Source organism: Onychostoma macrolepis, chromosome 13 (genome assembly GCF_012432095.1).
Source record: "Onychostoma macrolepis isolate SWU-2019 chromosome 13, ASM1243209v1, whole genome shotgun sequence".
NCBI lineage: Eukaryota > Metazoa > Chordata > Actinopteri > Cypriniformes > Cyprinidae > Onychostoma > Onychostoma macrolepis.
The window spans coordinates 28,076,663-28,324,877 of record NC_081167.1 but is presented as its reverse complement, the minus strand read 5'-3'; the positions used below and the strand labels follow the sequence as shown (position 1 = coordinate 28,324,877).

The following is a 248,215-nucleotide window of genomic DNA, read 5'->3' as shown; positions in this document are numbered from 1 at the left end:
TGAAAGCTTTTTTATAATGTGTGTAAAATCATTCACAGTAAAACCAGGTACATGCATTAAGAAGGCAAACCCATTTTGATTTGCATAGCCCATCATAGGACTTGATTTAAGATGATTATATTTTTTATAAAAATGTATTATTGATTTCAAGCCTTCATTATTGTCTCAACCCGCCCTCCCTCTGTCTGGTTAAGAGGCCCAGTCTTTGAAGCTGTGAATCAGGAAGGCTGTTAGTGTGTTTATCCACTGACTCCCAGATCTTTGCCCCATTGTTGCCCCTCAGATGCCCCTCAGCCTCTAATCCTCACGGCTTAACTACTCTCAAACAGCAGCCGTAGAGATCCGGATTTCATTTCCCCCGTGCCTGATGTGAGGAGAGTTTAAGATGAGAGTAAGTGAATACTTTCTTATTGAGATCTACCACATGGGCTTTTGAAACAGGAAGTGAGGTGCTACATGTGTCCCATGAGTTTAATTATATACACTAAATCATATCATCATTGACCCAAAATTTGGCACAATAATGGCAAAACTATAATAAAGGGAAAAAAACACAGATATGGTCTCAATTGTTTCTCTTAGAGAGATTAAATAGAGAGCAAAAGGAGATTTTCAGTAAAGTTTCCTGCTTCTCTAGTGTTTCTCCTGGTAGAAGAATTTAAACAATGGCACATTTTATTTATCTGTGTATGTATATGTATGTATGTATGTATGTATATATTTACACTGCCGCTCAAAAGTTTGGGATCAGTATGATTTTTATGTTTTTTAAGGGAGTCTCTTCTGCTCATCAAGGCTATATTTATTCGATTAAACATACAGAAAAAAAACACAGTAATATTGTGAAATCTTATTGCATTTTCTAATATTGGTCTCCTATTTTAATATATTTTAAAATATAATTTATTTCTGTGATGCAGAGCTGAATTTTCAGCATCATTTCTCCAGTCTTCAGTGTCACATGACCCTTCAGAAATCATTCTAATATGCTGATTTATTATGAGTGTTGAAACTGTTGTGCTGCTTCATATTGTTTTTTTGGAACATGTGATACTTTTTTTCTTTGATTCTTTGATGAATACAAAGTTAAAAAGAGCAGCATTAGTTCAAAATAGAAATATTTTCTAACAATAAGTCTTTACTATGACATTTATTCATTTAACACATCCCTCCTGAATAAAAGTATTAATTTATTTTTTTTAAAAAAGAAAGAAAGAAAAAATGTACTGACCCCAAACTTTTGAATAGCATTGTATAAAACACACAATTTTTTTCTTAAATAAATGCTGTTCTTTTTAACTTTTTATTAATCAGAGAATCCTAAAAAAATTATCACAGGTCCCCCCTAAAAAATATGAAGCAGCACAACAGTTTCCAACATTATAAATCAGCATATTAGAAATATATTCTTTGGTTTTTCTCATTGTGATGGATGATTAAGTGAATTTGGGCTTTGTTTTCCCTCCTATTTATATTTCGGTGAAACAGGAAGCCATGGCTGGATAATTTCATGTTCATAATCACCCTGGAGTGCTCAAAATTGTGAGTATGAATGGGAATATACTTCAGAGATATTTTACTCATAAGAATTTCTAGGGGTGCCAACAATTACATCCATTGTGTATTTGAGAAAATTACCGCTGTTGTTGTAATTTACGCTGCATCTGAAATAGGTCATACCACTGATAAAGTTTACCCGCTTTAACTTTGTTATGCTGTTTTGTGTTCGTCTGCTTCTCCAATTCGCTCTTTTTACATTGACTATCACTCTATATAGACTAATACAATCAGATACAACAGTAATTTCTCAAATATTTATTACAATATACTGATAAATTTAACATTCACTTCAATATGAGATGACTGTGTGCTTTCAGCTGATTTCCTATTGAACTGTCAGCGACTGAATTGCAGTCGTCAAACTATTTTAAATATAGTGAATTAAGTTACAAACTCAATCATAATGCACAATGTTTCCATCTAACATGCATTTTGAGGTGCAGCTCATCATATTAATGGAGTGTTTTCACTAATTAGCAGTAAACCAGTTACCTCGCGTGAATATGTTTGGAGATTCTTCCACAGCAGAGTGACAAAACTCACTTCAGTGTCTGACTTATAGTATAATTACATCCATAAGCTTTTTTGTGAAGTTTGGTGTAACTCATTAATCTGTTGTTTGACCTCTTCATATTTAAGCACAAAACTATTGTTTCCAAAGTCGGGCATCAATGGTTATGATTTTTAAGGGCATAGAGTTTAGTAGGGACGCTATGACATGTCCTTACCAATATCCAGCAACTATACTAAATTGTCGCTAGCAATAATTTTGATCAAACAGTTAGTAATATATGTACCCGCTGTTGTTGTAATTTACGCTGCATCTGAAATAGGTCATACCACTGATAAAGTTTACCGCTTTAACTTTGTTATGCTGTTTTGTGTTCGTCTGCTTCTCCAATTCGCTCTTTTACATTGACTATCACTCTATATAGACTAATACAATCAGATACAACAGTAATTTCTCAAATATTTATTACAATATACTGATAAATTTAACATTCACTTCAATATGAGATGACTGTGTGCTTTCAGCTGATTTCCTATTGAACTGTCAGCGACTGAATTGCAGTGGTCAAACTATTTTAAATATAGTGAATTAAGTTACAAACTCAATCATAATGCACAATGTTTCCATCTAACATGCATTTTGAGGTGCAGCTCATCATATTAATGGAGTGTTTTCACTAATTAGCAGTAAACCAGTTACCTCGCGTGAATATGTTTGGAGATTCTTCCACAGCAGAGTGACAAAACTCACTTCAGTGTCTGACTTATAGTATAATTACATCCATAAGCTTTTTTGTGAAGTTTGGTGTAACTCATTAATCTGTTGTTTGACCTCTTCATATTTAAGCACAAAACTATTGTTTCCAAAGTCGGGCATCAATGGTTATGATTTTTAAGGGCATAGAGTTTAGTAGGGACGCTATGACATGTCCTTACCAATATCCAGCAACTATACTAAATTGTCGCTAGCAATAATTTTGATCAAACAGTTAGTAATATATGTACCCGCTGTTGTTGTAATTTACGCTGCATCTGAAATAGGTCATACCACTGATAAAGTTTACCGCTTTAACTTTGTTATGCTGTTTTGTGTTCGTCTGCTTCTCCAATTCGCTCTTTTACATTGACTATCACTCTATATAGACTAATACAATCAGATACAACAGTAATTTCTCAAATATTTATTACAATATACTGATAAATTTAACATTCACTTCAATATGAGATGACTGTGTGCTTTCAGCTGATTTCCTATTGAACTGTCAGCGACTGAATTGCAGTGGTCAAACTATTTTAAATATAGTGAATTAAGTTACAAACTCAATCATAATGCACAATGTTTCCATCTAACATGCATTTTGAGGTGCAGCTCATCATATTAATGGAGTGTTTTCACTAATTAGCAGTAAACCAGTTACCTCGCGTGAATATGTTTGGAGATTCTTCCACAGCAGAGTGACAAAAACTCACTTCAGTGTCTGACTTATAGTATAATTACATCCATAAGCTTTTTTGTGAAGTTTGGTGTAACTCATTAATCTGTTGTTTGACCTCTTCATATTTAAGCACAAAACTATTGTTTCCAAAGTCGGGCATCAATGGTTATGATTTTTAAGGGCATAGAGTTTAGTAGGGACGCTATGACATGTCCTTACCAATATCCAGCAACTATACTAAATTGTCGCTAGCAATAATTTTGATCAAACAATTAAATGTTGCCTGCCGTTATGTCCACACCAATGCCAAAATCAAACTTACGCCCTTATAGATTTTTATGATGATACAAATGATTTCTATTTCAAATAAATGCTGCTCCTTTGAACTTTTTATTCATCAAAGGATACTCAAGAAAATAGCAAAAATATTAAGCAGTTGTATTGACTTTTTTCAATAATTGAGCAGCAGATCAGCATATTAGAATGATTTCTGAAGGATCATGTGACACTGAAGACTGGAGTAATGATGCTGAAAATGTAGGCACCACAGGAATAAATTACATGTTAAAAAATATATTGAAATAAAAAAAAACTTTTCACAACATTGCTGTTTTTACTGTATTTTTAATTAAATAAATGCAGCCTTGGTGAAGATAGCAGACCTCTGTCAAAAACATTAAACGATAATTATTCCAAACTTCTATACGATATCTATTCTAAACTGTTAAATGTATGGATGTCCATCGGATAGACTTGGTGTGACAGTCCTGATGTTCACGGCTTGGTGGTCTCACCAAGACCCCAGCCTTCCCTTTTGAGACCAAACCACATGGTCCAACACTCCCAGCAGAAACCGGCTCTGCAGGAACACATCACCCACTGACCAGACAAGCTGGCACACAGATGGACAGCTCACCGAAATACACACAAAAAAAACAATCCCACATTATCGTGATGGGGTCATGCCCAGTGCTATTGTGAAATCGACATGTGCTAAAGCAGAAAAAAAACAAAGATAAGATCACAGAGTCATTTATTAGAATGCTAGGAAAGTGCAATTCCCTGAAGTATGACCACGTTGTTCCATTACACCTTTGTGGAATAATTTTTCATATCAAAAACATACTTGAACAACTGCATTATCTGTCCCTGTCAAACATAAAGCATTTTGAGTTTTCGTCTTATAAAAACGCACTTGCTGAGACATTCCCACAACTCTTTGGGTATCCAGGTGCAGAGTTGGGAAATTCTGCTGAACTTTTGGGGGTCAAATGTTTTAGAGACTCTCAAAGGGACACAGAGCTCATAAGTCAGTAAAAGTCTTGTGTTTTAGCAACAGCAACGAGTAAAAAGCAAAAAGAGTCTGACCGCAGGCTGATAGAGTTCATTCTAATCTACTTTGTTATTTACAATGACAGATTCTGATGATCTTGTAATCAGTATTTTTTTTTTTTCACTTTAGAGAGCAATTCCAGATCTGATTAGATGGTGCCAGAATGTTTAGGAAATAAGGAGTTAGAAGTAAACATGATTTTGACTCAGTTGTGTGCGACTAGTTAGAAAAAGAGTGAATCTTAGAAAAACACGTTTCACGCCAAAGGCAGAGAAATCCTGAAAATTATATTTTAAATGTAAAACCTATTTGTTGAACCAGTCAGGATTTTTTCGTCATTGCATTTTTAAATTTCATTCAATTCTCATTGCTGTAATTTTCACAAATGTTTTACTTTTTTTTTTTTTTTGGTATAAAAATATAAAAATTATTTTCAGTATTATTATTATTACTATTATTATTGAAATTTTGCCATAAAAATATGAAAACGACAAGTTTTTAAATTTTTTCTATTTTTTTATTTGAGGCTGTGGGGGTTGATGGAGAAAATAACAGGATGAGTTTCCCAAGCATCCATGTGTGAAGTTTCAACCCTCCTCCAGCTCCTGAGGTGAGAAAACCTTGACACGTTTACAGCCTTAATTCTGAAGACTAATGGAAAACAAACAACTGATTATTTGCTTCTGGAATATCAGATGCTTGAGTTTGGCGTCTCCATTTGTGGAAGCGGAGGCTTCACACTGGCTTTGATTGATAGCTGTTTACATTTTGAGTTACAGTCACACGCTCATGTCATTCTACTATAAACTTCCACCACTGTCTTTTCCTCACACCCTTTACAAAAAAGTACTGTAGTGATATTAGATGGTAGAACCACGGTACTTTGATAAAGACCCTGACACTGAATCTTCTCTCTTGTATTGGTGGTTGTTTATAACCATAAACATAAAATCAAATATGGTATTAACTGCTCTCCGAGTCTTTGCCAGAAGATTTACAAGATTTCTCTCAACCAAGCAGGAGAGTACGAGCAGATATCATAAAGCTGAAAAAATATCAAAAGGTTTTATATTTATAAAGGCCATTTACACCAGTCTGTTCTAACTTTACATTTCAATTTTTGTAACAGTGACAGCATTGAAATAATGTCCCATGTATTAACTATATTCTGAAGGAAACTGTGGGTCACTGAAAATGTGTTTTAATATACCACGGCATATATCAACAGGGCCTAACTGATTCCTAAAATCAAAACATTCAACAAGAATTGAACAATATCTCTCTGAAATGCTTTTCTCCATCTCTCTGTCTGTGTGTTTTCACTTCTCACTCTCACCGTCTCTGTATAATGTGCTCATGGTGGCCCACTGGTGTGGCCAGTTGTGTGTTGTCACAGTAAATTACTCTGACTCACTGGAGGAGTGATGGCTCTCACTGGGTGGGATGAATGGGGTGTGTGTGTGTGTGTGTGTGTGTGTGTGACAGTATTAGGTTTGATTCTGGCCTTCGGCACAGGACAACCATTTCCAACATCCCATCTGGACTCTGCAGGAGTTTGTTTCTTTAGATCAAGCACAATTAGATCTTGATTTTTCCATCATAAATTGATGCTGATGTTTTCCAGAAATTACAGCCAGTCTGAATTTACCAGTTAGGCATCATTTAATGAATTTATTGATATATATATACTACCGTTCAAAAGTTTGAGATTGGTAAGATTTTTTAATGTTTTTGAAAGAAGTCTCATCAATGCTGCATTTATTTGTTCAGAAATATAGTACAAACAGTAAAATTCTAAAATATTATTACAACTTAATAGAACTCTTTTCTGTATGAATTTATTTAAAACTGTAATTTATTTCTGTGATGAAAAAGCAGAATTTTCAGCTTCATTACTCCAGTCTTCAGTGCCACATGATCCTTCTGCGCTGATTTGCTTCTCAAGAAATATTTTTTATTATTAACCATGATGCATGAATATAATGTTAAAAAAAGAAATTTTTTGTAACATTACAAAAGTCTTTTCTGTCACTTTTAAATGAAGTGCATTCTTTCTGAATAAAAGGATTCATTTCCTTTAAAAAGATCTTTGAGCAGTGGTGTAGATATTTTTTAATTTATTCATATTTACGTCTATATTTCTGGAATGCACAGGTCTGAAATCTACCTGAAATGAAACGCAATGACCATGGTGTTTTTTGTTAATATGTGTTGTAGTCTGAGTTTGATGGCTTTATTTGTAGGCTACAGTGTTTGTGTTGCCAATTTCCTCCTCGTCTGCACTTTCATGTCAATTAATAGTCACACGGTGATTCTTTCTCCAAGGAACTTTAGTATTTAGTATGCAAATCCTCCTTTCGTTCTTACTTGATGATAAAGTCATTAAATATAACTTTGCCTGCAGTGTTTTCAAACAAGTTGGCATAAATTTAGTGAAGACCTGAGGGGGGATCATTGTGTGCCAAAACATCACTGCAGAAGTTTGAACACGCTTCCACTCGCCGCAGGTGAAGCCGGCGTTGCGTAATCGAGTCATTAGGCGGGCAGAAAGTAGAGCAGAGGGGAAGACGACAATGTAAATCTGTCATTCGTTCACCTGCAGACTTGCATGCCGTGACCTGACGTCCGGCTCAAACCCAGCCCACGCTTTATTCACAGGGTGGAGGCGGCCCGTCAGATACAGTAGCGAGCATTGACTGAAATTCCTGGCCTTTGTACAGTGAGGTTGTGTGAAATGGGCCGGGACTGATGCGTACGAGCATGTGTGTGAAAACAAACCAGTGAGCGTCTCTCCACACCTCCCTCCTCTGAGCATGGAGAGCATGAAATGAGCAAACGCTGCCAATAAATCTTTCAAAGCCCTCATTTTTCCGCCTCCTCTTTCCACTCCTCCGACGAGAACGAGAAATCTCATCTTAATCCAGATTAAGTGATCGCTGGTGCTCTGCTTCTGAAGTTACTTGACATGGGGGTGTTTTGTTTGACTCAAACCTAGGCACAAATGGAAGTGGAAAATTTGAGGAACGTCTATAAAAACGGACACCCTGTTAACCGTTTCTCAAAGAAATCTGGAGACGTGTAAACAACATAGTTATTTGATACTTTCTGTCTACATGACGAGTCAATTGTTTGGATGAATGCTCCCATTGTTATGACTACTTTCCACATTTTACATCAAATCATTACATCAAAACTATGGAAGAACACGTTTAAGAATGGAAATTTGTACACTGTAAAAAAAAAAAAAAAACTTAAAAAAACTTAACTTAAAATTTTAAGGCAACCATCTTCAGCAGATTTTTGAGTTTGCTCAACTTATTTGTGTAGGAGATTCTCAAATTTTTGTTGTATAAACTTAAAACGACAAGTTGAGAAAACTCAAAAATCTCAAATTGGCTCAACTTCTTTTTTTTTTCTTTTTTTTTTACAGTGTAGTCACCAAAAATGTGACACTCTTATATCAGGAAACTATGGAAGCATATGGGTAGCAATATTCATTTTGAAATGTAATATGTAAAATGGCAATGTATTTCTGTATTTAAATGTATATTTTCCTTATTTTCCTTCACTTTATGGTTCAAAAGTTATTAGCATAAATACGAGTGAAACTTTGTACAAGTGGTGACGCTAGAGAGTTTGAGTTAGAGACTTTCAAAACTTTCCTGCAAGCGGTTCTATGGGCTGCCATAGGCTCGAGCGGAAGAAGAAAAAGAACGCCAACGGATACAATAGCTGCCATCGCACCTTCGGTGCTTGGCCCCTAATCAAGTGTGTCCAAACTTTTGAGTAGTACTGTATAAGAAAGAAAACAAGCAAACCATTCTTCTTTCAAACAAATGGGAAAAATATGTCACTGTTAAATTGTATTTTATTTCCCATATATATATTTATTTCTCAGATATAGCAATCATGATTTCAGAAGACTAGGAAAATAGTTTAGGTACATTTATGGAACTGCATTAGGTTTGATGACCATTATTATTTTATAAATAAAAATAATATAATAAAAATAAATTAAAATGTATTTTATTTGTTTACCTGCATGTGATGTGACCATTAACTGACATCAGTGAACCGTGCTGAACATTGCAAATGTGCTGTTAAATTACTGATATTAAACATTAACTAATTATTACTAAAATATTATAATCTCTGGAGGTATTTCAAGTGAATATTTAAGGTTACACGGGCTTCACAACTCCTTGTCACTTTCTGCTTTTGTTTAATAAACAGCAGCTTGAACATTCTACTGAATATTTGCTTTTCTGTTCCGCAGAAGGAAGAAAGTCAGGCAGTTTTGGAAGCACATGAGAGTGAATAAATGTTCATTTTTGAATGAAGTCTCCCTGTGTATAAAGCAGAGGGAATCCAGGTTCTCTCTTCACTGTGTTTTAATGAGGAAACAGCAGCAGTATCTTGTGTCTAGCCGTTTGTCCCTCCTCACTGAGGTGCAGCCAGGTGCTGTCACAATACAATCCACGGCTTTGTCAACACACCGCTGAAGAGGTTCATCATAAACCTGTTTCTTTAGTCTTCCCTCCTACTTCTCCTCTTTTCCACTACTTCACATTCTCTAGTGTCTCGCCGAGACTTCTCAAAGCCTTTATGCATCTCCAGATGAAAGACGTCTGAAGAGGGCCGCGTTTAGACAGAGGAGAGATGAGTGTGAACATCATGAAAGATAAGAGCGACTGGTAGAATATAACGGGAACAATGCGCTAACATAACTGATTAGATTTTCATTTTCAACATTTTGGGATTTTATTTTTTGAAAGAAATGAATAGTGTTATTCAGCATGGGTGCATTACATTGATCAAAAGTGACAACATTCAGAATGTTACAAAATATTTCTATTTCAAATAAATGCTGTTCTTTTAAACTTTCAGTAATTCTTTATTTTAAAGACCTATTATCACTATTAACTCGCATACATATGGCTAGGATATTGGCTGTTTATTAGTACTTATGAAGCACATATTAATATGCCTTATTGAACCTTAAAATGATGTGAGACTAAATTTTCTATTCTGAATATCCTGAAAAAAAGTATCATGGTTTCCAAAAAATATGAAGCAGCACTTTTTTAACTTTAATAGTAAGAAGAAATGCTTACACTAACTATGCCCTTTGATATTTTTCCCTGTCGGGATTCATTTGTCAGTGTTTTTGTCACTGAGGAACAGTAAATGTTGTGTTTCAGATCGTCACAATGTAACTAGATGAATGCTATAAAAACAGTTTGCAGCGAGTGACTAATTATCCTGCTAATGACACATGGGGAGTGTTTGGGGTTTGTGTCGAGGCCTGTTTGTGACAGTTTTAGTGCTAAAGTTTAACCACGTTTCCTGCTTGTCCAGACGGAATGAGTTCATGGATTTGCTCGGTCAGCACAAATGCTTAACCTGTGGTCAACACATACACAGATATTAGCAGAGAAAGCTGTGTTTCTACCTCAATATTTGCATTATGATGGACTGTCGGTTTTTTAAATATACAAAAACTATGATTTGTCATACATATTTCAGGAAGAGCTCATCCAAAAATTCAAATTCGCTGAAAATGTACTCACCTTCAGGCCATCCAAGATGTAGATGGGTTTGTTTCTTCGTCACAACAGATTTAGAGAAATTTAAGCATTCTATCACTTGCTCACCAATGGATCCTCTGCAGTGAATGGGTGCCGTCAGAATGAGAGTCCAAACAGCGGATAAAAACATCACAATTATCCACAAGAAATCCACACCACTCCAGCCACTACTTGAATTATTATTTTTTTTTATCAGCTGTTTGGACTCTCATTCTGACGGCATCCATTCACTGCAGAGGATCTATTGGTGAGCAAGTGATGTGATGCTACATTTCTCCAAATCTGATGAAGAAACAAACTCATCTACATCTTGGATGGCCTGAGAATGAGTAAATTGTCAGCAAATTTTCATGTTTGGGTGAACTATTCTTTTAATAGCTTCATTTTGAATAAAAGCAGCTGCATAAATGTCTAGTCACTTTCTTCACTATTGTTGTTGTTGTAGTAATTAGCTGGTCTTGGCCGCTACTTCTCCCACATGTGAAGATTTCAGTACGGCTAGATTGTTAAAATGCACTTCAACACCTTGATAGCACAGCTTTATCAGCCTTTGAATTTAATTGTCATTTCAGCGCTTTCTAGCCTCCAGACTTCCTAAAAGTCCGGGGGGATTTTCTTTTTCTTGCAATGTATTTTTGTCATGTTATAATTAAAAGATCAGAGGTAGATGACTCATATCCTGAGTAGAATATAAAACAAATGTGAAAAGATGTGTGTGTGCGTGCACATATGCCCCGGGCCTTAATATGAACCATATAAGTTGACTGTGGAAACATGAAGAGAGGATGCAGTGATAGACTGGAACAGCCACTGTAAACTTATCCAGATTCCTTCTCAGTCTGAATCTTCAGAAGTCTAAGATAATGACCTCCACAGCTCTAAAACACAGATCCCCTTCCTATAAGAGTCATTTTCATTTGATATGGTTTTTGAGTTTGCCATGATTCTTTGGAGATGCACCAAAAACTTTCTGAAGTTCATTCTAGGTTTCTGGTTTCATATACATACACTACCATCCAAAGTTTTGGAGTCAGTGGGAAATGAATACTTTTATTAATCAAGGATGCATTAAATTGATCAACGGTGACAGAAAAGACATTTATAATATTACAAAAGATTTCTATTTCCAATAAATGCTGTTCTTTTGAATTCATCAAAGAATCCTTTAATAATGCATCAAGTTTTGCACAAAACGTAACAGCACAACTGTTTTCAAAACTGATAATAATCAGTTTCTTGAGCAGCAAATCAGCATATTAGACTGATTTCTGAAGGATGATGCTGAAAATTCAGCTTTGCATCACAGGAATAAATTACATTTTACATTATATTCTAATAGGAAACAGTTATTTTAAATTGTACAAATATTTCACATTTTTACTGTACTTTTGATCACATGAATGAACTAAGAAGACACTAAGAAGCCTTAACAAGCCCAAATGCGAATGCAAATGACATTTCAGAGCTTCAGTGGGAGGATTTTAAAGAGTAATGACCCAAATTTCAATCTGTTTCTCACACAAGCTAATTTATGACTTCAGAAGGCATATGGACTTTTATGATGTGTTTTGTTTGACAAATGTGGTCACTATGAACTGTCGCATGGAAAATAACTTCAGAATTGTCCTTTTGTGTTCCACAGATTAAAACAACAGCATATGGGTTTGGACAAACATGACAGAGAGTAAACAAAGACATAATTTTCATTTTTAGGAGCAAACTATTCCTTTAAGAACAAGAGTACAAACAGTTTTTGTGGTTCTCCTATCGGATCAGACTGTGAAACCTTTTAGCAACTTCAGCAACCATAATTAAGAGGCTGTTTGAAGCCGTGTCATGTTTTGAGTGTTATAAATGATCAGAATAATACATTTTCATCACACAGATTAAAGAAATCTTTTTGCAGTAACTTACACCTACAATCATAAAACTGTGGGACAGTGTGCATGAAATATGTCGTGTCCTTAGAATAGCATGATAATGAGTCTCCTTAATTAAGTCTTTGTCTTAAATGGCTCATAAATGTCAAACTTTGGTGATTTGTAGCGATGAAGGTTCTTAACCTCTGGCCTTTCCTGTCATCTCCGTGCATTAACAGTCCCTCGTACTTCCGCCCAGAGTGTCTCTTCACTGCAGTCTGCTCATCCAGCCCTAGACCTCTCTCTCTCTCTGTGTGTGTGTGTGTGTGTGTGTGTGTGTGTGTTGGTGAAGTGTCCAGATTCTTCAGATGTCTGGGCTGCGGCTCTCTGGAGTTCCTGGAATATTTTGCATGCCTGTCACTAGACTTCTGCATGATTTCTCTTTTGGGCCCTGATCAATATGTAAAATCTGCATATATTATTAGGGACTACATTAATGTATTTTAAGTACCTTCTAGAAAATCTTATGCAAAAACTAGAAGAATTTGACATATTTTGCACTGATCTGTGATGTATGTGACTCAACTCAAATTCAAACACAAAAAAATCAAATGGAATATCTTTAATTTAGTACATTTTAAAATTATTTTGGTAACACTTTATTTTAAGGTCTCTTAACTAGTTGCTAATTAGCATGCATATTAATAGAATATTAGCCATTTATTAGTAGTAATTAAGCACATATGAATGCCTTATTCTACATGACCTTATCCTACATCTCTAATCCGACCCAATACCTAAACTTAACAACTACCGCACTAACTATTAATAAGCATCAAATTAGGATTTTATTGAGGGAAAAGTCATAGTTAATAAGTGTTCCCTATTCTAAAGTATTACCATTATTTTATATTGTTACATTAATACATCATTGTGCAACTATATTCAAACTATCTCTGTTTACAAAATTAACTAGTGGTAAATTATACTTGAAAGATAAAACAACTGAAATGCAAAGGTTCACCTGAGTCTAGTTCAGTTTTTAGATTTATGGACAAACCAAGATCTTGCATTGCATTGCAAACCACAGATCTTTCCTGGAATGAACGGGGTTGGTTTCTCAACTCATTGCTGTTAGTATCAGTCTTGGCTGGCGATAAGATTCATACAGATCAATGCATTTGTTTGGAAAAATCATGATGAGATCTCGGTTTATTCCTTTAAAGGTGTTTGAAAGGAAAATAAATGCCATTTTTTTATTATTTTTTATTTTTTTTATTTTGGCAGGGGAGAAACATCCCTAGAGATAATGTTTTACACTTTTAAAACATGATAATAATGATTTAGTTATTCTCCACACATTGCAAATGCTCCCAGAAATTATGCCAAACAGTTCTGGCAGCCTTTGATTGACTCATATTTCTGATACGACACCTGATCAAATCTTTACTAATTCTTTGATATTGCTTATATATACATAATGTAGTTATATTTATATTTCAGAAAAGCATTGTTAGTTTGTTTATATTTATCTTTATTTTTTTACCTGTGAAAATCTGTAATCTGTAGCTTATTAAAGTCTGTTACATAATCTTTGTGCTCTAATTTATTCTACTTCTTAAATGACTGGTAGTTAAACTCTGAACGAGGTTTTGTTCTGCCTACTGTATCCACAAGGAAGCAGCATATAACGCTTGATGGACCGCAGTTTGAGATCGTCACCACAACCACTAATGGCATCACTAAAGCTGCACCACAGGGCCATTTACTGCTAACGATTGCTGTCCAAAAGTGCCAATCTCACAGTCAGGAGCACCACAATCTCCTTAACTGGCTTTGTCATTCATATACATATAAAACAGTGCTATTTGAAAGACCAAAAATCATATTCACACAGTTTTCCACCTCTTACTTACAGTAAGTGACACTGGTGAACCACGACCATTTTAGGTTTGATCCCGTGTCATTCGGCTGATGGCACTATCAAGATATTAAATGCTTGATGCAGGACCATTTTCAGGCCAGTGAGCAGCCACATAGCAAATAACAGCATGGCTGTGAGTTTTGTAAGAATGTAAGTCAAAAAGAGAGTTTGGTAAGATTTCTTTCTTTCTTTTATTGGGAGAAGCATCTCTAAAGGTAATAATCTGTAATAATCTTACATTTTTAAAACCTGTCTTAATCATGAACTGTTTGGTATTCAGTTGTTTTCCACAAATAAAATATTTGCAAAAATAACTTTCAAATACTGCAAATACTCTCAAAATTACTTCTTTTAAGACACATCCATAAAGATAATAATTTTATGTTTTTATAATCTGCCTTAATCTGCCTTAATCATACTGTTTGGTATTCAGTTGTTTCCAAACATTGCAGATGCTCTCAAAATTCTTTGTAGGTTTGAGATTTAATTTAATTTAATTTTACTTTACTCACATTGCAAAAGCAATTTGAGTTTTTTTATATGTTTATTTTATTTTACTTATTGAGAGAAGCATCCCTAAATATAATGATTTAAAATTTTTACAACCTGTCATAATCTCAAATTTTTTGGTATTTTTCCAAAAATTACTTGTAGGTTTGTTACCAAGTAATAATGATGCTATCTGCATGTGGGCCAGTAAACAACCACACAGTAAATAGCATTATGGCAGTGAGTTTTGCGTGTGTAAGAATCACTCACATTACCTTTATATAGTTTAAAAAGCTTTTCTGTTGTTATTTGAGGTCTTCTATACTAAGTAAGGATCAGGACTAACTATAGTACTTGTGCATGGTTGATTTTTGTATGTGCCATTACAAGTGGATTATTACACAAAACATGTGGCAACACAAGGCAAAGAACACCTACACAGACATTATCCTACAATTATTTTGTTCTCTATAATTTAGGAGGTGAAGTATTTGGCACACCTGAAGTCAAATTGCACCAAATGCTGTTTAAAGTGTTTTCTTAATGTTCATAATGAATATTTATTCTCATGCCGGTTGCCAGGGAGACGATACGTGACATCATGTTTTTCTAAGAATTCTTGCCCTCATAGTGACGCGGGGAGTGAGTGTTTGTTCTCCGTGTGAATAGTTTTTCTTTTCGTCTCCTCTCCGAGTAAAACAAACTCTGCATTTTGGTTGGATTGTTTTGAAACCAAAAGCTGACCAAACAATTGTCTGGCATAAATCATAACTTGCTGTCAATAGACAGAAGGGCAGCACACAGCAGACTGGTCACGTGACTCCCTTTGGAGGTAAAATAACAGCGTAGTGTCGACGGCCTCGCTGAAATCACTCAACATTAGCATAACAGCAGGACTGAGCTGTAATGAACGTTAAGCATCCGTTAGGAGGCTGTTCTCATGCTCAAGTCCATTAGCTCTATTGACTGAATAAATGACCAGTGTTTGTGACTGTCTGTTTTCCCTATTTATACTGCTATCTCATGAGCTGCTTTCCAAATTGCATACTTGTACTAACTGTATTCATGGAACATGAACAGAATGAATCTGTGTAAACTGTTTGTTAAACAGTTCTTTGTAAACAGTTGCATTCAGTTGAACAGCTGACATCACAGGATTTTAAGGGTGATTCACTCTGAAATTCATTCTATTCGTGTAGTCAGTATTGTTTGGAAGCCTGTTTCCGCCTCGGAATAAAAACTAAAAAAGGCAGTTGCAACATTTTATCTCACAAGTTGACACAATTCTAAGTTGTGAGATATAAATTCAGAATTGTGGCAAAAAAGTCCAACTTGTGAGATAAAATGTTGCAACTGCCTTTTTTAGTTTTTATAAGGACATTGTTAAAACGGTCCATGTGACATCAGGGGTTCAACCATAATTTTACGAAGCTACGAGAATACTTTTTGTGTGCAAAGAAAACTAAAATAACAACTTTATTCAACGGTTTCTTCTCTTTCCGGGACAGTCCTCCACCATTATCGACCAATGCGCGTGGTGCTGCTGACGTAATGACGGAGGACTGTCCCTGAAGAGAAGAAATCGTTGCAGAGAGCTCTCGGATTTCATCAAAAATTTCTTAATTTGTGTTGTTATATATATGTTAATATCATGCTAATTTGTGTGAAGGTCTACAGGTTTGGAACGACATGAGGGTGAGTAATTTTCATTTTTGGGTGAACTATCCCTTTAATTGCTGAAATAGGTGTCAGTTTGTGAACATGTTTCAAACATTTAAACATTTGAATTAGTTTGTCATTTTTGTATTTTCCATTTTTAAAGTTTTAGTCATTTTGTTGTGTTTTTTTAACTAGGTTTTTTTATGTCTATATGATTTTTTTTTTTTTTTTACTATTTTATTTCAGTTTTAGTTTAATTTTAGTACATCAAGTTAAATGAAAATGAGAAATGTGTGACCCTGGACCACAAAACCAGTCTTAAGTGTAAATTTTTCAAAATAGAGATTTATACAACACCTGAAAGCTGAATAAATAAGCTTTCCATTGATGTATGGTTTATTAGGATTGGACAATATTCGGCTGAGATACAACTATTTGAAAATCTGGAATCTGAGGATGCAAAAAAATCTAAATATTGAGAAAATCGCCTTTAAAGTTGTCCAAATGAATTCTTAGCAATGCATATTACTAATCAAAAATTCAGTTTTTATACATTTACGGTAAGAAATTTACAAAATATCTTCATGGAACATGATCTTTACTTAATATCCTAATGATTTTTGGCATAAAAGAAAAATGTATAATTTTGACCCATACAATGTATTTTTGGCTATTGCTACAAATATACCCCAGCGACTTAAGACTGGTTTTGTGCTCCAGGGTCATATATTTCTTTGGCAACTAGCAGAAAAAGCGGAAAAAACATGTTTTATTTCAGTTAATGTTTATTTTATTTCAAATGACAACAATTATTTTTTGTGGTTTTAATTTTAATTTCAGTTAATTATAATAAACTGGTTCAAGGGTTGTGGCCAATAGCCTATTAGCTGAAAAAGCATGTGTGGTTGCATTGATAGCATACTATTAAAATGTTCTTCGATTTGAGACACATTGGCTGTGTTCGGATTAGCAGTACATAGCATGCAAATATAGTTTTATGACAGGATTCCACAAGCGTGCAACATGATGTGGTGATTTGTGACAACATGTTGCATTAATGTGCAGCACACTAGTATTCAATTCTGGGATGCAGCCATGCTCTTACTCTGTATTTTTCCATACTGTCTTTTTGCAGATGAGTTAGTACGGTTATTAAGATTTTATTTCATCGGATATTGTTTGTGATTTATACCGTTGGTTAGATCCTGACATCTTCAGCTGGACGAGGAGGAAAAGTGAAGAACAGCGTGACGTGACCCACCTCTTACAATTCTGTCTTTTTCTCTCTGACTCTCACTAGCTGTCCTATTGTGTTTGCTAAATGTGGCAGGCCTGTAAGACAGCCATAAAAACAATGTAAATCTGGCCGGGACAGGCGATGGGGAAGCGCGTGAAAGCCTGTATAGTCCATCTTTTATTTCACACCCCTAAACCTGTGGCCTGTCCCCTCCATATCCCGCTTCCCTCTCATTGCGATCCAAACTGTCACCTTTTATGGGAGTGTGTGATGGCTTCACTGTGTATGAGTGAGCGAGAGAATCTGGGCTAAAGAAAGAAAAGCCGTGATCGAAGGCCCCATTCACCGCTTTCTTTAACAGCCTTATTAGCTGGCTCGTTCGGAGTGAATGGGAACGTTTCTTTTATGAGGAAGGGGGGAAAAAAAAACAGGAGGCTCGGGCAGCCTGGTGGAGAGGAGAGAGGAAAAACAAGAGGGAAAGGCATATTCGCCACAGTTCCCTCCTCCTCTCCTAATCCCGCTCTCCTCCGCTACTCTTTAGCTTTCTCCTTCGGATCGGTGAAAGGGCCTGTCCAATGGAGAAGACAGTTTGGAAAGGGAGTGTGGGGCGCGGCAGGGGGGCCCCTCAGTCTCTGACATTTAGGGGTCATTGATTAGGGAGCCTCCCTGTGTGAGCGCTGGAACAGAGAGGGCTCCACGGGGGAGCTGCGTGAGGGAGTCTATCAGGCACAGCTAGTAATGCTGGGAAAGTGACGGGCTCCGTATGCAGCAGTATGGCTGATATGTAGTGCAGTTTACACAGAGATTAAAGGAAATTACAAATCTGTCATTATTTACTCACCCTCATGTCTTTCCAAACCTTTTACCAAACTTTACACAGCTCTTTTGCATATGAAAGACAGTTTATAGTGCCCATTTATTTTAAGATCCAATAAAATAAAATAAAAAATAGCTATAAAATAGATGGATTGATAGTTTTGTATTAGAAAGATTGGCAGTTTTTTGCTCTTTTTCATAAATCCATGAAAAAAAATAAATAATCAAAAACATTATAGCTTAAAACCATGACATTGCTTGAAACAAGACAAAATTATAATCTGATCATGGCAGTTTTTAACAATATGGTATATTCCACTTAAAAAATAACCACTTAATTATTTATTTTTATTAATTTATTTTAAGTGTTTTAGATTTAGACAGGCTTTTTAAAAAAAAACTTTTTTTTTTTGTTTAATGTTTTTGTCTCGTGCTCACCAAGACTGCATTTATTTGTCAAAAAATACATAAAAACAATAATGTTGTGAAATATTATTACAGTTTAAAATAACTGTTTTATATTTTAATATTTGTTTAATATGAATGTAATTTATTCTTGTGATACAAAGCTGAATTTTCAGCATCATTACTCCAGTCTTCAGTGTCACATGATCTTTCAGAAATCATTCTAATATGCTGATTATATTTTTGTGATCAAATAAATGCAGCCTTGGTAAGAATTATTTCAAAAACATTTTTTAAAAATCTGAATTATTTCAAACTTTTGACTGTTTTTGACTACATTTTTAATCTCTGTGTTGTTAGATTTGTCAGCAGCGAAGGATCTTAAATGGTCAGATTATGCTGATTTTGTACAGTAAAAACGGGATGTTTGTGAAAATATCAACATTAAATTCTCGACCTGTTATTGTATTAAAAAATCTCAGCATATACTGAGATTTATAATCTCAACATATAATGAATCTTTAAGATGTCACGATGCAATTTCTTTTACAGACATTCTTTTTCTGACAGAATGTTTTAAAATGTCAAATCCATGAAATGGAAAGTGTCATGACCCAAGTATGTATGCAATTTAAAAGGCCCTGGGGTCTCTGGGGCCCCCAAAGGGTTAATAATCCGAGAGATCTGCCACTAGGTGGCGCTGTTGCAGTGAATGAATGGCATTCTGCAGCACTGGAGCTCGTGCAGGGGAGGAGGGAGACCCCCAGTTCCGGACAAACTTTGCAGGATTGCGCAGAACTGGTCGAGTCGCTCGGAGGGAGCTCCAGCTCCGAGGTCTGTGATTGGAGGAGAAAGACCGAGTCCAAAAACTATCAGCCAGGAAACGTCTCGGGTTTCAGGGGGGAGTGACATTTCTTCAGGGGGTTGGAAGGAGAGAAAAAAAAAAAAAAAAATCTGTGTAAACCTGACAAAGCGTCTGAGAACAGCCAGTATCCTCAGAGACTGCGCTCATGTCACTGGATGTGTATTTTGGGATGGATGTTTTATTCGGTGTTTGTTGCAGTGTTGCATCTCTTGTAGCTGAAGGCTGATGCGCGTTTTGCACGAGCCGTCTGGTGAAGCAACAACTACTTGGTTTACGGACGAAAAAAAGTTTCTGGGACGCGTAATTTTTTTTCCTCTTCTGGAAGGATTTACACAAACACGCACGGATACTATCGGTGGGTCACTATTGGCATGCGATCCTGTCGTTGGTGCCCCGTTGGATTTGGGAATAGGGAATAGTTTTGGTCGCATTCCTGACTGGATTCGGCCCATGAGCTCCCTGTTTATATGCGGATCCTGAACTTCACTATCAGCTCCTTCTCTGTAAGTTCTCAGTGTTTCTGTTTATATTTTAAGCGGAGGTTTCCTTGTCTTTCATGGAAATGCACCTTTTTGTCATTTGTTGCGGCTTGACGCATGTTTCATTACCCACAACTTTTAAAATAGGCTACGCAAATGTATCTTAACTATAAAATATGGTTATATTACATTAAATGCGCACAAATTTGGATATTCTTGGCTATATCTAAAGTTCACTGAAAATGTCATAACTTCTATCTTTTATGATCAACGATGGCCTTGTCAGACTCTTTTGTCAAGGTTATTTAGCAAAATATTTTATATCTTGCTTGCTTTATTTTTAAAGATAAAGACAGCTTGCAAAGTGTAAAATTATGAATGTATGCTTTTTACGAAACATCAGATACTATCACTGTATGAGAAAAATGTCATTTAAAACTGTCGTCTCAAATGAAAGCTGCAAGCCAACGCTAATGTAATACGTGAAAAAAAAAAAAAATCATGAAAGTAAACGTTCATAAAAATCTGTTATATGAACGGTTTTTTTTTGTCGTTGCGAAGTATTGCATAAAATCAAAAAGAAGTCAAAATGGTTAAATCACCACTTATATTTGTAGTGTCTCCTCAAGCGTTTTTAATGCATTAAATAGGGCAATCATTTAGAACGTGCACATTTTTAGAACACTCCAATTCAAATTTGGATTCAGATTCAAAAAGCAACCATTTTTTGTGTTTTTATGGAACAGTCTGGCCTACCTGTTGTTTCCTTTTCTTTTTTCCCCCCTTCTTTTTTAAAAGTGTCGTTTAATCATTGTAGTGGCAATTGTAGTGTAGTGCTTCCTGCCCTGAAATCTGTGGACACAATTAGATCTTATAAAAATGAAACAGACTGACATGAGTTTGCTTTAGAAAGTCTACTTTGCCATTATTAATAATTGGGTTTTCCTTAGTCAATAGCCTCTTAGTGATAAACTCACAAATAAACTATAATGTTATTTGCAAACATCAACCAATAATTAACTCTAATCATAATTTAGATACTAATTAGAGTTTACCTAATGATCAAATCTGTCCATTCACAAAGTGATTGAGTTAGTCTTCAGTAATAAAATCATGATAAACTCATTAGGGTTGCTTTTTTATAATGGGCCTCGATAAAGAACGACCATTAGGTTCAAGTAACAATTCAAATGTAGCTAATCAAAAACACAGTACAGCTGATTCCAGGGGAACATCAGTGTTTTTCATTGCATTGGCATTAAATCCTTTATGTGCATTCTGATTTGAATATGAATGGGACGCTGATTAACGCCTTCAGATTGCTTGTGCACGCGCAGACGGCGGTCTATTAAAACAACGCTTTCGCGAGAAAAGTTCTCTAAAGGTGACGTCATGTATTGCATTGGGAAATCTTTTTCAAAATCCTGCTCATGCAGCAAACCCGGGAAGCACTGACGGTGGTTTGCTCACTGTTTCTCTCCAGCATCCCATGAGCAAAAATGCATCTTGCGATCTCTAAGTGCATTAGTTATCAAACCTATGAGGTTAATTGGATAGCGCATGATTAGAAATGAGAATACACTGTGTCCGAACTCGTGTTACAGCATCAAAATCCTGCATTGCTCACCTCACGAAAAAAAAAAAAAAAAAAAAATCCTCTGCAGAGGAGGAACCCCACCAGCTGTCAATCATCTCACAAGCGTTAATGCCTGCTATAAATGCACACGCGCTATCACAGAACAGATCAATACCGCATTTACGCGCCAGATCCCCAGACAGCGACTGACTGATTCCCGCGTTTTCAATTCATTTTCAGTCATCTTGATTTGAAATCACATTTTTGTTCGTCAAACTGCCAATAAAGTTGTTTCTTTTAGAATAACAATGAAATGCAAGTCATGTGACAAAGATAAATATAGCTATAGAACCATAGATCAACGCATGTCTTAATGCGTGGGATAAAAGTGTCTACCAAATGCCTAAATGTATTTAAACGAATGCATGGGAGCATCTAGTTTGTTAGCTAGATGAATTACAGTCCTGATAAAATAAATCATTGTTTAATAGTGATGTTGGAAAATTGTCTTCTACATTATTAGTTCTGTAGAAAGTTAGCCAAAGTTGCAGGTAGCTTTTGAGGCAGTGGCTGATGAAGGTGTTTTGTCGGGTTAGTGTGTAGGTGTCAGATAGTAGGTCTGAAGCATCAGAGCTTTGGTATGTCTGTGGCAAGGCTCGTTTAACAGCATTTTGACACGTGGGCCTTTAGTTTCTATCTGTCTCTTTCATAAATAGGCCCACGCACTCTCTGCAAGATACTTGTGCTTCAGAGTCAACTGATTTAAAATGTTCACTCTAGATATGTAGGGCCCATGTTAACCAGAGTGTTTTATGGATTGTGTATGGCAAAAAGACTTCTTTCTAATGGTTTCTCCTCTTGTTTTTATTTTGGGGATCCCATGCTGCCCTCCTCAGCTCAGGTGATTGGTGGGAATTCCAGTGAGTGACCGACCGTACAGCCTGCAGTTCATGGTTGGGTGGAGCCCCTCAGATGGGATCCGTGTCCAGGGGGAGGCCGAGGAGGGGGGGATGGGGAGACACGGCCGCTGCTGACGGGATGTCCACCCGAGGGTGGCTTCTGGGTGCGCTCCTGCTTTTGACCCTGGCAACGGCGTCCGTGGCAAGGCCGTCGTCAAAGATTGCTGAAAAGGTGGAGACTGCGAGTGAACGTGAAGGTAAGGAATAAGAGCGATGGAATATCGTTCAAGGAACATTCCTAGTATTTACAGAAGGATCTTGTTAGGAATTCTCGATACTTCAGTGGTGACAAGAAAACAGATGCTTCTTTACTGCTTAATCGCTATGAAAACAACCTTCTTCTCCTACGCAGCTGCACCTATGTGTGAAAATATTTCGTTTTTATTGGGGGAAGTCTTGGGGTAAATAAGGTATTTGGGTGAAACAAAACATTGCCGCATGGAATTTCTCGTGGTGTAGGTAGGATTCCTCATGGCTTCATACATCATTAGTTAGTGCAGATTTATGGGATTAAACTTTTCATAAACGGTTGTGTTCGGCCCTTCAAGACAGCCAGGAAAGTTCTGAGGAGGTGCTGGTTTGCAATGATGTGTGGTTTGGAGGTTTTATGAGTTGCTGTATGCAAACCCTAGGAAGTACTTCTTTTGCATGGAGCACGTCTTTGAAACTCCGATAATTATGTGGAGAAAGTGGTTTAAGCATATATCTGGCGTCTTTGAACTGCGAACCCTGAGGTTTTATAATGTATGGAATTATTTTTCGTAAGCTATATTCTCACAGCAGCTCGTTTCAAAAGAGTCGCTTTTAGGATTTTTGTGGTTCCACTCGTAACGTCTCTTTTCCTTTCTCCCCCCATATTTTCTCTCTCTCCATCTGTCTGAGTTTAATGTTGTTCAGAGTTGAGGACCACACACATACCTGCTAGCTTGGCATGCAGATGCAAACCAACCCGTATTAGTTTGTTTGGGAAGAAAATAAACCTTATATGCTTTCAGATTTGAGCTAAAATGAAACAAGAGATTCTCCGCTCTTTTTGGAGGTTTCCTGACTTCCTTTTAACGGGATGTGGTTTGTCATCGTCTTCATTCCTAACTCTAAGTAAAAACACTCATTTTATTTGCTTCTTTGGCACTTTGTGAAGTGGTAAATTCCCAGTTGCGTGTCCTGGCCCAGTTTTGCCACATTCTACCATTAGTAGTTGTGATTATTGATGTGAATTTTCCATTTCGTTTGGGGCAGCAGGTAATGAGAACTGTTGTGTTGGATAAGTCTGCTTGTGTTCCTCTGGCTTTAATCATTATGTTAATTAAAGAGTTGTCAAACACAATCATTGGAAGCGGCCACCCCACCCCCAACCAACACTTTCCAGATGCCCTTTGACCTCAGGGTTAAAGGCGGTCCATAGTAGGGTTAAAGGGAAAGTTCACCCTAAAATGAAATTCTGACATTACTCAACCTCACATTGTTCAAAACCTGCTTGACTTTCCTTTTTACTTAGAATTCAAAGCAAGATATTTTGAAGAATTTCTGCTCTTTCCAGACAGCTTTTAAGGCTATTTTTCAACCAAAAATGACACAAAAAAAGGATTAAAATGTTCACTGTATTTTTAAGTCTTTTGATTTAATAGAATTTGTTAAACATGGAATTTAAGTTGTTATTCACTGAAAATTGGAGTAGACTTGTATGGACTACTTTAATGATGCTTTTTAGTCTTGAAACTCCTTTTATTAAAAGAAAGAGCAGCTAGGAAATGTTTTAAAATATCTTGCTTTCCACAAAATAAAGAAACTTACACTTGTTTAGAACGACACAAGGGTGAGTAAATGAAAGATTCTGCTTTTCTGGATGAACTGTTTCTTTAAGAGTAAAGCCTCGCTTAACGTCTCAAATACAAAAGATGTTCTATTGCGCAATATCGCGTTGCATTGTTCTACTGGTTATCTTTTGTCCAAAGTCAAATGCTTAACTTTTCATCCTCGAATGCTAAGTGGTGTATGTTGTGGAACTTTGTAAGACGATTTGCACTTTTCTCTCCTATCATATGATGGAAGATTACGAGAGGTCATGTGACGGAGGATTAAGTGGCTGAAGTGGTGTCATGTGATGTGGATAGGCTGGGAGGTTTTGGTGAAAGGTGGAGAGCGCTAACCACACCGGTTTCTTGTGGTACAGACGCAACTCAAATAGTTGAATGGTTGTGCTAAACATGTTTACTTTTTGTACCAAAGAACACTATATGTATCAGTTCAACAAATTAAACGCCCACCCCTGGAGGGAAACTACAATAGCCCCCACCTGATGCATGCAAAGCCCACCAAGGGCTCGGTTGTGTTTCTGGGAGGGGTAATTGTTTAAGATAGCATAACAGCTTAGAATTCCTACAGAGTTTCACGTGAGCTGGTTTGTCTGCGAGAGTTATATGATAGAAATATTCCGTAACCTTCTTGAATCAGCAACGTTGCTAACTTAAATGAGTTTTATTTGGAACAGGCTTCTTTGTAGACGTGATAAAGGCTGGGAGAGCGGTCGAAATCTTCTCAGAGCTTGGAAAACAACACATTGTGAAAGTGTGGGAAAGCAAACTTGGATCAAATGTAATCTGACAGGGCTTAGAGCACAATAGAGTTGAAGATCTTCGCCCTTTATTCTCTCATTCCCTGCCGCCCCATAAGGTTTGTGGTTGGAACCAGAGGTATGGCCAGGCTGACCCAATGGTGGAAAATGTGGAATCGCACAAGCTTGTTCGGATCATTATTATTTGGATTGTGTGATTTATCTATTGTCATTGGAGTGGTTCTGCTGGTGTTTTAGTGTGCATGTGTGCCCTGTTGGTTTGGACAGAATTAGACACAGTCAAACAGAGCTTTGATGATGTTTAAAACATTGGCTGGAGATCCAAGCAAATCTCTCGCTGTCTTTCCTGCCATCACTCTTTTTTCCGGAATCGGAATCGTCCCCAATTCTTTGCTCTCTGCCTTTTTAGCCCGAGGGTTTTCTTCTCACAACCCAGACGTTCCTGTTCACAACAGTGACAATACCCAAAGCCAAAACAGAAGAACTGTGAGAGATGCTCAGCCTCTCGATAAGCGTGCCTTAAAGTGACCTCCTGCATGCAGTAGGGGGTTTCCTGGGCGAATCATTCTCTGTTTATACCGAGCGTCCTAAATCACGATAGTAAGTCCCTGTAATAAAAGTGTCAGCTCACACCCTTTGTTTATTGTGTTTTCTCGGGTGAATAAATCCTCACTCTCCCACTAAACAAACTAAAAGTTTTTTTTTTTCTCCAGAAAATGTTTATGTTGCAATTGGCTGTTGTCAACCTTTGCAGTGTGTTTTGTTAATACATGTGTGCTATATATGCTGTATATTAGGAAACATGAATGGATTTAATGGGTAATTGTTTGAATTCTTTGTATATGTAAAATATATAAAAGTGTCTATATATATATATATATATATATATATATATATATATATATATATATTTATATTTATTCATTTAAATCACTTAGAAACTAACTAGCGCACCTCTCCTCAAGAAGCCGGATGATTTGATGCATAATTCATGCCTGTAGCACAAATGGCACAGAGCAGGTTACGTGCTAAATTTTAAAGTTAGCGATTTGCTCAAATCCCCCACCAAATTCCTGTGTTTATATGTGACTCCAGAGGTTTTGGAGGGAAAGTTGGCCAATGAGATTTGCCCGGATGCTTGTGTTGCCGTGGGCGCCCCTGAGAGGCCTGTGCTTTTGGCTGGGCATGCCATTGTCATGACAATAAAGCTTGCAGAATTACAATTTGAAAGGCGATTGTGATTAGGAAAGAAAAGGAGCTGCTACGGAAGAGTGTTGGGATTTAACTGGAGTAAAAAATGGGAAGGGTGAGAAAATAAGGAAGGAGGGGAACGTGACAGGAGAACAGGGCAAATGCGCAGCTTGTGTAGAGTTAACTTGTGTGGGGCGGCTGGGTTGTCTGCTCAACCCCTGTGATCTAATTATCAGTGCTTGCTAGAGTAAGCATCACTGTTTAAACAAGCCCCTAACTACCAAAATTTGAAGTGTGACTCGTCCCACACTTTTTGTCCTATAGAGATGAGTTGTGTGCTTATTGAGGGCAGGTGTGCTAATGCTTTTTTTGCTATTAGAATTGTAAGGAGAACCTGAGGAATATCTAGGGTCATCAAGACCCACCTAGCAACACCATATCAGCCATCTAAAATAGCTATGCAACAGCATAGTAATTCACCCGAATATCATGATGACAGCTTTTGCATGTGCAAAAACTGTTCTGACTGTAGTTCTTTGTGTTCTTAAGTGAAGTTTTACATTTTCATTGAATATAATAAATATTTTGCCCATAAGATTAATGAAAGCAAATTAGAATTTTTTTTTTGGTGTTTTAATTTAATTATAAGACTTGCATCTAGCATTGTTATTAAAATATAGTTGGCATCAACAATGACTGCAAAAAGGATATGCTAAAATGCATTTTCTAAATTGAAGTACTTTGTGTGATTTTAGATTATCATTCATCATTTTTTTTTTAATGTTTTAATTTAAATGTAAGAATTATGCATTTTTATAAAATTACATTTGGCATCCATGTTAACTTTTGCATGAGCAAAAAGTAGTTTAAAAAAATTGCAAAAATGCATTTTTTAAATGAATCACGTTCTGTGATTTCAAGTAATGTTTTAAATTTTAATTGAATAAAATGAGTAATTTTTATTTAATTACATTTGGCATCAATGAAGACTTTTGCATGAGCAAAAACTGAAAAAAAAGCAAAAATGCCTATTTTGAAAGTGATTTTAAGTAATTTTTCAAGATTATGCATTGTTGTTCAGTTACATTTGGCATCAACTACGACGTGTGCATGAACAAAAACTCTTCTTAAGAAAATTAGATGAGATTTTTGATAATCAAGCTTAATTATATTTAAAATGTATCATTTTTATTAAACTACATTTGGCATTAACAAATACACTAGTACCTTTATGAACACTTGTGGGTTTGCAACTCCCTGGTTGGGAAATCCTGGACAAGGGGAAATACAGTCTATATGTCTGTTATCAGAGAGCCATTTCATCATTGTCTCGTCGCAGATGCATCTCATCCAACTGACCCCGAGCACTCAGTGAAGCGCACAGAGGTCTCGATTCCATGTCTCCAAGCGGGCTGGAGACAGAAGGATGATAGTGTGAGAATTGGACAGACTGGATCCTGTCACAGTTTGGTCGAGAGCCTAATTATCTGTTCTAGCGGAGGCGCAAATGAGACTTGGTGGAGCAGACAGGAAGTGTGAGACAGTCCGTATCCGTCACTCCTGACGGGACGTTTGATAATAACCGCCACTCACAGCACGCTTTTCAATAGCCTTCCCATCAAAACACAGGAGAACAGATACAGTCACACCTCGAGAAATGGAGTTTGAGGTTTTTTTCCCCTGCATGTGTTTCATATATTATTCCACTTTAAGCACTTGAGGAAAAGACTACGTTTATTGTGCCAGAGTAGGATGCTGCTCTGACCTTTCCCAAGAAGAAAAATCTGGAATTTGCAGGATGTCAACAGGTTGTGGATTTGTGGAGGGTCGGTGACTTGTGGACGGCAGGGGGCCGGTTGGCAGGGTGAGGGGTGAAAGGTGAAAGAGCAAATCAGAGGAGCAGGAGGTGGTGTTGATGGTAAAGAACAGATGTACTGGACCTGAAGAGTAAGGAGAATGAAAGCATGTCAAATGTTTAAAGAGGTTTGAGCTTGCATCAAGTTGCTCACTGCCAGAATGGTCAAAATTTATCATAGTGCCGTGAGAAAAGCTTTCTTAACCTTTGAATTATGAAGCTGATTTTAAATGTCGACAAAGTCATTTGATCAGCTAAAACTGATTGAAACTGGCTGGTTTGTCTTTTCTTCGTAGCACTGCTGGTAAAACATGACGGTAGATTCAAAAGTACAAAACTGTCATCAAAATGAGCTTGAATGCACTGGAAGTTACTCTAAATACAATTGTCTTCCAAATGCATATACATGCATAAAAACCATAACAATTTGGATTGTTTAGTTGGAGAGCTCTTCTGACTCCTTTTTTCTGCATTTTTTGCATGGCTCTTTCTGCTTTCAGCATGCACAGCTTAATCTTTTGCTCTGCTTACTTCAGTTATCTGTTCGCTATTTATATACTAAAAGTTTAGTGAGACTCGATCGTCCACTGGTCATGCTATAGAGTTTCCCAAGTGTGTATGTAAAAAAAACTGATCCACATGTGTTGGCTTTCTAACAGGACTTGAGTGAGAGCAGGCCTCGTTTTTTTTTTTTTTTCAGTTCGTCTTTAATCGTACAATAGAGGGAAATACGCAACCAATTACAGTTAAATAACAGTTGGACAAACAGAGGCCTCCGGAAGAGCAAAGCAATGAATACCGGTCCCATCAATCAACAGCAGAGTTCGTTCTAAGGCCGCACCGTCGCGAAAGGCATAAAGGAAAAGGTAATTGTTTCCGGAGTAGCGAAAAAAGGAACAATACGGGAACTAAACGTGTGTAGGGCAACGTGCCGGGGGAGAGAGTTTAGACCTTCAAGCACACTCCAAACCCCTTGAGGACTGAACGCAAGTCATATGACTTTCCCTTCCTGTGGTGTGTAGTTCAATCTGCCATACACATTCACAAAAGGACAAGAATGTGCAGAAAGATAGGTGTGTTACGGCGAGAAAGGTTGGGAGTGTCTTTGCGCCGCTGATTATTTCTAACAAGTCTGACCATGTTTTTCCATACCTCTTGCTTTCAAAGTTTAAGTCTTTTTGTATGCTTAGAAAGCTGTTTAGTCTGCCTTAATTCATAGTTTCCGCCTAGATGCAGTAGGTTATTGTTAGTACTGTACAATCATGGGATCTTCTACAGTGTCGGAAGTTTATTAGTGGTCCTTAAACTGGACACATTTGCATTTTGCATTCACTTTTTGTTGTCACAGAAGTGGATCATGGTGTACTGGCCAAATTACTGAACAATTAGTCCGGGGTTTTGCTGAACGTGTTTGTGGTTTGGGCTGCATTTCTGTGGTCTGGGTTTAATCATCCAGCTATGTATCTGTGCTGGTGTTGCTCAGACTGTATCATACAGATTGTAGAGTTTCCATCTGTATTAGCAAGTGTTGATGGCTTTTTCTCATTTATTTGAGTCATTGTGTATCAGCATCAAGGCACCGATGTGGTTTCTATTCAGTGCTGTGTCAGTCGTTGTTTATCATTCTACCCATAAGATTAAGTGAATTAAATGGATAGAATAACTTGAATTCCTCTCTCTCTACTTCTCATTCTGACCTGATTGGGGCGTTTGATTTCTGTTCATCTTGGCTTTGCTCTCAATGCAATCTCAGGTGAATTGAAATGGATATAGTTGGTATGTTTTGCTTCACATAACTAGTAGTCAGCTATATCCATGTATATCCATATGTAAACAATGTTTTCAATATATTTCTAATTACATTTATGTATAATTGAATATATAAAACATGATTTTATAGAATATTATACAAAATTAACTACATATTTGTACTGATACTATATGGAAAGCATTATTGTTGTGCACTCCTGCATTTTACATTGGATTTTTCCCCCTCTTTAATGCTCATACCACCTTATTTCAATCTGTAATCAAGCCTTTGATTTTTCTGTTTTAGGTGCCTCACTTTGAGGCCAGTTGGCATTCCTTATGAGCGTTTGGCTAGCCAATATAGTCATTGTAGAGCAAAATTAAAGATAATGGAATAAACCGGCAATAACGGGCTTGAATCTAATGCGTGAGGTCGAGGTTGAAATGATAGGGAAAGGAAAACCGAAGGCTCTGTTTATGAAATGAACAAATGTTGAGCTCTGTTTCTCGACTGGCACCTCTTTTATGTCAGCGCACTGCTAACGCCACACTTTTTTCCCACTGGTACAGCTGCATGCTTCTAGAAACTCTCTGTATACACAATTCACAGCTAATGGGTCGCTCTGAGGTATCTGTATTTGTTTTTTTTTTGTTTACTTTTGGGTGAACTATTCATTTAATTGAAGCCTCTTCTCCACACTAGTCACTCTAGGGATGTTATTTTGGTGCCGTGTTTTTCGTTCGTCTTACACTCTTTCTCTGTGCACCCTGTCACCCCTTTCCTCCTGCCCTCCTCTCTTTTCCCCTCCGCTCTGCAGAGCCTCCAACCAAAAATCAAAACTCTAAGCCCACCCTGTGCTCGGTGCACCCGGGTGAACTGCTCAAGCTCAACTGCCCGCTGCCCGAGGCGGCCGCCATCGTCTGGACCAAAGACGGCTCCTCGCTGGGCCCTGACAACCGCACGCTCATAGATCAGGAGTGGCTACAGATCCGCGACGCCACCCCTAAGGACTCGGGCCTGTATGCGTGCAGTGCCGCGGGCTCCCGGGCCGGCGACACACTTTGCTTCATCGTAAACGTTACAGGTGAGACGCTTGTCTACCACAAGTGGCGCCATCTACTGAATGACACTTTGATATTCGTAGATGAGTCTTCGCACGCCGTATCTGCCTGAACTGAATGGTTCTGTTTATCTGTTTTCATTGCATTTTTACTGTTTGCAATGCAATGAAGTGGAAGATGTAGTCTTTAAAATGACTTTGCATGCAGCATTCGGATTTACGTCCTGAGTTTGAGATTTGTTTGTATTGTTTTTTTCATCATTCGTTGGCTCTGTAAATTGAGTATTAAGATTAGTTCAGGCTAGTTCATATGCCTGATGTTAGCTTATGTTTTACGCTTTTTGTCATTGTGTTATACAGACATTTTGTCTGATTTAACACGTCACGTTAAATTATTTTCTGAATTTTTCATCTTTTTGACAGTTTTCTAGCTAGCATTCAAAGTTGCTCTGGCCTATTGGACACAATCTTATCTTACAGTAACATTAAATGACACATTACAGTTATTTTTGCCAAATATGCATTTATTTATGTATTTAAAAATATACACATGTATATTTCTATATATTAATTTGATATATGTGTGTATTTTTTTAATAAATAAATGTATATTTAAAAAAATATATGTAAATATGCATACACACATATATATATATTGGATTAGTTTAGTAATTTCTAAATTAATTATATAAATATATTTATCAATAAATGTTTTATTCAGTCAGTCAGTTAAATTAAATTAAATACAGTAATTATGAATGAAACGTTCTTCATCCCCTTTATTTTTCTTTAAATTTGCATGGACACAATGATTATTCATAACAAATGAATGACAAATTATGGCATCAGTGCTAAAACAGGTTCACACTCCAAATAGTAAAAGTAATACTATTTAAAAATGTACTCTTAAGTTCTGATTGGATGAGCTGTGTTCTTCGCTGTTATTGCTATATTAATGTGTCAAAAAGAGCAAATAGTTGATTAGTGATAGACTTGTGGGTGTTGTGACGGCAGGAGAAACAAAGCACAGTTACAGTATTCCCGGTACTCTCTGCAGATGCCATCTCATCCGGTGACGATGAGGACGACACGGAGCGATCGGACGATATCGGGGTGGACGGCGAGCAAATGCGTGAGTATCGGGACCGGGGGCCGAACACCAGTTGTCACAGAGTACCATGTGAAATGCACTTGTATTTCCGATGTTGAATTTAGATGCAGCACGGTTGGCATACTGTTTTTATATTAGCAAAGGTATTGTTTTTTGCCATTTTTGTTACTGACACCACACTCTGGTGACAGGACAAGCCTGCAGCAGAGTCCGATGTTAACTGTGTCACCAAGCAATTCCAGCACAGACACATTCCCAGAATTCCAGGCCTTCTCTTTTCTTCTTCTTTGTGTCTTTGTGCTCTCAGTTTCTCAGGACCATGAGAGGCCTGTCTGTAATTTAACTGCTAAGAGATGCGTTTTGAATTGGGCTTCACTCTGAGAATGGTATAAGGGAAAGACCTGAGGTGAAAATATTAACGAAGTACAGAAAAGGAGAAATTCCAAGGGCATTAAAAATCTTGTTAATAAACAGAATACTGCAAGGGTGACATATTTTTGTAGGCAAACCCGGAAGTAAACTGGTTCCCTTGACAAAAAGCCAAGGATTTTTCCATTAGCTTTTGGATTATTGCAGAAAATAAGCTGTGTCCAACAAAAGTTTATGATTCTTCCATCACGATAATCTTCACAAATAAACACAACTCATATGAATTTAAAAGCTTAAATACAGAAGTAAAATGGCCAGAAGTAAAAAGCTAAAGTTACTCTATAAACAAACTACATCAGTTGCACAACTTGTCAACAACGCTTTAAGTTTTTAAAAATCTACTAGTTGGGAAGTTTGAATTAGAATAGTTTGCAAGAGCGTGATTATAAACACAACAAAGCTGTAAAAGCGACTAGTGAGTTCATGAGTTTTCCTGTTCAACATAATGATGTATCCAGCAACTTCTGTAGTCCCATTTAGCCACTTATTCACCTTTTTCAAGACGCATAAAAACTTTTAAAAATCACGAGTGGGGTATTACTGATGTATTTTTTTTTTTTTTGTCGTAGGACAATATCTTGAACTTGTATTAACCACAGACCTTATTTCAGGCCAAAAACCTATTGACTTTGGGACGATGGATTTTGTTTATTTCCAGTTTCAGGACTCATTCTGTCAGCAATCTATGTTTTTTTTTTTTTTTTTCATGGTTAACACTAACCGCTTCACATTTTTGAGAACTTTATGCAAAAGAGAAGCCGTGACAGGTGAGGAAAGGATATTGACTGCATTTCCTCTGTTGAAACGAGCACCATACCCACCAGAATCTGTTTTGAGTTGTGCAAAACTAAATATTAAAGAGAGATGTTGGAAAGAGGGGTGGAGCGAGGTCTTCCAGCTAATGGGCTCTGGTTTGGATCTACACCAACACTTTTCTGTGTATGCTTTGGAGGTCTGGACTTTGGCCGCGTACGAGTGGAGCTGAGGCGGGTGTGGGGGGATTGGGGTTGGGATGGAGGGGTGTTTAGCATTGTGCTTGGGGCGGTTTCGGGCTCAGTGGGTTGGATTTCTGCCCAGCTGAACCACTCAGAACTCTTTGATATTTCTGTGCAAAGGGGCCTCAACAACAGCAGTCTCAAAAACACCAATTTTTTCCCCCTCTCACGAGAAAGTTTCCTTTATTTGTGAGATGTTTTGCCTTAGTATGAGGTGTGCTGGAGTAGACAACATTGGGATTGTTTAAAGTCTAAAGGTCTGGTTTGCATGTTTTTTTCTTTCTCTGTATAATTTGATGGAATTGGCTGCTGGGATGTGTCAGCGTTTCTGTTTTCTGATAGATATTTGCAGATACCGGTGGTATTTGTTGATAGTTCCAGAGTTTTTGAAGTAAAATGTCAATAAAGGTTCAATGGTCAGTCCATCTGTCACTGGAGGTCACCTGTTTTGGGGTTTCCCAGGACATCTGACCCTACTGCCCCCTACGTCTGAGGGTCATTCCCATCTTCGTTTTCTCAATGAAAACCTGAACCGTTAACAAAGTTAAAAGAAGTCGGGCTTACAGACATGTAGTCTGCTGTCCGTCAGGGCGCTGAGGTCAAACAGAATGACCGTTACGAAAGAATTCCCATGAGGTGAGATGAAAAAGTTGGGTGGTGAGGAAAGAAAACAGACGGACAGATAGACGTAGAAGAAAAGGGTTGAGCCGAAAACCAATTATCATGCCTGTACGCTGAAGGGAAGATGTCTGTTTACACGTCTGATATCAAGTCGTTTGCAACCTTCCGGTTAGCATGTCTGTCGAACAAAAGAAATTGGATGTGATGGTCCAGTTCCTTCTTGGCAAGCCGCTGTGCTTTTGGACCGACTTGTTTTATCCTCCTTTTCTCTTGTGTGTTTTCAGAGCAAATGGGAATATGTTTTTATTTAAGCTGCTCACTGTGAGTTGCAGGGTTCCATTAAGCAGATGGGCGGTGCAGTCATGCAGTGCTGCGAGTGTGAATAACTGTTTCGATTTGCATCCGTGGTCATGCCTTCCTGTTTCCCCTTGCTGAGTTTCAGACAGGCTCCTGCTTTCCTTCTTGGCAATGATGCATTTCTTTTGGGATATTGGGGTTGAATCAAAATGGACCTCGGATTGCTTTGCCATTTCATTGAATTTCTTTGTGTCATTGAATCAGTGTCCTTTGGCCTTTTTTATGTGCTGTATTTAAGTTAAAGTTTTATATTTTTAATCTTTTTTTTTTTTAATATATATATTTATATATAGCTTTAATGTGCTTTAATTTTAGTAATTTTAGAACCTCTCTTATTTGACAGTATATATAAATTTCTTTTAATTCGATTTTTTTTCAAGCCTTTTTTTTTTCATCCAGTTATTTAATTTAATTAAATTTTTAATTGAATGCTATTTCAATTAATAAAAGCAGTTTTTAATAGTTTTACAATAGCAATAACAGCACTGCATTCACTGCACAGGCACGTAAGGCCAAAATGAACTTTTCATAATGCAATAGTTGTAATATTTATTTAAATAAATTGCAATTGTTTTTAATCGCTGTTTAATTTAGCAGTCGAACAAGTCATATTGCAGCTTTTATTTTGAATTGATTTGTTATATGACTAATGCCCATCTTCTGAACTAAAAAACACGTTTAGTGATTCATCTTTAGTGTACTGTACAATCCAAGCTGATTCATCTACTGTACAATCCAAAAGCTACTGTTTCTGGCTTTGATCCTAAGTTTTTCCATAAACATAGATATAGAAAACACACTGTAGATGTCAGGGGCTGATCTATGAACGGCCGAAAGCAGATAAGAGTTTGCATGGAGGTTTTATGTGATGCATATCAAAGCTGCATGTAATCTTAAAGGCTTCAACACATCAAAGAAATATATATATATATATATAGTGCATTGCAAGTGTGTGGTTTTTGTTATTTGGATGATGCAAATGTTTGTAATTGTTGCTTCTTTCCTGCAGTGGTGCCACATTGGACTTCGCCGGAGAAGATGGAGAAGAAGCTGCACGCCGTCCCCGCGGCCAACACTGTGAAGTTTCGGTGCGCGGCGGGGGGAAATCCCAAGCCTGAAATGCGCTGGCTAAAAAACGGAAAACCCTTCAAACAGGAGGATCGCATGGGCGGTTACAAGGTAAGAGATCTTCACTAGTGCTGTATAAGATATGGAACTCATCATGGTAAATGTATCAATGCTTAAAAACTATAGCAAAAACAAAAAGCAAAATGGTTACATTTTAAGTATTTATTTTTTTTATACATGCAGATTTACATGAGTCAGAATTGTAGGCATGAAACAGCTGGTGAAGCACTGACTCTTGGTTAAAGTGTAATAGATGTGCGGGGCGATTGGTCGATGTACCCCGATCAGTGTCTGTTTGCACTTCCTTCTCTGAAAACACAGCTGATCCACACAGAAGGTCACTAATGATTGAGCTGCTCACGCTCGATTGATCTGAAGACTCAGATATGAGTCAGTGTCTCACTATATGCAGACCATGAACTGGTTCAAATTGCCATTTTTTTTAATTATTATTATTAATATTATTGATGTATTGATGTTTGATGAACCTTAATTGATCAGATGAAACATTTTAATAAAACTAATGACAACTAACAGCTAATGAAAACATTTGGTTTATCAATGATAAAATGTGATTTTAATCATTTTAATTGTATTTTAATAGTGATAATAACAACAATAATAACTTTTAATATATATGCCTTTTAAACATAAAAACAATGAATATGTCATGAAAGATATGACCTGTTGTTTTAGTTTTATTGAGGTATTTTTATAGTTTTTGTTAATATTTTGAATTAGATTTTATTTTTACAGTTTCTGCTTTCATCTTAATTTTTGTTAAAGTTTTAGTCATTTTGTTGTGTTTTTAGCTTATAAACTTATCTACATAGTTTTATTCATTTGATTTTTTTGACGATTATAATTGTTGCCTTGAAAACTAGTTCAATTAACACATATTTCATGTCTTATATTTTAACGAAAGTGTATTTTTATGATTTTAGTTTTACTTAAGCCTAACTATAATAACCCTGATTATTGTTGCGTTTTAGAATGTACAATACAAACCTTCATGAAAAAAATCTCCACCCCTTACCAAGACTGCAGCATTTAGTCAGAATAAGTCAAAAATGTTTAATAAAATAAGTGAGATTATGGTTTATGGATAACATGTGCCTCAGGTGGATGAACCCTTATTTTGTCGTCATTTGAAGGGTCTCAGAAGGCCGAGGGTTGTGGAGTGAAAGTCTCCATGGAAGAGACGCTGGATTTTGTGGCCTGCAGTCACGAGAGCTGCATTCCTGGGGTGGGGGCGGGAGCTCGCTCGTCTGTCGGCACGGCGATATTACTTTTCCCATGGTGCTCTTGCTCGAAAAACCCTCGTCTTCTGGGCCAATTTCTCACTCTCTTGTTTGTTCTGTCAGTGCTGCTGTCAGATTTGCCCTTCATTTTATAAGACGTCACACACAGGTGTGAAATTGAGGATAATAGACGCTTGACCAAACCTGGAGTTTTGTTTGAGATGAATTTGAGAATAATAAAAACAACCACCTGTGTTTGGTTATGTTAACTGGGAACATTGCATAAACAAGTGACTAAACTATTCTGAATGTGTTCTGTTGTACTAAATTAGTTTTTTATTTGTCCCGTTTAGCTCCGACTCCAGCACTGGACTCTAATCATGGAGAGTGTCGTTCCCTCTGATAAAGGAAACTACACGTGTGTGGTGGAGAACGCTTTCGGATCCATCAATCACACCTACACGCTGGATGTAGTAGGTGAGTCCTGTTTACATGTGTGCAGATACTTGTTTGATTTGGACACTGGTAAACAGCGCACAGAAGACGATAGCTATTGAGTAGCTTTGAGTGGACAGCAGAGCAAATAAAGTCTGAGTGTGTATTAAAAAAAGAAGAAAGAGCAGGGATCGTCCACCCAAAAATGAAAATTATGTCATCATTTACCATTTGCCATTGTGCCATGGACATCGGCCGATTTGTAGACTGATTTAAGCGTTAACATGGAAATATATATAGTGAAATTATTCACTAAATTATTATAATTTAAAATAACTGTTTTCTATTTGAATATATTTTCAAATATAATTTATTCCTGTGACGAAAAGCTGAATTTTCAGCATCATTACTCCAGTCTTCAGTGTCACATGATCCTTCAGAAATCATTCTAATATGCTGATTTGCTGCTCAAGAAACATTTCTGCAGTTGTTTATATATCCCTTTATATGTTTTCTTAGATGAATAGAAAGTTTAAAAAAGAATTTATTTGAACTTTCAAATGACTTTATTGTCACTTTTAAACAATTTCATGCATCCTTGATAAACTAAAATATTATCAGATCATTGCCAATCATTAAAAATTAGTATTGATTGACCTCTTATTTTCTCTTCCATACGACATGCGAGCTATATTTCAAGTCACGGTGTTGTTGTATGTATTGTGCACGTGTCTAAGCTATAATGCAGCTTTAAAAGACGTGGAAGGCTTGATTTTCATTTTTTGGGGTGAGCTGCCCTATTAATTCACAGCTGTCTGCACTAGTTTATTGTTTGAGTAGAGCTGCCTCATCTAAACCTCAGAACCAAGCTATATTTTTGCATGCACATGCCCAAGAACATGCACACACGTGCAAAACGCAGACACGCCAGGCTCACACTCACATATACATGCTCCCTATTTAGGGCCCCTGATCTGGTTTAAGTAAAAGCAGTCTTTCAGAAGGTCTCTGTTTTTCTTTTCTGTTTTATTGCATGGCCGTAAAGCCCTTTTGTGTCTGGCTCAGTCTAATACTCTCATCACAGAGAAAGCAGGAGAGAAAAGAGGCAGAGGATAATGCTGTTGTTTTCACTTTAATGTCAGACTAACCTACCTGGGAAGTCTGTGTAAATGACAAAATGAGAAAAAGAAGGTCGGGAGAGAGAAAACGTTTTCCCTGTGCCGGAATAGGAGTCTCGCTGACCCTTCGAACAGGTCAATGAAAGCTGCGCCAGTCTGAACTGGCCTGCATTTCTAAGCTGGACAAAGTACAAAGCGCTGACACTTAAAAGAGCCAAAAAGACTCTAATTATCGCTGTTTATTGTGGACGTCGGCCAGATTCCAGAAACTTCTGCTGTAGCTCTCTTCCAACAATAGCCTCTTCTACCAATTTGTGCACACATTATATACATATTTGAGTTTAGGACGCCCCGTCACCATCCACTACCACTGGCACTAGAGTTTGGAGATAAATCACAATAATTTAAATCATATGAAGTGTATACACATAACAGTACAGTTGTTTTTGCTGAAAAAGTTAATAAGTTCTTCCTAATCTTGACTTGCATTACTTCATGCTTTTACCTCAATCTTGTTCCTGTGTAAATAATATAAATTAGTTCTCTGCACTGATAGCCATATAAACACATCTTCTGCATAATAAACCATACAGCAATATCTCTACTGATCGACAGTACAATTCAAACCACCCAGACCTAGTTGGCACGGTAACTTAGTTCATCTCCACCCTGATTTCTCTCTTAATCAATCTCGTGCTACAGCCCAAACAACCCCTCCCTGACTGTTTTTGGTCCACGTATGCTAAGTCAGCAGGTTATCCAGAGTTCAAAAGTCTTGCTCCAGGATGCCAGATCAGCCTGTAAATGCCTGGCTAATGATGTAATTGATCGATTGTGATTTGGTGGAGAATGCGGGAGAGCGACTGGCACTTGGCTTAACTTGTGGCTGACTCAATGGATTTTTTAGAGAAGGATCTGACCATCAATCTGGTTTTTGGAAAGCTTTTTGGTAAGGGTAGTGGCTAGCAAACTTGAGTAAGCAATATTAAGTGATAACGTGACAAAATTATGCTTGGGTTTCAGTGATTCTGATTCTGCTTGGAGATTATGATTCTTCACAATTACCAGTTTAGATTCCAATAAGGTATAGAAAATGAAGTTAAACATTTACATATCAAACATATTTAGTCTGTCTTTTTTTTTTTTTTTTTTGCAAAACTTTCTGTTGCAGCTGAATACCATGAACAAAAATCAACAGCCTAAAGAATACATACACAATGAACTTTTGCCTATTGTTTTACCAAAAATGTCACAGGAAAAACAACTAGACTAATTAATATAGATTTTAAACATCATTAAATACAAGTAAACAGGCAGTAACAAAATAAGAGCAAATAAACAAATTAGCAACAGCACAAATAACAAAGTTCAGGTACAGAAGTACAAATCAAATTTAAAATAACACTGCATAGTTTTTTAATGAATGAAATATAGATGTATCCCTATTGAAGTTATAGCGGTTATTCAGTCAAGATCAGTGAGTCCTTTTTCTTTTGTTCTTTGATAAACATTAATGGCACAAACAACTGCAGGAATATTAGGCTGCTGTCACTTTAAGACCTAATGCACAGATCCAATATAATTCTACGCATGGATTTTCAGTTTAAATGCTGCTTGCGTTCACTTAAGACAAAACCTACTGTGTTTACAAGGATTTTAATGTAATTCTGTGTATTTGTCTAAGCACAAGGCAATGTGAAAGACAGCTCAGTTCAGAATTCACACACTATATGAAGCTGCTTTTGTGCACATGCTTTGGAGAAAATGCGCAAGTGCCAAATTGAGTTTTCTTTTGCATCTTCTTGTGCTTAAATGGTTAAAAATCACAGTAAAATGCACACACATGAATCGATAAGCAGAATTGTAATTGCTTGTCTTTTCAAATCCTTCCAGTCTTGGAAATTTGGAACCAGTTCCTGATAGCCAACCCTAAACACAATCAATTTAAAATACCTGATAGCATCTCTAAAGGAAGACTTTCTGCCAGACTTGGAGATTTTGTAAGGTTTAGATATTTGTGTGTCAGCAAAGTTTGTCTCTCCACCTTTTTGTTTCTCGTCTGTTCTTCTTCATCTGTCTGTCTTTTCTTTTCACTGCCCATCTGTTGGGCATCCTTTATCCTCTGCATCCCTTGACCCCAACCCCTCTTTCTTTTGCTTTGCACCATTGTTTTGAGCTTTTCTTGTGCCCCCTCTCGTGCCCCTCAGTCCTAAATCCTCTTACTTTCCCCATAAACCTTCGCTTCATGTCTGTGAAGGTTGACCTCTCCACATCTCCTGAGTGACATCATGCCTGTGTGTCTGTGTATTTCGGGGTAACCAGGAAACGTGTCACAATTACAGGGCAAGAGTAATGTTGTGTTGTGAAGACAATGAGGTGTGTGTTTGTAATGTGGTTTAGTCTGTTTAGTTTGTGATTTTTCTTTTTCTCACCTTTTTCTTTGGAAAACGTGATGCAGTAGTTCTAACTGTATTCAAAGCAGGGTTATTATAGTTAACTTAAAACTACAACCATTAAAAAATAATAATAAATATAAATAACTTTTTTTTTTTTACTTGAAATAAAATAATTACCTAAATTAAAAAAAATATATATAAAAAACGTAAAGAAATTATTATTTTTAAAAAATTTGTTTTGTTGCCAGGTTTAACTTAATGTACCAAAATATCTAAAACTAAAACTGAAATACAAAATTAATTAAAAAAATTATATAGGCATATTTTAAAAACAAAAACTAATAAAAATGACTAATTTTAACTAAAATTCAAATAAAAACATTATCATAAAAAATCTAACTATTAATAAAAAATAAAATGATACTAAATTAACACTGAAAATTGTGTCCTTATAAACAGTTTTTTCAAATAATAGGAAACTTAGCTGCTCGCAAGCTTCACATGTATTAGCTACTCAACATTTTGGAAAACAAAAATCACAGCATTCTTATTTTGTACGATCATTTCTAAGGGGAAAAAGGAAATGAAATGAAGGTTTCTGATACGCCAACGCTGCAGGAACCGCAGCTGATATACGGTGGACACTGTTCATCTGTCTTATTTTTCCCCCCACTTTACCTTTCTTCATCTGTTTGTTCAGTCCTTATCAGCAGAGATAACGCAACAGCCTCTGTTGTGAAGTCTTAACAGCAGCCTAATAGGATGGTAGGTGTGGTGATCTGAACGCCGTATGTTCACGTATAGTTTCACTGTCTTACCATGCAGATTGGGCTAGTTTCCACAAATTACAAAAAATATTAAGCATTTTCAGCATTGATAATAATAAGAAATGAGCAGTGAATCAACATATTGATTTCTGAAGGATCATGTGTCAATGAACTGGAGTAATGATGCTGAAAATTCTGCTTTGCATCACAGAAATAAATTGCATTTTAAAATATATTCAAATAGAAAACAGTTATTTTAAATTGCAATGATATTTCATAATATTCTTAATTTTGAGCACATAAATGCAGCTTTGGTGAGCATTAAACTCACATTAACAACAAAAACATATTAATATAATAATGCTAACTTCTTCCTTTCTATCAGAACGCTCTCCTCACCGGCCCATTCTTCAGGCAGGCCTTCCAGCCAACGTCACTGTGCAAGTCGGAGAGGACGCTAAGTTCGTCTGCAAAGTATACAGTGACGCTCAACCTCACATCCAGTGGCTGCAGCACATTGTGAAGAACGGCAGCCGATACGGTCCTGATGGACTCCCATACGTTCGGGTGTTGAAGGTAGGCTCGATTTTCATTTTGGCTGTTTAGGCCTCTTTTTTCCATGTATTTTAACCTTGCATTTTGGGGAACATGAATGTTTTGATGCAGCTGATTTCTTTTGGAAAGAAAGAGAAGATGCGAAAACACCTTACTCTTACAGGAGATAGTCTCATTTATCTTATTCCATGTAACGGGTGGTGCTCCTTCCTTTTCTGCTCTCCTAAAGAGTAAGTGAGATTATAACAGGTTCCCATGTGTGTGTTTTTGTCCCTCGTTGCGGCGCCCCCTAGCGTTCGGGCATAAACAGCTCGGACGTGAAGTGCTCATACTCACCAACGTCACGGAAGAGGACTCTGGTGAATATACGTGCCAAGTGTCCAATTATATCGGTCAGGTCAGCCAGTCCGGTTGGCTCACTGTCCTACCAGGTAAAAACGAGAACGAGACGTCAATCCCCTGGCGACCCCTTCCCCTCTGCTGGTGTTTTGGGTTGTTTTTTTTTGTCGTCGTGGTGATCCTGGGATTTTCGCTGAGCCGTTGTGGTGTGGTCTGGTGTTTTTCTTATTTTTTGGTGGATCTTTCCTGGTGCCCAATCAGCCATGGAAACAAGCCTTTGGTCTGTCATTGCCACTGCCTTCCTGTTCTGTTCTGTGTCAAGTTTCCCTCCTACTTTTTCCCCTTTGATTTATCGCTTTCCTTCAGTACTTTCTCGGTGAAAAGACAGCGGCTTGTTTTCCATGTTTCTTCACTTGTGTTTGCATGAACCCTTGAGGATGTGGTGGGTTCACCTGTGTTGGGCACAGAGGTTTCGGCCTTCATTTAGATCTACGTTTATGGCGATTTTATCCTGCCCTTCCTATTTGACGATCTTCTTCTCTCCTGAAGTGGAACATCTACCATCTCTGTAATGTGTAGATGGGAAGTACAACATTGAACATCTCCTTTTCTCTTCTTGGTATTATGGGTCTGATTTGTTTCTTTTCTTTTCTTTCTTCCATCCATTCTTGTACCTCCATTCTATCTTCCTCTTCTCCTGCGTTTCCTCCTTTGTTTCTCTCAGACGGCAGGTGTGAACACTACGGACAAAGAGATCGAGGTGCTCTACCTGCCTAATGTAACTTTCGAGGATGCGGGCGAGTATACGTGCTTGGCGGGTAACTCTATTGGGATCTCCTATCACACTGCTTGGTTGACGGTGCTTCCAGGTATACACTCGTCCTCTACTGCTTCCGTACCTACACCTCCTTTTATGTCGAAGCCACGTTGGTTGATATCGCACCACTGGTCTTTGAGAGGGAACAAGAGGCATTTGGGACGGTGCTCAACAGTGTTTGTTTTAGTAGCATTATACTAGATATGCTGTTGTAGTTGGTCATTTTTAACAAAGAAACATTTTTTTTTAGAGATCAAAGAAATTAATTTAGAAATGTCTTACATTAAATTACATTTAATTGTTATATTTTCTGTTTTCTATTTATTTTTAGTAATTTTATTGTTTTTGTCATTTTTAAATGTCTACACAGTTTATATATATATATATATATATATATATATATATATATATATATATATATATATATATATATATAATTAATATTTTATTTTATTAATTATATATAAAAATGTAAAAATATATATATTCTTTATTTTAATTTTAATTTTATATAAATATATTCTTTCATTTTTTAATGTTTAAAATCGTATGAATTTGTTCCTCAAATGTAAGTGTTATGAAATTTTCTAAAACTGCACCCAAGTGTCTCGAGATCCCTATTATTTTTGATTTTCTCTTCCCAACTAACATTTTAGTGGTTGCATGTTTGGAAAGATGTGTTCTGATGGAATAGTTAGTCTAAAATGACAATTCTGCCATTATTTACTCACCTTCATGTTGTTTTAAAGTTTGACTGACTTTCTGTACACCAAATTAAAAAATGTCCGGATATATCAAAGAATTTTTGAAATTGCGAATAAGAGACATAGGGAATTTGTTCAATAGTCTGTTCTTTGCACAAAACTGCACAAAAAAAAAAATCATATGACTTGGACTATATTGCATGAGTCTTAAGTACCGTATGGTCACCGTATGGTGCTATTGTACAAAAACGAGCAATGTTTTGTTGACGAACGAAAGACAGATGTGTTTAAAATGACATGAGGGTGTTAATCATGATAAAATGTTGATTTTTGGCTGAACTATTCCTATATGTTTCAAAGTCTTTTTCCATTTCAGCTCTAATAACTGCTTTGTACTCTAAAGAAAGTCTCAAGATTTACTTACCCTCTCACATGCTGGACTTTCTTAGTTATTAGAGCTACTTCACAACCTCTGTGTCTGTTCCTGTGTGTGTTTTTGAGTGTGATTTAGGACTAGATTTAGATCTTTTTGTACATTTTTTTTTATTCTGGACAGGTTTAACTGAATATTAGTGAGTTCAACATAGTTTTACAAACACAAAGGCTATCTGTCATCATGTGCAAGACAGCATCCTGTGTGCATGCTAACATGCATAATGCAACAGCGTGCACCTCGCTGCATTTTAATAAAAGTCCATTTCCTGACCAGGAAACAGACCAAATCTTTGACCGCAAATGGCACCACTTACTGGTCTGCGGTCAGACAGATGGACCGCAGTGTGTGTGTGTGTGTGTGTGTGTGCGTTTGGGTGTGTGTGATCGTATCCATGAAGTGTGCATTTCTGAAGGACCTCAAGTGTCAGGAAGTACTTCAATACTGTGGTCATATGTAAACCATTTTGTGAGCGTGTGTATGTTTACAGGGGCCATTGAATGTCAGGAAATATGCTATGATGGAAAGAAAGATCACCAAGGAGATCTCTTCAGTATCTCGTTATTAAATGGAGATCAAATGGAGATCAAATTGAGGCTTAAGTCTCAGATTGTTCTTCTAAGACACCGGAAATCTCACGTGTCTTAATGTGAACTCTAAATGTTGAACTGCTCTTCAAATTAATTTTATAGCTCTTACTTAAGTCGATGACTTAAATGAAAAGTACTTTGTAGAACATTTAATAGTTTGATATTGATCAGTAAGTCAAGTGTGCGTGTGTGTGTGTGTGTATGTTGGGTCACCTTCATCTTTTCCTCTCCTGTTTTGTTATCACTGGCAGAACATCTTGCTCTGAAACCTTAATGTCCTTCATAACCATCTTAAAACTCTGCTGTGTCCAACATGAAGGTTTCTGGTGCAGTATTCCTTGGCTGTATGACTTCAGGAGTGTCTTAAACCCTTCTTGTTGCCTCACTTCTTTCCGATCCTTCTCGCTGCTCTACAGCCGAGCCAGACGCCATCGAGACGGACTATCCTCCGGACTATGTGGAGATCGCCATCTACTGCATAGGCGTCTTTCTCATCGCCTGCATGGTGGTGATTGTGGTGGTTTGTCGAATGAGGACGTCGGCTAAGAAGCCTGATTTCGGGAGTCAGCCGGCAGTGCACAAGCTGACCAAACAGATCCCTCTGCGCCGCCAGGTAACAGAAAGTAGATAAAGAGTTCTAGAGATCTTATACATACCTGCACACACACACTAATATAAGAATGGTTTGTCTTTGAATTATGCAATTAGTGGGGGTTTCTAAGGCAAGTTTATATTCGAACCAGCCTCTTATTTTAAGGTATATCATTTTGGCATGACATCTTCAAATCATGCAATCGTGTTTTTTAAAAATGCAATATTTACATTTCTTTTTAGATGTAATAAATCATAATATTTTAATGTCATTTATTGTATGAAGATAATTGAACCTGAGATAATTGAGAAGATAATTACATAATATAATTACCTTTTATAATAATATTTTATATATGTTGATATCTTTTATTGTATACATTTTATTTATAATGATTTCTAATGATTTTATATTATATATAAATATATCTTTAAACATAATCTCAATTATTGGTATAACATGTTGACTTTTACATGATTAAGATGTTTATCATGTATTATATAAAGATAATTGAGACTTAGATAATGGAGAAGATAATTATATAAGTGACTTATATTTATAATTTATGATTTATATGAATGTATGATTTTGACATAATCTACATTTTTATGAAGTGTATATATGAACAACTCTATTATTCTAGATCAAATATTTTAAAAGTTTTGTACAGCAGTGTCTTTGTTGTACATTTTTGAATAACATGTCAAGTTTTTTTGTTGAGAAGTTGAAGGTATGCTATATGGTGGTAAGTTGGAAACATTCTTTCAAACCATTAAATTTTGAGCAAACTAAAAAAAAAAGAAGAAAAATGCATGGCTTTTAGGTTTAGGTAACTTCAGTTAAGCCTAAAACCTTACCATAGATTTTGTGCTATTATTTGTATCATATAAGTCACAGCTTACTATACTGATAATGTATATCTGCTAAATGCACACAATCACAAACACACATGTAGGTGTTAATCGTGTTTGGTGCTGTCTTCAAGACTCAGGTGATCAGCCATCCGTCTTTCCCCTTACAGGTGTCGTCTGACTCCAGCTCCTCCATGAGCTCTAGCACACCATTGGTCAGGATCACCACTCGCCGTAGCTCCGCCCACGACGACCCCATCCCAGAGTACGACCTCCCTGAGGACCCTCGCTGGGAGTTCTCCAGAGACAAGTGAGCGTCCTTGTGTTTCACTTCTTTAAACATTCACAAGAAGACACTGACAAACTGAATTAAATGCAATTTTACATTACTTCTAATCTGTAAATTCACCTGGTTCATGAATCGCACACTGCAGTTGATTTCGGTTGTCAGTTCATCTTTTAGTGCTTAAACCAGTTCTGTACACACAGTTCAGTTTCACGGGGTTGTGGCTAGAAGGGATACAGCTAAAACTGGAAGCTAACAATAAATGTAATTTTCTACCTATTAGATTGTGTTTTATTAACGTCTACACCTACCCCAACCCTAAACCTACTCCTTACAATAATGCAGTAATTATGTGTGTCATAATTGTGTGACAATAATTACGCTATATTGATATGTGCATGCCCAGTAGACAAATCTGTATACCATCTAGCCTTACCCTTTTTACGGGAGTGACAACCGCATTCTCCAACCGAATTGACTCCCGAAGAAAATTTAGGTGACAGCTGCATTTATGGAAATTCTGCAGTGTTTATGAAACCAAACCGAAAACCTGGTTGTTTAATGATGTATTTAAATGCGTTTCAGAGTTGTGTTTTTTCGGTGCAAGAAATCAGAGTGTACATTTTGATTCATTAGTGTTGCCAGATCTTGCTTGAAAAAAAGCGGCAAATAAAAACAAGCCCATATTTAACTCAAATCCAAATGCGTTATTTTAGGAATAATATACCACATACCAATATATAGCGATCTGCCTACTTTATTAACTCCATAAACTGGATTGCTTAATGAGCCGAGCCCAAACAACAAGCCCAAAGATGCTTAATAATAAGTGGACATGGCAACCCTTCGACCTTCCAAATATAAACAAAACTCAACAGTGGTTTAGTTAAAATCACTGAACATAACTAGTCTTTGGTTTCTGTAATATTTCATTGGTTAAAAATAGTGGATACTAAACGTGCAAGACGGTAAAACGTTGCTATTGTTAACCATGGTATCAGTCATCGCAGTTTGTAGAGTGAGTCGTGTTTCGCGTCTGTCACTTCAAAGCATAATCTTGCATCGTTTTCACTTGTAAATCATTGTGATGTGAAGCTAATCTTCTTATGCGCTTACAGTCCCATTATGTCTAATTATTAACCTGTGACTTATGCAGGCGCAATGTACAATCAATCATTCATAACACAACACAGGCCTCTGTTCGTTAGCCGTTATTATTCTTAGAGAAACCAAACACATTTTTCTCATTATATAATGGAATATACAAGTAGCTACCAGATAACTTTCTGTTAGCATCACATGTTCTCTTCTGACACTGTGACCTCGATTGATCGTGTAACTAATGAGAGAAACTCAGACTCTCAGATTAATGTTTAATTGTCTCGCTTAATATTTACTTCCGTTATCATTTGGAGGTTTACAATGGATCCACTGTCGTGGTGTTGCCAAAACCGTACAGATTCCTAATTAATGACTAAGAAGGCCTGTTTAAGCAATCTGTAACAAAAATTGTGGTTAAATAGGAGTCTGTTTGTACTTTGATTGTCTCAACGATGATTTATAAGCAGTTTAACATGCTATTATTCAACTCCAACCTCTAACTAAGTTTTATTTATTAAATTAATGGTGGAAACCCAACAAGTGCAGGTGGAGTTGCTCGGTTTTTGCGTGATTTAGTGGATAACAGTCCTTACCATGTTCACAACTAATGGCCAGTAATGCTCATTCTATAGGTGAAGGGAAGAACCATTTTATTTATTTTTTGACTTCACACCCACTAAAGGAATTGTTGCCTTTGGGCAGACAAGCTAAGACGTGTTTTTGTGAGGAACACAAGACTCATGGAAGGAAAGATTTTGTTAGAAACCATTCCAACAAAAAATGTATTCAATCAGTAACCATATCAATATTGCCCGATAAAGTCTCTCTCTCTTTTTTTACTTTTAATATTGAAAGTAGATAATATTCAGGGCCGACATTTTTCAATTCATAGCAGTAAACAGTAAACTGTTGTTGTTTCAAAAATACTATACAGTTATTTGTCTTTTTTTACTGTGCACAATGCTTTCATAACTGATTTAACTGGAAGTATATACATTTTTGAATTTTTAAATTAATTTGTAAATTTTTAAAATTATTTTTATTATACATTGTATAAAATATAATAATAATAATAATAATAATGTATTTTTACTGTACATACTATTTTGAGTTTTACTGGAAAAATATAAATTCTAGTTTTTTTTTCAAAATCAATTTTTAAGATTTTTTTTAACAGTGCTGGCATATACAGTTACATTTTTATAAACATTTTTTATTTCATTATAAAATAAAATAATTATATTATATGTTTCCTGTGCTACCGTTTCTCCAAGTAATCTATTTAAATAAATATATATATATATATATATATATATATATATATATATATATATATATATATAATTATTTAACAAAACTTTCTATTTTGTGCATTCCTACAATACACTATCAGCACAAAGTTATTAAGCTATTAAGTTTTTTTCCTTTTTTTGGACTGCTGTCTTCATCCACGCATGATGTGCCCCAGGGCGCTTGCCGGGCTGAAAACTGTGGAATGTTAATGTTTGTGGTCAGCATGGAGGATAAACATAACATTGATTATCTGTGGTGGGCTGGAGTAGACAGAGGCCGCCATTGACCGTACGGCACAGAGGGGGATTGTGTTATCACAGCCTCAGATCGGCCCCGGGCCCCGGTGCGGGTGTCAATGTTTACATAGCCCAGTGCTGCAGGGGGCCGGGGACAGACCCCAGCTCCTGCCAATCAAAGGTTGACTGAAGGCCACTGGCAGGGCAAGAGGTCAAATGTCACAATTATCGTGAGGGATGAAGATGAAGTGTGTGTGATTGTTTTTTAATGCGCGAGGGTATGTTTGTTTCCAAACTAGAGCTAATTAAGGGACAAATTAGCTGAAAAAAGTCCCCAAAAGCTCATTTGATGAAATTAAGATCATTTTCGAGCTGTTCTCAAAAGGAGAGTTGGTTCATAAATAAAATCAATTAATGTATTCTCTGTAATATAATTTACTTTTGAAGTTGTGAATAAAACAAGATTATTGGAGTATGTTTTACAAGAAAATTATGTATATACATACTAGCCCATACAAATATATGTTTATGTATAATACATTTTTGTACATATATATATATCATGTTTATATGTACATATTGATATTATGTAAAGAAATATAAAAGACAGACACGTATTTAAAGAAAATGATTTCAAAAACATATATAAACATACAGATTTTTTGTGTATATATATATATATATATATATATATATATATATACATATAATACCACATATAGAATCAAAAATAATTGTATAGATATTATTAACGATACATATACAAATATTACTATGGAAATGTTATATATGTTATAAATTTATATCTTGATCTACCCAGAGAATATACATATGTGAAAATTATATATATATGTGTATTATGTGTCAAGTCAAACACATTTGCCCAGCATATATATATTTGACACCAGAAAGAATTGCAGTGTTTTTAGTCGCTCAACATTGGCTGTATCATTTGCATTAGACTGGGGTCTAACCTGTTTGATTGAACACTGCAAGTCTTTTGGAATTCTGCACAGAAATCAAACACTTTACCCCTTTAAAAAAGGTGGGAGTCTCTTAACTGATGTATACGTTACAACACTCTCCTGAAACATGCTCTAATCTTTTTTGCACTTGACCAGAGCACGTTAGTCAAGCGTTAACCCCCGGTATCTGGCCTTCTCTTGCACACTTTAAGAAAGTCTCTAAATCCCCAAAGGCATGTTGTTGCTCACCCCAGAGGACTGTAACTCTAGATCTCCCAGCCAGACATTCTGGCTGTCACACTCGCTAATGTCTAATGTAAGCTTTGCAATGGAAGGCAAAGGGCATCCACTTAACACCTACGAGTTAAGTAAACACAACACACGCACTTGCAACTCTGATGTACGGTTAAATGTCGCTAATGCAATGTGTTTCCAAACTAGACAGCATTTTTTGGCATCATAATTGCATCTGGAGACTGAAAAAGTCAGTGTGGATGGATTGAAATGCTCATGCAAATGTGCATAAATAACTTCAGTCAAGAGCTTTGGGTTTCTCTGTAATGTTTGTGTTTTTTGGTGTTTGTTTGTGCAGGTTGACTCTGGGTAAACCGCTTGGGGAGGGCTGCTTTGGGCAGGTTGTGATGGCTGAAGCTCTGGGCATCGACAAGGACAAACCTAAAGAGGCCGTGACGGTGGCTGTCAAGATGCTGAAAGGTAAATATTTATGGATTAGTTTCCATGCGAGTAAAACTGTACTCTGGTGCCTGTCCTAAATCAACAGTTAGCCTTAGTTTACTTGCATGTTAACAGGATCTGAAGGGTTTTAATCATGCAGATCTTTGCAACTCTGTGTAACTGGTCCATTTTTACATTTATTTGAATTTATTTGAAATATTTCACCGCTAATGGCTTCATCAGATGTAGGATGGTGGGAATTACTTGACTTTTAACCTCATCAGCTCATAAATTGATGTGGGCGTCACCTTTCAAATAGCTTTTTACAAGGGAGCTACTTCTCTGATGTTGTGAATCACAAAACTACTGGTTCATATACGGATGGTACTCGAGTGAAAGATCAAAGCCCGGCAGATACAAGCTACAAATCACACCAGCTCAGCAGACAGATCAAATTCACACACGATATTCTACAGAACACCAGACTGGAGGTTTTAGACTGTTTTATGCAGAAGACAGAGTGGAGTGTTTGAAGAAAAGCAAAGAGTTTGAGACGAAGGGAAGCAAACATGTCAAGAAAGCTCTAATAATGTCTACCTGCCCAGACGAGGCAGTTTCTAAAACAGCTAAAAAAATCTTGCAAAAACAACAGACAGACAGGCAGAGCACAATGCAGACAGAATAATATTGTCATATGGACCCTATGAGGCTAAAATATCAGTGAAAAGATGGAACATTTTCAACAAAAACAGCAGTGTGTTATGATCCCAGCAACACACTAAGACACCTCACCTCAGGTTTTGTTTTTCAGAGTGTAGGAAATAATATAATATAATATAATATAATATAATATAATATAATATAATATAATATAATATAATATAATATAATATAATATAATATAATATAATATAATATAATATAATTAATATAATATAATTAATATAATAAATAATATATCAATATGTACATCAATATATTAATTTACATAAATGTATTACTTTATATTTATAAATTAAATTCAAATGGATTGTTATTTATATGAATTTTTATCTTTATTATAAATATTTTTATTTTATAATTTTACAGTTATTTATTTATATATTGTGTGTGTGTGTGTATATATATATATATATATATATATATATATATATATATATATATATATAATATTATAATATTATAATGGCCTCTCCCTAATCAACCCAGTCACAAAAGCAAAAAAAAACTACTTCACATAAGCTAAGAGTTTTTCAGTTGGGTGCAAATTTTAGTGAAGGTATTGTTATGATCTGAGAATGTGCATATGTTGAGAAAGGGAGAAAGTAGGAGAGGAGGTCTTGACTGTAGGGGCCTGCGCGGGGTTATTTGTTGGTGCTGAGTGATGTTGGTAGAGCTCGGGTCAAGAGGCCGCATAGCTGACCCGGTGCTCACCAGCTGCACGGCTTTCGCTCTTCACCTGCACAAAGAAAGACCCTCACACTGAAAGAAAGAGAAGAGAGTGGGGGAGGGAGCCAGCAGCTCAAAAGAAGTTTTAAAGGATGTTGAGCGGGCCGAGGGGGCAGGGCTGCAGCGGAGAAAACACTTGAAACAAGAGCACGTTCACCGCTTACACCTGGCTTAATTACTGGCCCTAGACAAAAAAAAAAACATTTAGAGACTTAAAGGGAAAGTTCACCCAAAAATGAACGCTTTGGCATTATTTACTGATGCTGTTCCTAATCCATTTGCATTTCTTTCTTCAGTGGAACACAAAAGAAGATATTTGTTTTTAAATATCTTGGTGTTTTTTGTCCTTACAGTGACACTAAATCAGGTCCAGTGTTGTTTTGGACCCTACTGTTTTTCATTGTGTGGACAGTTGTGTGGTTGTTCAAAATATTTTCATAAATCTCTGAATTTTCATTTTTAGATGGAATATCCTTTTAAGCGACAGTGTTGGAAAACTATGAACAATCTTTTTTGGTGACTGAAATGATAAATACCAGTTGAAAAACTTAAACCAGAAAAAAAAAAAAAAAAATGTGTTGCTCTGACAACTAACTGAAATAAATTTAAGTTGTTTTTAAATTTAAGTACTAAATTGCTACCAAAAAAAAAAACAATATATATATATATATATATATATATATATATATAATATAAAAATTACAGCAGCGCATAACAAAATAACTAAAGCTCAAACTAAAATTAAAATGAAATCTGAAGTTTATAATAAAAAAGTAAAGATTTAGAGAAATATAATAAATTAATAAAAATGACAAAAGCACATAACCAAACGAATATAAAACGAATAAACAAACAAATAAAAAAATATAAACTAAAATTAAAAAGAAAAATTAGAATAAAATAGTTTAAAATATTAGCTAGGTTAAAATATTAATAAATAATATAAAAGCATAGTTATCATACTAAATTAACAACTTTTTTAGGCCACTGTAAAGTATCGAACAGAATCTTAGTTCACAAAAACCCCATTTTTAGAGAAGGTCTTGAAACGTTGATGAATGTGGTATGGAAGGAAGAGTGCACAGCATTCTTAGCAGAAGAAACTGGAGTAAGATAAGACAGGAATGGCGGTCAGTGGATTGTGTCAGGTTCGCTCCAGTGATCAGCAGGCAGATAATGAAAAGCGACTGTCTCTAAGGTAATTACTCTAAATAGAAGAAACGCTTTTTAATTGTGAGGCAATGAAAGGAGAGCTGTGTGGCGGCTCTTCAGTGTAACACTAAACCACACAGACAGTTACACTGGGACACAGACAGACAGTCCGGCCAATCCAGCCAATCTACTCATATAGGATGCCTTGGCATGCATGGCATACTGATGTACCATTGCATTATGTAGAATGTGCATATATATGAATATTATGCTACAAAATCTACAGTACGTATATAAACAAAACACTGAGAAGAACTTGACCTTTCATTTCCAAGATGTCCCATTTTCTAAAATCTTTATTAGAGTGACCTGCCAAATATTAAAATGTTTTACAAAAAGAAACATTTATCATTTCTCTGCTTTACATACTATTTATTTAAATATAGTATGCAGAATACAGTATTAACTTTTAAGTATTGCGATCGGAACACAGCCAGACAGTCTCGTCTGTTAACAGACTTCACGAATAATTACAAAGAAATGTCAAAAAACACATTGAATTAAACGTGAAATTACAGAGTAGAGAGACTGATGTAGCATTTGTAAAATGTACTCCAATAATCTTTGTTATATCCAAAAAACCCCCAGAGAAAAACAAAACACTTTTTACAATGTAGTGAGCAGGACTAACAGGATTTATTTAGGATTTTTCCTAAAAAAAACAGATATGTTATGAATAAACACTATGTTTATTCTGTGTTTTATTTTTAACCTTACTAGATGATGCAACAGAGAAAGATCTTTCTGACCTGGTGTCAGAGATGGAGATGATGAAGATGATTGGCCGGCACAAGAACATCATCAATCTGTTGGGAGCGTGCACACAGGACGGTAAGTGGAAATCTCATTCATTTCAAAGAGATAGTTTACCCAAAAATACAATTCTGGCATCATTCAAGTTGTTCCAAACCTGTATGTTTTTCCGTTGAACACAAAAGATATTTTGAAGAAAGTTGGTAACCAAAAAGTTGCTGGCAGCCATTGGAAAAAAAAAAAAAAAATTACTATGGAAGTCCATGGCTACCAGAAACCATTTGGTTACCAACATTCTTCAAAATATATTATTTTGTGCTCCACATAAGAAAGAAGTGCATACAGGTTTGGAATAACATGAGGGTGAGTTAATGATGACAAAACTTTCATTTTTGGGTGAACTATTCCTTTAAGCTCTCACCTGTATAAATGACAGTGGGATGACAGTCTGTCTCGCTCTCTTTCACAGGTCCGTTATATGTCATAGTAGAGTATGCATCTAAGGGAAACCTTCGGGAGTATTTGAGGGCCCGGCGGCCCCCGGGAATGGAGTACTCATACGATATAGCCCGAGTATCAGATGAGCCTCTCACCTTCAAAGACCTGGTGTCCTGCACTTATCAAGTAGCCCGTGGCATGGAGTATTTAGCCTCACAGAAGGTATCTGCACATGCACTCCATATAAATACCATTTACCTCACTTCATGCTTTATTAATGTCACTTAAATAGGCTGTAAATGGTGCGGGTCTCCGGCTCAGATCGGATTTTTCTAATCAAGTCAAGTCACTTTTATTTATATAGCGCAGATTGTTTCAGAGAAGCTTCATGGTAATAAACGGGAAGAATAACAGTGTTAATGTTGTCAAATTAATCAATTATGAAGCAAACTGTACATATTTCAGCTCAGTTCAGTGTTGATTTAATTTAGTTCAACAACAGTGTCGATGATCTCAGGCTGCTAAAGTCAGCAGTAGCAAAAAGAAACAAGTTGCCGGGTAGTTTGCAAGGTTCACGCCATGAAATCTATTCAAGGTTTTGTTTTGTTTGCGCACACCTGTATATTCTGTTTCATTCTCAGAGTATTTGATTTCACATTGTCCCTAGCGGCTATAAATCTTGGCCGTAATAAACAGAAATGGACCAGACTTCATGCTGATGGCTTTGTTAAACTATTGATAGAATATCAATTGAACAGTTTAATCTAACAAGCATTTTTAAGGCAGTTTATTCTGACATGCACATTTTTTTAAAGAGCATTCAGCCATCCAATTAGATTCATGCAGCATTTTTCAGGCATTCATTGAATGAATCACGGCAGATGTGCACGACTCTGTTAGCCGGTCACTACGAGCATGCTAACTAAACACTGTCATCACGCTCCCCTTCCCGTCTGGAATGCGCAGAGAGCCTTATCGTGCCTCAGACGCTCTCACATGCGGATCCACCCTGCGGTTTATACCTAAAGCACCTAAAACCTTTGTGTTGTTTGTGTCTGCGTGTGTGATTTTTGTCTGTGTTTCCAAGATGAAGATGATTTATGTTCTTTCTATCTTTCTTCATCTCTATGGCAGTGTATACACAGGGATCTGGCTGCCAGGAATGTGTTGGTCACGGAAAGCAACTTCATGAAGATTGCAGACTTTGGCCTGGCCAGAGACGTCCACAACATAGATTACTATAAAAAGACCACAAATGTGAGTTTCATTTGGTCAGGAGATACTCCTCTTTACCGTAGAACACATTTCTTGCTGATTTTCATCTCGCTATGCATTCGTTTGTTGATATTTATAGATACATGTGACGGCACTCCATTAGTTGATGTTTAAATAGGAAGTTGAGACAAGGCATACACCTTTTTGAAAGAAGTCTCTTCTGCTCACCAAGGCTGTGTTTATTTGATCTAAAAATACAGTAAAAACTGTTAACATTATGAAATATTATTACGGTTTAAAATAACTGTTTTCTATTTGAAAATATAATTTATTTCTGTGACGCAAACCTGAATTTCTAGCCGTTACTCCAGTCAACACTGTCACATTATCTTTCAGAAATCTTTTTGATATGCTCCAAAAACATTTCTTATTATTATTATTAATGATAAAAACAGCTGTGCTGTTTATTATTTTTTATGGAAACCGAGATACTTTTTTAAAGGATTTTTGAAATAGAAATGTTTTGCAACATTATAAATTTAATTTTTCAATTTAATGTATCCTTGTTGAATAAAATATGAATTTCTTTCAAAAAAAAGAAAAAAGAAAAAATGGATTGGACACTAGTTTGAATAGTAAGTCCTCAATACTTTTGGATCACTTTTCCTGGTAAGAAAGACTTTAAATGAAATTAAATGCGTCTACTAAATGTTAAGTCTGTCAATGTTTAAGTGTACACAGCCATATAAATGCCTATGATTTAGATCTCGTTGGGTCTTGAAGCGTCCTTTATACAGACATATTCATGCTCGACTCCTTTCAGCCTCCTACCATCTCTTTCTTTGTTCTCTTACCTTTTCTCTCTTTCATTTCTCTTTTTTTCCCCTCTGTTTATCTGCCACATACCCCCCCCCCTCCTCTCGCCAGTCTTGGCATGATTTGCAGATTCCCAGGCAGTCGGCGTGTAAAGTGATTTCAGCTCTTTGCTTATTTGGGCCTGCCCTCTTCTCTTATTCCAAAGCTTGTTGTTCAAGCTCATGAGAAAGAAATGTTAGTGACAAACCTAAACACATTAGCATAGCTTTAACTCGCATTCCCACCATTATACCAGTCTCTAGCCTATCTCAGATGCTTGTTTAGGCTGTAATTCACTCATCTGAGAGTTTAGGTCATCAGACGTGGCAGAGAGAGGGTGTGTGAATATTGATAGCATCATTTTCATCATTACGTTTGGGTCAATGTTCACGAAAGATCAACACGAAATCAAAATTGACCCTATTTAATTCCTTGAACATTACTAGTCTTATAGTGCATGATTTTAGTTGGAGTTTATAGTTGTTAGATGGCGTATGTGGTTGATCACTTGGATTTAAATCAAAATTGGTCCTGTTTAATCAATAAACATTGGTAGTCTTAATGTGCATGATTCTAGTTGGTCATTTATGGTTGATTAGTTGGATTGAAATTAAAATTGATCCAATTTTATTATTTAATAAACATCCCTTGTCTTATTGTGCATGATTCTAGTTGGTTGTTTATGGTTTTTAGATGGCATACATGGTTGATCCATTGTATTTAAATCAAAATTGGTCCTTTTTAATCAATAAACATTGGTAGTCTTGTTGTGCGTGATTCTAGTTGGCCATTTATGGTTGATTAGTTGGATTGAAATCAAAATCAATCCTATTTTATTACTTGATAAACATTCCTAGTCTTATTGCACATGATTCTAGTTGGATATTTAGGGTTGTTAGTTGGCTCAGAGGGTTGATTAGTTGGAGTTCCAGACCTTCAGACCTATCAGTCTTCTAATGCATGCTGGTTAGAGTTAGTTGGACCAGTAAAAATCTTGCCAACCTTTAACTGGTAGAACTTGGATTTTACAACAGGGAAGTAAATGTAAGCGTCAACTTTTCCATACGTTATTCATCAGTACGGATTTAGTCCTGATTTATTTCTCCGTTCTTATCAAGGTCACCAAGATCTGGCCGTGAATATTTTAAACATAGTTTGCCATTATTAAAACAACGAGCAAAGCCCAGATTGAGAGATACTGATGACTGATTAATGGCTGGGGTTAGATTCAATTACACTAGTTCAACCCCATCTAAATAAAACACTGTGAGCCAGGAGATTGTGAACTCGGGGGCCCTTCTTATGGGATCTAGCACTCCAAATGCCATTGACTCTTGTATCTTCTCCACTAGCTTCAATTTATAACCCCACAATGACTCCTGAGGGAAATTAGAGTTTGGCGATACGTCCCAACAAGATTTAATTGCCAATCATTATTGGCTGCTTGGAGCTTAATGAAATTCCAGGCTAACAAGGGTTTAGTACAGATGAAGATGTGAGTGTCAGAGTGTCTGGATGTTGTTGTGTTGCCCGTCTTTGACCTTTTCTCCTATTGATGTCTGTAGGGTCGTCTGCCGGTGAAATGGATGGCTCCAGAGGCGCTGTTCGACCGAGTCTATACGCACCAGAGCGATGTGTAAGTCAGATGTTTATGTCCTTCATTGTTTGTTTGATTGTTTTTTTTTTTTTATTTTAAAGGGGACATGTTGTGAAAAACAAGATTTTATTGCTCTTTCGCTGATGTTTACAACCTAACCCCCAGTCCATGCACATTTACATTTATCAGACGTTTACAAATGAGGACTATTTATTAGAGCCTTAAAGCAAGTGCTTGCAGTACAAAGTTTCAAATATTGTCCAAAATAGTAAAAAGTTGAACAGAGAGGGATTAAGAAAGAGTGAAAGCATAGAAAAAGAAAAATTTGCAGCAAGATGTTATGGAAGTCTTTCTGCCACTGAATAAAAAATGTAAAAAAGTTATTGTGACTTTTTTTCTTGCAATTGCGATTTTATATCTTACAATTATGCCTTTATAACATGCAGTTGCGACTTTATATCATGTAATGCTGACTTTATAACTCGTAATTGTGAGTTTATGTCTCACAATTCAGAGAAAACAAGTCTTTTTTTCCTTAGAATTGAACTTTAAAACTCACAGTTGAGAGTTTGTATCTCAATTCTGAGAAAAAAAGTTGCAAGATGTAAACTCACAATTGTGAGAAAAAAGTCAGAATTATGAGATAAAAAGTCGCAGTTACCTTTTTTACTTTTTAATTCAGTGGCAGAAACAGTCTTCCATACAATGCAGTGAAAGAGAAGAAAAGAGATATATAGAAGAGAAGAGTTTTTGGCTGTTTCTTGAATATTGTCAGGGATTCAGGCTGTCCAGACAGGGTTATTATTTATTGAATCTAAGCAATAACAAATACATTAAACTTTCTGAATGCATATTTTCACATCAGTGCAACTGTGTGGCCAATTATAACAGATCATTTGCATATAGTGATGATAGCTTGTTATTTCTGCTCATTGGTTTTGGATGGTTCTGGTTGGTTCTGCACAAGTTGTTATGGATCCAAGTCGAAATGATACTGCTGTTTTTCTTTCTACAAATTGAAAACGTTGTCTGAAGTGATTTGGAGAGCGCAGGAAAACAGTTCTGCTGTGTGTTTGTGTAAAGCAAGTAGTTTGAGAAAGAATAGGAACCGCTGGCAGGTGAGTTCAGGGGTACTAGAATTGTTTCCCCTGTGAAAAAAAGGAGCACGAGTGATGGAAAGTTAAGGAAGTGTTTTTTTCAGGCAGAGAAAGAGGAAGGGCTGTTCGCGGCCAGCGCTACATCGAAAAGCGAGAGATTTCACGCTCGACTTGCGACCAGTGCCGTGTTACTAATCTGCGCAGCTTCAAAGCCCTTCAGACGGGCCAGACTCTCACCTCCCCGAGCCCGGACGGAAATGCCCTCTATCTTCCCTTCACTCCGTCCCGTCACACTCCTCCATCCAGCTCTTCTCTACCTCATTGTTTTTTTTTGTGCTTTTTTTGAACACTTGAAAGTCTCTTCCCTTCTTTTTATTTTCCATAGAGTGAAATAATCCTGTCATTTGTGTTTGCGTTCATCCGCTAGTGCATGCTTGTTCCCTTTCATTTTAAGCTCACATATTTTTTTTTGTCTCTTAAAGAGATGAAACGGAAGTTACGCTTTGGTGCATGTTGGATTTTTCCTGCGTTTTGGCTGCATGCTCAGGCTGAAGTCATTTCTACATTTCATTTGTTATTAATATTCCAATCTTTTGGTTTGCATCCATCAAGTTCCAAATTACTAATTTGTCAAGTATTTAATGGAACGGCATTGGAATGTACAAAAACAGATATTATCATAAAAGAATATGGTCATACTGTCCACCCTTAATGATGTATGTTGTGTAATTTCTTGCAGCTCATTATCTTTTGTCATGTTTGTCTGCTCTTTGTGTGGTCCGTGCAGTAAAATCAAATCAATAGCAAAGAGACCCTTATTGATGGCAAATGCTGGAATCTTTTGTCTCGGAGCTCAACGCTAATTATGCATCATCAGTCGCTAAGGTCCCGAGCTTTCTGATTGGCTCAGAGGCAGACACAATCCATACATGACATCATTTTAAATGAATACATAAATTATAATAAAAATTGGCATGTTTTTACAAACAAGACCCCTGGGGAATGGGACGTAAGCTGCAGAGCTTGCAAAATTGGAAATATGGTTGCATGTGTGTGAATTTCCTGTTTGTTCAGGATGTTAAATTGATGGCTTTTATGGTTGAGGTTCATCCGGCCTCATGCAAGGTCAGCTAAATTAGATTAAAGAAAGGTGTTGGCCTTTTAAAACCTATAAAATTGGGTCACTTTTTGCCTAGTTAGCATTTAGAGTTCTTCTTATGAAATTTGTCAAGATCATGTCTGGGTTTAAATTTCACCCTAAAAAATAAATCAAATCAAATCACAAAACAACTAATTAATTGTTTGATTCATTATTTTTTATTTTATTTTATTTATTTATTTATTTTTTGAAAAAGAAAAAAATAGACTAGGATTTTATGCATTATGGAATTATTTCCATGACAAAATTTTCTTTATGCAAAATCAAATTTCTCTTTTTTTTTTTTCTCTCTTAATTTTCAAGTGAAATGTGTCATTCAGTCATTGCTAATTAGCAAGCAAGGTCTAGCATACAGCTGTATCATTTACACACAAGCCATTTGCGGCCTATTGCATTGAAGCGCAAGGGTTCAAGAGGACATTGCAGCGACCCTTTTTGTTCTCTCAGTGTGAGTGATTGATCATGGGGGGGGGGTTGGCCACGGTTACATGGGGTGACTGAATAGAGATGATGAATTTGGCAAACATGTCAGAGAAGATGCAGCGCTAGATAAAAACGAGAAGAAGACAAACAGGGTAACTGATTGAATAAACAAACACATGGGCTGGCAACTGCAGGAGTAAACGACAGCAGAGAGCCTTTGTGCTTTGCTTTGTGTGTTGTGACTGCTGTGGGTCAACAGAAAAGAGTACAACCAGAGGAAAATTGTGTTGCTCAGAGGCTGCTCTCTCACTTGATGAGTTCTCAGTCTCAGATGTTTCTCCTAAAATACCTTAGGAGAAATAGAAATAGACATAAATGAGACAATAGTTGTTTAGACTAGAGGTGTTAAATTTATGTGAATAGAAACTTACTGTGACCTTTATGAGAAATATTAGAGTTCATAATGAATTTTGATTGCAAACTTTGGTATCTGAGCACATTTTCTCAGGAGAAGCATTTGAGAAGCAGGAGACTATGGTGAAGTCTAAATTTACTCTCCGCTGAATCTTTGAGAAACAGTTCATTTTGAGATCTCATTGATCGCAAACGTTAGTATCTGAGATCGTTTTGAGTCTTTTTCCTCAGGAGAAACATCTAAATAAGCATGAGACCAAAGCAAAGTCTCAAATTTGCCCTCCACGGAATCTTTGAGAAATATTGGAGTTCATATTGAGATCTCATCTAGTGCAAATGTTGGTATCTGAGACCATTTTTGAGTCTTTTTCCTCAGGAGAAACATCTAAATAAGCATGAGACCAAAGCAAAGTCTCAAATTTGCTTTCCTCCACGGAATCTTTGAGAAATATTGGAATTCATATTGAGATCTCATCTAGTGCAAATGTTGGTATCTGAGACCATTTTTGAGTCTTTTTCCTCAGGAGAAACATCTAAATAAGCATGAGACCAAAGCAAAGTCTCAAATTTGCTTTCCTCTGAATCTTTATAAGAAATATTGGAATTCATATTGATATTTTGATATCAAGTTTGATATCTGATCACATTTTGAGGCTTTTTTATTATTTTTATTTTTTTAGTCTTTTTCTCAGGAGAAACATCTGAGAAGCAGGAGACCAAAGCAAAGTCTCAAATTTGCCCTCCACGGAATCTTTGAGAAATATTGGAGTTCATATTGAGATCTCATCTAGTGCAAATGTTGGTATCTGAGACCATTTTTGAGTCTTTTTCTCAGGAGAAACATCTGAGAAGCAGGAGATTGCACTAAAGTCTCAAATATGCTCTTCACTGATTCTCATTGCTATTTATGAGAAGCAGTTGAGATGTTAAAGAAACCTCAGCTCTTTTCTTTTCTACTTACCTGCGTGTATAGTTGTAGAGATGTATTTCTCAAGCACGTTGTGTAATGCATTGATTTCAAACCGTTATATCTTGTGATTGTGAAATGCTTTTGTTAACTCAGCAGGATAAATAAAAGCTTATGCAGATGATAAGGGTTTCTGGCTCTGCATGTCCGCTGGCCTATTTTGGGAAGCTTTTAGCTCACATATGATGAGTCAAAGGTCAGAAACCCTCTGTGGAAACTCTTATCATTTGCGTATTTTATTTTCCCTCCTCGTCTTAGATGAAGCAACACGGAATTGGCATGTGTTGAAAAATCATTCCCCGCTACAATCTTCCGTCCTCTGGACGTTTGTTTCCTGTGGGTCTCGCTAATGTTTAATTTGGCTGGACAATATGTGTCATTGTGGCGTTCCATGGAGGAAAAAAGCCAGCTTTGAGCCCAGAGCCATTTGAGTCGTATAAAAGTGGTCCCACAGTCTGGGACGCTGGCAGAAAGACCGCATTGAGACCTCAACAGCTACTGCGTTGTTAGCGCCAACAAATATCACTACTGTAAATGGATCAAATTGGGATTTTTGGAAAGGCTTCATTTCACAGAGCGTTCCTCATCCAAATTTTGGGGATAGTGAAGTAATGGTACCACAGAAGAGGCTGGAATTAGTTGTTAAATAATCTAAAATAACTGAACAAAATGCTGATTGTCGAATGCCAATATACTCTCACTGTATTTACAGTCAAAACACTGATTGAAAGTGTAATATAAACCACGAAAGGACCGTGTTTGTTGTGTGTTGTACTGGTAAAGTGATCTAATGAATGTGTGTCTGTCTCTTCCAGCTGGTCGTTCGGGGTTTTAATGTGGGAGATCTTCACGCTCGGCGGTTCTCCGTATCCAGGAATACCTGTCGAGGAGCTCTTTAAGCTACTAAAAGAGGGTCATCGCATGGACAAGCCTGCTAACTGCACCAACGAATTGTGAGTGTTGATATTTTCTCAAAGGTTTCATGTTGCATTGTTTGTAATGGGAATCTTTTTCTGATCAATAAAATCTCTTTGCATTTGACATAACTTAGTGTTTGTTAAGGTGGCGTCCCAAATGTGTTTTTTTTTTTTTGTCATTTCAGTTGCATTTCAGGACTAGTTAAACTAGTGTCCTGCTGCTAACCATTTTCTATAATTCTATGTTTCACAGTCAGTGAGCCCCACTAAAAAAAAATTTCTACCATTTTTTTTTTTTCACTTAAATTTATTATGTTAAGCTAGCGCCCCTTTTTTGCCATATTGTAGCTTGCATTTAGTATGTCCTTGTATTAGTTCAGATGTTGCACAAATCTTTTTTACTGTCTTGTATTTACAGTAACAGTTTTAATCATATTTGTATTCGTCATATTTGTATTTGCATCACTTGCATGTATTCGTTTTGTTTTTTTTGTTGTACATGTAGCTTAATGCGTTAGTTAAGCTAGTGTCCAACTAACTGTTTTTTAATCACATTTTTGACTTGCATGTAGTGTACACGCACTAGTTGAGCTAATTTTCTACTGCTTTTTTCTTGTTTTTTTTTTTTATTGCATTTAGCCTAACAATGCATTAGTTAAGCTAGTGTCCCACTAACTGTTTTTTAATCACATTTTTGGCTTGCATGTATGTGTGTGCATGTACTAGTTAAGCTAGTAATTTCCTGCTATTTTTTCTGTCTTACATTTAGCTTGTTCACTGCACTTGAGATAGTGTCCCCATTTTTATTCTAACATTTTTTGGCTTGCATTTAGAGTGAACTAGTTAAGCTAGTGTCATTCAGTTTTTTCCCTCAGTTTTACTCAGAAATACATCCCATTATGAAAGTAAAATGGTAAAATGCTTTCCAGCTCTACCAAGACGCTTTTGATTTTCTCAGAGAATCCAACAGATTGTAATTTCACAGTGTAAGTTTTTAACCGTGCTCTCATGGCCTTCGCAGTGACCAATGAGCTCCTTCCCATTCTAAATTGACAAAAAAAGTACCTTTAAGCCAACATGTCGATGACCTAACAGACTTTCACATTGACTTGCTGGCAAAATAAGACTTTTGCATTAGCTTTGAGATGGTACGTGGGCAGCAATTTTACTGTTACCCTTTCATCGAACCTGCTATTTAGCGCACGTGTACTCGCCTGAGCATGTCTGATTACACCAATGGTTGATTTCCAAAACAGAGCTTAGAAATAAATAAATGATGTCACGTTGTCTTTTCTCAGGTACATGATGATGAAGGACTGCTGGCATGCGATCTCCTCCCACAGGCCCACATTCAAACAGTTGGTCGAGGACTTGGACCGCATTCTCACTTTGGCAACCAACGAGGTGAGGCACGCATACGTTTACACACATGCATAAACACACTCGAAAGCTTTCAAGCTTTCCCTATAGTTCTGGGATCCATCAAACCCGTGCCAACACTAGCTCCAGCTCACAACATTTCGCAAGATCCGCGAGGGAAAGGAAACGGTTTTTACGGTCAGCGTACAGGTCGCTTGATTTCATCCAAGCTTGGGTTTTTGAGAGTGGCCCTCGTGCTAACGTTGCTCAATTGTCAGATGGATCCCTACTAGACGATTCTTTCCGTTCCCTAGCTGTCATCCGTGATATCCGTGTGGCGGACTGAGGGATGGAAATCTGTCAGAACTTGTCGAACGGGGGGATTGAGCCGTGGAAGAGAGATGATGCCAAAAGCCCCGCTCTTGCTCGCCGTTTTGAACTTTAGAAATGTAATAAAGTGCCTCTGCTTTCTTCCCCCCGTCTTAAACTGCTCACAGATGTGAAGGTCTTTAGTAATGTGAGCTGCCTTGTGTTGAGCAGTGAGAGTTCAATCCAACACTCATTTTCAGCAACCTAAAACCCCCCTTTTCCTCTCGTCAAATAGTTCAATACCAGCCACAAAGAGAAAATGACTCCAATTTTGTCTGAGGAATGAACCAGGAAAAGACATCCTTTTTGGTCACAATTATGTATGTGCATTGGATGTTTAGATGTGCCTTTCAGAAATATATAGAAGTCTTCAGGTGTGGTCCGTTCTGTTACTGATTCACTGAAATTTGGATAAGCAAATATTGGTTAGACTTGACATTCTGAAGGAATCTGGCGCGGCGGTTTCCAGCATGGTTAAACTTGGATTGAGCGCACTTCATTTTTAAGGAAGCGTCTAGTAGATAAGTGTTATTGCTGGTGAGCCACCGCGGAAAGTATTATTTGAGTTATAAATAATTATTGTATTATATACACTGCCATTCAAACATTTGGGTTCAGTATTTTTTGTTTTTGAAGGAAAGTCATTATTACTTTTATTCAGCAAGGACACATTAAATTGATCAGAAGTGACAGTAAAGCCATTTAAGTGTCACGAAAGATTTCTGTTTCAAATAAATGATGTTCTTTTGAACTCTCTATTCATCACAGACTCCTGAAAAGTAACTGAAGAGCTGTGAAAACTAAAAGTAAAAAGTAAAAAAAAAAAAAAAAAAATATATATATATATATATATATATATATATATATAAATATAAATATAAACTTATATTTAACAGCAGAAAGAATTAATTTTTTTAAGAATTAAATTAATCCCTTTTTTTTCTCTCCAGCAAGGATGCATTAAATGGATTAAAAGCCATTACAATGTTACAACATGACAATAAAGCCATTTATAATGTTACAAAAGATTTTTATTTCAAATAAATACTTTTCACCAAATAAATGGTGTGTGCCTTTCCAAATCATGCCCAATCAATTTAATTTACCACAGGTGGACTCCAATCAAGGTGTAGAAACGTCTCAGCAATGATCAAGAGAAATGAGAGGCACATGAGTTAAATTTCAAGTGTTGTTGCAAATGTGCTTTTGTAAATGTGATATTTCAGTTATTTCTTTTCGATAAATTTACAGACATTTCTAAAATTCTGCTTTCACTTTGTTATTATGAAGTACGAAGTGTAGATTAATAAGAAAACAATGTAAATTGTAGTATCAGACTGCAACGTAACAAAATTGAAAAAAAGTGAAATTTTATAAAGTTGAACTCTTTCATTTCAGTATTAAATTTTTTTACTAAAACAACTAAATAAACTTAAAAAAAAAACTATATAGACATATAAAGAAAATTAATAAGAGTGACAAATTTCTATAATTATACCAAGTTAAAATGAAAATGAAAAGAACATTTTTGGGAAACAATCTGTTTCAAATTTTTAATTTAAAAACTATAATAGTTTATACAATTTATTAAAATAACACTGGTTTAAATGTATTTCTTTCTCCATGGAAATAGGTTCTCTTTCAATTGATAGTTTTTCCCTAATAAATGTGGCAGCTCTAGTTCTGGTCATGTTTATACTGACAGCTTCATCTCTGTGTCTACAGGAGTATCTGGACCTGTGCGCCCCAGTGGAGCAGTACTCTCCCAGCTTCCCAGACACACGCAGCTCCTGCTCCTCCGGAGACGATTCAGTCTTCTCCCACGACCCCTTAGCAGACGAGCCCTGCCTTCCCAAGTACCAGCACATCAACGGAGGCATAAAAACATGAGCCTCTTCAACCTCCTCCAGACCCACCACATCCAAGCTACGCCTACAGTTCTCAACAAGACTGAGACTTTTACCCACAGTTCCCTTGTCCCCACCCAGAACCGTTTACTGCCTCTAGACTCCTCGTGAAGCTCCCGCTGGACTTTCGGAGCGCGCCAAAGGAGGCTGAGACGCCAGCAGTGCTGCTTTTCCGGAAAGAAACTGAAGTGTGTGAAGTGCAGGTGCCTTTTTTTGTGGAAACGCACACTTGCGCGCACAAAAACACATGACCAAGCTCTTAAAAAGAGGATGAGGACTGAAGAAAAGTGACTGTTTCCAAGGACCCACCTCTTGCTTTTTTTGTTTGTTTATTTTGATGATTTTTTTCCATTTGTGTTGGAATTCTATTACATTCTTGCCATCATTCCGTTGCTTGGCATTCCAGGATTCTGTGTTCCCAAGAGAAATGAATGGAGCACATGGACAGAACTCTTAAGAGACAAAAAGGAGAACATAGGATACAAGTACAATAAGGAAACATACAACTAACAGAAGAAGAAGAAGTAGAAGAAAACATAACACTGCCTCCAGTTGATTTTTTTATTTTTTTTTATTTTTAAATGCTCCGTTTTTAACATGATAACACAGTTATCATACAAAAATCCCAAGCAGTTATCCTTAATGGTAAAAAAATAATACATGGTATATAGTGCTGGGTATATTTGTAAATATATTCAAATATGTAAAAATATATATTATATATTTACAATGAATTATTTTTTGTATGGACTTCCAAACAATTCCTCCCTTTTCCCGCAGAGTGAGAAATAGATGTAGACACATCCAGATGTTTCTATTACATTCCCAGACATACATTCGCACATATATAGCAGGACTCGACATTAAAAACTCCACGACATGGCTTGACGAGTGCAGTTTTCTCTTTTGTGTTTCCTGTTAAAACAGGAAGTCTCTTTTCTTTGTCATCTTTTGGGAGTGTACTAGCGTTTAGATGACCTCAAAACTAACAAACATGGACTAAAAGCCACAAAAATCTCAGTTTTCATGCGTATGTTCCAGGCACATTGAGCCGTGGTGCTGGTTCGAATCCGGGCGCACAAAATCTGGAAAAGTTTAATGTCGGGTCCTGCGCAACTCTCACTTGCTGACACAGTCACGTATTGGCTTTCAGGGAAAGAGATAGCATGTTAATTTATTGACTTATGTTAAAAAAGAATCAAAAGGATAAAAAGATCAAAATAATAAAGAGATAATAATATTAATGATGACCGTAGAAACAATAATGATTCATAATGTTTATTTTGTAATTTAAAATGACATTTCAGTGGTACAAAGAATTATTTGTAGCTGGTATCGAAAGATTTGCATTTCTTACGTCTTTTTTTATATATATACAAATGTGAATGGTAAGTTAAAATGCAAAAATAACGTACATTTTTATAGTCAGCTAATCCCTTTTCTATAGTAGAGGATGTCATTTTTATCCGGCTGTTTTACTCACACTGAAGTTTGCATTTGAATTTGACGAAATACTGGAAAAAAGGTTGCAGTATATTTTGTGCAGTTTTACCCACATCAACTCGAAAGTATTACGAATCGTTCAAGTGTTTCATTTTCTTCCAGACAAATGTGCTGAGGTTGTTCTCAACAAGTGTTCCTGACAGATTTGTAAAATTAAATATGAAAAAGTGATTTGCGTGTGCTCTGTTTTTATACTTTGTTCCCGCTTTTCCAAGTAAATCCCTTTCTGGTGTATTTGCACATATTCAAGTCAAATTTATGTAGCGCGTTTCTTGCAGTACACAGTTTCAAAGCAGCTTTGCAGAAAACCATGTTAGTGTTTATAATATCTTAATATTTTCATGTGTTATAGTAACATTTAGCAGATTAGAGTTGTGTGATAGTACAGTTTACATTTTGCAATGATACAAGCAATCAAGCAGTTGAGATTTGCTATGTAGTATCTCTTGCCTTGTGCAATATGCAGATAAAGTTGTACATATTTAAATATGCAACTATGTATAATGGACTGGGTGATAATAGTGTTTTAATATGAAAATTGCAAGCCCGTAAACACACACGTACACACACACACAGAGCAGTGGGCAGCCTTGCTCCAGCACCCGGGGAGCAATTATGGGTTCGGTGCCTTACTCAAGGGCACCTTAGTCATGGTATCGTAGGTGGAGAGAGTGCTGTTCATTCACAATCCCCACCTTCAATTCCCGCTGGTGCGAGAATCGAACCAGCAACCTTCAGGTTACAAGCCCGACTCCCTAACCATTAGGCCACGACTACGCCACATTAGGATATTAAGTAAAGATCATGTTCCATGAAGATATTTTGTAAATTTCTTACCGTAAATATATTAAAACTTACTTTTTGATTAGTAATATGCATTGCTAAGAACTTCATTTGGACAACTTTAAAGCCAGTTTTCTCAGTATTTAGATTTTTTTTTTGCGCCCTCAGATTCCAGATTTTCAAATAGTTGTATCTCAGCCAAATATTGTCCGATCCTAACAAACCATACATCTATGGAAAGCTTGCTTATTTATTCAGCTTTCATATGATGTATAAATCTCAATTTCGAAAACAATTTACACTTATGACTGGTTTTGTGGTCCAGGGTCACAAGTCACCTTTTTATTTCTGTCAAAGCCAGTGTTCCCTAAAAATTATGTTGGTTACAAGTCATTTTCTTCTTTATTCTTCATGGGGCTGTGTGTTTAAGACAGTTGAAAGCTCAACTGCATTACTCAGGAAAGCAAAACCTTCTCCTCATCTGGAAAAATCACAAAAACTATGGTGACTGAAACCTGTCATGCCCCTTCACTGACAGCAGCATTCAGACCTCATTACTGCTCTCCACCATCCTGTATGATCCCCTAAACGAGAGACTGCGATGCGCATCTGCCACATAAAGCTCTTCAGCTCAGAGCTGTTGAAATACATGAGGAGGCCCATCAGAGCACCGACTGCCATCTCAATCTACTGGTTCTCGTAGCCTCCATCTGTCAGAGGCTGTTTGCACACGGTCCAGTCTTCTGGAATGTCAACATGAGTCGGGTGTGAGCGGGCGAGACAGACCTGCGCTCGCAGATAACACACGGGTGACGCTGGGAGAGAGTTAATCAGTAACATAAACCACATCCAGTGCTTCAGACGCTTTCGTAGCTTTGAGTCAGCTTCTTTAGAGAAATTTCTACAGATCATTTTCAGAGCGTGATCTGTTGAGGTTCATCTCCCACAACCTAAATTGGTGCATTAGTATAATCTTAAAGGAAAATTGTTCATTCAAACTCTAATGAATTTTAAGATTTTGTGCTATTTTGCTTCCATAACATCCAAGACTACTGGAAAGAAAACATCCAAAATACACATTTAAGTGTTTATTTTAGTGCACTTTATCTATTTACGTCTGTAGATTTCAGTTACAAATTTTTACAAAATCAAAACGAGTTATTTCCCATTAACCGAGCCAGAAATCTCCACTTCAGGAGCACTAGCTTACATTTCTGTTGTGGAAATGTATGCAAGTTAGCATACATGTGACCCTGGACCACAAAACCAGTCATAATTAGCATGGGTATATTTGTAGCAATAGCCAAAAATACATGGGTCAAAATGATCTATGTTTCTTTTATGCCAAAAATCATTAGGATATTTAGTAAAGATCATGTTCCATGAAGATATTTTGTAAATTTCCTACAGTAAATATATAAAAACTTAATTTCTGATTAGTAATATACATTGCTAAGAACTTAATTTGGACAATTAGATTGTCTCAATATTTGGATTTTTTTGCACCCTCAGATTCCAGATTTTCAAATACCGGTATTGTCCTATTCTAACAAACCATACATCAATGGAAAGCTTATTTATTCAGCTTATGTATAAATCTCAGTTTCAAAAAATTGACCCTTGTGACTGGTTTTGTGGTCCAGGGTCACATATTTAATATAATATAGATAATGCCACATTTGCATATTTAAACATAACATTTCAGAAAACTTGTGAAACAATTGTCTTAATGTACTGCCATTAATCAGCTGGGGAAAGTAGGCGATATCTATTAGTTTTTCTGAATTCTACTACTACTGTATCTCTGTGGACTTATACATTAACTTTGGTGAATTCATAACAGCATACTAGCATACTACTACTATAGCTGCCAAAAAAAAAAATAAAAAAAAATGCAGATATCTTTAACTACCCTTTTCTTCAACGCGAAAGTAAACCTATGGGCGAGACTTCCAGTTCATTAGCCACTATAGGGAAATAACGAGAAGAATAACAACGTGCAGTAAACGGTAAAAATGTTTGCACTACAAACCAGTGTGTGCATAATTAAGATAATACATTAAAGGGGTCATCGGATGCTCATTTTCCACAAATTGAAATTACTCTTTAGGGTCTTAATGAAACGTCTATAACATACTTTGGATAGAATTTCTCAATGGTAGTGTAAAACAACACCCTTTTTACCCTGTCAAAATCAGCTGTTTTCAGCAAGCCGTTTTAGTCCATGTTCCTTTAAATGCTAATGAACTCTGCAGACCCCGCCCCTCTCTTCTGTGGAATGACGAGCCGTTGTTGACAAGCTTATGTTCATTATTACATCCAACAACAAAACACCTCAACCGCTTAAGGAGACATTCTTGTCTACATCTGCTCCAATGGCGGACTGATGACAGCTCACTCAAAACGCTAGTGCCAATCAGCAATCGTGGGAGGGCCTGGGCATCTGATATCGGCTTGATTTGAGAAAGGGGAAATGATTTAACGAGATTAAAAAAATTCCACTGGGTGGATCTTTATCATTTTAGGGTGGTTGTGTACACACACTGCCAACACACATTTCAGTTCAAACTACCTGTAAAAGTGCATGTCGCATCCGGTGACCCCTTTAAAATAATATGGTAAGATACACCAATTTTCAGTATTAAGCAGTAAAACGAGCTGTTTTGAAGCTGGACCCACAGAATTTACAAATGGCCGTGTCCGATCTTACGGGAAGAAAAATGTGGATATTGCAGCCAGAAGAACATTCAGCCAATAGTGAGCTTGGGGGCGGGACTATCAGTTTCCTGACCAATAAGAGAAGTGGTCAGTAAGTGTGTTTGAAAGCAATGATTGTTTCAGCAGTTCTTTTTGGTGTGACAAAAATTATACATATTTCAAGTCAGTAACGGAAGTTTCTTGTCTCAGTCGCTCATGAGTTGCACCCGGTTTATAGTTTCTTCAGTGCAGAGATCGTCTACACAAGAGAAATGTGAAAACTTGAGGTTGAGGTAGGTACATGCTCATCCTCAGATTCACCTCAAAGGTTTATTAAAACTGATCAAGTTTGATACTAAAGCTTGTGTATCTCCACAGTGCTTAAGCTGTCAATAGAGTTTCTGAAGTTTAAGAGGGTTAGCAGATGTGCAGCTACTGTCATAAAGTCGGCCAATAAAAACAGCCATAAAGAGGAGCAGCCTCATAAATGAGGTTTAATTGAAAATGAGCAGATGAGCAGTTCATCAGAGCTCTGATGCTGTTAGCCTGCTGGTGTTTTCCTCATATCTCGAGGTGGAAAGTGATGCTTTGAACATTAATAATCCAGAATTGTGCATCAACAGTAAGGAATTTATAGCCTCTGATTCCAGTGAATTATTCTGGTTCTTGAGCAATTCTCTTAGCAATTGTTTTATATTTAAACTATTTTCTTTGACATTAGAGATAGTGTAGAAATGTGTGTGTGTGTGTGTCTAATTGTCATTTAATTAAAGTGCCATTTTTATTGTAACAAAACATGAAATGAATCAGTTCTGGAACTGAATCAGTTTTTAGCTCTTTTCGGACATTGTGAAAGTTATGACTTCAGTCAGCAATTTTAAATCTGCTGCGAGCACCAATAAGAGTCATTCGCATATGAATGCAGAGTCAAACCCAGCTAAAAAAAAAAAAATATTCTGAGAATATACTGCTATAAAAACATTATTTCTGAAAATGTAAAACGATCCAGATTTTAAAAGATTTAAAAACTTTTTTTCACATTCCATTTTATAATTTTGCGAAAATGTTCGCCGAACAGTCTAATACAAGCAGTAACATTTAAAAAAACGTTAAACGTCCAACTAATGTTTTAGAACTAAAACATTCCATAAATGATGTATAATATAATTTTGTGCTTATTTTTAAAGAACATTAACGCTGGTAACTCTAAACAAACGTTTTTGATTTGTAAACATTTCTTGTCTTCTTGTCGTTCCAATTTTCCAAAACCTTAAATCATGAAAATCACTTTGTATGAGTTTTAAATTAAAACTGGTACATGATTTCTATCTTTGCTGCTTTTTATAATGTTTTGAGTGATATTTCCTGGCTGCAAGGTGGCTTCAGTGTTAGCATGACTTAATTAGTCTGTAGCTCGAGGATCAGAGACAGCTGCTCATTTGAGCGGGAAAACAGAGGAGCCAAAGAATCCAAAGCGCACAACATAAGGTTGATCCAACACCATATAAGAGAAGGATGACCTCCTTCCCGCTCCCGTTCCCTGCAATTTTTTCCCTCAGCTAATTCTCAATATCTAAAGTCATTTACCTGGACACAGTGTCTATTGTGTGGATAATTAGCTTGCCGGCTGCAGGTTGAAGGAGCTGCCCTTCCAAATGCTCAGGAATGTCTGTGCTTGTCTTGGGGTTAGAATGTAATTAAATCAGTTTTCTTCCTGGCTGTGACTCAATGCCGACTACCTGTGAGGACAAGAACTTCTCCCATCTAGTCCTGGCAAGAAACGCTAATTCCAGTTTCCAACTATCGTCACCAGCTAACTTTCTTTACCTCTTTCTATTGCATGTTATTGCTCAAGTGCCCTTGACCAAAACAAAGTATAGCCGAAAAGAAAAAAAGTTGTTTACAGTAGTTTGTTCTTTAATTGAAAAATTTAAAAAGTTCTCCTAAAAGGCATTTAAGGAATAGTGAAACTAACTAAATAAATGCATAAATACATAAATAAATAACATTTACACAGGAATTGCAATAGGCTAAACAATGTTTCATGCAAAAAAATAAAAATGTTTAAAACTAAGGAAACACACAAAGTATTGTTTTGTCTGCTACAAATAAGTGTTGTTATTGTTAACTTAAACTACAGCAGTTGAAAACCATTTAATTTAGAGCTGAAATTAAATTAAAAGTAAATATTAGATAAAAAGAAAAAACAAAGAAACAAAAAAAGTAAAACACTTGGCAACTATGTAGGCTACTCATCCATTCTTCAAACCACTACATCCTCTGTTGATCTTGATGGCAAACTGAAATAAAATTAGTTAAAGAACTAAAATTACTAAAGCTAAAACTGAAATAAAAAGAATGATATATATATATATATATATATATATATATATATATATATATATATATATATATATATAACTAATCAAAGTGACAAAAGGATATAACAAAATGACTAATACAAAGTAATTAAAAGTAAAATTAAAATGGAAAATATTAAAATAAAAGCTAATTCAAAACTTTACAAAAAATAATATTTGTATTTATATACATTTTGTATTATTATTTGTGGGGTAAACTAAATATTAAGTAACTAATTTATTTACCCCCAATTGATAGTAAAATCAAAATAGTTTAACAAAATGTATGTGTGTTACTTAAATTAAAACTTGATAGATGTGGTCACTGTAAATTAGCTTTGTATAGAAAAGAGATGCATTAGAATGCATTTTTTTTATTTTGTGTTTCACAGAAAGAGTAAAAACCTATATGTTTGCAATGGCATAAGGGCAAATTTTGTGAACTGTTTCTTTAAGGAGTTATACTGATCTAAAAAGGTACGCCTTGAACACAGCCATCCTTACCCATCAGTCAGTGCAGGATGAAAGTTGTAATGGAAATCATTATAATTATAAATCCCTTTTTTTTTTTTTTTAAGCTCCTAGAGATGACTGGACCAAAGCGGAGGGGAAAAAAAGTGAGTCTGAAGGAGAGCGAGTGCTGAAAAGGTGCTTTGTCCTGAGCTCCAGGTTGACAGAGGCGCGGGCCCGTCAGCGGTTGTGGTTCTAGGCGGACGTCCAGGCCCTCGCTGGCACCGACTGCAGAGCACACAGCTGGGCTCAACACCTCACCTCAACCCAGCCCAACTCCTACTGCAACCAACCACCACTGATGGAAAAACAAACCACAGCCCTATGCTGCAGACGCAGCCCCCCCCCGTGAAAAACAAGTTTCATTTGAATTTTAAAGTTTTAGTAATTTTGTTCTGTAATTATAGTAATTTTATATTAATTTTCATTTCAATTTTAGTTTTAATTACTTTAGTACAAGAAGTTAAACTAAATTAAAATGATAAATGTTGCCTTAGTTGCTAGCTAAAAAAAAAAGTAAAAAAAAAAAAAAAATTATTTCAGTTTATGTTTATTTTAAGTAATGATTGTTACTTAAAATAACGATTGTAATGAATGCTTATTTCAAGTAACAAAAATGTTTTTAATGGTTTTTAATTTAATTTTTATTTTTAGTATATCAAAGAAATTAGCCTGATTTTTCATGTACTTAAACTATAGTATGCTTTCATTTATTTGCAACTAACATACAATGAAGTGCCTGAAAACATTACACTCAGTTTGTAAATGTAAAGTATATTAGTTTTGTAATAAAGTATGCTAAGTGTACTGAAAATAAAAACCGATTCGGAATATTTGTAAAGATTATAATAAAAATAAACACATCATTAAAGCACAACAAAAGGTTATTAAAACATAATGATTTACAATGTACTTTAAAATAAAAACTCAAATTTGACATCATTACAAAGTGCACTTTTTAAAAGTGTACTTAAGTGTTTTAAGAAACATAGTCATGAAACTCTTTAAGTACACTGGCCTTTTAATGAATTGATGTTAGATTATCTGCAAGTACAGTGTTTTAAAAATATACTTTTAAGATTTGAAGTGTACTACAAGTGTGCACTCGGTACTATTAAGTGCACTTCTTTTTTCACAAGGGCCGCTCTGAAATTGAAGACTTCTGGGTTAACGAAAGTGAAGGGATATGCGGGTTACGAACGCCAAGATGTGTCGTAGCACTTGTGAACTGGAAGGTTTTGGCCCGTGAACTGAAGAGTTTGTGTTGGCCGAACGAACGTCATCAAAAATGATTTATGATGCTGATGACACATTCGCTGTGTCTGTCAACGGCGTCAACGTTCCCTGTTTCAGTTGGAATTCTGCATGCGTGATTGCGACTGCTAAAGTCAACAGACATCAAAATCGAGCCTATTTACTTTTTGCATCTTAATGCATGTTTCTGCTCTTTTTGGGCACAATTCATTCTTCCACTTGCAATCACGCTGAATATCCTGTTTCATTCAGAAACGCGTCAGATGCGTCAGTAAAATGGCTTGTGAGAAGTGTTGACACTTTCCATTGATGAGCCTGAAACGCAGCAGCTATAAATCCATTCGACTCAACGACTGTGTGGTTTGAACTTCAGTGGAGGACAGGCAGACGTCGGTTTGGAAGATGATCTCAATCTGGCTCATTTAATGGTTAGCAAATGGAAGTCTGCCGCATAGATTCACGAGCAAGAGAAATTAGAGTTTTCCGCCGAGCGCTTTCAATTGTCTATGGTTTCAGCATTCATTCTGTCAGTGGTCTGAGCTGGTGAATGTGATAGAAGTCAAGCCCCTGAGGATGCGAGCGTGTTTATATAGATCAATAGCCTGTATTCAGTGATTATGACGACAGATGATTCATGGTGCGTTTAGAAATGAGTTGAGAAATCTGAACCATATTGAAACGGGTTTGTGAGCGAAGGTTCAGTTCGTCACACCAAAAGCACCAAATAAAAAACCCTCGCTGATGGACGCCGTCCAAACCAAGCAAATTATGAGACAAAGTCTTTTTATATGAACTTCAGTCACACAAAAACACAAAATGCCTCTTGGTATGGCCTGGAATGGACTGTTTGCTGTGTTTGTGTGTTTTTACCCAAAGTAGTGAACAAAGAGGAACAGAAATCAATGTGTAACCCATTTAGACATGAATGAAACCTCAAATCAATGGAACACTACCATTAAAAAGTTTTTTTTTTTTTTTTTGGAAAGATATGAATACTTTTATTCAGCAAGATTGATCAAAAGTTACAGTAAAGACATTTATAATATTATAAAAATATGTCTATTTCAAATAATTAATGCTATTTTGAACTTTCCTTCAATCAAGGAATTCTGAAAAAAAAAAAAAGAAATCATGGTTTTAAAAACAAACAAATAAACAAACAAAAAAACTCCCAGAAAAAAAAAAAAAAAGAACAAAAAAGAAGAAACCATAACTAATGGTAAATTAAATGTTTCCTGAGCTGCAAATCAGTATATTAGATGATTTCTGAAGGATCATGTGACACTGGAGACTGGAGTAATGATGATGAAAATTCAGCTTTACATCACAGGAATAAATTACATTTTACAATTATATTCCAATAGAACACAGTTATTTTAAGTTGTAATATTTTTTCACAATATTCATGTTTTGTTTTTTTTTACTTTATTTTTGATCAGATAAATGCAGCCTTGGTAAGAGACTTCCATCAAATTTTTATTTATTTTTTTTTTTTTAAATCTTACCAACCTCAAACTGTAGTACATGTATTGTATGTTGCAGATTAAACTGGGGTACTTTAACATTAAGGTGGACCCTCTCCACCTTAAAAAATGTTTTTTTCTTAATTCAACATTATAAAATTGTCTCTTTCCAACAAGAACAGACCAATGCTGGTGTAGGAGTCACTTTTTGTCCATATGGGAACTGTCCAGTCATGCGTGCTCCTCGCGGCTGAGGGTCACGGCGGTGGACGGCCTTTCATTGCCTGGTTACTGTTTACCCCAGTGTGAAGTGCTTCCCCATCTCGAGCTGGTTAGTGACATAATCTCCACTTAAGAGCAACACAGTGCAGACCATAAACACCAGCACTTAGCTAATAGCGGACATGTGGCAGCTGGCTCTCTCTCTGCACTGGCACCTCTAATTTTTGTTCAGAGGTCTAGGTCAGGGTCTGAAGTACGTGTTCACAAACCCCTAGAGGTTCTTAATGGAACTGCAGGGGTTCATGAGATAATAATGAATTACTTGTGTTAAAGCAAAGTCAGCCTTCTGGGGCAAGTACCCTGTTTGGCAACTCCCAGACATAAAGTATATTTATATAATATATCTATTATATTTCAACCTGACTTGGGGAAAAACTGTTTGCCAAGATTTTGTATCATGCTTTATTTTAATTTTATTTTATCCTAGCTAATTAAAAATAGGCTTACAGTACAAAATGGAAGACCATAAATTCTCAAATGGTGATATTTCTGATTTCACTGATTTTAAAATAAATGACATGAAATTGGATGGGATAATCATACTATGCAGCATGTTTTCATATCCTCATCAAAAATGTCTATACAGTATATATACTGGATGAAATATTAATCTTATAATTGTAAAAGATCACATTATTTACTTTTACAGTACCTTGTCAGTTACTTTTCAAAGTGAAAAACAGAAGTGAATTTTAACATAATTTTAAGTGGACATTTATTTGTCATGTCTCCTAATCAAAAGGTTTCAAAACATGTTTTCTTGTGAATATTGTTTCAATTATTAAACAATTTCTGTTTTTCCTGTCCTCAAAATCACTTTTTGACCCTGTTAGTATTTTGTTAAAATCATTTCAAATAACAAAAACTGCTTCCTTACTGACATAATCATACAGGAAGTGACATCATGGCACCATTTGGAGGGAAATCAACAGCACAAACATGAGTAAGTTTTAGGTATGGATTGGATGAACTTCTGTGATGTTTTATGCTGTTAGTTGGTTTGTTGCCCTCAAAAACCTTCCACTATTTGATAAAATGAGCAAAGACTAATTTGAGCTCTTTATTTCCACCTTGTTTGTTTTCTTGCCATTAAATTAGTAATCAAGTTATAATGAATACAGTTTAGGAGGAGAAATGGATCATGTATAGAAATATACAGAAGAGAAATACATACCTAAAATTACAATACAAACGTCATTTTTTATTTCTTTTATATTACAGAGCTCAAATGGTACTGCATAAAATGAAAGACCCAACACAAGATGTTTCCAGTAAGATATGTGACCCTGGACCACAAAACCAGTCTTAAGTGTCAATTTTTCGAAATTGAGATTCATACATAATCTGAAAGCTGAATAAATACGCTTTCCATTGATGAATGGTTTGTTAGGATCGGACAATATTTGGCCGAGATACAACTATTTGACAATCTGGAATCTGAGGGTGCAAAAAAAATCAAAATATTGAGAAAATTGCCTTTAAAGTTGTCCAAATGAATTCTTAGCAATGCATATTACTAATCAAAAACGACGTTTTGATATATTTACAATGATTTTTGGCATAAAAGAAAAATCTATAATTTTGACCCATACAGTGTATTTTTGGCTATTGCTACAAATATACCCCAGCGACTTAAGACTGGTTTTGTGGTCCAGGGTCACATATTGTTTTGTATTACAGCTTAAGGTTTATAGATAGATGTTCTGTATAGATGACAAGATCTTGATACACAATGCAGCTTGAATGTCTGGGCCTTTAATTTGTTTACTAGTCATTCGTTTAGTGCGCAGTTAACCTAATTTGGAATGATGTCTATTCTGTCAATTAACTATCAGTGTTCTCAGATGAGTCAGATAGGAACTTACTCTGTTGACCTTCCCTTGTTGTATGGGTTTTAAATTCTATTGACACCCCTGTGATTGAGCCGTAAATAGACGGCATGCTGGAAACATTGAGGTCACAAATGTTTTGGCAGAGTGACAGGACAGAAAGTAGATCATACGATCCCTCCAGAGGCGGAGAGAGCCATTTATAATGACCTGCCTAATTACTGTCAATACTGATGTGACATTATAATCAAAGCCATAATCATAAACGCTGTTACAACTAGGGCCTGCAAATTGCCAGAATATGCTCAGTATTTTCAGTCAAACTCAGTCTGCACACTGCGTTCCTCATAACATACTCTCATTTTTGTATGTCCTGCAAGGGTGTAGAATTTAGTAGGGAAGCTAGGGACATGTCCCTATCAGTATTCAGTGACTAATAATTGTCCCTAGCAATTGTTTTGATCACACAATTAAATATATGTGTATGTAACTAACCACTGTTGTTGTAATTTTGGCCGCATCTGAAATAGGTCACACCAGTGATATCACCTGAGAAATATGCTAGAAAACTGCATGCTTTCAAGGACGCACATTTAATACATGGGCAAAGTTTGAACATATAAGGTAGCCGCATAAATTGAACACTCACTTGAGTGGTATGAGATTGACTGGATGCTTTTAACTGATTTCTTATTGAATTGTCACCAGCTGAACTGCAGTGGTCAAACTATTTAAAATACAGTGAATTAAGCTACAAACTCAATTATAATGCACATCTAACAGGTATTTTGAGGTGCTCGTCGTATTAAAGGGTTAGTTCGCCCATTTAAGACATGAAGTTGTATGCAATCCTTACCAGCACTATAGTGCATACACACTGACCCACCCTTTAGTCACCTCCCTGGTCAGAGTTCTGGCCGCTGGAAGTTTTTCAAGATAGTACTCCCGGTTAGTTTCCGGGGCCTCAAAACTGTGCGTTTTTACGTGAAAAAATTATTTGCATTTCAAAGCTTGAATAATTTACATCACAAAAAACACGCCTGACAAAATTCATACCTCAGTTTTAATCGGCACTATTTTCTTTCCATTTCTATCAATCCGCTGCTGTCAACGCCAACAGTGCGCACGCTCAGATCAGCTGTTGATAGCGCGACCGCTGACAACATGTCTGACTACGAAACTTCTGATGACGAAACCAATTTTAGCACAATGTCAGACGGAACAGATGATGATGAAAGTAATTATCAGCTTGTTTACCGTACAGTTTAGACATTGGATCATAAAGTTAGTAAATAGAGCTTACCCGTGGTACTGGTACAGCAAAACTCTTTAAAATCATTTTTTTTCTTTTTCCTCCTTGGTTGGGGATGTAATCGTCTTCACTGAAGTGAGCACTGCACACACGGAAATCCTTGATTCTCGATATTTTAGCTCCCGCAGAGTAGCCGATGGCAACCAGCCAAAGCTGTCTCGTAGCTATATCCGAAACTGGAAAACGATGGAATCTGAACGGTGATCCCGGCACATTCTTGTGGCCACAGCCTGGGAATTTACAAGTTCGCACCATTGTTCATTTTCTACTTTTTATGTCGTTGTCATTCGATTGTGTAAACACTAACAGCTGATCTGAACGTGCGCACTGTTGACGTTGACAGCAGCGCGGATTGATAGAAATGGAAAGAAAATAGTGCCGATTAAAACTGAGGTATGAATTTTGTCAGGCGTGTTTTTTGTGATGTAAATTAATCAAGCTTTGAAACGCAAATAATTTTTCACGTAAAACGCACAGTTTTGAGGCCCGGAAACTAACCGAGTACTATCTTGAAAACTTCCAGCGGCCAGAACTCTGACCAGGAGGTGACTAAAGGGTGGGTCAGTGTGTATGCACTATAGTGCTGGTAAGGATTGCATACAACTTCATGTCTTAAATGGGCGAACTAACCCTTTAATGGAGTGTTTTTACTAGCTAGCAGTAAACAGGTTACCTGAATATGTTCATAGATTTGTGTTGGACGGTACCTTTATCTTTTTTCTCTTATTTTAGTTAATGTCAGAAACTAGCGAGTTAAGCCGGTGCTGGCAGTGTCATGCAAACATGGGTGAAGATGAGAAAAGCGGAGGAACAAACCTATTCATCCGAGTGAGCCATTTATGCTGGAACCCAGCGATTCGCTTGCAAAAGAAAAAAAGATCAAAAGAGCATTTCCAATTGGATTGCGTATTGCAAATCATTTGATTCAGAATTCCCATCTGAAATCACAAATCATTATTCAGATTGGGACTATGGAGCGCGGATCGCGAATCATTTGATTTAGATCAGAACTTCAGAGCGGGTACCAATAGAGTTCAATGGAACTTACCATTATAGTTAGCTAATAACGCTTTTGGGAAACGACAAGTTCCACTCTAAATCAAATGGTTCACAAACCCACTCCAAAGTCCCGATCTGAATCAAATTATTCAAATGATTCAGATTGGGATTTCGGTGCAGGCTTGCGAATAATTTGATTCAGATCGGGACTTTGGAGTGGGTTTGCGAACCATTTGATTTAGAGTGGAACTTGGCGTTTCCCAAAAGCGTTATTAGCTAACTATAATGGTAACATCTAATTAGCTAACTCCATTGAACTCTATTGGTAATGACCGATCTTGTGACCATAGTTTTTATTTGGGAAATGTACCCAGAGCGCGGATCACGAATCATTTGATTCAGATCGGGATTTAGGGAATTAGGGAATTCAATTTGCAAGTTGAATGATTCGAAATGAATGCTCTGAAGTCCCGTTCCAAAATGATGGTTCGCAACTCTTTTGACTGAAATACCGAAATAGCATTTATGTATTTATTTATTTTTTGTTGTAAAATACTAATAATTTTGCTTTATTTAAAACTTAGATTTTTTTTACAACATAGTTGCATTTATTTTTTGCATTTAGCATTTTTTCTCTGCTGTCAGAGCTGAAACACCAGTTGAGAACCACTACATTTGATCATGTGTATGAAATGATTTCTTCACCATAGCCGGATATATTGCAATTCAAGCAGTGATAAATTTACCGGTTGACTAAAAGCGTTTTTAAGTGATGATAAGTAACTAATATGTGCACAAGTTACGGCTGACCTCAGCGAGAAGTGGGTTAAAGAGATGTCATGAATTTAATCTTTTATTCTGCCTAACATTTAATCAGATTTACAACTTTACCTTCCTAAAGGCTCAGAATAATTCTGTTTGATTTAATATCTGTTGAGTAAATCCTGTAAAGCTTTACCCTGCTGAGCCAGAGAGACTCCAGACAGGAGGCTTCTGGTTAGTGATCACTTCAGTTAGTGTGTGTGTGTGTGTTAGTGTTCATATGTACACTCCAGCCTGAGTGATGTCAGTCTTCTGACTACAGCGTTTCCTGTCTAAAGATAAGCAGCAAATGCAGCCCAGAACTATAGATAGCGTCGTATCTCTCCATTGAGCTTTTGACTTCTAGTTTTTTCCCACATGGCTCTTATTAGAGTTGATCTGATTTTGACAGAGATGGACAGTTTTGATATAGAAACATAAAGGAAATTTAAAGGAGTAGTTGAAACAAATTCATCATTATCGTTTACTCACCCGTATGTAATTTTAGGGGGTGGAAAACAAAAATGTATTTATTTTTATTTTTTTAATGGGTTTTGGCCGTTCATTTGCATGATATCTTACCAGAGTCATTTATTATGTAGTAAAAAATATCCACAGGCTTCCCTGGTCGCAGCAACTTTCATTTTTACTGTTGACACTTCACAACAGTTTTCTAGGAAGTGACAATTTTGTGCTCTATTTACAAATGTTTTGAGTCAATTTCTGCACAAATTAAATTCACAACTTTGGGTGGAAACATAGCTAGTGACTGTCTACTATATAAGTTGGGATTTGTTCACTATTTAATATTTGCTTGAAATGACAAATAGTTTATTTGATTTATGTTGAATATATCTATCCCTTCTCTTAAAACTACACCACAATCATCCTAAGTATGATTGTGTTATGTTGCATGTTATTTGATTAGAATTTGTTCATACTATGTTATTGTATGTTGAAATTTGTACATTTTATGTTGCAACCATTTGTATATTAGTGACCTCTGACAATTTTAAGTTTTAAATGCATGAACCTCAAAGTTAAGTAATGAGAAAAATATATAGATTTATGCAGATTCTAAAATGCAATTGCAAACAGTATGCAATAAAAGGAGTCTGCAATAAAAGGCTTTTTTTTTTGATGTACTGTTTCTCAGTTCTAGTGTACTATTTTGCTATACACTTGAAAGCATGCAATTCTCCATTAGTAAATAATTTAGGAAGTAATTTCAATGCAAAGTTAAACTGATCGAGATGCAGCAACAGTCTTTGAACATAATAAACTATCTTTTAATTTTTTGATGCACTGTGGTAATATTAACCAAGAAACACACTTGAATTCTTCAATTGAACTTGTCTAAATAATATGCTGAGGCTGTGAAAAGATCAGTAGTAAAGGAAAATGTTGTGGCAGTTTGGGTGACAAGGTTGTGTAGCTTTAGGTAAATCAGATGGTTTTGTGTCCAGAAGTTATGAATGAGCTCTCATTCATTCTCTCCACCCGCTGAGTGCTGAGATTGTGTTGGTCTCTTGGTTTGAAGGCTGTTGTAAATTTAAGCTGCTAAGTGTTGTGTTGGGACGAGAGCATGTCAGTACACAGGTCAGAGGAAAGGCTCTTTATCACAGTGGCGGGGCACTGGACGTCCTGTGGACGTACAGGCGCCAGAGACCCAACAGACTGGACATGTGTTTCACAACGACTCACCTCTCCATATATCAGCACCTCCGACCATCACACTACTCATGAGTACTGCTTAAGTGCTGTGACAGATATCCAACAAGAAACTGCATAGCAACCCCTTCTGTAAAGTAACGTATTTCAGAGTTACATGAGACCAAATGTAGGGCAATGTAGAGTTATATGAGACCAAATTAAATCAAATGACTTGATTTAATCCACTGGGGTTTGATTTGATGGAGAAAAGTGTATCTATATGACAGGTGGCTGAGAAATAAGAGGTCTTGGTGATGTCAGCTGAAAAGGAAAGTTATTTCAGATGTGAAGCGACTTACATTTTGGCTAAACAATACAAAGACAAATATATTTTGAATCATGCATAGTAGGGATGGATAGAGAATGGTCATCCAGTTGTCCATTAGTTGATTGCAGAGGTCAATAGTGTGTTTATGCAGATTGTTTTATTGTTTTTCTACACTGTAAAAAGTGATAAGTTGACTTAACTTAAGAAAAATTGGGGAAACCCGTTGCCTTCAAATTTTTAAGTAAATGATAATTAATAAAATAAGTTCACTTAACTTTTTTTTAAAAATTATTATGTACTTAATAATTTTAAGGCAACGGGTTTCCTCAATTTTTTTTTAAGTTAAGTCAACTTTTTACAGTGTAGCTTTAGATTATGATTTGCTATAATTTTTTTATTTATATTTGAAAACCCATGTTTTTTTTTTTTTTTTAACAGTGTTTATTTATTAAATTAATGTTTTGTTTGCAAATTTACCATGGTAACGCCATGATTTTTGAGCGTATATTTTTTTAAGTACCTTAAGTACCATTTCACGAGTTCACACTTACATATAATATTACTAATGATGAATTGGCCGTGTTAATTATCTGTGCGTGCTCCTCCCGAAATTTGTTTATAAAACATCACATAAAACCCAAATTCAGTAGTATGGTGTATCATGGTATACCATCTTAATGGTGTTTCTACATTAATTTTCATGTGAAATTTTTAATTATGTGAAATTAAAATGTGTAATTTCATTTTAATTATAAAAAGATATAATAATTTTTCTTTTATGCTAGCATTGTACATTACATTAATACTATCTAGTTAAAATGGTGAGTGATTTCAAGTAGATGGTAGATGTCCAAAGGGCAAGTCATTTGGTCTGTGGTCTGGGTAAATGTGGGTTGGCATGGGACGCTGGGTATGAACCACACAGACCCTTGAGACCTGGCCGCTGTAAGGCTGTAAAAGTGTGTACTTCCCTCACTGGGCCAATGAGGGCCAAACCACGACCCCAAAGACCACACAGACCGTCCTGATCAAGCATGAGTGCATACATACAAATAAACACGCTCATAAATGAGCAACTACCCTGCTCTGCTGCACAATGGACACGCAGGCGTCGCGCTTTACTGATGCCCTCAGCTTTTTGTTGTAATTGAAGCATTTAGAGCAGGAGCGTGTGGAGCGCTGCTCACAAAACTCATTGCCCCGTCTAAACACACACACACACACACACACACACAGACACAGGCACAGACACAGAGAGACAGCACTCAGTCAGACAGAGAAACAGAAGGACCTTTGTGGGGTTTAGGACAGGCGTCATGTGAACACATGTAGCACATATTTAATCCTTATAATGACCACCATAAATCATTGACTGGGCAAATATGAAATTGTAGGGGGTGAATCATGTTTGATAGATCTTATTATTTGGGTGGCTTTGCTAAGAGGGTTAGCACACTGTGTATTGATAGATTTTCTGAAACCAAATCTGGAGCTGGAAGTGGGGATTTTACAAATGACTGTAATTACAGCTGGCACTGATACGCTTCTAGATGCCACGTGTTGAGAGATATGGAAGTGTATGTGAGTGTTAGGAAAATAAAAGCATTGTTTTTTTTATTGTATTTTTTTTAAATAAATGCTTTTGGTGTATTTTAGTACCCAAAAACATTTTCGTAATTTATATTTATATTTTTATGTCATAAATAACTCTTTCTCTCACCAATGCTGCATTTATTTGGTGTGATTAATTGTGATTATTTACAGAAAAATGTGTCATTAGAATTTTTTTTTTTTTAAATCATTCGATATATATATATATACTGTAGGTTTTTAAAAATGTTTTTAAGACATTGTACAATGCTTTTTTTTTGTTGTTATTTGGGTGGCTTTGCTAAGAGGGTTAGCACACTGTGTATTGATAGATTTTCTGAAACCAAATCTGGAGCTGGAAGTGGGGATTTTACAAATGACTGTAATTACAGCTGGCACTGATACGCTTCTAGATGCCACGTGTTGAGAGATGTGGAAGTGTATGTGAGTGTTAGGAATTAATGTGAGGGTGTTTCTAATAGCTACAGTGTCTGGGAGTGACAGTAAATGTGACATAGTTCTTTCTTCTGACTGCCGTTCAGTCTCTATCTCTTTTTTTATTTTAAGTTGTGAAAACACTATCGTGGCAATTTTCTTTTGCTATTTGAGCAAATGGAAACAACAACAAAAACAACAACAACAAAAACAGGCAGAGATTAAATTGGGATTTTTGTGGGGCAGAGAGAATTTAAAGGGGAGAATACAAAATATTAAGAGTTGAACAGTCTTTTTATTAAGAAAATTAAACTGGAATTGAGTTATATCAAACAGCATTAAGGGTGCTATCACACTAGCACTTTTGGTGCACACTCGGGTTCGATTGATGTCAGAGTTCGGTTCGGTTGGATCAGGGGTGTCAAACTCAGTTCCTGGAGGGCTGCAGCCCTGCAGAGTTTTGTTCCAACCCTGCTCCAACACACAAACCATCTAGTTTTCTAAGTTGCATCTAAACTCTGTGTAGCAGAGTGGCGTTGCACAACATAAACACTAGAGAGATGACTACGCCACCCTGGGACTTGCACCCAGGGAAATATTACACACCCTCAGGTGCTACAAGGAAACAGGTTCAAGTCTACCAAATAAACGAGCAAGAGACGTGGGTATTCACAAATCCTGGATTTTGTGACGACCTCTTTTGCCACACTCACGTAGGTAAACCAATTGTCCCTCCTCCAGTGGTGTACACTGCACATTCTGATCATAATGGGCCTTACGTCGTTCTGCTACAACCTTTAAACGCTCACGTGCACTTCCAAATGCCACCTGAAGCCTGGTTTGATGTTCCAAAATCCAATCATGGACATTACCTGCCACCGCCTCCTGAACTCCCCCCAGCAAAAAGTCAACTGGGAGACGCGGTTCTTGCCCAAACATCAGATAATATGGAGACTCCCCAGTTGCTTGATGCGGGGTGGTGTTGTAACAAAAGAGTACCTGTGGAAGACAAGACACCCAGTCTCTCTTTTTAGAAACAGGCAAAGTGCGAAGGAGGTTATGCAGAGTCCTATTGAAGTGCTCGCACTGGCCATTACCGGCCGGATGGTAAGGAGTAGTGCGAGACTTCTCGACCTTATAGAGGTGACAGAGCTGCTGGATAAGGGAGGATTCAAAGTTGCGGCCCTGGTCTGAATGAATCCGACCAGGAACCCCAAACTTATAGAACCACTCCACCACAAGAACCTGGGCCACAGTCTCGGCATGTTGGTCCCGTGTAGGGACAGCCAGGGTGTATTTAGTAAAGACAATAGTCATTACTAAAATATTTTCAATGACTGAACGAGAAGGTTCAAGCATAGTAAAATCAATAGCTAGAATCTCATTTGGCCTCGAAGCCAACAGATGGCCCATGAAACTACGGGCCACAGGCTGTACATCTTTAGCAGACTGACACCTTTCACACTCCTGGCACCAACGAGCCACTTCAGAAGACATACCCGGCCAATAGCATCGCTGCCGTACCAACTCAGTGGTTCGCTCGATACCCTGGTGCCCATGCTCCTGATGAAGCTGTGTCAAAACCTCTGATTTCAAAATGGTGGGCAAAATCAACTGATAAAACTCCTCACCCCCATCAGGACGAAACACGTCGGTATAACACACCTGCTCGGTCCACGAACCGATCCCACTGACGGAGCAGAATTACACTGGACTTAGACAACTGTCTACGTTCTTCTATGCTAGGGAAGACTTTTCGCTTCCAAAAAGGAAGTCAAAAGAGAAGTCAAATCAGCAACAGAATAGCTAGGCAGAACTGAAATAAGTGCTTGGGTGACTTGAGAAACCACCTCTACACCTCCCGCTTGTTGCATAGCATGAGGAACTGCAGTGCCCGGGAGCCAACCCTCCACCCCACTGCAATCAGGTGGGTGCCGCCTCGACAAAGCATCTGCGTTTCGATTACTTTTCCCCGACCTATACTTTATCTCAAAGTCAAAAGCTGCAAGTTGTGCTGCCCAGCACTGTTCAGTAGCCCCAAGCTTTGCTGACGCAAGATAACTAAGGGGGTTGTTATCAGTAAAGACTACACATTTGTGCCCTAGCAAATACTCCCGAAATTTCTCAGCCATGGCCCACTTGAGCGCCACAAACTCCAACTTCATAGAACTGTAATTGGACATGTTGCGCTCAGTGGCCCTAAGACTACGACTAGCATAGGCAATAGGCCGCACCTTTCCCCCTTGTTCTTGGGAAAGAACGGCATGTAAGCCACTATAGCTAGCGTCAACCTCTAAAATAAAAGGTGAGGAGAAGTCAGCATAAGCGAGAACAGGGGCAGAAGTTAATTTACTCTTTAATGCCTCAAAACTACTCTGACAGTGTTCTGTCCAGGCACCACCAAAACTCTGTCCTCTGTGTTTCTTTGACTTGCCTTCTACCAGTTCAGCCACCAGTTTATGCAGAGGGGCTGCCAACTTGGCAAACCCCTCCACAAAACGGCGGTAATAACTGGCAATGCCCAGAAAAGAGCGCAGCTCAGAAACGCTAGTTGGAGTATGCCACTGGGCCACTGCCTCAAACTTACTTGGGTCTGTAGCGACACCTTGAGATGACACAACATGTCCTAAATACTTTACCTCCCGTTGAAAGAATGCACACTTCCCCAACTTGGCTTTGAGCCCCTCAATCCCTAATCGACCCAAGACCACTTCCAGCCGTTTTAAATGTTGTGCCACAGAGGAAGAAAACACCACAATGTCGTCCAGATATAACAACAAGGACTGACATTGTTGGTCACCAAACAACCTCTCCATCAGACGCTGGAAAGTGCTAGGAGCGTTGCAGAGGCCAAACGGCATTCTGTTCCACTCAAATAGGCCAAATGGAGTGCAAAAAGCAGTCTTCGGTCGGTCAGCCTCTGTGACAGGGACCTGATTATACCCGCTGGCCAAATCCATTGTGGAGAACCAGCGGGCCCCTGTCAGAGCATCCAGAGACTCCTCAATACGAGGCAAAGGGAAGGCATCCTTCCTGGTTTTCAAATTTAATTGACGGTAGTCTACACACATCCGTAGACTACCGTCCTTCTTTTTAACCAGGACAATGGGAGAGGCGTATGGACTGCAGCTCTCTCTGATCACCTGTGACTCTAGCAGTTGATTAATATGCGCCTTCACCACCTCATACTCTGAAGGTATTCTCCTATACGAAGGTATTCTCTGAAGGTATTCTCCTATACCGTTGCCTGACAGGGCTGTCATCTAACAGGGGAATATCATGTGAAAGGAGATTGGTACACCCCAAATCCCCCTCATGGGCGGAAAACACAAAGTGGTACTTTTGAAGCAGGGCCCGAACCTGAGCTTGTTCTTCCCCTACCAAAACTGACAAATCTACAGAATTTATCTGCTCCTGTACAGTAGGGCCTACCAACGTAGTCTGAGCACCTACCATGGCGGTGACTGACCTCACTTCACTAATGCCTTCGGGCAAACTAACCACAAACTGCGCCAGCATGATCAACAGAAAACGGAGTATTAACTTGACGACAATGCTGCAATGCGTGCTTTACAGAACTAGGGGCCTGTGACACCGCAGGTAAATCAAAGAGAGCCACACAGTGTTGTCCAAAGAGCTCCTGGTAGCACCGACTAAGTACGTTCATCCCCAACACACCAGGGACATACAACCCAGAACCACCAGGAGGATCCCTGACAACCAGCATGCCACAATTTGGCACCACTTTACCCAAAGCTCGACGTCTAGTTCCATATACCCAATGTAAGGAATAGCGAGACCATTGGCAGCAGTAAGTTGCAGCCACTGACAAGACTTAAGTCGCTCCTGCCCCCATGGCTCAAAATGTCGGTGAAAACAACTCTCTGTAATGGTAGACACCATAGATCCAGTATCTATCAAACAGGGCACCTGAACCCCGCCAATAAGAACATTAAGATGAGGGCAGGAGGACACTAAACGAGACGCCGAAGTGGTAAAATTTACAACACTTGAGCCAACACTTGTGGCTCTGCAGCTCGGTGGGGATTAGTTTTCCGACTGCTGCGATGGACGAGACTGCCTACTACCAGCCGAAGGTCCCCCATCGCACTCCCAAGCAAAATGGCCAGGGCGTTGGCATCTCCTACATATTACATGACCATAACGTGGGAACCGGTTACATGAATTGGGGGCCTGCAAACGAGCCAAACCTTGGGTAAGCTGATTTAACTGCTCTTGTTGCAATTTTAACATTTCCCTTAGTTCAGTTAACTCTGACTTTGAAGAGCTACTACAACTTATACGGGACTCACCCTGCACAGCATACTGAACCCCATAAGCCAATGGAACAGATTGACTCCGCCCCCTTGTCCCCCCAGGCATTCCCTCCCGTTCCCATCGAATGGCCTCACTACGCACCTCCAAAAGCGTAGAGGAAGGGTGACGGCGGACTAACTGCTTAAGTTCTTGACGGAGGCTGATATCAATAACATGCTCAACGAATTGGTCACGCAATAAAGCTTCTGCATTTGGTATGGCGTAAGGTGACTGCTGTTTCACTTTCTCCAGGAGGCCCAGCAATGCAATGGAGAATTCTAACAACGTCTCTTCCTCCTGTTGCCTCCTGGAGAAAAAGGCCTGCTGCAACGCTACATGAGACAAGGAACAACCATACAATTCCTTTAAAGCCTGAATTACTTTTTCTGGATCCCCCCTCTCTACATCAGAGCGATATCTGATCTCATCCCGGTCCTCACCCTCTAGATGGTCAAAAAGGAAAAAAAGCTTGATCAGCTACAGACAAGTGACGAGCCCGCATACATGCTTGGGCTTCCTCTACACATTCATTAATGGTAATGCCTGACCTACCGCTAAATTTAGGGCATTTTCTATCTCTGGGTACAAAAACAAATCGGTCAGACAATGGAGCACTAGCACCAGTGGGTTGTTGCATAACTGAAGGTCCAGCGGTAGCAGTAGATGCTACACTTTGACCTGGAATGACAACTGGAGTTTGTTCCTGTCTGAGCCGTTCGTTATCAGCCCTCAGTTGGACCACAAGATCCCTAAGTTCTTGCAACTCTGCTTCCATAGCGAATTTCAGAAAATCTTACCGCCAAACAGGGGAACAATAGAAAAGGGGAGAGAAAGAAAAACAGCCAAATGAATCCTTCCAAGAGTTTATGCTGCTGTCTTGTTCCTAGAAATAACCATAAACAGATCACAGTATCAATTTAAAGAAAAATATTCAAGCAACAAAATAACCCACGTCTCTGCTCGAAACCGTAGACCCTGCCGACTACGGCAAAATGTAGCAGAGTGGCGTTGCACAACAGAAACACTAGAGAGATGACTACGCCACCCTGGGACTTGCACCCAGGGAAATATTACACACCCTCAGGTGCTACAAGGAAACAGGTTCAAGTCTACCAAATAAACGAGCAAGAGACGTGGGTACAAAAGTATAAATTGTTTTATTGAATCTATTAAATTTGGTTAAGAAAATCACATGAGCAACAACAAACTCAAAATGATACTGCTTACTCCAAAATACACGAACACCACAAAGGATATACAGGGCTGTGACCAACTGGTATCAACTCCTAAAGAAGCATACATTTCAATTACCACACTATCAGTGCACACACACACACTCACACAATACCCAGTGAGATTACTGTTGGTGATCGACACGGCACAACACTGCACACGGCGACAAGACAGCACCACCACCGCACAAGTGTGGAAAATCTGCCTCCCTCCTTTATTTTGTTGGACACACAGCACCTGTAGTCAGAAACCAAAATCAACCAAACACAATAAAATACACAGGTCAAAAGAAAAGAAACAATCAGATAATAAAATGAATGAGGTCACCAGGCATTAGGCCTATAACATACAGAGGCCGATGGGGCCTTATGTAAACAGATGTATAAAGCCAAGATGAACCATCCAACAGAAAGAACACACAAACTACTAATACATAAAAGAAAAATTAAACTAATACAAAATAAACAAATCAACAAGGAACAAGACAGCAGCGTATTTCTGGGTACTGATGTTCAACTAAACACACACACTGTAGCAGGAACCCTCCAGCACATTACTAAACAGAAAAGACAACATATATCATTAAATAAAAGTAATTTGAATGAGAAACCTGACACCCTCAACCATGTTTTCGTTTCTACATACCGGACACTGCAGCAGTCAGTCACGTCAGATTAACGAAGCCGGTGTGAGCGCTGAAGAGTATAAAAATTAACAGAACCAGACAAACTGGAAACTGCAACCAACCGCCACACCAAAGCAGAGCCAGCACCGATGCAAAACAGCGTAGAAGCAAGGGGCTGACAGCAGCGGGAGTATACTGGATAATACCGCTATCTGCCACCCCAAGCGAAAGTGGTGCAGGCGTAAAGCAGTACACAAGCAATAGGATGCTGCAACAAAAATACACACATAACTGAGCTCCCACATATAGCTAAAATCCCCAGTTATGTACACAATTTTACACATACCAGAGTAGGCAGTCCGACCAAACACACGTCGCAACCATTAACCAGTTGACATCTCGTACAGCTATAAAATGGTACAAAAATGATAACATTAATATAACACTGATATAAAAGACACTAAACAACGCTGCTACAATGCTTACCCTTCCAATAGATGCACGAAATCAAGCCAAAGCGAGCCGTGACTAAATTAGCCACACCGCTAACGAGCACCCAACATGGAACGCCAGTGCTAGAAAGGGGCGGGGGCACCTGAGAGTGACACATCCAATTGACACCAATCAGCCCTTTATAAACCCACCCATGCCTGCTGATAGGCTAACAATATTCTATACAGAGAGAATCCAACTACCCTGCCACATCTGCAGGGCTCTGGCCCTCCAGGAACTGAGTTTGACACCCCTGGGTTGGATGATGAACGCTGTCTTCCGAGCTCTGGTGAGCACCCGCGAAACGTACCCGCTGAGTCCGCTTAAGGGTGGTCTGGGGTACGGTTCATGTGAACTCAGGTACGGATCGCTGCTGATGTGAACTCAATCGCACCAAATCACGGAAGTGAACTGCTATTAATGAGTCATTAGGCCTATTTGTTAAAAAATGTATGTTTTTGTGTGTGTTTCACTCACTTTCCTGACGAGCGTGACTGACGTGCTGCAAGCAGAGAGCTGTATCTCATTTCATTGTTGTTGTGTTTTCTGACTTGTTATGATGTTTTCGGATTTGTCGTAGCGTTTTCTGAATTGATATTTTGTTTTTTAGATTTGCATTTGCGTTTGCGTTTGTAATTTGTTTTCAGAATTGTGAATTGTTTTGCACTTCTCGGCCCCCGTACTAATTTATTCCTGTGATGCAAAGCTACTCAAGTAACATTTATTCTTATTATTATTCTTATATGATTCTTTGAATAGAAAGCTCAAAAGAACAGTATTTATTTGAAATAGATATTATAAATATCTTTACTGTTATGTTTGAACAATTCTGCTGTAAAAGTGTTAATTTCTCAAAAACTGATATCCAACATTATAGAGAAAGACTTGTTGCACAGCTGTTGAATGAACATGCATCTTGGGTTGGGTTTTGATTTCTCTTATAAAGAAAAGCGCAAGTCCAAACATCAGTAAAACAATGTATACTGAAAGTAAATGAAGAGAAAGTATGTGCACGTATGTAATTTATGGCAGAGGATGTTTGGTCTCTCTCCCTCGCTGTGGTAGGAAGTGTGAAATATGTGTTTGCTTTAAGAGAGCTGTTATTTTTCTCTTCCTCCAAATGGCCAACGCAAACAGAGAAATGTACCCCGAGCTCACACAAATGAAACACACACGCTCATTCACACACTAATGAACACAAACACAAATCTGGGCCCAATACATTCACATCACACACACGCTTTCAATCAACTCTTTTGGAACTCGCGTCCAAGCATTAATTTGCGATATAAACAAAAAATAAGTGCACATTTTTGAAGTATGTTGTGCGACTTTGAGAATGTACATTATGCTACAGATTGTGTTATATTGCTGGTAATTGGCAGTTCAGCTGTTACGTAGTGTTTGTGTACTTGTTTGCACACTGTGGTGTTAATGTTGGCATTGCACTCATTGCCTGTTGAATAATTTCCATGCGAGTTCAGGAAGTCTAAAGTCATTAACAGTGCAGTTGCTTTGACCACAGACTGGTCTCATTTAACTGTGGTGTCATTTAAAGCCTTTTTAAATACCTGGACCTGTTAAAATCACTCAGTTTAGTTTATTTTCAGTTTATTTCTTCAGCAGAATTAGGTTTAAAATCAACCCATTACTGCTACTTTACTTTGACTTTTTCTGATGAAACTGTGAGTGGTTTCTGCAGTGTTATTTTTGTATTTTTTTTTAATATACTATTATAGTTTCCTGAGATTTTTTTTTATAGTTTTTTTGAGTAATTTTGTTGTGTGCTTATATAATTTATATATATATATATATATATATATATATATATATATATATATATATATATATATATATATATATATATATATATATATATATATATATATATATATATATAGTTTTTTTTTTTTTTTTTTGTAATATTAGTTTTAGTTTTTATGCATTTCCAGTTTTAATTTTAGTGCTTCAACTTAAAATTATTTTATTTGTTAAGGTAACATTTTAAATTTTTTAGCTTGTTTTTGAATCTAGATTTGTACTTTTTAAGATAAAAGTGTGAGTGGTGTTTGCACAGTGTTGTTTTAGCAATTTTAATATTATACTTTTCTAATAATATTTTGAATGGTTTTTTATTTTCATATTTTATATATTTTTTTTTGTATTTTTATGTTCTTTTGTATTCATTCTTTAGTATTTATTTATTTATTTTTTTAATTTGAGTTTTGATGTATTTCTAGTTAGCAATTTTAGTGCTTCAACTGAAATGTATTTCTCTTGCCAAGGTGACATTTCAAATTTTCATTTAGTTTAGGTTTTTAAATCTAGAATTTTACTTTTTCTGATGAAAGGGTTAGGGTTAGTGATTGGTGTTTTCAGAGTTATTTTAGTAATTTTTTCATATACTGTTATTTTTCTAATTAGCTTTTATTTTATATTTTTAATTTATTTTTTAATTGAATTTTTATTAATTTTATGTGCTTTTTTATATTTAGTAATTAATAAAAACAAAAGTAATATTAGTCTTAGTTCCATTTTAGTTTTTATGTATTTCCAATGAGTAATTTTAGTGCTTCAACTTAAACTTCAGTTAGTTGCCAAGGCGACATTTCTCATTTTAGTATAATTTTTCATCTTATATATTATATAATCTTATATTTATTTAATCTAATATTATCTTATTTCATTTAATCTTTATTTCAATTTTTGAAATTTACTTTAGTGTTCCGATGCCTTGTTTCCACATGACCTCAGACGTCATTTGTGCAGCAAATCAAATCAGTTTTTACTTGCCATATGCATAAGTACAGTGATATACTAGTCACGTGCAACTAAACATGACTAACTGCTCCTCACGGCCCATTACTGCAGGCTCTCTGGGTTTATAGAATATGTCTGATATCACTGGGGCTCCTGTGCGCTGGAATTCTGTGTGATTATCCGGGGGGAGCTAGTGTTTCACTGGCCCTGCTGTGATGGTATCGCCTCGGCTCTCCAGCTCGTTCTTCACAGACAGGATGGTGCCATGAGCTCCGGAACTAGTAATGGGCTCTGGGGCTACGAATACAGCTCCTGTATTTCCTAAACTCGTCATTGCAGGCTGCCAGACTTCAGATTACCAACTCTACTTTTCTGAGAATAATTTGATCCATTATTACCAACCCCCCTCTTTCTCAGACGTTTGCTATAAGACCATCATCACAGCTATTATGTAACTTCATTGTGTAACTCATCGTACACCATTTGTGCTACAGACATGAATGATACCACAAATCATGATGTTTATCCAGTGTGCAGTAAAACAAAATCAACATGGCTATTATCTGCCTTTAAAATTTTAGTCTTTCCATTAGGGCTACAAGGTATCGATTTCTCGATTTTAATTGATCCTCATTTCAATAAACCAATATCGGTTCTTAAATCCCAAGATTGATCTTTTAGCCAATACTTATTTTAAAATTTGGAGCATTTTGCTGTAGGCCTATGTGCGTATGTATGTATTCATTTTTATTTTTGTAAAATAAATGATTTTTATATTTAATATGAAATAAATTGTATTAAATAAATACATATATTTCAAAATATTAAATTAAAAAAATTATACATTTTTATATTTAATGTATTTTTAGATAAATCTGTCATGTTTTTATAATAGCCACCAAGTAAATGATTCTATTTCAACAACAAACTGGAGCAAAAACATTATAGCTATCATTAGGCTTTCCTGTAGCTCAAATAGTAGAGCATGGCGCTAGCAACGTCAAGATCATGGGTTCGATTCCCAGGGAAAGCAAGAGCTGATAAAATGTAGAAACTGTAACTTGAATGCAATGTAAGTCGCTTTGGATAAAAGCGTCTGCTAAATGCATAAATGTAAATGTACATTAGAATGTTGTTAAAATACACTGTATGTGACCCTGGACCACAAAACCGGTCTTAAGTCACTGGGGTATATTTTTAGCAATAGCCAAAAATACATTGTATGGGTCAAAATTATACATTTTTCTTTTATGACAAAAATCATTAGGACATTAAGTAAAGATCATGTTCCATGAAGATATTTAGTGAATTTCCTACCATAAATATATAAAAACTTAATTTTTGATCAGTAATATGCATAGCTAAGAACTTAATTTAGACAACTTTAAAGGTGTTTTTCTCAGTATTTTGATTTTTTTTGCACCCTCAGATTCCAGATTTTCAAATAGTTGTATCTCGGCTAAATATTGTCCTATCCTAACAAACCATGCATCGATAGAAAGCTTATTTATTCATCTTTCATCACTCAATTTCTAAAAATTGACACTTATGACTGGTTTTGTGATCCAGGGTCACATGCACATCTTATGTGCAACTCTTTTTATTTCAGTGTTGATTATTATATCTAATAATAAAGTGAAGTGACGTGTGACGTATGTGGCCAAATATGGTGACCCATACTCGGAATTTGTGCTCTGCATTTAACCCATCCAAGTGCACACACACAGTATTGAACACACACACACACACACACACACACACACACACACACACACACACACACACGTCTGGTTTGCTATCCTTGTGGGGACTCTCCATAGGCGTAATGCTTTTTCTACTGTACAGACAGTATATTCTATTGCCCTACACCAACCCTACACCAACCCTACCCCTTACAGGAAACTACTGCCAATTTTTGAATTTCATAAAACACCATTTTGTATGTTTTTTAAGCCTTTTGTTTTACGGGGACACAGGAAATGTCCTCATAAACCATTTTTACATTGTAGTACCCATGTTATTATACACATTTGTGTCCTCGTAAACCATATATACCAGTACACACACACCATGAAGAGACACCCGGAGCAGTTAAATATAATAGTTTGGGCTCTTTTGTTAATTAATATAATATTACAATAATTTTCTGTAAAAGTGCTTTGAAACAATATGTATTGTTAAAAACAATACAAATAAAATTTAAATGAATGAATGTACCAAGGTTTCCTGTATAATTTAAGAGATTTTTTTTATTTGACATGACGTACCTGAAATATTGTCAAAAGTATCTACTGAATAGAATGAAAATGACATCAGAATTGAATCAAATCAAGAGCTTGTGAAATGAATCAATGTACCAAGGTTCCCTGTATAGTTTACAGAATAATTTGAGAAGTTTTTGAGAAAAATTTACTTGATATATTTCAAAGGAATCAATATCATATAGAATCCAAATGGAATTGAATCGAATCAAACCAAGCTTGTGAATCTAAATCAAACTAAATCATTAAATCTGTGTTAATGCTCAGCCCTACTTTCCATCCAAACTCAAGCCCACGTCTTTTCTTGACTTTTATTTCCAGTTTGTCTAAAACGAGAGGATGAACTATAAATATCATGATTCCTGCTGCTAGTTGTTTGGTGAAGGTTACAGGTGGGCCAGTTTGGGAAAAACAAATTCTCTGTCGTCTCCAGACGAATCCCTGACACTTGAATTTTGTTGAATTTCATTGGAGAGCACTGAGCATATGGTGCCATTTGGTTGAACCCTTTGTTGGATTGCTTTTGTTTAATTTCTCATGCGCCTGCTTAAGAGAATGCAAAGATATTTCTGTTTATCCCTCTAATGGAATTTAGATTTGTTTAATGGCTTTGAGTAAATGTTTATGGTCATGGAGAGGGAAAATAAATCACGATGGTGACGATTTCAAGAATAAGCAACACCAACAGACGCTCTGCCAACAGTAAACACTGCTGATTTTGCGAACGAGATCTCGAAGAACAAATCACAAATGTTTAGTCTCATCTTATTTATCTCCCTGATGAGATTATTGTGTGTATTTATCACTTTATTTGTTCGGCGCCATCTCAATGGCTCTCTGGTATCACCTCATAACTCCGCTGGTACGCTTCACATCTGCAACATGTCACATTTAGCCAATAAAGCTAACACAATCACCATAGTTCACTGGAATAGGGAGTGTTCAAATATATATTTGTGAAACAAAAATGCAGAACAACTTGGAGAGCCAACTTTACTATTACATTTCAGGATGCTTTCATCTGTTAGAGATTCCTTTTACAGTTATGAAAGCTTCAGTAGTTCACCTTATTATTTACACACCCTCATGTCCTATAAAAACCATATGCCGTTGTTTATTTCTTGAACTTGAAATTTTGAAGTGTTTTTACACAATTTTCCATGAGAGCCTGACAAGCTCCAAAAAAATAAAATAAAATAAAAATTAATAAATCTTTTGTGTGATGTCAGAAAACTTGGAATGCAATACATGAATCATATATGAAGTTTATTTATTTATTATGTGCATGCTTTTTTTTTTTTTTTTTTTTTTAAATCATGCTTTCGTAAATCATGATTAGAAAATCCAAAGTCATAGTTATGAGATAAACCGCCACAATTATGAGATTAAAAAGCAAAGTCATGATATAATTATGATCTAGTGTGAGATTAAAAATTAAATGATCAGGGTAAAAAATGTTTATATCATAATTTCTACATCTTATGTTATTGCCTTTTTGGGAAAAAAAACTATTAAACATCCCAAGACACAAAACAAGCATTGAACTACTACAGGATTAAGAGAACAAAAAACTAGAAGAAAAAATAGCACGCTTAATATCAGTAATATATGCATATACATATACATATACATATATATATATATATATATTAGCATTGAAAAAAATGTATTGGTCATTTTCTGCTAGGACATTATGCATTAATTTTACATTTCCGTTTACACAACGCAGTGTGCAAAATTGAAAATACAGCTAAAACACCTGAAAAAAGAAAAAAAAAGGAGAGTTCCTTTATAAATGTCAGGGAGTGTCAGTCACCACACTCACAACAGTCACAACAGTCATCAGCACCAACGTTCACCAGATCCCAATCACCTGAATATTGATCACCCGCACCTGCTGCAGCTCATCAGCTTCCCTTTATCTTCACACTCTCCACATTCCTTCCTTGTCCGGTCTACCATTCGCATCCTAGAACTAAACCAGACTCTCTGCTTGTATTTACCTGTGTTTGCTCACCTTAGATGTTCCTGTTCCCCACCACTCCTGTTCTCCTCTGATCCTGTTCTCCACCGATCCCGCTCCTCCGCCATCATCCTACAAGGAAACAAAGATCCATTACCTCAAGCTAAGCTATTTGGGAATTGACTCTCGGTGCAATACTCACCTCTCGTCTGCTTCTGATTCATCCGCTGCTCATCTGTAAATAAATATCCCAGTTTTGATCACTTACCTCTGTGTCCCTAGCCTGTGTTGTGACAGAAGACTGGACCAGGATACATACCTTCGCATGTCATGGATCCCCAGCTTCCCACACCAGGTCACATGCTCGGAGTTGGTCAACACCCTCCGAGCCACTCTCACTCCGGTCACCACCCCAGCATCTGCCTCTGTAAGTCCCATGGCCATTCCTGCTTCCTATGTGGGTGACGCAGCTGAGTGTGGCGGCTTCCTCCTTCAAGTCTCCCTGTTCATCAAGATGCAGCCGCAGAAATTCACCACAGAACGCTCAAAAGTAGCCTTTCTCATCTCCTTATTGAGTGGAAAAGCATTGCTCTGGGCTCTAGCTATCTGGAATACTCAAAGCACCATAATTAACTCCTACAAAGCTTTTTCTAACCACTTCAAGGAGGTGTTTGGTTCCGCCACTGGAATGCTGTGCAGGATCAACTTCTGCGGCTGCGTCAAGGTGATTCTTCGAGTGATTACACCTTACAATTTTGCACGCTAGCGGCGACCAGTGGATGGAATGAGGCCGCGCTGTTGAGTGCATATCGTCAAGGGCTGAATTCCCGTATCCGCGCTCAGATGACCATTTATGACGACAACGCAGGACTCGAGAGCTTTATGCATTGTGCCACAAGCATTTCACAACACCTCTCTGCTTGTTATCCTGACAAAGCCGCACACCAGCTAGCATCACCCGCCTGCGGTCCCCCAGTACCAGAACCAATGCAAGTAGACTCTGCTCGCTTGTCACGCACGGAACGTGCTCGCCACCTTGCGGCAGGACAGTGTCTGTACTGTGCAGCCCCAGATCATTACATCAAGACCTGCCCATTCGACGTCCACGCCCTGCGGTGAGTACTATTCAACTTGAGCCAGAAATTTCCTGATTGTCCCTCTTACCGGTACAATTACTCACCCCAGGATCCTCTGTTTCAGTATCTGCCCTCGGGGAATTTCATTTCACAAGGACTCCTAACTCGCCTCAACTTACCCCATAAGCCTCAGCCTTGGGAGCTCCGAGTCGAGACGATCAAAGGAAAACTGCCAGGGCGTGGACGGGTTAAATATCGAGCTCCCCCAATGAAGCTGAGAATTGGATGTCTTCATGAGGAAACCATGTCGTTTCTGGTACTGGAGGGATCCACGGTGGACATCATCCTGGGACACGCATGGCTCAACCAACACTCTCCAGAAGTCAGATGGGATCCCTGCGAAATTATTCACTGGAGCGAGGCCTGTTTTCACAACTGTCTAATCCCAGTTTCCAAGCCACTCAAGGAAGCCTCGCAGATCCAAGTGTGTTCTACCCTCGTCAAAAGCCCTGAACCTCAGGTGAAACCTAGAATCCCATCTGACTACCAGGCATTCCAGGATGCGTTTAGCAAGCAGGCATCCATCCGCCTTCCACTGCATCGGCCATGGAACTGTGGCATCGACCTGCTGTCTGGGGCCAAACTCCCCAAGGGTAGAGTATACCCTTTGTCCATCCTGGAGCACAAGGCAATGGAGGAATACATCCAGGAGTCTCTCCAGCAGAAATGTATTCAACCTTCCACTTCACCCACCGCATCAAGCTTCTTTGTGGGCAAAAAGGATGGAGGCTTGATACCATACATTGATTACCGGGCCCTAAACTCGCAAACTGTGAAGCTGCCTTACCCACTTCCCCTGGTTCCAGCTGCCCTCGAGGAACTCCGTGTAGCTCGCATCTTTTCCAATTTGGACCTGTGGAGCGCATACAACCTTGGGCGATGAGTGGAAGACAGAATTCATCACACCATCAGGCCACTACAAGTACCGGGTGATGCCGTGTGGCCTAGCCAACTCACCGTCTGTCTTCCAGTGCTTTATGAACGAGGTGTTCCGGGAGTTCCTCCATCGGTTTGTGATAGTCTACATTTACGACATCCTCATATACTCCCGGAACCTGGCCGAACATCGCCACCACATGACGCATGTCCTCCAGCGGCTCAGGGAACACCAGCTATATCTGAAGTTGGAAAAATGCGAGTTCCATCGCTCCACAGTGCAGTTCCTCGGATACGTCATCAGTCCCGAAGGTACCCAGATGGACCAGGGGAAGGTAACAGCCATCCAGCAATGGCCACTTCCGCAGTCTGTGAGAGAGCTGCAACGATTTCTAGGATTTACAGATGTTTCAGTCTGCTCATGGCACCTCTCACCTCCATGCTATGTGGCAAACCCAAGTCTCTGTCCTGGAGCCCCGAAGCCTTCAACAAACTCAAGGAAGCCTTCAGCACGGCCCCCATCCTTCACCATCCAGATCCTCAAGCGCCCTTTCGTAGTTGAACTGGACGCTTCTATCACTGGTGTTGGGGCCGTGCTGTCACAATACAACGGTGAGCCTCCTCGCCTCCATCCTTGCACTTATTTCTCCCAGAAACTGGCCCCTGTGGAGCAGAATTACGACATTGGAAACCGCTGGCCTAGAAGAGTGGCATCACTGGCTGGAGGGAGCATCATCCCCATTCACAGTAATCTCTGATCATAAGAATCTTCAGTACCTTAGAGATGCAAAATGCCTCAATCCCCGTCGCCGTGTTAGGGCGTCAGGAGCTGCCCCTGGGGGAGGGGGTAATGTCAGGGAGTTTCAGTCACCACAGTCACAACAGTCATCAGCACCAACGTTCACCAGATCCCAATCATCAATCAAAGTATTGATCACCTGCACCTGCTGCAGCTCATCAGCTCCCCTTTATCGTCACACTCTCCTCATTCCCTCCTCGTCTGGTCTACCGTTCGCATCCTAGAACTAAACCAGACTCTCTAAACTTGCCTGTGTTTGTTCACGTTAGATGTCCCTGTGCTCCACTGCTCCTGTTCCCCCACCGATCCTGTTCTCCTCTAATCCAGTTCTCCACCGATCCCGCTCCTCCGCCATGATCCTACAACGAAACAAAGATCCATTACCTCAAGCTAAGCTATTTGGGAATTGACTCTCAGTGCCATACTCACCTCTCGTCTGCTTCTGATTCATCCTCTGATCAAAACTGGGATATTTATTGACAGATGAGCACTTACCTCTGTGTCCCTAGCCTGTGTTGTGACAATATTATTACAGCAACTAACGTAACCTTTTTTTTTTTATATTATAGTTAAATAAAACTGAAACTACAATTACAACCATAAACATTTTACTCTGAACAAAAACAACTACAAAAAATTTAAAACACAATAAAATAACTACAATTTTAACTAAAATTAAAATAAAAACAAATATGAAAATAAAAGCTGTCTGAAAATATTACAATAATAATAATACATATATAAACATCCAAATAAGAAAAGACATTTAAACCAGAAACTGTTAATCTTCTCAAGTTTGAGGGCAAACCGTAGGTCAAAAACCTACTATCGATAGGTTGGAGGGGGCCGTATCAACTTTTTATGATGCTTTTCTGGTGCTTATTTTGTTTTTGGCACTTGAAAGATGTGGTTACCATGAACTGACGTTGTATGGAAAAGAGCCGTGTAATGATTCATTCTTTTGCATCGCAAACGAAACATAACGGCATACAGGTTTGGAACAACATGAGGGTGTTTAACAAAGACCGAATTATTCTTCTGACAAAAACAGTGATGCTTTCAAAAAGCTTGACTTATTCAGTGCATCTGCTCTATAGCTGTTGTGGTAGATGTCAATGAGCTTCTTGACCTCTAGGCCCTGTTGCTATCAGGTTCAGTTATCGAATGACCAAATAAGGCTTCACCAAGCCAAGAATAAGATCAGTGAAGGCTTGATCAGCGTTGCGTGCCATCAGATAGAGACACAGAGGGTGCTTTGGCAGATCTGACTTCCAGGGTGCATTCAGGCACAATGGAGCCCAGTGTCATCCGGGAACGCCTGCAACAAGCAGGCCTTTAAAACTGACCACCAACATGACTGGAGAGCTGCAGTGAGGAGGGTCTTTGGGCAAGGACAATATTTATCTGGTTAACTCAATTTAAATGGATAACCTCTGCTCCTTGAAGATAGAGTTTGCACGTGATTAAGCGCAGCAGTGGAGACAAGAGACTAAAAATGACTCGATTTCCTGCAACACATCAGTATGCACAGACAAAACAGGTTAATATATATTCTACTTTTCAATAGTTTGGGGTTTGCTGTATTATTTATAATTTAATTAACTGAGTGTAGACCTATAAATGCAACAATAATAAAGCTATGTCACATGAAGGTTTTGAAAGAAGTCTCTTACCAAGGCTTCATTTATTACAATTTAAAATAACAAAACAATTTAAAATAACGGTTTTCTATTTGAATATGTTTTAAAATGTAATTTATTTCTGTGATGCAATGCTGAATTTTCAGCATCATTACTCCAGTCTTCAGTGTCACACGATCCTTCAGAAATCATTCTAATGTGCTGATTTCCTGCTTGAGAAATATTTATTATTAATATCAGCATTGAAAACAGTTGTGCTGCTTCATAATTTGTGGAAACTGATACTTCTTTTTTTAGGATTCATGGATGAATAGAAAGTTCAAAAGAACAGTATTTATTTGAAATAGAAATCTTTTGAAACACTATAAATGTTTTTCTGTCACTCGATCAATTCTATGCATCTGAATAAAAGTATTAATTTATTTAACAAAATGATGTAAAAAGAACAAATTCACAAAATATTAAAGTTCTGTCATATTAAGTAATGCAGAGATTAGAATCTTAAATTTACAATCTAGTATTCTAGAGATTTTTCTGAGATGCACAGTCCAAACTTTTTGGGTAAAAAATAATCAGACACAGAACCAGAATATTATAGAAACAACAATCCACAAGTACAGGCAAACACCACTCACATTTTCTTTGCAATTTGTAAAAATCTAGTTTGTTTAAGAATATTAAACCATTTCTTTTGTATATGTAGCTGAGTATTTAGAAATTAAGACTTTTAAATTACAGACTTTTATTCTAAGTGTTACTCTTCATATTTATGTTCATATGTTTGAGTCATGTCTCTATTTGTATTAAAAGTACATTTTAAATGTGTAGGTTTGTCAGTGTAGATGCATGCTTACATTTGGACTGAAATGGGCTCCGATCTCTTTTAAATCTGTGCTGTAACAGCCAGCTTGATTACAGGAAATAGTCTTGAGTTGAGGGACCCTTAAATTTTCCTATCAGATCGCTGTTAGCTGGAATGACTGCAGGAACTATGGAAGTAAACCGCACATGTAATTTACACAAAATTACAAAAAAATTGCAATAAAAACAATGGTGCAGTTTCTATAGGTTCCGACGCTATGGAAGTAGGTCCTTTTTGAGAAAAGTTTCTTTTGTTAAGCATGATTTGCTGGAGTGAGAGAAGCGGTTCATGCTGGAACATGCTCATTTCTGCACTGTGGGTAATGCTTTATTTTAAGCCATTTACTTCATAATTCCTCCATTAAGTTAAACTGATGCCATAGTAAACACAGGCTTATTTCAGACGCCAACAGTGTCATTAAACTAAGATGTCGTATACAGGAACATGCTATAATTTCACATCCAATCCCGAGCCATGTCGGCACATGCGTGACCCTGCTGACTGCAAGGAAGGTTTGATATGACGGGCGTTTATGAGTCAATACTAAATATGGGTGTTCAATATGATGGGGGAAAAAAAAATAATAATTTTTTTTTAATACATGAAGAGTTCATTTGCAAAAGCTCCGTTTTTAACAATTTTCATGTTTTTTCATTGCGCATTTCAATTACTCTCAATCAAACTGCAGTTGGGTTATTTTGATTAGGTAAAAAATAACTAAAAAATACAGTTAACTAACACAATAAAACACAACAAAAATGTAACATAATAAAAAACATGATTTTTGGAAATTTATAAAAACTGAGTTATCTGTTTTTGCAAATAAAATCTTCATATTAAAATGCATGTACCAAGTTCTTAGAATTGTAATTATAATCATGTTTAATGTGTCTCTATAATCATAGTTTAATGTGTTTGAACTGCGTTTGATTTCAAATGGTATTTGTAAAAATATATTATTTCTTACACCTTGAATACAAAAAGGAATCTCTCTCTTTTTTTTTCTCTCAGAGTTTTTTGAATATCAAGACATTTTCTTGGAGTTATGCCATTAGTCACCTTCAGTTGCAGAAACTTAGCCACCATGTTAAGACTGTGTCTTAAGAACTAGTTTGACCAACTAGCAGTTGCCAAGGGGTAATCAGTCTTACTTTTCCAATACAAATAAGACCAATCTACCTTTTCATAACTGAATTAAAAAAGTTATGACCAGTCTTGAAGAAAAAAAAATTAGGTGACTAACTTTTTAAGACTAGTCTAAACAGTTTATGCAACCGGCCCCTGTTACCTTGCAACATCCCAAGGTCAAAATATGTATAGCCTATAATGTGTTGTTTCAAAATACAAGAAGTGAAACAATGTACTATATCAAATGTGAAACAACACATCATATGTATATATGTATGTTTGTATGTATGTATGTGTATATATATATATATATATATATATATATATATATATATGTATATGTGTGTGTGTGTGTGTGTGTGTGTGTGTGTATATGTGTATGTGCATATGTGTGTGTGTGTGTGTGTGTGTATTTATATAACACATATATGTGGCTGTCATATATACAACTAGCTAACTAAATGTATGTATTAGTTAGTATTTGAAAGTGAAGCAGGCTAGAACTGCTTTTCACATTTTTACTTATGCATTTGTTTCATTTCATTTTAATTTGATTTCAGTTTGTTCCATCCCCTCCTTCTCATTCACACAGAATCCATGAGCTCATTGTGTGAGATCACACAAGCTGCAGTTGAATTTATTTTCTGTCAGCTACTAAAATGCTAACACCTGGGCACAGGCTGGTACCACCCATCGCTTCAGTCTGGGGGATTACTTCTGATTGATTCACTTCTATTTATGTTTACGATTACAGCTTTTTTTTCTGGAATGTTTCTGTTTTATTTGGAGGTTGTTAGCCCGTCATCACCCTCCATCATACGGCTTATGTGTGTCTGTGAGTGTTGAATGTTTGTGTGTGTGTGTGTGTGTGTGTGTGTTCATTTAAAAAGTTTTGGCAAGGACTGTAATTTTATTAGCCATTTGTAACAAGTACATTGGACCGCTCTTGTGTTTGACTCTCATCGTAGGAATAAACCAAAGGGGAATGCAATGATGAAGGAGTGAAATAAAACATAGTATGAATCCTGCATGACCATCATAACTCACTGAAATCATTCAAAGCAAAAACAAAGTTAAGGTTATCCATAATGGGTCTTATCAACCCTTACAGACTTCTTACATTACATTTTTACATAACACTTGCACAACCCATCTCCAAAATGCTGTTGTGTGTTGTGGGTGGTTGTCAAGAGACTTTACTATCCAGTTTCTATTGTATTCTATGGTCTTGATCTTGTGCTATGTGGTTGATAGGGTGTTCTGAGTGGTTGTCAGTGTGTTGCTTTGGTGCTTCAATATAAGTCTGTAGGTTTTTATTTTTTTTAATTTTTTTGCCTTAGCAGGAAGCAGAAGATAAACAGGCCAGATGATTACAATGAGGTAGAAGAATCACTGGGGTTAAAAAAAGTTTTTTTTTCCATCACAGGTGTGAAAACAGACGTGTCAGGAGAGGAGTTGAGTGGATGAGGAGGTCAGAGGCATGACAGACTGTGATAGGAGACGAGAGAAGGTCAAACATATCCATAATCTTCATTATTATTCATAAACAATGATCTGATGAGAGAAGATTCTGGATTTTGAGCCAAGTTTGGTAGCAGATAGTTGACAGTAGTATAGTAGCAGACACTTTTATCCAAAGCAACAGTTGACAAAAGAGAATACTATATAACATTTTGAATACTACATAAAATATACATTTAGAGCTCTGACTGTAATTTTTCTCTGTATTAGTCATCACTGAAAGCAAACTACCACATCTTTATCTTCCTATTGTGACATTGTTCGTTGTCATTGTTGAATTTTCTCAATTAAATATGATTTTATGTAATTGTAGACCTATAAATGCAAAATGAACAGAAACTGACCCCAATCTTTTAACCGGTATATACGCATTTAGTTTAAAAATTCATTGCATATACAGTATACTTCCTCAAGAGAAGTAATGCAAGTTACATTTTTCATGGAGGACATTTGAATTTTGTTTATTATCAGTTCTCATAAGATTAAGAAAATATCAACCTGATACTCTGCTAAATCCATTTTTTTTTTGAGATAATAAAAGGGCCTTAGGGTCTCTCAGACCCCTTGCAGAGTGTGAGAGAGTGTTCAGATCGGTGTAGATGATGGGGTGAGAGTTGAGTTTGTGAGCGTCTTGAGTTGACCCCTGCAGAGGGCCGTGGAGCCAAACGTCTTTGCACAACTGTGATAAATGGAAAACGAATTGCAAAATATCTGGCTGGTAAGTTTGCTTTTGTCTTCCTGAGCTATCCTATTGTATGCGCATGAGAATGCATTAAACACGCAATGTATTGAATTTGACTGATGTGTGCAGAAGAATTTGCAATAGATCTGAAACTGATGACTGACCCTTTTTTGTAAAATCAGTTTGTTTTTGTAACTTCTGGTAAGTCCATTGCAGTAACAGGAGCTGCCGCATGTGGCAAATGAAAAATAATACAGCAAATATTTCAAACCATGTAGTGAAAACTGGGTTAACGATTGATACAAACTGCATGAGATCTATTACAGTGAAATATTAGCTGGGCTCGGGTTGAAGCGGCATACGACACCTCTCAATTACCTGCTCTCTTGAGAAAGTTAATAAAAGTACACAGTTCACGGTAATACATGGATTGCACAGCAGCCAATTATAATAACAGGCCTGTGTGTGTTGAGTGAGAGTATGAATATTGTTTTAACAATTCAGTTCAGTATTGCTTACATATCTGGACCAATGAAAATTGAGCTTTCTACTCTGCTCTGAATAGCTACAAGTGCATACTGATTTTGCAGTATGCGATATCTACAGTATAATGTTTGTTTTTTAATTTAATTTAATTTAATTTGATTGTGTCCATATTAAAAATATTTAAAAATATTTTTACAAATATTTTATTTTTTAATTTTATTTATTATTTTATTTTATTATCCATATTTTCAGCTGTTTTGTGGCCATAAAAATATATTCTATTCTATTCTATTCTATTCTATTCTATTCTATTGTCCCTCTTTAGTTCAGTGTTTTTTTTTAATATCCAAAATATATCCAAAAAATTCAAATATTTGATAATATCAGTCCTTTTCAATCTATATAAAACTAATATTTTTAGTCAGATGTCATTTATAGACGAGTGCCATTTAAAACAGGAAATTTTATGAGATGCAGAGCAAACATCTTCCACCTTCAGGAAGCTCTGATATACAGTATGGAAGAAGTGCCCGCCACAAGTGCTTGTTATGAATAACAGTTACTTGTAAAGGAGTTATTTAAGATATCTGAATCTTCCCTGAAGTGTTTTTACCTCCATGTGAGTGCTTTTTTCCTGTGCCAAAAGACATGTCATGACAGAGGGCCGTGAAAGAGGAAAAGTGCTGCAGGCCAGCCAATCTGTGCCCAGGCTTGATTGGAAATTAACAGCAGAAGATGTCATCCAGAAACATACGATGAGCCCCCACACCTCCTGAGGGAGATTAAAATAGACTAAAAAAAAGGGAGGAAGCAGAGTTATATCTATACTGTTAAAAAAAAAAAAAAAAAAAGCAGCTGTGATTGCCAGAACTTTAGCTTAAATAATAGGATAGCAACATTCTAAGCAAGATAATTGCGACTTTTTATCTTTCAGTTCTGACTCTTTTTTTTAACTCACAATTGCAAGTTATGTCATAATTGGAGGATATAAATTCACGATTCTGACGACTTTTCTTAGAACTGTGAGAAATAAACGTGCAATTTCTTGCAATTGCGAGTTATAAGGTCCAATCTTGAGGAAAATCAAGCCTCACAATTCTGATATTTTCTTACAATTGCGAGTTTATATCACACAACTGCGAGAAAAAGTTGGATTTATGATGTAAAAAGCTGCTATTCATTCATTTGTTCATTTGTTCATTCCCTTAGCGGAAACAGACTTCCATATTTATTACTGTAAATTACTGTATACAATCACTTGTTCTTTTTTTAAATACTTAAACTGTACATTTAACAGTACTTTTGAATGTCATTAGATCTATTAGAGTTTTTCACCATACATAGTAAGGGAACATCAATGCCACTGAAGAACCTTTACATTATATTTTTTCTCTTCCAGAGTTATCTTCTCTGTAGGTGTCTATATCTGGTTGTCTGTGCACACATCACTGAGAGAGAAACTTGAGAGAGTAAGGAAATTTACAAGGCTTCATCTATGATAATATGTTCTGTCAAGCCATCACACATTTTGTCGTTCTGAATGTCGGGGCTTTCCTCCACTGGGTTGCACAAACATGCCAGAACATTCCTGGTGCCAGTTTGAAACCCTGTAAGAGGATGCTCATGTGTTATTGTTCCCGCTAAGCTAAAACAAAAATCATTACAGCATTTGAATGAAACAGAAAAAATGGTATTATGCATTTAAAGCTGCACAAGACTGCTTTGCATTGATATTTACCTGGAGCTAATGAGCTGGGAAACCACCAGACTGGTCACATTACGCCCAATAACATTCCATATTATGAAAATACATGCTAATTTTGACCAATTTTACCACTATTATACACTGTAAAAAGAATAAAAGCTCCAAAAGGGGGTTTTCACAACAATTCCATAGAAAAAAACATTTGATTTACCTTTTAGTAAACAGTTCTTAAAAGAATCATTTTTTCTATGTATCAAGAATTTTAATGAACTAAAGAACTTTTTTTGCACTGTACAGAACCTTTTGTGGAATGGAAAGATTCAGTAGAGGTTAAAGGTTCCACAAGGAACCATCGATGGCAATAAAGAAGCAATTTAAATCTAAAATAATTTTAGGGGGCAAATCTAAAATAATTTTAACTGAATTAGAACTGAAATGCAAATTAATAATAATAATAATAATAATAATAACAAACATTTGTAGAAACTATAATACTATCTCAATGATACATAATTATACGATTCGAGGAATCATATGAGGAATCATTTATGTCCATAACAAGTGAAATGGCTCCAAAGTGGCCCCAACATGTATTTGGACACTTCAGCCTCACTTAAAAATACACGAATGTCATTGCATTAGCAAAATATCAAACTAAAGGTCTCTGTCTCTGCTCAAATGGTGCAAGATCGTTCCTCTTCAAGGTGCCATAGGTGATTGTCTTCAGAAACATTTTTTGTTATTCTGGTTGAAAGTCTCTTCACATCCTGATAGCAATCATTAAGTTAAGTGGTCTAAATGTATTTATCTGTATTTATATATTCTGTGGAAGGTGTAGGACCAAGAAATGTTCGTCCAATCAAAACACTCGGCCCGAGCGTTTTGATTGGCTTTCCTATCTGCCTGTCAATGTAGGTATTTGCATACCTTGCGCACCCTGTTCGCGCAGACAGGATATGTCATCAGCGCGTTCACGCATGCTGTGAGGACAGAGCAAGAATGGCAGGCAAACATCAACAACAAACATCTTCCTTACTGGTATTGTAGTACTTTTACTAACTGTGCTATAAAGTTTTCTCACCGGTGAATGACACATGATGTAGCCCAGCGGTTCCCAATTCCAGTCCTCGCGCCCCCTGCTCTGCATATTTTGCATGTCTCTCTTAGTTAACACACTTGGTTCAGATAACCAGCTCGAAGTGAGCTCCGTGCATGAACTGTGTTCCGATTGATATGCTCCCTAAACAGTGTTCATTGCTCTCTACTCCCTGAGCATTATTTCACTTCGGAACATTCACTCACGGATTTGCGCAGCATCTTCACACACAGACGAAACTTACTAGAGAAGTGTGAAGTGTGACATAATATACCTCTGTAAATAAATACAATTTAAATTCACGTCTCGCACACTTTAATGCCCTTTGTATGGAACATACGTTTTGAACTGGAATCATAATGGCGGAAAATCTGGTGATGTCCACTTCGCAGGGCACTTATTACGGTCGAACAGAACAACCGTCGGACGTGATAAGATATACATATGAAAAGTGCAGAGCGGGGAGGGCACGATGACTGTAATTGGAAACCGTTTAATTGCTTTCTGTCAAACGTTTGATTGAAAAGTGTGCTTGTACTATCATTCTTTAAAATTAAGGACACTTGGTTTGATATTTTCTAATCTAATGCAATAACATTCATGCATTTGTAACTGTGGCTCAAGTGTGCAAATACTTTATAGGGGCCACGAGTTAATCTAGAGTTTAGTGAGACTGCAGGTCCTCCGTACCCTTGAGGTGATTCAGTGACTTCCAGACTCTGACTATATGACTATGTGATGACAGGAATGCAGTCTGGAGAGCGAGGATGTGACATGAGCAAACACACACAGCACATATGCCCACTCTCATATGGCATGAGCTCTGTTGTCGAGCGTTATTAAATTGTAAACTATAGTAAGGGAAATCAGAGGAAGAGAGACACCAGGAAGGCAAAGGGAGGAACTTGACGAATGAGGGGCATGGGTGTATTGGGTTTCTGCCAGTCTCGCCCAGCCGACGGCACTCATGTCCATTTTTCAGCCGGCGTTGATAAGTCTCCCCCCTGTGGGCGACAGGGGGCTAAAGTTTCCTCCCCCTGATAAATGACGACACATCCATCCCCGGCCCGTCCCATCTGTCCTCAGCTGTGTTTTAAAACCTCATTTAAACTACTTTATGCACGTTAACCAAATAATTAGGTGTAATTTTAAAATATTGTGACTGGAGCAGCTGTCAGTGTTAATGACCAGAGATACTTTTTTCTAAATATTTAAAACAATTAGTTTTATTTATTGCTCATTAATTCTGCTAAATGTTTTTTTTTTTCTCTCCATTTTTTTGAGATTCTTTGATGAATAGAAAGATCCAAAGATCAGCTTTTATCCAAAATAAAAAAAAAAACTTTTGTAACATTATACATTATACCACTCAAAAGCTTGGAGTCAGTATAATTTATTTATTTTTTTCATTTTTTGGGAAAGAATAGAAATTAATACTTTTATTTAGTAAGGATGCTTTAAATTGTTTAAAAGTGATGATAAAGGCATCTCTAATGTTACAAAAGAGAAAAAAAACTTTCTATTCTTTAAAGAAACCTAGAAAAATTCTACTCAGCTGTTTTCACCATAATAATAATAATAATAATGTTTTTTGAGCAGCAAATCAGAATATTAGAATGATTTCTAAAGGATCATGTGACTGGGGAATAAATTACATTTTAATGTAATTACATTTCAAAATTTGACAGTTTTTTTCCTTGCATTTTGGATCAAATAAATGCAGGCTTGGTGACACTTAAAATCTTACTGTTCAAAAACTATTGACTAGTGTATATTTAAAAAAAAAAAAAAAAAAAAATTGCTTATTTATTTATTTTTATTTAAATGTAATTTAAAAACGCAGGTAATAAATAAAATTTCAATTTAAAATTAATTCTGCATTTTACTGAGAATGCACTATTCAATAATATATATAGAAATGTTAACTTTTAAATATGATAACTTTTTATTTGTAGCAATATCCATTCTTTATGAAAGCATAATATAAGATTCCCATATATTCCCAGTTTTTTAATGAATGTGTGAAGGCTGTAGCTTTTATTATTTAGCAACATTGTAAGCAATAGTTTTATTTTGTCTAATAGTATAGTAGATGTTCTGTTGCGTTGACCCTTCAGTATGTTTTAAGTAGAAAGATATATGTGCATTTTGAAAATGCTTAAGAAATTTGTTACATACAGCCAAAAGTTTGCACACATTATTTATTAATGTAGTTTGTGAAGGTAACCATTACTATTTCTTATTTAAACAAATCCATATATACACAAGCTTACCTATTAAACTTCATCAACATTCTTGCTACAAATGATTTCTCAAACCATGCATCTTTTCAAGGAATTTAGTCTTGTGCCTTTAGTTTTCTAATCAGACATATGGTTTTGTATACAGAAACTCTCTGACATTGAAATCTTCATGCAACGTTTGTATTTCCAATAAACAAACCCACTGTTACTAATGTGCTACTGAGAATCCGCTCTCCCTTTCATTTAAACTCTGTCTATCTTGCTTAAATCCATAGGATTCATTTCTCTGGGCATGCAGATACACGATAATGTGTGGTGAAAGAGCTCCATTCATAGCTCAGAGAGAGACAGTTATATATAACTCACTGTACATCTTATACATTAGGGCGCAAAATCACATTCTTTTCTTTTTGATGTTTTGATGTGAATTAAAATGTGTTAGCATTTGGAGTTGGCATGAAAAAAAACCTGATGATCATGTTCTCCTGCATGATCTGAGATCTTTCAAAGTGCATTAATGGAAAAAAAGAACATCACATGGTTAGCGACATAAATAGTGAAGAGTCTTAAATGTTTGTTCTTCATTTAATGGTATGGTTTTTCTTTGTATTAAATTTTTGCGTGTTCATTTCCAGATTTAAATGAGAGAAAAATCCAAGATGTGGTCTCAGACTTTTAGATCCTGCTGATTACGCAAAACTCCCATTGTATTATCATGCAGGTTTGAAGGAAAGAGTTGAATTAGAATTGACAAATTATTTTCTGGTCCTCCAGCTTTCTCCATGATCACACATTCACTTTTCGTGAGCCAAGGACCTCCATAATGAGTTTACAATGATTTAAAATCCATGTCAACCCAAGCAGTTTTAGTTAAAATTCAATTTCTTCTTTGGAAGATGTAAAATGTTACCAAACATATTTTTTTATGCTCTGTTTGGTGAGGTCATAGTGTCAGGCTGAACGTTTATCCAACCGCTGTTACATCCATGACCCTGCACAGTTACAAACTAAATGCTGTTTATATAATCTGGGCAACAAATGGCTCACAAAATCACAGGTTTCACTGCTGGCTTTTGTCGGGAACAGAACTCTATCTCCATATCTGACTGGGAACGGAAGAAGCTGGATAACTGGACCGTGCTCTCATTTGTCCTGCTAAATCTCAGGCTTTCTGATATGTTTATGACAAAGGTGTGAAGTGTGGGATCTTTAGAGAGAGTGAGGCTTTCCTGAGTTTCCCACATTGTGTGTGTGTGTATGTGTGTGGAATTGACCCTGTTTTCAAATCCATCTCATGAGATTTAATCACAGGACTGTATCAAATTAAGCGTCATTGGGATCATTTTTATGCACTTTTTATTTGCACATTCCTAAGGACTAAATGCATTTAACCCATGTGCTAAAAATCTGATTTGTTGTTCCCAGTCCAAAATGACCAGCCTTTTAAAAATTGCTTGTATGTCTCTCATTATGATATATTATCACCAAATCTTGGATTCAAACTCTTTTGTCAGCTTGATTTCTTTCAATTAGCACAGGTTTTGTCATGGGCCTGATTGGTCTGAACTCATGCATCTCAGTTCAGTTTTAAGTGAAAAAGCATTATTTTCGGATAATTTAGGCACGGTTCACTCAAAAACTGAGGTGCATGACTTCAGATCAATACTATGATTAATCATTTTCAAAAAGAAATGTAAAACCTGTGATAACTGAAAGAAAACAAGTTGATTAAAAGATCAAATCCAATCCAGGAACACCGCCGTGGTAGGGAAAAAATCCCTTAAAATATCAAAACTTTTTTGGTAAGTTGTTATACACCGTGTAGGCAAAGATTAGCTAGCATTTTTGAGAAAAAGAAAATCCTCTCCACATTAAAGCAGAGCAGAACACAACATGAGGCTTAAGATAAATGCCTAAAAAACTTCTCTGCAAAAATGGCATAAACATTTTAAATCTTGGCAACAATGGCTGCTTGGTTGGGGAAAAATCACTCTTTTTTTTAAGCCATTTTAGAGTATATGAAATATACTCTAATATATGAAATATCATCAATGCTTAAAAAAGGAAAAGCCTTTTTGCAACATATTCAATATATTGCATAAGAAAATTTAAGACTAAATGTTAAATTTTGACAATATTTCTGGCACCACATCTCAAAGTTTCAATAGCATACTGCAATGTGAAAAAATATGTATTTAAATAAAAATTACTTAAAATACAATTGTAATAAACAATGCACCGTACTAAAATTAATTTTTGCTTGTTCTAAATATAATAATTCATGATTAAATAATATAGTCATAGGTTTGATTTTGCGGGGAATGCATGAATTGAAAAATGTATAGCTTTAAGTCACTTTGGATAAAAGCATCTGCCAAATGCATGAACGTAGATGCATAGAGTAATTAAACTGCAAGCTGCATTTGAGACTCATGTTAATACCAGGTAATCTTGCATGACATCTTGTGATCAGATACCTGATATGGATGTTAATAGCACATTTACATTTAATCATTTAGCAGACGCTTTTATCCAAAGCGACGTACAAATGAGAACAATAGAAGCAGTCAGACCATAGAGAGTGCAGGAGTATACAAGTGCCATGACAAGTCTCAGTTAGTCCAGCACAGTAGACGTAGCTACTTTTTTTTTTTTTTTTTTTTTAAATAATAGATAGACATAATAGGTAAGTGTTAGTATTAGTATTAGTTGGTCAGGTGCAGGCAAAAAAGATGTGTCTTTAGATGATTTTTGAAAATCAGGTCCGTGAGAGAGATTTGGCACCTCTTTGTGATGGCACCACAAGGCATCGTTCACTTGCAGAATGCAAGCTTCTGGAGGGTGCATAAGTTTGAACTAGTGAGTTTAGATATATTGGTGCAGCGCTAGTTGTTGTCTTATAGGCAAACATCAGTACCTTGAATTTGATGCGAGCGGCTATTGGTAGCCAGTGCAACCTGATGAAGAGAGGGGTAACGTGAGCTTTCTTCGGTTCATTAAAGACCACTCTGGCTGCTGCATTCTGAATCAGTTGTAGAGGCTTGATAATACTTGCGGGAAGGCCTGCCAAGAGCGCATTACAATAGTCCAGTCTCGAGAGAACAAGAGCTTGGACAAGGAGTTGTGCAGCTTGCTCTGACAGGAAGGGTCTAATCTTCCTAATGTTGTATAAGGCAAATCTGCGTTGTAGCAATATGGTCTGTGAAGCTTAACTGATCATCTATCATAACTCCAAGATTCCTGGCTGTCCTGGAAGGAGTTATGGTTGACGAACCCAGCATGTATAAATAGGGTGGATATGTACTGTGACTCGCTCTGATTTTCTGAAAAGGTTCGTGCACACGTGGCAGGGGTTGCACCACGATTAGACAGCGATACCTGGATTCTGATTGCAGGTGTAACTGTTCACCTGGTTTAGAGCAATCTGTGTCACCATTCACAGTGTGAAAGCAGATATGGTGGTGCTGGGTTGCGATATTGACCTTGTGTGAGTTCGGGTTACTTTCTGGCCTGCCTGTCTGGCGGTGTGTCTTACAGCACGTGGGAATGAGCGAACGGTGAGGGAGTCCCTGCTTGACTCGTGGGGTGAGAATCTTCTCTGCTTTTGTTTGGAAAGGAATAGAGTGTCACTCCTGAGATCATATCACTCTGTGTGCTATATTTATATTTCCTAATTATGGCCAGAAAGCACGGAATCTGCATACTTATATTAAATCCAGTATAAATCATGTGTATAATTATAATTGTAGTTTGTGCTTTTGTTTTTTATTTTTATTTGAAGTGCAGCATGCCACTGTATTGTTAAAAAAAGAAAACAAAAACAAGAAATTATTATTATTATTATTATTATGTTACTGTAACTTTGGGATGTGTTTTATTTCTGTTTTTTAAATAATGTATTACATTTTTAGTAAAAATAATTATCTTTTTAATTAATTTTGTCATGGGAATGATAGATGATAATGACCAACAATGACCAGCAAATAAAAAAGTAATATGTAAATCTAACATTGCAACAAATTTCATGAAAATGTACAGTGCGTTGATGTATCCATCTTGCAAGCATCTAGCTCAGTCTTTAAGCCGAAAGTAAGACGCATATGATTGCAGGATTGAATTATAGGAAGAATGGAGTGGCGCTTTATTGGGCAGACTGTGTGTTTTTCACAGCATCGAATTGGGCCTGGCCCACCTGAGGAAAGCGATACACCTGAGAAACCCCCTGGGAGAAATGGTCTTTTGTGTGTGGCGGTGAGATGGGGGGCCGAGGCGTGCGCTCACTGAAAGAAACATGTATGATTTTACACGCCTCACAATACGCCCACAAAACAAATCAACATGTCTCACGAAAACCGTATCACATCCTGCCTGCACATCCTTCACAGAGACAAAAACATCCAATTTCTGTTCAAAATGTCACTGAAAGACAAACAATAGTAATTTAAGTATAGGTTTTAAAATGATTGCTTTGTGTGGTGTCTGCAATGTGAATGTCAATGATAGAGTAACATATCTCACAATGTACGTGCATGTTCCAGAACGCTTCTGCCTTTGTTCATGTGAAAGTCATACATGCCGTTCTTATAGGTTCTTTTGCAACAGCAAGATTAATAGACATAATGTGCCCATTCAATATTTTTATGAAGATGATTCTAGGTTAAAATTTATATGAATGTATAAGGGAGAGTTCATATCTTTGATCCTGTAAACATTTCCACCATATTTTTATTCACAGTTCATTTACATTTACATTTACATTTACATTTATGCATTTAGCAGACGCTTTTATCCAAAGCGACTTACATTGCATTGAAGTTACAGTTTTTACATTTTATCAGCTCTTGCTTTCCCTGGGAATCGAACCCATGATCTTGGCGTTGCTAGCGCCATGCTCTACTATTTGAGCTACAGGAAAGCATTTACAATATTTGTTGAGCACAAGATGATTTTCTCATATTGCTGTAAACTGATTGATGCTGTGTGTTAAAGTGCTTTAATAAGCATTAATACCATGCTTTGGTACCTTATTATAGTAAGAAAAAAATGTTGCTTTCTTAAAGGAATAGTTCACCCAAAAATGAAAATTTGCTGACAATGCACTCACACTTAGTTGCATTTGTTTCTTCATAGGAACAGATTTAGAGAAATGTTGCATTACATTACTTGCTCACCAATGGATCCTTTGCAGTGAATGGGTGCCGTCAGAATGAGAGTCCAAACAGCTGATAAAAACATCACAATAATACACAAGTAATCCACACCACTCCAGTCCATCAGTTAACATCTTGTGAAGCCAAAAGGTGTGTTTATAAGAAACAAATCCATTATTTCGGCATTTTTAACTGACACGTCTGGCAAAAATCCATAATCCATAATAACGCTTCCTCTAGTGAAAAGTTCTCCTGTTGTCCTCTTACATCAAAATCCACCGACATATTTATTTAGAACTGTTTTGAACAGTTTTTGCTTGTAAACGGTGCTTGTTCATATTTCTCTCCTGAAATAAATATTTAGCATCATTTTTGGGTGAACTATTCCTTTAAGAAGAATATATCTGGAAAAGCTGCATGTGTAGATTTCACATTCTTTCGTTTCTTGTCCTCTGAAGTTTTGGGTAATGACTTACAGAAGAACATTATGCTCTATTATACGTCTAAAACACTGTCTTTTTCATTTGTATTTATTACGTCTCATTTCACGTTGCGTTTGATCTGCTGAAGAAGCGGTTAGTGCATGTTACCTTATCCTTGAGGATCTTCAGACATTTGCCAGTTTTTCTGCCAGAAACATTTTACCAGGCAGTACATGGTTGTCAAAAACCGTAAGAAACGAGAGACTCTAAAGTTCCAAAGGTCAAACAATTGCTGGAAAGATGTTTTTTTGCTATTTTTCACCATTTTGCCCTTTTCAGCCTCAAATCTCATAATGACTCGTACCGAACGTTTTGTCCAAATGATCTCAGTGCCCGCGGAGCCGACTGTGGCATCTAGAACAATCTGAGCTTGGAAGTTACACAAGAAGCCTAGTGGAAAAGACAAGAAGAGAAATAGGATTTCTGCAGAAAATGTGAGTGCCATGATGCTATAGGGTTCAGTGCGTTTGCTTACTGCCACAAATCTACTCAGTCAGTTTGAGGTATCATTCGTGACTAGCACAAATGATGCTGAAGTTTAATACTTATGGTTATCGGTTTGTTCAGATCGCTAACTCTGAGTCTGAACAATAGTAGCTGTCTCGGTAAACAGCAATAATAAACTGCAGCTCTGTGGGAACAGGCTGCAGAAACAATGCAGTGAAAGGAAATGCCTGTAGGGAAGAAACACTGATGCTTATTGAGTTTCATATGTTCATATTCATGTGTTTATGTTTCTACATGGTATGATTCCAGAATATACTGTCAGGACAGTTTTAGTCTGAAAAATCCTTTGGCTGTGTCTGTATGTTTTGTGTCTTTACTTTTCTCTCTTTTTTATTTATTTATTTTTTCTGAGGAGCATAAAAAAAGTCTGTTTACCCCTTTTTTTTTTTTTGGTATTCAGTGATTCAGCTCACTTGTTTATTATATAGTATGCAGATGAATTGGTTCAAAAGAAAAAGATGAACATATGATCAATCTGTCTATCTATGTAGCTATATTATTTATAATTAGAGCAGTATATTTATTTTATTTGTATCATTTTCCATTTTTATTTGTTTTTATACTATTTATTAATTATTTGAATTATTTATACATTAATGTTTATCTATTTTAATTATTTAACTATTTTTATTTTATCATTTTATTGTTTATTGATTAATTTCTATTATTTACTTTAATTCAATCTTTTTCATTTTTTCTTATTATTCTATTTTAATTTGTACTTTTATTTTAATTATTTTTGACTTTTTATCCATTTTGTATTTATTTTAATTATTTAATGTTATTTTATCATGTATTATTATTACTAATACTATTTTAAGATCATGATGCCTTTTGCAGCTCTAATGTAGAGCTACTTTTTGTGGGCAGCTGGTAGTGGTAAAAAGCGATGGTAATCATAGCTTCTCCAGCAGTGATTAGCTGTCAAGTTTAACAGGGAGTAGCAGGGAGGTTTTTCCCTCCGTATGTTTAGTGTACACTCCTCCGACACGTTCTGTCCTGCCCCGGCCCACCTCATTCTCTCCTCCCCCGGCCTGAGGGGTCCCGCCCGCCCGCCCGCCCGCCCGCCCGCCGCTCCTGCACACAGAGGGCTTATTGTTCTCTCAGTACCTGAGCAGAGGCAGGCCTGTCTGTCAGAGGGTGTGGAGAGACACAAAAGCATGAAAAAAGAAGGTGAAAGTTAAACAAGAGAGAGTTTAAAAACAACAAAACATTGTGCTATGACAAAAGAATGAGTGAGAGCTGAATGGAAAAAAAGTGTCATATATGTATACTGTATATATATATGTATATATATATGTATATATGTATATATATGTATATATATATATATATATATATATATATATATATATATATATATATATATATATATATATATATATATATATATATATATATATATATATATATATATATACATATATATATATACATATATACATATATATATATACATATATATATATACATATACATATATATATATACATATATATACATATATATATATATATATATATATATATATATATATATATATATATATATATATATATGTATATATATATATATATATATATATATATATATATATATACACACTGTCAAAAGTTTAGGATCAGTAAGACTTTTAATGTTTTTAAAGAAGTCTCTGCTGTTCATCAAGGCTGTATCTATTTGATCAAAAATACAGAAAAAACCCTGTTATTTTGTGAAATATTATTGCAATTTAAAATAACAGTTTTCTATTTTAATATACTTTAAAATGTAATTTATTTCTGTGATCAAAGCTGAATTTTCAGTATCATTACTCCAGTCTTCAGTGTCACATGATCCTTCAGAAATCATTCTAATATTCTGATTTATAATCAATGTTGGAAACCGTTGTGCTGCTTCATATTCTTTTGGGGACCTGTGATATTTTTTTTTAGGATTATTTGAGTAATAAAAAGTTAAAAAGAACAGCATTCATTTAAAAAAGAAATGTTGTGTTTTGCTATTCAAAAGTTTGGGGTCAGTAGTTTTTTTTTTGTTTTTTTTTTAAAGAAAATAATACTTTTATTCAGGAGGGATGTGTTAAATGAATAAATGTCATAGTAAAGACTTTTATTGTTAGAAAATATTTCTATTTTGAACAAATGCTGTTCTTTTTAACTTTGTATTCATCAAAGAATCAAAGAAAAAAGTATCATAGGCTCCAAAAAACAATATCAAGCAGCTTCAACACTCATAATAAATCAGCATATTAGAATGATTTCTGAAGACTGGAGTAATGATGCTGAAAATTCAGCGCTGCATCACAGAAATAAATTATATTTTAAAGTATATTAAAATAGGAAACCAATATTAGAAATTGCAATAAGATTTCACAATATTTCTGTTTTTTCTGTATTTTTGATCGAATAAATACAGCCTTGATGAGCAGAAGAGACTCGTAAAATCATCTTACATTCATCATAAATATGTTTACTTATGATTCTGCTTGGAAAAATGTACTTTAAAATGTAAATATTGCATATTAATTAATAATATTAATTAAATATGAATATTAATAGTTTGAAATAGATTTTGTTTTCAATTTCAGTTTTTAAAATAATTTTTTTTTAAAATTTTATTAGGTTTTTAGCTATAGTTTTTATTAATTTTTAAATATAAATTTTATTTTAAGTTATTTTAGTACATTAAATAAAAACTGAAAAAAGCAATTCTCACAAAAATGAAGAACATGATCATATTTCAAAATCCAAAACCAGAGGAAATTTATTCTGTTCTATAAATAAAATGAAACTAATGGAAAGTGTCTTTTAAGCATTTTCCCCCCTTTTGATTTTGGAATGAACTATGACCAAACATGTTCTTGATTTTTGTGAGATTCATTTTAATAGGTGCTTGTCAGTCTCACGTAAGCGCTCAGTTTACTCCAGCCTTGCTGTCTTAGATTATAAGTTATTGATGTGGCCCTCCATCTTTCTGCTGTCAGCCGAGGCTGAGCTGTGTTTGTGACCGCCTCCATCCACCATCTCCGCCTGCGGGACAAAGGTAGCTCTGTTGTTCCAGACACGCCGCTGCCGTGCAAATTGAAGCATTGCTGTGGTTCTGACAGCGCTCGACTAAAGCAGTCAAAACTCCCCCCGTCCTCACCACCTGAAACTTATTAAACATAAATCTGGGCAGCCCCGCCGATGAAACCCGAAACTCATATTGACTTTAAGGGAGAGCGCTGTAAATCTTCTTTTCTCTTTCTGTACGCCCCCCTCTCTTTACATTCCTCCACTATCCTTACAAAGTCCGGCCTCAAACTTCATAAGGTTTAAAATTGAAAACGTTGCAGGCTAACGCGGTATGACGGTTCTGTGGAAACTTGAAGAAATAAACAAAGGGGCCGGAGGTGGTGAAGTCTGAAGTTTTGGGGCTAGGTTTGGGTTCGTAATGCGCTGTGGTGATACAGAAGCGTCTGTGGTTCTGTTCTGTGGCCTCGAATCCGATCCGGTTCTGTTTGTCTGTGCAGATATTACAATGGAGTCAGTGAAAGTGGACCTCGGCTAGCATTTGACATTGAGTCTAAACCACAGACGTGATCTTTTACTTCTGGTTCTTTGCATACAGCACAGTTTTATCTGTTATATTTCACTGGTATTGAGCTGTGGCTCGTTTATCAAGCACGAATCGTTGATTATGCTGTTATTTGTGGTGCCTCGACAGGAGATTGTGTTTCTCTTGCGCTGGAGGCGAAACCACAAGTAGCTTGGCAATATCCAGCAGACTGACCGTCTCTGTTTTCTAACTGATGGATCATCGTGTTCGCTGTGTGCTTTTACTCTTCCAGGGAAGATGTGGTTTGTGTGGAGAGAGAGGACTTCACGGTCTTTGCTTGGGGGGGAAAGTGTAGAGCTGGATTGAGGAGCGTCTTCAGCATTTGCATGTAAGCAAGATGGGCTGGTGGAGACAGGAGAATAAAACATGTGTTTGTGTGTGTAAATATTTGGAGTCAGAATGACAATTTTGTGAAAAACAAGTTTGTCATGCCTTTAGCCAAGCAGTTAGCGCACAAGCTAGCATATTGAGCTTGTTGGAAAACTTTTTGAACAAGTATGAAATGCTTAGTTGGTCTCACAGCTCGGCCAAACTGGTCGTTCTGGTCTGGTTTATGGTTTTAGATGGGCCACTTGTCAGCTGCTCAGACGAGGAGACCACCGATGGTACTTTAATATACTAATATGCTACATGTCCAAAATAGTTGTAGACCAACATTGTTTATTAAAATTCATATATTTAACTGGAATATACAGAAGATCGTTAAATAAACTGAATTTAACTGACCAATATATTGGTCTATGCCATAAAGGAAAAAATTAAATAAATAAAATAAATATATATAAATAAATAAAATAAATATATATATACTTTTAAATATATTTCAAATATATTTTTGCTATTTATGTTAAATATATTGTATACACTGTCTATATATGTACACATTTAAACATAACACATTCTTTAAAAAAGATCTATCTATCTATCTATCTATCTATCTATCTATCTATCTATCTATCTATCTATCTATCTATCTATCTATATATATATATATATATATATATATATATATATATATATATATATTAAACATTATTAAATCATTACAAATCTAGTTTTTATCTATACTAGGCTATTCCATCCACATTTGCATTTAGCGGAAGATCTTCTACAGGAAGATTCAAAATGTATTTTGAAATATATTTTAGTGTATGAAGGCTGAATCTATAAATATATTTTCAATTTCAGAAATACACTTGACTAAACATATATTTAGCATTTAAAAATAAATTTTGGCCAGACTTCTCGCTCTCTCTTTCTCTGAATCTGTCTGTCTGTCCGTCCATTCGTTTTCTGGTAACAGAACAAAACTAGGTTATGCAGGTTTATAATACAAGTTAAAGAAGGTGTGAAAAGTCAAAGGTCAGCAGGAAGTCAAACAAGATAAGCAGAAGGAACATTGCAGAAACGCAAACTTCCAGTGCAGTAGGAAAAACAAACCTGATACCAGTCACTAAACTTGGCAACGACCATGTAGATGATTAGATGCGAGGGGAAAAAATTTGGGAAAAAAAACAAAATAGACATATTCATATTATATCTGACCTCACACTCATCGCTTACAATCACAGGACATACTTAGACATCATTAACACACCATTAATGACAGAAAAGAAGAATTAATCAGCAACAAAGCATGCCAATTATCGATGTATCTGAGGAGCTCTGGCTTTTCATCTGAGTGGAAAATCTGACTGGACTCCATGCGCCATAAAGAGCTCGCAGCATTTTGATGTGTGCGTTTAAGGGTGATGTTGGGCCATGTGCTGCAGCCGCGACAGAAAGGAGATACTGTAAAAAGAGCAGGAGGAGGGCGAGGGGTGTGTGCGGAGGTGTTATAAACCTGCGCCGTACACAAAGGGCCTACTGTGCAGGGGCAGCCCGCAGGTCACACATATGCATACACACTCGTGCTCGCCCCCCACCTGCAGAAGTCTGCCCGCTGCAGATTTCATACAAATAAAACAGCACGCAAAGAAAATATGAGCCCGGGCAGGAGAAAATAGTGAGTGAAAAGGGTGAAGAAAAGAACAAGAACCGACACAAGGCTTCAATCTTGGTCTACAATGTTCCTTTGTTTCCAAAAGCGGGTTGAGGGGGTTTGTGAAAGAGAAAACAGCAGGATTTAGGCAATGTTCAATTCGCATTTATAATGTGGATGTTAATGACAGCTATGCTAAATAACAGAAAAACAGCGCTTGTTTTCTCTAGAGGGAATCTCCTTGGCAAGCAGATGCATGTTGTGACAGCAAGAAGAAACTGATTTTTCAGCGTACATGTGGAAACTTTGTGTCAAACAACACTACTGGTCAGACGTTTTAATGTTTTTTTTAATGCTCACCAAGGCTGCAATTATTTGTTAAAAAATGCAGGAAAAAACTGTAAAATTATTACAATTTAAAATACCTGTTTTCTATTTGAATATATTTTAAAATGTAATTTATTCCTGAGATGAAAAGCTGAATTGTCAGCATCATTACTCCAGTCTTCAGTGTCACATTATCCTCCAGAAATCATTCTAATTACTTATTTCTAATTCTTATTACTATCAATTTTGATGACAGTTGTACTGCTTAATATTTTTTTGTGGAATCCGTGAAACACTACCATTCTAAAGTAAGTAAAAAAGTGCAAAACAAATTAATACTTTTATTCAGCAACGATGCATTAAACTGATCAAAAGTGACAGTAAAGATATTTATAATGTTACAAAAGTTTTCTATTTAAAAAATGATGTTCTTTTGAGCTTTCTATTCATCAAAGAATCCTGAAAAAATAAATAAATGGTTTCGACAAAAAAATACGAAGCATGAAACTGTTTTCAACATTGATAATAATAAGAAATGTTTCTTTAGCAGCAAATCAGCATATTAGAATGATTTCTGAGGGATCATATGACGCTGAAGACTGGAGTAATGATGCTGAAAATTCAGCTTTGATCACAGAAATAAATTACATTTGAACATATATTCAAATAGAGAACAGATTTTACGTTGTAATATTTTTTCCACAATATTACTGTTTTTACTGTATTTTTGATCAAATAAATGCAGCCTTGGTGAGACTTCTTTTAAAAACATTAAAAATCAACGTTAAAAACATTACAAATAATTATTCCAAACTTTTGACTGTCAAAAGATATGGAACATGTATATTTGAAGTATTTTGGTGCATTTGCGTGAATTTTTATTAGTTTCAAGGAATTTTAGAAGAAATACTTGAAATTGAGCAGCATGTGAGAGGCAGCTGTGTGCAATATATGAATTTGAAAGAATCATGGGATGCGTCCACGTAGCCAAAATGACGAACAAAAAACGTTGGAAGCTGAATGTTTAAGTGTCTGGTTTGTTTATTTCCATACATAAACCCATAGAAACCATCAGGAAAACTCACACAACCTTCTGTTTACATCAGAAAATGCAGAAGTGCAGCGACGAGCCACAAATTGCTTAAATGTACTGAAAGCAACCAAATGGTGCTCATAAATACACAAACAGTTGTGAGTTTGGTGAGATTGCTTCAATGGTTTTGCTGAGTGCATAAAGATGTATAAATATTTACTGTAAATCAGATGATGGATAGTAGGAAATGACTATTGGACTTGCTTGGTCCATGTCATGGACTTTTTTGTATATTTTCTTTTGCTGAGTAAGCAAGACAATAATGTGCACTCAAAAAGACTCACTAAATCTGTTGAAGACGCATCACGCCTTGCTTTCTGACAAAAGAACTGCCATTTCAAACCAGATACACTTACAGCACTGCGTGAAATATAATCTTTATAATTAAAGATGGCTATTTTGCCATTCAAAATTCCAAAGTTTGTAGTCAGTCAGCTTTTTAAAAATGTTTTTCAAAGAAGCCTCTTGTGCTCACCAAGACCGCATTTATTTGATTAAAAATACAGTAAAAACAGCAATATTGTAAAATATTATTATATTTTAAAATAACTGTTTTCCATTTGAATATATTTTAAAATGAAATTTATTCATGTGATGCAAAGCTGAATTTTCAGCATCATTATTCCAGTCTTCAGTGTCACATGATCTTCAGAAATCATTCTAATATGCTGATTTGCTACTTAGAAAATTAGCTTTATTTATTTATTTGTTGAATTAAAGTATTAGTTTCTTTCAAAAAAAGTTAAAAAAAAAATACTATACTGTTATGGTACCTTTCAAATTATTATTATTATTATATTTTATTTTTTGGTATTGTTTTTGTAACTCAATAGGTTAAATTGCTTCTTGTATGTTGGAATTGGTTTAAAGCTGTCAGGAAGGTGATGCTTCAGTATTTATGCTGTCTTTAGGCTAAACTCTAAATTGAACCCTAAATTGAGGATGACCTTTCACCTGTGCTTCACACTTTCCTAAAGGCATACAAAGATTTGTTATCTGCTGAAAAAAAAAAAAAAAAACAAGAATAAAGCATAGAAAATTTAAGGGCACAGCAGAAAAAAAAAAAAGTTTAATTGAGAGTGATGGTGGAAAATGTCACGAAGCCCTAAATAATGTCTGTTTTTTGGCATTAAAAAATCTTGACAACATTATAAATGGACCTGAGGGGAAAATCAAAATGCTAAAGTACATTGTGAGCTCTTTAAGATAACCAATATTAGTGCATACTGCAATCCGTTGAATGTAATTTGCTTTTAAAGAGCGATTGACCATTGAGCAACTCATACTATTGCAATATATTACAAGTGACGTTTACCATCGAACTCTCTAATGAAATAACAGAACCTCTTGGACAATGCATCCAAATCTGCTACGAAGTGATAAATCCAGAAAAGTTTGTTAACATCTCCTGTCAGGACTGTGATTAACCGATGCAGAGACGCCATTCCGCCTGTCAGAGCGCAGTAAGGAGAGCCATGCATCAGATGCACGACACGGCCGTGTGATTATGTGTGAGGGACCACATCCAAGCCTTGTGAGGAATGTCTTTGAGCATTTAAGACGATGTCAAAATATATTCTGTCATATTTCCTCGCAGCACTCAGAACAAAATGCCCCCACAGGGTCGGGCCTGTTGGCTCTGGGACGTTTTGGCAGTTTAGCGCTGATGATGTGCATCCTCACATTTCAAAATGAATTTCTGCTGTCAGAGTATGTTCTGGCGAGCTGTCATCAGTTCAAATGAGGGCAAAACTTTGTCATTTCATACCAGTAATTCGACTGGACAGCCAATTTCGCTGCTTTCATCAAACAATTTTTTAAATGTGAACATAAAGAGCAACCGTTTTTGTTGCATAGGGCAAAGAGAATAAAAATTAATTTAAACTTGATAAAATAAACTTGAGTCAATGGAAGTCAAATGGCTCTTAAAATAGTTTATTATTATTATTATTTATTTATTTGGGCTAGGTGAACACCATAATTCATAATGAATTATTCATATCTGTGGTGCACACAGTGGGAAGCAGGTTACAGACCTGAAGTTTAATGCTTAGTGTTATGCAAACATCACTACATATTGGTTTAATCTGAATTTAAGTAAAAAATTCAAAATTTGTTTAAAAATTTATCAATGTATGCATCCTATTTTCTTTTTAAAAAACTAATGAAAATCTATATTATTATTATTATTATTATTATTATTATTTATTTAAAAATGTATTACTCAAAATGCAATAATATATAATCAGTAAATTTTGTATATTATATCTGTATAATGCTATATTATTTTAAATTATTATTATTATTATTATTATTATTATTATAGATTTTTATTTTTATTATTATTACTTAGTGACACCTTTGCAAACATCACGATACATTTATTTAAACATACATTTTTCCTAAATTTAAAAATAACAAAGTATATCAATGGAATGCATCCGTTGCTGAATTAAAGTATTAATTTCATTAATCAAATCTTACGGACCCCAAATATATATATATATATATTTGGGGTCCGTAAGATTTGATTAATGAAATAATACTTTAATTCAGCATTATACAATATAATACATGCAACATATTACTGTATTTTGAGTAATTATATATATATATATATATATATATATATATATATATATATAATTACTCAAAATGCAGTAATATGTTGCATGTATTATATTGTATATGTATAATGCTATAATAATATAATGCTATATAATGAACGCTATATAATGCTATAATAATAATAATATTAATTTAGTATTTTTTAACTGAAGAGGTTAAATTACTAAATTAAACTGAAAGGATAAAACCAAGAAATGACAATTCTTAAACCAGCCTTTTTTTTTTTTTTCTTCTTTTTTTTGTTGAGGGAAATGGATTACTGTTTGGTCGTTTAAGCACAGTAGAGGTAAGAAAACAATCCAAAAATATTGCATTTCCCTGGAAATTGCTGCATTTTCCACTGTTTAATCAGTGGGGAAAAGCTTTTGAGCTTTAGAGAGTCTTTTATTTACTGACATAATATGAAACAATAATATGGCCTGTAATAAAAAGCTTTGTGCTTCGTTATTTTGTCTTTAACTATGAATCCAAGCACACCTGGTCGTGCTTCAGCAGGGCTTATGGAAGGCTTACAGGTCTGTCAGTCTCCTGAACCCCGGCCCGGGGTCACACTTAACCCCACCCTGCACTCTCAACTCACTCTGGGCAACCAAACACTGATGTCTCTATCCTGTAAACAACAGACCAGGTGTGCCAAACAGAAAGAGGAAAAACACAGCAAAGGGAAAAACAGAATATATTTCTGTGAAAAATTCCGCTGCATAAGGAAGTTTTCAGTGTATTTGTGTGAGCGCTGAAAAGTCTTGTAAAAATACAAGAAACCAGTGCTAAATTACATAAGAGCAGAGCGGTTTCTTCCTGATTCAGTGCATGAAAGTGTTTTGTTTTCTACAGTCTTAGAAAAAACAGGGGTACAAAAGTTGTGACTATAGGGTGGTATCTTTTCAAAAGATATATGTACACTTTTGGTACTAATATGTGCTTTTGAGGTACTAATATGCACTCTATGAAAGTAAATAAGGTACAAAGTTGTAACTTTTTCAAAGATTGACAGCTTTTGTACCTTTTTCCCCCCCTCTGGTGTACAGTAGATATACAATTCAGAGTCTGAATGTTAAAACTGAGCGAGACCGAAGCTTGGTAAGATTTATTTATTTTTATTTTAAATTTAGTTTTCTTTTAAAGTCTCAAATGCTTACCAAGGCTGAATTATTTTGATTTAAAAATACAGTAAAAACAGTAAAATTGTTACAATTGAATATAACTGGTTTCTTGATAAATTATTTCAGGCTTCTTTTAACAGAAAGTTCAAGAAGAACAGCAATTATTTGAAATAGAACTCTTACTAACCCCAAAATTTAATTGTGAACAGAAGTGTATTACTGCACTTGTGCTTATAAATGGTATAGCAGTATCCTTAATGGCTCAAATGGGAGCTTATTCCACATGACAGCAAGTATTGCATGCAAATAACACCAATATTTTTGCCATGTTTACATCTCAACCACACTATCTAAAGCATCCATTAAGTTAGAGCAAAGTTAGGAAGATTAGATAAAGCAGGCTTTCTCTCACTTCACAGATGATATCTCTCTTTCTAATGCATGATCAACATGTCTTCTGACAGCTTGGGAAAGTGCTCCATGTCGAGTTATCATTATGGCTTCTTAACAGAAGTGCATACAGATGGATCAGGTGTCCGGGATGTTTCACATTCCTCCATCTTCACAAGCCTCTAGGGGTTCATGATGGAACTACAGGGGGCTTGCATGATGAGTTCAATGATGAACTCAATTAAATAAGAAAAATAACCTGAATATATTATTGAGATGAAAATTCTTACCCAAAGTCCCACTGAAATCCAAAAGTCTTTAAGTAATGTTGACACATCTAATTGATCTAAATGTGGATTTCGTAAGGCCGGCCGTCTGCACTGCACTCATAAAGTGGAGTGTTTGGTCAAACAGATTTTAAAACTGGCCTGGAACGACCTTATTTTATTAAACTGATGTCAGCTTGAAACTAAATCAATCAGTAATTCATTGCACTGATTAAACAATCCATAACTTTTAATGATATCTTTGGGACCTATTCATTGAGGCTTTTGTTTACAATATTTGTATTTTTGCATTATTATTTTGGTGACATAAATCGTTCTGCCCTAATCTCACTTTATTAGTTGAGCCAGTTTTACAATGGGATGTTTAAACAAATCTTTTTTAGACTTGGAAGAATAAAGGGAGTTTTTTTTAACACACACAAAACACACTTTACCTAGAACATCATCCTGTATGCACTAAAAAGCATACAGATTGTACAATACATCACATAGGGCCACAAAAGTTGGCAAATGAGTATTATTTCTACTGCCACTGAGTAGTTTATTTGAGTAAACTGGTTAATTATACTCAAAGTAACCAGTCAATGAGTTCTTGATCCAATAATAAAAAAAGTTATAAATAGTATTTCAAGAAGTGCATTGTCTCTTTTTGTAGTCTAAGAAATATTTAAATAATATTTAACTATTGTCCTCTGTCTCTTACAAAACAAAAATATATAGGAATTTACTGGAAATATAATGCAATGTATTATTAAATAATATATTTCTATGTATGGGAAACTAGTGCTTATATTTATCAGTAATATATACATGGATGTTTCATATATGAAAATATGTGTTAATAAGCAACCACTTCTAAAAAAGAATAATTTGGATCCTTCAATTTTGTCTAATTTTAGACCTATATCTAAACTCCCCTTTTTATCGAAAGTCTTGGAGAGAGTTGTTTTTAATCAACTTCAATAATTTTTAGATGAATTTAGTATTTATGAAAAAAATTCTGTCTGGTTTTAAGACCTGTCACAGAAACTGCTCTTTTAAGAGTTTCTAATGATCTTCTTCTAGCTGTGGACTCTGGTAACTCTGCTGTTTTAGTCCTTTTGGATTTGACTGCGGCCTTTGATATGGTCAACCACTCGATACTTATTCTAGACTTGAACAGTGTGTTGGCATTAAGGGCATAGCCCTCAAATGGTTTCAGTTGTATTTGACAGACAGACGTTTTTCTGTTCACTTTGGTGAATTTTCTTCATCTGCTTGCCCCTCTTTCTTGTGGCATCCCCCAAGGGTCAATATTGGGCCCTATGTTGTTTTCTTTGTATATATTGCCCTTGGGGTATATTTTTAGAAAACACAATATCTTTTCCCATTATTATGTGGATGATGTACAAATTTATTTGCCTGTCAAAACAAATGACAAAGCTTAATTTCTGTCATTACTTAATTGCCTGAGAGATTTAGAAATATGGTTGGATCAGAACTTTCGTCTTAATAAAATAATACTGAGATTGTCGTGTTTGGTCATCCTTGGGATTTAAGTGCTTGTGTAGATGCACTTGATAATTTAGGATTGTATGTTTGTCCATTTACCAAGAATCTTGGTGTGATTTTTGACAGTGCTTTTAATTTGGAAAAACAGATTAGTTTTTCAACTGAGACTGTTGGCTAAAGTCAAGCCCTACCTGCCGTGTAGGGAATTTGAAAGTGTAATTCATGCTTTTATAACGTCTAGACTAGACTACAGTAACTCTTTATATGTTGGTTTGGATCAGTTGTCTCTTCAATGCTTCCAGTTGGTCCAGAATGGAGCAGCGAGGCTTCTAACTAGGACTAAAAAGTATGAGCACATTACCCCAGTCTTAGCTTCACTCCACTGGCTTCCTGTCTGCTTCAGGATTGACTTCAAGATTTTATTGTTTGTTTTTAAGATTTTAAATGGGTTGGCGCCTGCTTATTTATCAGGGCTTTTACATGTACACACTCCTGTTAAAGCACTGAGGTCGTCCAATCAGGTGCTCCTCGATGTTCTGAGAACCAGGTTAAAAAATAAAGGTGACCAAGCTTTTTCCAGTGTGGCACCAAATTTGTGGAATAGTTTACCTGTACACATAAGAACTGCTCAGACTGTTGGAAATTTTAAGTCATTGCTTAAGACACACCTGTATTCTTTAGCTTTTATTTTGAGTTGAGTTTAGACATTGTGACTTTTCTACTGTAATTTGTCTTGTTTGTGTTTTTTCCGAACATCGTTAAGCACTTTGGTAAACCATGGTTGTTTATAAATGTGCTATATAAATACAATTGAACTGAACTGAACTGAATTTGGTACATAAGAAAGTGTTAAAATGTTTTCATGTTTTTTAATTTATGGAAAGCATAAATTACTTATGTATTATTAACATAATATATTATTTGTAGGGCTGTCAGTCGATTAAAATTTTTAATCTAATTAATTACATGATATGGTGATTAATTAATCTAATTAATCGCAAACTAAAATTGGCTTTGAAAAAACCCACAAAAGTATCAAGTAGACATTAAATAGTAGCTTTAGAAAGAAATATTTTATTTGATCCATTATAAAACTTATTACACATAAATGTTTAGTCTACAACAGCCTAATATAAACTATGGAACATAAAAGAAGATAATTTGAGAAACATCTCAGTATTTTTTGTTCATGCAATGAAAGTCACTGGTAACCAAATCAGCTTTGTTACCAACAGTATTCAAAATACCTTCTTTTATGTTCCACAAAAGAAAGTAAGTCATACAGGTTTAAAACGACATGAGGGTGAGTAAATGACGACAACATTTGAATTTTGGGGTGAACTATCCCTTTATTTATTTTTATTATTTTTTTATTATTTAGTCAAATTATACTCTAAATAACTAAAACTGCCAGCAGGTGGCGGTAAATGTCTTTATGAGTCATTCATTCATTCGATTCATTCAAAACTCGGATTCATTCAGAAACTAAACACTGTGTTGCTCGGAGACGCAAAACAATTCTGCTTTGACTTTATGGGTAACATTTGTGCTAGCAAAGTTGAGCAAAAACACACAATATTGTGTTTAAAATATAACACAGTATTAACTTCTTATACACTGAACTGTTGTTTAAAATCACATTAGCACTCGTGCTATTCAGGACAAAAGCAACACTCGTGTGATATTGCTCTTGCTGCTCGTGTGATATCGTTTATATGATATAAATATGAGACAAACTCAAAAGAATCATATTTGTCAACAGTCAACTGAATGAAATGTAAGATGACGTACAGGTCAGTGCATTAAATGCGTTAAAATATTTGAATCTTATAACTAATTGAGTTAACACGTTAAACTGACAGCCCTAATTATTTGGTATATTTTCAATATACATTATATAATTTAATATATTGATGATAAATATACACACACACACACACGTACAGCTGTTTTATTCATAGTAAAGCTCCACTTCACGCTCTGCCTAAAAATGCCCTTCAGCCATGATCTATTCATAATATAGCATGCATTGAGTACCTTATTGCTACAAAAGTTGGCCAGAGAGCTTTATGTCTACTGGACGCAAACATCTCCATTTTAAGTGAATCAAAAACACTTTTCCATTCGTATGCACAGCATTTGCACAACACAACGCATCACAAAGCGGGAGACGTGCCCTGAAACCAACGCTCTGCTTTCAACAAATGCCCTTGTTCTGTTTTTCTGGCTCCTGTCCTGTTTTAATTATCCACGCAGGGGTCTGCGGCGAGGAAGCCCATCCGTTCTGTGTCCCGCCACCCCATTACTCTTGATTGGCTCTCAGTTGCCGTGGAAATGGAACATAACCTATTGTGACAGGTCCCAGAGCTTGCTGACATTGCCTAGGTAACGGTGCCATGTGTACAATAGGCCGTCCTGCCAGCGAGGGCTCGGTTCGGGACAGGAAGCGGCTGACAGCTGTTTAGGTGTGTTTACAGTCCTCGCTTCCCACTGTAAGTCATCAGGCACAGAGGGGCTCTATTAAACTCTGCGGCCCCACAGCTTCTCTCATTCATTGTATTCAGGTCCTAAAGTGTTTTTCCATTCACAGCACGGGTATAAATAGACATCTCTGCGTAGGTTTTTAATTAGCGGCTCTTGCTAAGGCCAGCATCGCTGTTAGGATTTCTCATACTTAGAGTTAGGGATGTAAACAATCCCCTAAACTTCTTTTAAGTTTTAAACTTTGGCAGGCAACTAATATTGGACATACATTTCTAATGCCTAAAATCATGTGGCCACCAGTAAATCTTAAGGCCAAGAACATTTCTGATTTCATGTCTCTTAATTGACAAGTTTTCTTTCTCTCTGGTAGCATTGATTGGTCTGAATTGGTTTGTTTGTACCCAAATTAATCTTATATTAATTTATTTGAAATATCAGAATTATGAATGTAATTATTTTAAGAATTAATACATGATTTAAAATCAATACTAATACATACATATCTTTTTGTGGTCAAATATTTAAATTAAATATTATTATAATTCTACATTTTATTATTTTAATATTAATAAATAGCAAATTATTATAATTAAATTGTTTATTTATATAGCTTTAATGTACCTAGTTACTATTTGTTAATGACATGCTAACTATTATTTATTTATTTATTTATTTGAAATATTAGAATTATGAATGTGATTATTTTAATGTTTATTTTAAGAATTAATACATTATTTAATAATCAATCCTAATAAATACATATCTTTTTGTGGTCAAATATTTAGAGGACTTGAAATATAGTACGAGTCATATGGGTGCATTTTAAGGTGCTTTTGTGTTGCTTTTTTATGTTTTGCCTTTTTGGATCTTGACAGCCTTGGTAACTATGAGTTGCCATATGGAAAAGATCTTCATAAAGACTCTTCAGTGTGTTTTTTTTGCCCCCCCCCCCACACAAAAAAAACTTGTGCAAATAGTGGCAGTAGTCCTTACTTTCTTTAATGAACATCACATAGCTCATAAATATTACTAGGGGGTGCTGAAGAGCAGATCTGCCATTGGTAAGAGTCCCTACACTGTTTTTCCAACTGCATTTCTTTGCCATCAGTCTTGTGTGTCATTTTCAAGAGCTTTACTCTTTTCCTGTGGAGGCAGAATGTATTTCCATAACAAACACTGGATAAATGAATGAAATGTCTCATTTGAGGTGTGATATCCTCATGTGAAGTTTATCACTGAGCAAAATTTGCATGCAGACAAATATTTTTTAATGCAATTATATTTAGATATTTTAGTGTGGCTTAAATGTTCTTATACTATTTTGAGCTGCTGAGAATATCTGAAAAACAGAGTTGAGTCCTGCCTGTGTCTCTCAGGAGCAGACGGCAGAGCAGAACTGGGATCTTGCGATAAGCCGGCCATATGACTTACGATCTTTCTTCTGCAAACATGAACCCTGCTCGGCTCTGGCCTGAACAACAATGCAGTGCCTCCAGAGGCCCGTGTTGAGTTTACTCAGTGGCGTAATGTTTGAGCTCCCCTGGGCCCCGCAGCTGGCTAATGCCTGCCTTATCATGGACCCTCTCACCCGGGCCAAAAGAGGGCTGTGAGAGCCTATAGGAGCTGTGTACACAGCAACTGCAAACATACCTCAACAAAACGACAGAACGCATGAGATGGGACTTATCAAACACTCATCAGAGTTTCTGCTTTTCTAGGCGTCTCAAAAAAGGCATGCATAAACTACACTCACAAAATATATAGGCCAACATTTAAGATTTGTGTATTTGAATCGCATTTAAAAGTTTCATTCATCTGCACTTAACAGTTTTTACATGAACTAATAAATTAATGAAATGCATTATGTACTTGTCAGTCATGCACAAATTAAACGGGTCAGATTTCTGCAACAGCACTAATAAACTGAATTTAGTTTAAATACACAATAAACAGGTTTGTATTTTTACATGAAAACTAACCAACGCTATCTCACGGCAATTCGTATATATTTTACGAGGTGGCTAATTCGTACAACCTCACTCAAACGATTTTGTACGATTTGTCTAAAGGGTAGGTTTAGGGGCAGGGTTAGGTGTAGGTCATTCGTACAAACTCATACAAATTGGCAACTCGTAAAATACGTACGATTTAGCAAAAATCTTATGAATTTGTACGAGTGAGGTCATATGAATTCGTTCGAATTAGCCAACTCGTAAAATATGTATGAATTGCCGTGAGATCAGGCTGAAACTAACAATTTAACTTCACGGTCAACTTAAACAGCTGCTACAATTTTCAATTAGAATATTTGCAATCAGATAAACCAGACTCCAGATTTAGCGGGACCAGCTCTCTGAAATGTGATTTACCTCTTAAAGCAACTTTATGTGAGTGTTTTATTTTTAATCATTAAATATCAGTTTCAAAATCATTGTGAAAATCATTTACGGCTTCTGTTTCTTTCGCAAACGTCTTTATGGGAGAATGTAGGTTTGGCGAGTGTGAAATGTGCAGACTGCTTTACAGCAGCAACAAATGCACGTGTACAACAATCTACTGTAATTACTACAGTAATATATTTACAAAAGGGAATTCCAATCACTTCCACCCACTGTAGGCTCCAAAGTCACAAAAATATACAAAACTGTATACAGTTGCTTTAACTCATTCGAGGCAAATGGAGCAGCATATCTGACTGAACGCCATTTAATCCGATTCAGTATGAACTTTAGAGATAGTTAAAAGAAATAAATGTTGAGAACAAAGATCATATTGCAGTTGTTTACACTAAAACCTGTTCATTAACCGATGTGATGCTTGATTTGTAAGTGACTCATTCTTTTTGGAGTGGCTCTTTGTAAAGAAACAGCATGAATTTGAATGATTGTTTTAAAAGGTTATGATAATTGATTGTTCAAAAAGTTAACATTTATGCATTTGACTTTTTAAAAAATCATTTAATGCATCTCTGGAAACTGAACCACTGACCTTGGCGTTCCTAGTGCCATGCTCTACTTTTGAGCTAGAAATAGTTAAGAAATATTTAATATATAACATTTCCCTCAAATGTAAGAAATCCTGTGGCCCTGACAACATAAAAAATGAGATGCTTAAAAACAGCTCTCCTGAACTTCAGATTGCACTACTCAAACTTTTTAATTTGATTTTGAGTTCAGACATTTTTCCTGAGGTCTGGAACACAGGACTCATCTCTCCTATTTTTAAAAGTGGAGATAAAACAGATCCTAATAACTACAGAGGGATATGTGTAACCAGTAATTTGGGAAAAGTATTTTGCTCTATAATCAACTCTCGGATTTCACCTTTCTTAAAGCAGCACAATGTCATCAGCAAATCTCAAATTGGCTTCCTCCCTAAACATCGAACCACTGGCTATATTCACACACTACACACATTAATAAATGAACATGTACACCTAAAGAAAGAGGGAAAAATATTTGCATACTTCATAGATTTTAAGAAGGCTTTTGACTCCATTTGGCATAATGGATTGTTTTATAAAATCATTCAAAGTGGCATAGGGTGTAAAATATATGACTTAATTAAAAACATGTATAACCAAAGTAAATGTGCAGTAAAAATTGGACAGCAAAGGACAGACTATTTTTCTCAACAGTGAGGAGTGAGACAGGGCTGCTGCCTCAGCCCGACTTTATTTAACATATATATCAATGAATTGGCAGATCTACTGGACCAATCAGACAGTCCAGGACTACAATTATTCCAACATGATCTCACAGAATTCCGTGTAATGTTCACGGATTTAATTAACCTCCGAATCTGTGGTGGCATCACGGAAGTCAAATATTTACTGTATGCAGATGACTTGCTAATTCTATCTAAAACAGCAGAAGGTCTCTGGAACAACCTTAACATTTGAACTAAATACTGCCATGATTGGACCCTAGAAGTTAACATCCAAAAACTAAGATTATGATATTTCAGAAAAAAAACTGAAATCTAGAATATAAACACATATTTATGTTAAACAACACCACGCTTCAACATGCTTTACAATATAATTATCTTGGTCTGGTTTTAACTCCCACCGGAAATTTCAATTTGGCAATAAAAACATTACTTGTAAAAGCCCGCAGAAAACATTAGAATTTGGACAAAGATTTTCGATAGTGTCATACTGCCTATTGCCCTGTATGGAAGCGAGATCTGGGGCCCAACGAGTAACTACAGCCATAAAGATTGGCACAAACACCCTTTAGAAGCTCTGCATGTAGAGTTCTGCAGAAGCATCCTTCATGCCCACAGTTAGGCCATCTCCACCTAAATCTAATCATTAAAAAAAAGAGTTTTAAAGTTCTGGATCCACTTAAACTCTAGTTCTGAAGATTCTCTTCATTTTAAAGCACTAAAAACACAAAAAATTAGTGCTCAAAAAATTCATCTTTGTGCAATGGTGTCAAATCTGACTAACCAAGCACTCAATATCACCAACCCTGAAAAACATAGAAGAATCAAAGAAATTATGAATGAAGAGGAGGAGACATACATACAGCATTGGAATGAACAAGCCAAAGATCAAAGTCATCTCAAATGTTATCTGAAACTCAACAGAGAGTACAGTCTGGCTGACTATCTGGTCTCAGTCAGGAATATAACTCACAGACATTTTCTGACGAATTACAGACTGAATGACCACCAGCTGGCCACAGAAAGAGGATGACATAAAAAGACGTGGTTACCTAAAGAAGAGCGAATCTGTAACGAATGTAGATCTGGATCAGTTGAGACGGAGGAACACTTCCTCCTCCACTGTGACAAATACACGTCCTTAAGAGACGCACTGTTCTGTCAAATACAGCAGATTATTCCTGAGTTCCAGTCACTCCATGAAAATGACAAACTAGGAATATTACTTGGTGAAGGACCCACTTCCTCTTTGATACAACAAGATATTTATAAATGCCACAAACTAAGAAGTAAAGAGTGAACACATCTGCATTAGTAGTACCATTAATGTTTATATAAATATATGGATGTATTTTACATATATTTTGTTTTGTTTATTTATGGATGTATATTATATGTATTTTTTAATTTATTTTTTTATTCTGATATGTACAATGCTTTGGCAATATGTACATAAGTATGTCATGCCAACAAAGCAATATGAATTGAAAAAAATAAAAAATAAAATAAAAATAGCTAAGAAGGGAATTTGACATATATCTGTGTCTCATTCTAATAGATGGCCATGCAGTGTTTTGGTTCTTAGACTGGCAGACTGTTTGAAATACAGCTTTTTATTGTTGTCACATGTTCCCAGAGGTCTAGTATCATAAAAGTAAAACATACTGAATCAAAGAGCCGTTTTGGTTGGTAATGTTGGAGAGAGAAGGAATGGAAAGTGTATGGAGATGAGAACGCGCGCAGACCTTTGTGACTCATCATACCAGTCTGCACAGAGTCAGAAGATGAAGAGAAAAGCTGGAGGGTTCACTGCGTTTTCCAGCACCACTTGCTTTAGTCCTGCACTTTGGGCAGCTTTCTCATTGGCAGACGCTGTTCTGCACTGGCAGAATCGTGGTGACTTTCCATCTGTCCTTTTTCACTCCTTTTCCTGGCATCGGTCCCTTAGTGTTCTCCTACCGTGCCACCTATTCAAAGAAAATGACCCGTGAATGAAGGTAAGGACAGGGCTGTTAGAAGATGATGTACCTTTTCTCAAAGTCAGCCGTCCATCCAGCCTGATCATTGTCCTGTGTCTGCAGTTCCACGACAAATGCTGAAAAGTTTGCTGAAATTTACTAGCTTGAACTTTAACATATTAAAGGGACTAAGTTCTACACTTTTAGTATTATATCATTCCCTATACAGTTAACTTATAAAGTTAATCATATTTGTGTTTTTTTTTTTTTTTTTTTTTTGCACTAGGTTCACTATTTGCATCCTTTTATTATATTGAAAAATATACCAGAAGGTTAACTGGAAAAAAAAAAAAAAAGGTATAATAATTTAATAATGATGTTATAATTTATATATAATTTATTAATATAAAATAATTGCATTTATATTTATAAAATATTTTTAAAAATAAAAATAATGTAATTACGTGTGTGTGTGCTTGCATGTTTTAATTTTAAATGATCAAGGACAATCACTTTAAATGAGAAATCAAAACTAAAAACACCCATATGTAACTTAATTAAAAAAAAAATTATTATGCTAAACAACAGTTGTTAAATATTATTTAAATAGTTATTTAAAAGAGGGTAACTGAATAAATATTAGCTCAAATAATTGAATAATAATAATATAATAATGTTATAATTTATATATAATTTGTTAATTAAATAATAAAGTATTTTTAAATGTTTAAAAATATATGAAAAAAATATTTTATTTATGTGTGTGCATGTTGTTTAATTTAACTTATCTGGCACAAGTTCATGAGGATAGCATATCATTTTTTTTTTTTTTGCTGAAAAACAAAAATGTTTACAACTTCATAGCTGTTTTAACGATCTCAGATTGAGTATGTTGAGGTTAGCTGCGTCATTAGCTCCTTAACACTGGCTCTGACCATTAGAAAACAGCTCAATGTGCCAAAAGCGGCCCACAACCACTACCACATCCCAAAAGCAGAGTCCTTTGAGTTTTCTTGGGCATGCAAAAGCCTGAACAGAAGCGGATGTGGATAAGAGCCCTGCAAAAGAAACTGTTTTCCATTAAGCAAACCCCCCACCACCAAAAGAGAAAGACGGCCCCTCTTTGCTCTCCTCAAGAAATGAGGAGGAATGTTAAGCATAGCTTTGAGAAGATTAGGCAGCTTTGCGACGCAGCGCATGGATTTCTGTGCACATGCCAAAGGGTCTCGGAAGATAAAAGCCGCTTGGATCTCTCTGCTTATCAGCCAGGGTTAAGGCACAATACCTCTGCTCTCCTGTGAAAACACTTGTTAACTTCATGTGATGCCAGAGTTATAAAATAAAACACATGACCAGGAAGAAACAGGGAAGGTGTGCAAATGAAAACTAAACTGGTGTAGAATTTAGTTTTAAATAATTGTCACTCAGAAATTAGCTAGTAAAATTCAAAGAGAAAAACTGAGTAGGAGTAGAAGAAACCGAAGTAGTATTTTCTTGAAAGACATACTCTGATAATCTGTTTACAAGCTACATTAAATAAATAAATAAATAAGTGTCTTTTGTTGTGTGTGCTGCATATTGCATACTGTAGTGTATATACCGTAGCCTATACGACCTATGCTATTTTATACAAAGAAAATGTGAAAGAAAACACAGTATTTACCAATCAATGTTTCGAAATTAGGAGTAACTCAGTAATCTGTTGCTTGACCTCTCCATATTTAAGGAAAGATATATTTATGTTGGACATTGCTTGTTATGATTTTCAAGGGAATATAATTTAGTAGGGACGCTATGACATGTCCCTACCAATATCCAGTGACTAGCAATAATATTGATCAAACAATTAAATGTCTGTTGTTTGCTGTTATGTCCCCACCAATGCAAAAATCAAACCTACACCCTTGCCTATTTGCCAACATTTTCAATATACAACAGAATACTACAAAGTTTAATTCTGGATTGCATACTAAATACATACTCACCGTGTTGCAGGCAGAGATTATAGATCTGCTGTTTGTTTCAAGCTTGATATTCTGATCAATGTGATGAGTGACTGTCATTTAGCCCCTAGTATATCTTTTTTTTTTTCCTTTCATATGCCATACTAGTTAAATTTGTTTAAATTCTTCACAATTGCCTTCTGGAAGCCATTTACGTTATCTGATGCCTGCCAAGAGGCTTCTAAGACTATTTACACACATACAACCCTTTATCAAACCACAGCGATCTGTCCGGAGACAGAGCTTTACAACATGCATCATTTGTGAAATATAAATAATTGCCAGTGCTTTACCCGGTTCTATACTAGAGGAGAGGCTAAACAGCATTAGAACTAGTCTCACGGGGACGTGGAAGTAAAATAGTGATTTATCAAAATGAGTTTGTCATTGACCGAGTTTTGTTCATCCTCTTTTGATAGTCTTTCCAGAGCCATGTTGCCCATATGGAAATGTAATATATGAGATATATGGCTCTATATAAGAGTGATATTGCTATTCATGTTACATAAAAGGCTATATATTTTGATACATACAGACATCCTTTTGATATATAAAAAAACAAGTTTATAACATTCATAAAATACCCACAGTAACACTATACTGTACATATGTTAATACATGTATGATGTTTTTATATCAAATTACATGTAGCAACCATATGTTAATGTTTAATTTATACACTGTAAAAAGTGAAAGTTGACTTAACTTAAAAACTTAAAATTTAGGAAACGCGTTGCCTTAAAATGATTAAGTACATAATAACTTATTTTTTTAATTATCATTTACTTAAAAATTTTAAGGCAACGGGTTTCCTCATTTTTTTTTAAAGTTAAGTCAACTTATCACTTTTTACAGTGTACTGTATATGCAAATCTATGAAAACAGCATATATGCAAAAATGAACATACATGTCTAGCTTTCATATTTACATACAGTCTTGAGTGTAATGCATTGTCAAGTAATTAAAACTGTAATTTAATTATTTTATATAGTTTTATATATAGAAGAATTCTATTTAAAACAACAGTGAATTTAACATCAAAATTTAACATCTATTGTCAAAGTGTGTGTTTTTGACATGAACTTCTCCCTTTAAATATTTGGCCAGTTCAGAATAATTTATGAAATTTTATGCAAAATTATTTATTTGAAAGAATTAAAAGAGCTCTTTCGTGTCTATCAGAACCTTGTATTGTTCAACAGATTGAGGTTAATATATAAGTAGTTAGTAATTAGTAATGCAATACTTTTTAATTACTACAATAATTAAACATGTAATTAGCTAGCAATTAATCATTATTTTAGAGTAACTTACCCAACAATAATATCAACATACAGTGGTGGACAAAATGTTTAGAACACTAGTATTTTCACCAGCTAAAAAATGGATTTAAGTCAGTTATTTTTATATTTTGCTGTAGTGTGTCGGTAGGAAATATCGGTTTACATTTCCAAACATTCATTTTGCCATTAATTGTAATAATCCAGTGAGATTTTTGTGCTCCACACAGAGATCTGATCTGATCATCATCAGTCTGTCTGGAATGACATGAAGAAACAGAACAAACTGAGACAGACTAAATCCAGAAGAACTGTGGCAACATCTCCAAGATGCTTCAAGAAACCATTTATATTTAATTTCTTATATATTTATTAATATTAATATTAATATATCTCACTATTAATATTAATAGTGAGATATATTTAATATATATGTTTATTAAAACAACATGTATATGAGAATTCTGAATGCATAAACTTTTTTTTATTATTTTAACGACACATATAATATCAACATATACAGATGAGATTTAGAATGGATGTATACAGTAATATAATATGTACATACAGTAAATATGTATCCATGCATAAACAACTTGCACAGATTTTTTAAAAATGTTTAATACATACAGTGAGGAAAATAAGTATTTGAACACCCTGCTATTTTGCAAGTTCTCCCACTTAGAAATCATGGAGGGTCTGAAATTGTCATCGAGGTGCATGTCCACTGTGAGAGACATAATCAAAAAAAAAATCCAGAAATCACAATGTATGATTTTTTAACTATTTATTTGTATGATACAGCTGCAAATAAGTATTTGAACACCTGAGAAAATCAATGTTAATATTTGGTACAGTAGCCTTTGTTTGCAATTACAGAGGTCAAACGTTTCCTGTAGTTTTTCACCAGGTTTGCACACACTGCAGGAGGGATTTTGGCCCACTCCTCCACACAGATCTTCTCTAGATCAGTCAGGTTTCTGGCCTGTCGCTGAGAAACACGGAGTTTGAGCTCCTCCAAAGATTCTCTATTGGGTTTAGGTCTGAGACTGGCTAGGCCATGCCAGAACCTTGATATGCTTCTTACAGAGCCACTCCTTGGTTATCCTGGCTGTGTGCTTCGGGTCATTGTCATGTTGGAAGACCCAGCCTCGACCCATCTTCAATGCTCTAACTGAGGGAAGGAGGTTGTTCCCCAAAATCTCGCAATACATGGCCCCGGTCATCCTCTCCTTAATACAGTGCAGTCGCCTGTCCCATGTGCAGAAAAACACCCCAAAGCATGATGCTACCACCCCATGCTTCACAGTAGGGATGGTGTTCTTGGGATGGTACTCATCATTCTTCTTCCTCCAAACACGTTTAGTGGAATTATGACCAAAATTTTGGTCTCATCTAACCACATGACTTTCTCCCATGATTCCTCTGGATCATCCAAATGGTCATTGGCAAACTTAAGTCAGGCCTGGTTTAAGCAGGGGAACCTTCCGTGCCATGCATGATTTCAAACCATGACGCCTTAGTGTATTACCAACAGTAACCTTGGAAACGGTGGTCCCAGCTCTTTTCAGGTCATTGACCAGCTCCTCCCGTGTAGTTCTGGGCTGATTTCTCACCTTTCTTAGGATCATTGAGACCCCACGAGGTGAGATCTTGCATGGAGCCCCAGTCCGAGGGAGATTGACAGTCATGTTTAGCTTCTTCCATTTTCTAATGATTGCTCCAACAGTGGACCTTTTTCACCAAGCTGCTTGGCAATTTCCCGTAGCCCTTTCCAGCCTTGTGGAGGTGTACAATTTTGTCTCTAGTGTCTTTGGACAGCTCTTTGGTCTTGGCCATGTTAGTAGTTGGATTTGTACTGATTGTATGGGGTGGACAGGTGTCTTTATGCAGCTAACGTCCTCAAACAGGTGCATCTAATTTAGGATAATAAATGGAGTGGAGGTGGACATTTTAAAGGCAGACTAACAGGTCTTTGAGGGTCAGAATTCTAGCTGATAGACAGGTGTTCAAATACTTATTTGCAGCTGTATCATACAAATAAATAGTTAAAAATCATACATTGTGATTTCTGGATTTTTTTTAGATTATGTCTCTGACAGTGGACATGCACCTACGATGACAATTTCAGACCCCTCCATGATTTCTAAGTGGGAGAACTTGCAAAATAGCAGGGTGTTCAATACTTATTTTCCTCACTGTATATGTCAATAGCAGTTTATGCACATACTTTAAACCATTAAAACCATTAAAAACTGCATAAAAATAGAATATGCTGGGGATTTCAGTTCTTTCCCTGTGTTTCACACTTATTTTTAACATATGGAAATTTATAATGATTATATATGATTAATATATGAGTTCTTTATAGAGGGATATATGTATTAAATATAGAATACTTTTTAAAACAGGTTGAACATGTGTTTGCAGCAGAAGGTCACTGGAGGTGTACCGGATTTATTGATTGCTTGTGTAACTGGTCTGTTTTGGCGAGAGGCGGTCACACAGATAACAGACCGCACTCTTTACACAATACTATCGGCCTGGATTTGGCACGCTAACCTGTTGTTATCTCGGTTTGGCTCATATTGTGAGTGATTGTTTCAAATGACCTGTGAATGTGATAGTCCCCTGACTTACTGTAGCCTGATTTGGGCTGTTGTCCGTTCATTACGTAATCTGTAATGTATTTCTAGCCTTTCGAGGACAACTTGGCTGTGCAACTTAAATAAGCAAACAAGATTTCTACATTTCCCAAAGAAAATGTGACGGGTGCTGGACTGTGCAAAATTTGAGGCCATGATATGAATGGTTGGCAGTGCATCACTATGTGGGTTTTAGCATGGTGTTACGTGGTTGCCAGGGAATTCTTGGTGGTTGCTAGGTGGCCCAAGTAAAAAAAAAAAAAAAAAAGCCCACCTTATTTGCAAAGTCTCTTTGCAAGTCACTTCATAGTAGTGATGCTTGCCTAGTGCAGTCGGAAACTGGACATTAATAGGCTCTCAAATCGTGTTTACAACTGGGAAACTCTGATCAGTTTGATACCTGGGTATCCAAGTTGGGCCCATAAACTTAAACAAGACGAAAGAGAGAACTATTGCTGTAGAGACTGTTAAGTTTTATTTGTAATTGCTTTGGTTTGCCAATACAATTATGTATATTTATCTACATAAATAACCATTTGATGCATGTTGTTTATGCAGTGATGATTACATTTATTTGACTGGGGTTTTTGCAGTGATGTCATAGAAGAACCATTTTAGGTTTCCCAAAGAAACTTACAGTAATCAGCTCTTTATATATTAGTATTAATATTTATATATTAGTATATAAGAGTATATAGTATTTAAGTCCATCGTGTTTATGGTTACCATGTAATGGGATGCTACATTTTTTTTCAAAATTAATTGGATATCAATTAATAAGCAAGAATGAATAAATAAGCAAGAATGAGCATTCCCATTTAGTTATAAAAGTAATTAAAAAAAAGTTACATTCAAAACATCCAGTTTTTTAAATGCTTGAAAACTTTTTTTGTTTTGTTTTGCATTCCATTTTATAATTTTGCAAACATTATGATGATGTTACATTTGAATGTTCTAAAAGAAGTAGTAACTTCTTTGCTTTTGCTTTAACTTCCCCTGCTAAAAAAACAAAAAACAAAACATAACAACAACAAAAAACATTAGATGAACATCCAGCTAATACATCTCAGGGATTAAAACGTTCCATAAATGATGAATACATGAATACTCAAAATGTGCTAACATTTTAAGAACATTATTGTCAGTCCTCTGTCGTGTGTGTCATGTGTTCCCGCCTCTTGTTTCCATATTTGGTCATGTTCCTGTCCTTGTTAAGTGTGATTACTAGTTAATTCTTGTCCAGCTGGGTTTTAGTAATTATCTGTTATTGTCCTGTGTATTTATAGTCCTGTCTGTTCAGTTAGTTTTGGTCTGGTCTACTCGTTACTCCCCGGTGTTCCTGTGTGTCCCAGCCTTGCCTTGCCTTGCCTTGCCTTGCCTTGCCTTGCCTTGCCTTGCCTTGCCTGTTTTGAGTTCATTAAAGACTGTTTTTGAGCTCATCCTCGTCTCCTCGTTCCTCCCTGCTGTGTGCACCGTGACAATTATATATAAAAAAACACAACTCTGAACAAAAGTTCTATTAACATCACTGGAAGAAAGTTTATTCATAACAAGTTCTGAGAACATTTCTTGTTAGTATAATGTAATATTTTTCGAGGTTTATACTGGAGTAATATTGGAGTATGTAGTACAAGAAATTACTGTTTTTACTTGACAATTTCATGTTTAATTCAATGTGCTATTTCCCATTTCTTTGTAATTATTTGTGAAATTTGCCAGCAATTTCTGAGTGATTTTTTTTTTCACAACTAAGTGATTAGTAGTGACTTCAGTCGTTGGCGAGGTCTGAGCCCTTAACTGTTGGTCTCTTGAGTTGTCTTGATCTGGACTAGATCATCGAGGTCAGCGTGAGACCGTCTCTTAGCTCATTAGTGAATGTTGAGTCAGCGATTGCCCCTGACCTGCTGCTCTCTCTCTCTCTCACTCACACTCTCTCACACACACACACACACAGATCTCACTGTGTTTCTTTTGGACCGGGCGACCTGTCACCTCCCCTGCCAGAGCCTCACTATCGCCACGATGATGATCCGCAGCCCAAGCATTACCCAACCTTGGCCCACAGGAAGTTATGACACAAACCTGGAGTGTGCTCACACCAACGCACATATTCCTCTTTTATTTTCCTTTCCATAACATTTGCTTAAAAATATAAAAACTGGCGTGGGTCACAGGCACCAGAATGCCAGTTTATGACTCAAAGTTGGTGCCCGCTCTCAAGTCACCCATACTGAACCCCGGTGACTGATGGAACAAACGGGCAGTTAACATTACATATCGTTCTAAGATTTATTTTTATTTTAACAAGGTTAAGCATTAACCAGCAAGAGCTTTTAAATATTTGCAACTTGTCCTACCACACTTTATTTCATGTGCAGCAGCTCCAAAACATATTTGAACACTAAAGTCACATTTACAAACGTCTGAATGTCACTGCATTAGATAATAAAATATAAAACCAAGTGACGTTTATTTGAAAGTAAGCTCAAACACATAATACAAGTAAAAAATTCACAAAAATATGTTTTTGAGGCTATTATATTTATTTCATTATTTTTATACACTGAGATACTATCATAGTTCTTATTAATATTTTGAATGACTTTTAATGTTTATATTTTCTGTTTCAATTTTAATGCTAGTTAAAGTTTTGGCATTGAACAACAATGATTAATAATGTTGAAATAGAAAGGTATATGAAAATACATTTCTGGGGGTGATTCTTGATTACAAAATCTGCTGGAAACCCCACAAGTAGCACGAAGTATTGGAGTAATGGAGAAAGCAAGGCATGTATTGAATGAGAAAGCACTTTATATTTTGTATAGTTCACTTGTATTGCCATATTTAAATGACTGTGTTGAAGTATGGGGCAACACCTACAAAACCACCCTACAAACATTAAGGACAATACAAAAAAGAACAATTAGGATAGTAAATAAAGTAGGATATTATGAGCATACAAATGTATTGCTTTTAAAATCACACACTTTAAAGTTTAATGATTTGGTAGAATTTAAGACTGCACGAATAGTTTATAAAGCAAAAAATAAACTACTGCCTGTAAATATACAACAATTATTCACAGATAGGCAGGGGTGTTATAATTTGAGAGGGGCTTTAAATATGAGGCAACAAAATGCATGGACAAAACTCAAAAGTATGTGTATTTCAATTTGTGGGGTGATATTGTGGAATAGATTCAACGATTATATCAAATAAAGTGTAAATATGTTGCTATTTAAAAGAAGGTATAAAATATTTATTTTTGATAAATACAGAAGTGGGGGGTGAGGGTGAGAATTTCAACATTGTTGTTAATGCTGCTTGATTTTGTTTCTGTTTTTGTCTTCCTTATCTTAATAGATAGATAAAGTAGGATGAGAATTGGAGTAGTATTTTTGTATTATGCAAAATGGTGTGTCTGATTTATCATGGCTGATTGTGATTTGGTATTGGTAATTACTGAGGGTAGGATCTGATAGGGCTTCTACCTACCCTTTTTCGAACGGGATGAAAAAAAAAATTGTATTCGTTGATCTGTTTTTTTTTTTTTTTATTTATTTATATGTTTTCCTTTTGTATTTTTTTAATAGTTCGAAATAAAAAATGGTTAGTTCAAATTGGACATTGTTAGTTCATCTTATTTTTTTGTCTGTTTTTGTTATTTTAATTAGTTATTGTTTTTATTTATTATTTGTAGTATAATTTTTAAATATTACATTTTTAGTTTTAAGTAATTTTACTACATCAAGTTAAACTTAATGAAAATAAGAAATGTTGCCTTTGGCAACTAACTGAAAATAACTGAATTTGTTTTTTTTAAATATATTTATTTCAGTTAAATATTTTATTTCAAGTAACTTTTTTAATGACTTTAACTTTAGTCTTAGTTTACCCTGTAGTAAACAAACTTTTCAGAATGAAGACACTTTCTGGTTGTCAAATTGGATATCCACAAAAAAGCACCAAAACAGCTAATAAAGTCATTAATAAAAAAAGTGAAGAGGAAAAACAGCTTATTTTGAGCAATCTAATGCAATGACACTCAGACATTTGAAGTGTCTTTTTGGGCCACTATAGTTGTTTTATATACTGCATGACTGACAAACTGTGTAACAAAGAGACCAGAACCAGGATTGCTGCTGTCTCGGGGTCACATATATCACGTTAAAAACTGACACTAAACATGCCCTGTTTTGGAGAGGAACAGGAAGTGGATAAATCTCACTCCTGTAGCCATCAGGACAGCGTGAACCTGTACAGCATCTTCTCGGCTCAGATTTCACTACGAGAACAGAGATAAACTATGAAGAGACAGAGCAGAGAGGTGAAACACACGCACACCACACAGACCAGGTTCAGGGTCAACACTCACTTTTTTCCAATATTCTCTAAAATAAATTCTATAAAGGACATTTTCACTAGTTAGTTACAATAGTTTTATCATAGTGTGCAAAGACGACTATTAAACTATAAAAAGCCATTCGTAAGTCGACTTCCTAAACACTGTGACTTTGTTTGTGGCGCTGAAACGACAGTGTATGGCTCAACCAGTAGTGTCAGTTTGGGGCAGGACTTCCTGTTTGTCTGGAGGAAATTAGTTTTTTTAAAAGCTTCTTTGTTGTTTTAGCATTTTTTGCATTGACTTGTGGCTTCTAAAATCGCATACTCTCTGAGTACGTACTTCTTTTGAATAAGTATTGCTTAGTGACTGTTAAGAAAGTATGTTCTTTGTAGTATGAATATAATCCAGATGTACTGCATTTGTCATATTGTCATTGTCATGTGACCTTCACTGCCATTCCCAAATCCTGTCCTGTGGCATCATGGGATAGTAAAGTATCCATCAGATGCGCACTTCATTATCTTGTAGAAAATAGACCACCCAGCTACTTTTTGCCGTATATTTGTATTTTACATGGAGACGATAATGGAAACGTGTTCAAAAACTTTTCAGAAGTTTGCAATTTCAGGCCCTAAAACACCAATGGATTTTTTTTTTAATTGGTTTTTGGCCTGAAATAATGTGTGTGGTGAACACAAACTCGAGATATTTTCATGTTTAATTCTACAACATAAAATACATCAGTAAAACCCCACTCATGATTTTTTAAGTTTTACGTGTCTTGCTAAATGCAACTACAGAAGTTGTTGGGGACATCAAATGTCAAAACTCTGAGCATGAAAACTCATCCATTCACTACTTGCTTTTAGAGTCTCATTGTGTTTATACTCACGCTCTTGCAAGCTATAACTCAAACTTTACAACTAAATTTTAAAACCTGAAAGAGTCGTTGGAAACATGTGCGACCATGCTTTGGTTCCTTCATATAACCTAAATTTTACTTTTAACTTTAACCTTTTACTTCTATTCAATCTTCAAAATTCATTTACGGTTTGTATAATTTTGACCACAAACAGATGACAATATTGTGAAAATGATTCCATTCACATGGATCCACAAAAACGACTTAAAATGCTGTATTATGCATGACAGGCCAGTAGTTGGCGATATGACTTTGCAAAGAAACACTATGCAAACATGTAATACACATACGCATGATGTCTTTTTCAAAAATGTGCATTTTGGTATTTACATGGAGATGGTACACAACTTTAACTTTTTACTTCTGCTGATTTATTTAATCTTCAAAATTCATATAAGGTTTGTATATTTTTGAAGATTATCTTGCTGAACAAAGCATGTAAGAATCATGCAGTAAGAAGAACTTTTTTAAATGTAACTTTTTCTGCAATAATCCAAAAAGAAAAAACAGTGGAAAACTCCTTTTCTTTTGAGGGAACGATGTGTGATGCAAACTGGACTACAAAAATTGGACTACAAAAATACGGCACTCTATGGTGCCTTTCCATAGAGTTTGATGATGTATTTCTGCTTTAATTAGAAAAATGGTCCATCAACATTGGCTAACAGTCCCTGATTAGTCAGTTGTTTTAATACTAAGTGCAATTGACAATACGCTTATTCACTTTTACTGCAAGTTGGCTAAATCAAAACACTTTTCCCTCTTTTTTCTTTCCATGTTTTCTTTTTTTTCCCCTCTGTCCTCTTCTCATCTTCATTGAGTCGTGTGGTTTTGGCGCGGTTTCAATCCCAGCAGTTCCTGTTGTGGCGAGCGCTGCTATTACTAGAACTATGAACGTAATCAATATTTTGTGAATGGTGACCTACAGTTGAGTGTATGGTGGATTAAAATGTCATTGCAATTTGGTTGACATCCCTTCATTAGTCCTTTGGTTTCTCTCCGTCTTTGTATTTTCTTCAGCTGTGTGCGGTTAAACTGATGCGATCCCACGGTGACTATTAATCACGGGCTGAATGAGTCAGTGCATGTCGAGTGTGTACAGAAGGATAAATTCCCTCCGGACGTTCCTCAGACGTATAAACTCATTTCTTGAGATGTGCCAAACAATATACACAAATGCAGAAGCCTTTTTTGTGAATTGAATCTCCTTCTGTCTTTGTATAAGCCAGAAATATGGCAGATGTTGAGCTGTAAAACAAACTATTACGCTCAGAATGCATTGCATAATTGTGAAACACATTTCGTAATGCAACAATGTATAAAATCGTATTGCATAGCCATTTTTTTTTTTTTTTTGCTCACATGTGTTGTGAAGGGTCTGCAACGCAAACAGAAACTCTGGGTTTCAACAAGAGATTGATTGTATGAAAAGAAAAGTGTGTGTGTTTTTCCTTTCTCTTTTATTTTCATGCTTAAATGTGAAGCATGTTGTGAGATGGCTACCATTAGAAACCATTTGGCTGAAGCTGAAAGTTAAAAGGCTGTGTGAAAGACAAGAATCAGCAAAAGAGAGTGGAAATGTTGTTCAGATTTAGACCGTAATAAATACAATATTCACACATGCTCTCACCACATTCATCTTAGTTAGGTTCTAGCATGTGCAGCCTGTTGGACAGATTTCTCTAATGTTGAGGACTGAACAGACTGTTTCAGTAATCACTCCACATGCGCCACATGTCCATTCATCATCATTACCACAAAACCCGCTGCTCCAGGCAGGTATTTCAACCTGCTGAAGGAAATATTGCTAGTCCTCTCTCTCTCTCTCTTTTTTTTTTTTTTGCAATGAATACTAGACTCTTTATTTGGGATATGTTGTTTCTGTGGAAGCTTGTTTCTGCCATGGGATAAAAAAAAAAGAAAAGAAAGAAGAAAATTACTATTCTCACAATTCTGGCTTTTTTTCTTCTTTTTGTAATTCTGAATTTATATCGCACAAGTCAGAATTGCAAGATATAAACTTGAAGTTGTGACAAAACAAAAGGTCAGAATTGTGAGAGAAAAAGTCACAATTACCTTTTTTATTCCTTCATTGAAACAAACAAAAACATAACCAGAAATGTTTGTGAAAGAAGTTTCTTCTGCTCACCAAGGCTTCATTCATTTGATTAAAAATACAGTAAAATCAGATATATTGTGAAATATTATTACAATTTAAAATAACTTTTTTCTATTTGAATATAATTTAATATGTATTTTATTTCTGTGATGCAAAGCTGAATTTTCAGCATCATTACTCCAGTCTTCAGTGTCACATGATCCTTCAGAAACGATCCCTCAGTTTTTTACTGAATAAAATGATCAGTTTTGTTTAAAAACAAAAATTCTTACAGGCCCCAAACTTTTGAATGGTTGTTTATCATTACGCTTTTTAAATGTATCATTATATGTAGTTTTGAATAACTGAGGCAACAGAAAAAAATAAAATAAATAAATTGTTCACAATGAGACAAAAACGAATTAAGAAAGTAACTTTTGATTTCACGTTGACTTTCAGCCACCGTTTTTCTCAGTGCAGCAACGAACTCATAAATTGCACAGTTTGTAACACAAACACACCTACATCGCAACACTAATTTGAGATATTAACACTTTGTTATAATGTGGCAGTGAACAGGTTTTCTTGTTAGGCGGTGATGTTAAATCAAGCGTTTAATCCCTGGATTTGTTATGAAAGCCTCATAAGTGATGATGCCTTCATTAGTCATATTTTATACATCATCTTTCCAAGATCTGCTCTCAAGAACTCAACTTTGCCTGCAGCGCTTAGAAACAAATAACAATGTGCAAACAAAAACACATTTAATCTCTCATAATTACCTCTTGACACATAATCTTTTTATACGCTTTGCTGCCTTTTTGCCCAAGGAGAGTTTTAATGAATGTCTAAACATGTTCAGATTCTCCACACACACAAAGAGAGAGAGACTAATATCTGATATTTTGACGCATATCTGTTTAGTTCAGTCTGCTGAATATTTGTTCTGGATTTTAAATCTTTTAAGTGTTTCTTTTTCTGTTTACAGATGTCTAGTTGTTTGACAGTGATAATGCGGAATGGATTTGCTAGTATGAATTGAATTTTTGGAATCCTAACTTTTGGGTGCATGATCTTGAATCCAGTTTAACCTGAAAAGTCTGGCCTTGCCCAAACAAACTTGCCTTCATCTGTTTCTCCTGCAGGGTGCATGTCGGCGGGGTCGGGTCAGAGTAGTCTCCTCCTCTGGAGGTCTTGTAGAAGCATGCGGTAATAATGAGCTCTTAATGAGCCTGTCAGTCTGACTGTCAAACATCCGCTTCCTCATCAGGAAACCTGAGATGGAGGATAAAAACTGTAGAGTGAAAAATTAAATGATCATTAAAGAGTGACTCAGCGAAGAAGAGCTGACATTTGAGTTCTGCCAATGTGAGATCATCTATAAACAAGCAAGCATATTGAATTTGCAGTGCCCTACTGTAGCGGGCACTTTTGAGTCACAATTTATCCATTTGATAAGCAGACATAGAAACAGTTTCTCAGGGCAAACGTGTTACTTTTGGAACATTTACAACATTGAATTTAGTTTAAAATACTATTTTAATATATAACATATATATATATGTATGTATGTATGTATGTATGTATATATATATATATATATATATATATATATAATATGTATAGACGAATGCAATTGGAATTCAATTCATGTCACATAAATCTATAACTAAAAGTTGCATTCCAAATCAAAGTGTGTGTATAAATGTATTACTGCGCTTGAAATCAACATGAAAACAAAATCAGTTATTTATTGGCTTGTTACTTGTCTTATGTATTATTTATCAGTGCATGTTTTTTTTTTTTTTTTTTTAACAAAGTTAAAAGACTTTCCCTTTTTTTGTGATGAATGTATCTCGATTTCCATGATCTAATCAATTTCTTATTAAATTAAGTGTCATTGAATATCATGTTTTATTCTGAGAAAAAATTACTAAAGATTTAAAATTATGTTATTAAAATAAGTTGCAAATGACCATGGCTTTAAAGCATGGTTGAGTAAAAGGTGTTAATTTAAAAATGTAAAATTAAAATAAAATTAATAGTTTAAAAAAATAAGTTAAGTAATGAATCATTTAAAAATAAAAATAATTAAAAGAAAATATTTAAAATAAATCAAAATTCAAAAGTAATATATTGTATAGTAAAAAGTAATAAATTACAAACACGCACGCACACACACACACACACAAATATACTATATGCACAAAACTAATTGTAGTTGTTTATAGTTGTTTACTTGCATGTCATATTGTCATTAACTAGTGTCAGAGAACTGTGACCCTGCAAATGTGTTGTTAAATTATTACTATTCAATTTTCAAGAGATCTCTAGAAACTGTAGGTCAGAGGGGTTTGGTTGACAAAAAAGTTTGGGAATAAGTTGTGCAACAACATGTGATTTGTTTGCCCTGAAACAAGTGTATGAGGCGTTTGAGCTAATGAGGCAAAGATGCTAAACGAACACATTTTCAACTTAGTGGAGCTGTATACACAGATTCGTGACCTGGGCAGCTTAACGGTGCATCTGCAACACCTGTTTCATCCAAGGCTGTATAGGTTTGATTTATGCATTGGTGGGGACATAACCGCAGACAACAGATGTTTAATTGTTTGATCAAAATTATTGCTAGAGACAATTTAGTAGTTGTTGGATATTGGTAGGGACATGTCCTCAGTGTGCCTACTAAATTCTACACCCTTGCAAAGTAGAGACACCTGCTTCCAACACCCTCCAGAAATAACAGTAGGGTTGTGAAGGAATAAGCAAGCTAAGCATATGTTCTCCTTGAAGCCTCCGCAAACGCTCCTTCTAGACCTACAGATGACCCACGAACACAGCAAAACAAACACAGAGTGAGATGAAGGGTGGAGAACTGGAGAACTGGATAATAGGATGGTGGAGGGGATAGAGAAGTGATTTTCCGAACAGTAAACCTCCTTGGGGAAGAGAAAACATACTCAGGCAGGTCTAGGCACAGAATAATAATTTCTCAGCAAATAGAGCTCTTTGTAGCTGAGCGACTTCTTTAACTTTGCTTCAGTCTGTTTCTTTGCACTCTTTCTGACTAGTTTGACAGATAATGTTTCCTAGAATTCAATGAGAGGCTTGACGCACACTGTTAAAGACAGGAATACGCGGTTTTTGCTTCGCCCACACATATAGTATGTTCTTTCAAGGGTCAAACCCTTCAATGTCAAATTTTATTTCTTTCGCCAAGCTTAGAACTCGGCATATACTTGCATTAAAGGAACATGAATTTTCCAAAAAAAAAAAAAAAAAAAAAATTGTTTAAAAAATTTGAGGTCAGTAGGATTTTATTTATAATTTTGAAAAAATGAATTTTGAATTTTGGATTTTTAAAATGAATATTCAGCAAGGATGCATTAAATTGATCAAAAGTGACAATAAACTGTTATAATGTAGCAAAATATTTATATTTCAAATAAATGCTGTTCTATTCATCAAAGAATATCAGTTTACACAAAATTATGTAAAGTTGTCAACATTGATAATAATAATAATAATAATAATAATAAATGTTTCTTAAAATCAGCATATTAGAATGATTTCTGAAGGATCATGTGACACTGAAGACTGAAATAATGATGCTGAAAATTCAGCTTTGCATCACAGGAATAAATTACATTTTAAAATATATTCAAATAGAAAACGGTTATTTTAAACTGTAATAATATTTGACAATTTTATTGTATTTTTATCAAATAAATGCAGCCTTATACGTCATTTTGTACAATGCAGGAAATTCATAGTGTATACAGGCTTTCAACCGCCCCCCCCCCCCAGAAAACTACAAAAGCCCCATAAAAGTAGTCCGTATGACTGATACTTTATATCCTAATTTGATAACATAAAAATTCTAAATCTAATATAAAAATCTATTTATTTTACTATTTTACTATTTTTAATTATATTTTTTAAAAGCAACATTCCCCAACACTGTCCATTATGGTCTTGCAAGTTGCTTTTTGGTGCATCATTGCTGTAGAATTGAGTTTTTTTAAATGCTTTTGTCATGTTCGTGACAGCATGCAAACAAAAGTTGTGTTTATACTTCATTAACATGACTTTCAGAGCTGAGGTGTATCATTTAACAAATTGGAAGCAAATTGCTATTAATGATATCTGGTTTATATTCATGTTGATGAAGACTAGTGATAAAGCTTTGCAGGAAATACTAATTTAGCCAGTTTATGACAAGACAGATTTGCATGACCAAAATACGGCATCAAAGGAATGATAAAATGTATAAATTACACACCTAATGCACAGCTTTCTGTCTTTGTTGAAGGAATATGACATTGCTAATGTGCTCTTTTTACTCCAGCAGTCACACTCATCACATCATCATCATCATCACGATTTGCAAATTCATAATCGATGAACTCTGTGAAAGCAGCAAAACAAACCCAATGAGGTCAGTTGTGATGAGTTGTGGTTGATACTGTCATTCGATCCCGTAACTCTTTGTCAAAACCTAATGTTACCATCAGTGCTATAAATGTACACGTTCAGCAGCCATGTGTTCTGTATCTGCTGGAGTGCTGGAAACTATTAGACTCTTATTGTCAGATTATTTACTCTATATGTGATATATGGGTCGCTCTCAGGAACCGAAATAAATGTTCATGCTGAAACGAGCGGGTAGATATCCAGCATGACATTTTATTCCATCACTGTCCACATTATAAAGGACACAGTCCAAGGGCACACGGTGTACTGTACATCTGCAAATATACACAACACCAGCTGGCCTATAAGGACAAGAGAGCGCTTTATAGACATCTATCTCTGTTGATTCAAGAGCAGAGAGCACAAGCCAGTGCGTATATGACCTCACAACACATGTGACAAATGTCTCTTTTAATCTCTCGTTTAATGTTATCAGCCCATGAACCGCTGTAAAACGATTCAGAGCTGTACGCTGTAAAGTAATGTGGCTCGTATAATGTTAATGAGAGGGGTTTGTGACAATTCATTCTGCTCATGTTGACCCTGATCGTGTTGTTGGCTGTGAAGTTTGTCTCAAATTTTGTTTACAAGGTTTGTGAATTCTTTGTTGAGTCCATAAAAGCTCTTAGGCCTTATTAGACGGACAGAGGATTAAACTGTATATGAGTTATATGTTTATCAAGGGTAATGTCAGAAGATTAGCTTGTTTAAGATTAGATTATCAGGACAGTAACCTATCGTTCATAAAAACCAAAAGAGTTTGCATTATGTTTTGGTTTGTAATTAAAAATAAATTATTTTAAGTATTTTTAAAAAGGTATATTATTCTATAAAATTACAAAAACAAACAAACAAACAAACAATATATATATAATTAAAAATAAATTATTTAAATTAATCATTTTAATTTTGATAATAATGATATAATAATTTAAATGATTTTGCCACTATATCTATCTATCTATCTATCTATCTATCTATCTATCTATCTATCTATCTATCTATCTATCTATCTGTCTATCTATCTATCTATCTATCTATCTATCTATCTATCTATCTGTCTGTCTGTCTGTCTGTCTGTCTTGTATTTTATATATTTATTTATTTATTTATTTTTGGCACACCAAGATGGTGTGTAACCTAGAGAAAGCTATCCCATAAATGCCATTTTAATGCTTTAAAGGTGACATTTGATGGAAAATATCTACTATAATAGATAAATACTTGCAATTTAGATGTAACTTGCAAAAAATAAAATAAATAAAAAATTAGAGAATACATGACATGATTATTTCTGAAAGGTAGTTATTGGATCAACATGTTTGTTTGTTCTGCGTGTTGGTGTAGTTCTGGCATCTGCTGAAACCAATCATCATGTGGCGTCTACTGCCTTTAGTTTGACCTTTCAATTGGGAAACTCTTCCTAAAGTAAACAATAAAAACCGCAGTTTTCAAAGAAATCTCAAAGTACCTGTGGCATTACAGCACACAGTCCCAGGTAAATGTTTAGACTCTCAAGCGCGTTGTATTTACAGAGACAAAGCCTCGAGATGGTTGACGAGGTTGTTTAGTCAGGTCAGTTGCTGGGCAGAAGGACTTTTTCCTTGTAACTATTCTGAGAATGACTCTGTTGTTAGTAACGTTCTGTCATCACAAACAGAAAACAGCCAATTTCACAATTTACATACCAGCTTTGTGACATTTACCTTGTAATTGAAGAGCAACAGAGAAGGGTTAAATTATCATACACCCGTCATCAGCTCGTCAACATAATTTCTGCTTTATGTTGACCTGGTTCAGACAGCGTCTGCCGTTCACCCTTATTTTAGAGTCAGCTCAAGGCTCCTGGGTTCGATCAGGTTGGTCAGCTTTCAAAATAAAGTGGATTTTCCATTTTGTGTGTAAAGGTGGCCTGAAGTATTTGACATGGTGCTTCACATCCGTAAGGTTGGTAAGCTGGCGCAGCTGTGAGAGGGAATCTGGAGCTGCTTCTGATTAGTCCATTCCCCATTTCCCAGCACTGAAATTTGCTATCTGTCATGTCAGCGCCTGGCTTGCATTACCTTCAGTACCTCCTCCTGTCCTTCTCTCCGCCTCCATTCATCTAGAAACAAGAGTGATGGAGACGTGCCGCAGGTATTCACATCCCTAGCCAATCATCATTTTATTTAGCATTTTACATATTACACATTTTGCACCGAAATGTTGATTTTATTTCAAGACTTGAATATTTTAAATTTACAGAATTTTATGGGCTTTTTGCACATATAGGGCATGGTAACAGAGCCGGGACAGGAAACAATGTCCGAAACAGGTAATGATGCACAAACTGGCCTCTAACTGGGGTTCAAGCTACCTTTATTTCTATAGCGCGTTATACAATACACTTTGTTGTTCACAGAAACAGGAAAATAACACTGTTAATGATTTAATTTAACGTCTAGCTCCTGATAATTGATCCGATGGTGCCATATGAACATTTGGGTATTGTTTTGCAGCTTTCCCCTGAATTCTTAATCTTAATTGTGATCCATTAGCTGTCAGTCTTATACTGAAAATGAGGTAATTATTTTAATGATTCACAGGAGAGACTGATTGTGAGGAAATTGTGCAATTGTCTTTAAACTGTGTCTGTGAAAATTTTAGCACAAACACAGCAGCTGAATACTTATCTTAGCTTAATAATCATCACATTTATGAGTATAGTCTTCCATTAGTAAAATTAGCATAAAGTTTATTCTAGTAGTATGGGACATTTATTTGATATATATAACAATGCAAAAAATAACTTATCAAAAATCGTTATGTATTCTTTGTATAAATCTTTATGTATTCACCCTCTATAATTGATCTAAATGTCTAATTCTTTTTAAAACAAAAATGAATAAAGTAATTATTTATATTAATTGTCTAATTCTAATATGATGATTTATTATCAGTGTTAAAACTGTTGTGTTGCTAATATTTTTTTTTTTTTTTTGGAACCTGTGATACTTTTTCTTTTATTATTTGATGAACAAAAAGTTAAAAAGAACAGCATTTATTCAAAATAGAAATATTTTCTAACAATATAAGTCTTTAGTATCACTTTTTTATCCATTTAACACATCCTTGCTGAATAAAAGTAAATGATTGCTTCAGAAATCGAATAATTGAATATAAAGATTACTTCAGAAATACAAATATATGCTATAACAGACAATTCCATTTTAAAGTAGGATTTGTAATTCAGGTTTAAAATACATTTGCACCCGAAATCACCAATGTTCTTAGATTTGCAAACGTTACTGGTTTTCATTTGAGCTGGTTCTTCATGAAGCGCGCTCACAGTCAGTTCTGTTCTTTGGGAAGGAGATTTTGAAGTCATTTTAACAGGCTCATAGGGGAGCTCAATAACTCAAATGAGATTCTGGGAAAGGCTGGCAGGACCTCCGTAATAACTAGGTGAACAATGTTACGAAATTGCCAGGAACTTGAAGCCCATGTTCTCTCAGTCTCCCTATATGACATCCCGTGATACTCCTGAAATAAATAAGAGCAGGCCACTGCCATCAACTTTTACTGGAATATTTTAATTTGATAGAAGGTTTACCATGATAGTGCATAATCTGCTTTTAAAAATAAAGGTTCTTTAATTGGCATTGATGGTTCCATGATGAACCCTTAACATGCAACCTTTCCATTCCACAAAGTGTTCTTTATGGTGGAAAAAGGTTCTTCAGGTTATTCACTCTTAAAAATATAGGTTTGAAAAGTGGGTTTTTGCAGCGACCATTTTTGGGTCCCCAAAGAACCACTTTTTTTTTCTTCATTTAAAGAACATTTAATAACATTACTTTTTTTTTTTTTTTTTGCAGAATGGAAAGGTTCCATGGATGTTAAACGTTCTTCATGGAACCATTGATGCCAATAAATAACCTTTATTTTATTTTTGGTGTTAATGTTCCTCACACTAAGAAAAAGTGGTTCTCTTAAGAACTGTTCTTAAGGGAACCAAAACTAGTTCTTCTGTGGCCTTACTGTGAAAAGCCTTTATTTTTAAGAGCATCCTTGCAATATCATGGCAAAGTTACTTCATTAGCGTTAAATAATCATGACATTAATGTTGTTTATTATTTGCACAGACAAGGTTAGTAAAACCAGTCAAAATTGTTTCCAGCATGTCACAAAGGAGCTTAACTTGTACTATTGACTGTGGACTTAACCATTAACTAACCCAGAATTCCAGCAGAGATGAGTGTGTTATTGTAGCTTGGTTCCCGCTGTGTGGATGTGTCAGGATGGCTGTGATGTATGAGGGTTATCAACTGGCCAGCGTCTCTGTTCTGGACGGTGATAAAGAAGCTTTTAGCGTGGTGTGGGTGAAGTCTAAATGGAGCAGTCTTAAGGGAGGACGTCACTAACAACCCAAACATTGGCACAGCTTCAACTGAATGCTCATAGAAACGCACGCTTTTAAAAATAGTGATTTTTTTCTTTTTAAGTCAAGCTCCTTTGGTTTCTTTAATCCTCTCCTAAATCAAACCGCAGTGTAATTATGACCACTGAAATGTCTTTTATCTTTCATCCATATGACCCTGTTAAACCTGTAATACATCACTAAAAGTAAAGGGGAATGTTGAGGTAATTTGGGATCTTCTAACAGGCAAGTACAGTGCATCTGATTATCAGTTTTCTCTTAAATGGAGTCATGAATGTGTCTGACCACCGTGTGGCACTGCAGAGCATCTGTTGGAAATCTGACCTTTCATAAATATACAAATATAATATTTTATCTGCCTAGAAACTGCCTAGAAATCTGAAAAATTTCTGCATTTGATTAGTATTAGAAACTCAGTGACACTTTATAATATAATCTCATTTGTTAAAGTTATCTGATGCATTAACTATGAACTAAAAAATAAGCAATACATAACTTATTATTTTTGTTAATGTTGGTAAATACAATTTTAAATTAGATCACAGTGCATTAACTACAGTAATGCTATCACATGAATCTTTTATTTTAAAAATGCATTAGTAGATGTTTAAAACGTCAACTAAGATTAACGCTGTACAAGTATTGTTTTCTAATTGAATATATTTTAAAATTTCTGTGATCAAAGCTGAATTTTCAGCATCATTACTCCACTTTTCAGTGTCACATGATCCTTCAGAAATCATTCTAATATGCTGATTTGATGATCAAGAAACATTTCTTATTATTGTTGAAAACAGTTCATATTTTTGTGCAAACCACATTTCTATTTTTTATTATTCTTTAATGAGCAGACATTTCAGCAGCATTTATTAGAAATATTTTTTGTAACATTATAAATGTCTTTATTGTCACTTTTAATCAGTTTAATGCATCCTTGTTAAATAAAAGTAGCCTATTGATTTATTTTTCTTTTCCTTTTTTTTTTTTCTGAATTAAACAGACATTATTATATTTTTAAAGTCAGGTTATTATCATGCAATCTGTGATTAATTTGCCTCAAACATATTATAATGATCTTTTTTCATGTTTGAAATATTTTAACATTCCCAGATTTTAAGGCTTTTCATGTGGAGCAATAATTTCTCATGCTCACAGAAGAAACCAAATCCCACCAAACAGTCACTAATTGGTTTAGATTTTCACATGCTGAAAGGATGTCAAATAACTTCAGTTTTTTAGACTGATTATTGGTCCCTTAAGACAGCTAGAGAATGCTAGTGAAAAGATTGGATATCTGAATACTATTTAAATGTTTTTCAAATCTGAGTGGCTGTTTGAGCTGTTGTCACGCGGGCTGTCAGAAAACGTCCAAGCTAAATTCAGCACCACACACAGACACGCATAAAAACGGAAGCCATAAAAGCACTGCCATATTTGACTGTTCCAAAATACACTAAATTAATCTGCCTGAACTTGTGATTTATTCCCTATGAAAAACTTCAAAAGGTCTGAAATTTGACCTGCGTGTGTCTTGAAGACCACAGTCTCTACATGAAATATGTGGAGCGTGAATAAGGAGCATGACAGCTGAAGGGGATTTTATTAGTCTGGGCATGAAACTAATGTGCCCTTGATGACAAACCCTGGACAGAGAAGATGATAAACACATTCATTGTCCCTTTTGAAGACCTTCTACTGACTTCTAGTGCTCTTAATTGAAGCTAATAAGTTGTGTTGGCTAAGATTTGTGCAAATTCTTGCAGGAAGGTGTGCTGTTATTTAAAGAAACAGTTCACCCAAAAATGAAAATCTGCTGATAGTGTACTCATCCTCAGGTCATCCAAGATGTAGATGAGTTTGTTTCATCATAGGAACAGATTTGGAGAAATTAAGCATTGCATCACTTGCTCACCAATGGATCCTCTGCAGTGAATGGGTGCCGTGAGAAAGACCAAACAGCTGATAAAAACATCACAGTAATCCACAAGTAATCCACACCACTCCAGTCTGTCAATTAACATCTAGCTGCATGTTTGCAAGAAACAAATCTATCATTTATGCATTTTAACTTTAAATTCTGGCCAAAATACCAGTCAATAATTGTTCCTCCAGTGAAAAATTTCATCCCCTGTTGTCGTCTCACATCAAAATCCACTGACAAATTTGTTCAGGACTGTTTTCCCTTGTGAACGGTGCTTGATCTGTGCAGATTTCTCTCCTGATTGGAGATGGTCCTCACTGCAGAACACAAGATCCAGGGGGTGGAGTTGGATCTAGATCCAACTCCTCCCACCTTACATAGACCTAAACCTACCCGTCTCCACCCCCTGATCCATAAACCCACCCATCCCCACCCCTAAACCTACCAATCTCCACCCCCTGGATGTGGATCCAACTCCGCCCCCTGGATCTTTTGTTCTGCAGTGAGGGGCTACTGCCTGATTGAGACGGGATGGGACTTTTTCAAAAGTATCTCAATGATGTGTTTGTTTATTACAAACACAGTTTTTCGCTTCACAAGACATTAACTGGACTGGAGTGGTGTGGATTAATTGTGGATTATTGTCATGTTTTTATCAGCTGTTTGGACTCACGTTCTGACGGCACCCATTCACTGCAGAGGATCCACAGGTGAGCAAGTGATGTAATGCTACATTTCTCCAAATCTTTTCAGATGAAGAAACAAACTCATCTACATCTTGGATGGCTTGAGGTATGAGTACATTTCCAGCAAATGTACAACTATTCCTTTAACTAAACAATTGGACTTGTGATGTTCACCCACACAACTTACTGAAGACCTGAACCATTTCAAAAGACCAAAATAACACAGAAACCTGTAAGCAACCACCCAGAATGCATACTAACCTATACTTACCCCATATAGACACATTTTTAGATTTCATTTAAGGCGTTATTTGGCACATTTATGAGCTTTTTTACACTAATGAAGACCATCTTGACAAGTGGGTTTTAAGAGGTTTTACTGTATTTTGGAGGATGTTTTCAGAAATTTGGCTCTCATAAGTAGACCATATAGTGAAATGCACACAGCCCACCCTGGCACTTATATTGCCGGCTGGGAATTTATATTGCCTTCTGAATAAAATAGCAAGTAGACTTTGTGTTTGAGAAGGGCCTCATAGCTCATTTACATCGAGGTTGTTTTTACGAGTGTTTAGTAATAGCTGGTCCCATTCGCTGCTCCTGGAGCTCCATCTGCATCTGAAACAACATTGAGTCACTATGAATCACATTTTTAATAGTTCTTTTTCTACATTAAGTGGTTTAGGTTACTTAAACCAGCTGTGCATACTGCTTTCTTGTAGAGTGTTACCGGGTTAGGTGTGTTAAGATGATATGCCTGTGGAAACATTGTGGGAGAAATGACTGTAGTCTGTGTTTGTGTCTTTCGCCTGCATTCGCATGTTTCAGTCCGCTCTAGAAAAGGAACACAAGGTACCTTTATATTCATAAATAGGTAATTCCTGTTATGCAGTACCTTTTGAAATTTAAGGTAATATGCTATGAAGTATTTCAATAAAAACATTTCCAGTCTTTCAGAAATCTGCTTCGGTCAGGCGCTTTAATCAGATTTATTATAATTTTATTATTTACAAAATGACAAGATCATGCATGTTCTAAAGAGGTTAATAATAAGGTAAACCTCCTGACCCCTGGTTGTTTCTTCTGAAAAAAAAAGATGAAACCCCCCCCAAAAAAAACAAAACGATGTCTCTTCCTTGAGTATGACATCACTAGGAGTCTGACGTTTGTTAGTTAAAGGGTTTTGACAGGATGGAAAGTATATTGAAGACACAGGAAAAAAAATATTACAAACTGAAACAATATTCCCAAGAAAACATGTTTTTGAAACATTTAAAAGGAAAAAATAAACACATGGAATATTTGTTAATAATTTGCTAGTTTTTCATATTAGAAGTGACCAAAATGACAATATACGCTCAAAAGGATAACTAACTGATATGATTTCATATTTAAAATTGTAATCCAGTGTGTTAAAACAAAAGTTTGGGATCAGTAAGACTTTATTTAAAATAAATCAAAACGTTTAATCAGAAAGGACCCATTACTCTGAACAAAAGTGAAAATAAAGACATGTTTCAATGAAATGATGCTCTTTTGAACCTTCTGTTTAGCAAAGGAAGAAAAAAGAAATCACAATTTCCACAAAGATATTAAGGAGCACAACTGTTTTCTTGAGCACCAAATCAACATATTTGAATGATTTGAATGAAGGATCATGTGACACAGAAGCCTGGAGTAATGATGCTGAAAATTCAGCGTTGCTAAATTTTAAATTGTAATAATATTTTCACAATTTTACTTGTTTTACTGTATTTTTTATCAAATAAATGGTGGTCAGCATAAGAGACCGATGATGAAGTTTTACACACAAAACTTGGCTAAAAGGTGCATTAGAGATCTTGCACTTTGAGACATTTGTGTTCATACAGCATGTATTTACATACATTGAATGCTTCCTTATGAATTGAGCATATCTATGAGGGAAAGAGGGCATCAGAGTCGGGTTTATTTTGTGATGTTGCTCAGTGTTGTGAATCAGTGTGCGTAAATGTGCATTCTTGCTGTCAGGGGTTAGCCATTCAGCCTCACACTGATTCCCAGATAAAGCACACAACAGGAGGTGTTGTGATAGATCTGCACGCTGATAGCGTGAACGCGGCGCCACGTCTGTCCTGCACGGCTCTGTTTTGATATGGAGGAAGCGGATCTGGATGCCGTACAATCAGTCAAGCAGTTCGTTCGTCCTGCTGCTCCTGGAGAAGAATAAATGTGCCTTCTTGTCAGGTCTAACTCACAGAAATCTGTAGTTATTTAATCAATAATTGAACATGTAGTTGATTTGCAGTTTAAAGTTTTATGAATGCTACTGTACAGGCACATTCTGATCTCCTATGTGAACTCTACTCTTTATGAGTGTGATTTAGCATCAAAATCTGGCAACCCAGAGTTGTGGGAACTTGAGACGGGCACTAAATGTGTCATTTTACTGGTGATTTGTATTCATGAAAGAGATCATGTGTGGTGCATAAGGCCTGTGTAATGTTAAGAGGTGCACAGGAAATGAGAGTCAAACTGCTAAACCTGGCCTGTGCTGCCATCTAGTGAATGATGTATGGTGCCACGTAGTCTAACACACACACACACACACACACACACACACAGAGGCCTGGGTTCTTCAGTCTAATCAGTAGAGAGAATATATTCAGTTGCTTGCATAAGTTTTCCCTGCCTTTGCAGAACCTGCTAGATGTTAATCATGTAAAAATACACTCAACGGCCACTTAATTAGCTACACCTTAGTAGTGGAGTTGGACCCTCTTCTTCCTTCAGAACTGCTGTAATTCTTCATGGCATAGATTCAGTAATGTGCTGGAAATATTCAGAGGTTTTGGACTATATTGACAATGATAGCATCACGAAGTTGCTGCAGGTTTGTCCATGATGTGAATCTCCTGTTCCACCACATCCCATATGTGCTACTATATTGGATTGAAATCTCTTGAACTATGGAGATCATTTGACTATAGTGGACTAGTTGTCATGTTCAAAAAAACATTTTGAGATTATTTAAGCTTTGTGACTTGGCACGTTATCCTGCTGGAAGTAGCCATCACAAGGTATAAAGTAATGGATATGGTCAGCAACAATTCTCAAGTAGGTTTTGGCATTTAAAAGATACTCAATTGGGGGCTGAAGTGTGCCAAGAAAATATCCTGCATATCATTACATCACCACATCACCACTACCAGCCCGAACTGTTGATACAAGGCAGGATGGATCCATATCATTACCATCCATTTCATATTTCTTACACCAAATTCGGACATCTGAATGTGGCAGCAGAAACTGAGCATCTTCTGCACATTTGACTGTTCCCTGTATTTTCTTCATGAAGTTGAGATCCAGCTCATACACAATTACTAGCAAACATTTACAGATGCTCAAGAAGTGAACACTCTTTATTAAAATCCAAAGGAACTTTTTAACTGGGGGATCATAAATTGTTATTATTTTGTCTTGTGGAAAATATCTTCTGAAAATTCTGTCATTAATTACTTACCCTCATGTCCTTCCAAACCCATAAGACTTTAGTTCATCGTCAGAACACAAATTAGGATATTTTTATGAAATCTGAGAGCTTTTTGACCCGGCATAGACAGCAACGCAACTACCACATACACTATTAAAACAATTCTGCAGTTGTAAAAAAAATAAATAAACAAAAATTATTGGAGTACATTTTGTAAGAAATTACTATTTCAGTCTTTCAACTTAAACATTTGAGCTTTATTTCAATGTGTTACTTGACGGTTCATTGTTATTTGTGAAATTTATGAGTGAAAATTGTTTCAATAGTATCTAAATTTTGATCCAAAATAACTTCTTCACCAGTAACAATATATTCAAATATTTTCAATTACTACACAATTAGAAAGTAGTGATTTTTAATTAATTAATTTATTTATTTATCATCTCTAAAGAACTCAAAATCAACAGACAATGAGTACAAAAAAAAAGCTTTGGTAAAATTCAGCTACATGCTGTGTATGTGAATAAGCAGTGAACATGCACTAGATGGATGTCTCTGTCCATTTCATTGCTTTTTGCTGTTTTCATTTTTTAAAGGGGTCATATGATGCGATTTCAAGTTTTCCTTTCTCTTTGAAGTGTTACAAGCTGTTTGTGCATAGATAAGATCCCTGAAGTTGCAAAGACTAAAGTCTCAAAACCAAAGAGATGTTCTTTATCAAAGTTAAAACTTTGCCACGCCCCCTAAAACGGTTCATTTAAACACGCCCCCACATGTCTACGTCACGGTGTGGGGAGATTTGCATAACACCACCCAAACGTACACGCAATGAAAGAAGGCGTAACTTTTATTCTCGCTGTAGTATTGTTGCTGCCACGTCCTGGAGACGCTGTGTTTCGTTGTGAAAGCGAAACTACTTTGTTTGGCCTTCCAAATTATGTACACAACTAGAAATCATGTTAAGTTATATTTACAACAATGTTCCAGAAAAGTACAACGCAAATATTCGAGTGTGTGCAGCGCATTTTACGGAGGACTATTTCCTGAACCTGGGAGAGAGTAGCCTACAATGTGAACACTATGAATGGCTGTGAACACTATAAAGTGGGGCAATTCCAACGTCGCAAGGACAGTCTGGTGCTTCTGACTCACAGCCTGTAAGTACGTTTCGATATTTAAAGAATTTGCCACTGACTATTCAAATGCGAGTTTTGAGCAGTGTAGAGTAGTGCTTGTTTGGCGTTTCTACGATCACACATGAAGACATGGTGTTATCCCAGCAGGCACCAGATGTCTATGTAACGTCAGGTTGACGTTGGACATGACGTCGGACAGACGTTGCATTTTGGTTGAAAATGAAAACCGGGTTGATGTCAATATTTGACGTCAATTTGACGTTGACTTAACGTTGGATTTTGGTTGCACAACCTAAAAACAACAAAATCTCAACGTCAGCTGACGTCGGTATTGTACATCGATTTAACATTGACATTAGACGTTGAATTTACATTGAATTTCCAATTCAGGACCATAGACTGTAAAAAGGCCGGGACACGGCATCACAACATGGTAAGGGGTGTAACATTTCCGTCTCACGCTGGAGGTATTCGGACCAATCACAATGCACTGGATAGCTGGCCAATCAGAGCACACCTCGCTTCTCAGAACGATGAGCTTTGTAAAAATCAGCGTGTTTCAGAAAGGCAGGGCATGGAGGAGCAACAATAATGAACAGTATGTGGAAAATAATGTGTTTTTTGAACCTTGAACCGCGTAAACACATTGCATTACACCAAATAATGTTCTTTTTAGCAACATCATATGACCCCTTTAAAACGTTTAAAACATGTATATAGACTACAGTTGAGCTCACTGATTGTTTGGTCTGAAGAGCCTCAAGTTTAAAAAAAATTGTGTATACTTTCATGAATGGCATGATAAAACTTCTCTCAGAGTCAGAGTTGAATTAAGTCCCACAATACATTTTTTCTTGCTTCTTGTTTAAGAAGCCGTCACCAAGATTTACATCAGTCTATCACAGCTTCAATTTCATTACACTTTACTACAAATTATACAATTATTATAATTTTTTTTTTCAAGCTAAAACACATTGCCTTAATTTAGCACTGTTCCTTTAAGAGCAGCCTATGCTTCTTCCTGTTCAGATTGAGGTTTTACTTCTTTGAGCACATTGCACGCAGGCACAAAAATCTGTTCCATTTCTGTTGTTTGTTTGCATTATTTTATTATATTCAGTAACGTAGTTGACAGTGGAGTGACTGATACCTGACGGTGATTCGCAAATTAAAACCACCACCTGTGGAATGCCAGCCAAGTTGTGAGTCTGTCTAACTCTACTGTATCTAACTTGGTGAATAAAACTACAAGATTTAAAAATGCAATACCGGGTACTGGGCCCAGATGTAATAAAAGTATGTGTGTATAGGTGAAAAATAAAATTAAAGGTATTTTTCCACACTCTACATCAGCAGGTACCAGTTGTTATGGCTGTTTTGTTTTAATTGGTTGAGTAGGTCTACACAAAATACTTTTATAGGCCTACCACTCCTGGGGGAGCTGACAAACACAGGAGACAATGCGGTGAATACATAAAGTATGATCTCAACTTGTTTGTCAGGCTCTTGTGAGTGTTTTGAGAATTGTGCAGCAGGGTGTATTTACAGTAGGGCAAATATAGGACTGTGTGTTTCTAAATATTACATGTATATGTATAATGCTTTTCAGTATGATGCAGCTATATAGTGACATTTTCAGAGGCAGGAAATACGGATCATTATTTTTACTTTCATTTTCATTTTGTCATGTTTGTATAGGAGCCACTCCCATTCCGATTTCAAAAGTTTCAAAACCCCTGTTATTCTACAGTGAATCTTCCACTGCATTTAAAAGCATCAAAATGGCAGAACATGTCTTTGATACTCAAAATCCTTTAAATTGCCCAATCTGTCTGAATCTGCTTAATGACCCAGTGACTACAACTTGTGGGCACAGTTTCTGTATGAAGTGTATAGATGATTCTTTGAGACGAGCTCACAGCTGCCCTACATGCAGGACGACATTCAACCAAAGGCTGACTCTGAGCAGAAGCACTATCCTGGCTGAAATTGTAGAGGGAATGAAACAGGAAGTTCCAGCTGGGCCTGGAGATGTGAAGTGTGATGTATGTAAAGGGAGAAAACTCAAAGCTGTCAAGTCTTGTTTGGTGTGTTTGGCTTCATACTGTCAAACTCACATTCGGCCTCATTACGAGTCTGAAGCTTTCAAAAAACACAAGCTGGTAAACGCTTCCCCAAATCTACAGCAGCAGATCTGCTCTCAACATCATAAAGCACTGGAGGTTTACTGCTATAATGACTGGAAGTGTATTTGTATAGTTTGTATGGGGAATCAGCACAGTGGACATCTAACAGTCTCAGCTGCAGCTGAAATGGCTAAAAAACAGGTAAGATGATGTGATATGTATTTAAGCGATGACATACAAGAGATTATATTATATAGCGAATATAGGCCAAAATACTAACACAAAATTTCATTAAAAAAAGAAAAATAATTTATTCATTAAATTCATTAAGTGCTGTGACATTTCCATTAAATAATATAATACCAGACCATATTTTTCCTCTCTATGAGAAGGAGTAGCTCAATAAGTTTACATGAAAGAAATGTGTAATTATAAAGTATATTTAAAGTACAGTATACAGGACACAAGAAATTATCAGCGTCAAAACGTAAAATTAAAAGGAAGAAGCAATTTTTAGGTTACACTTTATTTTCTTAGTCCACTTTAGACATTCAATTAACTATAAATAACTTTGCAACTACATGTCAACTAAATGCCAAGTTCTGTCATGAAACTCTAGATGGCGCTGGCTGATGAGTCGTTAACACAAACTAATGATATCCACAGCGTTAAATTCCTTGGCACAAGCTAATTGGTTCATGTTGCATGTGCAGCCAAAGAACTTGCTGCTTCTCATTTAAATGGCTGGTTAGCATTCACTAGAGCAGTTCCCCAGTGCACTTTCAGAGATCCTCTAAAACCCTCCACTTGCCCAGCTCCATAATCTGCTATGGTTTTTTTATATGCTATTTGTGCAGCAGCAGTTGTCATGACAGAACTCTCATTAATTTGCAACTGCATGTCAACTAACTTTCATTAGAGTATTGGTACACTCTTAGGTTATGGTTAGGGTTACAAGTTGATGTGCTTGCAAAGTAATGTATAATCAGTTGACTATCTGTTGGTGGACCATCAAAATAAAGTGTTACAATATATATATGTAAAAATTTAAGACCATTGTTAACAACAGATGGCAAGCGGGATAATTAGATCATTGTCTGCTAGGAAAAAGGGCTTCCTGTACAAATGTAAATAGGTCCTGTTAGAGAACACTGATTTCATTCAGTAGTTTTTAAATTGATTGTTACTGTTTCGTAAGTCATTTAAGAAATTATTCTTATTGATTGCAAATGCATTCACAGGAGGAACTGAAAAAACAAAAGATGGATTTCTCTGAAAAAATCAAATACATAAGCAGGAAGGTCAAGGAATTTCAGGAGGCCAAGGATTCTCATAAGGTAAATGTGATTGACTGCTTTTAAAGAGGTTTTGAATGGGGCAAAAGGAAAAGCCAAACAGCAGTAAATACTAACAAATCAAATACAAGTCATATACATTTATACATTTACAACACATTTTAGTATTGTTTATTGTATTTATTAACTTAGATTGTGTATACACACACACACACACACACACACACACACACACACATATATATATATATATATATATTAGGGTGCATCAAAAAACACAATTCTTGAATTTTGATATGGCTGGGTGCTAAAAGTGTTCCAATATATGTAGAAACAACACATGCAAAATATTTTTCCAGTACATGATGATTTAGGGGTGCCACCGCACATCTGTTTTTGTTGGATAAAGTGGTTAACAGTGCTCAATGGTCGCCATTGAGATCTGAGGTAAACAATACTACAGCTCAAGAAAACTGAGGTGATCTTTCTGTTTGAGGTGATCTTTCTGTGTTGGGTATGTATTATTACATATTACTATCATATCTGTAGTTGTGTCTTTGTATACTTATTTATCATAAGTCATTTAAGTCATATTTATAGGTATTTGGTGCTCATTACATCTAGCTAACGTTAGTTTGCCAACCACAGTTAGCTATCTATGTTAGCTAAGCTTAATAGCTTAACATCAACAGTATTCTAGAGTGGACAATGTCATATTCAGTGTATACAGTGGGTACGGAAAGTATTCAGACCCCCTTAAATTTTTCACTCTTTGTTATATTGCAGCCATTTGCTAAAATCATTTAAGTTCATTTTTTTTCCTCATTAATGTACACACAGCACCCCATATTGACAGAAAAACTCAGAATTGTTGACATTTTTGCAGATTTATTAAAAAAGAAAAACTGAAATATCACTAAGTATTCAGACCCTTTGCTGTGACACTCATATATTTAACTCAGGTGCTGTCCATTTCTTCTGATCATCCTTGAGATGGTTCTACACCTTCATTTGAGTCCAGCTGTGTTTGATGATACTGATTGGACTTGATTAGGAAAGCCACACACCTGTCTATATAAGACCTTACAGCTCACAGTGCATGTCAGAGCAAATGAGAATCATGAGGTCAAAGGAACTGCCTGAAGAGCTCAGAGACAGAATTGTGGCAAGGCACAGATCTGGCCAAGGTTACAAAAACATTTCTGCTGCACTTAAGGTTCCTAAGAGCACAGTGGCCTCCATAATCCTTAAATGGAAGACGTTTGGGACGACCAGAACCCTTCCTAGAGCTGGCCGTCCGGCCAAACTGAGCTATCGGGGGAGAAGAGCCTTGGTGAGAGAGGTAAAGAACCCAAAGATCACTGTGGCTGAGCTCCAGAGATGCAGTCGGGAGATGGGAGAAAGTTGTAGAAAGTCAACCATCACTGCAGCCCTCCATCAGTCGGGGCTTTATGGCAGACTGGCCCGACGGAAGCCTCTCTTCAGTGCAAGACACATGAAAGCCCGCATGGAGTTTGCTAAAAACACCTGTATAAGATGCTCTGGTCTGATGAGACCAAGATAGAACTTTTTGACCTTAATTGGGGAGAAAACCAGGCACTGCTCATCACCTGTCCAATACAGTCCCAACAGTGAAGCATGGTGGTGGCAGCATCATGCTGTGGGGGTGTTTTTCAGCTGCAGGGACAGGACGACTGGTTGAAATCGAGGGAAAGATGAATGCGGCCAAGTACAGGGATATCCTGGACAAAAATCTTCTCCAGAGTGCTCAGGACCTCAGACTGGGCCGAAGGTTTACCTTCCAACTAGACAATGACCCTAAGCACACACCTAAAATAACGAAGGAGTGGCTTCACAACAACTCCGTGACTGTTCTTGAATGGCCCAGCCAGAGCCCTGACTTGAACCCAATTGAGCATCTCTGGAGAGACCTAAAAATGGCTGTCCACCAACGTTTACCATCCAACCTGACAGAACTGGAGAGGATCTGCAACGAGGAATGGCAGAGGATTCCCAAATCCAGGTGTGAAAAACTTGTTGCATCTTTCCCAAAAAGACTCATGGCTGTATTAGATCAAAAGGGTGCTTTTACTAAATACTGAGCTAAGGGTCTGAATACTTAGGACCATGTGATATTACAGTTTTTCTTTTTTAATAAATCTGCAAAAATGTCAACAATTCTGTGTTTTTCTGTCAATATGGGGTGCTGTGTGTACATTAATGAGGAAAAAAATGAACTTAAATGATTTTAGCAAATGGCTGCAATATAACAAAGAGTGAAAAATTTAAGAGGGTCTGAATACTTTCTGTACCCACTGTAGATGTCTCATGTTTATTGAGAGTAGCATTGTATTTGTTACAGTAAATTAACATGATGTTGCTCATTGGAGCAGACTCTGGCACAGACTGAGCAATTAAGTTTTATGTTTAGTTAGTGTCAGCTCTTACCATTTAGGCCCTGTTAGTTGCCAGTGAGTTAGCCACTAGAGAGGGTTTGTTCTTTTAAGTGTGTCAGTATCGCCTTGTGTTTAACAATAAAGTCAATTAAACTTCATATGTGTGTCCGACATCCATCACTGCTGCACAAAATTCAGGGTAAGACCACGTGAACATGTCCCATTGACCTCCATTCATTTTGTCTATAGGACAAATTAATGGAGAATCTTGAAAGTTGAATTCTGAGAAATGCCCAAGTTGCACAAAGGGCAAACAAACAACTTTACTTTGATAACCCTATAGAACATGTTACTGTATAAAAGTTCACTGTACTCAACATTTCCAGGTCAACCTTTTGGCAATTAGACAAAAAATTGCACATTTTTCGAAATTTCGCCAAAGTTCATGTGTTAGGTGGCACCCCTAAATCTCAGTGGAATTCCTCAAAACTTTGCAAAAGTAATTTTTATGTTAATTGGAACAAAATGCAATGCCAGCCAAATTGATATTTTGAAATTAAAATTTCCCATTCAAATTTGATGCACCCTAATATATATATATATATACACACACACACAAACACACACACACATACATACATACATACATACATACATATATATATATGCATATATGGTTTTCCATGGTTTTCTATATCAGGACATAATAAAAAGTTGTCTGGTCCTTGGCAGGTCTTACAATTTGGAAAATAAAACCTCAGATGAACAACAAGACATCATGTTATTTAATTAACCCAAGTTAAGCCAAAATAGAAAAGCCATGTGTGACAATGTTAGGACACCCTATGATTAAATTACCTCTAGATCCACTTTTAGCAGCAATAACTTGAACATTCTAAATATCTCACATCGTTCTGGAGGAATTTTGGCCCACTCTTCTTAACAACACTGTTAGACATTTCAAAGGGTTTTTACAGTAACTTACTGGCAACACTGTGTAATTACGATTTACAGTAATAAACTGTATTTGATTTACAGTTGAAAACTATACTGTTTTACCGTAAATGACTGTAAAAATAATCCAGTTCATCAGTATACTACTGTAATTCATTCATTGTAATATAGATTTCATTAGATTTTATCATTTTTATATATAATTAATTTTATTTTTTACTCTACATTAAATTCATTCATTTTACTATGGCATTCAATTAAAACAGACACAATAATTTCAAAATATCAAATTCTTTATTTAAAACATTGTATGTAAAACACTTAAAAATACAATCTTCCAATGCTGGAACAGTGCATCTTCACCATTTCTCCTGTCTTAGGATGTTTTGCAGTGCATTATGTTGTATCCTCTGGATTTGTCCTCACAAAAATACATAGCCATCCGCAAAACCCAGGTGCTGCTCCAAAACGTGTCCACCACCTTTGCTCACCGTCCACTTTGTTAGTGAAAGAAATGACACACTTTTAAAAGGCAAACCCCATATAAAATACACAAATCTCTCAAAACTATAGTTGTTCTCTTACCATGAATTATCAGTCTCAGGGTGGCTGGCATGCTCATGTCTTTCTCGATGCTTCATTGCAGTTGCCTTTAAAACACAAATACAAAAAAATGCAGTAAATCTTAAATTATATTAAAAACTATAACAAACTAATTCTAATTCTAGTTTTGTTTGTTGTTGGTTTTTTTAAGAAAGTGACTTTTTTTCAGAGAATAATTCTGTCTACACTGAATGCGGTGAGACATGATGTGACACAACAATTCCCCAACAGTAAACTGATGCCCCATTGGATTTCCGATGTACTCCATATGCGAGAGCCACTTCTGAAATGAAGGACAAATTAATTTGCAATATTTGTTGAGTCCAGTGTAGACAGCTTCTAGCTGTTGCGATGCAATGTGGAAACTGCAACCTGTTGGAAAACTCCAACACTTATTATGGGTGCTATGGCCTGGTCACATATATCACAATCCTGGATGGATGTTTGTGCAAAATTTTACACTCTACAAACATGGAATGTAAACACTAGTTAATTGCAGATTAGCTGTGTAATGTTCATTATTGGTCAGACATTTCTAGTTGATATTTCAAAGTCACTTCAGAGCAGTGAAAGCAAAACAGCATCTGTTCATCAAATAATTTTGACTGTACAGATTGTGTCAGACTCTTCAGGAACCAACTAAAAAATGGCTTACTTTATAGTTTCTTTCTGCTTATTAAGGATAAGTATGGATTAAAGGAAGCATTTTAACATCAAAACATTACAAACTAACATTTTAGCTATATTATGTTTCCTGGCACAGTGTGTGAGAAGTTTTATTATCTAAGTGCTTTATTATGTTCTGTGTTTCCGTGTGTTGACAGCGCTCTGCACAGGCAGCAGTGGAGCACAGTGACAGGACCTTCAGTGAGCTCATCAGCTATATTCAGAAAAAACGAACTGATGTGAGACAAATGATCAAAGCTCAGGAAAAGAAGGAGATAGCACAGATCAGTGATCACAAACAGGAACTAGACCAGGAGATCAGTAATCTGGAACAGGAGATTGATCAAATGAAGCTGATTTTACATACAGAGGATCACATTCATTTCTTCCAGGTATAAAAAGTATAATCTAGAGAAACTTATTTTTTTTTAAATGAACAGTGTTATTATTGGTTATTATTGGTCTTATTGGTTTTTCTTCCAATTACAGAATTACTCTTCTCAATCTGGAGTGTATTTATACACAACTTCACCCAGGGATGTTAATGACCTCTTGACATTTGAGAATGTTGAAGAATCTGTCTCAGAGTTGACAAACCAACTGGTCAATCTCTTTGAAGAGCACATGGACAAAATAACAAAGAAAGGTAAAGTAACACTGTCAAGAACCATTCAGATTTTTACAAGTATGTAGTAGAAATGAAACGGTATGATTTTTCATATCACGATTAGTAAACATAAGGATCATTTTTATCAATATTATCAATCGTTAAAATGTGCTGGAAGTGTTCAAAAAGTACTCATACACACTAAAATCATTTCAACAAGTTTTATATTGAAAACCAACAAAGAACAAATAAAATTAGCAGCACTATGCACTTTTTGTTTGAGTAAACATTAAAATAATAACATTAAAAATTATGGCCGATTTTAAACAAACAAAAAATATTGGTTGGGTGACTTACAATGGATAACATGTTATCTACTAAGATGTACTGCATATGCAAATAAAGTTTTGAAAAAAAAACAAAAAACACATATAAATCATTTTTAAGGAGAAGGATGTCAAAATGATAATTATAGGCTTTTTTTTCCTGCTCCATCAACAATTCTACATAGTTTACCATATACATCTGAAGTGTTGAGATTTTTTGAATGCGCATTAGCTTGCTTTCCATCTACCAGTTAAGATTTACAACAAAAATGTGGTCCAATTTTCATATTGGTCTGAACACAAATGGCAGACATGCTGAATGAAAATGAAGGAACAGCAGAAATAGAGCTGTTTCCCTGGTAACCTCTGTAAACAAAGCAGCGTTGCACTTATACACGATTTCTTTATTGCGCATTGCATGGAGGGAAGATGAAAAGCAAATGACATTGAAGCTTTTCTGAAGACAGTCAGTTCACCCTTATACATTAAATTTTTCATAAATTCTTTCATATGCTTTCTCTCAGCGATCTGTCTTCCTTCATGTTTTCACACAAAATGCAACCTACGCTGCATGTTGAGCTTTGTTAGACTCTGTCACATGAACCACCGCAATGCGTACACAGACTGCTCCCAGTCTGCTCCGGTCCAGAGAAACGATAGCATGGAGCGGCTTGTATGCGTGAATCGGCGTAGACCACAAAATGTATCGGACCCATTTGGATTCTACACAGAATGCTATATTTTATAGCGCTATGGATGAGATTGTGGCTGTCATATGCTGTCAAATGCAGCTTTACCAAGCTCAACGGCTCTGGCCCAAGCTGTGATATAAACAAAATGCTATTAGCTATTTTAAACATGGGGTGGGACTGCTTGATATGTCCCTACGCCCTGCCTTCCTGATTCAGTTGAAATTACTGTACATCAACACATAAGATGCGTTCCGGTTGACAGGGTCCCTACGCAGTATTCACTGCTTCCAACACCCTCAGCACAGGAAATCTGTTGAAAGTGGACTTCGCTGACAATAATCTCCCATTTGGAATGCCCTGGAACGTCATCAAAGAAAGGCAATGAAAGGGTCACGCAGATTATGATATAACAATTAAATATTGTGATTTATTTTACTTTCAAATTTAAATACATATACAATTATGTATTTAATAAATATAGTCAAAATATACATGTTTAGACTGTTAACAGATTGTAGTGGTCTCATCTCGTATGCTTTCTTTCCCACATGCAGCCTCATAGTTAACTCTCCTGAGGTAAATAATGTAAAATAAAAAATGTCAGAGCCCCAGCTGTTTCTTGCCGGTTTTACTTAGTTTCACCTATTCATACAATATGCAAATGTAAAACAGTCATCACCATAACCATTCATAAATACTCCAATTTGTATAATAATAACAACATTTATTGCAACCCCTCCATTGCAGAGCCTTTAAAAAACTCTTTCAACGGCTCTGCTCCATCTTTAGTTCTAACTGGTGTCGTGGTGCGCAATGACAGTTGGGTGATTTTCCCCCTCCACTTCCTGTGAAGTGATGTATCAATGTTCCCTTATTCCCTTTGCCGTTTGCAGTGCCCTTCAAACTAAACATGTTCTCTTCCTTCGGATTGGAATCTCACTTAAGATGGGGGAATACCCTGTGAAGTCCACTTCACAGTCCACTTACAGTTGAATGGAATGCACCTATAGACTAATGCTGCGTGCTTCAAAGCACTTCAGTGGACCTTTTTTGTTTATTTATTTAGTTTGGCCATAAAATAATTCATTGTAATATCTTTCTTAATAGTTGCTGATGTCCAAATCTTCAAATCCACTAGGCTCCAAGAAAGTGAGTATTTTGTTTTTATTATTATTATTATTATTATTATTTTACCATTGTAGATATATCATAATTCCACATTTTAGTCCATTTATTCTTCACTCTGCTTCTTACTTCTGTTCTAATATTTCTACGATTCCAGTTGATTTGTCATCTTCAACTTCAGAATCAGAATCAGATTCAGAATTGTCTGCATTAAAAAGGAGACGGCTTTTGATGAGTTATCCATAGTGATTTTCTGAGCCCTTTTCCTCACTCTGCTGTCAGATATATACAGTTCTTGGAAGGGTGGGCAGGGGAGCACCAATCATTCTCTCAGCAGCCCAAACTGTCCTCTGCACTCTAAAAAGCATGCTGGGTTAAAAAACAACCCAATTTGGGTCATTCAGAATGAAGTTTTGAGTCTTCAAAATGAGTGTCTCTTGAGTCTTCAAAATGTCAACAAGTCTGAAATTTTACATGCAAAACATTACTTTTAACAATTATCACTTCAACAGCATAAAAATAATTAGTCTTTATTACACAACACAGTTTCCTTTGGGAAACTACATTCAGCCAGGTTAATCACAAAAAGAAATACGATGTAAATCTGTCAATAACCCACTATTAGCATCTCAAAAATGTAAATATTGTAAAACTCTTCCATAAATATGACATAACAAACTCACTGTATTAAAAGTATCTCTTCTGTTCATTAAAAGAGTCCGTTCAGACTATTTCTGAGTCAAAAACCGTGTCCGCGTATTTTTCAATGTAAGCTCTTTTCGGACTTTTTCCACCTTCCATGAAATCTCTAAATACTCCTGGACACAAACAATGAATGATGACTATAGTTTTTAAATCTTTGCTTATCATAAACTGTCTTTCACTTGCTTCCATCTGAAGACCCTGAGAAAATGGTGGCTTCTCACACTGGTGTCGTCCGTTGTTGATGCGACGTGCGTGGTCTCTTTCACGTCTGCATTCCAGATTAAGACCAATTTTCAACCCCACGTCTTTACCCAGCAGTCTCAACCCAGCATTAGGGTTAAAAAAAAAATAACCCAGCATTTTTTTTAGAGTGCGTAGTCTTCTAATTCAGACAATGAATGTGAGTATAACATAGATTATTTTGTTACCACTTAAAGGATGCAACCCATCGGATGCAAAATTCACTTTTCAAGTTGTGTGTACACATCCACCCTATAATGATAAAAATCCACCCAGTGTTTTTTTTTTTTTTTTAAATCCCTATATTAAAATCCCCTTTCTCAAATCAGGCTGTTCTGAGATTCCTGTCAGAATAACATAGTTCTGCACAGGCCGCTCCCATGATAGTTGATTGACAAGACCGTCTTACCTTAGACCCGCCCTGAGTGAGCTGAGAGCTGTCCACCATTGTGTCGACGCCGGTGCAGGGGAAGACAAGATGTCTCCGATTAAGCAATTGAGGTGTTTTGATGTTGGACGTAATAATGAATATAGCAGTCATCATTTACTCCCGACATCTGAGCCACTGAAGACGCAGAGGATTAACGTTACTTTAGTTTTGAAGGGAATGCGCCGATCTGCCTAAATGCGTCTATGTTCGTGCAGCTTTATCTACAGAAGAAGTGAGTATAACGTTTTTTATGAATCTTTGCAAACCGCCTTTCCTAATAATGTGCTAGTTAGCCAGTTTCACAGCTAAAGTAAACAGTACTGCTGGTCACCCCAAGGAAGAGAGGGGCGGGGTCAGCAGAGCTCATTAGCATTTAAAGAAACATGGACTAGAATGGCTTGCTAAAAACAGAGCTGATTTTGACATGGTAAAAGAGGTGTTTTTTGGTCGAATTTGAGATTTTCACAAAAATGAGTTCATTAAGCCCTCTTCTAGCGATCCCAATGCTCCAAATAGTAATTAAACATCTAAAATGATCTTTATTTGTACGTTTTCTGAGAGGAGTACCTTTTTCTCTGCTCACTTATGGACGACTGCTGCTGCTTCTCACTACACGTTGTAGGTCTATTGTTGCAAAGTGCAGCATTCCAGCTTTGTGAATATTCATAGCGAATTCTCGATGACATAAGTCCAAACCAGTGAAATATGATTTTCAAACCCATGCTGATGAAAACAAAACGATTGCACTGCTGACTGACATTTGCAAAGCACATGCATAAGACGCGCCTCTCCCTATAAAGTACATTATTGCAAAACATAATGTTATGTCTTACATGAACGTTTAGTAAAGGGTTGGGGATCCATGCATTACAGTAGGTCTTAATATAGATCTGTCTCAATGTTAATCAAATATTAAAAGACGGAATCACTCACTGCTCTTGATTAAACTACTGTTTATTTGCATCTTTGTTCTTATTTTTAATAACAAAGATAATATAAAAAATAACTATATTGTGATTAAAAATATAGTCATTATAGTTAAGAAAAAAATTGGAAGAAAATGTACAACGTTGCTTGGTGATTTTGCTTTGGAATCTTCAGAAAATCAAAATCAACTCTTCTAACTCTACTGCCTTCGAACAGCTGTAGCTCAGTAATTTTTTGTCCGATTCCAACAAGTCGTACATCATTTTAAAGGTATTTTAATGGAGAATGTGAAAATAACTCATTTTTGAAAATTTGCTCATTCCGACTCATTTTGCCAGCATGGGTCATAAATGTTCATATAAATGTAGTATAGATAAAATGATGATTGGGATATCGAATACATGGTAAATATACATACATTGCATTTAGAATTGCCTGTTAAATTCATGAAACTTGTAACAGTAAAAGGAAAGACAAGCATTTAATTCATTTTGGTTGAGTTTGAGTATATCTGTACATGTTAAAGGGCAAACTTAAGTGTTGATTGTGCCTGTATGTTGCAGCTTTTACTTTCCCAATAAACCTATGGAACAAGTAGCTAACTGTCTTCAGTGTCATGATGTTAGCAAAGAGTTTACCTGTCAAGTTATATACAGAACATATACCGAGGGCAGCACAGTGAAACCAAGACATTTAGGCAAGATAATGCAATGTAAGCTGGCAGATAACTATAAAAGCATTGTCACACACAGCCAGTGGACAACTATCAGATTATCAGTGTTTGGAGAAATACACCACCAGGCAACAGAAACATCTCTCATGCTTCATGTTCTTCAGCACAATCAACATCATATACTGGGTCAGCAGCAGCTAAGGCGAGAGCAGAAGCAGCAAAAGCATATCTTGCCTTCACAGAGGAGGAAGTTAAAATAAAGCTACAAAAAGCCAAGGTGAAGGCATCTATGGAAATGCTCAAGCAATAAGAAAGAGGCAGCTGCAGCAGAAGTAGAGGCGCTTGAAGCTGCTGTTGGTGGGAATACTGACAAACACAGTTGCAGGCTCAGTTTAAATTCTGCTCCCTTGGAAACCACACAACGCATTGAACAAAATGTTACTGTCCAAACCAACTGCATCTTTTCAGACTGCATCTACTGATTTAAACCTGACCCCTAGTGAAGAGATGGATCTCCTGCTGAAGTGGCTTGGCAAGAAGTCAAAAGATCATGTTGAGCAGATAAGGGCAATACATATCAGATATCCACAAGCATGGCTATGGCATGGGACAGAGGTGATCAGACTTATGGCTCAACTGAAGTAATATAAGATGCTTTGTTCAAACAAATTGACAACTTTCCTAAGATAGCCAACCAAGATTATGCTAAACTGACAAAATTAAGCGATTTGCTAATGGAGCTTCAGTCCTCTAAGGCAGAAGGAGACTTGCCTTGCTTCACTTTCTTAGACATGGCAAGAGGTGTCAATCCGATTTTGAATACACGAAAAGTGGGCATCAGTTGGTGCAGCCTGCAAGAGTACAAAGAGAAATCTCTGTACACAAGACAGGACCTTACAGAGTTCCCACTGATACTGGCGAGCTCTCAAAAAAATCTGGCGACTGCGATAAACTGTGTCCCATTCATAGAAAACGGCATCCTCTAAATGCTTTTCAGGGAAAGCCCAATGACACTAACAAGACAATTTTAAGAGAATTATGTGCTTTTAAATTCTTTTCTTCAGCATTACACATTGCACTGCAAGAACTGTAAGACTAAAGTCCAATGTTCTGAATGTAAAAAGTGAAAGCCCTGGATAGAGGTAGACCCTGCTACTGAGCATCATGGAGAGGGGGAGGACATCTCACCTCAATCTCAAGCCACCAGTGTTTGGCCTTTGGAGTGTCTTCTCACGTCGGACAAGAGGAGGGTTTTCTCACAGCAAGCGGTGGGCTGTAATTTCTTACATGTGTGAGTTTAAGAGCTGTTTATATTGAAATTATAAAATCCCTCGACACATGCAGTTTCATAAATGCTCTTAAATGTTTTCTTGCTTTGTGTAGACCTGTCAAACACATTCGTTCAGACCATGGCACAAACTTGAAGATATCTTCAAACATTGACAGCAAAACTGTGCAGACATTTCTGTCAGATCAAAGATGCACTTTGACTTTTAATCCTCCACATGCTTCCCACTGTGGCGGAACACGGGAAGAATGACTGGCTTTTCAAGAAGAACTCTTGAACTTACCCACGAGGTGCTGGTGACCTTCATGGCAGAGGTAGAAGCCATTAACAATGCTAGGCCTCTTGTTCCTGTGCCAACGGACCCTGATGAGTTGTTCTTTCTCACCCCAGTGGTTATTCTCACAAAAAAGGTGAACTCTGCACCTGCTGCACCTGCAGGTGAGTTGCAGACCTGTACAATTGCCAGTGACGGCGAGTTCAACACCTTTCCAACACATTCTGGGACAGATGCAATTCCTACCAACCCTACAGGCACGCAAAAAATGGCAGATGAGAAAGTGTTGTCCTCCTCAAGAACAGCTAAGTACCACAGAATGAATGACCTCTCTTGGACTGGTAACACAGACTTTCCCTAGCCACAATGGGAAGGTGTGTCAGGTTGAGGTCAAGGTCATCAAACCAGGAGGTTCTACACTTTTCCTGAGGGGAGTTTTTACATTTTTTCGCATCAGGTGGGGAGTGTTTTGTTAGCACTTACTGTCATGTTGTTCTGTGCGTGAAAGATATTTTGAAAAATGTCTCTGTGTTTTTGTCTGTGTAATGAAATTAGAATAAAGTTACAAAGAAAAAAAAATGTCATACAGTTTTTGAATGAAAAGTAAATGTTAACAGAATTTTCATTTGTGAAGAACCTTTTAAATAACGGATTTAAAGGCCAATCCAACAGCACAATTCAATATTTTTCCAGGTTTAGTTACCAGGTTATGTTGTGCAATGTATCTTTTGATGATTCACATCAATGGCTTGGTGGTGCTAAAACTAAAATATTGTCATATCTCTGCAACCATTTGAATAAATATATAAACAAAAAAAAATATATATATAAACAAATTAATCATAAAGAAATCTTAAATCATAAAGAAGTGATTTGCCTGACAGAGATAATTGATGCTTGACTGCCATGGGTGTTTACAATGTAACTCAAAGTGCAGATCTCCTCTGAGACTATTTTCCTGTCTGAAATATTTCTGTGTGCAAGTGTTTTTAATGGAATCACATTAAAAGTCTGTGATTTATAAACATAAATCTGTGTTGTGCAAAAGATCAAAAACATTTAAACAGGACAATGACAAACCCCTCCAAATATGACAAATTTCAGCACTAGGTGGTGCTATAACAAACATATCCTTATAATTCTGCAACCATTGATGAAGAAAGGTATCACACTAACGGTGCGTTCCAAACGGGATATATCGCCCTCCGAAGGGCACTTCGGAGTAAAAACAATCATGGCCGCCATATTGAAGGGTCGTTCCAAACCGAACTGCTCAAAACTGGCCACTTCAAAGGGCCCTTCGGAATGAAGGATTTCGAAGGGTACAACTGATGTACACTTCGGGCTCCCATGATCCTTTGTGCAGATTCTTTGCATGATGACGGAGCCTCCGTGTGGGCACGGGATGATGACGCGAAGGGCACTTCAAGAAACAGTTGTTTGGTCCCCTACACCCTTCAACCCTTCGAAGCTCTCACTCTGGAGGGTAAACTTTTTGAAGGGATTAGGGCATAGGGATGAGCCCTTCTGAATGGAGCGCAGGGTAACAGTGCTTTATCACTTGCCCAAAGATCATCTGAGACTAATTATATGCAACTTTTAAAATTATACTATTATTATTATTATTTTCAGATGACAACTCATTGGATCTTATTTATTAACTGTGAGGAAGATATGATGAACATTTTAATTGATCACACATTTTACACCTCTTGGACACAGTCATGGGCGTCGCTAGGCCATTTTTAGGGGGGCTTTAGCATGATCTATATAAATGTGTGCTAGGTGCATATCTAATCGTTTGTGTGAAGAGTGGAAGCTAAAGCGCACTTTGCAGGACATGGAGGCGCCAGAGCGGTCATTTGCATTTTTTCTTGATAGTAGAAACAACTTAAAATACACTGTAATTTTTGCTCATAGAGGTAAGAGTAATACATCATTCGTAACTGTAAAGGGTCTACTTTTATTTGCGTGCATTCACAATATCAACAAAACGATAATAAATAAAAGGAAAACAGAGGATGCGCTTGCCATCTCGTCTTGAACAGGAGCGCTTCACAATGATGAACCGAAACTCAACGAATTGAGTCACAAATATGATAAATATATCTATAGAAAGCTTTAAATTACTACTTTAAAATGAAATAATTCAAATCGAAAACAAAAACTCTTTCATTATGTAATCCGTAAAGATGCATTTCTCTCTAAAGGCACGTCCAATGAGGAGATGGTGAGTCATTTTTCATCACCATCTAAAATATAAAAATAAGGAAATGCCTAAAACAGGCCCGATTATATTTTTTCAGATTTTTATGTAGCTCTGCTCTGAATTCCTTAAAATTTAAAGGATTTTATGCAACCAATTTTGTCTGATATATGAATTATTTATTAGCCTATTTTTTAATCCATGCAGCAAATGCTTTAAAAACAGCTTTTAAAATTACTTTATTGCATTCCAGATGATTTTAAAGAACTTTTAACTATAAATTTTAAGGGTAGCTTGAATGTGAAACATTGTCATGAATTCGTTGTATTCCCATACACGGGCCAAATTTACTGCTGAAATGTTTGCGGGGAAAATCTCAGGTCAGCATGAGCGCTCATGGTACGCACAGTGCGTGCAGCCGTACACCTGCAGGCGCCACTGTCTATGGGTATAAACACAAGCACTGACTTGACTAGAGCGACCGTGATCAGCTCCGGTGGCCGCGTCGGAGCCGTAATGCGCGGCAGACGTATATCAGCTCTCACATCACTGAATCTGCTGTTAAAAATGAACCATCCATTCATCATATCATCGTGCAAAAATAAGAATTAGTCTAATTAGAATCATTGTAAAGTGACGATCGGGTGCGGGTCGGGTCGGTTATTTATATCAGAGAAAAATATAGGTGCGGGTGGGTGGCGGGCGGATAATTTATTTGAAGCAGGGGATTCGGGTGACGTTTGAGCTCATCCGCGCATCTCTATTGGGTACTATCCCTTTAAGAGAAGCCTTCTCTTTTTTTTTTTTTCCTGTTCAGTTTGAGTGCTTCCTTCTTTGCACACATCACATATATACAGGCAAAAAATCTGTTCCATTTCTGTTGCTGATTTGTTTTATTTTGTGATATTCAGTATAAAACCAGCACCTGTGGAATGCCAGCCGTGTTGTGAGTCTGTCTAACTCCACTGTATCTAACTTTTATAGGCTTACCACTACTGGAAGAACCTGACAAACACGGTAGACAATGCTGTGCATACATAAAGTATGATCTCAACTTGTTTGTCAGGATCTTTTGAGTGTTTTGAGAATTGTGCAGCAGGGTGTATTTACAGTAGGGCAAATGTAGGACTATGCATTTCTGAATTTTACATTTATATGTATATAGTTCTTTTCTGGATGATGCAGATATATATATATATATATATATATATATATATGTATATATGGAGCAGATGAAATTTGCAAAAACTTTCAGAGGCAGAAAATACTGATCATTATTTTAACTTTCATTTTCATTTTGTCATGTTTGCATAGGAGCCACTCCCATTCCTATTTCAAAAGTTTCAAAACCCCTGTTATTATACAGTGAATCTTCCACTGCATTTGAAAGCATCAAAATGGCAGAACATGTCTTTGATACTCAAAATCCTTTAAATTGCCCAATATGTCTGAATCTGCTTAAGGACCCAGTGACTACAACTTGTGGGCACAGTTTCTGTATGAAGTGTATAAAGGGATGCTGGGATCAGGATCATTCTTTGAGACGAGCTTACAGCTGCCCTACATGCAGGACGACATTCAACCAAAGGCTGACTCTGAGCAGAAGCACTATCCTGGCTGAAATTGTAGAGGGAATGAAACAGGAAGTTCCAGCTGGGCCTGGAGATGTGAAGTGTGATGTATGTAAAGGAGAAAACTCAAAGCTGTCAAGTCTTGTTTGGTGTGTTTGGCTTCATACTGTCAAACTCACATTCGGCCTCATTACGAGTCTGAAGCTTTCAAAAAACACAAACTGGTAAACGCTTCCTCAAATCTACAGCAGCAGATCTGCTCTCAACATCATAAAGCACTGGAGATTTACTGCTATAATGACCGGAAATGTGTTTGTGTAGTTTGTATGGGGAATCAGCACAGTGGACATCTAACAGTCTCAGCTGCAGCTGAAATGACTAAAAAACAGGTAAGATGATGTGATCGTTATTTAAGCGATGACATACAAGAGACTATGTTATATAGTGAATATAGCCCAACATATAAACAAATGTATCATGAAAAAGCTATTTTATTGACTAAATGCATTAAGTACTGTAATATTTTCATGAAAATTATACAGTACCAGACCACTTTTTTTCCCCCTATAAGCAGAAATAACTCAATTTTAAGCACAAGAAGTGTGTAAGTAACTTTGCAACTACATGTCAACTAACTCTCATTAGACTGTTAATAATACACCATGTTAAGTTAAGGTTAGAATAAGTTGACATGCTTGCAAAGTTGTGAACAGTCAATAGAATGTCTGTTGGTGGACCATCAAAATAAAGTGTTACCATACATTGCTATTACTTCATAAGTCACTCTTATGTATTACAAATTCACCCACAGGAGGAACTGAAAATAAAAAAGAGGGATTTCACTCAGAAAATCACAGATATAGGCAAGAAGGTCCAGGCATTTAGGAAGGCTGTGGATTCTCATAAGGTAAATGTGATTGACAAAAAAAAAGCCAATAGCAGCAAATACTAACAAATCAAACACAAGACATACTGTATACATTTACAAATCAAACACAAGACATACTGTATACATTTACAAATCAAACACAAGACATACTGTATACATTTACAAATCAAACACAAGACATACTGTATACATTTACAACACATTTTTGTACTGTTTATTGTGAATGTAAAGCATATGTAGGTTATAGATAAAACTTCAATTATATAAATATATTTCAGTAGGGAATATCAGTTTATATTTCCAAACATTGTAAAAATCCAGTGAGATTTTTGTTTGCACAAGGAGTCTGACAAAAAGCCAGTGTTCCACACAGAGATCTTTATCTGATGATCATCCAGTCTGTCTGGAATGACATGAAGAAACAGAACAAACTGAGACAGACTAAATCCAGAAGAACTGTGGCAACATCTCCAAGCTGCTTCAAGAATCCTACATGCAAAACTACCTGAAAAACTATGCGCAAGTGCACTGAGGACAAAAGCTGCTTTAAACGCAAAGGATGGTCATAACAAATGTTGATTTAATTGAGTTAATAGAAGTTAATTGAGAAAGAAAATATACGAATATATGCCTCCTATATGGAGAAACTAGTCGTATGCATTGTTCAGGTGTGATTTTGGTGATTCTTCCACACAAACAGTCTTCAAATCTTGAAGGTTCTGTGGGCCTCTTCTATGAACTCTGATCTTTAATTCTTTCCATAGATTTTCTATTGGATTCAAGTCAGGTGATTGGCGGGTCATTCTAGCAGCTTTGCTTTCTTTCTCTGAAACCAATCGAGAGTTTCCTTGGCTGTGTGTTTGGGATCATTGTCTCGCTGAAATATCCACCCTCATTTCATCTTCATCATCCTGGTAGATGGCAGCAGATTTTTTATCATGAATGTCTCTGTACATTTTTCCATTCATCCTTCCTTCAATTACAGGTGCATCTCAATAAATTAAAATGTCGTGTAAAAGTTCATTTATTTCAGTAATTCAACTCAAATTGTGAAACTCATGTGTGTTAAATAAATTCATTGCACACAGACTGAAGTAGTTTAAGTCTTTGGTTCTTTTAATTGTGATGATTTTGGCTCACATTTAACAAAAACCCACCAATTCACTATCTCAACAAATTATAATACTTCATAAGATCATTTTTAGTGAATTGTTGGCCTTCTGGAAAGTATGTTCATTTACTGTATATGTACTTAATACTTGGTAAGGGCTCCTTTTGCTTTAATTACTGCCTCAATGCGGCGTGGCATGGAGGTGATCAGTTTGTGGCACTGCTGAGGTGGTATGGAAGCCCAGGTTTCTTTGACAGTGGCCTTCAGCTCATCTGCATTTTTTGGTCTCTTGTTTCTCATTTTCCTCTTGACAATACCCCATAGATTCTCTATGGGGTTCAGGTCTGGTGAGTTTGCTGGCCAATCAAGCACACCAACACCATGGTCATTTAACCAACTTTTGGTACTTTTGGCAGTGTGGGCAGGTGCCAAATCCTGCTGGAAAATGAAATCAGCATCTTTAAAAAGCTGGTCAGCAGAAGGAAGCATGAAGTGCTCCAAAATTTATTGGTAAACGGGTGCAGCGACTTTGGTTTTCAAAACACAATGGACCAACACCAGCAGATGACATTGCACCCCAAATCATCACAGACTGTGGAAACTTAACACTGGACTTCAAGCAACTTGGGCTATGAGCTTCTCCACCCTTCCTCCAGACTCTAGGACCTTGGTTTCCAAATGAAATACAAAACTTGCTCTCATCTGAAAAGAGAACTTTGGACCACTGGGCAACTGTCCAGTTCTTCTTCTCCTTAGCCCAGGTAAGACACCTCTGACGTTGTCTGTGGTTCAGGAGAGGACAACTGTAGCCAAATTCCTTGACACGTCTGTGTGTGGTGGCTCTTGATGCCTTGACCCCAGCCTCAGTCCATTCCTTGTGAAGTTCACACAAATTCTTGAATCGATTTTGCTTGACAATCCTCATAAGGCTGCGGTCCTCTCGGTTGGTTGTGCATCTTTTTCTTCCACACTTTTTCCTTCCAATCAACTTTCTGTTAACATGCTTGGATACAGCACTCTGTACAGCACTCATGGGTCAGCAGTCTTCCCCATGATTGTGTAGCCTATTGAACCAAACTAAGAGACCATTTTGAAGGCTCAGGAAACCTTTGAAGGTGTTTTGAGTTGATTAGCTGATTGGCATGTCACCATATTCTAATTTGTTGAGATAGTGAATTGGTGGGTTTTTGTTAAATGTGAGCCAAAATCATCACAATTAAAAGAACCAAAGACTTAAACTACTTCAGTCTGTGTGCATTGAATTTAATTAATACACGAGTTTCACAATTTGAGTTGAATTACTGAAATAAATGAACTTTTCACGACATTCTAATTTATTGAAATGCACCTGTATATGAATTTTGCCAGTGCTGCACCATGATGTTTTGGGGTGATGTTCAGTGCCATTTGACCTCCAAACATGGTGTGTATTATGGCATTCAAAGACTACAATTTTTGTCTCATCTGACCAGCCATGGCTTCCTGTTTCACAGAAATATAAATAGGAAAACAAAGCCCAAATTCCCTTAATCATCCATCACAATGTGAAAAGCCAAAGAATATATTTCTGATGTGCAGCAAAAGATAATTGAGCTTCACAAATTAGTGAAGTGGCTTTAAGAAAAGAGCTAGAGCAGTGAAAATTCCCATTTCCACCATCAGGGCAATAATTAAGAATTTCCAATCAACATAAAATGTTACGAAACTGCCTGGAAGAGGACGTGTGTCTATATCGTCCTAATGCATGGTGAGAAGGAGAGTTTGAGTGGCTAAAGACTCTCCAAGGACCACAGCTGGAGAATTGCAGAAAATAGTTGAGTCTCGGGTCAGAAAACCTTAAAAAAAAAAAAAAAAGTCAAACAGCACCTACATCATCATGTTGTTTGGGAGGGTTGCAAGAAAAATTCTCTTTGCTCATCCAAAAACAAACTCCAGCATATTCAGTTATCAGACACGACTGGAACTTCAAATGGGACTGGCTTCTATGGTCAGATGAAACTAAAAATGAGCTTTTTAGCAGCAAACACTCAAGATGGGTTTAGTGAACACAGGGATAAAAAGCACCCCATGTGTACAATGAAATATACTGCTGTATTTTTGATGTTGTGGGCCTATATTTCTGCTGGAGGACCTGGACATCAATAAAAAAATCAATAAGTGACTGACTCTGTTAGAAATCTTATAATGGGCCATGTTTGGATCTTCCAACCGGACAATAATCCAAACACAAACCTCAAAAACAACACAAAAATGGGTCACTGAGCACAAAACCAAGCTTCTGCTGGCCATTCCAGTCCTCTGATCTGAACCCTGTAGAAAACGAGTGAACTGAAGAGAAGCAGCACCAACATGGAGCTGTGAATCTAAAGGGTCTGGAGTGATTCTGGATGAAGGAATGGTCTCTGATCTCTTGTCAGGTGTTCTCTAACCTCATCAGGCATTATAGGAGAACATTTAGAGCTGTTAATCTGGCAAATGGAGGTTTCAAAAAGTATTGAATAAAAGGGTGCCGTTAATTGTGGCCAATGTGTATTAGAGAAAAACATTATTTCATAATGATATTTCCCCCCATTTAAATTCTTATTATCCAATGAAAGGTTAGATTTTTGTGACTTTTTAAAATAAAAGATCAAAAGGATTAACAATGCAGATTCATTTTCACAGTCTTCTTTGATCATATTTACCAAGGGTGCCGATATTTTTGGCCATGACTATATAGAGAGAGAGAGCCAACATACCTCTGTCCCATGTTTAGTTTTCCGGCATACCTCCTCCACCCCAACTCCTCACTCTTCCTCATGACAGCACACCGAATAAGCTTACTATTTGCTCAGTCCGATTATATGTAAGTGCAAACTCGTGAACATGTATGTATACACACTTCGCAAGTGTAATTCTGCGATTTCTCTGGCGCAATGACAGAATGAATTCTGGGGTGGGGTAGGGTAGGCCGCGAAGGGTCCACCTGTTGTAGCCTTCATTGCCCAAGGAACGAAGGGCGCATTTTGAGGCTGCATTTGAAAGGAGCCTTTGAACTGGGACACCGTTTGTCACACCGCAGTGATGCAATCGCCCTTAGAATGCAGCCTTTGAATTGGGACACCACTGAGGTCTTTGCACTTTACCACTTGTCTACTTACATGACATATTTCCTGCGTTTAGTGTTCAAGTGGGCATGAAGACCACAGAACATGATGCATGATGGGATACACTTACTTCCTGTTGTGTGCTTACGTACTCAAGTGACCAAGTGTGGGTATTTGGACAGGCCCCTTCTCTCTTTTATTGTGTGCGCTTACATATAAAATAATCATTCCTTAAATGAACTCAAACAAATGATTGCTAACTATTATGAGTTAAGAGGAAATTAATAATACATTTTTTCTTCTTTAATGAAGTTTGTCTGTCTACACTGGATGCGGCGAGACACGATGTGACACAATAAATTCCCAACAGTAAACTGATGCCCCATTCGATTTCTGATGTACTTCAAGAGCGAGAGCCACTTCCAAAATGAAGGACAAATGAATTTGCAGTGGTCACTTTGTTGTGTCCAGTGTAGACAGCTTCTAGCTGTTGCGATGCGACACGACAACTGAGAACTATTGGAGAACTCCAACACTTATTATGGGTGCTATGGCCCTGATCACATGTATCACAGTCCTGGATGAATGTTTGTGGGGAATTTTAAACAGAATTAAAATGGAATGTAAACATTAGTTCATTGCCAATTATGTCCTGTGTTTCTGTATGTTGACAGCGCTCTGCACAGGCAGCAGTGGAGCACAGTGAAAGGATCTTCAATGAGCTCATCCGCTCTATTCAGAAAAGACGGACTGAGGTGAGAGAACTGATCAGAGCTCAGGAGAAGAGGGAGACTGGACAGATTAATGAACACATACAGAAACTGGAGCAGGAGATCAGTAATCTGCAAAAGGAGAATGATAAACTGGGACCAATTTTACATACAGAGGATTACATTCATTTCTTCCAGGTATAAGTAGTATGATCTACAGAAAGGCTTTTTTTTTTTTTTTAATGAAATGCTTACAGTTTTATTGATTCTAAGTCTTTTATTTAAGAGTTATTGTTTTTTCTTTTAATTACAGAATTACTCTTCTCAATCTGGAGTGTATCTGTACACAACTTCACCCAGGGATGTTAATGACCTCTTGACATTTGAGAATGTAGAAGAATCTGTCTCAGCGCTGAACAGCCAACTGGTCAAACTCTGTAAAGAGCACATGGACAAAATATCAAAGAAAGGTGAAGTAACACTGTCAAGAACCATTCAGAATTTTACAAGTTTGTAGAAGCGATGAAACAGTATGATATTTCATATCACGATTATATTTACCGAAATGATCACGGTTATCAATAATATCACTGTATTATTAAAATATGCTGGAAGTGTTCAAAAACTACACTTAAAAAAAAAAGGTTGTTATTTTTGAATGCACATTAGCTTGTTTTCCATCTACCAATTAATATTTACAACAAAAATTTGGTGCAATTTTCACATTGGTCTCAACACAAACAGCTGGCAGACAGGGTGAACGAAAGTGTAAATACACTGTCTGACAGCAGGTGGCGCTTATGGAACAGCAGAAAATTGTATTGTGGTTTATCATCAAACTGGTAATCATTTCATCTCTAGTGTGTAGCACAGTAGGCCTATGTTGAGTGCCATGATATATCATGTTTGTGAACCAAAAAGTACAAGTACTGTATTGTGTCAGCTTGTGTAAAAATTTAACAATTTGAGGTGGAGTGCTCATTAGCAGCTGATTTCACCACAAGATTCGGGGATACTGGCTAATTTAAAAATAAATAAAATGCCATAAAATAATTCATTGTATTATCTTTTAAATAGTTGCTGATGTCCAAATTTTCAAAACCACTAGGCTCCAAGACAGTGAGTTTTTATTTATTTATTCATGCGATTTATTTATTTATGCATGTATGCATGTTTGTATGTATGTATTTACTCATCCAGTATTTCTATTGTTCCAGTGGATTCACCAGTGGCTTCAGCTTCATACCTCTCATCAGACGATGACAGTAAGTATTAATTAAATATTGAAGGGATAGTGGATGTAAGGACAGTGTTTTTGTTATCACTTCTTCTCATGTTGTTCTGTGCATTAAACATATTTTGAAAAATGGCTTTGTTTTTGTCTGTGTAATGAAAGTAGGTTAAAATTCCACAGAAGAAATAAAGTCATAAAGTTACATTACAGGAGAACTTTTTAAATAGCTGATTTAAAGGCCAATCCAACAGTACAATTAAATATGTTACCAGGTCTACTTACTGTTAACAAGGAACTCATATATAATACTTGATTTTAGTATGTAATGATCTTGTGTTTTTTGTACCCATTGAATAATATAGGTTTCTTTCTTTCTTTCTTTTTTCTATTTCCTTTTCTTTGTTCTTCTTTCTTTCTTTCTTTCTTTTTAATAAAGTTAGCCCTGACTCACCAGAATCTGATGAATGGTGCTCAGAATGAAGCCTACATGGAAAGAAAAAGAGTTGTATTAGACAATATGAAGTCTATATGAACATGTTAGAATCAGAATCAGAATCAGAATGAGCTTTATTGCCAGGTATGTTTACACATATGATGAATTTGTTTTCGTGACAGAAGCTAGAAGCTTTCACAGTGCAACAGAATGACAGTGACAGAACAAAAAACAATAGAACAAGTACAAGTGTGTGTGTGTGTGTGTGTGTGTGTAAACAGTGGGGGGGGGGGGATGATTTGATCCCCTGCTGATTTTGTATGTTTGCCCACTGACAAAGAAATAATCAGTCTATAATTTTAATGGTAAGTTTATTTGAACAGTGAGAGACAGAATAACAACAACAAATACACATTTCAAAAAAGTTATAAATTGATTTGCATTTTAATGAGTGAAATAAGTATTTGATCCCCTATCAGTCAGCAAGATTTCTAGCTCCCAGGTCTCTAGCTCCCATTTTTCCCCACTGTATATATATATATATATATATATATATATATATATATACATACAGTATATAGATTATTTTTATGCCTAAATTGTTTGTATGTGCAGTTGTTTTTTATGGGATCACATTATAAGTCATAAATAAACATATAATCATATAAACATAAATCTGTGTTGTGCAAAATTATCAAAAACATTTGAACAGGGTAATGAAAAGCCACACAAAATATTGTCAAATTTTAACACTAGGTGGTGCTATAACAAACATATCTTCATAATTCTACAACCATTTGTTGAAGGAAGTTGTTGTTTATCATGCTAATTTACATTTTTGTCTTTCTTTATAGTTTGACTTGATTTTGAAAAATATATAGAGAGTTTTCATTTTCAGAAACTCAATGACATCATATGTGCCATGACAACAACGAGTATTTTGTAGCTGCATTCGTTGATCTGGCAAAGGCTTTTGACTCTGTGGACCATAAAATATTGCTGGATAGGCTAAGAAGTATAGGACTGTCTGAGAGCTGTCTTGCCTGGTTCAGGAGTTACTGTTCTGGTCGTTCACAATCAATAAGGGTGGAGGAGGGGCTTCTGTCAAATCCCCTGCCCCTATTTAAAGGGGTCCCACAAGGAAGCATACTGGAGGCTATACTTTTTAATGTTTATGTTAATGACATTGCTCTTGCTGTAGGCGATTCTCATGTACATTTGATGACACTATCATTTATACATTAAGTTCTTCCCTGACCATTGCATTATCTTTATTGCAGGCCAGTTTTACTTGCATCCAACGTGCTTTCTTTAGTCTTCATTTAGTTTTAAATACAAATAAAACTAAATGTATGTTTTTAACAGAAATCTACCACATGTTGAATATCCGCCTAAAATTTTCTCATTGGATGGCTCTGAGATCGATTATGTTGAATGCTACAAATATTGATAGCAAATTATCATTTGAAACTCACATAAATGTATTGCTCACAAAGGTTAAAACGCATATTGGTTTTCTTTATCGTAACAAATCTCACTGGTTTCTGTTCATTTATAAAACTCTTATTGGGAAAACTCTGTTATATTTACAGTCACTTCATAATATTCATAATCATAGTTTTATTAATTTCTGCATACTTAAAGTACCTTTCAGTTTTCTGCTGAAGATAAATGGAATCATCTGCAGCAGACTTTAAAGCTTAGTTCATTCATTTCACTCTGTTCCTTTAAAAAATTAATTCAGTCAATAGTACATTGTACTTGTTTTTAGATATTTGCTTGTTTTTATATGTCACTGTTTATAATTGTGTTATTTGTAACTGTATTATATCTTCATTGTATTGTACCTGCTTTTTATGCTGCCTCTTATGCTACCAGGTCATCATTGTCATAACTGACTTACCTGGTTAAATAAAGGTTATTATTATTATAAATCCTTTAAACTTTCCAGTCTGTCTGAATCTGCTTAAGGACCCAGGGACTACATCTGGTGGACACAGTTTTTTTTTTTTTTTTTTTTTGTATGGACTGTATTAAGGGATGCCGAGATAAAGAGTGTTATAGAGGAGTTTACAGCTGCCCCAAATGCAGGACTACATTCAACCAAAGACCAAATCTCAGCAAATATATGGTGCTGGCTGACATTTGATAGGGAATAAAACTGGAGGCACCAGCTAGGTTTTGAGAAGTGAGGAGTGTGATGTATGTAAAGGAAGAAAACTCAAAGCCATCAAGTCTTGTCTGGTGTGTTTGGCTTCATACTGTCAAACTCATATTTGGCCTCATTATGAGTCTGGACAACAAAAAACGGTAAGATGAGGTGATATATTCACACAAATAATGATTACAAGTGATTACAGGTTTGGAAAATGGATTGATGATTGTATTTTTATGGATAATTGTAAGCTATTTTTAGCACAAAAAAAATAAAAAAATAAAATAAATAAAAATAATAATAAAAATACAAATTACTCTATATCCAGTAAATATTTTATTTTATAGCTCAAGAACAGTATTCTGATTTATTGCAAATTTATCCACAGGAGTAGCTAAAAATAAAACATTTCATACTGAAAATCAATGGTGTCTAAATTAACTAAATGTGATGGTTGATGTAAAAGTTAGTAGAACATTATTGATGCTTGACTTTTCTGTATCTATATTTACCTTCAAACGTCTATGATATGATATAACCTTAGGAATGTTTTCAGGATTTTCAAAAATGCACATGCATGTCCTATTTTCATTATGAGATTTAGTTGTTACTTTTTTTTTTTTTTTTTTTAATGGCTCCAAAATGCTGCCAGATGGTGTCATATATGGCGTCTACCAGCAGGGAGTAACAAAGCCATACAAACAAAACAACTCTGACCTCTTCACTCAACCTAAGAGCACTGTTTCCAGTGTTAGAAAATGCCACAGTATTTAAACTTTTTAAGAAGTCATCCATTAAATGGCTTACATTATGGTTGACTCTGCATATTAAGGATAAGTATTGTGGATATAATAAAGTGTTTTAACATCAAAACATTACACACTAACGTAATGTTTAAATTCAATATATGATACACCTAGAATGTAACGAAACACTTCAAACTTCTGACACATTGTGCATGTCCTAACAGTCTGCACAGGCAGCAGTGAAGCACAGTGACAAGATCAATAACAAACCTATGTAACTTATTTATGGCAGAAGATGTAACTCGGGGGGAGAAGAATTGTTAAATAAAATCATTATTTTTGTTTTCTTTGCGCACAAAAAGTATTCTCGTAGCTTCACAAAATTGAAGTTGAGCCACTGATGTCGCATGGACTGTTTTACCGATGTTTCTGGACCTGGGAACATTGCAGTTGCGTTGCTGCGGGTTTGGAATGACATGAGGGTGAGTAATTAATGACAGAATTTTCATTTTGGGGTGAACTTAAGTGTTATGTGTTTGTGCTGAAACATGCTTGTTTAATTTTCAAAATAAAGATTATTTCCCATTTCAGCTCGCAGATCAGCGGCCCATTATCCTCTGATTTTAACTGATTTTAAACCACAGTTAAGATGCATCTGGATGTCACCATAAAACCTGCTAATATAAACTCTAATTGATTTGCAGTCATGCCTGTTTTACAGTGGCTCTGAAAATGGGCATCAGATTTTAGACCCTTTGGCTTTTAGCAAATACATGTTTTCAAACCATAGTTATCAATTATTAATCAATTATTTGCTCTTACTCATTTATTCCTATATAAAAGCTTACTCTGAAAACTTTGAACTTTGTTTGCAGGGCATTGGCAGTGAAGTTTACGCAGAATGTCCTATGCTTGTAAAGGCTAAAGTACCATGAAAAGTCTGAGTGTAACAACTCCAAAATTGAAGAAAGCCTGTCTGCATCTAAGCAAAGAACCTTGTTAGTACATTTATGTTTTGTGTGGATTATAATTTTGTTTCATCTTATTTCTTCTTCCAAACATATATTAATACAATTAGCACTATGTTTTTACAAAACATTATGCAGGTGGGGTTTGTAAACACTAGGTGGTGCTATAACAAAACATATCTTCAAAAAACTTTTTCCGAAGCATGTTATTTCTGTTAAAAATGTTAACATCCTTTATCCAAACATCATCTGCACAAATCACCAAAAACAACCAAGATCACATTTCATCAGTGATTTCGATAATGAATGGCCAATAAATGTACCATTGTATTTTTCAATTTTGTGATAGCTGGCCATCAGGTTGTGACAGTTCTGTAACAAGTAAATGTATAGATTTACTTATTACTATAACCTAATGGGTTAGAATAAAAAAAAAAGCCATTCAGTTTCCATCCCTGCATCCCAATGTGCATACTATCCACCCTATCTGCCCTAAATAGTATTGAAAATGACTAATATCACGTAGAATTTAGGATGGATAGTATGCACATTTGTGATGCAGGCCATTTCTGCCTTGAGTCACACTAAATAACATACAAAAGTAACCCATAACTCATAAGGATGCATTAACTATCCTGCCCCGGCAGGAGGAGCAGGTCAGCATTCATCATGGTGGCTAAAGACAAAGGACACATTTATGTGTACACTACAACTTTTGAATGTGCCTTGATTGTTAAATGCAGACAATATGCACAAAATCTAGACTCTATTTCTTGCTGTATTTAATGCTGCTGATTGAAGTTAGAGAACAATCAATCGCTTTGTCAACACAGATGAGTTTAATCTTATTTTTAGGTAGGCTACTTTGATCCAGTAGGATCTTACATTGGCTAGAAAGTCATCTCAATTACCAGAAATATCAATTAGCATTTTAACACTTTAGAAAGAAAAATGTACATGTGTTTAATATTATATCTATGTGTAGGATGCTTTGAACATCTGAAGTCTTCCTGGAGTGTTTATTTGACTTACCTGAGCAGCTAATTGCTAAAGAGAAGAAATCCACTCTTTATGCAAAAACACCACTCTTTATCAAAAACCTTTGTGGAGAGCTTGTAAAATATGCTATCATTATTTACAGCAAATACTTCACACAAAAATGAAAATTCTAACATTTCTAAAATGGTATGACTTTCTTTCTTCTTTCTTAATTCTGAGGGATATTGGACCTCATTGACTTTTATGTATGGACAAAAGCACTCCGAACTGAGATCTTATTTTGAAATGCATAGGCCTATATGAGGGGGAGTATGGCTGCATTTAAATTTTTGAGTAATCTATCCCTTTAATGATGTGATTGTCCTGCAAAACTTTAAAATCTTCCTACAGTCTTTCAGTTCCTTTGTGTGAATTAAAACAAGTCTACTTCTTTCCTCTTCTTCTTTTTTTTAATCTGAAAGAGCTTGAATGTCAGCTACATGTGCATCATAATGTTGAATAGTAATATAACATTTTCTTTGTGAAGATGAAGTTTGTTTGTTATTGTTTAAATGACTTTCTTGTGAAAAGCACTCCATTTCAGGAAAACAAACAAACACAAGGGGGGTCAAACATTTATTTGGCCTAATCGTACAACATCTTATTAACACCTGGAAATGTTAGCAAAATAAAGAGTCAGAAAATGTATGTACAGAGACTTAAAAGAACAAAAATATATATTTGATAAAAGCAGTGGTTTAATTCCCCTTTGTCGTAAACTTTGAAATGTGTAGCTGGATCTGATTAAAACTGTAAAACATCATTAAAAACAGACTAAGACTAAACCTATTCACTCGCCCAGATCTTCTGACACCCTACGGCTTTCAGGGCTAAAAATTGGAATGTAGAGCCATTCAAACACTTAAAAAAAAGATTTTTTTTGTTTTGTTTTTTGTAGTTTTACATTGTCCCATAACCATCTCCTAAAGAGGACAATTTGTCATTTTACTCATCAGCCCTGAAAAAATCAAGGATCGGATGAAGTTTAAAAGAGAAAAATGACTGAAAAGACTGTGAACAGGGAGCCACGCTCTTCCATCCGCTGCTCTTCCTCTGAGGCGGAAATTCCATCAGTCGTTCCAATCCATACACAGAGCAATTCCCGGCCCGATTCCCCCCCCAAAAAAACACTCTTGATGTGCGGCAGCACGGAGCTCACTGACACCGGACCGGACAAACCGTGAACTAGAGACTGTTATCAGCAAAGATGGTGAAAGAACTCGGTTTCTCTGTACTATTGCTGTAACTTTAAGATTGTGGCTCAAGTCTCATATATTTATATATATTTATATATATATTTATATATTTCAATCTCAAAAAGAAAAAAGGATAAAGATAAACAGTCTAGGTTGCCACAGTGAAGTGAGGTCACTCTGCAGCCGGCTCCGGGTCCGAGGCTGTGGTGGGCGTGGTCTCTTCAGCAGGGGCCGGGGTCTCGTCAGATTTTGGGGTCTCCTCTGTGGGCGCGGCTTCTGTTTCCTGGGCGGGCTCTTCTGCTTTAGGCTCTGCCTCTGTTTTGGGTTCCGCCTCTGCTTTGGGCTCCGCCTCCACCTCCGCTTCAGGTGCCGGTGTCTCATTGGTTTCTGCCGCAGCAGGCTCCTCCTCTTTGGTCTCTGTAGCAGCCTGGCCGTTCTCCTCGGGCTTGTCTTCGGTGGTGGGCGTGGCCGCGGGCTCTGCTGCCTCCTCGCTTCCCTTCTTGTTCTTCTTCAGGGAAATGCCCTTGAATTTGAAGGAGTTCTTCAATGAGAATTTCTTCTTCTTCTTGGTTTCCTTTGCAGCTTCACCGTCGGATTTGGCGGCATCGCCTTCGGTGGCAGGGGCGGCTTCGATGCCATCTCCTGCCTCAGTCTTGGCGGCCTCCTCCTTGGCAACCTCCGCGGTTCCATTTCCGTCTGCTGCCACGGCTTCTCCATCTGGCTTGGTAGATACGTCACCATTGGTTTTCACATGGCCATTTTCCTGAAGAGAAAAGCAGAATGAGGGAAGATAAGCCAAATGCATGTTGGCACACACACACTGTAGAAAAGCAAAGGGGTTATGCTTGTAAATGCTTGTTTTTGTAGTCATAGTAAATAGTAAATGCTTGCTTTTATAGGATGGTTTATAGCACAATGTGTTTGCCATGTTTTCACAGCATATAGCTACCACTCATTTTGATCCAATACCAAGTGCTTTTAAGTCCTTCAGTGGAAATGTACCTCTATTTTCATCTATAAATAAATATTAAAATCACTAGTTAAAAAAATAAAAAAATAAAAATAAATCTCTGTTTTATGTAAAAGTAAAACTCACAATACAGCAATATTAGAAGAACTGAGATTTAATGATCACTCTGCTCATCACTGTAGTGCTTAAACCTTAAAATAGCCAAAATAGATATACATTACTGCTTAATTCAGGATATCTAGAAAACAGTATATTTTTTTTCAGGCAGAAAAGACTCTTGAGGATTGTTATACATAATTACATTTAAGACAAAAGCAACACCCAGAAACCCAAAAGCAGAAGTACGTAGTGTAATTACACACTGAATCCACTAGAGGCGATATTGACCCACTAAATATAATCCACTGCTTAGAAAACCAGCCACTACCAGAAAGAACAAAGAAACGGGAGACAGCAACCCTAAAACGATGTTTAAAACAACGCCTCGCTCTCAAACACTTCTTTTTTCTTGCATTTACAGGCCATCTGACAACTAGCCATTCAGATGATGTATCAGCCGAGCACTATAGCTTTAAGATACAGTAACTTGCTCTGTGCAAGTATTGGGGTGTTTAAATCATATGCATAAAGATATGCAAAATAATGCATTGAGTTGACTAATAAAGAAAAGAGCTATCTTATTACATACGGAGGGGGAAGGGCGCATATGCATTAAGGGGGATGGGTAGAATGATTATTAATGAAGTACCAGAGGAATGGTCCATGCATTCACACACAGACAGACACTCACGCATGCATTGCATTGTTTGCAGATCAGCAGAAGCGCTCTGCATCATTTGCATGCAGCTCTGCAACCTTTTGTTCTCAATTCGGGGTTACTGCCAGCTTCAGCGCCAACACACAACCACAGAGTCTGCTTGGTATCTAACTAAACTAACTAAAATGGGTTTAAAAAGACATAAAAAAAAAACAGATGAGAGAGAGAGGTTTAAAACAAATTTTCCAACTCAAACCCTCAAAATAATAATAATAAAAAAAGGTTCAACACAAAAGCCTCCTTCAGAACTGAAACGATATTGTAGACATAACCAATTTGATAATCAAAAAATGTAACAAATTCAAAGATTAAATTGTAAAATGTGTATTGTTGGATAAATGGGATTACGGAAAGGCAAAAGAAAAAATGTATTGAGATCCCATTTAGATATAGTAGAATGCTGATAGTTTAATCATAAAAGTGCTCGTAGATCCTCACCTGACCATTGGCTTTATCAGCCACGGCTTTTCCGTCCACTGTAGCTTCACCTTTAGTCAACTGAGCACCCATCCTCCTTTGTGTCTTCTTCAAAATGTTAAAAATGAAAATAAAGGCAGAAAAAAAAAACCCAGAGGGTCCTTAAATTCAAACCCACACAGTAGAGACGGTGAGCGAGCGTTTAGATTCCTGGCGTGTTTTTAATCTGCTGTGCTCAGCAGACACAAATAAAGGCTGCTTTCTGCTAGTAAATCCACACGGCTCTGTGGGGAGAGCAAACTAAGAGTTTCACAGCTACAAGTGTGAGTATTTGTCTGGGTGACTCCACCCAGCAGCTACGCTGCCCAATCTGCACCAGAGGGCTGGAGCTTCATCTGCCCCATTCAACCACACCACTACACACACTCCAGCAGATTACTGGATCCGCAGCTTTACACCTCTGGATGCATGGACTACTAATATTAAGGGCTTTATTAGGGATTTTATTGATGATTTGACCAGTAAACTTTCATATCCTCATCATATGTCTTAATATCTGATGAAATATAAAAACAAGTGATGGTATTAAATGAAGCGAACATAGGAGTGAATTTTAAATAGTCTCAATACTTTGGTTAAGGATTTCTTTTTTGTCATGTTTGCATTAACCTCTTACATGAAAAACTGGCAATTCATTAAGAAATATTCCAGACTAAACATGTTTAAACTCAGGTCTACTTAATTATCCATACATGATTTTTGGAAAAAAATCATGTTAAAATGTATCAAAAATGATACATCAGACTTTCAAGGAACATTTATTTGTTCATCTGTCAATCATCATTGTATTGTATTGCATTACATGTTCTGAAAGATCGTAAAGCTAAGCATTTACATATCATCTTTACTGGGAACTATAGAGAAAACTGGTGTTTACAGTATATGTGTTGTGTAAGTCTGTATATTGTTCTAAAGTTCTCAATTAATTTCTCTAGTTGAAATACTTTTGAATTTCCGAGTTTTTCCAATATCATTTCCCTTCCTTTAGTCTTTTGTGAACTGATCCCTTTAACTAAAGCCAATTCTGTGATGACATCATCGCATGGGAAGTGACATCATTTTGGAGGGAAAGCAACATCACCGGCATTAGTGAGTATTAGCAATGGATTTAATAGATTCTGTGATGTTTTGTTAGCTGGTTGCTGTTAGCTGGTTTGCAAAAACTCTTCATCCTGTAAAATTAAAGTAAAATTGGTTTGATAATATCAACATTTCAAAAGATAGTTAAACTCCCTCACTGAGCAATGGCTAACATTACCTCTCTGTTTCCAATCTGTTGCTTCTCTTGCCGTTGTGTAAATAGTCAAGTTGTAATTAAATTGCTTGAGCTTGACCAGAGCATACAGTATTTCTGAATGTCTGCTCTATGTTTTTATAAAAATACATCTTTGTTTAAATTGCAATACAGTGTTACAATAATGAGTTATTTTTAGTTCTCACACAACACTAGTACAAGTAAAAGGTTTTAAAACATCCACCTTCAGGTTGTTACTTATTTTTAATAATGTAAATGTAAGAATAACTTTTAGGTAACTTTACATAACTTTTTAATATTTCAAGATGAACATTTACTGGATTAAAGGTTTACTTGATTATCCATGAATCTTTTTATTTATTTATTTATTTTTTTTTAAAAATCATGAAAACAATGTGAGTATCAGATATGATTAATCAGGCTTTTGAGGAATGTTTGTCTAACAATCATTGCAATTCAATATATGTTTATGAAACTACAAAGCTTTGATCGTGAAACTAATCATTTAAATACCATTTAAATTAAGACATATTGTTGGGAGTTATACTGTTATAAAGATCATCTTACCCTTTGGCCATATAAATATCAGCATCTGCACCAAACTGCATATTTTTACTCAGTTTGTGCCTCTGAATAAAACTGATGTGGTTTTTCCTCCTTGAGTATGAGCTCCATTTTCTCACTATATGAGCCATAAAAGCCAGATACATTAAATATGATACTCAACATGGAAACCTTTAAAAACATGTTGTTCAATAAATTGTTCCATTAGAAAAAATCTCACTATTATTTCATATGTCAGGCTTTACAGGGTTACAAATTTAAGTGTCTACTGTAAGTGCTTTATTGTACATGCATTTTTTTTTTTTTGCCTGAGGGAGACAAAATTCTTTCTGTGCTAATCGATATTGTATCACAGACGCTGTTGATAGAGCTTAACTCATCCTGAAGCCGGAACATTCCCGTAGCAGCAGAAGTGCTGGAATGCCACATGGTTTTAATGCCCCACCCAGCGCTGTAAGGATGACATGCAGTGCCCCGACCCCCCGCCTCCGGTATGTCAGGAATGTGTTTGCCACCCAAAGATCCCTGCTGTCATTCAGCACACCATGATCTTCACACAGGAAATGATCCCCAGGGCTGCTGGGTAATTCCCCCCCCACGGCCTGGTGGGTGGATGGGGAAACTGAGGGGATGTATGTGGAACAAAATACTCTGGAAAGGATTTTGCATGTTCCTCAGAAGAGAAAGAAGGAAATTAATCCAGGCTAAATTACAGGGACATTTTATAAAAATGAAATCAGAACATATTATGAACCCGTAATACAACTTCTCATGTTTATGCAGCTTAACAACATCTACTTGGTGTTGAAAAATTTCACCCATCCAGTCACAGTAGGATAATAAGGAAGAAGTGGAACAGATACCTCTATGTGCAAAAGTTGGGGATTGGCATTTTTAATGTTTTGTCGCTTTTGCTCACTGAGGTTGCATTTATTTGATCAAAAATACAGTAAAAATATCAAAATTGTCCATCAAAAAAAAAAAAAAAGTTGACCTAACTCAAAAATAATTAGGCAACCTATCACAATCAACTTTTTAAGTTAGCTCATCTAGCAACCGACAACTTAAAAACTTTAGTTCATCTAATGAATAAAAGTCAGTCTACTGCACTGTAAAAATAAGTTGACCTAACTCAAAAATAAAAAATAAGGCAACCTATCACAATCAACTTTTTAAGTTAGCTCATCTAGCAACCGACAACTTAAAAACTTTAGTTCATTTAATGGATAAAAGTCAGTCTACTGAGTGTTAAAAGATTTGTCAGAGCAACCAAATGTTTTAGCAATACTACTCTTTTTTTTTTAACAACCCTCTTTCTTTTAGATTTATGTTTATTTTTAAAGTTTTCTACATAATATGGATAGTATTTGTTTCTCAAAACTAGAGGCAAACATTTGTTAATGAATAAATATATTAAACAAGTTGCAATGAGATGCAAATATACAGTAACTCAGCACACGATTCTCAAACATGGTGAGGATAAACAAATTTTAAATCAGTCAAAATATGAACTCTGATCCACATGACAGCTAACTGACAGTAACAACAGCAGCAGCAACATAAATTAAGCCAACAAAATGTAAAACAATGATAATATTTTAATAATAATTAACATAAAATATTTTCAAGCTGCAGTGCATACACTGTAAAAAGTAATAAGTTGACTTAACTTAAAAAAATTGAGGAAACCCGTTGCCTTAACATTTTTAAGTAAATGATAATTAAAAAAAAAATAAGTTAATTTAATTTTCAAGTTCACTTAACTTAAAAAATATATATATATATTATGTACTTAATAATTTTAAGGCAACGGGTTTCCTCAATTTTTTTAAGTTAAGTCAACTTTCACTTTTTACAGTGTACTGGGAACTTGTGCAATGTTGTTCAATGTAAAATTGTTTGTTAAGATGACTCAATTTGTAAAAAAGTAGCCTGAACAAAAAATTTTTAGAAGTCAGTTTAATTTTTTGTGTGAACTGAACAAAAATACTCTAAACATGTCGCTAGCAAAAGTTGTTTTGTTTACCTTACTTAGATACTCGTGTATTTGTTCACAACATATCCAATTGTTCTCCCAACTTTTCAAATTGAGTCATCTGAACAAACAATTTCCCAGAATGCATTGCAGCTTGAAAACATTTTTTGTTAATTATTATTAAAATATTATCATTGTTTTATATTTTGTTGGCTTAATTTATGTTGCTGCTGCTGTTGTTACTGTCAGTTAGCTGTCATGTGGATCAGAGTTCACATTTGTACTGATTTAAAATGTGTTTATCCTCACCATGTTTGAGAATCGTGTGCTGACTTACTGTATATTTGCATCTCATTGCAACTTGTTTAATATATTTGTTCATTAGCATACATGTTTGCCTTTACTTTTAAGAGGCAAATACTATCCATGCTATGTAGAAAACTTTGAAAATAAGCATAAATCTAAAAGAAAGTGGATTGTTAAAAAACGATTAATATTGCTAAAACATCTTTGGTTGCTCTGACAGATCTTTTAACACTCAGTAGACTGACTTTTGTTCATTAGATGAACTAAAGTTTGTAAGTTGTCAGTTGCTAGTTGAGCTAATTTAAAAATTTGATTGTGATAGGTTGCCTTATTTTTTTGAGTTAGGTCAACTTTTTATTTATTTTTTTATTTTTTTATTTTTTACAGTGCAGTAGACTGACTTTTATTCATTAGATGAACTAACGTTTTTTAAGTTGTCGGTTGCTAGTTGAGTTAACTTAAAAAGTTGATTTTGATAGGTTGTGATAGGTTAGGTCAACTTTTTATTTTTACAGTGTACAGTTTAAAATAACTGTTTTCTATGTTAATATATTTTAAAATATAATTTATTTATGTGATGCAAAGCTGAATTTTCAGGATCATTACTCCAGTCTTCAGTGTGACATGATCCTTCAGAAATCATTCTAATATCCTGATTTGGTGCTCGAAACATTTCTGATAATTATATAATATTAAAAACAGTTGTAATGCATAATAAACACTCAATATATATGTGGAAATGCTTAATATTTCTGTGGAAATTGTGATAAATGTTTTCCAGGATTCTTTGATGAAAAGAAAGTTCAGAAGCATGGCATTTATTTGCAATATAAATGTTTTGTAACATTATACATGTCTTTATTGTCACTTTTGATCAGTTGAATGTACCCTTGCTAAATTAAAGTATTAATTTCCTGAAATAAAAAATAAAAATAAAATGATACGTAAATAAAAACCCTACTGACCTCAAACATTTGAACGGTAGTGTATTATATTCCTAAACTATTTGTAAAAAAAAAAAAAAAATGGGAAAGTTTGCATATTCCCATTAAATGATCAATATAATCATTAAAAATGTATTAGAGCAATAGTTCACCCTAAAATGAATGCTGTGAAAACATTTATTAACCCTTGTGACTCTAAATGCTGAAGGTGTTAAAGCTTAAACTGGACTTTTTCTTGGAAATGAAGGTGTATAGCTTTAAAAAGCCCATAAAAGTAACTCATACTACTGTGTGTTAAAGTCATAGTGCACTCAAAAATTCTGTCCTCATCTACTCGCCCTCAAGTTATTCCAAACCTATAGGAGTTTTTTTTCTTCTTCTGTTGAACACAAAAGAAGACATTCTGAAGAACGTGGGAAACCAAACAGTTGCTGGAAACTACTGACTAAATACTATGGAGCAAACGTTTGAATAAGACTTTACAACAAATGGGAGATTTGGTCTGTTCTTTACATTCATCTATATTTACTTCAGAAGACTTAGAATATAGTCAATGGCAGTCCTTTTATATACTTTTTTTTTTTTTTTTTTTGTAGGGTGTGTGTGTGTGTATTCCAGTGACATTTTTCATTATGGGCTGAACTAGTTATGTAACGAAATGTATTTTTAAATTCTTTAATTAATTTTAGACAGTGCAAATTTAGATTCTTCCCTCTCAGTCATGACTATAGAAGCGGTTGTGTGTGTGTGTGTGTGTGTGTGGGGGATGTTCCTTAGAATGGAGTTTGAATTAGAATAGATGGAAGGAGGGGGAGGGGAAGAGCCTTTAGAGAGAGAAACGGAGTGTGTCTGTGTGTGTGTGTGTGTAAGAGAGGTAGACACAGCTGTAGTGTAGATGTGTTTGTGTGTGTGTGTGTGAGAGAGCTGCAGTGTTAGTGGGTCAGTGTGCCAGCTGCAGACTAATCATCTGCTCTTTCTCACACACTCGTATTCTTTAAAGGTATAGTTCACCCAAACACAAACATTTGCTGAAAATCTATTCACCCTCAGGCCGTCAAGATGTAGATGAGTTTGTTTGATTTGGAGATTTGGAGAAATGTAGCATTCCATCACTTGCTCAGCAATGGATCCACTGCAGTGAATGGGTGCCGTCAGAATGAGAGTCCAAACAGCTGATAAAAACATCACAATCCACACCATTCCAATCCATCAATTAACATCTTGCGAAGTAAAAAGCTGCATGTTTGTAATAAACAAATCCATCTTTAGTGCATTTTTAGCTTCAAATGATGGCTTATGAGTCCATAGTCCATAATATTGCTTTCCCCAGTGAAAAATCCCCAGTCAGAATTAGGAAAGAAATATGCTCAGATCAACCAGTGTTTACAAGCCGAAACAGTCCAAAACAAATACGTCAGTGGATTTTGATGTGAGAGGAGATGGATGGAACTTTTCGCTGAAGGAAGCATTATTATGAATTATGGAATATGCATTTTGGCCAGAGGCGAAGGTTTGAAGTTAAAACATCTTAATGATGGATTTGTTTTTTTTTTTTTACAAACATGCAGCTTTTTGCTTCACAAGACATTAACTGATAAACTGGAGTCATGTGGATTACGTGTAGATTATTGTGATGTTTTTATCAGCTGTATGGACTCTCATTCTGACGGCACCCATTCACTGCAGAGGATCTACTGGTGAGCAAGTGATGCAATGCATTTCTTCAAATCTGATGAAGAAACAAACTCATCTACATATTGGATGGCCTGAGAATATATTTTCAGTTAATTTTATTGGGTGAACTACTCCTGTAAATAATATGCAAAGGGCTTAAAATATACAAGACCTCTACCACAATATCTTCAGCACAACTTGATCAGCAATAATAATAATAAAAAATAATAATAATGTTTTGATGATTCATTGAATTTCAGATTATTTTGGTATTTATTGTATCTCTTTTGTTTTGATGACAGCTGCATGACCAAAACCTGATGATCACTTTCTCCAGCATGATTTGAGATCCAAAGAGCATGACTTATTTACTTCATTTAAATAATCGGTTACACTTTATTTTGATAATCCACATTAGACATTCTACTAACTATAAATAACTTTGCAACTACTTGTCAACTGACTCATTAATTTGCAACTTCTCTTGTTAGAGTGTTAGTAGACTGTTAGGTTAGGTAAGGTCTTCACTGCAGTCTTTTGTACGCTGCTGCTCATGTAAATAACGTCCGATGTTTTCTTAACATTTCTGCCAACAGCAAAACTGAAAGTGTGTGTTTGTATGTGTTCTTGCAGACTGACAGCCGAAATCACAACTGCTTTACAGTCACAACCCCCACAGCCATAACAACACAATCATCTATCTATCTCTCTCTCTGTGTGTCAGGCATTGTGCTTCTTCTCATTTCATTGCAATCATTCTGCATGTTAAACCAAAATATTTTCAACCACTTTGCAGCTTAATTTGGTCAAGAACTGTTCATAGACCCCCACATGGCTGAAAAAAAAAGATAGATAGATAGATAGTTTGGGCTGTAAATTTACAGGTTTTCATTTTTTTGTTCTGTGTTTTAAGATGTTAAAAATAGAAAGGTTTTGCTAAGAAGATGAAAGCTTTAGAAGCTATTTAGAAGCTTACACGCACACACATATCTAAACTGTGTATGTGTCAGAAAACATCTTAATGAGACAGAAGCGCTCGCTGTTTCCCAGACTCCTTCAGCTCATTCTCATTCTGTTCCAGTTTCACGTTTTCACTGATCTTCTGCTGCTGTCGGGTTGCCATAGTGCTGAGTTTCTGTTAGCGTGTTCGACGGCGTGACCCATTTTTCACCCCCCCCCCCATCCCTCGCCCTCAATAACCCTTCTCTCCCCTCCTCCAAATGACAGAAACCCCTCCACACTCCTGTTTTCCTCATTCAGTGCTCCACTCGCTCTGCTCTTCACCACGTCTGAGATCCTACATTTGCTACTCATTCATGCCTTCATTTAGTTAATGCACTGCAAAAAATGCTATTCTTACTTAGATTTTTTGTCTTGTTTCCAGCCAAAATATCTAGAAATTCTTAAATCAAGAAGGATTTTCTAGACAAGTAAAAATTATTGTCTTGTTTTCAGAAAAAAACAAGTCAAAATTAAGTGAGTTTTAGCTTAGAACAAGCAAAATAATCTGCCAATGGGGTAAGAAAAATAATCTTATTTCAAACAGAAAACAAGATTATTTTTCTTACCCCATTGGCAGATTATTTAGCTTGTTTCAAGCAAAAACTCACTTAATTTTGACTTGTTTTTTCTGAAAACAAGACAATAATTTTTACTTGAAAATCCTTCTTGATTTAAGAATTTCTAGATATTTTGGCTGGAAACAAGACAAAAAATCTAAGTAAGAAAAGCATTTTTTGCAGTGTGTTGATGTTTTTTGAGTAAAAATAACTTGAATGTGGACTCTTTGCTAAATGGTTAATTTGACTAAAAATTATAAATGGGAAAAAAAATCCCATTATTTCTACAGAGTAATGTAAAAAGATTATTCATCATGTTTTACCATAAATGACTAATTTAGTTTTTCTTCTTCAAAATGTGATGTCCTTTGTGTTACTTGCCATTTACTAGCAATTGAAAAGCAGTTTATATTTTCAGTGTATATACACCTTTCAGATCTGACTGTTAAGTGATGTCACAATATCAACTTTATTTTATTTTATTCATTTTTTATTTTTATTTTATGTTTATAATGTTTTAAATATGCTTCTGAATTCACGGTTCATCAGTTACAGAATGCCGCTATCCATAATCTTAAAAGATAGACCATATTTATACTCATATATTTGTAAATATATTTATTATTTTGCAATTAACAAACTAAAATGCATTGTTTTTATACTCATAATCATTGGCAATATAATTGTTGTATCATTGTTTATATTTTGTTTGCAGTGCCTCATGGGATTGCATTTCCCACATTACTCAATCAAGAAGCATGCAAAATGACCTAAGATATTAGTTTCTTAAAAAAAAAAAAATAAATACAAAAAAAGAGTGAGTTAAAAGATATTCTTTCTTTCTTTTGAAATTTCTTTATTGCTGTGTATAACATCGTCTCAGAGCTGGTTGGTTTGGATCATAAGTACATTTTTTGGAATAAATGAATAATGACATTTGATATGTGATTTCAGAATTCTTAAAATGTCCAAGTCTTTTGAATGATTTTATGATACTTATATGGTTTTTGTTTCCTTGTAGGAGCTTGAATGTCTCAGTCTTCCTTCTTTGCAACTGTAAAGAGCATCCAGCATGATGAATTCAAATCCAGAAGATAGAAAGTCATACGGGTTTGGTTTGGAACAACTTTGTGGTGAGTGAATGACAGGTTTTTTTTATTTGTTATTTTTTTTTATTTTGGGGTGAACTAGGGTAAACTTTCATGTTGACTTGAAACCAAAGAGTTTGTACTGTACTGTATTAAATCAGTCAACACAAGCTGACAGCAGATCTCTCTCTGTGTGTGTGTGTGTGTGTGTGTTTGTTTAATAATCTGATTATGATTTCATTTCATAAGACATTCACGCATATGAACCAAAATAAGAGCCGACATGATTTATAAATCAGGAGCGTAATCACAGGATTTACATGACTGGATTACACACACACAGAGAGAGAGAGAGAGAGTGAAAGAGTATGTAATGTCCAGCTACACACATCTGGTGCTATTTGTCTTTATGGTTGAAAAAGTTTCAAAGCAGGAGGTAGAAAGACATCCTGGGTTTTAAGAGGGCAGCATGTCCTCTTAAACACACACACATGTCTGGTTTGCTATCCTTGTGAGGACTCTCCATAGGCGTAATGCTTTTTCTACTGTACAGACAGTATATTCTATTGCCCTACACCAACCCTACACCTAAACCTACCCCTTACAGGAAACTTTCTGCATTTTTAGATTTTCAAAAAACTTCATTCTGTGTGATTTATTAGCTTGTTTACCCGTGGAGACCTCAATTTAGGCCCTCGCTGTGACACGAGTCCCCATGAGTCTGTGTGTATTCAGGTTTAAGTCCCCACCTGAATAGAAAAACAGGTACACACACACACACACACACAGGATGTAGCAAAACACTACAGTCCCAGCTATAGGAACATTTTGCTAAAGTTCCCATTAAGTTATGAAAATAATGTTTTCTGAATATTTCCTGAATATTTAAAACGTCCATTTTTGTGAACAATTCCAAAATTGTTTTCAAAACACTTTTTCCTGGTTATGCAAACGTTAACAAAACATTCAGTGTAAGCATTATGGGAATGTTATTTTGAATGTTCTGAAACAAGTAGAATGCTCTGAAATTCCAGCTTTATGTTTTGAGAACATTATTAAAGACCATATAACTCTGAACAAACATTCTATTAATGTTAATGTAACATTTGATCATAACTTTAAGGGAAATTAGCCAGAACGTTCTGAGAATGAGAAGCTACAGACTCCAAAACTAGAAAGAACTGCATCCAAAAACCTCTACAGCAGCAATTTTAGCATCTGGCAGTATTCAGTATGTAGTAAATGGTGGGAAACCCAGAACTGTGAAACAGAGGTCAAGTCGAAAATCTAGACAACCCTCATAAGTGTCCAGCTTTCAACATATCCTGTGTGTGTTTAAGTTGGTAAAATCATGTGAAGAATGTCAGGTTTTGGAGTTCAGCTATCTGAGACACGGTGTGTTTGATAGTAGAGCAAAACATGAACTCTTGCCACAATGCAAAAATATACTTGACCCAGGTTATTCAATCAGACCGGGTTATTTAGGAGTTACATGCAGCTGATGTCTGACTGAGACTCCATCACTGAACCTTCAGTTTGTGATAACAGTCACAGATGGAGGAAAACATATAGGCCTACTTTTCTTTGTGAAAAACATGTATTTTATGGAATGTGCACTTGTAGTGTACTTTAAATCTTAAAAGTATATTTTCTCGCAGATAATATAATATTATTATATACTGTACTTCACCAATCTTAGTGTTTTATTTACAACTCCGAAAGTTGTTTTTACGATTTGTGAAAACTGTTTTCTTTTGTCAAAAATTATTATTTTCCAGTGAAGGTTTATGGAGCTTTTTGTGCTGTTTGAAAGCCTCTGGTCACTGCATGTTTTTTGTTTTATGGAAAAGAGCAGAGTGAAGTTTCGCCAAAAAATGTCCTTTTGTGTTTTGGAACGAGATGAGGGTAATTGATGACTAATGTTTGGCTGAGCTCTTCATTAAATCCTGTGTTATTCCAGGTGTTTCTTTATGAAGGGTGCTGTAAATCTCTTTACTCTTTAAATAAGCATTACTTGTTTTTTTACTTTGGTTTTTACAGTTACATATTTTTATGCAAATCTGTGTTGAGAAATGTCATAAATTGCTCAGTCAGCTGGCACACAGTAAAACACACTAGTGGGATTTCCCCATCAGCCCTGATTCCCAAACGTTAATCAAATATGCGGTGAATCACAACTGATTCAGCTTTACACTCAGACAGAAACTGATTCGCTCAGAGATTCACAGACCTCTTCTCCAAGAAATATCTGTCAGCTCTGTTCCAATCCGTCTATCCTCCCATCCTTCCTCTGGGTCGCAGGAAGTGGGTCCCTCGCTGGGCCCCTCGAAACATGAGCAAGACACTAGCATCTCATCCTACAGGAAACAGGAAGTGCCTGTCTCACATGCCTGAGGGAGGATGACATATCCTCAGCGTTCATCATTTAGTTCCCATTCAAATTCCAGCATATGAACTGAAAGAAAGCCAGTTGTTAAATTCCTCAGGCGGTATAATTGCAGAACGATTTGTTTACGTGTATGTGTGTGTGTGCGCGTGTGTGAGATTTCTGCTTCTCTCAGGAATGTCTTATCGGGTTCGTATCAGTTGCTGGAAGAGACGTGTTCACACATGTATCTGTGATCTGAATCACTGCAGCTCAGCGTCTGTGACGTTAACACTGACATGCATCATTCACAAACGCTCTTCATGGATGTTTTCGCACGTGTTTGAGTGTTTGATTTGAGATGGACTAGCGTCAGCTCTTTACCTCTGAAGATATGACATGACTACTGTTATTTGTAGTACAGTAGCAGTAGTGTGTTGGACAGACTGCTGTTATAGCCATTGTGAACCATATGCTAGAGTTCATCTGAGTTCAGAAACCAACATTGAAAGCGCGTTGATGTCTAAAAGTGTATATTTCAGCCAGTTAGAATTCATCTGAAAGTCACGAGAGGAAGTGATTTTACTGTGGTTAAAGTTTTCTGTTAGTCATGATGTTATCTGTGATCTGGTTGCTTTTAAAAAAGGGCAGCAACGGCAGTATGATATAAGACACCAGTGATCAATAAATATTTGTAGCCTACTATCAGTATTCATTGTAAATAATTCCTTTGCTTATTGTTGGATGATTTGTAATAATGTGCTGCATTAGTATTTGAATAGTAAATTTAAAATAAAATATTAGAATATTAAAATATTAAATGTATATGTTTAAAATTATAGATTTATTTAAAATTACATATATTTTACAATCTAAATATTTCAAATTAAATGTTATGTAATAAATATAATACAGTAACATTTTATTTATTTGACTGATTGCTTAATTATGATTATGAAATGTAGTGATTGCTTGATTATGGTTATAAAATGTAATGACTTTTTTTTTAATAATTAAAAGAAATAGGACCATTTAGGACCAATTGTTTTTCTGAATTCTGATTATTATGATTTGTTTGCATATATATATATATATATATATATATATATATATATATATATAATATGTGTGTGTATTACATTTCATTTAATTAAATTACACGAAGTTATAAAATATATTATAAAATAAATATATTATATTAAAAAATATGTTGTATTTATAAAAAAAAATATTTTTGTTTTTAGGACCATTTAGGAAAATGTTTTTCTGATTATTATGATTAATAAAAACTTTTGTTTTTGTAAATATTTGTCTTTCATCATATTACTGTTAAAGCCTTTTTATTAAAGCAATAAGTGAGCCACACAAAAGATGCATTAAAAGTGATTTTACAGTGATTAAAATGCAATTTTACGCCATGACCTATAAGAGCCCTTAACCATGGTAAAATCATGGTGTTTAACTGTGGCTAGTGTTGACTGACCCCCGGGAGAGATCAGAGAATGCATAAACAGAACCAAACTAGGCTGTCCAGGAAATGGACGGACACACACACACACACACACACACACACACAGAGAGACAGAGACTGTAAATGAGCATGTAGCATGTAAATGTGCTGGTGTGTGAGTTGAGCTGACGCAGATGGTAGCGGGTGTTTGGGGTGTTTCGGTCTTGAGGTGGGGTGTGATGACAGAGATGTGGTGGTTTTTATTATTCTGAGAGTCATTCAGGAAATTAGGTACTGAAGTCAGAATGTTCTGAAAATCAGACATGCTGCTCTAGAGACGCGTGAAAGTCAACATGAAATCAAAATTCACCTAATTCACTTTCCTTAAAACACATTCCTGGTCTTATTGCCAACAATTCATCTTTCTATGGTATTCCAAAGGGGAGGGAAAAAATCTTGGGTTTTATAATGTTTTATCATAATACATTTATAATAACTTACTGCACCTCTAAAAAGACATTTTCAATAGCTAGTTAGGCATTATTTTAATGTTACAGAAATAATAAAGCATTTTAACACTACTCAAATTTGCATCAGCAAGCAAATATTTGAATAATATTGTAATAAGTAACCTCGTGAAACAGTGCTCCTTAAATATATATAATATAATATAATATAATATAATATAATATAATATAATATAATATAATATAATATAATATAATATAATATAATAATAAATATTTAAATATATATATATATATATATATATATATATATATATATATATATATAAAACATAAAACACGCACGCACGCACGCACACACACATATATATATATAATTCTATAATTTTTATATAATTCATTTAATATTTTGTAATGTTATATAGGCTATTATATATTTTCTACTATTATAAATAAAACTAAAATATTTTGTAAAATGAAAAAAAAGAAAATTCTAAAAAGTACACATTTTTATGAAAATATTGTTTTGGTAACTATCTCAAATAAAGCAAGTACTAAAATTACTAAAACTAAAACTGAAATAAAAATAAGTTACAGCTAAATATAAATATTAAAAATAAAATATAAACATTATAACTAGTACTATTAAATATTACAAAAACACATAAAATTATGTTTATGTATAATGTACATTGTTTATGTTATGTATAATTACTTAGAATAAAATTAAAATGCAAACTGAAAATATAAATAAAAGCTAATTCAAAATATTAATAAATACAGTGGTGTGAAAAAGTGTTGGCACCCTTCCTGATTTTTTTTAATTTTTTGCATATTTGTCACACTTAAAAGATTCAGATCGTCAAACAAATTTTAATATTACACAAAGATAATGCAAGTAAATACAAAATGCAGTTTTTAAATTATGATTTCATTTATTAAGGGAAAAAAAGCTGTCCAAACCTACCTGGCCCTATGTGAAAAATGAATTGCCCCCTCCTATTAAATCATGAAAGAACTGTGATTAACCACATTATTTTAGAAAGCTGAGTTAAATTTCACTAGCCAAACCCAGGCCTGATTACTGCCTGACCTGTTGAATCAAGAAATCACTTAAATAGAACCTGTCTGACAAAGTGAAGCATGTTTAAAGAGCAACACATCATTCCGCGATCTTAAGAAATTAAACAGATGAGAAACAAAATAGTTTACATGTATCAGTCTGGAAAGGGTTATAAAGCCATTTCCAAGGCTTTGGGACTCCAGCAAACCATGGTCAGAACCATTATCCACAAATGGAGAAAACTTGGAACAGTGATGAACCTTCTCAGGAGTGGCCGGCCTACCAAAATTACTCCAAGAGCACAAAGACGACTCATCCAGGAGGTCATAAAAGAACCCAGAACAACATCTAAAGATCTTCAGGCCTCACTTGCCTCAATTAAGGTCAGTGTTCATGATTCAACAATAAGAAAGAGACTGGGCAAAAACAGCATGCATGGGAGAGTTCCAAGGCAAAAACCATTGCTGACCAAAAAGAACACAAAGGCTCGTCTTATATTTGCCAAAAAATATCTTGATTATCCCCAAGACTTTTGGGCAAATATTCTGTGGACTGATGCGACAAAAGTTGAACTTTTTGGAAGGTGTGTGTCCCGTTACATCTGGCATAAAACCAACACAGCATTTCATAAAAAGAAGATCATACCAACAGTCAAACATGGTGGTGGTAGTGTGATGGTCTGGGGCTGCTTTGCAGCTTCAGAACCTGGAAGACATGAATTCTGAACTCTATCAGAAAATCCTGAAGGAGAATGTCCGCCTGTCAGTTTGTGACCTCAAGCTCAAGCGCACTTGGGTTATGCAGCAGGACAATGATCCAAAACACACCAGCAAGTCCACCTCTGAAAGTCTTAAGAAAAACAAAATGAAGGTTTTGGAGTGGCCAAATCAAAGTCTGGACTTAAATCCAATTGAGATGCTGTGGCATGACCTTAAAAAGTCCATTCATGCTCGAAAACCCTCCAATGTGGCTGAACTACAACAATTCTGCAAAGATGAGTGGGCCAAAATTCTTCCACAGCGCTGTAACAGACTCATTGCCAGTTATCGCAAACGCTTGATTGCAGTTGTTGCTGTAAAGGGTGGCACAACCAGTTATTAGGTTTAGGGGGCAAGCACTTTTTCACACAGGGCCATGTGGGTTTGGATTTAGTTTTCCCTTCATAATAAAAAACTTAATTTAAAAACTGCATGTTGTGTTTACTTGTGTTATCTTTGATTAATATTTACATTTGTTTGATGATCTGAAACATTAAAGTGTGACAAACATGCAAAAAAATCAGGAAGGGAACCAAAATTTTTCCACACCACTGTATATTTTATTATAGTAATAGTAAAATAAAACTGCTATAAATGTAGTTAACTTGTTAATGCTTCTTTTACAGATATTGCAATAACCTAAATATGACATACCACATCTCATTCTACACCTTTTTCCATTGATTGTTTTACTCTGAAAAACGTCACATTAAGGAAGTAAAATGGGATGTGAGTTCAGTTTCATGTTGTTTGCTCAAACATATCAATGTTTTGATAATGCCATAGAGACACAGTGTTTACACTTTCCATGGAAATCAAGCGACTAAAGTCTTATTTATAGTCATCGTTGCATATTAAGCTGGTGTAGATTAAAGTATTAAACCCTGAAACAATGGCACACTTGATCTTTCGTGTGTGGTGTTTGTATAAGACGTGGAGGCTCTGGGATTCAGTGTGTTTATCTGATGGCTGTTATCAGAGGTGCGAGTCAGAGCATGACACCACACAAACCTCAGGACACACAGGTCAAAGGTCAGGGGAGGGCTTGATATTTTACACAGCCATTACAAAGGCTTGATCAATCAGTATACACTCATTTTGTTGATGCTTATCTTTAAAAAAATAAAGGCTATTCATTGTCATCAATATATTGTCATTCAGTTAATTAACACAAATAAAAATATTGTATAATATTTTTATGGATAAAATGTTGATTTTTGAAAATTATAAATTTTATATATATATATATGACTTACAAGTCAGATCCAGCTAGTCATAATCTTTAGGAAACATAATAAACAACCCCTCTAAAAAAAACTAAATAAAATATAATATAAAATAAAATAAAAAATATTTAATAAAGGGCTGAACAGTGAATATAAACTAATTTTGTTGATGTTACATCCTTAAAAATAGAAATTCCCTATTGCCATTGATGGTTCCTTCCCATCAATGCCTTTCCATACCACTAAAAATTCTTTATAGTGGGAGAATCTTACTTTAAATGTTCTTCACACTAAGAAAAAAAAAAAAAATGTTGTTTTAGTAATTGTTCACTGAAAGGTTCTTTTGAGAACCAAAAATTCTTCTATGGCATCGCTGTAGAAACCTCCTTTTGGAAGCTTGTAAAGTGTGAACAAACACATTCTGATCTGACACTAACCTGAACAGCCTTATTTCTCATTGTCTGTCTCTGGATCTCTCATTCATTCTCGTTCTGTCTCCACTGTTCATTCCACACATGCCAGTGAAAATGACAGGCAGGGATAAGAGGTGTGTGTGCGTGTGTGTGTGTGTGTGTGTGCCCATTCTCCTTAAGATGAAAGATCATGGCCATCGTTCCCAGACCTGTAGGAGCCTCACCAACCACCTACAAACCTCTGAGGAAAGTGTGAGGTGTTTGCCCATCAAAGTACGTGGTTGTCTGTTGGTCCACCCTCAGGTCTTGCTGATATCCAGCTTTCTTGATATGACTTGAGTCCCTCCTTTAATGTACATCTGTGAGGTTTCCTGTCCTTACTCACTAACCCTAAATAGCAATACCAGTCTTAGCAGAAGTACTCAAAGCAAAGTGTAGACATTACATGCCGTAGCTGTAAATGTCCTTGTCACAGTTCACTGCCCAGGCTCAGACCATCCGCCAGCTAACAGGAAATCCTCCCCTGACAGGAAGTGACACGGCACACACGAGTATGAAACAGGAAGTGCACCCTGTGTTCACTGATTCACTAATTCATAATAGTCAAGCACAGACAAAAAAGTACAACATTAGGGCTGGGCAGTATAACTAAAGGCAATTATATCCATATAATATTTAATATATAATATTCTAAACCCTTTAATGGTGCTGATTGCATATCTTGAATTTGTTCTGAATTGGCTTGAAAATCAAAGAAAATCTTAATTAAACCATGTTTGACTAGTTAAATAATAATAATTATGCAAGTTATTTATTATAATAAGTTAATAAAAATTAAATGCGAGAAGTAAAATACATTGAAACTCAAGCTTGTGTATACATTATGTAAAATACTTGTATTGTGTCTGTGTGTCCTTAAAAGTATTGAATCAAAATAATTTTGTGTTAAATAAATAAAAAAAGCTGATTTTTTATATATATAAAATTTATCATATCATATTTTTATAAGCCAATACAATACATTGTTTCAAATTTCACTATTTACAGATTTTTATACAATATTTTAATGCATTATTTTATATTAATCTTTTTTATTATAACATGAAATAATCTGTCAATCATTGCTTTGAACTGACAACTGATTCACTGAAACAAGACCATCTTTAACTCTGTTTTTGCTATCAACGTTTTAAGATGCTGTAACATAATGAACATTACATCAAAGCATCCCAAAAAAACAAAAAAACATTCTATAACATTCAATATTTGACCCAGTCCTATACATTCATCCAAACACAACACACAGACGCGCTTAGTTTGCCAAGGAAGCTAAGGAGCCAGCAGACAGTTGATAACCTGAATATCTGCAGATAAGCGTGTCTTTGAGAAAGATCTGTGAAGGAATGTATACACAGTGATAAAGATGAGAGCCAGGGGGCATCGCGTCATGTGCCAGATGACACATTTCCACAGAATCAGATGGGAAATGACAGGGCTGCTGAGTTCTGTTTCAACATGCCACACTTCTACACAGTTGCTCAACACAGAGACTGTGTGTGTCATTTCTACATGCTTATATCACTTCACAGCTTGGATGGTTTTGGAGTGTGTACAGGACACCTACCACTCATAACGCGTAATTACAGATGACTGCTAAGGCCAGCGTCACTATTGCTCATAACCCCAACACTGTTCGATTTTAGCATGTAACTCGTCCCACACCGCTTACTGTACTTTACTAAGTGATCAGACTTATGATTATCAACTAGTGTATGATAAAATGGGCAACAATCCCATAGACTTACATAGAGGAAAGAAAGTGTGTGTTGGTCCCTCTTCTGACCCCAAACCTCTGACCTCTGCTGGATAAGGATGCGTTTCCTTATTTCTCTTTGGGACAGGAAAAGGCTGCTGCTGTGGAAACAGTCCCTGCACAGAGGAAGTGATCTCACTGCACCTGTGAGGACGAGGATGAACACACACACACTTCCCATGCAGCTGTGTGCCGTTGGATTTTAACAGGAAGTAATGGAGACATCAGGTTTTTTCCCAGACCTTCTTTCCTTATTCCCAAAAACACACTTGCCAACCTTAAGTAATAATGTATAAAAAAATATATATATAAACGTATGAAATGTATAATATTAAAGCTATGTAATAATTGTTATGCACCAATATATATTTACAGATATACACTCTTAAACATAAAGGTGCTTCACGAAGCCATAGAATAACTTTTTTTTTTTTTTTTGTCGTCTAAATGGTTCCGTAAAGGACCTTTAACCTCTGAAGAACCTTTCTGTTTCACAAAAGGTTCTTTGTGGTGAAAGAAGGTTCTTCAGATTATAAAAAGGTAAAAAAATAGATGGTTTTTTAAAGAACCTTTGACTGAATGGTCCTTTGTGGAACCAAAAAATGGTTGTCCTATGGCAGGGTTCCTGAAATCCTGGCCTGGAAGGCCAATGCGCTGCAATGTTTAGCTCCAACCCTGATAAAACTCACCTACCTGTGATTCTGAAGACACTGATCAGCATGCTCAGGTGTGTTTGATTAGGGTTAGAGCTAAACTCTGCAGGAAAGTGGATCTCGTGGGCCAGATTTGAGGATTCCTGTCCTATGGCATCACTGAAGAAACTTTATTTTTAAGAGTGCATTTATTTTAATATAATATTTTAATATTTATTAGGCATTTGATCTTTATTAGGACATAATATATTAATTTTAATATAACATTTTATAACATGAAAACTAAATGGTGTGTGCCATACTTATGAGAAAATTTGTTTAATTATGAGAAAAGTCTAAATTCTGAGATAAAAAGTCAAAGTTATGGCATGAAGTCAAAAGTTACCTTTTTTAAAAAGTTATCTTTGTATGAACTTTTAAAATGTTATTCATGCATCCTGTATGTTTTAACAGGGTGGACATTTGTTATGTATTTATTAGGACGTTATATATTTGTTTTAATATGTGACCCTGGGCGACAAAACCAGTCTTAAGTGTAAATTTTTCGAAATTGAGATTTATACATCATCTGATGTATGGTTTGTTAGGATCGGACAATATTTGGCCGAGATACTACTATTTGAAAATCTGGAATCTGAGGGTGCAAAAAAAATCAAAATATTGAGAAAATCGCCTTTAAAGTTGTCCAAATGAAGTTCTTAACAATGCATATTACTAATCAGAAATTATGTTTTGATACATTTACGGTAAGAAATTTACAAAATATCTTCGTGGAACATGATCTTTACTTAATATCCTAATGATTTTTGGCATAAAATAAAAATCGACAATTTTGACCCATACAATGTATTTTTGGCTATTGCTACAAATATACCCCAGCGACTTAAGACTGGTTTTGTGGTCCAGGGTCACATATAATATCTTAATACGTGAAAAATGAAATATGTAAATATTGTAAGATGTGAATGAATCTATGAATCAGTTTTACATTGACAACTGATTCATTTAAAGGCAGAGTTTGAAATGAATCAGACCCTCAGAATTTACCCTATTTCATAATTTACATTTCTTGTTATATTGTGAATAATTCATCAGAGCAAATTATTTGAAATTAAAAAAGGTTTTCTTAAGAATTTCACATTTGATTAAATGTGTTCCCTCCCATTTCTTATGTAATTATTTGTCACATTTACTAGAAGTGTGTGTGTGTGTGTGTGTGTCTGTGTTTAATGACCAGTATTACACATACAAGTCCCTTCTGATATTTCGGAGAGGTTCATGACTCATCATTGGCACATAAGTTTTGTGATGTGTAAAACTCAAATACCCGTGTGTATGTGCGACATGATTATGTGTTTTCAGAAGGACTGGGCAAAATCCCCACAAGATGTTGAATTTGAATGACAGGAAGAGGAATTTACTAAATAGCAATTTAAAGAAATTCAAGTGTCACACAAGAAAGTATAAAATTTAATGGTCACAGTAATGTGGTTTTGAAATATGTTGTGGCAAAGCAAATAAAATGCAAAAACGTCTCGGTTACGTATGTAACCCTCGTTCCCTGAAGAAGGGAACGGAGACGTCACGTCGGATAACCGACGAATTGGGATCTCGCCAGTCACGAGTCACTCTGAGTCACGTCGGATGACTGACGAATTGGGATCCCTACCAAAACGCCACAGGAGCTGACCCTTCCAGTGCTCTGTGTAGGCCTCCTGATCCTTCCTATAAGGCAGACGATAGGACCGGGCTCTACACAGAGAAGGTCAACTACTGTTGTTCCTTGGACAACCCAGACAGTAGGACTTGGATAACACTGGGAAGCGTGCCCTTCCATTTGGAAGAGGCACACTGCGGAGTCACCTCCTCCATTTAGACATGTGAAGTATCCCCGTAGGGCCCTATTGCACATGGAAGTCTCTGAGATGGCACAGGCTGCATCATTAGAGATGGCAGAACGTGGTCTGCCAGGGGAAACACGGCTCTAATAAGCATACCGTGCAATACACATATGGGATCCTGGCAGGGTCTCTCATATGGGCACTAGCCTCACATCAGATTTCAAGAATTCATTGGCTGAAAGGCCTGGTGCAGGACGCTCCGCCACATCCGGACACCGGAGTGCTGGAAGACTCGACAGGGTTTGCCTGGTTAAGGAACTCTCTGGAGAATTAGGTGAAAGAACGCCGCAAGCCAACTCTGAGCCGGGCCTCTCAGTGCCACTATCCGTTTGAGGTGAGAACACAGGAGGAAACCGGTTCGACACGTAGGCTATAAAACCTAGCGAACGTGTTAGGAGTCGCCCAACCCGCAGCTCTACAGATGTCTGCTAGCGAGGCACCACGAGCCAACGCCCAGGACGATGCGACACCCCTAGTGGAGTGAGCACGCAACCTGAGCGGGCAGGGCACACCTTGTGCTCCATAGGCCAAGATGATGGCATCCACTATCCAGTGGGCCGTCCTCTGCTTGGAGACAGCCTTCCCCTTCTGCTGTCCTCCGTAACAGAAAAAGAGCTGTTCTGAGGTCCTGAAGCTCTGAGTTCTATCCACATACTGTCGCAGTGCGCGTACAGGACAGAGCAAAGCTAGGGCTGGGTCTGCCTCCTCCAGGGGCAGCGCTTGCAGGTTCACTACCTGGTCCCTGAAGGGAGTGGTAGGAACCTTGGGCACATAGCCGGGCCGGGGCCTCAGTGTTGCACTGGAGTCAGCCGGCCCAAACTCAAGGCACGATTCGTCGACCGAAAATGCCTGCAGGTCAATGCCTTTCAGCTCTCGACAGCGTCGCCGAAAAGGCCGGTCTGCGACACGGGAGCATTCAGGAACTGTACCTTCTCCTGCTCCTTCATGTCAGCAAGACACAGCCAGAGATGGCGCTCCTGGACCACTAACGTGGACATCGCACGACCCAGAGACTGTGCGGTCACCTTCGTCGCTCGAAGAGCGAGGTCCGTCGCAGCACGCAGCTCATGTAGAACCGCCATGTCATGACCACCCTCGTGCAGGTCTTTCAGGGCTTTGGCCTGGTGGACCTGCAGTAACGGCATGGCGTGAAGGGCAGAAGCCTGAAGGGGGCAACGCAGCCGGGTCGTCATCCCCGGAGAGAGAGGACTCGCCCTCCGATGCAGCGATCGACATCTGGTCGTCAGAGGGGGCACCGAAGGAAACGCGTGGTGCATTCTGTCCAGCAGAGGGCCCAGCGCGCTCCTTTGGCAGCTCCACCGGCTGGGGAGTGCTTGAGGAGTGAGTAACGCCTCTGGGGAAGCCCTCACTGTCACCCTCAGATAACCTATGACTCCACCGGATACAGCGCCGCCCCGGGAACGAACGCTGGATCGCGGCAGAGGCAGAGGCCACCATGTTTGACATAGCGGAGTCTATTATGCAACTCCGAGATGGTCATGTCCCCACAAGAAGAACATGAACCATCCACGAAAGCTTCCTCAGCGTGCTGAATGCCCAGACACGTGAGGCAGCGATCTTGACCATCCTGAGGCGCCAGGAAACGACCACACCCAGAAACGCACGGGTGATAAGACATCTTTAAAAAGACGCGATCACCCGTATTGCTCTTTTAGAGAAATTTGCTCTTTATTAAGTGCTGAAGCACGCAGGGGAGCTGGCCACCACACACTCCTAGTGTGACTGTCCTCACGGGAATCGACCTCTTCTCCCGTGAGACCGCGACCACCGCTGCTGCGCTGTAACGCCCGCGCTCGCTCGCTCGCTCTTCTCACTCGCAGGATAGGAGAGCAGCAGTGATTCACCGCCGCTCGGCTCCGAAGCGAAAGGATAAGTGTCGCGGTGCACCCGCTGCCTCTTATACTCACGCTGTGATCAGCGGCAGCTGGATGCAATGATCGCATGCCAATGTCCATTGGCTCGTTTAGTTACACTCGAAGTGGATTGGTCTCTCTGGCGAGATCCCAATTCGTCGGTCATCCGACTTGACTCGGAGTGACCGACTGAAAGGGAACTATATTTCTTCTGAAAAAGGTTTTTGTTTTATCTTCCCAGAAAAGTAATCAGTTTGATATATGTTGTGGAAAAGCAAATAAACAGAAAAATGTTATTTAGCAAAAAAAAAATAAAAATAATTAAAAGTATTTTTTTCAATTGAGAAATAAATGCCCAATGTAACAAATTTTTCATGTTACATATATATATCATAAACGCCCAATGTCATATATACAGGTGCATCTCAATAAATTAGAATGTCGTGGAAAAGTTCATTTATTTCAGTAATTCAACTCAAATTATGAAACTCGTATATTAAATAAATTCAATGCACACAGACTGAAGTAGTTTAAGTCTTTGGTTCTTTTAACTGTGATGATTTTGGCTCACATTTAACAAAAACCCACCAATTCACTATCTCAACAAGTTAGAATTCTTCATAAGACCAATAAAAAAACATTTTTAGTGAATTGTTGGCCTTCTGGAAAGTATGTTCATTTACTGTATGAAACTCAATACTTGGATACGGCTCCTTTTGCTTTAATTACTGCCTCAATTCAGCGTGGCATGGAGGTGATCAGTTTGTGGCACTGCTGAGGTGGTGTGGAAGCCCAGGTTTCTTTGACAGTGGCCTTCAGCTCATCTGCATTTTTTGGTCTCTTGTTTCTCATTTTCCTCTTGACAATATCCCATAGATTCTCTCTGGGGTTCAGGTCTGGTGAGTTTGCTAGCCAGTCAAGCACACCAACACCATGGTCATTTAACCAACTTTTGGTGCTTTTGGCAGTGTGGGCAGGTGCCAAATCCTGCTGGAAAATGAAATCAGCATCTTTAAAAAGCTGGTCAGCAGAAGGAAGCATGAAGTGCTCCAAAATTTCTTGGTAAACGGGTGCAGTGACTTTGGTCAAAAAGTCACTGCACCAAAAAACTCGCTGTGTTTTTCAAAAAACACAATGGACCAACACCAGCAGATGACATTGCACCCCAAATCATCACAGACTGTGGAAACTTAACACTGGACTTCAAGCAACTTGGGCTATGAGCTTCTCCACCCTTCCTCCAGACTCTAGGACCTTGGTTTCCAAATGAAATACAAAACTTGCTCTCATCTGAAAAGAGGACTTTGGACCACTGGGCAACAATCCAGTTCTTCTTCTCCTTAGCCCAGGTAAGACACCTCTGACGTTGTCTGTGGTTCAGGAGAGGACAACTGTGGCCAAATTCCTTGACACGTCTGTGTGTGGTGGCTCTTGATGCCTTGACTCCAGCATCTGTCCATTCCTTGTGAAGTTCACCCAAATTCTTGAATCGATTTTGCTTGACAATCCTCATAAGGCTGCGGTTCTTTTGGTTGGTTGTGCATCTTTTTCTTCCACACTTTTTCCTTCCACTCAACTTTCTGTTAACATGCCTGAAATAAATGAACTTTTCCACGACATTCTAATTTATTGAGATGTACCTGTACAGTATGTCACATTACAGATCTTTCACAAGGAGGGGCTGTATTTCAAAATTTCAACTGCAGAAACATGTTATAAGTGTTCCATTTGGTCTGTTTTATAAGCGCCATAATTTTCCTATAAGGAGAAATTGGTCTGGGTTCTTATGGGTTAATGTCAAAGTTTCAGCTCATGAATGAATGCTTGAGTGAACATTTAAAGTGTAGTTTGAACTCACATTCATCTCAGCTCTCATTCTGATTGGTTGAGTTATGCTCATATAAGAATCTTCTAAAAAAAACTAAAAAAATATGACAAGAAGTAATTTAGCAGATAAAAAGTAAAAAGTATGTAAAACAGTTGAAATTCATTTAACATTTATGAGATATTATGAGAAGTTGTAATTATGAGAATTCATTTAAAGCTGCAGTCAGTAACTTTTGGCGTTCTAGCGGTTAATAAACAGAACTGCGTGCGTCTTGCAGAAGAACATTGTAGCCGGAGCTACTTCTCTCTTTTTATGCCTATGACGAATCACGCAGGTACCGGGTTACTCCGCAGCGGTACCTACCCAAACCAGTCTAAAATAAATAAAATATCTCTATAGACATTATAGTTCAGATCAATACAGCTGTTTATTTTGTTCAGCTATACAGTCAATCAGGTAACTCCCTCACATAGAAATATGATCATGAAAAATTCCTCAGCAATGGCCACAGGCCACTTTAATTATTATAATACATGACCTTAATAAACTGCAGCATAGAGCTGAATGCTGGCCACACTCCAAACAGACTATTAGTATGATCATATTCCTCATGTTTCAGGTCCTGCACTAACATCATTAGTTCAAGAGTAGAATCAGATGCAGAAATGCAGTGAAGATAATGATATTCACACAGACGCATTAATTGGAAAGTGTATGAAAAATTTTAGAAATTTATGGGGGGAAAAAGTAATTAATCATAACCATTTAGCATTATATTTTAAAGTCATTTTTAAGATTTAAGAGACCAAAAACTGCAAATGATCAGACTTTCGATTTGTTTATAATTTATCAACAGCAATGACAGAACATGATCAATCCTAGAAAAATAAATAAATAAATGGACAACACAAAGCTTTATACCAATAAATGTCACATTTATCTTCATGTGAAATAAATGTTAAATTAATTTTAAAGTAATGTTAAATAAATATGTAGTGTGAAATAACTCCAGATATGGTTTCTCTTAACAAATGTTGAACATTAAATGATAACTCACTAAGTGTACAAATGACTGTTTCTCTGAACAAATGCTGAGTAATAAATAAACTTTTATTTTATTTTATGAGCAGTAAATAAGATTGATCAATTCATAGAAGAAATGTAAATCAAAGCTAAAAATGATCATTTTTAAGAAAATTATTTAATGACCTTTTTTAACAATTGAATAATGTATTTTTAAATTATTGGACCTATTGCATGTCAAAAAAAAATATTTTTGCATTAGAAACATACATGCCATAGAGGGCTAATAAAGCAATCAAAACGAAAGGCCTTTGTGTTCTTTGTTTCTGCTTGTGTGAATCTCTTTCAAGACAGATGAAATATTTATTTTATCATCATTTTAGATACATGAGTTCAACAGAAACTCAAGATAACAACAATAAATTTCACCTCTCAAAATGTATTGCAGGGCTATGTTGAGTTTCAGCATGCCAGAAACATCTGTCTTAGAATGGCTGTAGATTTGATCAAACTTTTATCCAACACTTGGCCTGAAATACTTCATTATATGAAATAACTCAGACAAATTCATCTGATATTTTCAGTTTGTATTCATAAAGGATCTGAACAGCTGTGGACTTATTTTTTATGAAAAAGGGTAAGGCTCGTTTATGCAGTGATAAGGATCTTGACAAATTAGTGAAATACTCATTACTGTACTTGTTAAAGAATGTCTTAGACACACACTCAATTATTTACTGTTGTACTTTCTGTTCAAAATCAAGCCTAAGAAAACACAAGCTCTGTTCCAGCATCATATGTGTCATTAGCAAAGGTGATTCCACAAGGCATTGTGCCAAGCACATACATTGACGTCAGATGAACTGAAAATGAACTGAAAATGAACCGATAAAAACATATTTGTCTCTGCTACAGCTTAGCAACATGCTAACAACGAACTATTGGAATTGAATGAGTCTGTTGGTGAAAATTTATCACCAATATGTTTTTGTTATTTCTAAAAGCAGTCGGGATAGATCATGTTTTGACTGTTAAAAGAAGAATTTATTCAAAATGAAAATTCTGATTATTAACTCACCCTCATGTCTTTTTTTTTCTTCATTTCTTCTCATTTTTTATTCAGTGACAGTTCACAGTTACCCCTGGCTGTCAAACAAGGACCAAAAACTCCATGAAAGAGCCATAAAAATAGTTCATGGAGTCTGACAGGACGTGGTCACTATGAAGTGTTGTTGTATGGAAAAGTGGAACATGTACATCTGTAAGAGCTGTCATAACATCACACCGCACACACAGTGCTGGAGGCTCATGGAGGGAAGATTTTCCACTACACTTCACTTCCAGACCCTAGATGGACGCGGAGAGAAAGATAGTGGCCTTCATACGTTCCTCCATTGATTTATTTTCATTTTTACGCACGCTGCACGTCACCACAGAAGTTTACAAAGACTTGTGGCTGTATGGGAAAGATGTCTACACTGTTTCAGATACGTTTGGAATGATGCAAATATCTCTGGCATGATTTGCAAAGTTTTAAAGATGATGCAGGGCTACACGATATTGAAAGAAAAAAAAAAAAGAAAAAAAAACCTGACATTGCAATGTTTTTTTTATCTGTAATATCTATTGCAATATGAAAAAATACAGGAATTTTTAGCAGATGACTTGAATAACTTTGGAAAGAATTAATTATTCTAGAAAAAGTGGGGTGATTTTTTTAGAGAGTGCATCTACATAGAAAATAACAAATGTAAAAATTGACACAATTATACTTATGTTTAACCAAGGTTCAACCTCTTTTTTATTTTTTTATTTTTTTAGTAACCATGAATTCAACATAGTTTTAAAAAATGTCTTTTCACTTGAATTTTTATTAATTCAATATGACTACAAAATGGTGATATTTATTCAGATTTTTTGATAATTATTAAATAAAATATTAAACAAAATAAATATATTGTACTATTAATGTTAAAATAAAAAGTGGAGTATTTAATACAAATTATATATTTTAGTAATGTTCATTAATGTACTAATATTTACGTCTTAATTTATTTTCAAATGTTAAACCATCAAGCATTTATTTTGGCAGTTTGCCAGGTTTCAGAATGAGGTGTTGCATAAGAGAAAGACATGCTTTGTTAAATGATTAATTTACATAAAAAGTTGCATTTGTGACATTCATATAATATGAGATAAAAATCAAAACCATGATAAAATGGTAAAATCTAAATTATGAGATAAAAAAATTGGTCATATTTATAAAATGAAGAACATTTTGATAATTATTAAATATTAAACAAATAAATCTACTGTAATAATTATATTGTATTTCTTTTTTTAAATCAAGTATTTAATACAAATGATTTTATTTTATAGTACAACTGTAACATTACTGTACTAATATCTACATCTTAATTTCTTCATTTTCAAACGTTAAACCATCAAGCATTTATTTTTGCGAGTTGCCAAGTTTTAGAGCGAAGCATGGCACTGTGTTCATTTACACGCGTATGTCATGATACAGTATTTTAGCATCTCTCGCAGTAAATGAACTAAGGGCTCTGAGAAACTGAAATACTATACACAGTGTTGCACTTCACTCTGAAACCGTAAAAGTGCATATGTTTCTTTAATTGATTTGCAGCCTACAAAATACATTTTTTTCAATGCCCGCTAAGATCTATTTATAAACAAGCCATATATAGGTTAAAGACCAGAATAAGATGCAACGTGGACTAAACTTGCTAACAGCTGGAGCTGCTACCATAAATGCTTAATAAGGAGAAATTCTACCTTTTTTGAGAGTTTTGAACTCTTGAGGACTCTTGGGTTTTGGATATTGATATAGTGACTCGAGACGTGCAGTGTGTTTACAGTGAAAAGAGTGAACGGCTGGTCAGGGTGAAGGTTTCTTGCAGCAGTGATGCAGATGCCTGATTGTGACGTCACAGACGCCTGAGGAACCTACTGTTGACTGCATTCCAGTTGTGCGGTGGTTTATTTCCCCCTCTCTCTCTGGCAGCTGTGAGATCTGGCAGCGTGCCGCCTCGCAGACACAAACTCTGGGCATAACAGATGCTGAAAAGAAGAAGAAAAAAAAAAAAACAGGAAAGAGGGGCAGAGCGTTTGAGAGAGAGGTGTAAAACAAAAGGCTCTGCTCCAAAACCTAGTGAGCTGCCTACTGCCTGATGCTTTTGAAGGCGGCATTAGGCACGTAAGTAGAACCTTATCTGGAGAACGCTACATATGCAGCATGTCCGTCTGTTATGCAAACAGAAAAGTCAGTGTGTGGGCAGCATCTAAAAGAAATTATCATTCCAAAGAAATCTTCATTCCATCATTCCTCATTCCAAACCTGCAAATCGTTATTTATATTCCCCGTTATTTATTGTGAAACACAAAAGGAGTCATTTTAGGAGACATATATTTCCTATTTTTATACTGTGACAGTGCGTAGTTAACACTCATTGTTAAGAAAAGACCAAACACTTTTTTAATTTTTTTTATTTTAATACTTTCTCATTCATATTCATATACATACTCATATTTATTCATTTAGAAAAACATATTATTATGACATAGTAAAGTAAAAATTATGATATACTAATTATTTCTGAAGTCATTAGATGAAAGTTGAAATTAGGACATAATAAAGTCATAATTATGATACAATTAAGCCACACTTATGGCAATAAAAAGTCGAAATTATAAGATAAGAAGGCATAATTATTATATAATTAAGTTGCACTTGTGACATAAAAAGTCAAAATTGTGAGTAAAATAGGTCATAATTATGACATAACTCATATCTGAGATGAAGTCAAATATGAGATAATGTTAAAATTATGAGATAAAGTCATAATCATGACAGCTACGTTGCACTAATGACATAAGTTGAAATGATGAGATAAAAAGTAATAATTTCAACCTTTAAAAGTAATAATTATGAAAAAGCGGGAATTTGTATGTCATAATAATGACTGGTTTTGTCATAATTACGATTTTTTTTTTAATCTCCTAGACTTTTGATGACATGATTTGCCAAAGCATGTTTGTTTTTCTTATGTGGCAGGGAATGGGCCTTCAAAGTTTGTAATGTATCATAAGGACTCCTAAATGCAACCAAATGTGACTACCTTGGTGCCTTTTTCTCTTCCTTACAGTCTGACTGTAACATGTAAAAGTAGCATCACACAGTGCACTGTGAAGGAGCTGTTCATGATTGGACAGCCTTACTTGAAGAATATGTGCTTTCAGTGAACAAGTCTTGTGTTTGTTTGAACGAGTGACGCTGAATGAGACAGATATCTCGGCTGTGAATGAACTGAACAACTGTCTTCACGAACAAATTGAGAGAACGGGGAGTGATGTCCATGAATGAGGCGGAAGTAAAACAATAGATCCTTTATGAAGCTATTTCCCTCAGGAGATCTTGCCTCCACATTTGTCAGACTGTCTCAAACTGTCATCTCTCTTGATCTGCTTGATTGACTCGACCATCAGGAGTGGAGGATGTGGGCTATATAGAGGTGTATTGACCACATGGATGCCTGTAGTATCCCACAGGAAGGTTTGGATGGCCACTTTCTGTCTAACTGCAGGCGGTTAAAACTGATGCATTGTGGGATACAGAACCAATACTGCCCACATGGGGTCCATCCATTTGACATTGAAGAAGAAAAGAGAGGACTCTAGGGTCTCATGTGTGAGTGTAATTTGTGTATTTGTGGGTAGCAATCTCTTTATTTATGGCTAAAGGAGGCTGTAGAAGTGCAGTGATTAGCTTGTATCTCATGATGAATCTTTTATTGATCTGTAGGAAGAATAATGGCTCCATTATAATACTGATACTCACCCAGAGCTGCTGTGGTGTTTTTGATGGCGTTGAATGGTGAGGAATAAACAGTGAGTGGGTGCTGACAGACTCTTTCCTTTTTTTTTCGCTTTCTTCTCGTTCACGCTGACGATTTTATTGCTGGAGGTCACGGAGTCGCTGTAAAGAGAAATTGATTTATTGACAATGTATTATTTAATAGTGATGTATAAACTTTTCCAGTACCTACCATCTACCGATCGATCTACCATGAGTGGCAAGATTTAGTTATATAGTAAGCAATTTTTTTATATGCTGCTGTTAATTTTTAGACACTATCATTGAAAAAAAAAAAATAATAATAAAAAATGAAATGAAAAGAATACTTTTATTCATCAAGGATGCATTAAATTAATCAAAAGTGACAGTAAAGACATTTGTAATCTTACAAAATATTTATATTTCTATTTTTTAGGAAATTAAGTTTCAATATATTAAAATAAAATATAAAATAAATATAAAATTATGTAGCACAACAGTTTTCAAAATTGATAATAATAAGAAATGTTTCTTGAGCAGCAAATCAGCATATTAGAATGATTTCTGGAGTAACGATGCTGAAAATTTAGCTTTGCATCACCGGAATAAATTACATTTTAAAATATATTCATAACAGAAAGGAGTTTTAATATTTCATGTAATGAATTTCACAATATTACTGTTTTTACAACAACAACAAAAATGCAGCCATGGTAAATATTAGAAATTATATGTACAATTTATTTATATAAATGTTTTATATAATCATATAATTAATGTATATTTAAAATATTATATACAAATATTGTATATACACGTACATCAATAAATATACTTTATAACAATTGTTGGATCATTATAAGAATTATAATTTATATAAATAATATATTATAAATAAAGTAAAAACACACTATCTTTAATTAATGTAGATGTTCAGACACTAGTGTGTGCTGCAGTTTACAGCTGCATGCATGTTTTGGCTCTCTGGGCATTAGAGAAGTCAGCGGTGCTGTGAGCGGTGAACAGCTGTCGATGTGTGCTGCACCAGGAGGAGGCAGATGGGACCGTTTGGGACCGGTCCAGTACCCAATCTTACTCTGGTACTCACTCAGTCCAGAAACAGGTAATGACATCAGGTACACTGTCTGCCCTACTGTCTGCTCAGGCAGCTACATACTAAATCTCTGTTTACACCTGGTAAAAAACAAAAACGTGTAAAATATGGTTTGATTGACTGCATGAAAAATGTCATTTGTATTAAAGCAATAGTTCACTCAAAAATTTGAATTTGCTGAAAATGTACTCACCCTCAGTCATCCAATATGTAGATGAGTTTGTTTCTTCATCACAACAGAATTGGAAAAATGTAGCATTACATCACTTGCTTACCAATGAATCCTCTGCAGTGAATGGGTGCCGTCAGAATGAGAGTCCAAACAGCTGATAAAAACATCACAATAATTCAACCACTCCAGTCCATCAGTTAACATCTTGTGAAGTGAAAAGCTGCATGTTTGTAAAAAAACAAATGGAACATACAATGGAAGTCAATGGGACCTGAAACCATTTGGTTACCAACATTCTTCAGAATATCTTCTTTTAAGTCACACAGAATAAAAAAAGGTCATACAAGTTTATAATGACATGAGGGTGAATAAATGACAGAATTTTCATTTTAGGTGGACTATTTCTTTAACAACAGGTGTAAGCCAGGTGTTGTGCAGTTCTCATGTGCTTTTTTATTACACTATAGCTGAAAGAGGAAAAAAATAAGACTAAATCTAAACATTCAAGACGAGAAATAGCAGGGATTGTTTAATTCTCAAGCTGCATGTTGAAATAATGGCCAAATAATGGCGTCAGTGGTAAAATTCGTTTCCATGCGGTGAGAGACTGGGATCGCCTCATCAAGAATTCTCCATCCATACACACACACACACACACACACAGGTCTGGCACAGAGCAAGCTGGGCTCTGTATTGAGTGATTTACTGCAGCAGTGCATTTCTGTTAAACTGTGGAGGGATTTGAGGAGCGCCAGGGGAGTGGATGCAATCATGAAGTCTGAAGACAAACATGTAAAGAGCATCAAAGAGGGACAGATAGAGAGAAGACGACCATGGCTGTGTTCAAAATGGAAAACTAACTTCATACTTACTGGATACTGAACAGTATACACTATACCCTTGTGGAACAGAAGTACACATTAGCATACTTTTAAAATGAGTACTTGTTACAGAAATAATACTTTAAAGAATATACTTAAAGGAATGGTTTACCCAAAAATGAAAAATCTGTCATCTTTTACTGACCATCATGTTGTTCCAAACCTTTATGGTTTTCTTTCTTCTATTGAACACAAAAGATATTTTGAAGACTGTTAGTAGTAACCAAACAGCTAACGGTAGCCATTGACTTCCATAGTATTTTTTACCCCATATTTTGAAAGTCAGTGGCTACCAGCAACTGTTTGGTTACCAACATTCTTCAAAATATCTTCCTTTGTATTCAACAGAAGAAACTTGAATGAAAAGAAGAAAATGTTTGGAGCAACATTAAATCACTTTAAGTGTGAACTGAATATAATGTTTTATATTAAAAAAAATATGTATTATTGTTTAAAGGTATATTCCTTGCAATTAGTGGAACTTATGAATGCTTTTTTGACCCTCTTCAGTATAGGATTTAAGTACATCTTTATATGTAATTTCATAATTATTTCTGTTGTCTTTGAAATGTTTAAAGTGAACTGCTGAATGATAAGCATTTATGGTAAACTAAAACTATATTTTCATTTTATGAATTAAATATACAGTGGGTACAGAAAGTATTCAGACCCCCTTAAATTTTTCACTCTTTGTTATATTGCAGCCATTTGCTAAAATCATTTAAGTTCATTTTTTTTTCCTCATTAATGTACACACAGCAGCCCATATTGACAGAAAACACAGAATTGTTGACATTTTTGCAGATTTATTAAAAAAGAAAAACTGAAATATCACATGGTCCTAAGCATTCAGACCCTTTGCTCAGTATTTAATAGAAGCACCCTTTTGATCTAATACAGCCATGAGTCTTTTTGGGAAAGATGCAACAAGTTTTTCACACCTGGATTTGGGGATCCTCTGCCATTCCTCCTTGCAGATCCTCTCCAGTTCTGTCAGGTTGGATGGTAAACGTTGGTGGACAGCCATTTTTAGGTCTCTCCAGAGATGCTCAATTGGGTTTAAGTCAGGGCTCTGGCTGGGCCGTTCAAGAACAGTCACGGAGTTGTTGTGAAGCCACTCCTTCGTTAATTTAACTGTGTGCTTAGGGTCATTGTCTTGTTGGAAGGTAAACCTTTGGCCCAGTCTGAGGTCCTGAGCACTCTGGAGAAGGTTTTCGTCCAGGATATCCCTGTACTTGGCTGCATTCATCTTTCCCTCGATTGCAACCAGTCGTCCTGTCCCTGCAGCTGAAAAACACCCCCACGGCATGATGCTGCCACCACCATGCTTCACTGTTGGGACTGTATTGGACAGGTGATGAGCAGTGCCTGGTTTTCTCCACACATACCGCTTAGAATTAAGGCCAAAAAGTTCCATCTTGGTCTCATCAGACCAGAGAATCTTATTCAGGTGTTTTTTAGCAAACTCCATGCGGGCTTTCATGTGTCTTGCACTGAGGAGAGGCTTCCGTCGGGCCACTCTGCCATAAAGCCCCGACTGATGGAGGGCTGCAGTGATGGTTGACTTTCTACAACTTTCTTCCATCTCCCGACTGCATCTCTGGAGCTCAGCCACAGTGATCTTTGGGTTCTTCTTTACCTCTCTCACCAAGGCTCTTCTCCCCCGATAGCTCAGTTTGGCCGGACGGCCAGCTCTAGGAAGGGTTCTGGTCGTCCCAAACGTCTTCCATTTAAGGATTATGGAGGCCACTGTGCTCTTAGGAACCTTAAGTGCAGCAGAAATTTTTTTTGTAACCTTTTGTAATCTGTGCCTTGCCACAATTCTGTCTCTGAGCTCTTCAGGCAGTTCCTTTGACCTCATGATTCTCATTTGCTCTGACATGCACTGTGAGCTGTAAGGTCTTATATAGACAGGTGTGTAGCTTTCCTAATCAAGTCCAATCAGTATCATCAAACACAGCTGGACTCAAATGAAGGTGTAGAACCATCTCAAGGATGATCAGAAGAAATGGACAGCACCTGAGTTAAATATATGAGTGTCACAGCAAAGGGTCTGAATACTTAGGACCATGTGATATTTCAGTTTTTCTTTTTTAATAAATCTGCAAAAATGTCAACAATTCTGTGTTTTTCTGTCAATATGGGGTGCTGTGTGTACATTAATGAGGAAAAAAAATGAACTTAAATGATTTTAGCAAATGGCTGCAATATAACAAAGAGTGAAAAATGTAAGGGAGTCTGAATACTTTCCGTACCCACTGTATATTTGTAATTGCATAATTGCAGTAATTAAGTTGCATTTTAGTACATTTAAAAAATATTAAATTCTAATAACACACTACAGTTAAATTATCACATATTTTACATGTGCTTTAGTATGTTAGTCAACAAATGTACTTCTTTAAAGCGTGACAAAAGGTTATTTAAACATGATTATTTACATTTACTTAGTTACAACTTTTACAACTCCCTCTCTCTCTCTTTCTATAAACATATATTTTCAAATATATATTGTCAAAATTGCTATACAAATGTTTATTTGAACAAAATTTTTATATCGGTTTTGTGTAAAAACTGTTCAGAAAACATTTGTCACACCTGCAAATTAAGCAGAGTGCATTATGGGATACTCGCCTACGCGCTTATAACTAGCTCCATTACTGACTGTAGGGAAGGAAAATACCAGGAGTAATGAAAGGTTTTTAATGACAGATAAGGAGAGGATTCCAAACGAAAGAACCTCGATAGTTGAATTATTCAGGAAACGTCCTTGTTGTAATGGAGTGAAAACACTCAACAGCTCAGGATCACACTGAGAACCATGTAAGGCCTGGTAAAGTCTGCAGTTCACTTGAGTGTGTGTGTTTAAGGAACAGCGATTCAGCATAAACACATCTGAAAGAAAACGCAGAAGTATCTGTGTCCTGTGGTATGTGTGTGTGCAGTTCAGACCTTCTGAATATGAATCTGTCACGGTTTATTACACTTTATGACAACATGGGACAAAGCGAATAAATCTGGTAAAGCTCTTGTGAGTGTGAGGCACCATGCTGGAGAGTGACTAACCTAAAGTAGCGACAGGTGACAGTAGTTCAGTATGCTAGTGAGACAAAAATGCTGCATCTCTGTTTTTATGTCACATGATAATGTGCATGCAGATGAGTGAACTGGAACAATAATCAAATACACTCTCTTAAACTCGTCTCCTTCCTCTCATTGAATCATTTTAGTGATTCATCTGGATGGTTCATGTAATGAATTACAGAACTTTCATCCCTATGGGCCTTTTTACTTTTTGTAGTGAAATAGTTTGGCAAATATTGCAGTTTGCTACTGTTTTCAACTTTATTTTATAAATTAGGATGACTAGTTTTATTAGGTGTTAATTAAGTGTGAATTTATTGATTTATTTACAGGTGCAGTATCACAAGAATCTGTATGAATCTTTGGTCAAAAAAAAGAGAAAAGTTTTTAGTCTCTGAAATGTATCAAAATCCCAACTGCTGCTAAATGTATTGAATTTAAAGTGCAACCTGAGGTCTGTGTTGTATTTTGTCAGATAAATTCTGCTCTGGGTTGCAATACGCTTCATAATAATTATACAGTACACTGTAAAAAAAAATCCATAAAACTTAACGGTAAAAAACAGGCAGCTGTGGTTGCCGGAATTCTACCGTAAAAAATACGGTAACAACATTTTAGGTTTTAACTTACATTTACAGTTAAATACCGTAATTTCATTAACTGATATAATGTTAATATACCAACCTATTGAAGTACTGAAATCTGTTTTGTACCTTTGAAATACGCTGATAACCACCAAATGCAGGTGATGATGAGAGAGTCACATGATGAACCAAAGCCCATCACAAGCAGCTTTTAAATAATAACATACAGGTGCATCTCAATAAATTAGAATGTCGTGGAAAAGTTCATTTATTTCAGTAATTCACCACAAATTGTGAAACTCGTGTATTAAATAAATTCAGTGCACACAGACTGAAGTAGTTTAAGTCTTTGGTTCTTTTAATTGTGATGATTTTGGCTCACATTTCACAGTCAAGGCATCAAGAGCCACCACACACAGACGTGTCAAGGAATTTGGCTACAGTTGTCCTCTCCTGAACCACAGACAACGTCAGAGGCATCTTACCTGGGCTAAGGAGAAGAAGAACTGGACTGTTGCCCAGTGGTCCAAAGTCCTCTTTTCAGATGAGAGCAAGTTTTGTATTTCATTTGGAAACCAAGATCCTAGAGTCTGGAGGAAGGGTGGAGAAGCTCATAGCCCAAGTTGCTTGAAGTCCAGTGTTAAGTTTCCACAGTCTGTGATGATTTGGGGTGCAATGTCATCTGCTTTTGTTGGTCCATTTTGTTTTTTGAAAACCAAAGTCACTGCACCCGTTTACCAAGAAATTTTGGAGCACTTCATGCTTCCTTCTGCTGACCAGCTTTTTAAAGATGCTGATTTCATTTTCCAGCAGGATTTGGCACCTGCCCACACTGCCAAAAGCACCAAAAGTTGGTTAAATGACCATGGTGTTGATGTGCTTGACTGGCCAGCAAACTCACCAGACCTGAACCCCAGAGAGAATCTATGGGGTATTGTCAAGAGGAAAATGAGAAACAAGAGACCAAAAAATGCAGATGAGCTGAAGGCCACTGTCAAAGAAACCTGGGCTTCCATACCACCTCAGCAGTGCCACAAACTGATCACCTCCATGTCACGCCGAATTGAGGCAGTAAATGAAGCAAAAGGAACCCCTACCAAGTACTGAGTACATATACAATAAATTAACATACTTTCCAGAAGGCCAACAATTCACTGAAAATGTTTTTTTTTTTTTTTTATTGGTCTTATGAAGTATTCTAGTTTGTTGAGATAGTGAATTGGTGGGTTTTTGTTAAATGTGAACCAAAATCATCACAATTAAAAGAACCAAAGACTTAAACTACTTCAGTCTGTGTGCAATGAATTTATTTAATACACGAGTATCACATTTTGGGTTGAATTACTGAAATAAATGAACTTTTCCACAACATTCTAATTTATTGAGATGCACCTGTATATAGAAGGTGCACAGTGTTATTCACACAAACACTAAACACCATCATGGTGAGACTCATTAAACCAAAATATGCAATAAACATTAATTTAACAACATTAGATGTAACATACAACCCTAATAAACATAACTGATAAGAAAAAACTAAGAAGAAACATTGTTATTTCAAAGAAAAAACATTAAATTCAAACAAAATTTGAAATACAGGAAATTACAGGAACTTACCGTTAACCATTTAATATGTTTTTACTGTAGCAGTTAAAATCACGGTCATTTTTTACAGTGTATATACTGATAAACATTAGTGTTTAAAAGTTAAGATTTAAAAATGTTTTTTAAAAAAGTCTCTTATTCTCACAAAGGCTGTATTTATTTGATCAAAAATACAGTAAAAATTTTGAAATATGATCAGCATCATTACTCCAGTCTTCAGTGTAACATGATCCTTCAGAATATGCTGATTTGATGCTCAAGAAACATTTAATAATGTTGGAAAACAGTAATTAATTAATTTATCTAACCGTGATTCATTTTGTAACATTATCAATTTCTTTACTGTCGCTTTTGATCAACTTAATGTATCCTTGCTCATTAAAAACATTAATAATGTATTTAAATTAATGTAAACAATCATATATTTAAAGATATTACCACCTTCATAGCCTTAGTGCAGCTTAACTATAGCTTAATTACTTGACGAATAGCTTGTAAAGCAACATTAGTGTGGCAGCTGCTCAGATGTGTGTGTGTGTGTGTGTGTGTGTGTGTGTGTTTGTGTGGCATTCTCACCAGTTCCTGTTGTGGCTGAGGTTGAAAGACTATACTGCGTTTATCTCCAGAATCACTGATATCGACGGCCACATAAACACAGCAGAGCTCCACCAGCACAGTCCTGCATTCCTGCAGCTCCTCCATCATTCCCTCTGCTGTCTGCTGAAAACATTATCAGCGCCACAGACACACTGAATGATAAAATATACAATCCCACAATCCCCTGCTACTGCCATGTTTCAGACTCACCTCCATTAATTTGTCATTATCATGTTCAAGAAAGGCAAAAACTGTAAAAACGACCCCAAACAGTATCTGGACACTTTCAGTTGTATGAATATCATTGCATTAGATAACACATTATAAAAAAAAAAAAAAAAAAAAAAAGGCATTTATTTAATTAATTTATTTAACTTAATTCATTGTAAATTGAACATGACCACACTAAAAATGTATGAATTGAATATCACTATATTTTATTTAAAAAAATGTCATTTATTTATTTAATTTATTAATTTATTTATTTATTATAAATTGAACACAACCACACAAATGCCATTAATTTAATTTAATTTAATTTAAAAACATGACCACACTTAAAAATGTATGAATGTCACTGTATTAGATAACACATTATTTTAAATGGCATTTGTTTCATTTATTCTTATTAATTTATTACATTTATTATAAATTGAACACAGCCACATTTAAAATGAATGGATGTCACTGTATTAGATAATACATTTGTAAAAATGGCATTTACTTAAAAATATAAAATATAAATTGAACACAATCACACTTCAAAAGTTATTTAATTTAATTTAATTTAATTTAATTTAATTTAATTTAATTTAATTTAATTTAATTTAATTTAATTTAATTTAATTTAATTTAATTTAATTTAATTTAATCTAATCTAATCTAATCTAATCTAATCTAATCTAACCACACATAGAAATGTATGAAGGCCATAGATAACACACTACACAAAACAATTGACATTTAATTCATTTTATTAATTGACATTTAATTTATTAACACAACCCATTAAAAATATATAAATATAAACATCTGGTATTTATTAGATTTATTTTTATTAATTGAATTAATTTGCAATTATAAATTAAACATGACCACACATTAAATTGTATGAATGTTACTGCATTAGATAATACGTTATATTAAAAACAAAAAGGTATTTATTTTATTATTTCAATTAATTTATTATAAATATAACCTGGCCATACTTAAAATGTATGAATGTCACAGCATTAGAAAATACATTCGGCATTTCCTTCATCTATTTTATAAATTTAATGCATTTATTCTAAATTGAATATGACTGTGAATGAGAGCTGTGGTTCAGTGGAAATTTTCAGTGGACAACAATTTAGTTTGTTAAAAATTAAGACCCTTTAAATACTTTTTGGGGTGGCTGTATCAGCAAAAAACAAACAAACAAAAAAAAAACAAAGAAGAAGTGAAAGCGACCACGAACATGCCAGTTTTTCTTGGCAATGACTCAAAGACCCATTTCGTTTAGTGCCTGAAGCCTCCAGGCTGATGCAGTCCGCTCTCAAACTTCAGCTTTTGGTGCAATGCACGATGACATGTCCATGTTTTAAAAATGACTGAACATTATTTATTGACATGAATTCCTTGCTGAGGGTAACAGGGCCGTGCTGTCGCAAGGTATCAGCCAAGTGTTGTATCAGCGTGGGAAAACGTCGCTCTGAAACACCTGCGCCACTATCACAACTGAACCACGCAAACAGGTACAACACAGAGTGTTTACAATGCAGATACAAAACAACACGGTATTTTACCATACAATGAAGCATATAAAGCATTCACTAGTTTAGATGCGATGAGCCTCTGGCACGGAGACGCTCTGGGTTATTTCACACAGAGCCTGTCGAGTTAGTTTTCAGTGTCCTCTGATGCGCTGCAGGCTATTTCACCGGCGGCATATCATCAAGAAAACCAGGGAAAATCATTTTTAAAACTCTGGTAAAAACTTGTTTGATAAATAATGAGTTTTTAAAGGAAACTGCATTCAACAGAGCACAATGAAGTGGAACAGAATGCAGGAGTCTTGAAATGGGTTGTCAAAGTTATATATGAAGAAAAAGAGTGATGTACGGTGTGAAAAACTCTGAGCCACCATCTAAAGATACAGTATATAACACGTGCATACATAGAGCAGTAATTAAAAAATACCACAGATGGTATTTGAAAATGTGTGAAACAGTGCACTACTGTATGCTATATCGAGTTAAATGATCGCAATATCTTTTGAAAGTTTGGGGTTGGTAAGATTTTCCGCAATTAAGGTTGCATTTATTTGATCAAAAATACAGTACAAACAGTAAAAGTGTAAAATCTTTTTACAATTTAAAATAACTGTTTTCTACTCCCAGTATCTTTTAAAATGTAATTTATTCCTGTGACGCAAAGCTGAATTTTCAGCATCATTACTCCAGTCTTCAGTGTCACATGATCCTTCAGAAAACATTCTAATATTCTGATTTGCTGCTCAGATTTTTGTGGAATAGTGATATTTTTTTTAGGATTCTTTGATGAATAGAAAGTTTAAAAGAACAGAATTTATTTGAAATAGAAAGCTTTTGCAATACTATAAATGTATGTACTGTCACTTTTAAACAATTAAATGCATCCATGCTGAAATAAAAGTATATATATATATATATATATATATATATACACACATGTATATAATACACATGTATATGTATAT

The 248,215-nt window shown here is 36.1% G+C and overlaps 3 protein-coding genes, 1 long non-coding RNA gene and 1 pseudogene across 10 annotated transcripts; 4 read left to right on the top strand and 1 right to left on the bottom strand.

Annotated features, from left to right (window-relative positions):
• Positions 1–19,611: 19,611 nt before the first annotated feature.
• On the top strand, positions 19,612–68,966 carry fgfr2 (fibroblast growth factor receptor 2). Its single transcript, XM_058796705.1, has 18 exons — positions 19,612–20,184; positions 22,633–22,892; positions 30,884–31,150; positions 32,184–32,258; positions 35,649–35,818; positions 37,362–37,485; positions 42,110–42,300; positions 43,343–43,487; positions 45,579–45,775; positions 46,776–46,915; positions 51,079–51,200; positions 54,543–54,653; positions 55,045–55,235; positions 56,148–56,270; positions 58,649–58,719; positions 63,556–63,693; positions 64,956–65,061; positions 67,111–68,966. The coding sequence occupies exons 2-18, from the start codon at positions 22,709–22,711 to the stop codon at positions 67,273–67,275; spliced, it is 2,520 nt and encodes an 839-aa protein (XP_058652688.1). The 5' UTR covers positions 19,612–20,184; positions 22,633–22,708; the 3' UTR covers positions 67,276–68,966.
• Positions 68,967–79,071: 10,105 nt separating this feature from the next.
• On the top strand, positions 79,072–187,696 carry LOC131552733 (tripartite motif-containing protein 29-like). 7 transcript variants are annotated; one of them, XM_058796720.1, is made up of 8 exons: positions 79,072–79,087; positions 173,167–173,795; positions 174,836–174,931; positions 179,667–179,900; positions 179,998–180,154; positions 182,241–182,282; positions 182,416–186,524; positions 186,617–187,696. In XM_058796720.1, exons 1-7 carry the CDS (start codon positions 79,084–79,086, stop codon positions 182,502–182,504), a joined length of 1,251 nt encoding a protein of 416 aa, XP_058652703.1. In that variant the 5' UTR covers positions 79,072–79,083; the 3' UTR covers positions 182,505–186,524; positions 186,617–187,696. The 7 variants fall into 7 exon arrangements, with proteins under 7 accessions (XP_058652703.1, XP_058652706.1, XP_058652704.1 ...); XM_058796723.1 differs by lacking the exon at positions 79,072–79,087 and adding an exon at positions 172,519–172,670 and having other exon boundaries at positions 173,405–173,795; XM_058796721.1 differs by lacking the exon at positions 79,072–79,087 and adding an exon at positions 172,519–172,670.
• A 2,122-nt stretch (positions 187,697–189,818) lies between these two features.
• LOC131551812 (tripartite motif-containing protein 29-like) lies at positions 189,819–199,904 on the top strand (annotated as a pseudogene).
• A 3,601-nt stretch (positions 199,905–203,505) lies between these two features.
• Positions 203,506–206,626, bottom strand: marcksl1a (MARCKS-like 1a). Its single transcript, XM_058796733.1, has 2 exons — positions 206,364–206,626; positions 203,506–204,901 (listed from the first exon to the last, which is right to left on the bottom strand). Exons 1-2 carry the CDS (start codon positions 206,433–206,435, stop codon positions 204,311–204,313), a joined length of 663 nt encoding a protein of 220 aa, XP_058652716.1. The 5' UTR covers positions 206,436–206,626; the 3' UTR covers positions 203,506–204,310.
• Positions 206,627–206,792: 166 nt separating this feature from the next.
• LOC131552744 (uncharacterized) lies at positions 206,793–234,413 on the top strand. The gene is made up of 5 exons (XR_009274048.1): positions 206,793–207,491; positions 208,577–208,712; positions 215,701–215,812; positions 225,411–225,550; positions 233,725–234,413. It is a non-coding gene; the product is annotated as an uncharacterized LOC131552744 (long non-coding RNA).
• Positions 234,414–248,215: the final 13,802 nt, after the last annotated feature.

What these genes read in the sequence shown, in the direction of transcription:
- marcksl1a (XM_058796733.1), bottom strand. Translation starts at nt 206,435, where the DNA reads ATGGGTGCTCAGTTGACTAAAGGTGAAGCTACAGTGGACGGAAAAGCC. An exon ending in CTGATAAAGCCAATGGTCAG is followed by an intron (nt 204,902 to 206,363) that starts GTGAGGATCTAC and finishes TTTTCTCTTCAG; the next exon opens with GAAAATGGCCATGTGAAAAC.
- fgfr2 (XM_058796705.1), top strand. Translation starts at nt 22,709, where the DNA reads ATGGGATCCGTGTCCAGGGGGAGGCCGAGGAGGGGGGGATGGGGAGAC. An exon ending in AGTATTTAGCCTCACAGAAG is followed by an intron (nt 55,236 to 56,147) that starts GTATCTGCACAT and finishes TCTCTATGGCAG; the next exon opens with TGTATACACAGGGATCTGGC. An exon ending in GCTAACTGCACCAACGAATT is followed by an intron (nt 63,694 to 64,955) that starts GTGAGTGTTGAT and finishes GTCTTTTCTCAG; the next exon opens with GTACATGATGATGAAGGACT.
- LOC131552733 (XM_058796718.1), top strand. Translation starts at nt 173,067, where the DNA reads ATGCTTTTCAGTATGATGCAGCTATATAGTGACATTTTCAGAGGCAGG. An exon ending in AGGCCAAGGATTCTCATAAG is followed by an intron (nt 174,932 to 179,666) that starts GTAAATGTGATT and finishes GTGTGTTGACAG; the next exon opens with CGCTCTGCACAGGCAGCAGT. An exon ending in ATCACATTCATTTCTTCCAG is followed by an intron (nt 179,901 to 179,997) that starts GTATAAAAAGTA and finishes TTCCAATTACAG; the next exon opens with AATTACTCTTCTCAATCTGG.